The sequence below is a fragment of the Temnothorax longispinosus genome, chromosome 2, assembly GCF_030848805.1.
Source record: "Temnothorax longispinosus isolate EJ_2023e chromosome 2, Tlon_JGU_v1, whole genome shotgun sequence".
NCBI lineage: Eukaryota > Metazoa > Arthropoda > Insecta > Hymenoptera > Formicidae > Temnothorax > Temnothorax longispinosus.
In genome coordinates, this window is record NC_092359.1 from 2,225 (window position 1) to 248,465 (window position 246,241).

Sequence of the window (246,241 nt, forward strand, 5' to 3'; positions counted from 1 at the left end):
TCGTTGCGCAGGTATTATATGTGGTAAAAAAGCTGCGCAACGATACCGAAACTGTCGTTAAGGAGTTAGAGAATCCCCGTACAGCGGTCTTATGCTATGCATATGCAGCCTATGCAATTTTGTGTGCGATGGCCTTTATGCTATGCTTATGTAGCCTATGCATTTTTGTGTGCGATGGGCGATGGCCTTTATCTGACTGATTTAGGTTAGTTTAACTTGCGGCTACCAGGCGCGCTGGGGAGAATCTTTGCGTCGCCAATAGAAAACAGACTTTATGTACATACACATGAGGTTAACCGCGTTAACTTGCCCGTCACTACTCACCGTGCCGTTTTCGTGACGAGCATTTTCGCTGCGTTTGTCGATTACATACGTTTCTCCGGACGGATACAGAAGTATATCACACACGGAATGGAGTGCTTAATCGGTATTCAGTGTAAAGATTTCGTGCTAGTTGCAGCGGATATGACAACTACGCAATCTATTATAGTTATGAAAAGCGGTAAGGTGTTTATCACGTTTTATATTGTCACGAAACCCTTGTCATATTGGTGACGCACACACACATATATATATATATATATATATCGCAGTAAAAATCATTGTCTCATTATTATATCACGTTGTTATATACAGCGATATATAACAATATGCCATTTATAATGTTTTCCACACATTAAACTATACATATATCGCCGTGTTATGTTATCAGCACGTACCGTGTCATAACGATTTAAATAATACGCATAACACGTTCGACAACGTATACAGATTTAAACGTACTTGATATAAGATTATAAAATTTATAAAAATTATTAAAAATTATATTATTTATTAACAAACGTCTTTTATAGATGAACACAAAATCCACAAGATCTCTGACAAGCTTGTCATGGCGATATCTGGAGAATCAGGGGACACGACACAGTTTTCAGAATACATTGGGAAGAATATTCAGCTGTACAAGATGCGAAACGGCTATGAATTGTCCCCCAAAGCTGCGGCTTGTTTCACAAGGAGAAATCTAGCCGATTATCTTAGAAGCAGGACTCCGTACTTTGTCAATATGCTACTGGCTGGATATGACGACGATTCAGGACCAGAATTATACCTTATCGATTACTTGGCGTCCTGTGTAAAAGTTCCTTATGCGACTCACGGATATGGTGGAATGTTCTCCATGTCTGTTTTAGACAGATACCACAAATATGGTAAGACCAAGGTATTAATAACTAAGACAGCAAACAACGTAATATCAGCTGGAAGATATCATGTAGAAACGTTTCTTGCAGATTGTACCGAAGAAGAAGCATATGCATTATTGAAGAAATGCGTTCGAGAAATTCAGAAGCGATTAATCGTTAATTTGCCAAATTTTAAAGTTCAAAAGATATCCAAGGATGGGATCAAAGATATGCAGCCAATCACAGCTGAAAACTTGGCTGTGGAAAGTGTTGCTAAAGAGTGAAAGAAACGTTTACTTAATCTTTTTGTAGGAAAAATATTTCCATCGGAAATAAAAGATCTATTTGTAACTTGATAAAATTATCAACACGTACAACTGCTTACTTTTTCTTATCGAAAAATATGAAAACAAATGGCATTTCAACAAATAGCATTCTATTTCTTTATCACACACCACATATGTGCGTATATATATATATATATATATATGTGTGTGTGTGTGTGTGTGTGTGTCTCGCGCGCGCGCGCGACACTTAAAAAGTATGAGTAAGGGTGGAAGGATAGTTCATGTTTTTGTCCAAGATTTTAATAGCGGAACATTTGTGTTTACCAAAAAATTTCGTTACACAAGAAACTCACACAATACAAAAATTTCGCAGATTGTGACAATATTATTTGTAAGTATTTTTTAATAGTGGATAAATAATGACAAGTATATCTTCTTTATATTCATTAGAATTACAATTTCTTTTCTTTTTTTCAAGTTTTTTCGCAAATTGAAAAAATTGTGCAGTTCTAACAAATTTTCAAAAATTTGTATATACATATTTCTGGATATTTGTTTTATTCTGTTTTAATCGTACGTATCCATTTCTCACAAATAAATATATATTAGCATTGTATACTACAATGGTGTACGTTTAACATTTTATTCTGTAATAATTTTAGATAGGAAATAACCTCTTATACTTTATATTAATTCGTTTAACGCGTTGCACGGAAACAAACGTAGTCCTACATTCATTATTCACGATTATCACTCACACATGGTAAAAAAGTCATTAGAACGTGCGGAATGTTAGTAAAAACTTGTGTGCACGTGGAATTGGAATTGAAACTTATACCGAAATCAATTTTTACAATAATATAACGCACCGTAACATATTGCAAAACGCAGGGAGACTTAATAGCAGTCTATCTCGTACACATTGCGTACGAAATATAAATCAACAATTGGAAGTATTTTTATTCTATTTTTTTTCTCTCTCTCTCTCTCTCTCTGTCTCTCTCCTCCCCCCCTCTCTCTCTCTAGCTTTAACGTTTTCCAAACAACAGTGTGTGTCTTCCTCTCATCCATCTCGAAATGTCGGTCATTAATACCATACATGAGTGATAAAGATCTCTTTTGCATGCAAATAAAACTGCGTTCTTGGTTATCACAGTCCTAACGTCTAGGTTGGATTCTTCTTCTTCAGATGGGAAACGATAGCCATGAACGCTACGTGTGAATCGTATCATATGAATATATCTTGCAAGTCATATTCAAGATATAGTTAAGCTATTGTATTTTACAATGCGTGTGATTGTACGTCTTGAGCTTGTGAACCGTGAACTATTACTCATTTCCTTCTCCTTTTCCATGTACGCATGATGACGTCGAAAGATACGTACAGGATAATGTCACAACGCACACAGCGCATCTTATGCATCAGGCTATTATTTATCCTTTTTCGCTTCTACTTGGGTTTGCTCCGATTGTTGCGCCGTATTCATAGGTGGCGACGGATGATCTTCATACCTGAAGTATACGTAAAAAAAAGAACCTTCACACGCATGTTGCAGACATAAAGAAATGATTGAATGAATGTCAGACGTCGCAACGATCAAACGTGGAAAATACTTACGAAAACAATGCCTTCAGGTCTCCCTTGACTAACGCTAAGAGCAATGGCGTGCCTATGCACGCAGGTACCAAATATAGCAAAGCAGGTTGTGCGTGATTAAATAAGTGCATAATCATCATGGTGGCGAGTAATCCCATGAAATACGCAAAAAATGTTGAATAAAAGTAGACGTTGGTCTTCCTGCTCAAACTGTTGTCGAATCGCAAAAGCAACGCGATAAAGATACCAGGCAATACAATGTCACCTAATCCTAACATGGCAAAATTATCAGCGTTCAAGCCCTTTTCCAAAAGATCTTGTGGAAACACAAGTTTAATGGGCACTTCAAAGGACTTTGCGACTGTCACCATTACATCTGTACCAAACACCCAAAAAGCATCGTAAAACAAAAGACCACACAGTAAAATGCATCCAGTCACGACATTGTTAAGATGTAATAATTCGACTCCATTAATGGCAAAGGCTATGCCAAAGAGATTGTTAGCTATCCAGTGCTGGAAAAAAAACGAAACAAAATGGTAAGAAAGGTGTTGAAGTATATCGATCTATGTGACCAAGTCTATATTGAATTTTTCCGTGTTTACTTTTTTCAGAAGGTACCAGGCACCCACGAACGAGCAACAGATGAGGCACACAATGTCGTGAAGATTAAACTTGTAATTAATTATATGCTCCTCTTTATCATCCTTTCCTTTTGTAAATAAAATGTGATACTGCGTCTTTGGGATCGCAGCAGGCACCAACGATGAAATCAATGGGCTAAAATTTTATAACTTTAGACGTTCTTTGCATTTAAATACCAACAAAATGTGTCGGTAATCAAAATATTTCATTAAAATTATCGAAAAGTTTCAATGACATATATTCATACGTGTACAAAACGTATCTAACGTACCTCGTAAGATGACACAAGGCTAGAATACCCAGAAAGAAGAAATATCCGGCTAATATCAGATTAACGTACTCTTTTGCAAATACCTGTTAAAAATCATTTCAAGTAATATTTTGCAAAAAAGTAACATTTATATACGGACATCCACACGTACCTTATATAATATATACAAGCCAACTAATGTAACACTGGAGATAAGAGGAAACATAGCAGCTTCTCTGCGAGACATGGTGTCAGGCTGTTCACCACTCGTTTTATACAATTGCTACAAAATAGAGAGAGTGACATAAAACTGTACGAACAAGAGAAAACGTCGACAATATATACCTATATAAATAATACATATATAATGATACGTTTGCACGCGTCGTAACTATTTCAATAGCTCTGTCTCGTTGCGCTTTATCATGAGATCCTCGTGGATATTTCACCTTAACGGGTCTTACGTTCATGAAGAGTTACGTTACGTTAAAAAAAGAGACGAACATCGAAGATGACTACGGCAGAGACGTCTTTCGTAAATGCGTGCGATATACTGTCGCCAAAGCGAAATAAGGGAAACAAAGAGATTTCGGAAGGACGTCTGTCAGTGTCAAACATATGTCAAAACGCGTGGCTAACCTGCTGTTCCTTATGGTGCTTGACCGCACGGTAGCTACCGAAGAAAATCGGCAGGATGGCCATAATAATGATGCTGCCATAAGCGATCGCCATTCCCTCGGGTGTCGACGGTACTCTCGCTGTAGTTGCATTTTGGTATTCCGTTATATTTTCGTTCGCCTGTGCCGTAATTTCGTTTACCGTGCTCGCCATCTTGGATACGTCGACAGTGTCGACACTTGTCACTCTGTCGACACGTCGACACACAGACACAGGACCCGCTCAAGTAGTTGTTTTTATAATGCGCCGCCGCGAGTGCGCGCGCACGTTGAATATCTCTTAAATTATATTAAACAAAACAAATGGAATATTTTATAATACATTTGTTACATCCATACATAACACATAGATGTCATTATATAGATGTCATTATATAAGATAATAATAATAAATAATGTAGGCGGCAGTGTGGTCTAGTGGTGGAGCGCCAGACTCGTAATCTGAGATTCCCAGGGTTCGAGTCCACTCTAGAGCCATGGAATGTTTTTCCAAAAGCTGCGCCCCTCGATAGTTCAGAGTTTATCTTTTTCCTTCCAAAATGGAGTAAAAAAGATAAATTCTAAATTAGCTTCCCAAGGAGAACAGAAAAGTCAAAATAATGTCACGTTGACATTATATTGACCAAAAAATGACGTAAATTTCGTCATTTTTTGATGAATATTCCTCGAAGCTGAGAACACGTACGTCTTTCTTTCACGCATGGAATTTTATCGCAAACCAAAAAACGATTGTTGTTGCAGATAGGCAGATATGGGTGATACTCATCGCGTGCATAATGTATATGCATACATTTACGTGTGAGCGTGAATCCGCCCGCCACGTGCCGATCCCGCTACATAGCTGAGGTTTTCTGTGTCGAATAGCTGTAATGGCCGCTCTTGTCTGCTACTCCTTGCGGCTGAGACACATATGGGAACGCCTGTGGAAAATCATAAAACGTGTATATTTTATAATTAACTTGACGTAAACGCACTCTCTAATATATACTACACTACTTACAATTAAACTTGAAATGAAATAGAATATATATATATATATATATATATATATATGTTTAAAATTTGGAAAGTGAAAAGAAAAGTTCTAATGCGATCTGATACAGAAAAATCAAATCTTATTATTGTTATATACTTATTACAGGCGATGTCTCGGATTTTACCCGACAAACTGCGGGAGCATATATATATATGTATACCTTACCACGTCATTTAGTCAAAAAGATGAAATCGATTGCTATATACAAGAACGTGAAATATATTGGAGAATCGCGGCACATTGCACCGTACGTCGGTCACAATTTTCCGGATATATATGTCACGAATGATTACGCGCGTGACACATCGCGTGGCGCATTCAACCACGGAAACGGACACATTTTTGGAAAGTAACGCTTAGCCTGGAAACTCGCCAAAACGAGGATAGCCCATCGCGCGGAAACAGAGCGTGTTACGCGAGCGATTATACTTACGACTTACGTACGATAAAGACACGTAGTGTAAAGACGCATGAATTCCTTTACGATTCGTTTCCGTCCACAATATCCTCTCATCGCGTCGTGCGCGATATGACATGATATTGTGCTCGCGAATGCAAACTCGTTACGCGTTAATCCGAAATGTTCGTTAATCAGCCGACTATAGTCCGTCCGTTTACTTTCGATCGCATCAATCTCAGGCGCCGTCAATGATGCACGCGCAATTTATTTCGAACAGTCAAACGATCAAGTGCAGATCAAGTGTCAGATTTACGTGGATATTTCAATGGCGATTTTGACGCGATGCGCGATTAAATTTAACGGAGACAGAATATATTCTACAAGTCAAATATACGTACGTTTATGAGAGAACGAATCGCAAGGCCAAATGAACGGACAAATGAATAAATACTATAATTATAATATAATTTACTCGAGTGTACTCGAAAAAGACGACGGGTCATTTATCTGACCGTAGTCGAGACTTGGGGACATCGAAGATGAATATATATATCCCTTCCGGATATACTTGCAATGGTCGCGCGTCCAATAAGTCTCTCAATCTCGCAGCGGTCGAACTCAACAACTTGCGAAACTTGCCGCGCATCCGCGAAGGTTTTCCGTTACGCTCCATTCGGATCCATTCGCGACTCGTAATACGTTCACTGAACTTGCTGTGATGAACCATGCCAACGCGTGCAGAGCAGATGAGGTAGATATACCTATTCCGCCATTCCGCCGCGATCCGGGCGGTACGCGATTAGCGAGATCCTCCTAATAAAAAGAACCGACGCAGCATCCCGCTACCGAAACAGTTATGATGGAACGCTAGCGCTTTTTCCATTAGCCGTCAACATGCGCCCGTTTACGCGCGTCCATTACGCTCGTCAATGTTCTCCGATACGATCGTGAAGATCGATACGAACGCGAGAAGAAGACGCACGTTTACGCATACGATGAATGCGCGAAACCCAGGCAATGGAGCTGAAACGAAAGAATAAAGCGAGATACGTCTGCTTGATAACGCGATCGAAAAATTGGCGGGATGCTTCGCGTTTCACGCGTTCGCTGTTCGCTTCCGCGACGCCCGCGACCGCGTTTAATAAGGGACGCGAACGACAAAAACCACTCGCGGCACGTATATTAGTCTTTATCGCCATTCGCCATCAATGCGGGTTACTCCCGAAGGAACATCCGCGATTTGCGGTGATTCTCTCTGAGGATACGCGCGCACGCTTATTCCTAATAATATTGAAAGACAGACAAAGAGACTTGATTACGTAAAATTTCTCTCAATCAAGCAGATATATATAATTAATTTGTCGCGTTGTCAATTTTCTTTAAATATCGTTCGCGAGTTTTTTGTACATTTAAACGTGTACGAATCGAGAACAAATTAAATGTGCGTGTATAACGATGCCGATAATTAATATAATACAATAATTAGGACCTAAATTTTTAGGAGCATATGCGACGTGACACGAATATCGCTACAAACGCGTCGCAGCCATATATGGTCGTGTAGCGATATATACCGTTGCGTGAAGTAGGAATTCTAGCTAGATGAAAATTCGGTATCGGTATCGGAAGCTGCTGGGGCGCGAGATAAAACGATTTCAGAGTCGAACCGTAAAACGTACATCTCACAAGTCTCGCAAAGTCGTCGACTCGAAATGTTTCTTCTCTGCTGTAAAGTGTAAAGACTAGAGAAAAATACTCTTCGTCCAAGTAGACGACCTTTCGGAATTCTCACCACGCAGTCCGGTGCGCGATTGGATAGTTCCATTGAAAATGGTAGCAAAGATGAGTGGTCATTGGCCGAACGGTTTACCCCCACGTGTGTGCTCGCAGGCTATATAGAAGACCCCGCGAGGAATTTCATCTTCAGAACTGAGAGTCAGTGTCACGGAAATCCACCGGGAAGAGTAACTAACGATAAGTGAGTAACATAGGTTTTTCATTACTCTCGGACTCGCGTGGGTTCACCAGATCGCTCGTATATTCGAGTTTGCTTTCGTTGCGTTTTCGCTCGAATGAGAGATTACGTTAAAAATATCTTCAATTGTACGACTGTATGATTCTTTTTTAAATTTCTAGAGATAGTAAAAATTGTTATTTTATTTTTTATTTATCTATTTACTCTCGATCATAAGCTGTAGCAAACGCAAACGTGTGTATTTTGCCAAATGCTCCGTCAAACTCGAAAAAAATGCGACTTTAAAATTTAAAGATCAATTAATTATCTTTGTTATTCGACACATCTATTACTCGAAATGTTTCCTTACGAAAGAATTTATTACGTACATTGTATTTTACTTATTATAATCTAATTATTTTTACAAAAAAAGGGAAAAAGGTATTTGAATCAAATGCTAATTTGCAACATTTCGTCAGTCTGAATAGATTATTATTTAGCACAATCTGATTGTTGTTTCATTTATTATCTACTTAATTGTCCTTACTTGTCCTTACTTGTTTACTTTTACTCATTATATATAAATATATTTATCAAGCTTCGCGCTTTCGCGAGAGGTAGAAACTTTCTTTCAAAAGTTAACCCTCACTTTCGCAAATACTGATGATTAACATAGAGATAATCGCCTCAAACGTTTCTTACATAGAATATTTAAATAACACGTAAATGTTTTCATCACGCGTTAATCGATTTTTCCGACTTAATTTCCATCGTTCGAAATTGTCATTGCGGACGTGCTCGCAATCACCTCCGTGACCTCGTGACAAAATTCTTTTATACGCCAGATCTATCGCGCGCATAAAGCAAGTAGAAAATGTTTGTCGTCGGGTGTGCAAGGGTACAGTTAGAAACTCGTTTTGTAATTTTTTCGCCGTGACGTGTACCGTTTTCCAAAGGCGTGCCACGCATCGTTTCTCGTCGTCAGTGAGAGCAATCTCTCGCGTTGCTTTCACAAAGGGTCACTTCGTTATATACCTTCGTCATCATCGACATTAACCGATATTAATGTTATTTAATTCATGCGTGCACCATTCTGTTCACGAATCGAATTTGCGGATTACCTAGAAATTTACAACAATAAAGTTGTCGCTTACGAGAAATATTAAAAGCGTCAGTTTTAAGCATCACGTTTAAATATCGATGATAAATACCTGCGATATCTTTTTTGATAAAAAGAGACGGGCACGCAAAATGTCTAACTAGAAATTTTCTTCATATTTTAGATAAAATGTTTAGATAAAATGCGAGCAGCGCATTCAAGATCGATATAGACATTACGTCGTTTTTTTCTCGAGTGCCCTTTATTACTTACGCAGTTTTACAAGTTGATAATATGAGAGCCGAAGCTCTTTTGGGAAAAGTAGTCGTCGCAATATTAATAATAATAATAATAATACGATATTAAAAAGTTTTTGATACAGGACAAATTTTTAACACGTAACACGATAGAATTTTTTAGATCCATGGAATAATAGAACAAGGGTGTGGGCTAGAGTAGACAGCGCATTGGTCTATTGATGAGCCAAACTCCCCGCGATATATAGAGCTAAAAAAATTATATTCGCTCGTTCTTCTCTCGGAAGGCATCAATGGCAAACCACCGAGAGTATATTCTTGCCATGAACACTTCTCTAAAAAAAATATAGCTGTTCGAAATCGGCGAACTGCGTAGGTACCCCATATATACAATGTGTAATAATCTACGTGCGCAACACATGTATATGAAGAGAAACCACCACACGCTCGCGGACACGAGTAATGAGGACTGAGGAGGAATAATGGGAATTTTTCAAGTGTTGTGACTTGTATAAAGTGAAAATCGTGCGACATGTTTTCGCGAAGACGTTCGTAAATAAGTGGAGACGCTCTCGACTTTATGGACTTTTATCTCCTCAATCTCCTCGATTATCGCCGATTGCTTCTCTCTTCTTGTATCCTCTTTTCATTTCTCACTTCTTTATTTTTCTTTTTATTTTTTGTTTTTTTTTTTTTTGCGGATATAAGAACCGGTCATCGCTGCGCGATCGGCAGTAGGTCGTGACCGCCTTTTGCAGTAACGGTACCTGTCGGGTTCAACAAACCAGCGTACCGGCGCGGCGTGCCATCGGGAAGTGGGCTAACGAGCGATCGGCATGCTTGCCGTCGAGGCGACCTTAACCACCGTGGCACACTTTCAGTAACATCGTGCAAGCATTCTCGGCTTGCACTCTGCTACTACATCCGCAATATGTATTCAATTGCTTCCGTTTCTCGTTCTACGCGATCAACATGAAGATCACGGTCGTTTATCCTATAAATCCCATTTTTGACAATAGATATATATCCTATATTTAAATCGGATTAAATCTGAAATTTAAAAAGAGAGAAAGAGTGTGGGATGAAGGGGGAGAGAGGGGGGAAAGAGAAATTCACGTATTCGTATCTTACGTATCAACGTAGTATATAAATATTACCTACTTATTATATGGATAACGCAAAACAAACATAAAAAACAAGATAGCAATAGCAAGAGTGTTAATTAAAGTAATAACTTCATTAGCGATACGTGTCAGTACGCGTCCCAACACGAAACTTGTACATACAACTTATACTCTTCTGAGAAAGAGATTACGGTACGCAATAAAGTAATTTTGCATAAATAATGAGAATTTTATTATCAAAATTTTTGATAATATTCTTTGATAGTACTTGCGTAAAGTTCATTCTCGCAATACGAAACGTAACATAAAGAAATAACGTTGAATATATCGATCGACGTACTCATCATTAATCCAACTTTATTAGAATCATCGTTCCGCGTTTCAGCTACCGCGGCGTACTTTCGTTTCTGAATCATCGTGACCCCATATTGCGTACCTATATCTTCACTCCCGTGTTTCCAAAGTCAAGCCATCGTTTTGACATTCACATTTCTATCAGGATTTATATACATATACATATTATATAAATATACATTTTAAATTATGCTAATAATAGATAAGATATATAATAGTACAGTATAATCCACGCGTGCATGTGACTTTTGCGGTACGCACAGGTGGTAAATATATCGATGAACAACCGGCCATAAAAGAGAATTATTTGCCTTAATAGTATTAACTCTATGTAAATATTTACAGCGTACGCACGCTAAAAATGATGATGAAAGCTGCTTTCTGCAACAAGTTCATTCTAATTTACACAGATATTTTTACAACGTATTATTTACGTTGAAAATATAGGAGAACCGTGTCTTTCTTTATAGAATGCAATACAATCAATACGTGTCGGTGTGCTTGATCGCGCTTGTCTTGGGACAAGTTGCGGCATTACCGCAGCATCCTCAATATACGCAGCAATACCCGCAACAGTACCAACAACAACAGGTCAGAGAAGAGAGAAAATTTGCCGAGAAACCAAACGCGATGAAGAAGGTGGCGATCGACGATCTCGAAGATATTAGCACTAATCAGATTCAGGTAAAACACAGACACACACACACAAAATTTAATTTGATTATTATATTACTACATTATACATACAATCGCAATGTTACACCCATCAGGGACTGAAGAAACAAGTATTATCCGATTTCCGGTCCTTCAAATACACTTGTAATATATCTCAAACTATAGCAGCTCATCTTTTTCACTCAGTAATATCGCACTGATTTTCTTTAATTTTTCTGTACGCAGGAGGGTGGCAGCAGCGGGTTCTCGTGGTCCAATATGCTAGGAATGCTGATGCAGATGCTGCTAGGTCAAACTGGAGGTGCAACCGGACCTAGCAAAAACGAGATAGACGATGGCGCGACTGTGAGTCCATGGACCAATCTGCTTTCCGTGGGTCTGAGGGTCCTCACGGCGCTGCTGGGTGGGCCCCAACAACCAGTGGATGGTATCGACAAGGTGGACAATCAAAGTAGCCCCATGCAGGTAAGTGAGAATAATCGTGGCGCTCGCCAGCTTTAACGTAAAAACCTCGGTTCCACTTCGGACATAATTTTCGCGAGGCTGATGTCAATAATTAATCCAACTGGAAATAAAAACGTCGTTCTCACACCCCGTTCGAGACGAAACGTTGTACATTGCATCAACTGCTCCCTTTAGTCGCATCCACGCAAGGTAGATTGTAATCTGTTGTTAGCACGTAGCACATAGACACGAAATAGGATCTTGTAATCTATGAGATTTACGTTAAGTGTGTTAATTGTCTGAAACGTTGACTGCCTCTGTCGCGAAGGACTTCTCTCTCTCTCTCTCTCTCTCTCTCTCTCTCTCTCTCTCTCTCTCTCTCTCTCTCTCTCTCTCTCTCTTTCTCTCTCTCGCGCGCGCGAGATGCGAGAAAGAGCCAGCCAAAGCTAGATTCACATATGTAAACTATCTTGTAAATATGTGTAACAACTAATACTTATAGATTGTATTGCAAATCTCAAACATGTTTTTTTCTTTATAAAGAGACGTTTAATGTACGTGATATGACGTATTTATGTATTTTCCCTAAAATTAAAATATCTAAAATATTTGTGTGATCGCACCTTCATTTTTTATTTACTTATGTACAGTATTCTGCCTCTTAATAATGAAATTTTTACGACGTGTTGGAGGAAGGGGGTATGGTTCCGTTCGCGTTACAGTTTCAAGTCACGGCAAGTTTAAATCCAACGTTCGGTAGAAATTCGTAAAATGCTCGCCGTGAGCAGTCGTTGCTTATTGTTACGCGAACCACCCATGTACGACATACGACTACCATGACAACTAGGAAAGACTGCGTCGAATAATTGTTCTAATTACGGCGAACCATTATTTTCACGTACTTGCGTCTATCTTCACGTTTTCTACACAATTTAATTTGTCTCACGGCCGGAAATTCAACGGCGTTTCACTTCGCTTCGATCTTTGTGTTCGACGATCACATTTGCGTAAAAAAATAATCCAGACATAGGGGTAACATATCAGGTGGTTGAAAGAGTGAGCGAAAACTTTGCTCACGAATAAAGCAAAGTTTATGAACGTTTTACGGAAATTTGTATTTAAACATGGTAACTGCAACTTTTTTGCTTAAAAGCCCTATATGGATGATGATGGGTTAATGGACTTTTGTAATGATCTTTTTGCTGATTAAATGTAAATTATTAAGTATCGATGATGAAAGTGACGTAACTATTGGCACGTATAGCATTACGTGCAAAACTACCTTCGATATTATTCTATGCGAGAGTAAAGCGTGTATCTCGCATTTTTCATTGTCACTATCAAAGACAACGTTCTCTCATACCTATTTTAATCTTCTTCCAGTTGTCCCGTCAACTCGCTCCGTTTTCCGTTATCATATACAAAGAATCCAAACGCGCGACACTTGCACCAACGTGCCAGACAAAAGTAGATAGCCTATCACTTTGCATTCTCTCACATTCCTTGTAAATAATTGTCGAACTTTGGACTTACGCGCACATGGCTGGTGTCGGTTGTTTAGGAAATTTTGACTGCGGTGCTGGGCGCGTTTCTAGGACAGGGCAGAGATCCCGAACAGGTTGCTGTAATGGCGAAAAATGCTTCCGAGGTTAGTACGAGTAAACGTTCTATGAACGAATAGATTGAACGTCAAGTCTATAACCCAAACTTTTGAAACTCTTGAAACTTTTCATCTCGATCGCTTTTAGAGCGACGTGACTATAAAGGCATGCTTTATTAGAGCACAAGTCGGGGGGAAGATGCCATTGTAGTTAAGAATTCTAGTTAAAATATTATAGAAATATGAACAAATTAAATAGTCACAACCACTTCGGACGTATTGCAAGATGATACTTGAGCTTTCCCATAGCAGTGCTGAAAATAGCCACTCTAAACGTTCCCCATGCCTGACAGCTAGCTGTAATGGGAAAAGATGCGCAAGTACTGTGAGAAACATGCAACTCAATGGATAAATAATTTTTAACAACAAACTGTAAAACTATTAACACGTAGTAAGGACAGTATTGGAAAAGTAATATTTTCGTTTTTTTTATATATATACGTACATTTATCGAATATTATTGTATTATTCATAACATTTTAAAAAACTAAAATCTATAAATATAAAAATACAAAAATTGTACGTCAGTATTCGTGTAAATAAAACGGTCCGTCACGCGCATGGTGTTTTTTTCCTAAAGTGGCATCTTACACCAATAATGAAGAGAAGATATACCACTTTTGATTCTTTACATTGCACTAATGTCATATAAAAGAAATGGCTATTCAGGTCATGAGACAGCCATTTCACCGTGGTTTCAAAATATGTTAAATAATAAGCCCACTTTCAATAAAAAGAAATTATGAAAGATCTTAACCAAAAAAAGAGTACAATATTGTATAAGAATTAAGTCTATCCACCCCACTTGGTTTGAATATAGATCTTCCCAGATTCTTCGGATTTAATACGATAAAATTACATGTGTCACACTGATCGTTGTATGAACAATCTCGATGACTATAGTTAACGACTACAAAACATTTTACTATCTATTGAATAATAAATATTAACAAAATGGCACGCTTCGACCTATTGGCGCATCTTCCCCCGTGACTTTTTCTGTATATTATATATATATGGGTGTGTGTGTGTGAGTGTGTGTGTGTGTATGCTTATTATATATGTGCTTTTCTTTCAAGTGTGCCTGCTTTGTCAAAAACGTCGAGAACCAAGCACGTAGAACATCGAGTAGAACGTAGAAGTTAGAAGTTAAGAGACAAGTGGAATTAATTTTGTACTTATACGTAACCGTGTCTTCGTGCCGACGGTCTTGTTGTAGTACCTACTTGCTAATCAACTTGTATTTATAATCCAACTGTCGCCTTCTTTGAAATTGCTTTTATAACCCATGTCAATTAATTAATCCGTATTACAACCGAAAATGTATTCTCGCGGTACATACGAGATAAAAATACTGCACATATACAGTATAATTTAATTAACTGCGCAGATTAGACAAGTCAAGTGTCGACAACACATTTATCTCAGCGACTTTGCGACGAGAAATATAATACTTATAGGCCGGCTCTATGATTTAACGAAAGAAAGTCATAGTCGTATTGGTCCTAATTCTCTATCAAGAATTATCTGCGCTTTAATGATAAATGTTCGTAAGCCGACCATAGTCGTGTAATATGCTGGTGACAGATTAATTTCGTGTGTATCTATACCGTCGGACGTAAATTCTTTTTCCACGTATGTGCACGCCTCTATGATCAAGTTCGCTTATATCTTTGCTTATCCGTGTTATTAAGCAGTTCATCAGCATAGTCATCAACCTGCTAGACGCCCTAAAAACATCGTTTTCTCATCGTTCTCTGGAGGCTCGCTCGCTCGGAAGACGTGACACCGTTTCCGAAGCTGCGATAGCGTCAATCTCTATGCTCAAGGTAACGTCATAGTAAATACGTGTCAAACGAGATAATATAAATAATATTCATTAATATAAACGACACGTAAAATATATAATATACATCCGTTCGCGATTTGTTGCAACATATCTAGAAAATTGCCGGTCGCCTTCACAAATGTCGTATCATAATTATACGTACTTCTCGTTATACGTGTATTTATAAATATATATATATATATATATATATATATATATATATATATATATATATAGATAGATAGATGTCCCATTGTGTGATTCTCTAAACTCGATTCGCTAGGGCTACATGAGATCCGTCAAGTCCTTTAGCTACGTAGGTCACGCGGAAGAGGAGGGACAGCGTGGTTGCGCCGAGAGAGCACTTTGCGAGGCTAGTGCGGAATGTATCGCTGATACGCAAGGTCGTCCATCGTCGATTTTCTGCCAGCTTGGATCGTAAGTGTCCACTTTTGTGTTTAACGCATAATATGAATGTATATGAAACGACAGAGCGTAACTGTTTGAGCGTAAAAATTTATCGTTGCGCGCATATACTTGTACTTGTATATATACATATATATATATATCTATTATACAATAATATGACGAGCGAACGAATAATGTCTCATTATTTTTTTGCATCACGTCGAACGTATAACATCACCGAAATTATAACAGTTTCAATCTGTGGTAGTGGATCAAAGCTCACAATCAGTCAAAGATCAAATTCGACTTCCTCACACAGGTATGCGACGAGTTATCTCCTGCAGAGGCAGAGCGGCGTTGGCTTCGAAGCCTTGTACGAGGCAGGACGACGTGGTCGCACGGGCGAGGACTGCAGGACTCTCTTTATGGATTGCAACGCTGTATGAGCAAGTCCACCCTCGCGCAGCATTCTGTCGAACGTGGCTTAGATTTCGTGGGATTTTGAAATTTTCTTGCCAATCGAATAAAACTCGACCGGCAAAAATCCTCTCGAGCAATCCCTGATGTACATTCCGTAGTCTGTTGCCTTCGTAATAGAAAATGTGGAAATCGGAGCTACTCGCATGTCTATTACAAGCAATTAAAACAACATAATAATAAAAGTCTCATAATTATCTGAGGAATGTCTAAAATTTCAAAATTAGGTCCTTTAGTGAGTTTTCAAACATTCGAAAGCTGTCGAATAGTCAAGCCAAGTTCAGACGATCTACGTTTCACACGGGGCACGCCGCGGTGTTCCACAGTCTAGGCCATGTTAAAACAAAAGTATAGATTTAATCGACGTATCCACGGCACGGGCGTGCACCGAGCCGGGCGTCGCATCGAATCTCGCCAGCTCTTCAGCTCGGCTCGAACTCACGATTGATCATTTTCTTCAATTAGAGAATTCGTTGTATATGTGTGTATATGCGCTAAATAATGCAGATTTATTTCAACACTAATCCACGATCCTAATGTAATGCAAAATGTAACAAATAAACAATAAGGCGCTTTGACACTCTGATCGCGCTTGTCTCGAGAAAACGTACAATGGATTGAAGTTTGCAAGTTTTTGCTACATCTCTTTGTGACGTAGTGTCCGCAATGATATGCTTGATGAAAAATTATCTAATTAAGTTTCTCTCGTTTGCTCCTATTTGTCACGTTGAGAGTTATATGTATCCTTTTGTGTCAATCGCCGAGTTTCGCCACGTCGATTACGCACGTACACAATTATATTTATTTCTATTTATTGAACGTATTAAATATAGGTGTAGCATTTGTGGTTGGAACTCGGCGGAGTTCTAATATTCTCATATATATCGATGACGATGACTATTATGTGCGATAGGCAGCGGAAGTTTAATCGTTGACATGTTTTTACGAGGATTCAAAACATAAAATTGTATAATGAATCTAATGGCATTTGTATCGGTGAACATTATGATTATTGACGGAAAAGTTACCACAAAAACGAAACTCGATTCCTGCAACACACTAATATATATTTAATCGGACTGAAACTCTTGTAACTTTGTCAAGCTCAAATTTCAATACAATATATAAGCACGTGAAAAGTGATTTTACGCCATTTATGTTATGTTGATTAAATTTTGAAATTGTATCGGTTACAATTGCTATATATATTTATTTACGTATACGCATCGCGCATTTAACATTAAATGTACGTTATGTATACGGAACATTAACGATAAGACTAAGCTCGTAGGGAGGAAGATGCGCTTAGAACTGTCGGAGAAAGAGGATCGGCAAATTTTGATGTGCACGATGAACTCTGTTCAAGTATTACTATTGTCCTTAAAAATGAAGAATAGAAGAATGTGATTATACGAATTCATTTTTGACATAGCAAATTTAATTAGTATTTTATTGTTCCAACTAATGCCTCCGATTGGCGAAAAGAGATATACACGCATATTTTAATTTTTATATAAAAGAATTAAAAATCGATTTAAAGGTAAAAAACTGAAAATGAAAAATGCGACCAGTTATTAGTAATATTAAAGTTGTTTAAATAACATACCAAATGTGACTTTGAAAATGCACAAATCGGTACGTCAATTTTGGTAACTCAAATTTGATATTTCACAATGATAGTACGTGAATGAGTTTCGTTATTGAATGGCCTTCCCTATTTAATAATTCGTGTTAATGTCTCAGGATACTTTGTTTCTTTTAGCATCCGCCCTAAATCTATTAGTTGCTGTATATAAGTATTATAGGTATATGTACATATATAGACGTACTTGCACATGTACATGTATATGTATGTATGTATGCCTGTTTATGTATATTGGTATAGGCATATGGTTGGAGTTAACTTTCCGTTATTTCTTCTCTTTGTATTTGTAATATTTTCGTAGTTCATTAGTTTATACGGTATAGAAATAAGTTGTATGTATGTGCGAATATTATATCTTAATAAATATAATCAATGAAAACAAACGGTCTCCTTTTTGTACATATTTACAAGTATTTTTAATACAATATTTTTCGCTTTCCTACCAAAGAGCGTATGAAATCAAACTATAATTTATTTATGCAAGGTATCTACTCTCTCTCTCTCTCTCCCTCCCCCTCCCCTCTCTCTCCCTCTCTTTTTCCCCTCCCCCTCTCTCTCTCTCTCTCTCTCTGGAACATGTGCATGCGCATGCGTGCAAATAGCACATTTATAACATATTAAAAATACGACGTCTGAAAAAAAGAGATAAAGTCTACGTCGTCGTCAAGAAGCGTGAAAACTTCAGAAACCGTGACCGTACCTTCCTGTCGAGTGACAAGATTTGTTCCTTATAACGGAACAGTTTCATACCAAATCTCTTTGAAGGAGGAGTTCTCTGAATTGTCTCAGTGTTGCGCAATTTAGCGATTTTTTTCTATTCTCGCATAATTTCTTTGAGTCAAAGGTAAACGAAGCAAGCAGAGAGAGAGAGAGAGAGTGTAATTCATCAATATCATAATTTATATATTTATATATTAAACACGTTAGCAATTTCTATATAATAACACATAGACACGTTATTTTAAAATATTTTAGATAATTATGATAACAACTGTATTGAATATTTCTTTTATATTTATGTATCGTAAATTTTTCGTATATTTCAGTGTTATTATATAATATATATAAATTAAAGGAACACTAAATTTTTCTTTAAAAACAGGCAAAATTCAAGCAGCTGTAACTTCGTTAAAAATAAACGAAATTTAAATTTAAAAAAAGGATTTTAAAGCTGAAATCTCTACTTTCGAAAGGTTACTATTATTTTTTAGTTTCTGTGAGTTTGGTAATTTTGAGAAACATATAGAAAAGTATGAGCTGAACAAAATAGAAAATTTTCCTCTCACTTTGTAGGCCTGTCATGTGCGCAAAAAAAATCTGTGAAAATTTTTTACTTAATATAACGTGAAAACTTGAAGTTTTCCTTGCAAAATCTTTTTTTAAAAATGTTTCTATGATTTTTTGTTACTGAGTTATCGCGGATTGAATAAGAAATGAGCATTTTGACTTTTATTGCTTATAACTCCCTTAAAAATCATCGTATCAAAAAACAGATTCTTAAAGCTGAAACTTTGCTCTATTGAACATCTATTAGCACGTATACCGTTTAATAGAGCAAAGTTTCAGCTTTAAGAATCTGTTTTTTGACGTGCGATACGATGATTTTTAAAAGAGTTATAAGCAATAAAAGTCAAAATGCTCATTTCTTATTCAATCCGCGATAACTCAGTAACAAAAAATCATAGAAACATTTTTAAAAAAAGATTTTGCAAGGAAAACTTCAAGCTTTCACGTTATATTAAGACAAAAATTTTCACAGATTTTTTTTGTGCACATGACAGGCCTACAAAGTGAGAGGAAAATTTTCTATTTTGTCCAGCTCATAGTTTTCTATATGTTTCTAAAAATTACCAACTCACAGAAACTAAAAAATAATAGTAATAACTTTTCGAAAGTAGAGATTTCAAGCTTTAAAATCCTTTTTTAAATTTAAATTTCGTTCATTTTTAACGAAGTTACAGCTGCTTGAATTTTGCCTATTTTTAAAGAAAAATTTAGTGTTTCTTTAATTTTTGTAAAAAGTGTGTGTATATATAAATCTCTTTGTGGTAATTTGCAAAATATGAATATTACCTATTTATGAATATTTTGTCAAAGAAATGACATTCAAATCTTTAACGAATCTTGGAGGCTTTGGAAAAGCTCCTTGGGACGTACCTGTCGAGCGTTATCACAGTGAGGGAAGTGGCTACCATCACGGATATCGTGGGTACGATAGATCGAACCTTACTGTTATTCCGTAATATTGAAATTTGTACACATATTTCTCAAAGAGATTTTTTTTTAAATACTCTTCTAAATTTCAGAAGCTCCAAGGGAAAGGGTGGAAATAGCGCTGCATTGAGTGCGTTGACCTTGCTTGCTTTTCTATTTCTCTTAAATGTCATGCAGGTAATTATACGTACACATGTAAGTTTATATCACTATGCATTGTAAACTTTTAAAAAGGTATTCGCTAACGGAAGTACGTTTGCTAAATAAATATTCTCGGATTCGTGACATTATAACTAAACGCAACAGAGTCTAAACATATATTACAGCTTATTATTAGTTGCGTTTAGTTATAATGTCACGAATCCGAGAATATTTATTTAGCAAACGTACGTCCGTTAGCGAATTAAACTTTAGACAGATATTACGTGTGCTTAAAAATCAGCTCCATTTCTGTACAAAGATATATGGTATCATTGAAATTATTATTGTTGCCATTTGTATGAGAATAAGTTTTCTAATTTGCAAAGAAACATTTCATTTTTTTTTTTCATGGAAATTAAAATCGATTGAGTTTGCATGATTTTTCCAGGTTGGACCCGCATGACGTGTCTATTTGATTCCAACGTTTCGTAAACATTTTAATTCGTTTTATCAGAACCCTGCAACCTGATATATTGTATCATTCTCCTTGATAAAATATGAATTGAAATGTTTACAAAACGCGAATGGACACGTCATGCGGCTCCAACCCGAAACCAAACCACGATGTATCACACACCGCCTCAAATATCTAATTAAAATCCACTGTAAAAAACGTTGCAAAATCTATTGTTGAAAATCAATCGAGTTAACTGAACTGATGAACATTAAGAAAAAATGCACGCACGTGCATACACATCATATATACCTATGTATGTACAATGCATATGTATAATGTTTGCATTTCTTTACACACACGTAATAGTTCTCTATTCCTCAGATTCCTCTCTATAGTTAAAGACTTATTGTTACAATAATTATTCTCGTTGCCTTTTAGCAATCCTTACAAGATAACAACTCGACGCTCGTTCCAACGACCACTACGCTGTTGTTGCGAGACACCGATCAGTTACCAATCGTCTTGGACAATGGAGAGGAAAAAAAGGTCGAAACGAAAGACAACTTCGCACGTATAGCAAGTTCGTATACCTCGGAAGCGATAGCAAAAGATTATACGCGACACAAAGTCTAACCGCATCTGACAACTGGAGATCTGTCTGGCATTTTCTGGAATACTTTTGTTTCTTACATTTTTCTCACGAATATATTTGAAAATATTTATTCTCAGATTTTTCCTGTTTTTAATTTTAAAAATAATACTAAGTTAATAATTTGCACAAATAAACAATAAATATATCAAAATTTATTATCTCGATATTCATAATAGCAATATAAAACATAATCCATACTTTACCTACCTCATTGAGAATTCGTGGATAAGTGTCAGATAATCAATGAACCAACATAATGATGTAAAATAATATAACCATTCATTATAAAACACACACGTAAACAGTTTATTTTAATTTATTTTTTTCGTTTCTGAACATGAGATCGTCAAACGTGTATCATTATCAGAATCATCATCGTTCAAACATGTTTACTTCGTATAGCATTTGAAAATGTAATTTCACGCACGCGCGCGTGCGCGCGTGTCCCTATAGTCCTATTTACATAACATTAGAAACATTTAAATATCCAATTTTATTCCATTTTTGTCACACTCTTATACATTGCATAAAAAATAATAATTAACGAACAGTCATGTATTGCTAGAATAAACGGACAATGGATGCGCTCTCTCTCTCTCTCTCTCTCTCTCTCTCTCTCTCTCTCTCTCTCTTTCACACACACACACACACACGCAGATACACGCACGCACGCACGCACACACATACATACGGTTGTTGCACCGACATACAGGTCAGCATGACGGGTTGTCCATTCGTACAGGCGCGCATGGTCGTTCACAGCTGCAATGCGTAGGCTTCGGCACATTATAATCATTCACATATGTATAACGCGTCAAAGTAAATGCAGCTGTGAATGACTTTGTGAGCTTGCACGAATGAGCAACCCGTCATACTGACCTCTGTGTCGCTGCAACACCCGGTACATACTCTGAAAATTCGTTTAGCTAAACATCAAAATCTAAAAGAAAGAAAATTATCTTTTGCACAAAATATTTGGCTGCATCGAGACCAAATTGCGCCGTCTTCACAAGATTGCTTACTACATGCATATGGATTTACTCGTCCCTTTTCCTTCGCCGAAGAGAGAAGAATAAAAGGAAAAAGAGACGAGCACATCCGATCAATTCGCCAAGTATTACTTAATCACTTACATCTCTATTAATTAATTCATTTCTCGACTTAACTACTACATGTCCAGGTGGAGGTAAAGAGGAGTATACAGGACGGAGAGGGAAATAAAGAATGGAATGGAAGTAGAATGGAAACTCGATTCAATTCAAATACGCGTGATTAATCTCTGCCACGTCGAGCATGCGACTTGACACGCACAGATTACGGAGAAGAAATTACTTTGTAAGAAATTATTTATCAATCGATAGAAAAAGACCTGTTATCTGCTTTTTTTATAACTGTAAATCATATAATAGGATATTTCCTATGAAAATTTTGATAAACCGAGAAAAATACAAAATAGTTTCAAAAGAAGGTAAACTTTTCTTATCGCAGCTTTCGACGAATGCTATTATAATTACAAAGTTGTCAATCTTTCATCGACGCGTCGCTCGGCGTGACAGACAAGCGGCAAACTATTTCTGTTGCTTAAGAATTAATCTTTTCACTTTGAACACGATGCATATAGTTCCTTTTTCTTTTTCTCTTACAACTAGAAGGATAACATCACGAAAAAACCTAACCATTGAGCGAAACTCATTCAAGTCAATATGAAGTATTCAAGTACTTACACGCGTCGACGACATTTATACATATGTATATATGTATTATGTATATGTCATTCGTGAGAGACTAAAAAGGAAAAGAAACAATCGTGCAGAACAAAACGTGCCACTTTGCTCGTAAATGCGTACGTGAATTTTGGTTTGACCCCTTGTAAGCTCATTTTCTCGCTACGCATGCAAATGAATTTAATGGCACTGTTTATTAACTTTCGATGCCAAGTGGAATACGATTATCGTTCTTCGATTAGATGGACAATCAGTCAGTCGCCAACCATATATATATATATATATATATATCCAATATCGATTTCCATAACTTAATTCAATCATTAATTCAATTTAGATAGTTTCGATCATTAGATCATCAGGTCACGCTACACATACTTATGTCTGATTCCGAATAGAGGAAACAAATCATATCTTTTAATCACTATTTTTCAGCTTTTTTCCGAGGAAGCTATATAATCTTTAAATTATATATATTAATATGTATATAACATCTAAAAGTATTTTCCTATCATAAATTATAAATTGATTACTCGCAATTAACGATCGAATGTAAAATACAAAATGGAATTCAAAAAACAACGGTAACTTTTTACAATGCTCTTTGTAGAGCACAGATCTAGTTAATGGAAAATTATTATCCTATCTCTCCACTAATCTATTATTAAGAATAAAAAAAACTTGACAAATTAAATTGAAATTAAAGAATTCATACTAATGATTCATGATAATTTGAATGAATTCATAATAATTTTTACAAAAACTGGTCGAAAATCGATTAGAACGCGTTTACACCCTTCCTGTTCTTCGACCGTTGTCGACGACGCTCAAACTCGTCATATTCCAACATTTCCAAAAATATATTTTAAAATTACAATGCACGACTATGACCGGTATTCATAGTCATATTTAAGATCTGACTATGGCCTAGTTTACACCGATCTCTTGATACGCGTATTAAATAGTAAATAACTAGTAAATAAGTCTGATTATTGGCTGATTAGTTCAAATATACTGTTTGATACGCGTATCAAGAGATCGGTGTAAACTAGGCCTATGAATACTACTCTATGATATTAGATTAACTTTGCCTGAAGTGTTACTATATTAAAAGCAATATAGACAAATTGTTGAAGGCAAAAACAAATTGTATCCTTTACATTCGTGTCATCCGTATATGTATTAACGAGATAGTTCCGATCCGAGGACGAATATAAAGCAGATACTATTAAAAAGTTAACGCTTTTAATTTCCAGTTTATCACGAATCTTCGAATTGGCCCATTGAGAAATAAGGTTGCTTTTACCTTTTCGCAATTACTTTATAATCCTTTTATAATATTACGTATGCCATTTCCTTTCCGTTCTTCTCCTAAAAAATTGAACTTGTCGCGAGAAAAGGAGTCAAACCGAGCTGGTCGCGGCTGATTTTCAAAGCGCGGATGCAACCAACTCTCCACAGACACACTCGATTATCTTTGGTACATTTTTTGTCGTTCTTTTTCTTTTTTTTTTCTTTTTTTTTTTTTTTTTTTTTAAGGAGGTAGATAATATAGAATTGTCTTTCTCTCTATCGTATGAGAGCTCGACTTGTGGAACACGCACACGTAACATGTGCATCTCGTCTCGGCTTCGTGAAATTCCCGACCGAGGGGAGAATAATGACAAAGAATCGCTCCCTTTGAAATTAGCACGTTCGTGCGAATGATGGCTCGCCAAGCCAGATCTAAAAATAAAGATGCAAAAAGATTGTGGCGAGTAGAAAAATCGCTGGCACGTAGGAGCATTTTACAAGATAGTACGGTAGTTGGAAAACGTCGTGCGCGCGTGCGCTGTTTAATTCGTATGCAGTAATAACATATTATTTAAGTAATAGTTTCGATCGCGTGCATTTAGCATGAACGTCGACCAACTTTCGGATAATTATGCAGCGTTATCGCCGTAAATTATAACGCGTACGATATTGGCGATTGGGGACCGTTCGCGAAACCTATACTTATCGGTCATTGTAGACTCGTTTATGTAAATGCTATCGTACAAGTTTGAAAAACAATCGATCAGTAAATGATCGTACCGGTTCAACTCCGGCTCAACATTGAATAAACTTCGTAACTTCGGTACAAGATCAACGTGCCCACGGAAATATATATGTGTCTATAAATCTATGCTTATCTATATGATATGAAGCTTCGAAAGCTTGCTCGAACACCGCGAGATCTCGCCTCATCGATCGTCGCTGTATATACAATAATTGATAAAATAATATGTGTGTGTGTGTGTGTGTGTGTGTGTGTGTGTGTGTGTGTGTGTGTGTGTGTTCTACACCTTTTATACTTTCTTTCAGAAAGAGAGTGAGATACAAGCGACACCCGAACGTTTCATCGATATTTCGTGGCGGTGCGCGTGTCTCTCGTCAGAGAAAACTAGTGACAAATTTGTAGATATTAGTAGAAACATTAGCGAGCCACCATCCTCGGGATGCCTCTAGGTCTACCTCTAACAAAGTATCAATGCGCATGCGTGCATGGCATGCGTACGATAAACTCTTAAACTCGTAAAATAAGGATGTAGCTTTTTTCCGAAAGCTCTTAATTTTATACTTGGAAAAAACTTGATACAGTGAAGAGCGTTACACGCATTACTCTCCATTTCCTTCTCTTATATTACGATAACGAGTGCGACTACCGTCAAAAGAAAATTACGACAAAAAAAAAGAAACAAACTACGATATATAGCGGTATATAACACGGCCGTTTTCGTGCCAAGTATCATGCGAAAGTAATGTAAATCCGATGCACGTATGCGAAAATGGTCCGATTGGCGTGTGTCATACGGGTAAACAAATGTATAACGCACGAGGATCGAAAGTAATTTTTCGAAGACGCGAGCGATGTGCTTTCGGAAGTTTTATCGCGCGCCTACTACGATCTACCGAGAAACGCGCATAGAATCCCTTTAGAAATTGTCTCGTAGGAAAAAAAAATGCGACGAAAACAACGATGGCGCGCGTCTCATTCGGAATCAAATCGCTCTTTGATTCGTATCGGAGGAACTCGGATTCATCTTTCCGTACGAAAAAGAGGGAAATCCAAAGATCCTAAGGCGTGGATGCGCTATACGAGGTGCGCTATTATTAAAATTATTATTATTGGTGCTGAGTCTCGTCGTTTTCCTCCTGCGATACGGTGCTCGACCTGTTGGAACGCACGTCGAGATCCATTGCGAAGGGTTTCGTCGAGTTGCCGAGAAGCACCTGCGTGCTCTGGCCGTCGTCGATGCTCAACGAACACTCCAGCGAGCTGTCACTGAAAGTACAGAAACAGATTTCTACTCGTCACTAGCGCCTTCGCGGATCGTCTCGGGCTGGACACGTGGTTAGCTCGCTTTGACAATCGGTCAGCCGATTGGCATTACCTGACGATACTGGCACGGTCGACCGAGCTACCGCCAGTGGCCGGCGCCGTACAATTTTCGCCGTTGCACGGTCGCTCGCCATTGCTGCTGCAAGAGGAGGTTCTGGTACTGGTGCTGGTGGTGGCAGTAGCGGCGACAGCCGCTGCCACCGCCGCTACCTCTCGCATAGACGCCCGCCTAGACTCCTCATGGCACTCGCACTTGCACTCTTCCGGTTGCACGTAGCTATAACCACCGCTGATAGTCTTTGCAATCTCGTCCTCTGGGCCGCGCGGTATCGTCTGTATCCGTTTCGGTGCCTTTCGCTTCTCCGGTATTTCTTCAAAGTTGATCCAGTTGCTCAGCCGCGCTGCTGTTGCTGTTGTTGCTGCTGCTGCTGCTGCTGATGACGATGATGACGATGATGATGATGCTCTCGGTGGCAGTGGAGGTGGACTAGGTGATTTTCCTTGGTTGGTAGCGCCTTTGCGGCCGCCATCCGGCGGCACCTTGCCCGCAAATTCAGTGAACGTATTCGCTGTACTGGCGTATTGCCGACGTGGGCTCTTCAGCTTGAAACTATCCTCTCGCGGCAGAGATATCTTCATCCGTTCCACGCGCCGCTCGTCCAGCGATGTCTGCATCACAAACTCGTCGAGTAAAGTTGGATTTATCGGCGTCGTTGAGCGTGGTCTCTCGATTGGGATCGTCCTGATAAGAATCACGCATGATATGAATCACACATCATTAATATGACGTAAAAATTAAAACGTGTTAAGGACTTTCTAGAATAAGAACTGTCTTCTACGTACATATAATTTAATATTAATATAAATATTTAATTATAAAATAATTAAGACTCGATTAAATAATTTATTTTATATTGTACGCTTACACGTAATATCACATATGTACAATGTATCGTTCGTGATATGTCGAGATTTATAATTTTTCATTTGAAAGAATTTTACCTTACTTCCTGAAGTCGTTGTTTAACCGGTAAAATAGGTATAGCGACGCTCTTCTCCAATGGCAGAGTCGTCGGTACATATGGAAGATCCTCCTCGAAGCTCTCCTCGTAAAAGAGACCCTTTCGCTCGTCCGGTAGTTCCTCAGCCAGCTTCTCGACCTTATTACGAATAAACTCGATCTCCGAATCTTTCTCGGATTCAGAGCTATTGTGATCCAAATCGGATATCACACTGGGTGTTTTTACCAGACCTTCCTGTTCTAGCGACTTACTGATCTTGTCATCAAGGAGATCGAGTCTTTTAGTTTCTTGTACAGTTCGAGAAAGCTCTCCCGAGCTTATCTTTTTCTGTTGCATCCCTACATCATCGTTTATCTTCTCGGGTGATTCTGGCTGCTGCTGCTGCTGCTGCTGATTCTCTTTGCTTTTTCTCTTTGGCTTTATTATGTCCGGCTTTTTGCCAGTAGATTCTCTCGACAAACCACTGGACGACGTTCGCAAATCTATCGATTTAACTTCCGATTTAATCTCCAGTTTAATATCTGGTTTAACCGTAATCGATGACTTGGGTGGTGGCAGCGCCTCGACTATTTTGTTAGCCTGCGCGCTAATCTTCGAGTCTCTCAACTTGGAACTTTTCAGTATGTGCGAGTCTTTCAACTCGCTCTGCGGTGGCCGGTTATCTCTGCACGAGCTTTTGGATACGGTCTGCGTCGCCGTACGCGTTTCGATCTGCGCTTCAGTCCTAATTTTGGCGATCGACGACGACGGTGTCGGATGGTGCTCGATCGACACCTCTGTGATTATACTGCCCATATGCGGCCCTTCGGACTCGTACTCGTCCAGTAATTTGGTCGGCGTTTCCAACGGTATCGAGACGCTCTCCGACGGCAAGGCCTCCTCGTAGTTCCTGTCATCGGCATGCAGACTAATGAAGATTGAATCATCCTGACGCGTCCTTTCTTTCTCCGTGTTGAACGTAAACTCCACGTGACCGATACTCTCGAGAGACGGATGTTCGTCCCCACTGGCGACTTCGAGATCACACGAGGCCGCAATTGCTTCATCGTAGCTCTTCTTCCTCTCGCGTTTCTTAAACAAGCTCAGTGTAGACGAAAATACTCCCTTATTCTTCGAGTCCTTCTTCATGATTGAACCTTTGTCTATAGAGACTCTCTCGCGTGATTTTGAACGGCTCCTCAGACTCTCCGTAGTGTCTTTCAATTTCGATGTCAGACTTCGTCGTGGCTTTGTGCTAGGTGACGGTGATTCCGGGCTCAATACGCTGCCGCCGTCGGTTCTAGCCTATTTAAACACAAATATAATATAATTCAGTGACTTGATAATAAAAGATTAAATATTAGATTGGATAGATGGCAGGGTGTCATCGTCCCTCTATCAAAGTCTATGTTAAGTAAAGACTCTAAAAGTTTTTAGACAGGCGGTAAAATGTTCTCTGAATAAAAATACGCACTAAAGATGATTATGAATGGTACGTATTTCAATTAATAAGAATTATTTCAAAATTATCTAATATATCTTGCATTTTATTTTTAAAGCAAATACATACAATATAATACATAATCTTTTTCTTTTCCTTCTTTGATTACTAATATAATAAATCGCGAAATATTTTTCAAGATATTATTTATGTACCTTAAACAACGAGGCAAAGCTACTTTTTCTGGATACGGACGACGGACTGGGCGTTCGCGAGCCTTCAAGATCGCGAACTTTTTGATGTCTCGGTAATTTCGGACTTCCGGTGAGGCTACTCGTCGTAGGTGTCGTCTGCACAATCTCCTTAAAGTTTTGAGTCTTCTTTCTTTTGTCGTTGAAATCGAGTGTCACGGGTTTTTGAACTTCCTGGATTTGAACATTTGTTGATTGGTATTGCTGCTGATGTTGATGTTGATGTTGTTGTTGTTGTTGATGTTGCTGTTGCTGTTGCTGCTTGTGTTGTTGGTGCTGTTGTCGCGGTGCCGATCCTTGTTGTTCGCTCGATTTTTTGATGATCGGTACCTGCCCCCGCACACATATACACACACAATACGAGAGAAGAGCCAATATATTTATTCATTAGTCTCACATTCAAAAGTAAATATTTATTTAAATATTTTTATATATACAGGGTGTCTGGTATAATGACCGGACCACTTCTCGAGGGCAGGTTGAGCGGGTTAAACTGAATCTCAAAAAGTCTTTTACCGTTTTGTAAGTCTCTCACAATAATTAATGAGCGATTACGTAATAAAGATACGCGAATCCGAGTGCGTTCGCGCAATTCGACGAGGAGCAGCTTATTAGCGTTAACGTTGCTACTACGCGCGCGGCGAGGCATTGAGATTTAGAAAGAGCGCTGTGTAAATAACAACGGCTATATATACATAAGCGACATTCGTGCAGAACCATTGTTGTTTATAAAGCGTTCCTCCTAAAAAGAAAGAATTTGTCCTAAAAAAAAAGAAGAAAAAGAATTTTGTAACACTTTTGCGCTATTATCACGCTATCGTGTCTCATTGTAACGCTATTGATAAAATTTTCGATAAAATCCAGTTGAATAAAATCCCAATAGAATAATATAATCTTATATTTAAAAAATGGCGATTGTGGCGCAGAGAGTTGTGCGCTGCTCTAATGAGCCGAAGATCAAAGTTCAGGTCCGATCAAAATCGTCGGTTTTCGTTCGATTGCCACCTCTTAGAAAAGAGATAACACACCGAGAATATTTTGCCATAAACGTGTGTGTAGTACCCCTTTGTAACAGCCGTTCGGAATCGGCGTTAACGTGTGTAGGTCCCATACTATCCGATCCAGATATACGTGGGTCAGAGTATTATAGTAAGAGTCACGACGCGGACGCTCGTAATCGAGCAATATGTGACTATTGCATATAAAAAAAAATCTACGTCACGAGACTCGCAGACACCGCCTCGATATTTCTCGATAGAAAATATCAAGCGACTCTTGGAGAAGAAAAAAACAGGATCTTAAAAGACAGAGAGACCAACCTCTATATTAACTTTTTCCAGAAATCTTTTGGTGATTTCCACTTCCCGTTTGAAGATTTCCTTCCGCTCCTCACGACCGCGTCTTCTAGGCTTGTCCAACGGATCCGGCTTCAGATTGCCACCTACCATAGGCACTTTAATACTCTCGGGAATCAATGCCTTCGTGGTATCGGCCTCCCGCTTCAAGAGTATCTTCTCGAGATCATCGGTCTCCGGTTTCGATGGCTCTATTAGATTATCAGCCAGCGTCGGCTTGCTTCCGCAGAACGACGTCTCCAGTAGACACTTGTGAGGACTCGGGGATCTAAAGGAAACCGCAATGCACACATTTTTCGTCAACAAATAGTACATTTTACGCATTTTCCGTGTTGTATATGCTGTATGACTTTCGTTAGCAAAGCCTAATGGTTTCACTTTTCATCAGACAGACCGAGTGAGACGTCAAAGTAAATAATCAGGGACGTAAACTTTGTGTAAGTAATAAATGAGTAACTGGAGACTTGGCGTGCAAGGCAAATAAAGAAATCGATAAAATAGAGATCATAGAGCGGCAACCTCAAAGTAGATTTCTAAAAAAAGTATGGTGACTCTTCAAGAAGGAAATACATATTACCGCCAGCATCCAGCGCAAGCATGCAAGATAACGTGTGTATTCACATCTTTAATATTTTGCATTTCTTACCTGGAGGAAGTCACTGACATGACCGAGAGCTTCCCGGAGACGCCGGAGCCTTGACTGCCAACCGACGACAGTCTAGACGTTCTACCGCTAATGTTGAGCAAGCATATCTCCGAGCAGTTACTGTCCTTGCGTTCGCGATCTTGACCCAGCTGCTTGCCACTGTAATCCGATTGGGATCCGTCGGCCTCCTTCCGCTTTCGCCTTTTGGACTCCCGTTTGAGATCTTGCTCATGGACGGGATCCTGTAAATCCAGTTCCTCCGTAGAGGACCTGAGGTCTTGGGCGTCTTCCTTGTAGCCCAGGGTCAGCTTGCAACCGGACGGAGGATCCGCACCTAAAAATTCACAAGATCTCCATTTTTACACCGTTTCGTTCTTGAACAAGCGACGCGTTCCCCTCGAGATAACTTTCCGAGTCTATAATGTAGATTAAATCGGGCGTTTAAAATGTTACTCGGCCCTTCTTATATTTGGCTTCTCCGAATGTCCGCACAATCATCTCTAACATTTGAATAATTTGATTGAAATCTACGTCGCGTCCTCTCACGGTTTCTGCAAAATGTGTAAATGTAGCTGTATAATCGTTCAACTAATCGAATCTTCCATCCCCGACGTATGTATGTACATGGTGCGCTGCGAACGCTCGATACTCTTAAAACGTCGGGTCTTCAAGTTCAATTAAAAACTACATCTTTATTGAACTTAGCATTAGACGTGTGTGATATACCATATGATATTCTTCCATAGTTTTGATCTATCCCCACGTGTAGAGAAAATGAAGGATTTAATAGGATTAACAGCATCCCAATAAAATGCGTCAAAAGAAATCTATCCCGTACGTATAGTATAGTATATGAAGAGACCGACGTTCTCACTACTTGATACATTTTAATTGTATGTCATGTCACATAGAAAAGACTTTATTTCTTGTATTTTTAATTTGCAGCAATAGTTTGATAACAGCAACCTTTAGTGAGACATAAAGGAGAGAATTAACAGCGACATTTTGATCAGGATTCGAACGTAATAACGAAAGTATTATACAATATACGTAGAAGAGAATAGATAAGAAAATCGTGCCGGCAATGTGATCAAAGAAGGAATTTGGTGGGACTTTAATGCGTTTTAATTTGTGCAGCGTGTATATATCGTGCGAGAACCCATATAAATAATCAAGATCGGTACCATCGAACAGGCCATTTAGACTCCTGTAAGTTGAATCGATCAAGACCTTGACCTAATAAGGGATTCTTTTTCAGAAACTATTCGAAATATGTGCAACCTGTGCACGCAAAGCTCGCTTCTTACCCCGATAGGCTCTCGATTTAATGGCAATAGATGGATTTTCGTCTTAGATACCTACGGGTCATACGGGCCATACCGACCATACGGGTACTCGTTACCGCGTTGCTGCGTTACTATCGTTATTGCATTATGCCATGTTAAATATCGCAACCAAAGAAAAAAATGATTAAATAACAAAAATTTAAAAACAGATTCAAATAACAAACATTTATAATGCTCCTTTATTCAGACTGGCTCACTAATTATATACATATTTAGATGTAGACATCGGTCAAATTCATTTCACTCAAAGTTACGTCAATATCGCGTTAGCAAAGTTTTATGTGATGATATAATCGTGTCCGCTGAGCAAAGTGTGAAAAAATTGAAACGGAAACAAAACAGGATAATTTACAAGAAAGCAATCACCTGCGAGAAGCTCCCGGTCAGGCGACGAATCCCTGGAATTACTGTCCTCATGGTGCGAAGAACTGCTCGCTCTACTGATATCAATTCGCGGCGTGCTAGGCGTCTTGAGCGAACTACCAGGCGTTGCTGGCGTGGTGACCTCGACGATACCCGGCATTCGCCCTACCGCTACCGCCGTCGTCGCCGTCGCCGTCGCCGCTGCCGCTGCCGCTGCCGCTGCCGCCGATTCTCCCTGCATTCAAATTCGTTTCCTGGTTTGTCGTGGATCGTAGAGCACAGTCACACGGGGTTGATTGGTTGGTTGATGGGCTCAGGTCGAGGGCCGGCTTCTCGTGCAGTGATTCACAGAACTCACGGACGATCGAGAAGATTAATCTCCGAGATCGCACACGTACAAACATCGGGATTCAAGTCAAAAGAGGATCTCAGAAAGAGAGAGGGAGGGAGGAAGAGGGGGGGAGAGAGAGAGAGAGAGAGTCGATTTTGAGATAAACGATGAAGAGGAAATAGGACTCACGTTTTCCACTTCCTCGGATAAGTCTTCGAAAGATGCTATCGGCGCTGGTCCAAGCTTCTTTTGATGGACATTCGGCGGCAATCCTGACGCCATTTTTGAGCGCTCAGACCACGGTAATACTGAAAAAAAAAAAAAGAAATCAAACTCATACGATACTTGAAATTTTTCCCGACACGTTAATGGCTTTTACGCGAAACTTTTAACTTTGCGAAAGCGAAATCTTACTTCACGCAATCTTGAGAGCGCGTGAAAGAAGGTATACACACGTGGTCGTGTGTATAATCGCCAGCTCGGTTATTACGCTCTCATTCTTGCCGTTGTTATACGACAGTTCTCGAGTATTATGTAATAACACCAACAGGTGTATATCGTGTGACGCTCTTCGCCTGACGATTTTTCGCTTGATAAAGCTCGAGAAACTGTTTTGAAACGGTGCTTATATTAAATAATAAAGGCATTTAAACCGAATAAGTAACATTTACTTTGCCAGTCAATACGTATAACCTAATTAAGAAAGGCATTTGTGTTTGCCGTGATTTTTATTAAATAAAATTTGCGACACGTGTTATATACGATATTTATTTCTTCTTGCTTTGCCATTAATAAATATATCTAATATTAATAATCGTGCGTATTATTACTATTACATATTCACTCTATGTAATATTAAAAATTATTTATTAAAGAGAGTTACATCGTTCTGCACTTACTCTATATAAACTAATTGAAACAGGAGATTCATTTTCACGAGATCTCTTCCACGTCTTCAACGCGCTGGCGTTGCGTTTTAACGTTAAACATTGGCCAAAAATGAGCAAATCCATATTCAGCGTATAAATAATAAAAATTATGTCGCTGTTAGAAAAATCATTTATGCGCGTGCAAGCTGCGTTCGCGAATAATTATATAGTTGGTAGCGCTAATTAGAATGTTTAAGCGAGGAATGATTTTACGTATAAAACATGTAGGTACTGCACTATTCCCGATATCGCGCTCTCTAACATATAAAATGAACAAGAAAAATAATTCATTCGCGCTCGGTGATTGTTTAAAATTCGGCTCAAACCTCAAACGTTGTCTAACGAATCGTTGTGCGAAATCGCACAACTAGCGAGGCAAGACCGAAGCATGAAAAGTGATGCGATTGTAAAATAAACCGAAAGATTAGCCGCGAGTTTAACCGTACGTGTATACGTGCATGACCGCTGGGCGCTGACTGGTTGACTGACTATATAGTTATCCCTAACAATAAGTCAAACCGAGCGCGAAATTTTGCAGCGGCCGCGGTCAAGTGGGCAACAATTAAGATTCATGCGTCGACGCGCGCCGTACCTATTGATACGCGTACAAGTGATAGCAGTTATCACTCGTTTCATCATTTGCCCGCTGCACGTTCCAAGCCCATTCAGGACGTGTCCATTCCGGGGGTTACCGCGGTTAAGAGAAGGGAGGAACATGGATCGGTAGCGATTGAGCCACCATGAAGAATCGGACGATGATACAAATTGTTCGATTATATAATTAATAATAGATACGTGACAGATCGTTCGCGAAAAATCTAGTTGTTATAATATGAGTCATATATATCTCGCGGTATCTCTTGCGGCATCGTTATTTAAAATTAAAAGGTTGAGACTAACAATAAGCCTAAACGTAAGCAACACATTGCTTCCCTATAGCGTTAACGATGAGACTTTCCTTCGACGATCTTTTAAGATATTCTAAGCTCGATAACGAAGCGTTGCTCGTAAAAAGAAACATAAATGTATATCTTTCTACGTATAATAATAAATAAATAATTTGATTTACCGTAATGTTAGTCGGATTTCCACGCACAGTTGAAATCGATCGTCGGGATAAAATTTACGATAGAATGGGTTGTGGTTGAATGCGGGAATGCGACGCCGCGCCGCGATAAATTCACACAGAATTCGTACCTACTAATATATATTATAGATACGTTCACGGATCGGATCGAATGGCATCTTATAATATGTGATTGTAACGTAGCTCTTGTACCTGATGCATCTGGTAAGTACAGGCGTGTACGTTGTGCAGTCGCTAACAAGGCTCTTCTATTTATAGCACATCGCACCTTCGAAGCGCAAACGCGCGAGTCTACGCATCAAGATTTTCCTTACAATTAGTTCTAGGACATTCCCGAGAAAGATGTATCTTTGCACACAAGTCACGAGTCACAAAGTGACTTGCAGACTATTACGCACTATCATTTACTGCAATACGTACCACTTTTCAAGATATTTATGTAGTATGTAGATTGTTTACGAAGACTTACGGCCGAGCTTTTCATCGAGCTTCATCTCTCGTTTATGATTTTTATTTCGCAGAGATTGCAGAGATTGCAGAGAAAATATAATACCGATGAAATTTAGTTAGAAATTTAAAGAATAATAATCGTGAATGATAGCCCATAAAAAGCATTCTGTCGTTCTCGATCTATTATTTTTTTTTTTTTCCGATTTTCCCCGTGTCGCGGTATTGTTTAACCACGTTGGTACAAAAAAATTGCATGTCAATAAATGCAGAAATGAGACCTACATTCGACAACTTCTTTTTGTTGTATATATTAGTATATTGTATAAGCAGGCAAAGATAAAGAAAGAATCTCTCTTATGTAAAGTGTACAGTGTATGTGTATCTGGCGGTGTGGCGGTGATAAAAACGCGGCGCGTGCCATGAGGTTCATCTCTCGGACCGTCATGTCGGTGGCAAAGACTGACAATAGTGACACGTAGAGTAAGGTTCACGTCGTCGGTAAATGTGACGGTGCTCCTTACGTTACGTTTTTACACGCGATCACTCCTACCTACGTCGCCGTCGCGTCGCGTCGCGCTAATGATCGATTGCAACACGCGTACACAACGCTGCTCGATGTTAGAACACTTTGATGTTAGCGCGACGATATAAGTACATATATCTCTAACAATAAACGAAGAAAGAGAAATACGCGAGCAAGTGCATAAGTATGTGAGCAGCGTACCACGGTGCCACGCGTCGCGTCGCGTCGCGTCGCGTCGCACGATCTTGCGGGACGTGCTTTTTCATCTCTGTCATTCACATTATGTCCAACGCGTTAAATAATTTTATTCTCCATAAAAATTATGTGCTTTTTCATATACTGTTTTCACATATAGTTTTCATCATATTCAAGCATAACTATTTAATCTTTTAGAGAGAAAGGTGGATGAAACGATAGTGACATCACATCTTCTCGCTGCTCGCTGTCATTCCTAGCTTTGCTCTTTTGCATTTGTAGTAAAAGTAAATAGAAAGATGGGAAGAAAATGCAAAAGAGAGAGAGAGAGAGAGAGAGTTACACGTTGCAGGATTTTGAATAGTAAATCTCGCGGGGCACTTGTTCTACTGTTCCACAGAATAATAATTTCTTTGCGAAAAATTGTATGTATTTCACGAGATAAGGCACGGCTGCACCCGGGCCACCCTCGAGTGAGGGACGTGAGGGTGGCGAGTGGCGACTGGGGCGAGCCTTCTACTATTCTACTCGAAAGAGAAAACGATCGAAAGATTGCTTCTACGTCTATAAGCGCGCAAATGACGTTTGCGTTTATTTGCGACAGTGATACAGATACAGAAGCGAGAATATAGACGCGAGAAAGAGAGAATAGGTACGCGCGCGCGAGACGTGTAAAATCGTTTATCGCGTGACAGAGCGACAACAGCGGCCACTCGACTTGTCGAAATTTACTTTGGTTTCTCACACGATCGTTATGTCGTTATGTCACATATTGCACTCACTGAAGAAAGCTCATCGGAGTTGGCGTCTCGCATTGCCACCACTGCAAAGCACTGTTGCGATTATATGTATATCGCGTTACGCACCAGCACCAGCACCAGCACCAGCACCGTCCGTTTCCACGTCCTCTTGGCCGATTTCTCGCTACACTCGTCACTGACGCGCGTGCCATGCATGTCGTCGAGATCGAGCCCTCGTCGAGCCTTCATCGCCGAATCGTTCTCGCCTCCGCCTTCGAAAAGAAGCTCGCTCTCGGGTTGCGTTTCCGGAGGCGGCGAGAGCGTCAGGGCGAAAAAGCGGGACAGTCGCGCGCGACCGCCCTCCCCGACACGCCGCCAACACCAACCACCCCCGACGCCCTACTTTCCTCTCCGTCCTCTCCGTCCTCTCCGTCCTCTCCTCAGCGACCTCAGCTCAGCCTCGGCGCCCTCGGCGAGGCGAGAGCGCACTTGCGCTCGCGCTCGCGCTTCTTCTCGGACCTCGGGCCTCGGATGCACACGCAGCACACGCATGTACGTAGTGCATACGTACCCGGCCGCGCGCGACTCTCGACAAAACCGGTACTTACCCTAGTCTGATGTCCTCCATTGCCGCAGCTATCGGCCAACACCGATCGATCCCCTTTTCCAGCTACTCCATTTCTCTATTCTCCCCTCGTGTGTGTCAGGCTCTCGCTCTCCCTCTCCCTCTCTCTCTCGGCCTGGGCCCACGGCGACCACGACGTCCACGACTCGCTGTTTTACAGCGTGACACCCCCGCGCCTTGACGGCTCACATCTTGACCCGCGATCCGTGCCAACACTGCCAACTGTGCTCCTTTAAGGAGACGCGCTCTCTGGCTGCTCTCTGACCTCTCTGTCCATGGCACGCACCACGAGTCCACGACCCACGACGACGACGTCGACGACTCGCGTGCTCGCGTCCTACTCAGTACGCAATCCTACTCGTGCTCGAGCCGCTCGAGCGACAAGTCGCGCGTCGCGCTGGTCGCGCACGCTCATCGCTCGTGCTTCGTGTTCCTTGCCCTTGCAGGGGTGTGCTTAGACTGCTTAGCTCATACTCTCACACTGCAACCGCAAGGGATGCCGGATATGATTCGGAAGAAAATGAAAATACGAATACGCGCAATACTCTACGTCCACAGCTACACCCTAGACCTATCAAACTTTACACGTCGTCATTTAGATTTAAATTTATTCTTATATAATATTTCAAGACCGTCTGAAGAAGATGCTGACAATACCGACCTAGGACCTAGGACTCTAGTTCGGACATGAACCATAGCACGGACACGAACCATGTCATGTATCGTTACCGAGCGAAAGGGACGTAGACACGTAGTTGCAATGACGTCCACTTTCTCAGGGGGCAGGCTGAAAATGTGACACTTCCGCCTCCGCCAGCTTCAGAAAGATTAAAGAGATGGCGGTGGATGGCGGCTGGTTAAGGTTAAGATAAGAAAGACGTAAACAGTACGCGGGTCGCGGGTCGCGGGTCAATGAACTGTCAGAGTGTCAGGTCAGAGAGTCAGAGTCAGTGTCGGTGGCGTGGCGTAGTGCTCGACGCTCGCCGTGCTCTCGTACTGTCGTACTGCGCTGTAGCTGTAGTGCGCGTGGTGCATACACGTGTGTGTATATATAATATATATGTGTATAACTGCACGGACAACGTCCACTACGACTGCGATCTCAACGATCGAGAATCGCCGGTGATGGTGATAGCCGGGTGTATGCCGTATATGTATGGTTGAGGTTGAGCGCGCGTGTAAACGTTTCTCGTTCACCTGCGCTGTCACGCTGCTAAAGCTAAACTCGAACGATTCACGCGACGCTCCGGCTCCATCCGGCTCCTCGTCGGCGTCGCTCGGCCCGGTACTCCCGACTCCCGGGCCGTGACAACTGCTGGCAACCGCGGCACAAGAGTTTTGCCCACGCACGCAACATTGTAATATCGTATGCCTGCCTTTTGTAATACACGCTAATAGAGATACCTAATCGAGATACCCACGCCGCGCCGCGCCGGCAGCCGAGATGCAGTGGCCCTCGCTCAGCGTTATTCTTTCCGAGATATTTCTGGCGTATATCGTCTACTCGATATACACGCTGTCGCTGCTGTTCGTGTCGCCGGCCTGCGAGGATGGCAAGCCGTGTCTCGAGTCGTACCTGAGCGAACGGCCGCAGTTGGATCTATACATGTACAGCTCCATCAGGAGAAATCCCGCCAGCAGAGACGTCGACCTCGTATACTCGGGGCAAAACTTTGCGTACGATCAAACGCAAACCATGTAAGCATTTCCGCGTCATTTAGTCGGGCTGTCATAGTCTCCCTTTGAGCATCCATCCCTCGATCAACGGTTGACCTTCTTGGGCAGCTTGGGCTATCGCTCTCGCCAGTCTCTCGCCTGTCTCGCCTTCCTTTCCTCTTGTCCTCTCTGCTCTGACCAGCTCGGACAAGCTCTGAAGAAGTAGGATGCCAGAGGGAGAAAGAGAGAGAGAGAGAATCGAAATGGTCTGACAATGAGCGAGAGACCGCCCGCGCCGCCGCTCATATGAATTGACCAACTTTTTTTTCTTGCAGTCCAGTGACCCTGACCGTACCAGGCGACACACGGCGAAATGGAACATTGTTCTTACATATATTATTGACACCTCCCTCCGTAAAACGGAGCAGGACGTTTGTTGATTTGCAAAAAGTAATGTGATACGTAATATTATGAAATATATATATATATATATATATATATATATATATGCTCTACATTACGTACGTCCATCTTTACAGGATATATTTACCTCGTATACCGCTATTAAAATGACACAATACGTAGTACCTGAGGCAGAAGCGTTCAAGTTGTTAGGCGACAAGAGCCATGGCCATGGTACGAAAAAAGTTACGAGCCAGATTATCGTACGTCCAGTCTCACACGTGAAAAGTCGCGTGACTTTTACAATAATGACGGACAACGTTATGCTTCCTATATACGGCATGCCTGCCGAGCTCGTCAACCACATCAAGTACATAAATTTTAATATATCTTGACCGCGTACGCATAACGCGCGCAAGTGTTAAAGACCGACGTCATCACCTTGCTTGTTTGTTGCAGAATAATTGGCAAACGGACATTCTTGCCGATTGTAACGTGCGACTTTTTACAAACGCGACATCGGGACCTTAAGCGAATTACCCCGCAAAATTATACGACGAACGTCGCGGTAGAATATTCGCCTGTGTCGCTAGGAAAATTAAGATTGGTGCTGCACGTGCAGGCGACCATGGAGAATCTGAGGAATCTCGGCTTCTCCGACAAAGACATCGATGAAGTAAAGGGCATCTTTGCTGACACCAACGTCTACTTATTGGGTGGTACATTCTTCATCGCGGCTGTACACGTGAGTAGGACAAGTACGGCGTGTTACGTGCGTCGCGAAAACCGCAAAAGATATGAGAGAGGGGAAAGAAAAGAAAGAGAAAGGACAGCGCCAATCTTACGTGTTACAGTTGTTGTTTGATTTTCTTGCTATTAAAAATGATGTCAGTTTTTGGCGGAAGAAGAGTAATCTCATAGGCCTCAGCAAATGGACCGTGGTATGGCGTGCGTTCAGTCAGACGGTCATTTTCCTTTATCTTTGCGACGAAGGTTCTTCCTTGCTCGTTCTCATTCCGACCGGTATCAGCACTGTTATCGAGGTGCGTATACATGTTACGGTACATATGTGGCGTATATTAATTTATATCAGCATGGTTATCAGGTTATCACCGATCGTGTAATGCGTAACGTTTTTTTTTTTTTTTTTTTTAGCTGTGGAAATTAAAAAAGATGTCGAGAGTGGACGTGATTAGCAGCGGTAGCATTTTGCCGAGAATACGATTTAAAACTGACTGCATTGACGCAGCCGAGGTGAAAACTAGAGAGTTTGATGCTGAGAGTATGCGTTATCTAAGTTACTTGTTATATCCGTTAGTTATCATTGGTGCAATCTACTCGTTACTTTATCAGCCGCACAAAAGGTAAACAACCACTTTTCTCTAAAACGAAAAATATATACGTACGAAATAATCATTTATATCTTGGAGATAGAAATAAATCGTGAATTAAATTGTTTTGAGTTACAGCTGGTATTCATGGAGCATAAATTCCTTAGTGAATGGAGTTTACGCATTTGGATTCCTCTTTATGCTACCGCAGTTGTTCGTTAATTATAAATTGAAATCCGTGGCGCATCTGCCATGGAGGGCGTTCATGTACAAGGCATTTAACACTTTCATCGACGACGTGTTTGCTTTCATTATAACGATGCCGACAGCGCACAGAATAGCGTGTTTCAGAGATGACGCCGTTTTTCTGATTTATCTGTATCAAAGATGGTAAGAGAATTTATTCGTTCAACGTGAAATTCATGCCGAGTGCCGCTGAACGTTCGCGATTTACGTTAAACGATGGAGATTAGATCGTAATGAAATGGAGAAATGGTTCGGGCATCGACTTTTGATAATGCCCATATCGGCCCATATGTCTTCCGATCGAAATGATTTGCTTCGGGGACACGTAAATTCAATTTTCGTGACGTGGTGCTCAAATATCTACAAATATCTACATTCGAGATCAACTTGCGAATAGATTTACCAAACTGGATAACTCTCTCAAACGGTTCTTTCTCCTAACGGAGTTTTCTACCTGAAGGCAAGCACAATTCAAAAAAATGTGTTTTTTCTGTCCTCTCGGGTTTTCATTATTTTTACCTGACCATTGTGATCTGAAGCGAAAACAGCTACGTCATCAATTCTTTTCTTGGAAGGACCTAAACCTAAACCTATCTCCATCGTTCGAAAATTTGTCATTCCTCATTGCTACTTGCTACTTGTTCAGTGGTATTCGCCGTGAGCGGCACGTCGCGTTACGGCCTTTCCATCCGAAGCGTCTGACGTATGTATCGATCAATATTTTAGAACGTAAAAAAAAAGTTTGTCAACACTGTCCACAGGTTATACCCGGTGGATAAATCACGTGTGGATACTGATACGATTACAGAAGAAGCTGTCGATTTCGGCAACAATACGAACAAAAAAACAAATTAACCATTCCTATTGTTTACTGTTATTGTTTGTCTTCGTTACCTAGAACTTGAAACTTTCGTAATATCATGTTGAAGCGTTATTACGTGCTGGCAAACAGTATTTATATCGCTAATGTGAAAATTTAACTAATATACGCATACAATTGTTACGAAAAATATATCTTATTTTCTTTTTATCACCTAGAGAGTACCGTTGTAATTTTTTTTTATTTTTATTTTTCTTTTTAACGATCCGACAACGGATCTTGCAATTCACGTATAATCGCGATGCGATAATATTATCTATAATGTTCTCGGCGTGACGCGTTCAATGATCAGAGTGTGACAAAGGACTTATAGAAGGAAATTATATAACATGCAACGTCGAACACGGCAGGAAAAAATCAAATAACGGCACATTCCTTGTTCGGATGCTCATTTAGCAGGTGTTATATATGTCATCAGGCTACTTCTAGGTATGATTATATTTGATACGTGCGTAAGAAAATACTTTTACTGGGTTGCCCGATAACGAGGGACCGTGAATCATTTAAATCGAATCTAACGCGATAACACGTCAGTGTTTCGATATCCACTGATCTAATAGGAGAGAAACAGTCCGAGAAGTCTTCTCTCTAAATGTGTACGCGCACGTGTGTGTGTGTGTGTGTGTGTGTGCGTGTGCGCGCGCGCGCGCGTGAGCGTGTGTGTGTGTATGTATGTATGTATATATATATATATATATATATATATATATATATATATATATATATATAATTCTTTAAATTTACAGCTTAAACGGAAATTCATATTACAAACTGTAATACTTGTGTGCTACGACAAGACTAATGGCGTACATTATGTGCGTCATACAAATTATAATTCTGATCATTCTTTCTATATGGATTTATCTCTGGTTCATGGGTTTAGGTAAGACGGTCGAGGCAAATAAGTTATATAACTCCATCTTTTTTTCCTTTGTATCAGAATAATGTATGCGTGCTGATGAAAGCTATGGCTCGCTCTATTAGTTTTGAGATAATGTAGTAATAATCGATTTAATGAAAGCATGCGTTTGCATTATTGCGTTTTAAATTAACTTTAAATTAACATGTTTCTGTAGATATACAGTTTTTTCTAAAGCGATGGTGGGCTCTTTTGTGCATCTCGAAGGAAAAGAAAACAGAGAAATGTATACTCAAAGACAGCGACGTGATATCCAATATAAAAAAGTTCTTGAAACCATGCTCGGATAATCCGAAAATTATTATGGACGAGAGCGTAAGTAGTGAGTAATTCGTGAACAGATTAATCGCATACGAAATGAATTTCTAAACTCATTTATATGACACAGAGTTGCGATAGTGTATCCTTCTATGGTGCCGATCAAAAAGGTAATTCGTTACTTATTAAAATGGATCACAGAGGATATCATATAGCAGAACTGATCTTGCAAGTGACCCTGTCGGATGGCCGAGTCTACGTACTACCTAGTAAAATTCATTTGACACAATTACTACATAATACATAACCGAAAATATAGTGCCCTAATGATACTCGTTTTGAATGCGCAGATTATCCCGATACAATTACGATGGAGGGTACAAGCCAAAAATGGTCAGCATCGGGCCTAAAGATCGAGTTGTTAGAACCCCGACAACGTTGGAGAATTACGTACAATGGCTTCCTCCGAAACCAATGTCGAGGAGATATATCCGATGACGACAATGTGGAACATATTCGTCTAAATTTTATGTGAGTAAAGGGGCAAAATTATAAAGTTGCAAAATATAAAAAAAAAGTACATAATACAAGAGAGGTGCGCAATTGATCGAATATAAACATCCTGTTTTACAGATACATCCTGATATAGATATGTATATTCTGTTTTTCAGATTTATCGGCAAGCCCCGATCGTTAGAATGGCCAGGCGACTGGAGTACTTATTTGCACGCGGATGCTTTAGCACGTGAACCATGGAAGAGTCCTGATTGGATGCACAAAATGTAAAAGTTAACAACGTCAATGTAGTTGACGCGTTATGCGCTAACACTCCTTCGTTTCAGTTTAACATACCCTAAGCCTAAGCTTTCTTTCTTTCTGTCGATACTACAGTAAATTAATAGATTACAACGGTTTCGATCTATGGGGATCCATTATCGGGCGGATAACGTTCAAAGATTCAAATTCGAGTGAGTTTTATTTACGAGGACTCTGCCAGCGACGTTGGGGTAAACACGAATCTTATCAATTTCATCGAACTGTCACATTTTTTGGTGTGACACGACACGGAGCCATGTATTATCTTGGTGTGAGCAATACCAAACATAGCTTTTCACAGTAAGACAAACAAATATTCTAATAACATCGTGTTAAGATATCATCGTAAAGTTGTTACGTCGTTTTTGATAAAGCTTCCTATGTGAAGAAATTTCAACTATTTCCAATACATCCATTGCGTCACCAGCCTGTTTTAGCCTCCTTTACGAGATATTACGATTGCATCATATAGGGAGTTTTATACACAAGTATAATGAATACGCGCAGTAATCTTAAAACTATAGAAAATCATACGTCGTTAATCATTCGTGAAACGAAATTCATTGCAGCATGCAATTTGGACACCTCGAGGAAGCTGGAGGGACAATAGCCAAAATTGATTGGACTGATCTGAAACTGAGCGATTTTGAAAGAGAAGATACGGTTCCCATGAACTACAAAATTGCATTTACAGGTTTTTATTCCGCTGTATCCGCTTGTCGATGATGTACAAACAACCTCATCACACGTGTACGCCATTGTTTGTCTTTCACTTTCCAGCGGCTGGGAAACGGCACAGCTCCGTTATCAATTACTCGGTAGGCAACGCAATAACCTGTTACAATGGCCAGCCACGGTGTTGGACTTGTACAACTCGTAATTTGCGTGTACAACTGAACGGCAGCACAGGTAATTCAATTCGCCATTTTATCAAAATTGAAATTGACCTTATATCCACACAAAGACCACAAACAGTCGCGTGAATCCATGTCTGTCAAATGTGCAGGTGTTGGGCTGATGATTGCGTGCTACCCATATACTGGACCAAGGCAAACCAAGACTTTGATCGCGAAAATTCAACATATAACGCGGCCCGATACATTTGCGCAAAAAGACAAATATATTCTACATTTTACTGATAAACAATGTCAAAATGAAGACGTCGTCGGAGGAAAGGGATATTCTCTTGCGACTTTGACATCTATTATCACCGATGACGTATGTACTCGTGGGATACATTGTTGCTCGCTGAAGAAATTTGTCATATGCAAAATTCATTTCCGTTTGTAGTTTACGGTACCTCGAGGCTTCTGCATAACGAGCCTTGCTCTGGAACGACAATTGCAACATGACGAACAATTGCAAAACTTGATCACTGATATAATAGATATTAGTCGTTACAAAAAGAATGAGGACCTCGAAACCTACTGTCAAAAGTACGTGTCTAACATTTCGTGTAAAAATATATCGCGGCTGTAATTAATAAACTTGTCCTTTATTTCTCAGGGCGGTGTCTATTATTCAGGGCACTCCTGTCGAAGAGGAAATTGCAAAAGCGATATTACTAAGTTTGGAGGAATTAGAGTCGTCCGCAAGTGAAAGAAACGCACATGTCCAGCGTTACGCCGTAAGATCTAGCGCGGTTGGAGAAGACAGCGAGGAAACTTCAGCTGCTGGTCAAAACTCGACATATTTAGGTGTGAAGGATGCGAATGACGTTATCAGATGCGTTGCTAAATGCTGGGCAAGCTTATTCTCATATCAAAGCGTCGAATACAGGTAATTTACTTTTCTGCAATGTTACCTCGAATTCGTATATGTTTCTATGTTTCTTTGAATCGATTGCAGACGGCAGAACGGACTACCGATAAAAGCATCAATGGGTGTTTGCGTTCAGAGAATGGTCGACGCGGAAGCGGCTGGCGTCATGTTTACCAGACATCCTACAACCGGGGATCCGTCCAGCATTATTATTACATCCAATTACGGCTTAGGAGAGGTCATGATCAATCGCATTTTTAATTTGAATTTCAAATTGATATTTCGTATTTTTGGTAATAGTTGTAACAAATTCCTGAGTAACAAATTCCCTACACAATTTGTTTTATACGCACCCGCGCACACGCTCACGCACAAATATAAAAGTATAAATATTAAGTACTTCTCACACTATCAGTAAATAACATACATCGTCCTAATGTAGCATTTTTTTTACAGACGGTAGTATCAGGGAAATTCGAGCCTGATACTTTGACGATTCGTAGAAAGTGGGACAACACTCTAACTATAAGTGCCTTGGAGCTGGGAAATAAAGGGCAGAAGATCTTGCTTGGTGACGATGGCGTAACTGCGAGCGATCTAAGTGAACAGGAGAGTAAGACGATCTCGATATCTGATACAACCGCTCTGCGATTAGCTAAAATAGGATTGCGCTTGGAATCGCTTTTTGGGTCTGCTCGAGATGTGGAATGGGCGGTTATCGGCGAGCGAATCTATCTATTGCAAGCGCGGCCTATCACAACAATTAACGCATGGACAGATTTCGAGATAATACACGAGTTAGACTCGGGAGTACCTTGCGACGTCGATCTTATGTCTTTTGCCAATGTCGGGGAAGTGTTTCCATATCCCATTACTCCTCTGTCGATCTCTACGGTTATGAAAGTTTTGAATCTATCGCTTTGCGCGAAATTCAACAAGTTTGACAGTATTTATCTTCATATAGTCGGTATGAGGTGCGCGATAAATTACTCAGATGTAAGTAATTTGTTACTTGGATTTCTCTGCATCTGTCGTTTACGTAATCTCTCTAACAGTGGATGAGTGGATGAGTCTAAATTAATCTCTCTTTCTATTCTTTCTTTCAGTCGACTTTGCAAGATGTTAGTAAGGAGATAACGATGACGAATAAAATGATAGACTTAGCCGTGTGCGGACGTGTAGTAACGTCGCCCGAAATGCACGAGGCAGCGATAGAGAAATACGGTATCGTGAGCAAATGGCGGTCAATATATATGCTATACGAAATGTTGAAATCAGCGTGGGCGAATGAAGCGACGGTGCAAAGAACGATCGATATATTTAACAATTATGCTCTGGATGCTAATGAATTTGATACACCTCACGATTTGTACAGTACCTTAAATAAGAAATACGGAGAAATCTTCCTAGTAAGTTATCAGGCACCGAATCCGAAGACCCAAGTGAATATGATCCTTACTTAAATTCAACTTAAAATGCCTAACTTAAGGAATTATGCTCTATTAATTATGCCTAACGACGCGACGTTAAATTACGTATTTATGGATTTCAGTTAGGAAAAGGTCACAACATGGCGTCCCTGGTGAGCGTATCTTTCCAAATGATAGCGATGTCGTTTTTAACAAAGGGAAACAATGACTTTACGTCTGATCATCTTGCGGACATCGCCATTCTACTGAGTTCGTGTAACAATGTTATCAGTACCGAAGTGCCAATAGCTCTCGGCAAAATAGCGGCATGCATCAGAAAGAGCGGCAAAGCGAATGAGTTTAGCAAAATTGAGACCGCGAACGTTATGGACTGGTTGAAATTAAATTGCCCTCCGGCTATGGAAAAACTAGAAGCTTTCTTCAACACGCACGGTCACAGATGCGTTCACGAATTAGATTTATTCGCGGAACCTTGGGTACTTAAACCTGATAGTATCATCAATACGATTCAGGTATGGTACGTTGAATTATTTACAAAGAGAATTGAAGATTATTTAAATGGAACGGTAACAACGTATACATGTATATGTACCCTATTATTTTGCAGGTGCTAGCAACATCCATCGAAGAAAATTACGTGAGTAAAACGCTTAGCGTGCAGGAAACCGTAGCATCTTTAAAGACGCCCGTGTCACCGTTTGTCAAGCTGCTCCTGCGGCAAATAGTACCCTTTTGTCGAACAGCTGTTACGAAGAGAGAAATGACAAAAAACGTAACTGTATCTGCTGTGCATACATTGCGATTAGCCTACAGACGACTTGGTGCTTTGATGGTTGCGGAAAATTATATACCTGATGAACATCTCATATTTTTCCTGACGCATCAAGAGATCGGGCAACTCTTGAACAATCATAATTCATTACTCGTACGAAAGTAAGTCTGAATTTACACTGATTTTTTCTTTTATTATTATATTATTATCATAATCATTGTATCACTTTTCATCCTCTGTATCGTAACACATTTGCTATATATATATATATATATATAATATATCTATATATATCTGAAATCTTTCAGAGCACTACGTAGAAGAAAGATTTATCAGCAAGTAGCAAAACTTGAATATCCGGAATTCAACACTGGCATGCCCGTGCCAATACAGGTTTGTTATAAATGTAGAGAGCCGAGTCGAGTCGAGTCGAGTCGAGCCAATGTCACTTCTCTATCGTACTATCCAGAAAAATTCCATCACGTACTTTTTATCACAGAGCACTCTCGATGTCTCGGCCTATGAAGGATGTACAAAGATTGAAGGTACCTCAGTTTGCGGCGGTTCTGTGCTAGGTAGAGCGTGCGTGATAATCGACTTGTCCGAAGCGAAAAATATACAGCACGGAGATATTTTGATTACCCGCTGCACCGATATTGGTTGGAGTCCATATTTTCCATTATTGGCTGGAATTGTAACGGAGTTGGGTGGTCTTATAAGTCATGGCGCCGTTGTAGCAAGAGAATATGGTCTTCCTTGCATCGTTGGTGCTAAAAACGCTACTCAAGTTTTTCAAATGGGTAAAGTTTCTCATATTGCGTTGTGTATAAAATATAAAACAATCTACGCCACTTGAGATTTTCTTTTTATTAATGCTTATCTTCCTTTTGATTTTACAATATAGCGTTCTTTTATCTTTTCTGTTTCAGGTGACACTGTATTATTAGCTGGAGACATTGGCACACTACAACTGATTGAAAAAGCCTAATTACTCACAACTCGATGTACGAGATAAATGGTGGAAACAGATTTCCATCGTTATTATCTTGTAATAACTATTGCGAATATACCTTAGAAAAAAAGTTTTATATTAAATATTCTTTGAAATATATTCAACTTTAATAAAGATATAAGAAACAGAAAATATAATAAAATAGGTTATAGCACATAGCGAGTGAAAGCCTATTTTACAATGGCAATCAAACGGAAATCAATCGCGAGCTTGACAGCGGATTCGACGTTTCGTGCCCATTGTACAATGTACCGCATCCAATGTGCATACGTAAATACGATAATAGGATTTTAAATAATTTAACAATTACAACGTCCCCGTAGTTATTACGTACTACTTTGGTCGTTATGAATCATACAGTGGTAACGCGTTCGGGGTCTGCCGTTAAATAACGAACATTTTCCGTTACCTCGCTGACAAGACAGGAGAGCTGCAGTCGCATACACGTCGTGACTTTTAACAAAAGAGCGTCTATTCTCATGCGATCTTCCTTGTTCGCGGGTTGAGGTATCGCGTCCAGAGCTTCCTCGAAAAAGCTTCTGCTTACAAGAGAGAGAAAGAGAGAAAGCTCGACTTAAATTTCTTAAAACAGGTTCAACACACAATTTTTACGGAAGCGATAAGAACACTCTATTTTCGATACCCAATCTTTACCTCGCTCTGCTCGTGCTGTAGGCCTGCAGGGCGTTTCTCAAGAGTATTATATCCGTTCGAGCTTGAATTATTCCAGCCGGACGAAATTGCGTAACGCATGACATGAGTCGCGCGAGTTCCTCCGCTATGGTCTCTATTATGTGGGACAGAATCCGGTGTAACAGAGCTGGGGCGACTCGGCGTACCTGCGAATAGGATATACATATATCACAGCATAGCAACGCGATATAACAACATCTCGAGAGAATTTGCTGCCACGTCACACGCATCTATTACCTCCGCGTGTACCGCAATTAGATTAGCCAATATTTCTTGGGCATACGGCTTCAGATGGGTCGGTTCCGTATCAAAATCCCATTCCAAACCGCCTAAATACATGCTAGGCTCTATCGTACCGACGAGTGGATCGCAACGGCGTTCTAGATACGCTTCCAGAACGGCGCTATCCAGCGTCTCCAATTGTGTCCAATCGGAGTTCCATCCGACCGCGGTAGATAATTCCGGGTAGCCTTGCGCTTTCAGGGCATCTCCGATTCTTGGTAAAACGATATTTAGCGTGTATCGTATATTGCTCAACGAGATTAGAAGACACTGCTCCCACGTCTGATAAGAAATTTATATACATTTTATAGTATGTGAAAGCAAAAGGACTGTTACGGACTGTTATTGCTTACTGGTCCTTGATGCTTATTGACTTTGTTTTTATAGCCGGAAGGCGACCCGATCAATTGCGAAACCGACGTTTCATCGTTATCCATAGCTTCCTCGCAGCCACTAAACGCCAATTGTTGTAGGCACCGCGCGAACGATACGAATAATGTCTTGATAGTATTGTGATAGAGAATCTGATGGGCCGGATTACTGAAAAGCAGACCTTCTCTTGGACCGCAAGCAACTACCGTTTCTCGCGCATGTCTCGATATCGCCAAAACTATTTCCTCAAACAGATATGGCTGTCGGCATGAAATGACAACACGCACAATTAAGATGTAATATCCGTGTAATGTAAAAGCAGCAAATTCAGTCAAATTTCCAATTTTTGATATACCAGTCTCGTAACACCACCGTCCTCATTCAAGTATTCTATCTGCCATGTTTCCCTTTGACTCAGAGCTGCTGTATTGTCCGCCCCTTGTTTGAAGAGAGCAATCAAACACTGCATCCTATATTACGCGAAAAGTTAAATTGATATACTTATATGGAGAGAGATGTGGACATAGATATATAAATAACGAAGGATTTAAAATTGAATGGCCACGTGTGCGCAGTTCGAGTATATACCTTAAATCCAATATAAACGATCCGAAAATGTCGAGAGCTTCGCTAGGCAAATCCAGGTGTATCAAAGATGCGTACATTTGTCTGACGCAACGTAAAATATGTAAAAGCCACCGTGCCTCTACATTGTGACTGCACGTACTCTTCATGGCTCCCATGGCGTGTTGCATATTCGATAAAACTAAATTCTATCGCGTGGACAATAATATATATATATATATATATATATGTTGTATATATTATATGATAATACAGCTTACAAAGATAAAGCGATATTTACAAGTAATATTAATGCGCGCCATTATCGCGTTCTTTTGTTTTATATTATGGCAAAAAGATAAGTTTAAGACATGTAGAATACACACTTTAAAATGACTTTGCTTTTCCACATCTACCGCTACATGTAGCTGCCCTGTGAAGTAACTTTGTCCCAATCTCCACAGGTCTGGCAACTGTTCGACCACGATATCGCAAATTGCTTCGACGCACGAGATTTGTGGCGGTGAGTCATCCCCGTTATTCTTCTGCTGCGAGCGTAAATGCTTGATAGTTAACGGTGTGTGGACCTTGGACACCTTAGTCGCGTCTTCACAATTAATTCTCGTCCATCCGTCCAAATGCTCGTGTACGGCATTGGCAACGCTTTTCTCTAAATAATTTGCGTGTGAAACTGGAATATAAATTTAAGACGATTTATCTTCTCTCGATGCATAATGCATATAATAAATATTACACGTGATATCATGGTAAAGATAAAAATGTGACTTCCTCGAACGATATCCATATTAAACATGAGAGCAACAACAAATGAAGCTTTACATTGGTTTTAGATAAACACACACCTATCGCGTCCCACGCCGGATCACCTTCGGCGTCGAGGTTGACGAGATTTCTAATAATCTTCTTGCGCTCCTCTAAACTGAATGGCATCTCTTGTAATTTTTTCCGTAGCAACACTTTAAACGTACTGATTCTATTATCGATTTCCTCCAATACCCTTTTAAAGACATCTACCTCTGTATTTTTAAACAGATTCTTAACTCTGGCATAATCGTTAATTACGAGATCGTAGTTGCCACGCTTGATGTTCCTCTCGATGTTTATTGGCATACAAAAGAGAAATTTGTAACGTTGCATAACAGCCAACGCGTTACGGGTGGCATCGGCTCTGTCCCTCCTCGCTAATACATCATCGAATAATTTATTAGCCTCGGACATAGACTGCCTGATAGCAGTTTCCAACTTGTCCGTAGGATCGCTACCATAGCTCTTGACGTCTGCCTCAAATTGATCCTTTAGCGACATTATTGTGTCAAGTTGTTCCACTACCGCTCCTACATTGGCCTGCACACACGTGGTTTTGCATAATTGAGAATAACGTTCAATTTTACACACGACGCGACATACACTCTTTAGAGATTCGATGCTCATTCACCTTTAAAAATGACAATTGCCCTTCCTTCTGAGAGTTGACTTTTCTTCGAAGGTAAGCTAAACCAGCCTTTAAATCTTCCAAAGTCGTGGCATGATGATGTTGCAATAAAAACCATCCTGGATGAAATTTTTCGCTCGTAAGATCTCCACTTCCATCTCCAAATAGTTCAATCAGCTCATCCTCGGGAAACTTTTTGCTTTAAGAAGAGACGTACGATTAATTGTCGCATGACGCGACACACAGCTTATCGACACTCATTGTGACAGAAGATTTAGAGATTTACTCGTTGCCCTCCACGCTGAGCCCTAAAGGATCTTCCTGTTGATAGTTTGTAGGCGACAAAGCCCTCCTACCCCAACCTAAACTCTGCATAGGTGCTTCCTCCACCCACACCGCCGACTCCTTCATCGGGCCTATAGTCTCATGGTAACCGCGAAACTGTACCGTCGAAGTCCCCTGTCCTCCGCTTCGAGTCGTCACTATTATATCTCCGCGACCTTTGCAAGGTCCCGATCTCGCTATAATCTTGTTCGATGACTTCCATTCGGCCGAAAGCAGGCAGTCGCATCCGCATATCGTCAGTCCTGTAAAGCGACAAGCGACAGACATGAATACGTATATATATCGTGTTAGTATTGTGTATTGTAGCTCCGTTAGGCAGAGTGCGGACCAACCAAGCCGAATCGGAATAAGTCAAATATATCAATGTGAATAATGATATGGATATGATACTCATAGTTCCTTGACCTCCTTGCACATGTGTATCCATGTATTATACATACATACTATTGTACTTGTACGTGCAAGTAAAATCTATATCTATTTGCAGATAAGTACGAGCACCAATGTTTTATATCAATATGAGCACGAGTCCTTTCTATGTATTGTACGTGTGTAAATTTAACGAGCGAGTGGCACTAACCTATAAGGTCCTGAGCTTTATTTCCTAAAAATTCGCCACGCACTATCACCCGAGTACCAGGTGGGCCTTCCTTGGGTGATATTCCGGTGACTACGGGTGGGGGTCCCATTCCATCAGCGATAATATCGAAATTACGAAAACACCAACACTCAACTATCGACGCTGTCAGCTGTCACGGCTGTCAGGCTGTCACTGCGCCGATCGCCGATGCGCGTGGAGCGCGGAGCCGCGGGCGCGGAGTCAATGGTCAATAAAGGTGCATCCCCATGGGGAAAGAAATAGCGGAACGGAATTAAAACGGAATTCCTTTGATTGGCTAATATCCCATCTTGAAGGCCCCCTCTTGGAGATTAGCCAATCAGAGCGATTCCGTTTTAGTTCCGTTCCGCTGGTTCCGCTATTCTCTCTCCATGGGGATGCTGCCTCATTGGACGATCCGATTGGATCCGACTCCGTTCCGTACTCCGATCTCCGATATACGGCATACGGCTGATTGTAGACCGGCCCTAATCCTCGTTTGACGTTTGACATTTTTTTCTGGATATTGGATAATGTCTGTGTCTGTCAATGTTTGATGCTGATGTCGATGTGTGTCGATGTCGAGACGAACGCTAACCAGCCAAGTGCCAATCCGAAAAGTTTCATTCTCTCTGCTTTAAGTAACGTCGACGTAGGCTACGAGCTACGAGAGATACGGTTGAAGAGAAGATTCCACAAAATAGAATTTTAAGTAAAAAGAAGCAATTTAATTTCAGAGATAATTGCGAATTCTGAAGAACGGTTATCTCTCTCTCTCTCTCTCTCTCTCATCGAGATACATATTGTATACGTGAGCATACGTGAGATACGATAACGAAAAAAACGTTTCTTCGGCCGATAGAATCGGGCCCCGGTGATGAATATCTTTGCAAAAGATATTAGCAGTCGCTAAAGAGAGAGGATTGGTATGTATACGTGTATTTGTTTTGCGGGACTGATCTCTACAAAAATAAAAACACTGACATCATTTTCGTTTTTTACAGATGAACGCGCGTGAAGCTACGTCGGATTTAAAATGCCAAGTTCGTATCTATATGCCATTAACAATGAAGGGCGTGTTTTTGGATTGTCAACGTCCGGGAGTATGTGGCGTGAATTTATGTACCTAGGACTTGAATTTAAACAATTGTCAGCTGTACCACATTTTATGTGGGCTATTGGTGGTGATCGCCAAGTTTACGTTCACGTTCATGGCTTAGACATTCCAATCAGGATCAAGGAAGAAACTTATGAGAATGAAGTACGTATCTAAAATGTGTGATCAAGATATTCTGTTCTACTTGAGAACGATAGCGAATAAATAAATGAAAATTACTAATAATACTGAACTAAACCATTAGCGGTGGCTGCCTTTGGAAGGTTTCTCTGGAAGACTACTTCCAACTGACAGATACAATTTTTCCAATCAAGACGGTACAGTTGATCGTAGTAGAGACAAAGTGAAATTACCGTCGATGGCATGGCAATGGGAAGGCGACTGGCAAATAGAAACAACGTTAGATGGTCAACCGTTAGATCATGATGTAAATATAGTTTTCCTAATATTTATAAAACCTGTATTGCCGTATTACATTTTTCCTCCTCTATCTTATTATTTTACAATCTGACGCGTTTAATATGCATAAAATGAACGTGTATGTAATTGTCGCATTTTCAATGACAGAGAGAGAGAGAGAGAGAGAGAGCATAACTTTGGACTTGGCTACTTGTACAAGTAAACTTACTTGCAATTCCGAGATATCTTTGTAATTGAGAAATTTAGTTTTAATTTCTTGTTTTACATCTCTTTGTTGTTTTTACATAAATTCCATGTGATAGGTTATATATCAGTCTTTAGTATATAAAGTCACACATATTAAACATATTTTTTGTGCTTTTTTCACAACTGTTATGTTTTTCATAAGATTTTGTTTATGTATAGATTTGTTATCAGTTGTGCCCGTCACCCCAAAGAGAATCTTATGATCACAGAGAATATATGATATTTTAATAGGGATGGACATACGCAATTGATTTTCCAGCTACATATACTACAAAAAAACAGTGGAAGTCTTGTGTAAGAAGACGCAAATGGGTTCGTTATCGGAGATATAGCGCTATGAATTCATGGTGCGCTATTGCACCTCTACATAAAGATCCAACCAAGGTAATGAGATACTACGATGTCTTTTTATTCATTTTTTATCTATCTATATACACACGCGCACATATGTATACGTTTTCAGGAACCTTTTATCGATGTAGCAGTGGGCGGAAATCAGATGCCTGGAAGTAGTTCCGGTAGTTTAGTAGTTTGGGCAGTAACGGCTCACGGAAGGGTATAACTTTCATCAACTTTTAGCTTTCCTAAAAATTGAATAATTATTAAATATTTTAAAAGTTAGATTATTGCTGTCAACTTATTTAGGTCATGTTTCGTGTTGGAACAAGTACAACGTGTCCCGAAGGACAAAGATGGAGCTCCATCAAGTTGGCAAATGGCTACGAAGTATGTCAAATTAGTGTTGGAGTAACCGGTCTGGTTTGGGCTGTACTTATGGTAGGCAAAGCATTAGTTCGTACGGGCGTGACAAGAGACAATCCAATAGGTAAATAAACAAGGGATATTCTAATTACATTGAGGATTACATTTTCTAGTATAATCTTTGATAATCGTTATCAAACATATTAAAGGTGAAGATTGGTCAGAAGTGGAACCACCGCAGAAAGACTTGAGATTGGTACAAGTTAGTGTCGGTACCGATGCCGTATGGGCTATAACACATGATGGTGGAGTATGGTTTCGAAAGGGCATTCAAGGCGAAATAAGCGGTGTTTGCGAACAATTGGCCACTGGAACCGGTTGGGTTGAAATGTTAAGCAAAATGGCATTAGTATCCGTTGCTCCAAATGATCAAGTAACGATATTAATTAATTCTTAATTTACGTTGAGAATAATAAATAGAAGTGTGCGTGTGTGTGTGTGTGTGTATAGAGGACATGGCACACTTCTTTCGCTAATTTCACTTTATTTGTGTTGTAAAGGTGTGGGCTATTGGCTATGACGATCGATGTTTGTATTACCGTACTGGTATCACACGCTCTGAATTGACAGGAAAACGATGGAAATTAATAAACGCACCGCTGCAACTTAGCAGAGCAAGTAGCAACGCTAGTTTGTCATCTAGCAATAGACATAGTACTTGCGGCACACCGCAACAACAACGTCATCAGAGCTGGAGTTCCTTGGTAGGAATATTAGTGCTGTCCATATCATTTGACATTGAAATTACTCCAAGTAACAATAAAGTTTGATGAGTTTATTTAATTGAATTTCAAGCGTGTTTTTCGTCTTTGTGTGTAGAATCGTCCTCATAGTACTGGTGAAGGTACAATGTTAATTAGAGAATGGGAAGAGCAGTCACGTTCGGCGCCAACACCTACATCTTTAAAATTGTGGCAACGTACTGGTGACGGCACATCCGCAAAGAATACTCAACAAACATCTTTCCAAGATATATATCTCAATGAAGAGAGAAAGAGGTAAAAAGTTTACGTTTTCATTTATAAAAACGGTAATAAAATAGAATTGTTCCGTGTTACAGATCTGCAAATTCTGTAGACACAAGTGACTTGAACGAAGCGAGTGTTGCCAGTATAACTATATCTAACGAATCTTTAGCAAAAAGTGGAGAATCGATAATCGTTTCGGGAAAAGGAATGGGCAGTACTGTCAAGGTTAAAATTGCTTTTAGAATTGACATTAAAAGGTGTTGATTGATATGAAGAAAAAGGTTACTGAGTGAAGGCGTAAAAGAAAGAGAGAGAGAGAGAGAGAGAGAGAGAGAGAAGAGCGCGTTTGAATGATGAATTATCTGTCCTGATAGATTAATCCTGCCGCATGGAGTCCTGTTCATTCCGTCGGTTCCATGGTAGGTGTTGAAGCACATCCAGAAACAGACGGCAGTGTATTTGATCCAGATTTTACTGGAGACTCTGGAGTGTACGGCGAAGATGAAAGTGCTGGGATAATATATTGGGCCGAGTGTGATGTGTTGTGGTATAAAGTGGAAGCTGGGGCATGCTTTGTCGATCCAACAAACCCACCTAAATGGTAAAATGTCGAATTCTATATTAAATAATGTAGTCTTGTATAGTCAAAACAATTAACATTGGAATTTAGATTAATTTAGAAGTGTGCCATAACTGTAAATTTGTAATATTTTTGTTTGGATAGGATTGCCGATGGCAACGGCGCAGCGCAAGGGGAAATTGGAGAATTATGGAGAATAAACATTTTAGATGAATTAAAAGCGAGATTAAAGAAAATGTCATTTGATTCTTCGATAGTGTATGAAAAAGCAATTGAAAAGTAAGTGAAAGATATCTCGATAAGAGTTTTATGAAACAGTCTTACGAAACATTTCTTACTTACAATTAGCGATTTGTTGTAGATCATCTTGGGTGAAGAGTGGCGATGCTAAATGTAAAATTAAAAATGGCAGCTTGTACGAAGATTGCAAGATTGAACTGGAATGGATAAGCAGCGATACTGGATCATTGGATTCTGGGACCTTAATAATATTAAATTCAGATGGTGTAACAAGCATAGTACGTTGATTATCGAAATTGAAGATATTTCTAAATTTATAACGCACGATTCTAGATGTTATATAATGAGGTGAAATAATAATATTGTAGATACAATTTCCTGTCTCGGAAATTACGTGTGTCGTTTGCTGCAGTGAGCCAGGTAATCCAAGAATAGCAGTTCATACTCCCAAATTAAGTCGTTCAAAAGTAATTAGACTACAATTTGCAAGTGATACGGAAATGGAGGACTGGTTGGCGCATTTAACTTCAGGTAAGGACACGCGTAAAAACATAAACGGTACATATCAAAGTTATATAAGAAGGGTAATGTATAAAGGTGTTTTTATTTTATTATTATTATTTTTTTTTTAGTATCTTGCCAGATGAATAATGTATATGGCAGACCCGGTCCAAATTCCGTTTGGACCACAACTGCGCTAGGTGATGTGTATGTATTCGATTCTGCAATTGCAGAGGTAAAACACTCCAGATATACACCTATATTAATTAACATACGTTAATCGCAAAGAATCCCATGTTACTCCAGTTTTATTATGTGTAGGAATGCCAATTATCTGATGACGGATACGTACAAGAGATGGATGTTGCTGGTAAAGATTTGCCATTTGAAAGCATATTACAAAATGGTTTTGGATATGGTAGTGCTCTGAGAATTATAGTATGCGTTCATGATGACGCTGACAGGTGAATTAGACAAATTTAACAATTGTACATCTCTCGTTTAATTTCAGAGAGAGAGAGAGAGAGAGAGAGAGAGACTGTGTTAACTATAGCTGTTTATTTCAGGTTGTCTTTTAATCTCGTCTGTTATACTACAACATTCGTGAGACAAAAGACTGTGACAGACAGTCATGACATTGCTTTACATTTTAATCCAAGACTCAAAGAAAATATTATTGTACGGAATACATATCAAAATAGTCAATGGGGAGATGAGGAAAGAAATGGAGGTAGTCCATTGAAAGCAGGCTGTGACTTCACGTTGTACATCGTTTGCGAAGAACGCGGTTATAGAATTTATATTAACGATAGCGAATATACTTTTTATAGTCATCGAATACCTCCAACCAGTATTACACATCTACGTATCAAGGGATTGCTGACTTTATGTAGTATCACGTATAAATCTACATCTGTAAGTGAAACGTTTTATCATTTATACAACTACTTGTTTCTTATCTCATGTGACATTGGTCATCTTCGCAATTATGAAGAAAATATGTATTTTACTTTTATATTTTATACAGGTAATTGTTGAACCCAGCATAATGTTTTGGAGACAAATTGGTGGGCATTTAAAAAAAGTTGAAACGTGTTCCGTGGGCGTTACTTGGGGCTTCGGTTACAATAATACTGCTTGGGTATACACAGGTGGTTGGGGTGGCGCGTTTCTCAAAGGTATTTAATATTAATTTTTATAACGATGTATCTGTGTATGTTTTGTACAAAAGACAAGAAGGAAGAAAAGAGAATTATAACAATTATTTTGGACACGATAGTACTTGGATTGAATTAATCGATCTCTAATTTGACGCAAATTGTTAATGTCAAATAAATTTATATAGGTTTGGGAACTAGCAGTACCGGAATAAATACGATGGTAGATACCCACAATTATTACGTATACGAAAATCAACGTTGGAATCCAGTGACCGGATATACCGCACATGGACTTCCAACGGACCGATATATGTGGAGCGATGCAACTGGACGGCATAAATGTACACGAGAGCATACGAAATTATTGTCAATGCATTGGCATTGGGTAAGTGGACGCGAGAAAAAGAAAATGGATCGTTTTGAGAATATGAGTCGAAGCTAGCGATTCACTTGAGTTCTTTGATGGGAAATTATTAAGAAATAATGTTTATCGTTGCGACATAATTCTTTGGATTAAAATAAAAATATTTTGATATTTTGAAGGTATCAGATTGGATCGTCGACTTTCATACACCTGGTGGCGTTGATAGAGATGGGTGGCAGTACGCTACTGATTTTCCGTCGCAGTATCACGGCAAGAAACAATTTACCGATTATGTTCGAAGAAGACGATGGTTTAGAAGATGTCAATTAACGACCAGCGGGCCTTGGCAAGAATTGGGAAATACGAAACTCGTCGATGTTTCTTTATATGTATGTTTAGGTTTTTTTTTTACCATTACCATCTTTAAACATTTCGGAACAAATATTTATTTTATGTCTCTTTTGTTTCTGTTAATTATATAACAGGCGATTGGAAAACCTGGCACAGATGGTCCTATTCATGTCTGGGCGGTTGCTGCAAACGGAGAGGCTTTATTTAGACGAGGTGTTTCAGAGTCTTGTCCAATGGTAGGACTATTTAAATTGCACTTGTTCTTTTTTACGTATAACATTAATGTATAGACACGTGTATAGATGCGTGTGCGTCAGAGTTTCATTGATTAAAATATACGTGCCATATATTTCGTGTTAATTTTCAAACGAGTATAGTAACCATTACGATACAGCGATACTTTTTGCACAAAAAATCGGTTTTTAACATATTTTATATATTAAATAGGGAGTATCATGGGAACACATACCAAGTGATCAGCCCTTAATTAGCATATCGTGCGGTCCATGTGGACAAGTTTGGGCTATTGGAAAAAACGGTTCCTCCTGTTGGAGACTAGGCATCAGTGTTACAAAACCAACTGGTGTGAAATTTATAAAATATTATCATGAAAACATATGCATAATAACTACAGTTACCTCTTTTAGCCAAATTATTATAATAATTTAACATACATGATAAATATTTGGAATAATTGATATTTTGTCAAAAATTTAGGTATACAATGGCAAAATGTCGAGCCACCTTCAGGCGCTCAGTTGAAGCAAATTTCAGTGGGAGACGATGTGATATGGGTTTTGGATACAATGGGTCGGTTGTCAGTACGCCGAGAAGTACAACCTAATGTTTTCCCCGAGGGAACTCATTGGCAAACATTACCCGCTATGCCAAACGATCCTATTCATATAGGTATCAGATACACTTTTTTTGTTCTTTCCTTTACCCTCTCTCTCTCTCTCTCTCTCTCTCTCTCTCTCTCTCTCATTACATTGTTGGAAATTAAATCACATGTAAACATTCGTAGATATGTCAGTAGCAAACGCTAAGCAAGGATTTCGCCATGTATCCGTTTCAAGAGAACAGGGACAAGTTTGGGCAATTTCAGGAGCCGGCATTATTTGTCGAAGAATTGGCGTTACTCATGAAAATCCAGCTGGAACCGGATGGGTGACCGGTATAGGAGTAAGTAGCGAGACCAAGTTTTAACAGGTTGAAAATTGATTTGAGAAATGGAGAATACGGTCTACGATCATGTGAAATCGTAACGGGATCAAATAAAAACTAAATTATTTTTTTTTTTCTAATAACTCGTAAATAAATATAGATACATAACTATATTTTTTCAATATATTTAATAAAATCATTTAATAAAATCACTTCTCATGTTCGAGATAATCGCATCATTCGAGAGTGCACGTGCATTAATTTAGAAAAAGTGCGGAATTCTCTTATTCTTTCAATATTCTCTCGTAACCCACATGATATTATTAATTGAGAAAAAATAAAATTTTTATTTATTCCTAACAGGCAAACTGGCAAAACGTAAGTCTTGGTGGACTTGTAAATAAAGCGAAATAATCTTAATTGCGATTATATTAAAGTATAGGCTATTAGGTAACGTGAAATAATTAACAATGTTGTGATTGCCTTAATCGTAAAATGTAACATCACGCGTGTATACATGTATGAACATAGAGGCGTGTTCCATATAATAAATATTGCTAATTTGTAGTTAATAATCGTAATATACGTATAAGGCAAATTACTCGACTCTAATGCATTGAAAACTTCTTCCTCGGTATAACGAGTACTAAAGAAGTTGAGATGATACAATTAAGTAGTTGACAAAATAAAATATACAAGAAAATACATAACACATACATGCACGTTATTTAAATTACTTTTTGAGTTACAATTTGCATCAAAGTTACGAATATTTACATGATAAAACAACAATATCATTGCATAAACATTTTGTTATTTTTCTAGTATATCTAGGACCTAGAATATATGACGAATAACACGCACAGGCAGGCACAGACTTCTATGGAATACTAGACCAGTAACATCTGTGGACGCACAGGCGAAAAGCCGATGCGAGGTGCAAGTGGTAGTGGGGGATGCGACCATATTGAATTAGGTCACTACAGGTGTTCAGTTGCTCATGATATTAAAATCTTGGCTGCATTCCGTTTCACACATGATGCGCATAATGCAACATTTATCCTTGTTGTTCACCGAATATTAAACAGGATCAAATGATAAATGATGCATTATGTGCATCATGCGTGAAACGGAATGCACCCTTTCGCTACTCTTATAGCATTGAACTCTTTCTTTTGAACACTTTGTATAATGCATAGCTTGACCTAAGTTTATGGCGGTAGGCATCATGGCCGTCGCCTGTTAGCGGTCTAGTATTGCATACATAGAAATCTGTGGAAGCAGATAAATATAATAATAACATCAATGACTAGCAAAACAACACAAAATGCTTACAAATATACAAATATACGATGCAATTAAAAATGCTAGTCTGTGATTGTGTAAACATTCCAATAAGCGTAACAATATTTATCGGATAATATTTGAGAGCTACTTCGCTAATTTTTATGAACCGCAGAAAGCTCATGTAAATTCGTATTATAATTAATCCGCTTGACTGATAAAACCTTCTTGACAATAGTTAATAACTTAATTTTTTCTTACATATAGCTAATACTTGGTTAAATTGTAAAAGTAAAGAATATATAGTAAAACATTTTAGAGTAAGAAAAGGCTATATGTACGTAAAGTTATTAATATGTATGTACATTGCCAGTGTATTAAAAACATCATTGTATATCTTATTGTTAGCCTTAAAGTATTTTGTTCACTATTTTATCGATGTAAAGAACGCAAGCTATTTTCATTTTACAAATATCACAATAAACACACTGCTTTTGTTATTTATCATTCTTGTTGCTCTTACGTTACGAATACTAAAACGGACATTGTTGTGGAGGATGCTTTCGTGTTTTTCGTAAAAAAGAAATTTTTATCAAAATGATGTCACTATCCGAAACTTCTCTACGTATTTTTGTTGTAACTTTTCGTTTTCCGCCTTATCTCTTTTCCCTTGCTCACTATGAACAATTCCGTAAAACCCATAAATGCAGAAGCCTATATGCATAAGAATTGAAATGCAATATTATTTGATTTAGATTAAATTATATTATCGGTTTGCAGGCCTTAATTTTACTTTTACGACAGAACTTACCGATCAGCAACCAAGTGGCGAATCTAATCCACGTAAAGACGTCTAATTGGAGCATTAGATATATGTTTATAAAAATACTGAGACATGGAATAAGCGGGACGAGAGGCACCTACGCATTACAGAAATATATTAAATTGATATCAGATTTTCCGCCGCGCGACATCGCTATGCGTCACTATGCTACATCGTAATTTATAATTAATATACACAATATGAGACAATATCTTTTACCTTGAAAGACAATTCAGTTTTTTGCACCGGTTGCCTACCAACCGCTGCTAAATTCAAGAAAAGAACAATCACGAGTACAGCTAGTATCATAGATATCGCGACATTTCCCGCGAGCAGGTGTGCGCCCATGTTATTAATCAGAAATGTGATGATACATATAACGATACCTGAAACGATTGAAACGATTGAACTTTGCAGACCGAGTATTCCTATGACTCACTTTGGCGTACATACATCCATATATGTAATATAAATATATCGCGTTTGCCACGAATATTATAGGTATATATGTATAATATGGCACGTAATGTCAACAATTTAATTAATTTGCGTAAACTCACAGAGCAAGACAATGCCGGCATTTGCGATTCTGCTGGAAAGGTCCGTTGGTTCCTTCCGATTGTGCAAATTGAATAATTCCTTCAATATAGTATTTACAGATGTAAATTGGTACGTGCTCGTTGGCAGTCGCCCAGGAGTGTTGCTAGTGTTTTCTTCCTTTTGATATCTGTCATAAAAATACGTATACGTATACGTGTAGGTATCACAGGCAATACTTTCTATTACGTTTCGAAAGAAATCGAAATAACGTTACCTCAGTATCAAGACGCATATCGCTACTATCGTATACGCGAGTAGAGTCCCGATAGACATCATGTCGATCAGTTGGTGCAGATTGAAGATGAGTGTCATGAGACCTGGAACGGAGCAGCGTTAAGGTAATTAAGGTAATTAAGAGTTAAATATATGGATCGATATATGTGTGTGCGTGTGTGTGTAGATATGTATACATTACAGGGAGCTTGTGGCACGCCTCGAGAGTCGAGAGTCGAGACGCTGCACGTTTACGTACCGATAAGTAAAGCAGAGAGCACCGTGCCATAAACAGGCGTCATAGTCTTAGGATGCACTTTGGAGAGAGTCTTGAATATTATGCCATCGCTAGCCATGGCGTATAGGATGCGCGGTAAGGGAAACATCGCGCCCAAGAGACTGGTGCAGAGCGCGAATATCGCGCCTACGTTGACGATCCACTTGACGACAGGCCAGCCGATCTCGTCGAACGCGTGCGGGAAGGGCGCGTCCGCGCTCTAATAAAGAGAGACGAATCGCTTGATTACTCCTGAAAAAGCCTGAAAATCCTATAGGCCTGGAATCTGGATTTGAATCTCGGCCAAATCAAACGTATATTATTATACATTACGATCGACTGATACGACGAATACACGTACGTTGAGACAACGAGAGTTGAGCGAGAAGATTTCAAGGGCGATTTTACGTGTTACTTTACAGGGTGAATCTGGGTGAATCATCTCACCTGAGCGTAATAAGGTAGCATCATCGTTAAGACCGTGGAGACCCCGAAGTACGCTACGAATATAACGATTAGGGATAACACGATCGCCAGAGGAATGTGACGTTGAGGATTCTTGGCTTCCTCGCCAGTGGTAGCGACCGTGTCGAATCCCACGAATCCGTAAAAACACTTGGCCGCTCCGATCATCACTCCGTTGACGCCGAACGGCATGAATCCACCGGTCCCTCCGTGTTTCACGGAACTTGGAATGTCTTGGGCCGCGATCGACCAGTTTGACGGATCCGCTGTAAGCGTATTCGGTGAATTCGCTCCTCGACCGACCGACGGAATCGTCAAGGTTCACACCTTGGCTGCATCCTTTAGCTACATATATGTTATTTTCAAAACGCTCGAATCGTCATCGTTTCACGAGAGGTAGTTTCATGACGTGAGGTGGTAGTCTCGTAGTCACTCATAGATCATAGATCGCGCTAATCGTATGCTTATACGGCTTACGGCTTACCTCTTATCGAACCTGCGACGATGACGATGGCGATAGTTATCAAGTTTACGACGGTGAACACATTGTTTAAGATGGACGATTCTTTCACTCCCACGCATAGTAGGATCGCTAGCAACATGACCATCGCGAAGGCGAAAAAATCAGGATACTCTGACAGGAAAGAAACGCCGATAGGCATAACGGAGCGTAGAGCGTTACCCATGACGTTTCCTATCAACGCGTCGATATAATTGCTGAGACCTCGAGCGACGCTCGCTGTACCTGTAAAATCATATTATTATGAAATCATATATCGCGGTCCAACGATCGTCCGCGCGTAAATCTGGCTGGTCTAGGCTCCCTCGCCCTTTTCGTTCATTTCTCACACGCGCGTTCTTATATGCTCACCAATTACATATTCCAGAATTAAGTTCCACCCTATAACGAAAGCGATGAACTCGCCTACCGTTACGTAACTATAAACGTACGCTGATCCGGCTTTTGGCACTCTTGACGCAAATTCCGCGTAACACATACCTACAAGTAGGAACGACACGATAAATATGTAATAAATACGTTAAGTTAAAGAGTTAAACGAACATCGCACGTACACATGCTATCACGAAAGCAGATATGCGTCGAGCGGACGCTCGCGCGCGATTCATCACACGTTACGAGGAAATCTGGGGTCACACGAGCCGGATTTAATTCGTTGGAGAATTATAATCGTTAGACTTGCGATTATGTGGCTTAGTATAGCTATTTAATACATTTGATATACATATTTTGATAATAGCGAGGACGATCGAGGCGTTCATGGTTTTACCCGCGAAAGCAGACGCGACGGCGGCTATGAGGAAAGAGACGGAAACGGCAGGGCCAGCCGTCTCTTTGGCCACGCTTCCAGCAAGAACGTAGACGCCTAAGCCGAGAGTCGCCCCTACGCCGAGGGCGGTCAGGTCGAACAGCCCGAGGACTCGTGCCAATCGTTCGTCTTTCGTATCTTCATTCTCCTCTACGCGCCTCCTCCGCGACAACGCTCTCCACAAATGGCTCGTCATATCCGCGGCACGCTGCCCGCCGCCCGGCCTACGGCTCTCCGTTTCTCTATATTCACTATAGACGCGTTTCACCAGAGCTGTGTCAATAACAATAATGCGTACTAATCAATAAATATATTGTCATATTAATCATTAATCAGGCATTATTTACGAAAGAAAATTCAAGCGTCATCCGGGTATTCGGTGTATACCGCCGCGCGCCGCGCCGTGAGTAGATTATATTAAATCAGATACCGTTCTGAAAGAAGAGCTAGATATATAACTGCTGTTAAATATAATTCTAGCAACTGTTAAATAGCTCTAGCAACTGATATTGGTCGACCACAGTTTTCTGTTTAAACCCGATTTGATAATATTTGATAATTCTCGATCTCGATGTCACGCGTATTGTCGATCGTGTATTATATGTTATTATGTGTATTTCGCCTCTCGATATCTTGCGCGCATAATTCGCAGGAAAGCTGTCAGCTGACATATTCTCCTACCAGGAATGTGATTGCGAAACCTTGGAAAAAAACCTTGTAAAAAACTTTGCACGTTTACGGCAAAACGGCATGTATAAAACTCGGCAAGAATAAATGGACTTGCGGCGGCCGGACGTCGGCGTCGCAAAGTATCGAGATTAATAGTTTAAGATATAATCTAATCGAGCTTGAAGGAAAACATTCCTTTCTCGTTTTTAATATTTTACGGTTTTACGCAATAGCGAACAAGCTAACAACCTTAATTAATTCAAGACGAAACTATATTGAATCCATTTATCAGAATAAAGAGGAAAATGGTCGAGGAATTTAGAAATGGTAATTTCATTTAGACGTATTTTAGATATACGAGAGATCTCGACCTTGTACATACATATATACACAAGTAAATATGTGGAAATAGCAAAGCCGCGCAAATTCTGTCCGATTTTGTTACTGCCACGCGGTGTAACATTCAACCAGGCGCCACTCGACCTTGCTGCCACTTTCTCTCTCTCCTCTCCGTTCACTTATTTAATTCCCTCCGTACTGTGCTTTGCACTAGCGTATGTTTGCTAGCTCTGTTATGTAGCGACAATTAACTAAAGGTATTCCAAGGTTTCCAAGTATCCCACTTGTAGTAAGAGCCATTTTGAAGATAACAGTGATAATAGAGTATACGTACATTTTAAACGTACGACGATATATGCATGTGGCGGATATGACCTTGCTCAGAAATTTCAGGCAGGAAGGCAGGGAAGTCGACTTGGTTGACTAAGCGACGCGACGGAACGACGGAAGGCTTCACGATTAATTCTCACGGACGGACTATTCGTGTAATATATCCTGTCTGATATAATATGTATATATATCGTGCGCAATTGCGTACATATATCCGCGTACGTCCTTTCTGCGACTGCGATTGCGACGCGTGCAAAAAGCTATATAGGATCTTATCTTTTAACAACCACGAATGATGCAAAATGTAGCCTTACAATTAGTCGTTATATGACCTAGCTAGTCAGTTATCAGTTTTCATGCTTAGATATTCGGATTGTAAAAACGTTTGGCAGTTAAGAGATTGTAAACGTTTATTAATTAAGACAACACATTAAGACGCGCAACATACATTAGCAACCGCCGCCGCGGACGATAAGAATATAAAACCTATACAGAATAAATAGATAATTTAATACAATGGTAAATGCGATGGTAAAAAATGATAATAATAGGAATGTGTGTGTGTGTGTGTGTGTAATAACTAGAAACGCGCGGGCGGGCGCGCGCCGCGCGCATTCGTATCGCTTCGTATCGTTACGTATTTTCATCAGAGAAACCAAAACGAATAAAACATCTACTAGCTTGACCGAAAAAGCAAACCAAACCCAAACGCGCAAGGTAATAAGTTCTGATACTTTTTGAGACAGCAACCAGCACCAGCAACATGCAGTGCGGCGCGGCGCGGCGCGGCGCGGCGCGGCGCCGGCGGTGCGAGCTACCTACCGCGAATACCTTATAATACTACGCGTTATAATATACCTACATTTTTAATTAAAGTCCCGAGAACTCGCGATAATCATACAAAGTACAAGGATAATCAAACAAAATGTATATATGTACAAGGTTTTCGCTTTTACTCCCGTTACTCGCATATAAAACGCGCTCACTCGCCTTGAACTCAAAGTCGAGTTTAAGTCGAGAGAGCAAATATTTACAAACCGTCTCTTACACTTGGCTTCACATCAGGAATCACGTGTGCTCGTGTTACTCTACTCGTGCAACCGGACTAGATTACACCTAGAAGAGGTGTGAGTAGTGCCCTACCCTGTCCTGTCCTGTCCTGTCACCTCTCATGCGATATGCAGATGCAGCGTATAAAATATATCTTATTTATATTTTTCCGACCAATTCATTTCATTGGAAAATATCCTTGGAATCCTGATGACGGATCAATGATTATTATTATTATAAAATTAATTATACGAGAAGACACGCGAATCTCATTTTTATTCTACGCGATAACATAATTTACGCATCTTTTATACCTTTGCCAGCTCTTTGAAATATCTACCAAAACAAAAATCGGGATAATCTTTGTATTCTCCTGCTATTAAGAAATCTTTCTTAGCTTTTTTCCTCAACGATATATTTATTTCATCATTTGCTATTTAAATTGTGTCTTTAATAGGCGCGCGCGGCACGTATTGCGAAATAATCACCTATCATTTCGATTAAACAAATATAATTTGATAAGAATCTTGAATCAAGAGAGTCCGTCAAGAGAGATTTTCGACTATTATATATACATATTACGCATTTTTTAAACAAAAATAATCGTCGAGCACCGTCGTGATAATCGTACAGACGATTTACTCGATTATCGTAAAATTCAAACAAACATTCTCTCCGGAAGCCATTACGACGAGTTTATTTAGTTTTCTAATTTTCCGACGAATTAAATGGAGTTATTTAACGTCGCCAGTGATCACCGGCGATCAGTACCGAGAATAAAACGTTCCTGGTTAATTTGCATCGTCATCTATTCAACAAGGATATTCAATTCGCAATCTCATTCCCTCATTCCCTTTCAGGGGCAGTTGTATGTATGTACAATCCCAACGTACTTTGGATCTCCGTTTTGATTCAATGCATTCGTAATAGAAGACTTATATTACATTAAAAATCATATTATTCAGTTTTATCAATAATATAATTTCTTACCGAAGTTGCTGAATCGACTAAAAGTATTAAATATTATATTACTTCTTCAACTGCGCGCATTTATTTTTGAGATTTTATAGTTCATGTTACATATACTATAGAATTTCGGAAATAAATGCGCGCCGTTCTCAATAAAAGTGCGTTCTAAATACGAGCCAAAGTATTTAAAATAACAAGTGACAGAGTAATAATTAATATATACATTATTGATCAGTGCTAATCTATGACGCTTTTGATCACAAGATATCAAACATTGAAATTACAGAGAAAGAATATTGCGGACAACAGTTAGAGCAATTAATCCTAATAAGATATCTTTTAAACCGAGAAATTTTATTCTCAGGTTTAGAACATTTAGAGAGTAGAAAATAGTGTATGTTTTTGACTTTGTACGACTTTGATTTACATCTTATCAAAAATCAAGAAACCCGTGTTAACTACGTGTTGTGCAGATGTAAATAGGCATATTCGATCTTGTAGCTTCGACATGCTATTCTTCAACACACACACGTTCACGAAACATTCATATGCACAGGATATGTGACAATGTTTATATCAATACTCCCACGTACGAGGATCTCCACGACACTTTCACATCCAATAACAAGCAATTAATTAAGTAGATTTACTCTGACATTAAGATTATGATTAAATACTTGTCGCGATGTTATTAACTAAACAAGCTTACCTTAGTTTGAAGATGTGTATAAAATGGGAATATTATATATAATATGCACACATATGACACAAAATTTTACCGACATAGAGCGAATAATGTGAATCAACGTGCTGGAGCGTCAATCGTACTCGAGGAGAACTGATCGCTTCGACGGACGAGCGCAAATTAATAACGTACTGTAATTTCACGATGCCCACTTTCCACCTGTCTATGTAACAATAAGCTTCAATGTTCCCCCACTATATTATTGAAGTAGGACATTTACGTTGCATTACGAGCCGTCGTTGTGCCGCTATCGCTGTGTTGTCGCAAACTTCCAGTCACATGTCAGACACTCGGACATTTACGCATTCTCGAGATACATATATATATATATATATATATAAATTACGTATACGATCCCCTGAAATTTCTTTTTCTCACTTTTAAAAGATATTTTTCAACACTTTTGCACGAAATTATGTATCTTACTTCGTTTTAACTGGATTTATCAAAGCATTGGCACGCCTATTTATCTTATTCTTACTATTCTTACTGTAAAAAAACTTACGAGTTTTTAGATATTTGAGTAAATTAATTAAATGGCCCATCCTGGTCTTTTTATACATAAATATAAAGAATATTTTTCTCTTTTTCTACGTATGACAATGTATTTAATGAGTTTAAAATACAAAATACACACGTATGTCACATAAATACGTATTCATACAAATTTTCTTACGTATCAATAAGTGTACTTACTGGAATATATATCCATATTATAATGTTATGAATTCTGTTCGATCGATACACACACAAGTTGGAATAAATTATCGTAATGTTTTTTACCTTGAATTAATATCTACTTGAACCGAGAGATAATGTTTCTAGTTTGTCTATCGAGTTCCAATTCTAACATATGACAATCAATTTAATAGTTATCACTGTAATCTTATTGTTTGCATTATAACAACCTGTAGTTTACTGCGGCGAATCTTCCATGTAAACGTCCTTGGACGTGGTTATGTTCGAAAGCGATTAAAATTATAATTGTTTCACGCCAGTAAAGAAATATTGGTAATCACAAGGACTGACATTTACAATATGTGATTTAAACATTCTATTTTAATATAGAATTTGTTTCAAAATATGATATTAGACAATAGGTTTGAGATTGATTGATTGCTAACGTGTACATCTGTAAACGAATGACGAGGTGACGTATAGTTTGCAAATACTAAATTAATTATGTTAATATGCAAACGATAAAAAATTAATTATTATAATATATTATACACGTTTGGTTGCTCTTTGGCAGTGTTTATGGCAGAATTGACACTAAATAGACAATTTTAAGATCTATCTGTAGACTTTCTATATGTTTCAGGATTTATCGCACAACCAGGACACGTGTGTAATATCTCGTGAATAAATATCTCACAGTCTAAACAAAACGTTTGATTACACTTTCCGCAAGTATATACCTAGAAATAAATACATGTGATATAATCTTGGTATCTGAAATGCTCAAACATTAACTAAATGTTGATTTCCTCTACATTGTGATTCAGAACTGCTTGATATCACCTCTTTCACGTGCATAGTATACATGATGTCTTGACAGATTTAAAATATATTTGTCTTTGATAAACATTCGTTCACGTTGTCACAAGCTTTAATAATTTTCTATAATAATAGATATACATATATATATATATATATATATATATAGGAGGATTACCTTTTTGTCCTTTTGAGCAAAGGTTTTCTGGCAACCAAAGCAGAAAGAGTGATCGCCCTCAGGTGCACGTTCTTTAAAAAGATCCACAGGAAATAGATAATGATACGACCGCGCTAAATGTGGAGCAGAAACTAAAGTAAGACCACAAGCTCTACACTCCACAGGGAGTTCGCAATGTTTACTGAGGCATTGGGGACAAAGGTAGCCAGTAGTCATAAGTTTAACCGTTTCGTCGGAATTTTGTGCATGGCTGTAAAGAAAAAAGGAAGAAAACGTTTAAGTCTTATCAAAATACTAATAAAGTATCGTATGACACGAAGCATGTTATTCCGAATGTTTTACGCACTTACCACATACACACCGTCATAGATGTATCCGGCGCACTAGAATGTAAAGCATGATGAGGAAATCCCATTTTCACGAGCGCTGCATCTACGCGCGTTGCGGCAGGCGGAGGATCTACATGTGCGTTCAATTGCTCCTTATAATGTTTATCATCGAGCGCAACGCTGTGTTCGCCACCGGTGATGTTTGCCATTCGTTTACAAATGTATAATTCAGCGGCCAATCCTATTACGCTACATCTAATACTGTCCAATTTCATGTTCTAAAACAAACTCGATATTGAGAAAGATATATAGTATATTTTCGAAGGACATTACACAAAGAGCAACAAAGAGCATACTCGTATCGTTTCGTTGATGTCTCCAGGGTCGCACGTAGTTAAGGCCCCTATGATTACCAATATTTCTTTACTAGCGTGAGACGGCAATACGTTCAATAACTTTGTGGCCAATTCTAAAGAGTTTTGCAAAGAAGGTTCACCGCCTACTACAGTTTGTTGCAACGTTTGCACGTCCTACAAAATAGACGATAAGATTGAGCGATGCGAAATATTCAGAATGAGGATAAAGTAACAAAACGTTATAATATTACCTTAACGTGCTTCTTTGAGTTACCAGTCAACGCGCTAACTTTCTCAGCCCTTTTATTTCTAGTTATAATTACACCCAATTGACTTATAGGATTTTGATAGAAGAATTCTTCGATAAAATCTTCTAGAAGCTTGAGACACACGTATTTAATAAATATATACCCGTGAACATGTATATATTATACTTATCGCGTATTCCATCATTATACCTTTAGAGAACACAGAAAACGAGTTGGCTTTAAATCTTGACTCGACATTGATTCGGAAGCATCTAAGATAATATAGAGATGTCTCATCATTCCTAATCTGGCACCCTGTTTCCTTTCCAACTGACGTTTTCTCTTAGCATTGTGGATAATGTCTGCGACAGAAGCTTCCAACAAGCCGTGGTCATCCTCCTTGATCGCTTCCCTATAAATCCCAAGCAAGTAACCAAACGTTACAGATCTATGTTCGGCTATGTTAGCCGATCGATACGAGACATGAAACTTTTATCTATACTAGTTAAGGAATGCCACTGATAGATTAAAAACGTTTATAGATATAAGTATATATAACCAATGTAAACGTCATACCAAGTCTTTTCGTAACCAGTTTCCCAACGATACTCCTTTTCCTCGGATTCTTCCTCCGCCATTGTTCGTCGAGACAAGATATTCTACACATAGTAAAAGGTATCACCGTTAGAAATATGAGAGATAATGAAAAGTCAAGATATGAGCCACGTTGACGTGTACACGTACACTGGTGGTTGACTCACTCTAAAAGTGTCTACTTGTTTAAACCGCGCAAACTAGTGCAAACTCCTATCCTCAAAGAATATCGCCAGATAGTCTTAGGCTTAGGCACGAAGAATAAGAAAAAAGTAATGCGATAGATTTGTGCCATTCGTAGCCGTAGCGCTACGTTATAACAGCCGTTCCGTTGCTGCATGCATGCTACATTCGACGTAAAATGGATATGTGAGGTGTTGAAAGATAAAAGAGAGGAAAGACAATGCAAATAGAAGTTTAAAAGGGAGAAGAATGGAGAAGAAATCTCGCGTGAGAGATTAAAGCAGATAGACAAGACAGAAGGTTGCAAAAATTCGAGTCGGGCATCTCAGACATCAACCGATAAAACGGTAGCAACGTAATGACTAACCCGGCTTTTCGGAATGGCCAGGGCCAGGGCCAGGCTCGTCACTCTCACGTTGATAGTTGATATCTGACTGACCGACCGCGACCGACAGACACCCACGTGCTACGTGCCCGTACTCCATTCACGCATCGGTATAGTTTACGACGCTACTTCTATTTGCGCTACTTAGAAAATGGAGTGATTAGCGAAGGTGACGTATCTCGGTATCTCCAAAGAGTGAGAAGAGATGGTCGAAATTTGAAATTGACGAGAGGCGAATAAACCATTCTCGATCAGCTACCTGGGAAAATTCAAAGTTTCGGAGCTGCGAGTTGTGGTGGATAAGGTGGATCCGTGCTCCGGCTCCGGCTCCGGCTCCGGCTCCGTCGAGGTCGAGGCGGGTTGGCAGGTATATAGGCAATTAGGCAGCCGTGACAGGCAATGCAGGAGTGCAGGCAGCGTAGCAGGACAGAACACAGAACAGAAGTATGTACATCAGAACAGATAACAGAGAACATGCATGTCGCGGGCGCGGGCGCGGGTCGCCTCGGAGCATGCCGGATAAAGCGGTAAAGGTAAATATTGTATGTAATGTACGTATGTATGTATACACACTACGTCTCTGGTCTCTGGATAGGCGGGATCGGCGGGATAACTGCGAGTGCGACGACCGACGACTGACATGAGTGATCGAGTGATGAGTGACGAGAGGCGACACCAGGCGACACTAGACTCTAGACTAGAGGGCAGGCGGGTCGGGCGACGGGCACTGCCGTCTGGCGGGCGGCCGCCATGGCGGCCATGGCGCCACTGTCGGCCGACGCGGTAGCTGGTAGCTCACGGTCGCTGTTTTCGTTCTATCTCGCGCAACGACCAGCAATTTCCCGGGCTGAGGAAAATCTAGCCGTTCGTCGGGTTCGTCGTATGTAAGTGAGCATCGCAGGTTTCGCTTTTGCGTTTGTGACCGTAACGTTACGCGCGTTCGCGCGCGTCCACGGGGTGTTCAGAAAGCGTTCACGTAAAGACAGGAAGTGAGTAGCTTGTAGAGAAGTATCGGCGACGAGAGCCATCTTTGACGAGCATCGGCTTGCTCGTGAGAGACTGTGAGAGACAGAGGAGTGAGAGGAGACGGCGAGCAGGTCGAGCCTCGAGCCTGCATCGACAACACCACCGCGACGGCGACGACGACAGTACTATTACGCTACGACGACGACGACAGTGACGGTCGCGACCGCGACCGCGACGGCGACGGCGACGGCGACGGCGACGGCGGTGACGATAACGGCAACGACAATTACGAAGGTAGCGGTGACGACACAACGTTGAGGGAAACGGCGCCAATGTAGCCGGCGCCCGGCGACGATACCGGTCTCTTGTGAAAAATAATTTTCTCGTTTTTCGTAAGGTGAGACCGGTGAGACGTGAGGTACATACGGCTCGCGTCGAATCGTGGCGGGTGGCGGGAACAAGCGAGCGTGAGCGTGAGCGCGAGCGCGCGCGCGCGAATCGGGTCGAGTGTGTCTACTCCCTTCGTCGGCTTCGTCCATGTTCCCGCGTTCACGACTGGCTCCGTGCTCGACTCGACGCTTTGCCACTTGCACTTGTCACTTTGCGGGAATGCACTTAATTTAAATGTTAGCAACGAGACGGTCTTGAACTTGTGTGTGTGTGCGAACGTAACTCCGGCTAATATAAACTATACATCGCGCGTGGCACGATGCGCGAGGCCGCGAGATCGTCGCGTGTGTAACCGTATAACATACGAATCGGCGAATGCCTTCTCTTCGTTAAGGAGAAGAAAAAAGAAAGAAAGCAAAGGAATATATCGTGCCGTCCGATCGCGATCGCACGCGGCGCGGCGCGGGCGTGCGCTTCGATTCTCGTTGCGGAGCGCGGAGCGCATAGACTTGGTCCAGATGTGCGGTAGGGTCCAGACCCGGTAGGGTGATCGCTTTCGGCCCGCGCGGCCAAGTGTGGTCTGTGATCTTCAGTCGTTTTCCCTCCCTTCACTCTCTTTCTTTCTGTCACATCTGCTAATGGCAGTACTTAACTAACCAGGCTGTTGTTTAATTTTCAGAAGAGAGCGCGAGACACAGTATACAGAATGGAAGGAGACGATGGCCCTTCAGCCATCGGTAATAAACCCACCATCATCAAAGGTACGCGTCGTGTACATTTGGATTTATGTATTACCTCGTCTCGTTAACTGATCTTGGAAACCGATTCGACTTTTTTTTTTCCAAGCAAGGACGTGAGGCAAGATTTTTGTTTCATAAAGGTGTACAATGTAATTATACAGGGCGTTCCGTGTCAGGTCGATGAAACTTCAGGGTTCTATAAAAAATTCAATTTGGAACAAAAAAGTTCCTATAATATAATATAAACACAGGTCTGGAAACATTTGGTTAAAAAGCTATGTATAGCTAATAAAAATTGTAAAAATCACATTTATTTGATAATTTTTGAAAATAAATAATTAAATAAAACGAAAGCGCTTGCTTTAGTGTACACGTAATAGCTAATGTAATCTTTACATAAAGATCATTAAAAGCGTGCTCCAAGTTTCTGCTTTTTTTCGTTATTTTGAGCTCAATTCCTTTTGCGAACGCCTTGTCACAATAAAATAAAATTGGTGTAATTTAGTTCATTATTTAATTACCCATCAGATTTATTTCCGGTTACTTTCTTCATCCTTCAATAAATGAAGAGTTTTTAAGGGTTATTTTTAATAGTAATAAAAAACGATTTTTTTTTTTTTTTTTTTTTTAAGTTTATTAGCTGTAAATTTTCAACGAAACGTTTTCGAACCTATCTTTATAGGAACTTTTTTGTTCTAAATTCAATTTTCTACAAGACCCTGAAATTTTATTGACCTGACTTGAAACACCCTGCATATATACAGGGTGAATTTTATTTCGTGTGCCAATCATCTCCATTAATTAATTATCTTAGAAAGTATTGGTTTATTGGAAAATTGTTTCAGATAGAAATTGGAGAGTTTACCGGCTAAATTTTTTAAATATAAACCTTTATTTTTTATTATATCTTTTTTTACTAATTTGAACAACTTTTGTCTGAAACATTTTTTTATTTGCCTTATACTTTTTGAGATATTCAAGGAAAACTTGGTAATTTTTTCAATATTTAGTTTACGGTATCTCGATAATTGTTTGTCGGAAGGAAAAGTGGTAAAGGACTTTTTGACTTGACTTCGTCTGTGTACACACACACACACACACACAAAATTGTGTACATGTACAATATTATATATATATATATATATATATATATATATATTTCTCACTCGATCTAATTGCTTTCATTTCGCTTTCAATTTCTTTTCTACTTCATCAGCGGCACAAGAGGAAATGGGACAATTAGACGTATTGGTATGTGGACAGTGTCATTCTGTCTTTCATTTTATCGAAGAGTTTCAAGAACATCGTACAAAGGAGGGAGCCTGCTCCAAAGTGTCACATCTTCTAACCGACGAAATAAAAAACGTTTGTATCTTTAGATTCTTCATGCGATATGGTTGTGCCGCTTTGTAGGAACGTGTTATGAAACTTTCCTTTGTATGTTTGTAGAATAGCAAAGCACAAGTATGGGCATTTCTATTATGGAAAGATACGCAATTTCAACAAGATGGTTTGGACAAGAATAAAGCTGACACTTGGAAGTTATACCAAAAATGGTGTAAGATGGATATAAACGTGAGGGAGTCGTGGATCACTGCAGGGAAAACTATACAAACCTTTACGAAAATCAGTAATGCAAAGATGCAGGATACCCCGATACAAATTCAATCGAATATTAATGTCGAAGGTGATAGTTTTTTAAGAGATAAAAACTCTGCGTGTAAAACAAAGAAAAGAAAAATGCTACTTTCATAAATAAGACTAAACTTAACACCGTCTGTGCTCTCTCGCTGCTTTACAGATGCCAAACCGATAATAGTTCGTAAAGTTGTCAGAAATGGACAGCCGGAGGAAACGGGGGAAGCTAAGAAGGATATTGCAAAATCACTGGAAACAAAAACGCAGAAGAGTGAATCTATGGAGATTGAAGTGGATAAGAAAGAAAAGCCAAGACTGAAACCATCGATCAAGCCCAAGGTATTACGTTATTTGACATTTTTTCACGTTTGCACGTTTGGCAAAGTATACTTTTGAGAATTTGCTTCAGTTATTTTAATATTTCTGCAGAACAAGTCTGGCAAGACAGCTACCGAAGAAGATGCAGACTTAAGTAACGAAGAATATAACGTTGAGAAAATTTTAGCCAAACGCTTTAATCCGAAAAAGAAGTGCTCGGAATATTTAATTAAATGGGAAGGCTATTCACAGTAGGTATTCTCTCTTAATCGCATATATCTCTTCTCAAGAGTTCTAGCAATATGTTTTAAAACATTCAAAATTTATTTAGCGAGAACAATACATGGGAGTCTGTAGAGTCTGTAGCAACCTGCAAAAATATGTTTGAAGAATTTGAGCGGAGTCTCGCTAAGCAAAAGGAGACTAAAGCGGCGCAACAGCAAGCCAATACGAGAGTTGTCGGACGTACGAGTTTGCCAGCGCAAAAATCAGTGATAAAAGCTGAGGCTAGCAAACCTGGACCGAGTACGGCGACTCAAGTAGGGTGAGTGACTTTGCTTAAAAAAAAAAAAAAAAAAAAAAAATGTCATTATGTAACATTTTACTCTATAAATCACTGCGATAATACTCAATGCGATAATTGTTGCGTACATGTAGACGTCCGATGCGGTCTAGTAAATCAAAAGCGATGGATCAAGTCAAGCAATGGTGTGGCTCGATGAAAGATGAGGATAACGAACGTATGTGTATTCTGTTTGAATAACTCACGTATAATATGACGTATCGCAATTGATATATGTATGCGTGTGTACGTTAGAGATAAAGAATCGTATCTCCAGTTTTTGTCAAAATGGAGTTGATACATTTTTCAATATAACCGGAGCTTAAATTGTATAATGGTAAAACGTCTTATGTCTATTATGACTAGTTCTTAAGATAAAATGTTTAGAAAATTGTATTGAAAATTTTTATAGTGCCTAATTTTTAAACCAGGTACAATGTGTTATTGGCAGTAGTACTATTAAACATATCAGTTAAATTGTTTTATTAAAAACTTGATAAATCAAGTTACTTTTACTTTATATCTAAAAGAAACATCATTTTCCCTATTTAAAAACTTTTAAACCTTGTTTTCTCTGAATGTACAAAAATGGACGTACGATCCTTTACCTCTAAGGTACAGATATATATAGACAGGGTGTCACACCTAATGCGCGCCCACTATTTACACAGCGATATTTCTTATAAAAAACTGAGTCAAAAAGTCCTGAGCCATTTTTTTTCTACAATGTAAGTCATTCTAATCAGCGCTGTCTTTTAGCCGGGCGTACATCAGTGTGCACTCATGCATACTACCAGACGCGCGGCTCACTGACGTACGGCCGGCTAAAGCACGGCACTGAGTGGATTGACTTTACTCAATAATTACTGCTTTATTAAGCATTGTAGAAAAAGATGGCTCAGAACTTTTTGACTCAATTTTTTATAAGGAATATCGCTGTGTAAATAGTGGGCGCGAATTAAGTGACACCCTGTATATATAATGTAATATATTACATTGATATATAATATTGATATATTTATATAATTGTGCAAATATATGCTGTTTCAATTAATACTCGTATGTGATTCTTGTAGTATTAGGTAAAAGGAGGATCGATGACTCGGAGAGTGATTCGGAAGAAGGTGGAAGCAGTGCCACAAAGAGGATAAAAGGTGACACGGGCAGTGATGACGAGTGGACCGGGGAGTCCGAAGACGAAAGACTAATGGGCCGTAGCGACGTAATTCAACGTGCATTCAATCGCGCTAATGCGCAGGCCAATGGTTCTAACAGAGCCTCGGTTTCGTCCACTGACCTGGCAACGTCGTTAGGATTACAATCTCCAGACGGGAAATCTAGCCAGCCGCCTGTTCTGGTGGCTAACGCCAAGGGGGTTGTTAAAGTCGATCCCAAACAAATGCCAAATTTGGCTTCTGGTCTTTACGTTATGTCGCGAAAAGACGGTATTATCAAATTGAATTCGTCTCCCAGTGGAAAACTAGCGGTCAAAGGATCTCCAACGACGCAAGGTGTTGTAATGGTTCAAAATCGAGATAACGCGAGCGTAATGAGAAAACAGGTGATCTCGACGTCGCAGTCCAATTCGATGACTCCTGTTAAAGTTGTTTCAAAGATGGACGGAAGCCAAGTGGTAACGCAGATGAAGGTAGTCACCTCTAAGGCCGTTACACCGAAAATTTGCAGCGCGCAAAAGAGCGAGCCTATAAAGATACAGCCGAAACCGGATCCGTCGCAACTGCAACAGATACATGTTGTGACTGCGGTGCCGGCACCGATAACCTTGCAACCGAGAATAACAACAGGAATAAGACCTGCCCCAGTCACACCTCAGCGAACGGCAGACGGTCGTCCTTTGTTACCCAGACCAGCATTGCGTCCAACGGCGGCAACGAGCGTTCTCGGTACAATTCGTACACCCGTCAGAGCACCGGCACCGAGACAGATACAGACGCAAGTGACGCGTCCGGTGTTGCAGAAGCGTATGACGACGGTCGTAAGTGCGCAGCAGGCCGTTTCGCCGGTTGCTGCCGGTACGGTCACGCAAATCAAGCCAAAATTCACAGTGCTCGCAACACCTCCGCAACCCAAACAACCGATCAAAACTGCTACTAGTCCAGTACAACAACAACAACAACAACAGCAACAGCAGCAGCAGCAGCAACAGCAACAACAACAACAAACAAAACAGACTCCGAAAACACCAGTGGGTAAGGCACAGTCATTGTTATCTCCGCAGCAAAAGTTATTAATGGCAAAGAGAAAGGCCCAAGAGGCAGCAGGTATAATTAAACCGGGTGGTCGTGGACTTTTGGCGGGTGCTCGTGCCGTTGCAGGACGAGGCAGAGCAAAAGTAGGTACCGAAACACCTTCGGCAATCGCTCAGGCGGGAACCAAACCTCCAAAGGAAAGCAAATTAGCGGAAGGTGATGGACTTCACATGGAATTCCACGAAGTTGGCTCGGAAGAAAGCAGTAGCGAGGGCGAGTCGGATCTTCCCCCTCCTCCCGAACCAGATGTCATTACGGCTCCAGAACCCGACAGTCCACCGCGTCCGTTCACGTTATGTCCTCTCACGGGACGTATAATTGGTCCGGACGGTGAACCGATTGAACAACCGGGCGAGTCCGAACCCGCTGAAGCAACAACAAATTCGACCACAGCGAGAACAGCTAGCAACACGTCCGAAACTATGGCAACAGACGCCACGGCTGCAACTGTCGACGCCAACGTCAATACTAATACTATCACTACTACCACCACCAGTATCGCCACCACCATTGCCGCCGCCGTCACCACCGCCACCGCCACCGCCACCGCCACCGCCACCGCCACCGCCAGCACTACAACGACGACCGCTGCCGCCGCCGCCGCCGCCGCCGAATTGGTCCTACCCTCTCTCGACTCGCTCACCGAAAGCGGTGGTATTATGAGGGTTGAGATGAGTCCCGGTGGAACGACCGGTACCATTGTCCAAGCCAGTGATACAGCACAGATCAATCTGTCGAATGTGACGATACCTGCGCCGGATTTACCTTGTTTGGACGATACCGCTTCTACAGTAACGGCGACCGCTACTCCCATATCCACAGCAACACCTTTGACAGAAACAGTCGCTTCTAGCTCCGCTGAAACGTCCATTATTACTACGGCATTGTCGACAGTTCCGGCAACATCTACATCCGTTACTATGTCAGTGACATCGACAGACGTCAAGAACGAAGAAAAGATATCGGAAGAGAGAAAAGTAACGACGGACGATGCGTCCAATCTGGTTACTATAGCCGAGCATGGCGTCGTCTATCAAGTCGCGGGCCAAGCCGAGGATGGACAGACTCTCCTCGTGACACATGGTGCCGATGGCGAGCAACAATGTGTATACGTTACCACCGAGCAACAAGGAGACGACGGCTCAGTCCTGACATTGGATCACGCAGTTGCCGAGGCTGTAGCGCAGCTGATCCCCGATCAAGTAAATCTCACGCCCCAGTTTTACGTGAAGGAGGATGGAGCGGAATCGACTGAAAATTCAATGGTCATGTCTATAATGGATAACGCGAATACGACCGATGTAACTGGGACCCAAGAGGATAACGACGGACAGGCACAAGTTATAGCTCAAGTGGTACAAGCTGAAGAACCAACTCCAGGTAATAGTCTTTTGGTTGCGTCTCTTTAGTTTCAAGTGAAGGTTAGGTTCCAAAATTTTTGCTCAAATTGCTCCTAGTGAAATATGAACAATGTATACGGTAATAGCTTTCAGCAAAATTATCGGAAACCCCTGTATATAGATGGAATGAAATATTTAATACATCTCCCCTTCCCCTTCTCCTGGCCCGCCCTGTCCAATCGCCGTCTGATTTCTCTTCCTTTCAGGAGGAACCAGGAGGGTAGTGCTTCTGTTACCGGATGGTAATTTAATGATGACCGAGGTGGACGAGGAGCAATACGCCGCTCTGGAACTTGATAAGTGAAAATGAATATCATTTTGCGCATATGCTAATGAAATATCATGGCACGGCGTCGAATTTGCACGTTATGTGCATATTGTACGTTTAATACGTGATCGTGAATTGTATATATGTAAGAACGTTCACCCCTCGTACAATTGCACGTTGATAACGTCTTAATATTCAGTGACTAGACTAGATATTGTAAGACGGAGAGATAGCTGGTATACTGTAAAAAAAAAGTCAGCACACACCAAGAAAAATCTAAATTTTAGACTAAACAAAAAGGAAATGTGTTTATACATACATATGTATGTCTCGATGTAAAACAATTTGCAAGCATCTCCATTTTTGTGTTAAAAGAACTTTTATGATATCAGCACAGAGAAACAGAAATACAAAGATAAAACAGTACTTTCAATGCAGTGATATCATTATAGTACGTGCGGCAAAATAAGCATTGTATTTGTAGGATAGTAAAGTATAATATGGGGTTTTATATTTTCCAATCAATAAGCTTTGGTAAAAAAAAAAAAAATTTATCCACGCATACAAAGTCCAAGGTGATGATACAGTACGGTCGTCCTGTCAGATGCATTTGTAAGGTAAATTGGATCCATCTGTGATTAAAGCATATAAAAAATATCGCGGTACCGTTTATCAAAACATAAAATTCTATTGCTTTGTTTTATCTTAAGTTGCACGTATAAAAATGAAGGGTGAAATGAAGTATACTCCTGTGAATTATGCTGTCTTAATAGTTATGTATACCATATTCGTTATACGATCGTAACGTGTGTTTTATAACGAATTTGATTGGATGCGCTGCAGAGTAATCCGCCTAAAAACGTAATATAAGCATTTTATTGACAAAAAATTGGTGTAATCATAGAATATACCAAACGCAATATTCCGACCATGAGTATCTCGCGCAAAGAGAGAAAGAGAGAAAGAGAGAGAGAGAGAGGCAGAGAGAAAATTGCCAATTGTTGAATCCACTTGGCACTCTATGCGTATTCCTTTACATCGATTTGCGTATGACAGCCTTAAGTGCGCTAGTACGCACTAATGCATCCAGCCAACTTCGCTATTGCATTACATGGACTATGTGTGCTTATCTATAGAATAAGTGCACTCTAATGAAACACTTATAATTTTTCTGAACCTATAAAGCTTAAAATACAATGTTGTTGAACGGAGTATCAATTTGCGTTCTATTATTAAACCCGTTCCTACTCGAGTAGTTGCAGGTAATCCTAAGATGTGCAAAATAGTTGTGACGTCGTAGTGCATGGAATAATCGGTAAAAATTTTAACCCCGACATACTATTTACACACACACACACACACACAATATATATATATATATATATATATATATACACACATATATATACATATATATATTTATACAATATATATATATATATATTTTTTTGTGAAATAAATAATTATGATTCTCACGCGAAATCTATTTACGATTCCTGCAATGAAAACGAACGTGGTTATAATTTTTTTCCTTCTATTCCTTTCTTTTTTCTTTTTCTCGTCTTTTGTAAAAATTGACAAAAAAGGCGAAAAATGACGTCCCACATACCGACGATGTTTTATTTTAGCTACGTATATGAATTTAGAATACGCTAGAATATGTCATAAATGTTATTCGTAAGTTTATATTTAGTTCTCAAGTTTATCGTATAATCTCATTAATATCGCTTTTAATATGCAATAAACATAAAATTATAACTTTTTACAGGTCAGTCTATTTTCGAAACGTTATCCTACGACACAAATCCCATTATTAGAGATACGTCAATCAATATCTATAATCGTCATGATAAATTTTTGTACCAGGTACTAAAAAATTTCCATTGTTTCTTATCATTTCTCTCAAAAGAACTTTTAAATATATGTGGCACAACTAGCATCCCGTCATGCGTATTCAACGCATTTCGACGCGTATTCTGTAATTAACCGAAAATAAGCAGCGAGGCTACGGTATGTACTATTTATGTGTGTACTATTTATCTTCTTTATCATTCTCAGAAGAGTTGAATCAATTCCCTCGTCAGTTCGATCAGGGCGATCAGAGAGAAGTAGCTCAAAAACGAAGTTACAAAAAACAATCTTAATAGCAATCCCTAACTCTGTAGAATTTCACAACTATGAGTCAAATAAATTGTACCGGGTATGTATTATTGTAAAATATAATTTTTAAATTAAATAATATTCTATTTCTACCTCTCATCCTCATCCCCCCTTCCCGTTATAGAAAGTTGTCATGCTACAAAACGTAAGCGATTCTTCAGCCAAATTTCAATTGATGGCAAGACCTAATTACTCTCATTTCACTGTCATGATCGAACGTAAAACACAAACGGCGAGTATTTCTCCAGGGATGTATATAAAATTGATTATTTTCTTTCGTTGCGATATCTTGGACGAACCCGAAGAAATGTTAGTAATAAATGTGCAACAAGGACGTTCGGTAATTATTAAATTACGCGGATATCGAGATCCACCATTACTGAGAGGTAAATGAATTTATCTGTGCATTGGCATAGATAAACTTGTCGGTACACGTACATACATATACAATGTAAAAATTTTCGTATATATAAATACTAAAAAATATGGAAAACATATAAGTATAGAGGATAAAATTAATACAATATCGTAAAAAAAGAAGATTGAAATCTTCTATAATATATGTATCATTATTTTTACAGTGATTAATATCCCTTATTTCCAATACTCACCAAAAGAACTGCAAACGATGATAAGAAACACGGAATGGATTGTGGAAATTCCATATCGACAAACGGATTCTTGCGAGGAATACGTATAGCCCTATTTTCAAATTTTTAATCAAATAATCACACGGTTGCTTTTCTTAAGAGACAATGATTAATTAAAACTTACAGTCCACCGATACAAGTAGGAGTGCAGCAAACATATCTATAGAAAGTGTGACGCGATATAGAAAATTAATGAGTTTCGACTGTGGGGAGTGTCTCGTAGGTGAGCGAGTCACCTTACCCCTAATGGTTAAAAATGTCGGTGGCGAGGGAAGATTCTTCATTATGAGCGAAATCGACTGGTGTTCGATGCATATCGAGGTGAAAGTAACAGCACTCAAGTGTAAGCTGTCATCGACAATAATTATACAATAACAGACATAATTATGTCCTTCTATCTCATTTTAGGATGTTTCTAACAATAATATGCTAATTCTACCATCTTTCGCCATGTGGCCTGCGTATTTTACGCTCAAACCGCAAGAGCATATATATCTGTACCTCTACTTCTTCCCCGACGCTCATGGAATGCATGTAAGTTATAATGCAAAAGGAACAAACTTTTCACATATCTTTTTCTTCATTAAATAACTCTCCCTTCTTTTCTTTATAAAGTCTATTTCTTCCTTCTCTAAAATTAGGTAGAAACATTATACGCGATATGCAACAATTGTTCCGTGATAACGACAGAGATCATTGGAGATGGAGTTATGTACGAACAATAGTAGAATAAAAATACACAATGGTAAGGAACACAAAGTGCGAATAATATTATAAAAATTTATTAAGTCAATAAAGAAAAGTTAAGTATAATGTGGTACAGTCTCATACTTTAGTTAATGTAAAGACTTTTAGTAAAAGTTAAGTATGTGATACAGCTGTCTCTAGATGAATTTCATTGCCTCAGGAACATTTTGTCAAGCATGCAATAAAAAATCCAACGGAATCACTTTCAGGACCAAATCTACATACTTTTTTTGCATTCTCATTCGTTAAACCATCTATGATGTATCCTTGAGTGCCATATTTGTCTGTTTTTATTTGATCTTTAACAGATTCTAATTTCAACTTTGGAAATTGCTTCAATGCCCAAGCGATAATTCCTTCGTTTTCTGCTATTGTGACGGTACATGTACTATAAACCAATATCCCTTTTGGTTTCAAAAGACGAACAGCCTATATAATAGTATTTAATATATAATAATACTTATTTCTTGAAGCTTCAAGTCGCAGGCAGGTGTATATTTGTATGACAAGTACGTTTGTCCACTTACGGCAGAAAAGAGACTTCGCTGCAAGGGAACGTAAGAATGAAGTTGTGCCGACGTGATTGTATTGTACAATTGCGGTCTTTGACCTAACGCGCTGCATGGAGTATCTAAGAGGATACGATCGAAATTATTTTCTTCGAACGGAGGTCCGTCGGTATGGGCTAAACTGCGCTCTCGTTCGATGACAGGCATGACAGCCTTCGTAGCATCGTAACAAAATATTTTGATGTTTTTGTCATTACACTTTTCCTTAAATCGCATCACTTTACCTGGATTTTTCTCTAGAGCTATTATTGTACCCTGGAAATTATAACAGAAACAATAATTAAAATTAACGACGTATCTATACTCTTTCTACATACACATTCTCTCTCTCGTCATCGTTCTGCGGGAAATGAGTTCACATGCGCTTGTTTCTTTTAAGCAGAAAAGCAGAAATTTCAGCAAAAAAAGTTGAGTGTACGACAGTTTGGAAAAATAGTTATAAAAGACACGTTATATTATGCATTGTTACGTGCTGTATAATAAACTTTTCCTTTGTTTCCTCTTTAAACATTTACCTGTCCCTTCATAAGCAGGGAAATATGTGTGGTTTTGTTACCAGGTGCAGCACACATGTCCAAGATTGTTTCACCTGGTTGGGGATTTAAAACTAGGCTACACACGATAGACGGCAAATTTTGTAACAGGGCATGCGGTCTCAAAGATTCGTTATTTAAATTCAATTGCGGAACTTGTGAGATCACATCAGTCATAATTATTGCAACACCACTGAAAGACAATTGAAAATGTAAGAGATTTGTTAACAAATAAAATAATCACGTATCAAAGTTTCAACACAATGAGATATATCTATCTATAATTTCCCTGGTGAAAAAATGTCTCAGAATTTTTCACATTATTGATCAGAATTTTTTAGATTTTTTAATAATTGGAACGATTTCGAACATTTTTTTTTAGAAAAACTCAGACAAAATAATAGTAAAATATCAGATTTTTCCCGCCAATCTTTGTAAAAATCGGAATAAATATGAGAAAGTCTTATCAGAACGTTTCACACATACGGATACAAAAAAATATTTCGAAAATCCTCATCTGATTATTATTTCTGAAAGTATCTGAAAGAGAAATTTTAAATCTATATTTTTTCAAAAATTTTCACAAGTCTCACGTTTTATAAAATTTCTGAGAAAATGTGAGAAATTTTTTCACCAGGGTTAGGTGTGAGAATCCTCCAACAATTATAATTATATAGTTAAGTAAGCCAGTCACGCCCAATCTCGTGCGCATTGGAAATTATTTCGTACCATGGATTTCTCGTTGGTTTGCAAAATAATTCTTTCCTTGTTTGTCGAAGAATGCCATTGCCTAAATATACTTTATTGCTATTTGCATATGGTTTAATCAAACCTTTCTTACATTGACCAGTAACATCAGCGAATACACTGACTTTGGTATTAATAGTTAAACCTATAATTTAGTTTAACAAATTTAATTACAAGATATAAGATATAAGATCTCTTGCGAATACGTATTGTAAAAAAGAATTCTATGTGCAAAGATGTTACCATTTGGCATTCCGATAACACCAGGAGCATAAACGTGAGATCCTCTTAGCACAGCTGCACCGCATATAGCGTCAACGATAATTTCACCTGGACATCTCTTTAAATCAAGAGACACCGATGAATCCCAACTGTCGACTGCAACTATTCCATTCGGAAGATCCGGCAAAAAGTGGATAGATGGATCCGGTTTGTCATCCTAACGTAATAAATCGCACATGTAAAATTCTGTGCTTGTATATATGTACAAAGGTACGCAAGCTACATATCTAAAAAACGTTAGCAGGAACGTTAAAAGTATATCCAGAACAGAAAGAACATTTTTCTCTTGGAATTACAAAAGTTAAAGAATAATAATATATATCGGACATGTTAATTGAGATATACGCGTCTTGGAATGTATATAGATATATACAATAGCGATTTAACATTTAAGTACAAAAATATAATTTGACTGGAAAACAAGTGATGTGTCACTGCTTCTTATTATAGCGAGAGGATATTTGGACGAGAGTATTGGACGTATTAAAATATCCTATAATTATCAGTAAAGAAAATTTTGTCTCGTTGTGTCGACGTACCTGCTTCAATGCCTTGTATAAACTGTTCAGATCGTTTGTATAATAATCTGTAAAACGATCTAATCTGTAAACGCTCTTCTTAGGTGTTGTACACATCCATTTGCAAAGAGCATCGATCTTTTCCTACAATTTTTTTTCCCTTTCTCAATAGAAAACATTTGCGTGTGCATGTGTACTATGTGTATGGGTCATAAGATAGCAGCAAGTGAAACGTCTATTATGAAACGTCTATTAATCTATTGAGAATACCTCAATTTCAGATTGTTGTAAGTATTCACCGTTAATTATCGCTTTTCTCAAGTCTGCTATCAATTCATCACGTATTCCAGATTTATATTTAAAGGGCGTTTCTGGCAAACCGTGTAATAACGCCTGTGATGACATTATCTCCTCATCTATACTTTGTTCTATTTATTTAATTTATTTATTATCCACAAAATCTTGGTGCAAATCGCTTTTCAATCGTTGCATCCAGCAGTGGTTGAGCGCCCGATCGTCTGGACCTGGACAACATCGTCGATACAATTTATTAGCTTTAGCCTAGTACAGTACTCATTGTCAACACGCGAAATTCTGAATATCATCAGCATATGTTTTTTTCAAAATTTCTCTACCACATATAGGAATATCTTTAAATGAACTAGGAATTTTCTATTTAACTGTTTGGCAGATGTGAAGGACTTGAAGGATAATAATTGATTGTATGTATGTATGTACACACATATTTATATATATATATATATATATATATATATATATATATATATATAACATATCTCGCATAAGAATTTCTCTGTTGTCATAAAAGCTCTACTCACTTGCCAAATATCTACACATTGCAGCTATTAAATACAGATATTTTGGCATAAATCGATTAGGACACAAAGAACTATCAGTCCTTAATTAATGTTATAAGATTCATGGAACATGACATCATCCTTCATGAGTAACGAATTAAATAAAGGTCTGTATAATCCAAACTCTCTTCATTTTCACAAATCTATCACATGGTCCAAATGACGACACATATGGGATGGTCATTTAAATAAAAGAAAATATCTTTGATACGATTATTATCAAAGGCATATAATTAAATTTATCCAGACAAGTACCTACACGTTGTAATCTACTTTCTGATACAGGTTTGACTAATGTGCCACAAATAAAATGTCTACCTTTGCAAGAATATCGACAACTTCGTTTAGATTTAGATCAAAGTCGCCGAGAAACTGCGAGTCTTCGTCAAAAGTTGTGTCATGCCAGAAGAAATTTAGAGGAGGAAAAACGTAAACGTCGAGTGATCGAGCATCATAAAAACATATTGGTACATTACGTTCCTTTTTCATGTATATAGAGAAATGCGAAAGAAAAATGTTTTAAGAAAATATAAATGAATTAAAACGTTTGTCTTTTCAACTTGGTTTTGTATCAATAAGTGTGTTTACGTTTGAAAGGAAACCCAACGTAATATGGCTAGAGAGGTGTTGTTCCACGATGAAGAAGCAAACTTGAACGAAGATATCAAGGAAAAGCTACAATTTCTTAACAAACCCGAAATCGACGTTAAATATAATAATCCAAACGTCCAAGATAAACGGGGTGATAGACAGTAGGTATCAAATTCAGCGTAAAGTTGTAAGTAGGAAGTAATAATACGTCTCGATACGTGATCGACTTTTGTATTGTAGTTTGACTAGAATAGTGGAAACAGATTCTACAGGCTCGATATTAAGTGACTTGAATTGTTTGTCCAAATCGGAAGATGATTTGGATACCGATATCATTGTAAAGGCTCAAAGGGAGAAAAAATGGAAAGAATATAAACCTAATGGTGAATGTTGCACGATGAATAAACAGGGAAGCACGTTAGATAAACGTGCAAACGTTAAACTCCACCAAGTTGCCAAGACTACGAAAGAATATATTGATTCCAAACTGTCGAATGCTGAAGCGTCTTCTGCGAATCATAGCTTTATGTCAAAGATAGTTATTAAACCGGAAACGTGTACTCCATGTGGTAAAAGGTAATACACGCATGTACAACAAAGATATAATTCAGAGAAAGATCATATCGTAACCAAGTTATATATCATATTCTCCTTACGTTTGCGACGTCAGAATCAGGTTTGGAAAGATAGCACTCAAGTGTAGAGCGTGCCCGGCTACGTGTCACCCTGAATGCAGGATTCAAATTATTTCGGTTCCATGCGGGTGCGGTAAATCTCAGGCAAAGGTATTCGACGGGATCTGTAAGTACCGCCATGTGTACGTATATATGCAACTTTTTACATACGTGTCACAACAGTCTTTCAGGTAAAGGCACAAAGTAAAGACGGCGCTTGGAAGTTTGCTGCTTAACGGTGGACTAGTGTGGAAATATAAAAAGCAGGATACCGCGGTGAAATTTAATTAAATCTTTATTAAAAATTAAATTAAATGAAATTTGTCATTTTGTAAACACATGGTTATTGTAGGATATCTAACCTAACCTAACTTGAAATATGCTATTACGTTGGAGATATTAAATAAATTTGTGGCATTCGTACATGGTCGTTGCTTTCTCTACTCGCGTTACACACGGCATTACTAGTTTAACTGAGAAATAACTTTGTACATACAAAACTTTACTCCACGTAGCTCGCGCTATTACACCTTAGAACATATATAACTGAAAGAAAAGCCACTTGTGGCCGTGGTGGGCACTTGAAGCCTTGAAGCATCGAGCATCGAGCTCTGGGACTCGATTCTCTAAACGCGTCGCGCGTCGCGTCGTCTGTCGTTAACCAATCAAAACATTCCATTTTATTACATTACTTGGGGCCGGTATCACAGTCTCCTGCAGTCTCCGATTAACGTCATCTTCCGCGTAAACCCACTCTTCTGCTAAGACTCCATAGACGCGGAAACGCCGTGCGGTAGAGTGCGTTGACCAATCAGAAGGCTGCCGCAAGTCGCCTGCGGCAAAATCAAAATTTGTGATTGGTCAACGCACTCTGCCGCATGGCGTTTCCGCGTCTATGGAGTCTTAGCATTCGTCTCTTTCTAGGGGGACAGTTGGAAAGAAATGCAGAGTGAGTTCGCGGAGGAGGATCACGTTAATCGGAGACTGTGATAGCGGCCCTTGAGACGGGACACGTACAGTGGGAACGCAGCCTTATGGCTTCTGCACACAGGACGCGGAAACGCTTGCCGCGCGGTAGCCAATCAACTTTTGGTTCTTACGGAAAAACAACACGTTGATTGGCTACGGCGTCGCTTCTTGCCGCGCGGCAAGCGTTTCCGCGTCCTGTGTGCAGAAGCCATAAGGGTCCAGACACACACTTCTGCACAACGCATAATCCGTAAGCATAAAAAAATTGCGTGGTCCATACACATGTGCATAAGGAAATAGACCACGCAGTTTTCTTATGCTTACGTATTATGCGTTGTGCAGAATGTGCAGAAGTGTGTGCTCCCCGCTTAAATCGAGCCGTGTAAACGTAGTCATTTTATCCTTAGGTCTGTTCGTTTTCGCTGCACTTCTGAACTAGTGCAACATAATGCAATAAGTTAGAATGAAACAAATATATTTTCTTTCATTCCAACTTATTGCTTATTAGTTGAGAAGTGCAACGGAAACGAACAAGCCTATTATGGCCTAGTTTACACCGATCACTTGATACGCGTATTAAATAGTAAATAACTAGTAAATAAGTCTGATTATTGGCTGATCAGTTCAAATATACTATTTGATACGCGTATCAAGAGATCGGTGTAAACTAGGCCAATGGTTATTTACTATTTAATACGCGTATCAAGTCACACATCTCAAGTGATCTCGATGTAAACTCTGCTCTAAGAGAAAAGCTGCAAGCTTATTGGCTAAAACTGTGCGATAGCCACGCACGTTGCAGCCTTTCTGTTAGATCAGAGTTTGCGCATACGGGCTATGAATACCGGCCTTAAAGCGCGGCGCCTAAAGCGCCATCTCGCACTTGGCAGGATAGTCGCGCTGTTAATTTCCATCGTCACGTGACTCGTGTCGGGCCAATCGTGGCGGCTCGGTGACCCTATACGTGGCATAAGGTACGAATCTTTTCCACGTCCGCCATTTTGACATACGGTACTTTTCGAGAGTGTTGGTTTTATGTTTTATCGTTTCTCGTGAAAATAATCTTTTTTACTGAAACGTAAGTAACGCAAGTATCGTACGTGTGCAACGTGGCGTCAAGAGAGAACTCGATAGTAAGAGCAAGTCTCTGGGTGATGGATCTTTGAGCGGAGAACCTTTGAAAACGATTCGCTGGGCTGGGGAGTAGGTCGAAGGTGACAGGCAGTCAGGCAGTCAGGCAACCCGGGTGTACTTACGCAGTGGCTTGTGGCTTGTGGCTTCGCAAACCGCACGATACCCTCCACTTCGCTCGACGCTCGCGCGGTATCTCGCGCTCTACTGGCCTTTTAAATAGAATACCAACGTCCTTTAAAGCCGCATATAGCTCATCGGCACACGCGGCATTCGGCATTCGGCAAAGCAGTCTAGCGATCCCCGACGGTACGCTAGTCCGATAATCCATAGCAATTTTGTTGAGATGATGATAATCGAAATCGATAGAGAGCGGTGAGCGTCTCGTGCGTGCGTGCGTGCGTGCGTGCGTGCATGCATGAGGAAGATATCGAACGTACGATTCCCGCCATGTCGAGATTCATTGTCGATCCTCCGGTGTCTCGCGGCTGCCTTTTTACACGATCAGGTTAGATCCTTCCTCCTAGCGAGCCTCTTGTACCTCGGCGGACGCTGCACGATCAGGATTGTGCGTATCGTATGTGTTGTGCTCGCGAGGAAACGCCACCGTGGACACGCGCGGCCACGCGACGGCAGACCGATCATCGGAGACCGTGATCCGCGATCCGTAATGCCGCTTTTTCCTCTATCATTCACGATGTTGCCCCGTTAACGTCGCTCCCGCCTCGCGATTTTACGCTCAAGAGACAGAAGGAACGAGAGAATCGACATCTTTACACACACACACACACACACACGAGTGATATGTGATATATCTTGTCATGCTCTTTGTGCATTTAATATTGCATTTGTCCAAACATGTAAACCCAATTTTTCATTTCGTGCCAAGCTCGATTCTACAATTTAACATGTGCACATACAGCTTTGTAGATCTATATTAATCTTAAAAATGTATAAACATATCCAGGTTTCAAATTATGAAATAAATATGGTATATACACTTATAGGAACCTTATAGTAATCTCTCGGTTGTCGCGTAGGACACGGTGTTTCTAAATGACAAAATCTGATATACATTTTATAAGAATATATTATATATTAACATTTTTTTTATTGTATCACAATATAATGGATATGTATGTGTATATGTGTTTCGGCGTATGTTCAGGTCCTGACACACAAACACCAACCATGGGGAATATGTTTGCAACGTTATTCAAAGGTCTCTTTGGCAAGAAGGAAATGAGGATTTTGATGGTGGGTCTTGATGCAGCGGGTAAAACCACAATTCTGTACAAATTAAAATTAGGGGAAATTGTTACTACAATTCCCACTATAGGTAAATACGCGTCTGTTTTTTTCTTTTTTACAAACACATGCAAACTTAAAGTAGTGCTGTCCAACATTGTTAACAATAATATCTTCTAAGAAAAAGGAGGAGGCAATAACCGTAAATGTGGACACGCGCGTCAAGCCAATATCAACACGTACAAATCTTGGACAGCACTGATTTAATAAATATAATATTAAATATTAAATAATATTTCTTGTACATTTCTTTCGTATAAACAATTATATATATATATATATATGTATATATAATTGTATCAATTTATTCAAAGGTAATAAATAATTTAGTTTATTTTTGTATATTGTGCAACTTTTATACCAAACATTATAATAATTTATAAACATGTCAGAGATGGTAATATTACACATGTAAATGTAATTTTTAGGTTTCAATGTAGAAACGGTTGAGTATAAAAATATAAGTTTCACTGTATGGGATGTGGGCGGCCAAGATAAAATAAGACCTCTATGGCGGCATTATTTTCAGAATACACAAGTATGTACTACGTACTACGTATAACGTGTGTGTGTGTGTGTGCACCTTATTTTCTTTTTCAATATCTTTTATTAGATCAAATCAAATGACGTGATTATTTCCGTTATTATATCGATTCTCCATCGATATTCCATTGTCTCATCTCTCCATGTTTAATTTTGCAGGGATTGATATTCGTCGTTGATAGTAATGATAGGGAACGTATCGGTGAAGCACGCGAAGAGTTGATGAGAATGCTGGCGGAAGATGAACTCAGAGATGCGGTACTCCTCATATTTGCTAACAAGCAAGTAAGTAGAGTCCTCTGTGAACGTTGCATACGCGTGATTTAAACAAAGGACGATATTGAACGAGAGTAACATTTCAGGATCTGCCGAACGCAATGAACGCAGCAGAGATCACCGACAAATTGGGATTACATTCTCTGCGTAATCGCAATTGGTACATCCAGGCAACGTGTGCCACGAGTGGAGACGGACTTTACGAGGGCCTCGATTGGCTTTCCAATCAGCTGAAAAATGCCAACCGCTAATTGGAAAACGTACTCTGTCAACATTCAGTTGCTATTACCATCATACAAAAACAGCTGCACACCTCCTCCCCCTCTCTGCTACGAATGGGTAACATAAGAAACAAACGATACAAAACGTCGCAAGTTCTCCGATCTTGAGTGGAAAATGAAGGAGGAGCAGTATGAGTTATTCCTGGGAGTTGTCTCTGTATCAGTAGGTTTTTTTTCGAGGGGGGAGAGGAGCGAGGAAGCGGCCGCCAGGCACACACGATCGAACGGCCACATCGGACTATTGCCTTGCGCAACTTATTATTATAATTATTATTATTATATTAGCATTATATAGTTACACTTTTTACACAGAGATGCCACAAGAATGTGGAAAACTTGGAAGTAATTATATTAAAGTACCTAACTCTGAAACATACGATACACATTGATTAATGAGTAATTTAAATGATACCTCTTCAATGAGAAAATTTAACAAAACACACGCCCACACACACACACACATATACGAGAAAAGAAAAAAGATCAAGTACCCACCAGGTGTTGCCAGTTTTGAATGCGTTGGACATACCGCGTATCATAATGTAGCTGCATATTGTACATTACATTATATAAATATGATAAAAATGTGATCAATAGACGAGAGAATGTTGCTCTGTCCACTACATTTTCAAAACGTGCTCTCGCTTCGGCCCAGCGCGATTTACACGAAACTGCAAACGGTGATTGCAGCAGACGGTGCAATGACTTATCGTTTCCTAGTTACAAAAGTTGCTTTCTATTTCTTTAAGTTCTCGGCGATAGAAAACTTGGGAAAACGGAAGCTATGGATACGTATCTCGCTAGCTGATCGCGGCTGAGGGGTGGCATCTTCTTCTCACCTTCCGCCCGCGTTCAGTTTAAAACTTACAGTTATCCAAACATGTATGTCTTGCTAAAAAGGAGAAGCGATTTATTTATTACACCTCAATAAGGTACATTAGAATATATCCTTGACATTCCGAAATTGTGCAGTGAACGTGATGATAACGTCAGAGACCCGAGAGAAAAATTTCAAAAGGCTCCAACCTGTCAGCGAAAAGTCAGGCCTTAGTAGCTGATAACGTCGTAAACTTTTGCCATTGTGGCGTTATCCGCCAGTATTTTCGACCTTACATCGCGGTCGTTCTTCGATGTCCCAACGTTTTTCCTGTCTTTGAAATACATTGTTTTTACGATATACTCCTTCCCCTAATTTTTCATTAAATCGCCTTTTCGTCATATGCGAAACGTCGTATAATTATGTATGAATGTTTAAACACGTTGTGAAATATATTGTAATTGTGCTTTATATACGTAGTCTATACATTATTCGCCATCGGGCACACGGTGTCTCTTTCAATCGTTAGTTGGATCGCGATTACGTCGTTACGTTCCTAATAAGCTTTAACACACATACACACGACTAGAAGTAACGGCAATAGATATTTTTACGATAAGCGATTCTTCATATCATCGATTACTCTCACACCCTAAAGACGTGTAGATGATGCGCGCGCGTGCGTGTGCATGGGCGTGTAACGTACATATACAATGCATACGCGCTCTACGCTCCTTACTATAATATACTTCGGCTGGATTGTCTATTTCAAATCAAGTTTTTTTTCTTTTTCAACACTCGTATAGTTTAATCATCAAAATATATCGCTCATCCTTCTACGTACATTACGTGTTGATTTTAACGTAATTTAAGTTGAGTCGCCTTAGCGTACGTGCGTAACGTTGTCCGCATGTAAAAAATTGGACGTTTTGAAGCGAGAATCACACGTTCTCCGACGTTAAAACAAAAATAGAAATCTTAGTGGATAAAGCGAAGAACGTGCTTATTCATACATGCGTATCATATATTATAGCTAAAACGCGCGCTATTGCTAAAAATTAATTTAAAAATATATCGAAAGGATATATATTCTAACAAGGTCATTTTACGCTACGAGAAATGCTTACGTTCAATAATCTCTTTGTGTACCGTTCGATATACACTTATATAACGATTATTTCGTTGCATCGGCTTTTTTTATATTTATACGTACCCTCGATCCTTCGCACAAACATATATATATATATATATATATATATATATATATATATATGTATGTACATACCAGGCGCCCGCGCCGTTAATGCCTTCCACTCTTTCGACATTATGAATCGATCATGGTTCGGAACTGAATGGCTTGATTAATGCTCGACAAGTGCAGGATGAAAAATAAAACGCAATAGATTGAACAATATTGAGTTAATTAATACAAGTATATAATATATATATATTTTTTTTTATTTAAATATTTCCACCAATGGTCATAGCGAATATACAGTTTCGATTCACAAATTATAAAAGAAGCGCGAGCCTTCCATGCCTTTTATGCCGCGCGCATCTACACAGAAATATATGTATAAATAATAAACACAATTTATTATGGCTACGGTCCGATTCACAGCGTTGAAAACATCGCTCTATCTTCGTTTGATATATTCGATGTGCAACGAAAGATAGACAGTAGACAGAACGATCCTTTTATAACAGCTTGTCAGCGTTGTGAGTTGTGTGAGCGTGATAGCGTGAATCGGACCGCAGCCTATATGATACATCTCGACAGAAATATTAGTTCTTTACCAATTTTTCTGCGCCTCGATTCAGATAAAAATATACTGTTCGTTTGAAGCACACAAACATAAATATCAATATCCGCGCGCGCACGCGCGTACATCGTATTTATAATACAATCGCAAAACTAACAATAAACAAGATCGTTGTTACCATAACGACTACGATAAAAGGGCGTTTCTGAAAATGCATTATTATCCAGCTGTGCATGCGAGAAGATTTAAAGCTATAAGTGAGATTTGAGATAAATAAGTGTATAAATCCGCGCAGTTCCCTGCGCGGCCTCGAGGCCTCGAGTCTCGAGTGCCAGCGCTAACACGTGCTCAACCAGCTCACGTGTTCGGCGCTCACAGCTCACACCGGCACGCATCTGATGACAGTGGTCACTGGTCAAGTGGTGACAGGTCTGGCTCTGGCTCTGGCCTCGCCGTGGCCGCTGGCCGCTGCGCGCTGACCGGAAGAAAGAATCAAGGAACAAGAGGGAAATTCGTTTAATTTGCATACATGTCCATTTGTATTCGGCTTATCCGTCGCGAGGTCGAGAGAACAACGTGACGCGCGTCTTCTCATCTCGGCTGCTTACACGTAGATGTAAGACGAACGAATAAACAACTCGCCGATACACAGGCACAGGTTATCTGTCACTGTTGTCGCGGAAGAGGTAACTTTTCTCGTTGCGACCGAGCGACGACGACGGACGACGACATCCACTCGTTGTAAGCTTGCAAGAGATATGATTGCAAGAAAAAGGAAGAATATACGCGCGGAGTCAGCGGAGAAGGCCGGCCGGGCGGGAGGGGCCGATAAGAGAAATCGACGTGGGCGTGCTACGTGGAATCGTGAAAGTGAAGGTAGCAAAGGTATGCTGCCGCTGCCGCTGCCGCTGCCACTACTACCTGCGGCAGAGGCCGACCGAACCGGATGAATACCTGTTGCCTGTTGCCTGTTGCTCCTTCCTTTCTTCCTTTCCTCCCTCGCCCGCTCGCTCGCGTTGGCGTTCGCGTTCGCGTCTCTTGACGTGACGTGACGTGGGCAGCCGTATCGAGAGATTTACCGAGAGCAACGCGCGACGATAAACACGACGCGCGATAAGGGGATATATATATATATATATATATCGTGTTGGCAAGTGTCAAACGCTGCGTGTTGACATGGAGCGCCTGAGAGAGAAGCTGAGCGAATACGACCAGGAACATCTGCTCCGATTTTGGGAGGAGCTGGTGGACGAGGATAGGTACCATCTAGCGAATGATATAGATGAGCTTGACCTGCAGGAAATTACCGGATATTTCAAGAGGGCTGTGGAATCCTCCCAGCGCATCGGCCAGAGTACGCTGGATGCCAAGTTACAGCCGATCGATGGGACCAAGCGTGCCTCTGCCAAGACGTCCACCGAGAAAGAGTTGGACATGTACGAGGAACGTGGCTTGAAAGAAGTAGCCGAAGGTCGCGTCGCTGTCGTACTGTTGGCAGGTGGTCAAGGCACGCGTCTAGGAGTCACCTATCCTAAGGGAATGTACGACGTTGCGTTGCCGTCCCATAAAACTCTTTTCCAACTGCAGGCAGAAAGAATACTCTCTCTGCAAAATATGGCGCAGCAACGGTATGGAAAACATGGAGAAATAACTTGGTAGGTTTGCAAGAATCATTATACGTATTCATTGTTTTACAAGGGTAGCTACAAGTATCCTACTATGCACTATGCTAAGGAAAAGGAAAGCAATAAGCATCACGTGACGTCATTTTCGTTTTCAGGTATATCCTTACTAGCGAAGCCACTCATGACGCCACTGTTGAATATCTAAGCAAACGCAACTATTTTGGTTTAAAAGAGAAAAATGTCAAAGCCTTCAAACAGGGTATGCTACCGTGTTTCACCTTTGACGGAAAGATTATTTTGGACGCGAAGCATCGTCTTTCCAAGGCTCCCGATGGTAACGGAGGATTGTATCGCGCTTTGAAAAATCAAGGAATATTGGACGATATGTTACAACGCGGTATTCGGAGTATTCACGCACATTCCGTGGACAACATCTTGGTGAAAGTAGCGGATCCTATATTCATAGGATACTGCTTGCTGTCTGAGACCGACTGCGGAGTTAAAGTTATCGACAAGTCTTCTCCCTCTGAAGCTGTTGGCGTAGTTTGCAAGGCATGTTTTCTTTTACAATATTAATACAGGATGTTGAAAAAAAGTGTTAAATATTTTGAGAACAGTGGTATTTATCAAAACAATAAGAAAATGTCCGGTAAACATGAGTCTTAAATTAAATATCTGTTAAGAATGTTAAGATATGGGCCAGTCTTCATCGTATACTGTAGGAGGTGCCCTATGTAGTTCCCATTCATTGCTATGCATCCTTTAATTCCTCTTGCGAATACACCTCCCTATTTTTGGCTATGAGGATACATACATTTAAAGACCTTGGTATATTCAACACCATCGATGACGTACAAACATTCAACATACTATCTGTTCCTGTTCTCTCAAAATATGTAGCATTTTTTTGTAACACCCTGTATATACATATGCACGCGCGCGCGCGCGCGCGCGCACACACACCTATACCTATCTTTTACTACTTTTATTTTGGTTGATATAGGTGGAAAATCACTATCAAGTGGTTGAATATAGCGAAATGACGAAAGAGACTGCGGAGCTTCGACATGCCGATGGACAACTGGTATACAATGCTGCTAATATATGCAATCACTACTTCACGATCGATTTTTTAAAAGATGTCGGATATCTTTACGAGAAAGATTTGCCTCTGCACGTGGCAAAAAAGAAAATTCCATACGTTAATGACGATGGAATAAGAATCATTCCAAACGTTCCTAACGGCATCAAGATAGAGAAATTTGTGTTTGACGTGTTTCCCTTCGCAAAGAATTTCGCAGTATGGCAGGGAACGCGTGAGGAGGAATTTAGCCCGCTGAAAAATTCAAGTTCCGCTGGTCAAGATTGCCCGAGCACCGCCCGCACCGATTTGCTCACGTTACATAAAAAGTGGTTGCTGGAAGCAGGTGCGAGAGACGTCGGGGACAATGTCGAGATCTCTCCTTTGCTTTCGTACGCGGGAGAAAATTTGTGTCAAATCGTTAACGATCGATCTTTCATGGGACCACAAGTTCTCGAGTAAGAAAAATATAAACTCTCCATCAATCTATACTATGTAGATAACGAGATGTCCCAGCAAGTGACCGTTACGTTTCTGAACCGCCCATATTATTTGTATACTATCCGGTTTTCGGTATATATTATAATACTCGTGGTTACTTTTTTAACTCCATGGACTGGCTGAAACAAATAAAAAGAATGAAGAAAAGGGAAACAACATGTAAACAAAGACTGTATACAGTGTCGATACGTCGATACGTATGCATAGAATTTGGCTGTATAAATTCAAATGTACGTCGGCTATAATCTGGCAATATTATTATTTAGTCCATAAGCATTGCGACTGTCACATTTTTATATATTATTACTGTTATAGTATTTGGTATATCGTATGAAATAAAAGTAATGAATATACAAGCGTTTCTAATATTTCTGTAGTAAATCTAATCGTGTGCTTTTATTATAAGCATACAAGTCTAAGCTTATATGAAACGGGAACTACTTGTGCACGATTTTCAAGACAATTATAATTGTGATAAGTTGGACTCTTTTTAAAGAGTCCCTATAATAAAAGTCTGGACACCGGCCGTCCATGTATGGGATAAAACCAGAAGTTTCCCTGGTTGGGATGACGTAGAGTGTGTAAAAGTGATAAGTTAGCTGAGAGTGACAAAGAGATTAATTATATGTCTTCTTGAAAGAAAATATCTATTACATTAACGCTAACATCCATCAAAAATAAGTATTTTGGTTTGCATTTATTTTTTAATAGGATTTGAATTGAACATCTTGCGCCTTCATCCCCCATACATGCGGCCGCCACTACAACGCGGTGTCCAGGTTGGTCCAGGTCTCTAGACTCTTTAATTATAGATTATAGGGACTCGAGATGACTTTTTTATGCTTTTAGCGCGCTCTTTTCAACCATAAACATCAAATGGTATTATTGTTTGGGAGAGATAATTAATAAACTTGTTGCATGGTTTATCTTTCCTCTTTTTCTTTTCACGTTGGAGAGAAAAAGAGAAAAGATTAAAGCCCCTTGCACAATGCCAGGCAACAGGCAATAGGAACAGGAAATAACCAAAAAATCGTTAATTACAACCTAAAAAATTCAAATGCTATGATTGGTTGGCAATAGGCAATAGGCACAGAATTTCCAACGTGACGGAAACTCTGTGTCTATTGCCTGTGTCACTGTTTATTCTGCATTTATACATGATTTCTGATTTCTATTCCCTGTTCCTATTGCCTGTTGCCTGGCATTGTGCAAGGGGCTTAACTGCGGGGCCCGATTCTCTAACGAGAAACGTATGCGCAACCTCTATTGGCTCTAACAGAAAGGCTGCAACGTGATTGGCTATCGCACAGTTTTTAGCCAATAAGCTGCAGCTTTTCTGTTAGAGCAGCGTTTACGCATACATACGTTTGTCGTTAGAGAATCGGGAAGGCCTAAAGCGGGGAGAGGCTATTGGTTAGCCTCATGGGACTAACCAATCAGAATGATTCCGAGATTCCGTCCTGCATGGGGAGCCACCCTGAGCCTTATGCTGAATGCTCCGTGCTCCATCTATATATTCTTATGTCTATGGTTCTGACGTATGTAACTGCTGATTTAACTCAAATATGGAATTTGCAATTTGCAAAGTTAAGTTATCGTAATAATTGCTTAATATAATATAATATAATATAAATGTTTAACATCATTACAAATTACAAAATTGTGTGTATATAACAGAACTCAATATAGTAAGAAGTATGAAACTGTTTAGTGTCGTTGAAGGTTGAAGAAGAAGAATGGCAAAAGTGATCGTAAAACGAGTACTTTGCACGTGTATTGTTTCAAGAAAATTGATAGAAAAAAATAATCAAGTGATTTGCATGATATAGATCTTCGTTTATTGTGAAGATACTGCAGCTTTGCACGCCCGAATGACAGTAATGAATAATTTATTATTAAGCGTTATTGTTAATAAAGCTGTATATATATACATACGGAAGTAAATTAAGTAAATTAACCATGTCTCATGTTGCTGACAAAATTATACGAATCCTACACGAGTGTCATCCTAACAAAGACGATTTTGAGAATAAGACAAAAGACTCGAGTGAGTCGAAAGAATCAAGAAAGAAAATCGAGAAAGAAAAGTTGGAGAAAATCAAGAGTGATGCAGACAAATTTTTCGCAGATACACGATGCAACTATATAGCAAGTGTTGAATATGCTAGTTTAAATAAGATGCTGGCTCTGTGTAATTTAGAGGTATAGTTGAATCTTTAAATTGTCTAGATATAAAGGAACGTATTCTACAAGACACGCACGTATACTTGGTATATTGTGATAACTGTTGAGAGATATATGCAATACGTTATTATATATTATTTTTCAGATTGGCAACGAGATCACAGCTATTCATCATTTGGTTGAAGCTCACGCAGTGATACTTCGACAACACATTTTGCACAGATATCAAAAGACTCACGTGCGCGAGTCTGTCTGGAATGAACCTCAAATATATGGGCTGAGACCAACACATGTAAAGTTCGAGACAAAATTTACGGACAATAATGAAGCGTTAAAAACGAAACTGTTAAACTTACCGAAAGGTACGCAATACCACCTTTGTCTTTTATTGTATTTACCTTTTTTTACCTTACAACGTTATCAACTTTTTCCACGTTTGTTCGCAGAATGGTACATGATTCAGGTTACTGCCCAGTATGAATCTCCGACTATATTAAGATACAAAAAGCGTACATCCAACGTAATGCATGCTGTACATATTACGATACTTCCTACGGGTATGTCTGACATAGAACCATTGTGTATAACTGTACCAAGACCCGCGACGCAAGTGTCCTACGATATCTGCGAAGAGATTCAGAAACTATTGGATGATTACACATCCGTGCTAAAGACCACTTATACAAATCATAAGCAATATTGGATGATGCGTGCAGATCAAAACAATAAAATGAAGGTAAAGGACTTGAACGTAGGCTAACATACACATTTTGCATAAGGAACATTTTTAACTGATTAATTACAGATAGCTATAAATGGATTGGAGAATGTATGGTTGAGAGAATGGAGAGTATTATTTATGGCCGACCCTATTGAGGATTTGGAAATGGTAAATGAGATTCATCAAATGATTGACAAATTAATATCAGATTTCAAATCTCCGTAAGTAATGCTTATCGAACGTTCGTTGTGCTCGTTGTGTTGTTTAAATATTAAATTTTATTGTTTTACTCTTTTAGCAATGAGATATCAAAAAGATGCAAGTGGCTTTTGAAGAAGGTATCGATAGGTGCGGGTTTTCTCACGCGTGAGGAAATAGCGCGTGCGATCAAGTTTCTACTTCCCGAACATGAAAAACTTGCAAACAACATCATTTTATCTATTTATGGGAAGTTACCATACATAAAAAACCTAGAGAATACAAAGCGGCAAACGTTGGTTCTAATTATTGACGAGGTAAACATACAATATGAGACATGAATTATACGAAAGTACGAATTTATCCAAGTTTGTTTTGTATATAAAGTATATAATTGCTTTTTTTTTTTTTTTTCTTCTTAATTTTTTCTCAAGCACATGGATTACATAGCGTTTGAAGCTATGGAAATTATTAAGAACCATCCTACTACCCGTTTCCCATCTCTACATGTAGCATATGCATTATTTAAAGAACACGAAGATACTATAGTGGATGGTTGTAAAATAATTAAAGCTAGAGAAGACATGGGAATTTGCGTAGTTAATCCTTCCGGTGATCTTGATAAAATGGAAAAACGTATGAAGCTTTTTATGGACTTTTGGTTACCGCAGTGGAAAAGCTGTTATAATGCACAACCTGGTGAAGAAATGTCTGAAGCGTTAATAAATCGTGACATTTTAATGTAGGATATTATTTCTCTATTAAAAGTCCTTAATCTGTTTATTATTTGTCAGAGATTGTACTTTGCTTCTCTTTTTCTCTTTTACAGGTATACTGGTCATGGAAACGGCATAGAATATTTATCTGGAGAAGATATTGAAAGGATGAGAGTGAAGTCTACCGTTTTATTATTTGGATGTAGCAGCGTGAAACTACTTGTAATAGGTGGAAGATATCCACCTTATGGCGTTTCAAATCAATATTTAATAGCGTGCAGGTAAAAAGAATGTATTGAACTGTTATGTTCGTGTCATGTATAAGAATTTCGAATTTCTTTCCATTTAAATCTACATGAGAAATCGCATGCCAAACACGCTCCTTTTTCTCTCCCCAATCTACACATAAATGCATACGATCATACGTAACACGTTAATTTACAATTCAGTCCTTGCCTCTTGGGTATGCTGTGGGAAGTAACGGATGCAGATATCGATAAAATGACAACAAATTTCATGAGTACGTGGATTCCTTCGTCTTCGAAGAAATCATGGGCTGAGGTAGACATGGATAGTTGGAGTTCTGGTACTCTGAGTTAGTATTAGTATTTGATTGAAAATATAAATCATGCGTTTGTGCTTCCTCAATATCATATGTTCTCGATAACTTTGTAACTAACGTTTTCAGAATTTACGAAGAACGGAGCAAAGGATAAAACAAAAATGTATGAGCCAGAAATGTTAAGGGCAGTGGCAAAGTCTAAGAATAGTTGCTCGCATTATATGACGGCAGCTGCGATAGTAGTACGAGGTTTACCAATAAAAATAGTTTAAATCCTCGCTGATATCATTGATTATATATTTTTGCAACACTGATGTGAGATAGGTAATTTAAGTTTCTAAGTGTCGTGTGTAGTATGTGTAGTTTGCCGAAAGACAAGACTACAGTACGTTCACTTGTGGAACAAAGTTACATTTTAATTTTAATAATTTAATTTTTATAATGCGAAGATATCTCAGAGACGCATTTTGTATATAAAAATAATAAAAGTGAATTAAAAAGTCGTCGTTTCGATTGATCGCTGCCTTCAAGCCGACTCAAGCTCAGATTACGGTCTTTGGTCACATAATAATCTGCGGTTCTGGTACAGAAGTGGAAATGCTCTTGTGCGGCAAAACCTGTCCGCCATTAATATATAATTCATCCTTCACGATAACGTCTTCTCCTAATACAGTTGTACCTTCCATTCGCACCCATCGTCCTACAACGCTTCTCCAGCCAACGATACAACTGTTAACATATTTTTAATTATCTTGACATGAATATTGTCACATGAATATTCTATGAGGCTTCACATATATTTACGATAAAACTAATACTTGCCCATCTAGCCAAGCATGCTCTTTTATCACAGCTGCTTTAAGAATAGTGCTTCGTTTAATACAACATCCGTCAGCCAAAACGGCGCCAGGACCAATCGTGACGTTGGGTCCGATTCTACAATCCTTGCCAATCGTAGCCGTTGGATCTATCAAGACATTGCCCACTATACCAGGCCCGGAATAAAGCTGTTCGGGATGCTTTTGCCTCAGTGAGGCAAGATACATAGACATTCCTGAATAAAGTTATGGACACTAAGTAATAAGTATATGACGGAACATTGCCGTTTGAGAAAATTCTAATACGCAAGTATTTGCCTGTGAGAAAATCTTTAGGTTGTCCCACGTCCATCCAGAAGCCTGGCAATTCCATGGCGTATAACTCTCCATCCTGAGCCATGCTTGGAAAGACTTCCTTTTCGATACTCGTAGGTTTCAATTCTATTCTGTTTAATACGCTCGGATTAAAGATGTACATACCTATATTTTACAAAAAAGACAGGGAGAAGATATATATATATATACATATATTATGTGTATGTGTGTAGGGGCGCACACGTCGTAAACTTTTTCTAACCGAGTTTCAATCTTTTCCCTATACCATACCTGCGTTAATTTTATTAGATATAAACTCTTGTGGCTTTTCAATAAAGCTCTCAATCTTTCCATCTTCTCCATATACAACTACACCATACTTTGACGGCTCCTCTACTTTAGTGACAACTATAGTTCCCTCTTTACCATGATTCTCATGGACGTCGAGGAGCTGTTTAAAAGGAAAGTCGCAAATGATGTCAGAGTTCAAAACAAAAAATGGATCATCACTGGCAGATAAATATTCACGCGCGAGCGCAAGTGGCCCAGCGGTACCCAATGGTTCCGGTTCATGAGAAAAGATAAGTTTTACTCCCAGTTTCTTTGCCTCGTGAACCAACTCTTCTTCCATCTCCCGCGCCCGGTAGGAAACGGCCAATATAACTTCACTTACATTTGTCTGTACCTAAAAGTTCAACAAGTTCAAGAAGAGAAGTATACCTTGGAAAGATAAGGAAAATCATACTTTGACGACATTATACCATACTTGGTACTATGCTAAGTCATACCAGTGCTTCAATCTGATGTAGAAGCATCGGTTTATTTGCAAACTCGACAAGTGGCTTAGGTCGACTTAGAGTAAGAGGTCGCAATCTGGTGCCATAACCACCCACAAGTATCAAAGCACGCATGGTTTGTAATTTCTTTCTTTTTTCATGCATTCCTACGAATATTCTGCAAAAACGTCATATATATTATAATAAAAACAAAGGTATTCTCTATTTGCAAAACATGTATAATTACGTTGCACGGTCTACACATTATAATAACGTTGTTGTGACACAACCTATTATCAAATCATCTATTATTACGTATTAAATCACAATTTATAACGGAAGAAATCAACGACCTCCATTCTAAATTTGCAAAATGTAAAATTATATTTTACTCGATATTACTCTTGCCCAGTAAATTTATTTACTCTTATTTTGTTATTTCCATCCTAATACCTACGTTACATCATTTATTTAGTAATATAATACGTACCTGCATTACACCGCGGTATTATTTATATTGCTTATTGCCCTCTTTGTTGTTGAAACACACAATGTTACTACTTATGTTAACTACCGTCTACCGTCTTGTTAATGAAGACACTTTGATATATTGTCACTATTGTCAGTAGTATGGCCACGCCACGGCCACGTATCACACGTATGACGTATGGCGTCCAGCCCGTCCAGGTCCAGTGCGTGCAGTGATACCTGATACCGCTGGGCTGCTGACAAATTAGTTTACGTAGTTATCCGCGACACAGAAATTCGTGAGACAACAAGTGAATGAGGGTCACGTAAAGAAAAGATACGCTATAGATTTATGTTTATGATACTTACAGCTTTTTACATTCACTCGCATCGATAATGTAATCTCGCGAGAAAGAAATGTTCTTATCGTAAACACGGATATGTTCGGGTGAACACGTAGCACTTGCTTCTATCAGTCTAGCGGATCTTACGTGGCAATAATTGTCTTGTCACCGAGGTCCGAGATACCATACCTTGGCCTATATCTGCCCAGCCCATGTGCTTAGTGTCATCGGTTGGCTATTCGAATGACAAAGAGACAAATATTTTTTATAATATTTTAATTGTACACAACGTATTTATAACGACATATATCCAGAGACACTTGTCTTTTCACATAAACATATGACGTTAGACACTTGAACTGTCTATCAGTATCAGTACTTATCTAAAAGCGGAAAGCCTAAGGCCTAAGCCTAACCCTAACCTATAAGTATAATCGAGCATGCGACACGAGTCTCGAATATATCGCTCGATATATGCGACACGCGTGCAACTCGCTGAGATAGCTAGGCGCTAGGCCGGCTAGGCGTGGTATGTAATCCGATAGGAAATTTGATATTAAACAAATTTACATGATTTAGTATGTTTGTGTGTGGGTGTGATGTAAAAGGCTTCATTGTATACATCGCACAAGAGTGAAACTGTATTTATTTAGACAAATAAAATACAAAGAGTTGCATAAAGATAAAGCACGTTACACAATCATTTCCAGCTCTCGGGCATAGTCTATCGCGAGTGTTGCCAATTCAGAACTCGGGATAGGCTCCTCGGATTTTTTCTCGCTAGTCGTGGTAAAATAAAAATAGCCGTCCTTTGACAGATTCCAGTTCTTTTTGGTGGCAAACGCTTTTATGTCTTTCTCCGTGGTTAAATTGAGCATCCTTGCGGCATCCTGAATGGAAATTTTGTCGTATGCGCTTTCCATGCACGCGCCAATCTCGTCGCGAACGGTATTTAATAAAATGTCTATGAAGAAATTGTAGGATGCGGCGGGCACGTTACCCTTGGCCAGGAAAATCTTGTTGTACGAACCCTCCATCAAATACTGCTCCAAGCTTAGAGGATGCCTTATATAAACGTTTGACTGTATCTGATCGGACGGCAGGAGTTCCAGTTCCGTGTGAAATTCCGCGACGCGATTTTGCGACAGCAGAAACAAGAGATTGAGACCGAGAAGCTGATATTTGTAAGCCGACTCCATTAAACCGGATTTATAATCGAAATAGTAACACTTTAATTGCGCCATGTATCTCTCGAAGGAAGGTATATCCTCAGTGGCGATGCTCCATTGCGCTCCGATTTCCAATATGTCTCCTGCGGTTCAAACAAGATATATAAAAAGTCACTTATGTATGTGAAACACTTAGCTTACTAACGATTAACGTACTTGCGATTAATAATTCATTTTGACTGGCCGTGCTATTTGACGTCGGGAGGAACATCAGGTGAGTGAGACCGATCTGTGCATGAAAATTATTACCAACGTGTCAATATTATATTATATTACACTATCTATACTGTGCTATCAAACAAAATGCTACATATCTAAAAGCTGAAAAATTCGAAAACAAAGTCGCGACGGCAAATGATGACAATCCATTTCGACAATCCACAAGAGCGGTGAGAGGTTATGAGGTATAAGATTGCTTATCAACAATTATCTCGCTCGATACTACGAATCAAGTATGTAATGTAAATTACCTTCAATTGGTTGAGCACGTCGCCACATTTCTTCAAATTGCACGGTGTTCTTGTCCATTCGCGTTTTAAATTCTGATATGAGGCAACAACATCCTCGAGGGCTGCCATCTTTAATCTCACATCTCACCACGAAACACGATACATCGAGATCGAGATAATATGCCAGTTTCTTTTAGCTGCACTGGCTGAACTGGTGCACACTAGTGCAGTAAGTTAGAGTAGTAAGGTCTCACTCTTGAGGCCAATTCCACTGAGCGCGTCACGCGATCTTATTGGTATTCGTCACTTAAGTTAACTAACTGGTGTGACCGACGCGTCACGCGTCGCGCCCAACCATCAAACATCCCATTTCATTACATTCTTGTGACGGAATCGAAATGGGATGTTTGATTGGATGACGCGACGCGTGACGCGCTCAGTGGAAACTCAGCCTAAGTATCTAAGCCCCTTGCACAATGCCAGACAACAGGCAATAGGAACAGGAAATAACCAAAAAATCGTTAATTACAACCTAAAAGTTTAAATGCTATGATTGGTTGGCAACAGGCAATAGGCACAAAATTTCCAACGTGACGGAAACTCTGTGTCTATTGCCTGTGTCACTGTTTATTCTGCATTTATACATGATTTCTGATTTCTATTCCCTGTTCCTATTGCCTGTTGCCTGGCATTGTGCAAGAGGCTTAACTTATTGGCTGCGTTCAGCAGACACAACTGTTGAGTTCGTCTTATCAACACTCCGCGTTGATTGGTTGGCTCTAAAAGTAAAAGCCAATCACGTTCGACTGCTACTGAGCGGCTTGGTCTGCTGAACGCGCCCATTGTACCAGTTCAGCCCAGCTCAGTCAGTGCAGCTAAAAGAAACAGACCAAATATGATCTCATTGTCAGATATGACGGGAAAAGCTCCAGGGTTTTAGTGAAAATTATAAAAATGGACACATTTACTAGATTTCGACAAATGAAATTTTAGATACTCTAGTGTGTTTCCTCACTTTTGTAATGCGGGGTCTACACGGCGAGTCGTGGGTCGTGGGTCGTGGGTCGTGGGTCGTGAGTCGTAGGACGTGACCACGCACAATCGATTATTCTCCTCAACGTCGATTGTGCATGGTCACGTCTTACGACTCACGACTTTGCGACTCGCCGTGTAGACCCAGCATTACTGTTACAAAAAAGTGTGTGTCCGGGGCTTTAAGCCAGTGAAACTCAAGCAGTAAGCAAATCAGCCAATCACAGTCAAGGTCAAGAACTAAGCGGTAGCGAATCCATACCGTTGATTTCTTATGCTAGGTCTACAATGCAAGTCGTAAAGTCGTGAGTCATAAGAATTGTCCAATCACAATTGAATTTGAGGAGAATAATCGACTGTGATTGGTCAATTCTTACGACTCAAGACTTTACGACTCGCATTGTAGACCTAGCATAAGAGTTCTTGACTGTGATTGGCTGATTTGCTTAAGGCCATTGCACGTAACCAAGTTTTAGTCATAATCGTAAGGCCGTAAGAAAATAGACCACGCACATTCGATTATTCTTCTTGAGCTCGAAGAATAATCGAGTTAAGTTTTTCTATGTGCCACGGGAACGCGCTCATCATTGAAGAATCATGAGATATGAATATCTAGATGCACATATGAGGGGTTCGGTCTGAAAGTGCCTAACTTCAGGCGCGAGGGCGCAACCAGCGGCAAGTGTGTTACTCGCATTTGTGACGTACTTCGCGATGCGCGTTTGTTCAAGTAGGGCGATCTTTACCGGCCTTCTACTTCCTTGTGTACTTCCTCTTCTCGTGACTTGATACGATGGCGTCCGGAGTAAGTAGCTTTCACGCGGTTTTTCACCGGTCAGCATCCGCGTCGTGGCGCGCCAACGCCGGCGCTAAATTGTCGGGAAACGAAGCCTACATAATGCCTTATCCGTTACACTATGAATTTTTTCCAGATTCTCTACACGTACCCGGAAAATTTCCGAGCCTATAAGGCTCTGATAGCGGCTCAGTTCTCCGGCACTCAGATCAAAGTTGCCCAAGACTTCGTTTTCGGCGAGACTAACAAGAGCGAAGCGTTTCTCAAGAAGTTTCCGTTGGGAAAGGTAAATAGAATCATTCGCGAACGATTACTTTCGCTCGACTTTCTCATGAATCTGTTAATTTCATTTTATTTTGTGTGCAGTACGTGTAGTTGACATGCTGTTTCTCTTGTCACATATGACGAGAACCTATAAAATACTTTATTAATGGTACTTTTGATTTATAACAAATTATTGTAAAATACTATCCAGATAATGTTCTTTTTTTACGTTTCAACTGTTCTCATGATTTTCATATTTAGAGTATTCTATATAAAAATATAACGTTTCATATGGTATGGTTAGAATAATATTTGATGCTAATATTCTTACACATTATAGGAATGTCTTTTATTCAACTTTGCATAATAGACTAAGTAGAATAATGCAATGATTAATTTTTTATATTGGAAGTGAATAAGAAAAAGTAAAGGAAGAAGAATAGAAGAGCAGCAGAGAAGGGTGCAGAGAAAAGAGAGAAAGTTTTTATATACAAGTGTTTATAAATTGTCAATTTATTAGTAACGTGGAATACAAGCACCTTTCTCAGTTGCGCTACCTGTACAAATTATAATATTTTAATGATAGAAAACATTTCTCAACATATGTACAATTTTTAAGGTCCCAGCGTTTGAAACATGTGATGGAACATATATCGCGGAAAGCAATGCAATTGCTTATTATGGTGAGATTTCTAAAAAAAAATATGTATATTTTTTTATTTTCTTCTGTTATTTATTTATAAAACATATGCCATATTTATAGTGGCTAATGAACAATTGAGAGGAAAAACTGATATTGAACGCTCGTTGGTTATCCAATGGCTGGGCTTTGCTGATTCTGAAATTCTTCCTGCCAGCTGCGCTTGGGTATTTCCTTTACTTGGAATAATGCCATATCATAAACAGGTATTATTGAAACATTTTTTCTGTATTAGTCACATCATTGATTTGATCTTGCATACATGTATCCTCCTTCAAAGGCAAAATTGGCATAATTACATAGCCATTTTTTGTAACTCAGAGAGGTAGATTAAACTTATATGCGTATTATATTTACATGCTTATATAAATGGCATGTGTTTTTACAATATCGCATATACATTTGTCTTAGTACAATTATACTATTTATGCTCACGCGCGTACACACACACACACACACACACACACACACACACACACAATAAAATTATAATGTAAAACGCTAATATAACATTGGTTGATTAAATTTATATAATTCCTTTTAGACTGTAGAGCATGCTAAGGAGGACATAAATAAAGCACTCACTGCTTTAAACTCTCATTTGCTTACACGGACTTATTTAGTGGGAGAACGATTGACTCTGGCGGATATCTGTGTAGCTATGACATTGCTGCATTTGTATCAATATATTCTTGAACCGGAGCTACGTAAGCCTTATCAGAATGTAAATCGATGGTTTCAAACGGTCATCTATCAACCTGAATCCATTGCTGTAATTGGTGCCTTTAAACTGGCGGATAAGACTATTGAATATGATCCTAAGAAATTTGCAGAAACTCAGGGAAAGGTTATTAATAAACTATATTAATGCGCGCGCGCGTGTGTGTGTTAATACAGTAAAGATTATATATAATACATCGTAAATTACCTTATACAGAGTTCGAAAAAAGAAAAAAAGGAGAAAGAGTCCAAGAAGGAAGCAAAGGAGCCAAAAGAACCCAAGGAGTCGAAGAAAGAATCTAAAGTTGTAGCAGATAAAACCCCAGCAGTAGAAGACGAAGCCGACGCAACGGAAGAGGCTTTAGCTGCCGAGCCGAAAAAGACGAATCCGTTTGCTTCGATGCCTAAAAGCTCGTTTGACCTTGATGATTTTAAACGATTTTACTCCAATGAAGATGAATCTAAATCGATTCCTTATTTCTGGCAGAAGTTCGACTCGGAAAATTATAGTATTTGGCTCAGCGAATACAAGTACAATAATGAACTAACTAAGGTATGCTTAGGTACTTGTTTGAGAAATATTTGAAGAATTGAAAAGTATTGTATACTTAATTAACATATGTTCCTCTTGTGGTTGTGTAGGTTTTCATGTCCTGCAATTTAATCAGTGGTATGTATCAGCGGTTAGATTCGTTGAGAAAAGGTGCATTTGCCAGTGCCTGTATATTCGGGAAAGATAACGACAATACGATCAGTGGCATTTGGGTCTGGCGGGGACAAGATCTTGTTTTTACGGTACGTTTTGTGCAAGCATAGTTTGAATGAATATACATATATGAAGGGTATAGGAGAAAAACAATCAATATCCATTCGGAGTAATTCCAAGAAAAATGCAATTTTAAGTTTTAAGACATCAGATAACTTTAGCAAGTTATTGAAAAAAGTACTGAATGTAAGAACGGATAGTGTGTTTACATTGTATGTTGGAATCTGATGGTTCTTCCTCACAAGTGCGTAGATTATGATCGTTTTTTCCCCAGCACGGTCCATCTCGGCTTTATTTCCAATGAATTGTAACTGTTTTTTTTTTTATCAAAACAGATAAGGATTATGAAAGTTCTTTAAAAATGCTACACGATAGCATGATTAGATCAATTTTGACAAAAAGTAGTTTTCCCTTGTACTCTTCGTGTGTGTGTGTAAAGAATATTTGTGAGTAAAAAGTAAATATACATTTCTTTTTTTTTAGCTGAGTCCAGATTGGCAAGTGGATTACGAATCTTACAATTGGACAAAACTTGATCCATCTAAAGAAGAAACAAAGGAGTTGGTCAAGCAATATTTTAGTTGGACCGGCACAGACAAAGGAGGACGCAAATTCAATCAAGGAAAAGTTTTCAAGTAAACCTTGAATCAAATAAGATAAAATAAAAATAACCCTATTCGAATGAAATAAATCTAAAGAAATGATAAAAAGTTTACATATGCCCTTAAAAATCCTGCATTTAAGAGGATAAAAATCAGCACCCAAGATCTCTTTCGCCTAAATACATATTCCTTTCCCTCAATCTTTACTTAATATGAAATCGTTTGTATACATAGTCCATCTACATTGCTTTATCGCTTTATAATATATATTTTTAGTTTTCAAAAAGAGATTTTATCGCGTATGTGAATACACATACGTATGATATACACTCACTCACTCACTCACACACCTCTCTTTCTCTCTCTCTCTCTCTTTCTTTCTTTCTTTCTCTCTCTCACGCACGCACACAACATACATATACAAACGCGCGTATCATACGTGTGTATTTATATATAATATAAATGTAATAAAGATAAATATTTAGAATTTATATTATGCAGAAAATTTTCATTACTATTTTCATATTCACGATTTTGTTTATTATTTTTCATATACATCTCCAATTATCATTCTCGATCAGTCAATACCAGCTGTGAATTCTTAAATTGAGTGAATCTCCGATTGGAAAAGATATGACATATGCATGTACAAGTAGAAGAAACTGATATTTTGCGCTGTTAAATTTACGAAAAAATTTATGTAATAATTTTATTGTGCGTGTATCATTTTGTCGCAGTCAATGACCATTTGATTTGGTATTTTCACGAGAGATGATACAATACTTGGATTATATCCATGTATATTTTCCATTCTGAGTTTAAGAATTGTTATATATGTAACATATGTATGTACTTAATACATGCTTAACGTTTTAAAAAGCTATATGGATAATTTCTTTGATATCGATATAAACATGTATTTTCACAGAAATAAATTGGATATTGTTAAAGTCCTAAAACGACACGTTCTATCTTCTCAACTCTCAACTGATAAAAATACTTATATATTAATTAAACAAACGAAGAATATTGAATAATTTTTTATTTAAACAAAAGTTGCGAGTTATTTTACAAGGTACTAGGATAATTTTGCTCGACGACATAAAATATACAGCAACAAAGTTTGTTTCGTAACAAAGATTCATGGTTTATTGCATATTTACAATATACAATTTAATATGAAAATATTTCTACTGATTCTTAGAAGCCTTTCATGTCCATCCATTCTTTAACACGACTAACGCAGTCACCTTTAAATTTAATTATACCTGCAAATTCGTGTATCTGACTAGCAACTTTTTTTCTCATACGTTCCTCTAGGAATCGCTTCATATCGCGTTCCAATGCCCATATATCTCCTTGAATTTTAGTAATCTCTGTAACTTTTTTAGCTCCTCTGAGATTTCTAGTCAAATACACAGGCTGCATGTAGTTTTTTGTACGTTCCACAAAATAGGAATAATCCGTGGGCAAGGCTGTTAAACAGAGAGAGAAAAAAAAAGAAAATGCGTTACTCCAAGGTGCTACCCAAGTACATGCATTTTTTTTATGCAAAAGATGCGATGTACGAATAAAATGTATTTAATATTTGTCGATTACCAGACGCTGGTTTATAGCCGGATGAGAATTTGATATCTCCAGTAGCTGGTTTAGGTATAATTTTGTATCTGAGGACACGCTCTACATATTTCCACTCGGTTGGGTCTTTTGTTATCTCGTAATCTGTATAATCTTCAGGTGTTGTATATTTGGAAGACGATTTATAACTACCCCATCTCTGTTGAATCTGAAAGACAAAAGTGATTTGTAAGAAGCTTCATATATACATATATATATATATATATATATATTACATTGATAATGTCAATATTTATATTAACTTGGGCAAGTTGATACAATTAATCGCTATTCAGGTAACAAACGCGAAAATCTTTGTATGTTTATGATAGACTTGTAAAAATAATATTTCTCATACATATGATAAAACGATGATATATTTATACATGATTTTTCATTACACGAACCGTTGAAGAACTCTACATTCGTAGACAGTGATACTTGTTAATAAAAGTTGGCTCGCGCGAGACGGATATTTTCACAGATATTAATCGAATTGATGACAATGATGACGATATGTCATCAAACCTTTCACCGCGGCCGGGTTGAGCCGTCGGTCGTCTCGTCCCGACTGTCCGCTCAAGTGCGCTTAACGGCGATCGATCGACATTGCGCGGGCAATAACAATAACAACAAATACGCCCATGACTATTTGGCGAGAATGGGGAGAGAAAGAGAAAGAGAGAGACCCTTTGATGACGATGTCGTCCCAAAGGTATGCCGAGGTTAACGCGTGGTAGAAAGTCACGCTGCGAACTCGTCTCGAGAAATCTGTCACGTACCTGAGGCCCCAGGAACGCGACTCGCGACGTCGCGGCGCGATACAGGGGCTGCACAGGCACAGGCCTCGGAAATTGCGGGATCGCCGCGAGGTTACCGCGTGCGAGAATCCGAAGGGCGGCCATTTTGGGGACTTTGGTAAATAAGGGTCGATCGGTCGGTCGACCGTCGAGCCGTCGAGTCTCGAGTCTCGAGTGTCGCGGCGGTGTCGGTGAGACGGTGGCCGCCATTGATGCGCACCGTACGGGTACGGGCGTACGCGTACGACGTACGACACGACGGGCGCGTCCTCCCTTTCGTGCTCTCTTTCGTCAGCGCGGCCGAGTCGCCGTCCGCCGAGTGCCGAGTCTGGAGCGCGAGTCTCGTATCGCGGGCAACCGCGTGCAAACTCGCGCCGCTATTCGTTTTTCTCGCTCGGGCATCAGGCCCGTGAGGCCCGTGGCCCGTGGCCCGTGGCCACCGCTGCTGCCGCCGCCGCCGCCGCCGCCGTCGTCGACAACGACAAGGCCGACGAAGGCGACGAAGCCAATTTCGATAGGTAGTAGATAAACGTGGCTGTGCGCTCGCGCTCGCTAATTTAAACGCGATACGTGCTACGTGCTAGTTGCTACGTGCTACGCTAAAATCCGCGTTGTAACGCGGGGTCAGTTAGCGCGCACGCACCGTAGCGTGCCGTGCCGTGCCGTGCCGTGCCGTAACGTTCCGAGTAGCGGTGGCCGGAGCCGGAGCGGACGGTGCTCAAGGCTCAAGCCGCTCAAGGCGCAGCGACGCAGCCAGCGGGAATCGGGATAAAGTGAGGTGAGGTGAGGTGAGAGTGGAGTGGTGTGGTGTGGTGAGGCGAGGCGAAGTGAGAACGCAGCTAGTGGCCGTCGTTATCTCTCTCTCAACACCCGGCGTAGCGACGCTCGCGGCAGTGCGCGTGCTCTTTTTAAGCTTTTTAAACTGGCATCGATTCAGGAGCCGGCTCGGCGTGGCGCGACCGCTCCGCTCAGGATCTCGACCGGGCGGTGAAACGGCACGGGGCACGGGCACGGGGGTGCAAGTGGCCTTAGCAAGCGAGCATCGTGAGCAACGCTTCACGCACTTGACGGCGCGGCGCGGTGCCTTGTTATCGCGAACAGACTATGCTCCTGGGAGAAGCCGTGCGCCACGGCCGTCAGGTGGCGGTAGCCGGGACACAGTGCGACTGGGACTGGGACGGCGCATAGACACCCTGCAACGGGACTGTCTTTTCCACGGGGATTGCTGCCCGCGTTCTCTCGCGATCACCACGGACCTACGGCAGGATTTTCGATCCCCAAGGTAAGTTCTAAGCGTCACGAGGGTCGCGAGGGAGCCGACGATCGGCCGTCGCCGCGGGCCTGCCGCGTCGCATCGCGTCGCGTCGCGTCGCGATCTCGAAAGCCCGACTGCCCGAGCCCGAGTCGAGCGCCGACCTTTTGTTTATTCGTGGCGATTTTTTCCCGACGGTTTGTCGCGACGATTTCGTCGCCTTCCCGGAGAGGCCCGACCCGATTTCTCGGCTCGATAGTTAGCGTGTGACGTGCGCATTCTCGCAAACGCGGAATCGCCGCGATCGGCTGGCCGCGAGCCGAGATATCGCGCGAAATATTTCAGTCGCGGTACCGCGAGCGGCGCGGCGGAGTGGCGAGTGGCGAGCGCAGCGAGCGAGCGAGCGAGGCTGAGGCGCTCCGTGCATCCGTGTGCTAACGCAAAGTTTGTCACGTAATTTTTCTGGTCGCCAGGGCCGCATCTATCCACCCCGCTCGCTATCTCTCTCTCTCTCTCTCTGCCTCTTCGCCTCGCGATTCGTGACTTGAGACTCCGTGCTCCGTGCGGCACGTTGTCTTTGCTCCCCGTCGCCCTTTCGCGACGAGAGATGCGCTCTCCCAATGCCCGATGCCTGCCTCTCGCGGCCCCTCGATCCTCGACCGTGCTTCGCCAAATCGTGCGTTTCGCACCGCGCGAAATGGTATCGCGCGCTCGCGTTGCGCTCACGACTCCTTGCCGTTGCAAAACGTGGATATTGACTCGCCATTTTACTTTTACATCCTAGTCCATCTTTTCATCGATATTTACAAATGTCAGATATTTCGGTAGTTTCTTCGCGTACGTACTTATATCTTGTACTGTTCACTGTCGAGTCTTTTGCTCCAAGCTTCCTTCTCGAGCTCAGAAAGCTTTCTCGCGATCGTTTCTTAATAACGTTCCAACGATCGTGTAACGGTTGCCGTAATACGTTGCGTTGTAATATTTAGACGATGAGTTGAGAGAGGGAGAGACAGCTGTTTAGAAAATATAAATGACGTTACAGGAGCCTAATGTGGGTGGAAGTGAGATGGCATCCAGGGAAAAGAAACCCTTAGCGCCTTCCAAATCGAAACAGAAGGCGAATAACGATCCCGTCTTGCTATCCAATGAGGTCAAGAGTAAGAAAGGCAAGGCATTGCCGAATATAAAGCAGCAGCAGCAGCAGCAGCAGCAGCAACTTGCGCAAGAGATATTTGATACGGTAGCGACAGGTAGTCAACTTCCTGTTAAACTAGAAGCGAGCTTGCCGCGTAGGAATGCCCTTAAAAATCTGAAACGCAAACAGAATCTAAGAGCAGCCAAGGCAACGCTCATCAAGTCCAAGGTTTCCAGGAAAGTGACCAACAAGGATATACACAGGGTAGCTCCTTACGTCAAGAAGGGTGCCAAGGGTGCGAAGAAAGTTAGGCAGCCGGAGGACGCGACCGTCAGGGCAGCCGATATCGCTCCGAAATTTTCAGAAAATCAGGCAAACAACGGGGACAACGAAGGCAAGGGAACTACTGAGACACCGAGTAAAAGTGCCAAGAGTAATCTCAGGACCAAAAAGACCAAATCCGACGGTCAAAGTAAGGAAGAGGCTGCCGCCGTTCTAGCTACGTCATCTAGCGCTAAAGTCAGTCCGAAACTTGGCAGAAAAGGAAAAACGACGGAGAGTCCTGATTCTTTGTCCAAGAGTGCCAAAACAGTCAAATTGACAAACTTGAAGAAGAATAGTACCGGTCTCGTTAAAGTTACGGAGGCTGACAGCAAGGGGACGACGAGTGCAGGGAAAAGCCGGAAGAGCACCGGCAAGGACGTAGATTGCGGTAGTGGTGCGAGAAACAATCTTAGCGTTGAAAAATTTCCAAAGGCGGCTTTAGACAACAAGACGTCTATTGATCTTACTATAGATCAAGTCATTGCCTCAATGTTGAGCGACTCCGAAAGCGTTACGGACAAGACTGAAGGAAAGGTGACGAGGAGTAAGAAAATGTTGGTGGAGGAAAATATTGCTTGCGATATCGAGATAAAGAAAGAGCCTGACGATGACGTTAAAGTTACATCGGATGGAGAGTCTATAGAGACGGATCAAGGATTTCATTTTCAAAACGCCATTCAGTTGAGAAAAAGGTCGAAAGTCGGCTATATCGATCAAATGTCTCAAAGGAGCTTGCGAAATGGAAAGCAGCGTCAATTGTCAGATTTGGGAACGTCCGCGGATAACGATTCGAAAAAGCGGCACAGGCTCAATTCGGATGGGACTGTTGTCACGGATCATTTGTTAGAACATATCTCGGATTGTAATATAAATATCGACTCTTGCTTCTCGGATCCTGGTTGTAATGAATCTCCAAGTATTGTAGCATCGAACAAAGAAGAGGTTTGTTCCAAGGATGGAGCGTCTAATTTTAACGAGGACATTGAGACTGGATCGGGAATAGAGAACAACAATAACGGCGATCGCGCAGACAGGACAGGCGAGACCGGGCCGATTCTGCGTTCCAAAACGAAAGCTAAAACTGTCGAGTGCGAAGCAACGAGAGACGACGATGTTAAAACTGAAGACGCGCGAGTAGCGCCCAGGTTAGGTCCCGAAGCACAAGAAGATTCGAAGAAACTCAATAATTTGGAGCAAGTGAAGAAAGATAATATTTTAGCCAAATTTACCGACAAATCTAAAGGTCGTAGAAGTAGTTTAAATGTAGACGTGAAGAAAACGGTCAATTCCTTTTACAGCGCAGATAAATCAGACGGTACGTCAAAATCGGATATAGATCAAATGATTGAAGACATTAAATTAAATATTGCAAAATCTATTGAAAACAGGATCTTTGGCCCGGAGAAAGGTCTTGGATTAAGTAAAAATTTTGACGTGCCCAAGATCGAAGAAATTGTCGCCCCACTCAGTACGGAGTCTCAAAAGATGGGATTAGAAGACAGTACCGATGAGGATAAGCCCACCGTTACGAGAAATGAAATCACGTCAGATAATTCAGAAAATTCAATACCAAGAGTGGCCGATACTGCCAAAGAGATCGAAGAGAAACTAGTCAAGTTTGATATTGGGGAAGCGGAGACACATTCGCAGAACGTCCAAGAGAACAAGGCCTCTGATAACGACATAATTAATGATGTACATAGCACTTGCGAATCTACATGTAATATAAATAATAATAGCGCTACGCAACAATCTTACAAGAATATGGTTGAACCAGAAGAGAAGAACGTTGGTTGTAGTACAGCCAGCGGCGCCTTAGTCAACGTCAGCGGTAACGAGTCAAAGACATTGGACGAAAATAAAAAGATTACGAGAAAGTCTTTGAGAATCAACGATAAATGTTCGGACAGTGTCAGCAATAACGAGACGAGGAAATCGAATAAAACACCAAATAAAACGGTCCCAAATAAATCGGATAACGTGGAGGATGTTTTAGCGGATATACAAAAGTCTACGAGCGAAGAAACAATTTCAGAGGATCAGCTTTCGGATGACAATGCTGTGGCTTTATCAGTATCCGCATCGATGTCTCCTGAGCAAGCGGAGGAGAGATTTACGGAAGGACGTATACAAACGAGAGGAACAACGGGATCGGAAACTGAAATCTCTCTCAACGTAATGGATAATTCAGAAGAGTCAGAAACATTGGAAAGTATATCTCGTGAGGTAGAAAGATTAGTAGCGGAAGACCACTCTGCCAAACCATTACCAAATACTACAAGTGACCCGATACAAAGTAAAGATATGATTTCTGATACCAAGATACCGGATAAGGAGCGGGAAATTCTAAGTACAAGTAATCAGGAAGCATCTACTTGCTGCGATGACAATTCTACGCCATTAGGACCACCTGTCAATGACACAACTGAGACACCGTGCAAAAGTTACGTAGGTGGCAAGTCTACTGAAGACACAACTGAAATGTTACGAGAGAGCGATGTGTCTTGTAAGACGGCGCAAAGCGTAAGGCGTTCAAAAGTTAACAATAACTTGCTACATGTACCACGTGCTCTAAACTGTGATTTGAATAGCGTAAATTCTCCGTCTGTACATTGCACCTCTGACCGACTGAACGATGAAACTACGGAGCTCGAGCACGGTAATAATTGTAAAGAATTAAACAAATCTAGCGTTACGTCAAACATGACTGATTGTGAGAATATCTCGGAGCAAACGTCAGGACACGATGAAGCTGCTCTAATGGCCGATCAAATCAATAAATCCTCGGACGGTAAAGATCCTGATGAGCGGAAACTTGTTAACGAGGAAAACAGGAGGGTGTTGAGAACTCGCGATAAGCAGAGGAAAATTGAAAACAGGCAAGCCGCATCTCGCAACCGAGAATACGCCGACAACGCAAAAGTCAAGATGGAGGAAGTTAATGCGATTCAAAAAACGCAGATTTCCGGTCTACAGAACGACACCGATGAGGTAATACAGAGCTCGGTCGATGGTATCGCTAGTGTCGAAAGTTTTCCGAAGACGGAAGATGGAAATGACTCATTAAACAGCAACGAATTGGATGTCAACGAACTCGAGCCTCAAGCTCGTAGCCGTCGCTGTAGAGAGGTGAAAAAACGCAAAGAGGAATTGTCGCACGTGTCCGGCAGCTCCAAAACCAAGCGTGTCAAGCGAGATTTGCGAAGATCCGACCAGCAAAACAAAGAAGAGACCCTGCTGGACAACGAGGTTGCTAAAATCAACGAGAACAACAGATCATTCTTGAGCAAGTACGGCAGCGTTAGTGCCAACGCCAGTGCGAGCGCCAGTGCCAGCGCCAGTATCAACGTCAGCGTCAGCGTCAGCGTCGACCGCACAGACAGCTTTCGTGGATTCTTCGAGCAAGGTGGATTGGATAAGGTCGACAAAGATCCTAATTTGCGCAGCAAATCGGAAAACGACATAACGATCGTTGGCGCAAAGACCGGCGGCAAGAGCGAGAAACGACAACTCTCGCGAAACCTATCCGAGAATCATGTGTCGCAACAGACGATTGACAATGTAGACAGTATGCTGGAAAACGAACGCAAGACTCTCAAGACACCGGAGCTCGTGCACAAGGATTCCGACGAGACGTCCACATCCAGTGAATCGTTCAACAGCGGCACGCCAAAGATTCTGGAAACGCCTGAAGACAAAGAGAGGAAAGAGTCAATTTTGCGATTATTGGGACTCGAGTCTCTGGAGGAGGCGGCAAAGAGACAAAATCAGCAAAAGACGAAAAAGGAACAGTCGTCATCCACAGGTACTTTGAAGACGATCATCAGAGTATCGCAAAAGGAGAAGGACAAGGACAAGGACAAGAGAGGATCGCGATCTCCGTTGAAAATGGTTCTCAAGCAGCAGGGACGTGGAGACGGAGAGGGTGATTCACCCGAATTTTACACCATTCAAAAGGAGGTGAGACTCAAAATCGAAATTCTCGCTTGCTCGATAGAAAATGTAACTCATTTGCTTAGCATACGAATTTTTCTCGTCATACTTGTCTTTCTTTTATTTTCTTTTGATTTTTTTTAAGCCATTTTTGTTTCTTCGACTGATCGCTTTAGAATTCATGACATCGATTGTACTTAATTATTGATTCAGGAGCAAGTCATTCCTAGTGTGCAATCTATATGTCACTTTTTTAGAAATTTATCTTTATAATTTCCGTGTACGTGCCAGGACGTGCGCTTCATAATGCGGTCAATGAATTTAGAGACTTTCGCTTCAACGCTGCATGCGTAAAAGACGAAAATTTAAAGGAAAAGTTGAGGATAATACGCGGGTATTGAATATTAAGCTAATGAGTTATAATTTGATATATTTTTTATCAATCCAATTATATTTTGTTTCTTTTTTTTTTTTCAGTTTGGAACCAGTGGTTTGGGAGATAGCAGCTCTGGTGCGAACCGAAAGTTCACTACTAACCACAGACATTCTTGCGGTAATCCTGGTTGCGGGAATAACTAAATTGATAATCTCACTTATTTTTTCCCTAGTTACCTCTTTCCGAAAATTTCACATTTTCTTTTATTCTAAGCTGATGATCACGTAGGCTAGTGCAGTATAACGAGTGATGATTCACATTTCCATTTCGGATATTTTAGAGATTAATCGATAATCAAAATCGTTAACTTCTAGTCACGTTCTCCTCACTTTTTTTTCTTTCATTATCTTTAAAGTTACTTGCTATATGCTTAAGGCAATTAAAAGAATGCAATATGCGTTACACAAGATATCTTATATATTTACATGGTATATGGTTTAACTGAAAAGCGACCATATTTCGTTTATCTCTCTCTACGATCTGATATGGAATATTGTGCAACACTTGGTTTACAGACCACTAGTTCCAAAAACTTTATACTCACTCCACTGATATTTTTTATAACAATGCATGTGCCAATTTTTCACGCTGTTTGCTTTTCGAATTAAAAGTTACCAGCTAACTTTTAACTTTTGCGTTTTTACTAATATCTCCGTGTTCACATTAAATTGTTCGTTAAATTAGAAGAAAAGTTTTACGTCGAGATGCAACATTCGACAAAACATTATATTATCTAACTCGTCAATTTTACCATCGTAGATGACGATAATGAGGAAACTACGCCCAAGGATCGTCAGTCGCTTGTTATTCCAGAGAAATCATCATCTTTTTCTATACATCCTGGGCGCGTGTGCGCCGACGTATGTTGCTACTGCTTTGGAAAGTTTGGTTCTTTGGACACGCCAATGCATCTAGCCCAAATAAAATCTGATGAGAGGCGCAAAAAGATTTTGAACATAGAGAGACATCTTACAAAAGATTCATGTCTGTGTGACGCGTGCTATCGTCATGTTGATAGAAAGGTTTGTTCATTTTCGATGATAATGATTATGGTATCTGTAATTTACGGATCGTTATTTATTTATATGTATATATACACTTTGTACCACAAAATAATTAGATGTATAATTAATTCTGATATTTCTGACTGAAAACTTACCTAAAATCTTGCTTCTTTAGGCGAACACTAGCCCGACAAACATGCAGCAAAAGCCGCAGAAACAACATAGACAATTGATGATGGCAAAGTGCTCAGCTCGCGAATGTCGTGATCCTGCGCGGCATCATGCTAAACGCCGTTGGTTGCTCAAGATAAGACCTGGCCTTCAGAATCAGGTTAATATTTGTAACTCGATTGCTTACGTATCCTGGGATGTTGGTGTGGCGGTAAATGACGTGTCGTTTGTGCATGCACACGAGAAATATTGTTGCAGGTCGACATAGACTGGGACTCAAGTCAACACACCACGATGTCATTCTGCGTTAATCATTACGAGAAGGTTGGACGCTTCTTGACGTGCGCGCTCTGCAAGCGCCGACTCACTCGACAACACACTTACCCGCTGACTAACGCAGAAATCGACGACTTGAATCACCTGCTCGATCCGCAAGGAATTCCCGTTTCACTAGCAGTCGGCACATTCGTGTGCAAACTATGTCGTTACTTCGCACAGCTGCAACTCAAGTACAGGGAGGTCGACAATATGAGTGTGAATCACAGGAGCTTCTGCAAGAGTTATCGAAAGCGGTGAGTATACAGGCTAAAGCGTTTATGATCTCTAAGTAATTTCCACTTATGTGGCGAATATAAAGATTAACCCTACATCACTCGCGTGTAGTGTAAGATACATCTCGGCCCTAAAAAATCTATCAAATTTACAAAGTAAAATCTTTTTATCGTTTGAACGCAGCAATTTGTTTCAAGTAAGGAAAAACTTTTGAATAATTTTAATAAAAAATAAAAAAAAATTACGCGATTAATGTGGGGTTAAAGAAACGAGAAAGGAACTTGACCGAGAAGAAACGGAAAGAACTAATGATGATACCTTTCGTCATACAGGATCCTGCATAATCTCGGAATCGACGTGATTGATGACGAAGACGACGATTCATCCCAACAGGTGAATCAAGCGAGTCAGATCAAGGACAGGAAGAGCAAGAAGAGCATCAAGAATTTACAGTCCAAAAGTGTAAACTCCAAGTCTCCGGAACGCACGAGCGGTACGTCGGAGAAGTCGACACCAGAACCAAACAAGAATGAGAGTACGACGGAATGCAGCTCCGAAATGGGTAACGAGAGTCGCGCCCCCAGGTCGGTCAACGATGAAAATGTCAGTATGGGTGCTCAATATCTCGAGGGCACCATGGAAAACCTGAAAAAGCGCAAGATGCTCGATATGCATGCATATCCGCCGGTCACGTCGATCTCCTCTTTGTGCGACGGTGTAGTGGCGAATGGGATGACACTCGGGATGGACGAGGTTACCTTGACACGATTGCCAAAGAGATCGAGGCTCAGTAGTAACAATAACAATAATAACAGCAATGACATAACGCCTGTGGTGCAGAGACTCGGTGCAAATCCCTCCATAAGCGTACGTACGCTTTTCCCGGGCGAGGAGGAGATGAATCTTCACGTAAACATTGAGTTTCAGAATGTGCGCGAAGTCACGCCGCAAGGATGGGAGAAGTGTGCGACGATGATCCAGTATGATCGCGAGACCAAGCATCTTTGGCAACAGTTACAGCGACCGTACGGCAATCAAAGCTCCTTCCTGCGGCACTTGATCCTTCTGGAAAAGTATTACAGAGCCGGCGATCTGATATTGGCGCCAAACGCCTCGCGGAATGCAATCAACTACTCTACATCGGTGCAAAATAGACTGATATCATACGAAGGTCCGGAGAAAATGGATGAACCTATAATGGAACCGATTGCGACGGAGTACAGTAATCCGCGCCGTTTGAGCGGCGGCTACGTGCTGGAGAAAGATAGACTGTCCGTGCCCGGCACGAGTTTGATATCCAGATTGTCGACTAACGGCAGCGGCAATGCGTCGTCATCGCATTCGGCGAAAGTGAACTCGCCGCGGATGCTCAAACTCAACTCGGGGGTGTCAATTATAAAAAAATCGCCTCCAAGTTTGCAACGATTGAGTCTGCCGTCTACTAGCGGCAGCGGTAATAATGTCAGTGGCAATGGCAATGGCAATGGCAACGGCAGTAGCAGTGGTAATAGCAGTGGTAGTGGCAGTGGCAGTGGCAGTGGCGGTACTGCCGTGACGACAAACGGTGGTGGCGGTGTGAAGCGGAGAGATGGCCAGGTTTTATCCTCCGTTTACGGCAGCGGCGGCAAGGTGTTTCAATTGAGCGAGTCGGACATGAAGCGAATGCAAACGTACAAACGGCAGAAATTAAATGACAGACCTATTGCCGGCACGAACAACGGGTCGCCAACTAGCGGAAGCATCAGATCGCAATATCAGAAGACGCAGATTGCTGTTTCCGGCCACAACCAGCAGTTTCAGAGGCACTTGCGAATGCAGCAAGAGATGTTGAGTCGTCAAAGCCGTGGTGACTTTGAACCACTGATATGCGACATTACGCGTACTGCTACTTGTGCGAATGAAAACAGTCCGACAACCGGTCAAAATATCCTTCACAACCTCAATTTGCCCAAGTCGATCCAGGTGACAACCAAGCCGACGTCGTCGACGAACACGCCGATTCCGATTTTGCCGAAAATCCCGAAATCTTTGACGGTAATACCGCAAACCGTCACGAGATCTGTTGAAAAGTGAGAATGAGAGATGTAAGTAGACGTTGTGTACGCAGCAGTTTCTTTTTTTTTTTTCTTCGTTTCTTTTTCTCTTAAAGGAGAAAACGCAGTGCGGTGAGGATGGAAGATCGATGGAAGATTGGTACAAGATTTTACTTGTACGCTTTTTTACGCGTTGATATCGATCAAATCTCGAAATTGCCGCCAAAACGAAGCAAGATGATAATGATGATTATGGTCAGTGCTCTGAGAGCAATTTCTGCCTTATGTGAGCGCATCGCGATATGCACTTACCGAGCCTGAACGCTCAAAAACACACATTGATTTTACCTTATGATTAAGACGAGACAAACTATAGCGATTTATATATACTTGTTGCATCGATCGTGATCATAAACTTGTAAATAGATTAGTAGGATAATTCGAGCAAATTGAGACACTCTTTGATTCTAACGATATTATACATATATTAACAACCAAAGTTTCGCTATAAAATGCATTAACGAAAAACGTGTTTAACAATGCTGTTTCCACGGAAAGTGCCTAAAATGATAGGAGGTAGGCGGGAAACCGTTACATTTATTACGTAATTATGCATATGAGATTCGGATTCTCTCAATGCGGTACATACCGTAGGTACCTCGTACGTACCTCGCGAGTCTCTAGTGAATATTGGTACAATCTGTAGAGTGAGCTTTCATGAAGAAAGATCGATGATGGCCGAAGCTTACAGTGACAATACGAGCGGAATAAATTTACAAAGTTTACGGATTTCAGAATGTCCTGTATTATAGAAGGTGTGGGGCACCGTAATCAACAAGGGGAGCTTTCCGACTAGACGAAACAAGTCGACGCAAACGATAAAACATCTTTCTTTTCTTTGGCAATGAGTAACAAAGACAAAACGACACTTGCGTCGACTTGTGTCGCTTGCCGAAAAGCTCCCAAGATAATTCCCCAAGCAGAAGCCTCTCGTTGGACCGCCAACTGTCGCTTGTAACTATTTTCAGATACGATCAAATAGACGCGCATGTGTTTCCGTATTGAAAATGTCTTCTCAAAGATCAAATTGATTAAAAAGGAAAAAAATAGATGTTTACGCAATCAGAAAATTTTATATCTTTACTCGATCTTTTCTCACGAGAGATCACTTCCTTACCACCGGCTATACCATCGATTTATCATATGTTCTACACACACTTAGAAAGAATTCATTATTTTAACAGCATTGCGTCGATTTTAATTTAAACATATACAGCTTTTCTTTTTTTCTTTATATTTAGTTAATTAGAAGCGTAATAAGAAATGTATGTATTAGGTAGATGAATAGACTCCTTTACGATTTATCACGCGAAAGGATTTAAATTGTAAAGATCACTTTACTCAACTTGCTTACTTCTTGATTTTTTCTTGCTCGACATATCGAACATATACCTATTTTTTTGAAAAGGGAGATGGGTGGTAGGGGGAAAAAGAGTGCAAGGAAAATATATATCGAATCTTGTCCGGTTGAATGATTGTTATCGGTAGTTCGTTCCTCTTATCGCGTCTAAAGAGAGAATTGGACATGGTTGCGCGGCAATCGTATACCAGCGATATGTGCTTGCACACTGCAAGTCACTATATTTTATCTACGTAAAAATCTTTTTGGGCGTTTGCGAGAACGACCCGAACAAATGTACATTATATAATATTGGCCTGCTCGACCTTTAGGAGCGTAATGACAAGATCGTAAGTAATTAAATAACAGTTAATTTAGGGAGGGGGAGGGAGAGAGAGAGAGAGAGACGTTTAATTCAAAGTGTTAAGCTGTTAAGGGAGTCGAATACATGCAAAGTGAGTATAGATTTAACATTCTTATTGAGCTTATTTATTACGTTACTATCATTAATACGCATTGTACATATAGACCGATAGTACATTATTATAATTTTTAATCGATCCATAATGAAAAAACGATTATGATAGAATTGAAGCATCCAACTCATTTGTAGAATTGCGGACGATCGGACGGTAAGAATCGACGATCGAGATGTTGCGCGTGAGACTGCGAGGATTTTCTTATTTCGTGCGTTTCTTTTTGCGTACATCTATTATTCGATATTTGACATTCAACGCGCATTATCATCACGCCACTTGACTCCACTCCACTCCATCCCATCTTCCTGCTACACACATGCGAGATTCTCTTCGCACTGTTCATATCAAACTCGGTAGAAACCCTTTCATTCGCATTATGCAAAAAATAGCGAAACAAACCATCGGTAATAACGTGTTAAATAGTTATGTCTTTTGTATTATAAGAAATATTTATTATAATTACTAGTACAAATTATTAGTAATCATTATTGTCTGTCATTGTTGCAATTGTTCTATTGTTTTATTCATATATTTGTTTATCTACATAGAAATATCAAAAAGTTCAATACGCTTGCCAAATTTGATGTGTTTTTCTATTTGCGCTTGGATCACAGATGAGAATTTATTTATATGTTTGTTTACATTCAAAATCTCCAAGGGATTTTTCAGATCATGCACACGCATTGTGTCATCAAACGTACGTAATTATATACAGGGTGTCCTATTTTAAAGTTTACAGTGCTGTATTTCGAGAATCGAAGATTTTATTGAAATATGTTTCAGACAAAAGTTGTATGGTTTGGAGGGGGACACATGATTCCGATGTGAGTCGTATCGTAGATGTCGTTTTCTAGAAATTTTAAAGGCGACTAATTTCTTTAATCCTTAAATGCCCCCTGGGGTCCAGCAGACCCCAGACTCTTTACAATGATAAATTTTCAAATGTTCTTGCCAAAAATGGAGCTCATGCTCCCATTGATGATAGTTGAGTGATTGACCTACCCGTTTGTACACTTAGCAGTACTCAGTTTACTTAATTTTTTATATTATGTTGAAATTGAAATTTTAACAATATAAGCATTTTATTCTCTTTTTTAAACCTTGAACAACATTAAAAAAAATTTTCATAACTAAAGATAAAAAAATCAATGAGTAAGGAGACATTTTTCATGCTGGGGTCTTTTAGACCCCTCATGTCATTTACGAGATTCTTGAGAGGTGTGGCATTTAAGGGTTAATGGAACTCGATTTTTTCTCTGAGATAAAAGTTGTAGATCTTGTCGAAACGTTTTCAAAACACTATAATAAAGCTGTTTTTAATAAAGAATTTCCTGAGATATTTTAATAAATAAAATATCGTAAAGTATTCACTTTTCAATGACTTTACCTTAATACTTTTATTCATAGAATAATAAGAAGAATAATGATATTAATTTTTCGGATAATAATATCTAATCATTTTTATATTTGCAATTTTGCAAAATTAAATGTGTATAAAATCCAATCGAAATTTTTGAAATAATTTTTTTTTTCAACAATCGATTTTTTTCATGATTCTACGTATAAAAGTAATGAAAGTAAAGTCATCAAAACATGACTTAACATGAATGACATGAAAATACTTTTTGCGACATATTTCATATTCTATATTAATAAATATTATGACAAAATTTAAAATATCTCAGGAAATTCTTAACGAAAGTGAACTTTATAATAGTGTTTTGAAAACGTCTCGACAAAATCTACAACTTTTATCTCAAGAAAAAAACCAAGTATTATTTAAGAAATTAGTCGCCTTTAAAATTTCTTGAAAATTCGCATCGGATTCATGTGTCCCTCTCCAAACCATACAACTTTTGTCTAAAACATTTTTCAATAAAATCATTGGTTCCCGAGATATAACCTAACATTGTAAACTTTAAAATAGGGGACACCCTGTACAATAATTATAATAATCATTGCTATTATGGATTATCTTACTGTTCAACTACTTGCAAGTTTAGTTATAATACGAGACAACCAATTTATCATTATTCTAACTAATCTAACTATTGGCAATCAAGATTTATTATCTTATATGATTTGTACGAGTGTTTCTGATAATGTTAAATGTTATTTTTTAATATACTTGTACTATTTTACAACTCTTCTATGATGTCACTTGTTTGTTAATCGAATCGGTAATGATACGTCCAACGTTATATATGTTACATTTTCATAAAAATCGTAAAAACAATTCTGTGCGAGAGAATCTTGTATCTGCTGTGAAAACAATTCCTTCTGCTCCAATGTACAGATATTCTTTTATAAATTGAAGAACTGTGTGTGTTTGTGCGTGCGTGCGTGCGTGCGTGTGTGTGTGTGTGTGTGTGTGTGTGTGTAGATATACTCTAGGCAAGTATAAATACGCGAAACAAAGTATCCATTTTACCGCAAAAATATTCAATATGCGTAATCAACGCGTATACACACATACTTGACGTGCACTCGTGGATTCACACTCATGTGTAAAACACAAACACATTTAATAAATGCACGCGTAAATGCGTGCGAATGTACTAATAAAAACATAGGTATATTATATGTATATTAATTATATATATATATGACACTACGTTATAAATAAAGAATTCTTTATAAATATGGTACATATATATATATAATAGCAGACATAATACACTATAATATAAAGAAAAATACGTGTGACGATACCTACGTTATATATATATAAATACTTTATTTTACTAAGGATATTTTTGATATACCTATACATATATGAATATATGTATATCGAACTAAAGAAAAAAAAAGGCAAATCACTAGCAATATAGTGATGATGAATATAAATATTGTTATATTGTGCGGAGATGTTTCCGAAATCGCAAATAGTCGTGATGGAGTGTGTCGCAAAAAAAAAAAAAAGAAAAAGAAAATACATATACACACATCAATATACGTATATATAATGTACAAACGACACACATATATGGATATGGAAATGGAATAATTGATATCGAATCACCTATACGTGTCTATTTCAATTTTTTTTTCATCATTCTTGTAATTGATGAACTTTCAATGGTTAAGCTTGCAATTTGTTATTAGTGAGAAAATCATCAATGGATCGCAGTGATTTTTTCTTGCGTTCAACAATTCTTATTTTCTCTTTTTATTTTATATAGATCCGCTCTTTGATTATTGAAATTGTTTTTCAGTCTGTTTGATATCTGGATAAACTCAAACCGATAAAATATCACATGTTAATATTTAAGATTTATTATTGCCATAAATAATCCCGATTTAGATTACGATTAAGAGATTTAGATTACCATAGGCAGTACGTGTAAGTTTGTATTTATTTTTAATGCAGAAAAAACGGATCTCGTGTGTAGCGTTAATTTCTAATTTTTTGATATACATAATTTTTCTTTCAAAATACGCAGCGCATTACCTTATAATGTCTTGCAAAATATTGGCGAAATATTAATGCGAGTACGTACGCGATCCTTAACAATTTTTATCAAGTTTCACGAAAGTGAGCGAAACATAAAGAGAAATAATTATTGTTGAGAAAAGTTTACAATTGTGTGTTATATTAAATCAGGTTTTGAGAAGTATGACAAAACTTTCCTATACTTAATTGCACGTATACTTTTTTGTAATATTTTTCATCGTTCATCGATTCATCTAGCAGCAAGAATAAATTTTTGTTGAAAGCATGCCATTGAGGGAGAATTACATTATCGGTCATCGTTGTGACGATGATTTTAAATTGCAATAATTCTAAACAGTTATTTACTTGGAATGCTCAATAATTCATCGATATGAATTTACTCTCGCCATTTGCACGCATTTCATTATTTCATTACTCACGGCACACTCCACACGGCGCGTCGCGGCGCGGCGCGTCCGCCGCGGGTGCACACTACTGCACACGCGTGTCACGCGACGAAGGAGAAAGAATTTGCAGATCGCGAACGAACAAGAACTGAGTTTAAGTTTTAAGAGTTCTATTTTTCTGGCGGCAGAAAGCGTAATTATTGTAAAAGCATGTCGAATGGACGATTTTGACTCTTGGCTGCCTTGACTGATTGCCCTGGCATCGGTCTAGTGATAATCATTGATTGATGAAATGATGAACAATTTATTATCAAACTTGTAACATCCACATTAAGAGATGAGATGTGAAAATTACTCGCGGGACTTGTCGATAACAAATTTTCCTATCGTAATTTTGTTAAATCCGATAGGCAACGACCATTGTTAAATCTTTGGTTGATTTAGGTATGGAAAAAGTAGTTTTCAGACCCTGAATTTTCTGATCTGAAGAGAGAAGTCTTTCGGTTGCGCGTGAATGACAATTAAATCAATTTCTTTTCTCTCTATTTATAGGCAAAGTGATAGTACTAATTGCTAGTCTGTCTGTTCGATCTCGATTGCTCAAGTATCCAATTTATCCAGATTTCACGTGATCCACACCCCCGATCGGCATCGTGTCGCCCAAGAGTCAACGAACGTCCCGAGAATGTCTAAGGATCTTACCCTTGCGAGGAAAAGTTGTAAAAATAATGCGAATGGATGAAGGTGATGCTATATTTCGCGGTGTCTTAATTGTGCATTGCGAGATACGTGATTGCATAGGGCATAGACCACGAGTCATATCAGGATTAAACGGAGGATATGTTTTAAAGGTGAAAAGAGAAGAGCTGCTCGTTAACGAACGATGAGTGAGATGAGCAATTGGGTGTGTGTGTGTGTGTGTGTGTGTGTGTGTGAGCGTGCGTGTGTGTACATACAATGCAAATTTTTGTAGGAATAGAGGCACGTGTAAAATTATTTTATAATGACATTATTTGTAACATTGTTAATTATATTCTGGTTAGTTTTTTCTGCGAAGGAAATTATTTGCAATATTGCAAAAATACAACGAGTTTGCTCAAATGTGACTGACGCGTTAAAAAATTGATCCCGATCGCGAATGTCGCGATCGCGCTCACGATAGCAACAGCTTCATCCACTCGTCGATCGATTATTTCACTTTTTTGGTGACGAGGTACGTTGGTCGTGAACGATTGGATGTGAAAGCTAGCCGATTCACGCCTAGATGGACACAACTTTTTGGCGACACGTTTTTGGCTTACGCATCAGAGAGAGAAAGAGAGATGGGGAGGGGGGGGGAAATATTCTTGTCCTTTACGCACGTTTCTTATAGTCCGAATGGAATTTAGAATTGCTCCGCTTTCGCGCTTTCGTGCTTTCGTCACGAAAAAAGTGAAAGGAGTAAAAATATCGCGGCCTTGATAACGAGAGCGGATCTCGAGGAAAACTGCGAGTGCAAAAGCGAATGTGATGGAAGACGGAGAGGACGTCGCGTCACGCAAAATGTTTCGGTGTTGTTTGCGTGTGCGTGACCGAGAATATTTTTCAGAAAGGTGATATTTTATTAGTGCGTAAAGAGATAAAACACAAGAGATAAATCGCCGCGCGCGCAGTCGAGAAAAAGAAAGAAAGAAAGGAAAAAGCAATACGAACGCGCACTTACAATTAAATTTTTTAGGCAGGTGTCGGACCTCTCGAGGCCGATGACATTTTATTACACGTTTTTAGATGTCGGAGACATGCCGAGGGAGGGACGACGCACGCGCGCGGCTCGTCCCTCTTGTCTCTCTTGACGACCGAAGCGAATTGACGAATCGCGAAAACGCACTCCCTCGTGTCTCTTCGCGTGCCTCTCTTTCCGATACTTGGTTCTCTACTCTCGGTCGACTGAGCTCGATTGAGTTAGGCGGAAAATTAGAAAATTAATTTGAGCCAAGTCGTTCGAGATCGGGTCGAAAGCAACGATTCGATTCATTCATCGATCCTTTTTAGAAACTTAGAAGCGAGGATTAATTTTAGTTAGCTGAGACTCTCGATTTAATGTTTATTTTTTTTCAACCTTTTGAAGTTGAAGAAACAAAGTTCAACCAACGTTTAACCCTTTATTCTTAATCTTTCATCGGGTACCTGGCACACGTAGGCTTACCCTTGCATGTTTTTCTCTCACGCTCTTTCATAAATATTAGGAAATATTCAAAGGGTATCGAACATAGACCACCGGTCTCTCACAATCAGTCTAGACTTCAGATGACTCGTTTCGACATCCAACAAGTGGGACAACAATTATGGAGCGCAGCGATCCATAATTGGGAACTTGTAGATTTATGTTTGCGTTAGGTATCTCGATGAATGAATTATAAGATGTATGGCGTGCGAAATATATATATTGTAGAATGTAGACTAATAGCGATTTTGGATTCAACTGAACGTAATCGCGTGACGCGTCAACTCGATCGTTTATCCGGTTTATCGAGTCGAAGATTAAAGCAAACGCGCGGTGTTTGTCACGATGTCGCGCGGGGGAATCGCCCGCGATAGATGTGAATGAAACGCACAACACTTGTAACGCAGAACGGGGTTTGAGAGTGTTTTTGCGCGACCACGATGTGCCTCGTTTCGATCGTTCGCTCTTTGCGCGCGACCGAAGCCTTCTTTTTAAATAACAGGATTCTTCAAAAGATTAGGAACTATCACTCTTCGACGTAAGGATGTACGAGCACATTTGTATGCAATGGCAATTTTCATCGGGCTCGGGCTCGGATCGATTCGATTCGATTGCTAAAGTATAATTTAATGGTAATTAAGATCTATCTATCATTGTTACGATAGAGCGACTTTTGACTAGTAGCACGATTAAGATCTATCGTCGTATTTTTATATAAGAAGATTATTTTAGATAATGAGAATTATCGCGATATTCTCGTATGTACTTGCGTCTCATCCCGGCGATTGACTTTATATATACGTTCTTTTAATCGTTTCTACCTAGTTCTCTGAAGGTTGCAATTGGAATTCTTGTAGTTATTGTTACGAGTGTGATAAGTGCGAATTATAGATTCGTAAATGTATCATTGTCGCGCGAGCGATCTAAATCACATTGCCGGCCGTCGCAGTCGACGACATCCGATATTTCGGTATCGGGCCTTAACGAGAGTCGTCGTCAAGTGTTCCCCGTTCGATTAAATAAAGACGATCTCGAACGACACAAGAATGCCCAAGTGATAAAGTACTGGCAAGCGAACGAGAGCGATTTCCGCTTCTTAAGAGAAATCTTTTCTATTCTAATTTTATTCGCGGTAACGTCGATCGAGAGAAGAAAAGCGGAAAGAGTTCGGTGGGACCTATAAGTAGGATCGTGAGAGGCGCACCGAATGTTGAGATAATAAAACAGAACGAAGGGGAGGAACCAGGGGACTTTGTCTGTGTGTCCGAGCTCTTATCTTGACGCGCGTCCATGCTCACACACGCACACGCTCACACACACACAACACATACACATCACACACACAACACAGGCGCGGTGTTACTATTACGTTATTTAAATTAACACACGTTAACGCTAGTATGATAATCTTTTGTTTATTTAGTTTTTAAGCGTAATAGTTATTATACCATTAATTCTTCATCCTTTATGTATGTGTGTATGTATGTATGCATGTATATATATGTGTGTATATATGTATATATATATATATATATATATATGCACACACATATATACTGTGTGTGTGTGAGCGCGCGCGCTCGCGCGTGTGTATTCGCAAATCTCAATAAAAAAATAATAAAAAGAACAAGAAAGCCATCAAAAAGTGTGCAGCCTCCCATTTCATTACCACTGCCATTGCGATTTACATATATAATGTACATGATGATAATTATATAACGATAAATAAACAATGTATAATATAATATAATATAATCTTGTCATTGTTTCTCATCTTGATCATTGTTGCTTGCGAACGAGGAGGCCGAGGAGAACGAGGAGGAAATCGAACAGACAGCGGTTGTTGCTTTTACAATTGTTGTTTATTTGCAATTTGTTCATATAGTTGGTAACTGATTTCGGTTATAACTGACACTAGAAACCTAAACAACGTATGAAACTTTATACATGTCTAATTATCTTACAATTAGTAGTGCTAAGGCGACTATTTACAAGTAAACGCCGTGAGCCGTGTTTTTCGCGACGAGGTGTCGGGAGAGCTATACACATGGATTCTTACCCGTTACCTATATGCACATTGTACACATTTTTTTCAGAAACATGGCCCAGGCGTTTGAAGGAAGTTTGGATCTGTCTGTGCGTTTGCGTTCAGACTTTGCCACGGAATTGTCTCTACCCACATAGTGCTTCCTCTGCTTTTTCCAAGATATTTCCTTCTTTTCAGTTATTTGAAAAATATTGAATTGTCGAAAATAATATCGTTAATAACAAGGATGGCTGGACTGTACGGCAAAATTCGTTTCGGTTTCGTAATGCGGGCAGTATCCTATATATAATCGATATGTATACATCTCTAAAAAAAATATATATGTATATATATATATATATATATATATATATATATATAAACATATACGTAGGAATCTTTTACTCTCGAAAAAAATCTAGATTTTATTTCTAGAAGATAGCGACTGCGACTTTCGCGCTAGAAACACTTGATACACGTCAGATGCTTCTCGTGATAAAAGTAAAGATTCTTCGAACTTGACAAGATGCTTGCGAGTCGATGGCAGAAGCGACATGTATATGGGAGACAAATCATTCCGAAACATTATCCAATTCCTTTTAGCACTTTTGTGAAGGATAAATAAGTTAGAGAAAAAGAGGATTGTATGCTTGCCGACGCGATGGACCAACGAACGATGGTTGCGCGCGTACGCAGCCAATCGGTAACCGTGATAAATCGGTAGGTCTTTCTTCGTGCGCTACTTGAAAAAGTTAAGAAGATAATACAATCGTTGCGGTTTGTGTCGCGGGCGTGGAAGAATGTCGCACAGAGTGCGCCGCGACATCGCGTTCATCGGTTTGAGTATATCGTTTCGTGATATTGAACAATTTCGTAACGTAAACGTATAACGAAAGTTAGTATTCGTATGTATGCGGCACGAGCAGAGCAATTGAACATTGAAACACGGTATTATAGTTTCTGAGTTTCGTAGAAATCGCCGATAAAAATTATCGTGAAAGAAAAAACGAATTGGCAAATACACCAGAAATGAAGACATTGCACTATGCAAAATCCGTCAAGAGCTCCTCATGAAGGATTCGTAAAGATACTTTGTTGCTCGACAAGGTGATTCAGCTATCTTCAACGTATGGTACGTATAATCGGAAACGTTAATGTCGTCCAGTGCGTCTGCATTCTCAAAGAGACTTTATGATGTATGATTCAACTATTCCTTCCGTTATTTCGCGTAATGAAGCAGTTAAGTATATTATCACAGCTCCCAGTATATAAATAAAAAAAAGACGTTTCTTGAATGTCAAGGCGCATTAGACGGCATTAATGCTTCGTACAGTTCGTACATACACCGTCTGTGTGTACAATGTACACAAATAATATAAACGCTTCCTTAATATAAAGCTAAATTAAAGTTCAATTTTGACAAAAAAAAATTTTTTTTAAGCGTTAAGAGTAAAAAAAATTAACAATAATTAAATTTAAGATGCTTCATTTAGCACTGGTCGATAATAAAATAACAAAATATATATTCTTGTGCGATAAATACAAAATTTTTCTCTAGTAAAATCGCGATAGTCACTTCTCGATGAGCTTCCGCGTTGATCGTCACTATTCTCTTTCTCCTTCACCATCAGACCCCATCACACTAAACGCAACGTTTTAACTAAAGAGAAGAAAGAACCTCCATGATAAAAATGACGATCAAATGTACGGCCAATGAAAATCAAATTTATAACGTGCCTGTTACAATACGCTAAACTAAAACACTCGAAGGACATAAAATTCGACGTTATCGTTTGCGGAAAGTAGGAAATTGGAATTTTCCTCCCATGTCTGAATTTTGTCACTGATTTTATAATAGATTAGCGGTTATCAAATTCTGTGATTTCTCCATTTCGTTCAACTTTAACTCCAGTAATAATATATGTATGTATGTATACAAGATGATTCTCCGTAGGAGAGAGAGAGAGAGAGAGAGAGAGAGAGAGGGGAGAGGAAGGGAGGAAAAGAGGGAGTGGAAAGGAGGGAGAGAGAAAGAGGGGAGGAGGAAAAGCATCAGTAGGGAAGTACAGCTATTGCTTATTAAGGTGTCTACTCCTCGAATATAAAGAAATATCATTAACAAAAATGATACAATAACGTATATACAACAACAGCTGAGGCTCGTTATTGTGGTGTTACGCGATAGCGTGTTGTCTTTCGTCGCTTACAAGACGATCTTCGGAGGATTGCTCCGGAATAAATTGCACCGCACGTAGAACCACCGTTTAAAAACAGTCATTCACATTTGAGAGAGTGCCGAAATTTATATTGATAACAATACTAAATTTCAAATTTTTCCACAGAGAAAACTGCATTGCACAGATGCAAGTTTTCTACATATAATAGCTAATCGGAGAGAAGTCGCTGTAGAGCAATATTCTCGAACGCAACGCGGAGAAAAAAATCGCATGGAAAGCTTAATGCCATTTTTTTATGTACGTCAGAAATTATGCACGTTCATGTCTCGTCTTTGATTAACAATAATTCAAAATAGCGGCAAAAGACAGTCGTAGCAACATATGTTTGCGTAAAAAAAATAAATAAATAAAAAAAAAAAAAACCACCGAAAAGTGATGTTTTAATCTTCAATGTTACATCCGATGTCCGAAACATTTGCCAAGTTTCAAATTATATTGGCGCTAAGCTGCTTTCCACGCGCGTTCATAGTTCTACCTCGGTGTGCTATCTCTCTCGATGTAATTCATCCTATATCCTTAACATGTTATTAAAAATCTATCTGTGTATGTACAAACAATGTGTGTATATACGCGCGCGCTTTGCGTGTGTCATGCCGAAGATTGCATCGGTACCGAAAAAGTTTGTGTCGGTGGAGAATAGTATGCAGACGCGTATGTCTCCAAGATGCTTCGGCACTGCGAAGTGCTTCGTGATTCAGGCCGCGGGCAAGATCGGGCGGATGATGCGGAGGACAAGGAGCCAGCAAGGACATCGGCACGTGACTCATGATTGCGTGTACAAGTTCGCTTGCCATTCGCGGCGTCGACAGTGGTAAATTCAGAAAAATCATATATATTATAACTATATATTTTCAACTAAATTTATAACGATTTACAAAAAAAGTAAATTTGAGATAGATATTTATAAAATAAAATGGAAAGTATATATATATATATATATAGAGAGAGAGAAATTATTCCATGAAAAAGAAAACAATTGCTAGTAAAGGAAGATATACTCTTATGTTATAAAAGAAAAGAATTGAAATGATTGTATAATATACCGAGTTGGCTGAAATCCGTCGTTTATCAACCATCAACTTTAAATAGATTTGATATTGTCGCATAAATAGATCAAGCGCGGCATCTAAAGAGCAAAGCCAGCAATTATGCCTGCCAACGTAAAGTCGCGTTACAAAATCCGTTACAAATTCTCGATTTTGCGATATTAGCATATTAGTATAAAAAGACAAATGTTTACAAGAATACAAATACAAAAATTTACAAAAATAATTTGTAAACTACTGATACTTTCTTTATAATTTATTTTTATTGACAAGCTTTTAATCGCTGGTCTCACCTTTATATAATATTGAAAATTGAAAAGGTACACATGATTCTATGTATGTAAATCGTTGAACTAATAAAAAATGTTCTTACTAAGATTATTGCTAAACAAAAATTGAAGAATGACGTTGACTGTATTATTGGATATCTCGCGTGGATAAGCGTTGAATATTGAGTCAGTGCCGTAAGTAGATTATTACCAGCATGAGTCAGACTTGCAGACGATATATGATATGACCGAAATATCGTATATATACATATAATGGTGTTCTACCATATATTTACTACAAAAAAAATCCACGTAGTAACTAAATATACAAATTTGAATCTTTAAAGTAAAAAATGAAGCTGAAACTTTCAATTACAATTCCGACGTTGAATTCAAGATGTTAATAACGAATCGACTGCATTTTTAAATCTCATGAGCATTAGGACGGCAGATATGTTATTTTCGTCCCATTTTGAAATGTAACTTTTTGTCGTCAAAATGTAACGTTTTGTAGTTCAACCGTTTAAAGTAAAATGTGGATATCTCTAAATTCTTTTTGCAAGTTGTTTTAAAACTTACGTCGCGAGTCTAATGTTAATAGATAAATAGCACGCTATCCAAGATAGAAAATTTTGCCCATCTGTTTTGTTTGCCCACGGTAAGAAATGTTTCATAGTACTTTACGCATCGGCATCGTTCGACGCACGCGGTTTTCATCTACGGACGCATGTGGATAAGCTACGAGGATAAGGCGAACGATGGGTTCACACGCTCGACTCCTCGTCAAGGCGATTCTGTGTGCCGCAAAGTCGGCATCACCGTCGCCATTGGCGTCCCGTAACACCGTTGGCTCGAGACACGATATCGCCGTCTAGGTTTCCAGGCCCGGCACCAGACTGTGGAAGGTCTGTATGTCATGGAAGGCGCGGCCGCAACTCTGGTTGTTGTTGCGCTCGAACTTGGTGAGATCAAAATGCTCGTCCAAGGATTGCAGCTCGGCCAGTCGTTCCTCCAGCGTCTTTGCCGAGTCGGCGAATCTGGAAAAGTCGCAAAGCCGATCGGGATCGACGTCGGTCACTTCCATCATATCGGTTCCCGATCTCGAGAGTTGCACGCTCGCGTCGTCGAGGTCTCCGACGACGGGGAAGAGCATGGAATGGCAGCTCGTGCTATCGACTCCGTTGCCGTTAGTCATTGCGGAGGTGCTCGTGCTGATGATCGTGCCGTTCGACCGCACGTCAGCCACGCCACTGCTCAGGCGGTCCTCCGGGAAGTCCAGATGGTGATTGCCGTTGTGATGCGATGCTGATTCTGGCTGAATCTCATCGATGTGCGAGAGCAAACGTGGCGTCGGCGGCAAAATGTAGAAGTCACTGAATACGTCGTCCTGCAAGTCCAAGTCATCGTGTCTATGCCGCTTGGAATTGAGTCCGTCGTTTCTCGAATCGTCGGCCAACCTACGTTTCATCACAAATAATGTCGACATGAGAATTACTTTGCAATGGAATCTAAAATATGGCACAAACATGCCAAGAGTTTTCTTAAGCAAAGATAAGAAGGAGAGAGAGAGAAAGAGGAAGAGGGAGAGGGGAGGGAGGGAGAGAGAGTCTGAGGCTAAAATTCTATCAGAGTAAAATTTATTCGAGATTATTCTATGCGTATATAGTTATTCGGTGCGTAGTACCTTTTCTTAGAGGAGGTTTCCTCATCCGTTACGTCGGCAATGAGGCTCCCGGCGATGTTATTCTCCTTGCTGGCGTCGTCCATGTACGATGCCACCACTGGGAGGGTACCGTAACTCCGTGTTTTCTCGTCTCGATTTTCACGCTGCAACCGTCGTACCGCGTTATTTATGAGAACCGATCGGCACAGGCTCGCTTCGGGGTCCTCGATTCTCCTCAGCTTGCCGGCAGAAATCTTGAGCAGACGGCGGCGTTCCTCGCGGGCGCGATATTTGGCGGAGATCATTGTGGGTCGGCTCCTGCGGATCACCAGATCCTCTTCCAATCTCATTTTAGAATCTGCGCCAATCAAGAGAAACACAAATGTTATTACAGTTATAATTTTTATCGTTACTATCGTTAGTAATCGTCAAAGGCCACGTCCATTAAGGAGCAACATGGGCTTCTCGAGTGCTTTGTACATTTTCAAATATCTTTATAAAGGCGATATTTTTTTCGCAACGTCGCGTCGGCGCCGATACAAATGAAATACAAAGCGCTGCGCGACACAACGAAACGCTACTTTACAACAAGACAACAAGAGTCCCGTTCTTTCTCGTGCATACACTCATGAGACGCTTAGTAGATTATTAGACTTCCGTCTAATATATTTGTAAATTAACGTATTTATTTATACAAATTATCATTAATCGACTAAAAAACTGCTGACTATTTGTTCAGTGATTCAACTTGTCACCAATTGTAAAGAAGGGAGTCACTTGTACGGTCTGCACTCGTCAATATCTCAAAATATAATACACAGCAAAAATATTTCGTGAGTCACAGTGATCTACAGTAGTAGAAAGGGTATTTGACGATTGCCAGTTTATTTTTTATTAGTAAACAATTTTAGCCTATGATAAAATTCATATCTTTTTTTTTTAGTGTATCGCGCGAACTCACCAAGTATCTCCACAGAAGAGTATTCTATCGAGTAAGTAAATTATCCTTTACCTTTACCGGGTAAACAATTTTTAATGGTCGACAATTACTACGTTTACGCGAGCGTTACTTACTTCTGTAGTAACTTACGATAATTCACTCGTTCACGCGGAGTAAATTATCGTAAGTTACTACAGAAGTAAGTAACGCTCGCGTAAACGTAGTAAGAGTATTTGATTTATTACTATTTATATATAAACGCGACAAAAACTTTTCACACGTGGCGTTGTTATGTTTATTATAAAAGAGAAAGGGGGAGGGGAGGGGAAGGGGGGGGGGGAGAGAGAGAGAGAGAGAGAGAGAGAGAGAGAGAGAGAGAGAGAGAGAGAGAGAGAGAGAGAAAGAGAGAGAGAGAGAGAGAGAGAGACTACAGCGACTCCCTATTCTCCCTAACGGTACATGTAAAACACGCAAGCGGGAGAGGCGGGAGGCTCTAGAAGGCAGGTCTGGCAGGTTGCAGGTTAGCGGTACGTAAAAAATTAATTTAAAAAAAAAGGAAATTTTTTGTTCAACGAAAAAGGGGGGCCAACTTCACAGACATGACTTGGTGTGCGGTGTTCCGAGCATATTTTTCTTGACTTTACTTACTAGAAAATTCAATTCGAATAATTTAAAGACATGCGCCTCGTAAGATACAATTTTCATACAGCGCGATTTAAGTGCGCAAGATTACTACCTTCTCGTTTTTCTTGACACTAACTTTCTTCGGACTGACGAAATGAGCTTGATAATTACGTCTCACAGTATATCCGCATGTTTTGTCAAATATCACATATCGCGCAATGCAAAGGCTATACATAGTATATGGCGACTCCAAGGTAGCATCCGAGATAGATATAGATATAAAAACATATTTACCATCGTAGATAGATTTATGTCGCTATCGTCGCTATTATGTCAATATGTGTAATAATATTTATTACACAATATCAATGTTAAATTTAGATACACACACGTCGTTATATCGTAAATGTCAATAAAATAAAAATTTTTACTTTTAGTAATTACTCCAAATATCTTTTATATTTGAGTTAAAAACATTATTTTTTAATTTAAAAATTTAGACGTTGAAAGAAAAAGATATCGCGATCTAAACTCACTTTCTCGATTACTAACTCGCTAACTAACTCGAAGAGATGATTCAAAGTGTGCAAATGCTTCGCGTATACCGCCAATCGGCAGGGCAGGTTAATCGTCTTCAGGAAGACGACGGTGATTAACGGCTATCGCGCGTTAAATATGCGCACGTGCGCGCCACAACGAGCCTAATTGTAAGATGTGGGTATGTATGCGTGTGCGTAAACGCGAGTATTGTGCGCACCTTCGTAGTCGAGATTAGTGTAAAAGTTTTTTCCGACTTTCCATTGAATATGAAGATGTCTTTTCTGCTGTTAGATGCTGACTATTCCAGCGCCGTTTTACGATGGATATATATGGCTCTGCGAATGTCGCGCATAGTCAACGGAGTAATGTCGGATTCTATCTAACAGCTGCGCGTTATCGTAGAAAGTATTATAAAATCATGTTAGCGTATATTAACAAAACATTATACACATAGGACAACAAAACATAGGAGCAGCGTAATTCTTATCGCGACATTTAAGAAACATTTAAGAAAATGTTAATTTTATAAGGCTATTAAAAAAATAGGCTAAGATCCAAAAGCCTTTTCGCGTTAGTTGATTGAAATAATATAGCAATATATTGTGTTTAATTTTTAAGACTTATAAAAAACGCGCACGAGCGACTTTAACAAATCGAGTTATCACTTTAAAACGTTCACAGCCAAGACTGCCATTATCGTAATCTTATCAGCAACACAACAGCATTCGCCACCGTGCGCAGGATATATGTGCATATTTCTCGGTCGTACGTCCGAGATATCGCATACGTCATATGCGAGCACGAATCCTTCGTACGTGCAGCAGTTTCGTGTCACGCGACTGACGCATGAAGAGCCTATATCCGTGAGATAAAGGCCACGATTTTGCATAAGGACACACAAGTACACGACGTAAATGGAAATAAATGCCTTGACAAGGGAGACACCCGGTATACGAGGGACCATGGTATACCATATTGTGCCGCGTAACTTACGCCGGACATTTCGTTCATTGTTCGAAACAGTTTGCGGATTTCGATTGCGAATAGTTGAGCTAAATTACAGATAGTTTATCGACGAAAGATGAATGGATTATATAATAGTTGGCCAATAATGTTTGCGCTGCGCGCGAGATTTCACGCACATTGCAGACCTCTAATATCTCTAAGTCTAGATAAATCTATACGATACGATGGCAGATTCTCTGTGAATGTTTCGGAATTTCCAATAACGTAAGTGTGTGTGTCGTATCGAACTCTACGGTCTTAGTCGCACCTCGCACCTCGTACCTCGCACCAGTCAAGACAGTCAAGTCGAGCACCGACTGTTTTAGAGTGTCGGAAGAAGTCACGTCTGTGTCAGTAAATTCGCGCTGCTCGGCAAATATTGTTACATGAGCCCCACTTGTTATAATATCCGCTACGTGTGCGAGTCGAAGCCTTCATACCACTATCATATTTCGCTCAAACTTACAAATGATCGGAATCTTTACGGAAAATGCTAGGCATAATTTTGTTAATTTTAATCTTTTCGCGTCTTACTTATGTAATTCAATTTTACCGATGCGTTATGCGCAAAAAACGCATTTCTCATTGTCAGATGTACATTTGCAACAAATGAGAGTTCTAATACGGAGATGCTGTACATACGATAAAACAAATTACGGAACACCCTTTTATCGATCGCGATGGAGTCTCCGGCGCGGGGCGCGGGGCGCGGGGCGCGGGGCGCGGTGCGCGGGTACTCTTGTGCCGAGCGGCGAGCGGCGAGCTACCGATTAGCGGAGAGTGCGGAGACTAGACGCCACTGATCTTCCTTCGTATTGTCTCGTTCGTTGTACTGTTCTCAACGGACGAATGTGGTTTTTAATCAGTTGCTACGCAACTGATACCGGCCGGACGGCCGACCGGCTTTAGAGATATAACTTTGCGTGCAAGTGCACGTAACTTTGTTCTCTCGTCTTTCGCGGCGCGGCGCGGCGCGGCGCGGCGTGTAAGTTTCCCCGCAGTATGATAATTTAAAAAGTTATGTGAAATACAAAAGCTCATAAACGCGCTCGCGTGCTTCAATTTTTAGCGAAATCGATCTGATCGCGAAAAATCGAAAATATTTCGCGTTCAAATAGTTTTGACGTCACCGTACTATGATTTATACAGTGGTGTGATACACCCTGTATATTTCGATGAACGATAATTTGATAATGCTGTATATCTCAATATTCTTTAATAACAGAGGATTACAACGTACATATAACTATAACTTCAATTATAGCTCTCAAACAAAAATTTGTTTTTTATTATCGAATAGACAATTCCATATATTGCATATATAACGTTGTGATTGTGAAGATATGTTGTTATTACGAGATTATTTAAATTAATTATTAAAGCGTTATGAAAATTCGACTTTAATAGTATTGACGACGTACACGAAAACGACATACATGCAAAAGATGTTGATGGAGAACGAGCAAACAGCTTTCAAGTTCAGTGTTAATCGCGAACGTGATGATGTCATCGCAAGAACGATCACTGTTATTAATACTTTATGTATACGTAGTTCCATTCTATGCATTTAATTCGTGCTTTTTTGATTTTTAATACGAATGAAAGGCTGAAGTTTGATAAGTCAAACCGTTCGTTCGATGGATTCGTGCCAGATAATCCAATGCTGACGATTCAGCTTGAGAGTGTGAGAGTGAGAGTGAGAGAGAGAGAGAGAGAGAGAGAGAGAGAGAGAGAGAGAGAATGGGAGAGAGATTACTCGCTCCGTCCGCTCCGTTGTTCGCTCATTAAAATTCGCTATCCGCGATCGAGTGTACGTATATCGATCACAAGTCAACGGGCTCATAAAAATTCATTCGATTCCGGAATAAAAATACGTCTCGCGAGTTTCGTTATAAAGTTTAAATAGGACGCGCTTCTCCATTTCGATGCTAGTACAAAGTATTAAGCTATGAATCTACTATCACGCATATGGTGATGTTTTGCAACAGTCTTCACATTCCTGGAAATATATTTGTAAAATTAAAACATAGATATGTTTACTTGGATCAGCATTGGACAAAGAAGATATACAAGTGCAAATTGCGATGAGTGGCAGTCGTTCAGTAGTGGCAATAGTCGTTTTCTATTTGTGAAAACAATTTCTCGATTCCTTTAGTTTTTATTCCTATATTTTTATAATTCCAATAAAAACAATTTTTGGAAACTTGGTTATCGGCATACGAAATTGTGTTTCCATTATATCAAATGCGCGTGATTCTCGAGTTCGACTAGTTTACGTTGCGAAGCGCACGCAACATTGATATTGGCCGTGTTCCAAACTCGTAAGAATCGCCTTGACGACAAGACTTTCTAGAACTTGTGATGGCCGGCGATTAATTTGCATTCCGGCATTACGCGAATATCGGTATGCTACCAGTCGCTCTCGGTAAAAGTGACACGCGCGATCAGAGGAGTGGTGATGCGAAATTCCGTCGCATCACCACGGTGTGCGGCGCGGCGCGGCGCGGCGGCGATGCAGGCCACCGCTCCGTGCCGCTTCGCGCCAACCTATAAATAATTCCTAATCCAGTGATCGATCGTCTTTTCCTCTCGCGAAGCGCTCCGCCAAGCAAACGATCGACGGGGTAGCCCTTCGTTTTTATCGTACGAACGGAATTGAAGGATTAAGTCGCCATATGCGTGTCTTTCATGCTTTGACCCCTCGACGCCGCGTATAATGTATAATGCGTTGCGCATGAGGGTACGATTTAAACTTGAACAGTTTTAATTATACGCGAACGGTTTGTCACAGGACTTGGATTAGGACGGACTAGTTAGAATATCGAATTAATTACAAATGTGCAATAATCTACGAATTTGCAAACACAAAATAAGATATTAAAAAAGATAACTACGTGGTGTAAGACATTTATCTATCTTTTATTCTCTCTCGTTTCAAGACTTGTTGCTTATATTTACAATAGAGTTGTAAATAGATTATAAAATCTCAATTCGTGCCTTCGATCACGATTCGTACACGATCCATTTAAATTCTGATTCATAAAATTTGCCTTAATGACGTAACAACAATACTGATGCAATATAAAAATGCAACAAGATTATAGAGAATGATGTCACGTGATAAATTATGTTATGCAAGATGAGAACAAACAAAGGTTATAAGATTATAAGATATATTACGGTAGCGGTGATACGAACAACATAAAATCATGATCGTGTAGCGAAGGTTTCCGAATTATTTCAGCGAGCGACATTAAGCCGATTGAGCGGAAGGAAGAGAACTGCGACGCTTCTAGGTTGAAGACTACTTCGAGCGGCCCACTTTCTTCTCTTTACTTTCACACTGCCGCGCTGCCGCTGCAGCCGCCGTTCTTCTTTCATAGCGTTTGCCACCCGGCCGGAGGCTTCGGGTAACTCGACGTGAAAACTGCGAGAGGTTCCTTGTATGTAAACGCTTGTATCGTGTGTACATACAACACTACTACAGCTGTCACCCTGCTTGGCGCTCAATGACATATTTGCCGACTAATTTGGGATTGATACGTATTCTTAACGAAAATATCTGGACGATAAAATTTCTCGGGGTAAAGGTAAACTTAGTTTACTCCTTCGCTTAGGAGTAAACGCTTTGCGTAAATTTCAGCTTCAAATTAAGGTGCAAATAAACGGATTAACTTATATTCTCCAATTGACTTTACGTAGACCTTTTTAATTCGAGGCTTAAAATGATAAAGATACGTTATAGATAACGATTGACGCGATAAGTAGTCCTAGATGAGACCAATCGACAACGTAAAATCAAATCTCAATCGATTGAAGAATATATTTGGAAAGAAAAGCTGACAAAGAGGAGCGGAAAGCGGAATACTTAGTATACACGGCGCGCGGCGGCAGCCACGCTCGATATCGTCGTCGTTCTTACAAGACATGCAAGCGTGGCGTCGAACAATTTCTAACGGGTCTTGATTTCCTCGGCCGCGCCGAGGGAATTAAGAAGAGAGTAGAGCCTGAAGGTTAACCCACGTTCGCGAAGCAGCAATGCGCGAGCAGTGCCCCTCGCCGCGGTATGTTCCTCATCCGAGAATCGTGTCCATGTCCGGTACTCCGCAAACGAGAACGGATGCATATGTTTCGCATTAATCAGGGAACACGCACACGCTTTTTTTATGTAAACTTATGGCGCTTCGTGCGTTGTGCTATTTTTCCATTCACGAAAAAGTACAACTAATATTAAATATTGAGTCATGCGCAAAACTCTAAAAATCGATTTTTAAATTGCACGTAATATTTTCATGTCAATAATCGCCTAGTTATAATAATTATATACACAATAACTAAAAGCGCAATCGTCGAAGGTTACTATATCTATTAAAAAATTTCAAGTTAAATCAATAAAAGGTCATTCGCGACATTTGGATATATTCAAAGCGCTAGGTACGTATAAGTCGCTAGGTACGGTTGTGTCTGATTATTTTATTCCACTGTTAAAAAAAAATTGTGTTTAACTTCGTAAGGCGAGGGCGTTTCCGACTCTTTCGATGTTTTTTTATATTACGAAAAGTTCAAGTGTGCCCGCAAAGAGCGTAGTAGCGTAGTAGCAAAGTACTTAGCATAATCTCGCTTCAAGATGGCTACGTCCTGACGAAGTTGCCTCAACTTTCGGGCGATACTGGCGATAGTGTACATCGGCCGACGATCGATGCCGGATGCCATTTTCGAATTCGAATTCCGGCCGCGGACGAATATCGGAGAAACACGCTCGAACCTCGAATTATCTCAAGTTGCCGGTGCATAGCCAACGTCCCAGTTCCGTAAGTTATATTATGCGAGTACGCAAATAACTGCGAAATGGAATTTTAAAAGGGAGGCCAACGTGCGTTCGCCGATGCGTATAGCGTATAAAGCCGATATCTCACGCGCGAGCTCGAGACTCGAGCACCGGATATCGTCTCTTATACACGCGGGTGTCCGTTCCATCGAGTAATACGCGTGCAGCGAAATAGGCTATGGCAACAAAGTCACGCGATTTTGCTTGAAAAACATTTATTCGATCATTTAACATCGAAAGAGAGTAATCGAGCAATCACGTGTGCATTGTAACGTAAAGTTTGATTACGGAAAGTTGTATTACTTTGTAAATTAAACGATCCTAAAAAAGTTTCTTTAATGTAGCGCATAGTTACTTCCCCCGGCGCAATCTGACCCCGTTTTACGATATCGAAAAAAAGTTTTTCATCTCGGAGATTCCTGCATTATTAGCGCGCGCGCGTGCGCGCAAGAGAGAGAGAGAGAGAGAGAGAGAGAGAACGGCGAGCATTTCATCGGATCATGTAATTAAATAAATGATTAACAACAACAACTACTCATCCCACGGTCGCTCCGCCGCGCCGTCGGCGTCGCCCGATGCCGCCCTTCTCCTCTCCTCGATCCTCCGACCACCAGGTCCTGCTCCGTTGCAGCGTTGGTCACTCACTCTACGCGTCGCCGCTTTCGACACTTTGCACGGTACTCCGGGCATTAATCTCGCGACGCAGCGCGTACTTAATTACACGGCGTTGAAAGAATTACGTCGGAGAAGCTATGACTACGAAACAATACGATCCGCTCGACGCCCATCGGCCCGTGTCGTGCGCGGTGCGCGGTGCGCGCCGCGGCCGGCCGCGGTAAACACGAGTACTGGAGTAGTGGGGGTAGAGGAGTGGTATCGAGGCGTGCTGACGTCACGCATACCGAGCGCGCACCGTGCCTAGTCACTTGTAGCCCCCACTTCGTCCCTACCGCGCGTGTTGACGAGAAGCCGTTAGCCGCGGTGCGGCGCCCGCGACCCGCTACGCTCTCGGATCGTAGATTCGCCAGCAGCTACTTTCTGCGTGGTCCAGAGACGTAAACGGCACGCGGCACGCGCTAGTGTGAATACGGGCATTAACATTAACGTACGATTCGCGTCTCGCGGCTTCGGAATGCAGAACGAAGTTGATTGGACATCGTTTTCGGAACACGGATAAAGGATGTACGAACGGACTTTACTTAAGTCGAGTGACGCCGCGCGGCGCGACGTGCTTTGTGCTTGTCGCTTGCGGCTTGATTGACGACGCCGCCGACAGGCGTCGAAGCGTCGAGCGGATCATACAGCTTCTTCGTCGTACGTTTTCCGTTGCCGTGTAACTAACAATAAGTACGCGCCGCGTCGCGAGATTAATGCCGGGAGTGTCGTGCGAAGTGTTGAAAATATCGCGGAGATCGCGCGATCATAAGCGACGATATCGCGATATCGGTTAAATTTCCTTAACGTCGCGAGTTAGTGACGCGACGCCACGGTTGCTTTTGGCGAGTCCGCGAGTGAAGTTGGCCGTCCGATTTACGATATTCCGCCATGTTCGTCTACTTGTGGCCTGCGGCCCCTGCGGGACATCGCGGATCGCGGATCGCGGATCGCGGATCGCGGCACGGGCCGAAGGACGTGGCGTCGAGCGGATCGTACAGCTTCTTCGTCGTACGTTTTCCGTCGCCGTGTAACAGAATACGCGCCGCGTCGCGAGATTAATGCCGGGAGTTTCGTGCGAAGTGTTGAAAATATCGCGGAGATCGCGCCGTCGCGAGTTAGTGACGCGACGCCACGGTTGCTTTTGGCGAGTCCGCGAGTGAAGTTGGCCGTCTGATTTACGATATTCCGTCATGTTCGTCTACCTGTGGCCTGCGGCCCCTGCGGGACATCGCGGATCGCGGATCGCGGATCGCGGCACGGGCCGACGGACGTGGCGTCGAGCGGATCGTACAGTTTCTCCGCCGTAATTTTTCCGTTGCCGTGTAACTACGTGTAAGTACGCGCCGCGTCGCGAGATTAATGCCGGGAGTGTCGTGCAAAGTGTCGAAAATATCGCGCGATCATGAACGTGGTGAGTTAGTGCGGAGTGCGCCAACCGGCCAACGGACTAACGCTGCTACGGAGAAGGACCTTACCTGGCGAATCGTGGAGAGGAGGAGGAGGCCTGGGGAGGCATCGGGCGACGGCGGAGCGACCGTGGGGTGAGTAGTTGTTACGTTTCTTATATAATATATTATATTTTCTGTCCTGTCAATTCTGTGGTGGATTTCGCCACTTTCGAGGTTTAACTTCGGTGTAATTTCGGGCCGAGTATTTGTTAAAATGACGTTTTAAAAACGGGTGCGATACGTATATAAGTATCGATTATCTTGGACGGTGCTGTAATATAAAAATATTTCTTTTGTTACAGATGTACGCAGACGTACAACTCCGCTGTTGCGCATCGGCCGGTGAGTTATTTTTTAGTTTAATGTTTTATTGCTCGCAAATCAGTTTTTTTCCAGTTCCGGTTTATTAAAATTTTTTTATGCTCCGCTCGCGGCCGCGTAAACAAAAGATAACAACGCTTATCGATATTCTTATTTCGGATATTAAGTACATCTCGGCCATTCTCTGCATGGCATTCGCCCTCGAATGCTTACTCTCTATTCGCTCTTACCTCTTACTGACTACTTTGACAATCAGTCTCGTAGTCTTCTTCGTCACCTTCTGATTCTACATCGTGTAGCCACAGCTTCATAGAATCAGCTGCTGAGGACCCTCGTGATCGCCTAACTTATTGTTAGTAACGACTAACGACATATACCGATCGTTCCGCATTGTCTTAATTATACGGTATGGACCTAAAAACTTATGTCACTTTTTCTACCGGACCGATATCTAACAAAAAATTTTTCCTAGTTGCGTGTTGTTATTCTATGTGTATATACTTACACGTGACTAATTACAGAATCTGATTTAATCGGTGCTTTCACAAGTCATTATTTTGCATGGCGTCTCTTCCGCAGATCAAGACGCGAAAATTTGTGACAAGTTTAAAGCCTTCACTCGTTTCGTTACATTCTTCCTAAATATCTTTGTAATAAATTAATTTGTAAGTTTACACACACAACACATACATGTGCGTGTGCGCGCGCGATATTATCTAAAAACTAGAAAATTTGTCTCTGTACTCTACTTTCTCTCACTGTCGTCCCATGCTTTACAGTTACAGAGTTGAATCGAATATAACCTTTCTTTCCAAATAACGAAGATTGCGCAATAAATAATACTGTTTTTTGCACTTGGACATTTTTGCGAAGTGTATATAACGTATGACTTTCGATCGCGCGGCGCGGCGGCCTTCTCTTTTCGTTTGTCAAGTCGACTGTGATATACTGATATCAAAACGCGAGACTTATTGTTAGTTATATAGTCTTGGTGAGGCATCTAGCGATTGTCTCTCGGACGATCAAAACGCGCGAAATTTATTCAATTGCATGACTCAGAGTCTTGCATTTGCAAAACTGAATAATCGAGTCTCGCATAAATACAAATTTTTATATGTAAAAATTATATTTTGCTTTGATACGGAGTCTCGGAGTTGAAGCATTTTTCACATTTTAATATACTTATTTAGATCTTACCGTTTAGATCCCGCTTGCCGACGGACAGAATGCAAATCTTGCGGGTTTTGAAGGCGTTTACGTACTTAGTTAAATCGCTCGTTAGAAGCTAGGCGAGCGACTTTACTTTCGTTTACTTTTGAGAAACGATCGTAGCCGCCCGTCCGTCGTTATTTCGAAGAGTCTCAGTCTGCATGAAGCTGAAACTAGCGGCCAGCATTAGCGGCCGACCAGGGCCGAATAAGTGGTGTAAGGGCCCCGGGTTTCAAAATGAGATAGCTCACAAAAGTCAGTTAAAATTTTGTGTGTGTGTGTGTGTGCGTGTGCGTGCGCGCGCGCGCGCTTTCGAGTAGACGAACTTTAATTGTTTATTTACGCAACTAATCGTTTCTCTAACACAACCATTGTTATCGGATATTATTTCTCGCAACATTTATTGTCAGAATACAAAATTTCAAACGATTCGTATTTTGCGTTTGGGAGATATAGCTAATTTTCGAGTAGACGAACCTATTTTGCAGGTTTAATTATTTATTTACGTAACTAATCGTTGCTCTAACACAACCTTTGTTATCGGATATTATTTCTCGCAACATTTATTGTCAAAATACAAAATTTCAAACGATTCGTATTTTGCGTTTGGGAGATATAGCTAATTTTCGAGTAGACGAACCTATTTTGCAGGTTTAATTATTATTTACGTAACTAATCGTTGCTCTAACACAACCTTTGTTATCGGATATTATTTCTCGCAACATTTATTGTCAAAATACAAAATTTCAAACGATTCGTATTTTGCGTTTGGGAGATATAGCTAATTTTCGAGTAGACGAACCTATTTTGCAGGTTTAATTATTTATTTACGTAACTAATCGTTGCTCTAACACGACCTTTGTTATCGGATATTATTTCTCGCAACATTTATTGTCAGAATACAAAATTTCAAACGATTCGTATTTTGCGTTTGGGAGATATAGCTAATTTTCGAGTAGACAAACCTATTTTGCAGGTTTAATTATTTATTTACGTAACTAATCGTTGCTCTAACACAACCTTTGTTATCGGATATTATTTCTCGCAACATTTATTGTCAAAATACAAAATTTCAAACGATTCGTATTTTGCGTTTGGGAGATATAGCTAATTTTCGAGTAGACAAACCTATTTTGCAGGTTTAATTATTTATTTACGTATTCAAATACGATTTCAAATTTCATTACGTAACTTCCAACAAGTTCGCTAATTTCACGCAACAACTTTCACTCGTCGTCGAGCGATAAAAGAAACAAATCTCTTCAGCGCTGACTGTGTTGCGACGTATCGACGCAATACTTTCATAATTGTAATATCTCGTAAAGTTTGTAAGATGGTCGTAAGAGGGTAAGAGCTAATTCTTCTGGAGTAAATAAAGCGTATCGTCACGATCAGCATCCGAGGTGGAGTTTACTTAAGATATTCCCCCCAGTGTCGTGCCAAGCCTTCCTGTCGCGGGAATGCGAGCAATCGATTTATCGGCTCCATCACGATAAGAATTTCGTCGTCGTCGTCCGTCGTCGTCGCCGCACGCGTGGTAACGAAGCTCCCACGGAATAGAATATGGCGTGTCTCTTGGTTTGGTTCGCGAATCGTGGGGAGGGCGAAGAAGAGTAGAGAGTAACGTGTGTGAAGCTAGCATCTCAAGTGTTAGCATCTCACAAATAAACTGCAAATTCACTTGTGTATATAGCGATGAGATTGACTATGAGCCAACCTCGCTCGCGTTCGTTGAGCGAATCGCCTAATTATGAATCGCCTTTGCTCACCGCGACCCTAAATCGTAAATATTTTTATAAGTCTTGCGTACGAGACGAATGTGTCGACTATGGTGTATAACTATACATAATATAGGTATTCGCGCGTAACAGCCTCAAGAATAGCTTTCTATGTTTCTTGTATGTACGTCATAGGTATCCCGCGATTCCCGTGCTTCTCTCGAGTAAATTAACGTGTAGAATATACACATACAGTTACGAAATTATTTATACAATAACAATTAACGTTTTTATTTGTCACAAGTTGCTTTCACGTTAATGTCGCGTTCGAAGCGTTAAAAGCGCAGTTTTGGCGATTATTTAATGGACTTTGAAGTGTTCTTTCCTTTGTCAAGCTGCATAAACTCGGCGATTCTTCCACAACCTCGTTCTAAATACGATTTTTTTTCTGACGCATCGATATCTTCGCTCATTGCAACTGCGAGAGAAAGTCGTACGAATAGTCACCGAGTCACGGCCTATTTAGTCGCTCACAGCTCTACACAATCTCGTCGAGAACGTATGTATGTACGCTCTCTAAATCGGTGGAGCAGCAGAATGCAGGGCTATTTTTTCGTAATAAAGGCGAAGCCAACCAGACCGACGACAAACGGTCGCTAAATAATTAAGTCGTAAGAAATAAGAAAGAAATTGACATTACATTGCACACACTCATACGTTACGTAATAATCGAGAGAGATTTTCATAGATTTAAAATGAATCTTGGATTGTATCTGCGAATAAGAAACTACTATTATAGTGCGTAAATTCGATCGATCCTCGGATCGATCCTAAGGCACATTGATAATCCAGTCGACTCTATTTAAATGATTTTAGCAATGAGATTTTATTCAAACAGATTCGACAATTCCGGAAAACGACTTAAAACTTGTTTCATCGTAAGCAGACTCGTTTCCATGTAGGACGCGATACCGTTCGTTTCGCGAGAGCTGCTACACAATTTTCCGTTCCTTTCCCGGCTACTCTCTAACGTGTGTGAAGCTAGCATCTCAAGTGTTAGCATCTCACAAATAAACTGCAAATTCACTTGCATCCAGCATAGTTCTACAGTTCCTGATAATTTTTAACAATAGTTCTGATGAATTTACTATTAAAATCGCATTTTTAAGAAATGAGATGCTAACTTCCAAAAACACCTGACAGCATCTCATCGTATTTCGAATACATGATCACGGAGGAGTAAGATTTCATAGAGTTCTCCAGTCTAGACACATTCTGTCAATAGTTCTGACGATTAAACTCCGTAGAAAATAATTTATAATTACAAAACCCATCTGATCCCATGTCTATGAAGCTGGCGTGGAAACTCACTAATTGTTTACAGTTCTAGAGTTTCTCTATGAGTTAAACAAATAATTCCGACCATTAAAGCAAAAGAATTGATTCAAAGTTGACTAAGACGACAACTTCACGCTGCGTCTTAATTTGTCTTACAGCAGTTCCCTTACTATATCTCATCAGATTTTGATTTGCAGTTAAAAACGAGTTCTATAAAGAGTTCTGCAGTTTAAAATCAAAAACATCGATTAAAATAACGTAAAAAACTAACGAATATAGTGTAACAAATATATCAAGCTGAACGATTTTTCAGAGTTCTGGCTTTTCCAACATAGTTCTGTATAATTATGAATACATTTATGCATTTTTTAAAGAGTTCTAGACACTATCAACGTTGTGTTTTCAAAAAAATTAATACTGCCCGGAAAACGCATTTTAATACAAATAAAGGTGAGATGCTGGACGATATTCGAGAGTTCTACTGATCGTAAAATATTTTTCGCGCAGTTCTAAATATATTTAACAATTTCCTAAAGAGTTCTGGGCACTACCAGCGTTGTGTTATTTTTTAAATAATTAATACTGCCTGGAAAACGCATTTTAAGACAGATAAGGGTGAGATGCTAGTCGATATTCGATAGTTCTGGTCATCGTAAAATATTTTTCATGCAGTTCTAAACGTATTTAACAAATTCCTGAAGAGTTCTGAGCATTACCAGCGTTGTGTTATTTTTTAAATAATTAATACTGCCCGGAAAATGCATTTTAAGACAGATAAATGTGAGATGCTAGTCGCTATTCGATAGTTCTGGTCATCGTAAAATATTTTTCATGCAGTTCTAAACGTATTTAACAAACTCCTGAAGAGTTCTGAGCATTACCAGCGTTGTGTTATTTTTTATATAATTAATACTGCCTGGAAAACGCATTTTAAGACAAATAAATGTAAGATGCTAGTCGATATTCGATAGTTCTGGCTCGATAGTAATGTACATACTATGTACATACCTATATGACGTACATACAAGAAACATAGAAGGCTATTCTTGAGGCTGTTACGCGCGAATACCTATATTATGTATAGTTATACACCATAGACGACACATTCGTCTCGTACGCAAGACTTATAAAAATATTTACGATTTAGGGTCGCGGTGAGCAAAGGCGATTCATAATTAGGCGATTCGCTCAACGAACGCGAGCGAGGTTGGCTCATAGTCAATCTCATCGCTATATACACATTCGCAACACATTCGAGCGCACAAACGCGTTTTGGGCGGCTCGGCTGGGCGGCTGGGCCGCTGGGCCGCTGGCGCGCGAACGCAAAGAGAGAGCATCCAGTCGTTCACTACTCCACTGCTCCACTCGTCCAGCGTCCAGTTGAGTTGAGTGTTGAATGGTGGGAGCTTTTATACATATATGTGTTTTAAGGGTGGAAGTGGCTGGCGGGATGATAGCGGGGATAGTCGAGTATCGACGACACGAGCCGATTCATCTCCACCATTTCGTCAGATCTCCGTTTCTCCGTTGCTTTAATAGTAGTAGTAGTAGTAGTAGTTGATAGTTGATAGTTGGTAGTAGTCGAGTAGTCGTAGTCGGGGCAGAGAAGACGTATATACATCGGGTGGGGATAACATCTGCTCTTAGTGTGATTGCCATGTATCGATGTGACATTATGGCGCGCGGCGAGCTGCGGGCAACAAAGTAAACGTATATATGATTCTTAATGTGCCATGCCGCTGCGAAATTCGAGGCCGTTGCGACACTGCGTAGCACGCGCGCGCTCGCGGAAGGTCACGAGAGAGTTGTTCCGGATAACCGGAGTTTCCGATTGGTCAAGATTCGACGTACGTGCGTCTGTTATTTTTATCGCAACGCGGCGTGGACATGCACGATGTGTGCGTCCAAGTTGAAGTTCGCAAATTCTGTCTCGCGATTTCGATCTGCATTATCTGCAATGCCGAAAGGACGCGATTATTATATATCATATCGAGCCTTTCTAACGTACCGTTATGAAAGAGAGATTTTATTGATGAATAGTACATCTAAATTATAAGAGTATTATACATATAAATATGTATGCAGAGAACGAGTTATCTGACGAGTGTAACTTTACAGAAAACTGAAATATATGTTGTGAGTGGAAAACATTTTATTAGCATCTTGGAGTAAGCTCTCCATTATAACAATTTCCCTTTTAAAAGGAATGCATTTTATTAATATGCGCAAGATAAATTGCGCGATGTATCACTCGCAATTAATCAATTAAGAGCTTAAAAGCACCAGAGCGATTTTCCATCCATCGCGCGCTCTCATCTCGCTCCGAAATAAATATGGATGATTCTGCATTTTTACTGCATATTCATGCATTGCGGGTCCATGGTACACCATTCAAACACTGAAATGTAATATCTCATCGATTTGATTCATGAGGGTGTTGGCGATTATAATTGAAGACCTTGTATAAAAAATTGCATCTTGTTTTCTTTTTCTTGTCAAGCTTTAAAATTGTTGCCACGTTCATTGCTCATTAAATACACTTTGCACTAAAGTAAAGTTTTCAGAAAGTAGAAATAAGGCGTGTTTTATTTCTTATTTTTACATATTTTATATTTTCTATTTATACAACTTATTTCTTTTTAAATGAGAGAGAGAGAGAGAGAGAGAGAGAGAGAGAGAGAGGGGGGGGGAGAGGGAGAGGGAGAGAGAGAGAAGGCGAAAGTTTAAAAGCGCATGGTAAAGGAGGCAAATTGTATAACGTTTATCAATCTAAATCTAGAACATGAAGAGTTGGTTGCTCGTTGAGATTATCTTTTGTGAATCGACGATTTGGCTAGTGATAACACATTTTGGCAGATTATTTGCACTATGCCCGCTTCTGTCGTGAATTACCAGATAACGCGGCGCGAAGTGCGACGGCGCGAGAAATCAGTGATTCGGAGAGTAAGTATAATGTCGATGTGTCGATGTCGATGTCGATGTCGACGTCAACGACGACGCTCCACGTTCTATGCTCCAGACTCCTTTCACGCATTCTCAATGTTACCGAACCTGCTCGCGACGGTGCAATACCACACGCACATTCCGCGCCGCAGTGAATTCAAACGGATTTCCGTTTTCATTAAATTCTCTAAACCTGTTGCACGATCTTTATTATTCTTAGGGAGAACATCTATATTTTCATTTCCGGATGTCTTCAAGCGAATGATAATAAGTGATACACTATTAAGATACACGCGCGTCTAAACTGCGACTCGAGCCTAGGTCGGAATATCGCAATAACAGTATAACGTTCATAAATATCCCTCTATTGCATATTGTTGTGTGTTAATTTACAATTTTCTTACATTGAGAAAGATATTGTCTTGTATTGGCAAACAGTTATACTAATTTTTTTTTCTACTAAATTTATATAATCATAAATGTTTTTATATACTTGATATACAAAATCCCGTTATCGTGCCGCGATACGCTCATAATTAGTTTGCACATCACAAAATATCGTAACAAAAGACCATGATAGCGCGGTCTATGTAAATTGAAATACTTGATCACCGTGCTACACCGTGAAACTTTCGTAATCGTCCTTATCGTCAACTCAATTTCGATGTTTCGCAAAACTAAAGTATAACTGACAATATCATGACGAGCTTTATGATACTTTTCGTCAATGACTCGCGTTTTCCTCTTTAGCGCTTTATAATTATTGGCTGACAAAGTAGCAAATTGTCCGAAAATGATGGATGTTGAAGGAATCTTGAGGGAACAGGGAAAAGTTGCATTCTCTTCTCGAGATATCGCGTGAACGGCAGAGAAAACAAGTAGGTAAGAAAGAGAAGCTCACGTTAGAGTCAAAATATAACATCGTAAATCGGATGGATTGCCGTAAAACTCGCTCTATATCAAAATTCTTACCTTTGTACATCTTTACTTATTTGTTTTTCACTTATTTACTTATTTATATATTTACCACATATGAAGACGCTATTGACATATGTGTATCACACGAAAAATGATTAAATCAGTTTTTAAATCAGAGCTGAGCTTTGAATTCTTAATATTCACATCGATATTAGATGTGTCTGATGATTTTATTGTTTTTCCTACAGCTAAGTGCATAAAAGAAAAAACGTAAAATATATGTGTATATATACGTGTAAATTGCCGCACGTTAATATCTAATTAATACGTAATATGATGTTATCAGTGCATTTTAGTATTCATTATTCGACTCATTGTCAGTCTTCCATAATTCGCCTTGCGCTACTACTCAAATACTCAAATATTTTTACTTCACTGTGGCATTTGTCACAATGTTACGAGTATGTACAAGCATGCGAATTGTCGTAGTGACACTCGCTACGGCAGCTCGCTAGTGGTACCGAAATTGCATCGCACAACATTACACGTCTGAAACATCTGTACCGGCGACCACGTTAATGATTATATCTGAAATTCCAGCGGCACCAAAGCGTGGCGTTTCGGCTATCGTTCACACAAAGGTAATCGCGTCTCCATCGCTCGTTCGGGTCTCGTGCCACACGCTCTCGTGTAGGCGTGCCACACGTCGTATGTGTGCCGAGAGTCGTTGAGTCGCGCGAGCGTCGAGACCATGGTGGCGAAGGAGAAGGAAGAGGAGGGAGAGGGGGGGGGGAGAGTGAGAAAGCGAGAAGTGCATCGACGATAAAGGGTGAGACGTGTTTGTGGCACATTAGTGTAGGTAGGTAGATAGTAGGCTCATGATGTCACGCATTCCACCAGCTGGTCGGGAGACGCCGGCGTCGCTCGCCTTGTTGCCATGCCCGTCTTTCTTTGACGACGTAAAGCACCGAGACATGCAAGAGGGGAGCACGAATTTTCAGGGGACACTTTAGGACGAGCTCTCGAGATTTTTGTACTATCAACCGGGTACAAAACGGGATGCTATACAGGTTCCTCGTCGGCGATATCTTATAGACTGTAATAAAGAAAGGGTTGTAAGATAGGTACAAGAGAGTTGTGAAATAGAGTGCTTAGATGTCTGTGATATCGAAAATCTCAAGTTCTTTATTTAATAAAAAAATTTTTGCATATAATTTTTTTTTTACCGAAAAACGTTTAATATTTGTCATATTTTGATTAGTTGAAATTAACTCATACTAGATTTTCTATAATAGTCGGGAAACGATTAGCTCTTGTGGAATTTACGAACATTAAGAACATTTTTAACAGTATATCAATTTAACTTGTGTAGCTAATTAGACTCGGTGTTTCCTAAAAGGTAAAATTCTGACGCATGAAAGACATGAGTTAATAATATACAAAGTCGGATATAGAAAACGAATTTGGCTGCGTATGAAAAGTAATTCGAGGCTAAAACTATCCATCTCGAAGCTGTAATTTTGCCCGGCACTCATTGTCAGTAGATAAAAGAGGTTGCGGAAGATTAAGAGCTTTTTTTTTTATTGAACTGTCTTAACCTTTACGGAGTTGACTAACTCTGGTTAGCGAGAGACTACCTGTCTGTTTCTAGGTCATAGTCGGACAGTTATACATAGATAGATAATGCAAGTCGAGAAACAAAGATTAGTTAATCATTGGCGGTTGTGTCAAGTCTTATTGACATTTTTAGAATTTTAGATCAATTATCCAAGCTCATTGAAGGTCTGTTTTCACCTTGAACAAGCATAGCTCACATATGGGACGACATATTGAAGACTTGAAGACTTGTGTCTTTAAGGTTTGGTTTCCCAACGTCATAGCTTTTGTGTGTAGATACACAATAGAACACCATCGTACCGCATCACCAGCTCGTTTTAAGGGTGGAGCTGTAAGAATTCGAAACAAGGGATCCCTGAACCGGGAATCAAACCCGTAAGCTAGGCAGACTCTACTGACTCTACTCGGTTTAATATCCTCTCGCTCGTCTACTTATTTAATTTGTCGTTACTTACGAGTCCTTTATTTATTTCAAAATTGTCATATTGGATATTCGTCCACTTGGTGTTTTTTTTTTATGTAGAGATTATATTTTTTTAATTACATTTAATGAAACACAATATGTATACAGATACTGTAATAATATAAAATAGTAACAAAATATTTTTATACAATTTCAACTAATGCTACGGAATATTTTTCGTTTTTCGCTAAATCGTGTTTTAAACGTGGAAGTAACATCTTTCCTAAAACGGCATTGATTCAATGACTTCGAAGCGATTGAAAACATGATAACTGAATAAACCGAATACATCCTGTATTTTCAGCCAAGTGTTAAACGGGTTCTTTGTCCCGCCTATAATAGCAATATAGCATAACCATGAGCCTTTTATTCGATTCTATCGACTGGCGGCGCGTGTCATTGCATTTCTACGAATGCGCGATAGTCATTCCGCGCGCCCATACATCTACCGTGTTCGTATAGTCGAATATCGGGGCCATGCTCTCTCGCGCAATCAGACCCATATCGATAGTCACAGAGCGGCATATGCTCGATTCGCGTAGGTATATTATCCGCGCGACGTGCGTGCGTGCGTGCGTGCTTTTTCGTCTGCCCACCGGCATTCAAATCGATCGTACGACAAAATTACACGGAACTCGTATCTCTTGAGCTATTGTTGTCAGCATTGTCAGTGAATCTCGACAGATCTTCGAATTAATGATCGCCAATTACGGCATTTGCGGCCAATTACGTCGGTAATTGGCAGTAATGTTGATAACGCGTGCGCGCAATTCTTTTACGCGTTTACGCTCGTAAGATAACCAGCGACGAGAGAAGAATAACGAGTAGAGAATCGGATAAATTGAACACTGTATATCGAATAGCGTTATTAATTCTTTTCGTATTAAATAAATTTTTGTATTAAATAAATTTTTGTATGGGACATTTTGTACTACAGTGATTTTTAACTACAGTATTGTGCAGTGTTTAACTCATTCGAAAATTATTATATACATTCGAAAACAATTTAATTTTGTGTTGAAATTATAAATGTTTTTATCGTAACGCCGTGCCAGTGTGTTGCAAGGATTAAAGACCATCGATGTCAAGCGTTAAAACGGATTAACGTTACGTGCGAGTGCTGTGGAGGAAAAGTCTCACACGTAAACCTTTTTACGATTCCATGAACGTGGAATCTGCTTGGGTTTTAAACGCGATATCGCGTGATTAAGTACAGTTTTGTAATACCGAAACACACAAATTATGTCGAAACAACCTGATAAATTAGAGAATGGTATAATATATTTGTAAATACCGTGCCTTCCTCATAAGATAATGTACTCACAACTCGGCATAAATATTGAATCGCTATACTCCTTCGCTTACCGATACTATCGAAAATGTCATCTTTTATACATATTAACAATTCATATAACATAATTTTTCGAGAAATATCTTTTTAATTGCGAAGCATATATACAATTTGGATATGGCAAAATTGAAAATAATAATAATATTAAGATAAAATACTGTAATCATAAACAGCAAAAAAATTAATTTAAACTTTATGACTTTAAAAAAAAAAAAAAAAAAAATTTTTTAATAATACGTCTACACTCTATTAATTTAAATATTTTACGTACATAAATGTGTATAGGTATGTATGTATATACGACGGATTTTAGATGCAAGCCTGCCTCCAGATTTCTCTTTTAAGAGATGATTCTGTATATCGCAGTTATCACACGTCCTTTTCTTCTCGAATAATCTGAATATGTGTTGTAATCTGGATTGGTAATTTCAACTCCTTCTAGTAAGTTACTCAGGAGAAATTGGAGTTTTATGTAGGCAAGCTTTAATAAGTGGGATATAAACTCTTAGTTAGCCGGGTAGTAATTCGTTCATGTTCGTGCTTGAATTCGTTGCTTCGAACTCTCATACCATTATATTTTCCTCTTTAACTTTAGGTTTGTTGTTACTTTATTATCGCATAAATTTACTATTTATATTAAAAAATATTAGCTGTTATCTTCATTATCGTCTCTATTGATAAATTATATATCTTCATCAAAATTGTTAAGCATATCGTGACAAAAGCGTGAGCGTTACCGCCGCACGTTATGACTAATTAAACCATGCATTTATTAAATTATAGTCATATACCAACATGCGCGCGCGTCCTTTATTGACCTCCTTTACGGAGTGCAGTGCACAGTGCTTACAATTTCGCGATACAAATAATTCTTTGCTCTAATGTTGCGCTCTCGCACAATAAACTCCTATGTGTGAGACTCTCATACATTTGTTATAATATGTTATAGACATGTATCAACGAATATATTTTTGCCTTCGATCTTCTATCATCGACGAAGTTGATAAAAAATTAATTATTTACTTTTAAAATTTAATTTTTTACGATTCGAAGTTAAATTAATTTCGATTATCTTCGCAACTACCGCAATTTGGATACTTGGCTATTCAGAGCTGTCATTTTTCTTTATTTTATCATCAATTTCCGCGAAGACAAAATGGAAAACTCGATCGGTTCAAGACGTGTATCATAATCAACGTTAGGCACATACACGCCAATCACGAGAAACGAAGAAACGAAGAAACACGGACGAGGTGATGACGCTAACGAACAGCGAATTTCCGCAAAGATGCGTATCATCGCGTACGATGTACGCAACAGACGTTGACGTAATCGTCGTAGGGTGTTAATAATTATTCTGGTGCGCTTATGCCTATTCGCGTCAATCTAGGCGCGAGTCTCGAGTCGCGAGTCGCGAGTCGCGAGTCGCGTTTTCCGTCTCTGACACGTATTCTGCGTGCGATATGTAAGCTACATTTACAGCTCGTAAAACCGAAAAGCATCTTTTGAATACACTTCGGGCTTCACTTCACGGGAATGTTTTTGGATCTGTGCCATGCAGCATGAGAGTGCCTTATGGTTCGCTTGACTTGTCACGCGACTCGATGACGACTGCCTTCAATTATTGCCTTTAAGCGTTTCATTCTCATCCGTTACATATCTGAACTTTTTTAACGAGTCGCTTGTTCTCGCGCACATGCAGTTTAATTCGAGGATTCTAAATCTCAAATCTATAATTTGTAAAAAAAACCTCGAATTCTGAAGAAAAATATTAATATCTTTTGATTTGATATTGTTTCTGATAAGGAAACTAGAGAGGTGTTACATTTAATAAAAATAAATTTTTCTTACAAACAAATGTACTTAATGTTCAACGTTATATCATATTTATATCGTATTTATATTTATATCGTGTCACAGACATCACCAAAGTCTTTACCTCGAACTTACAATGTTAGCGCGAATTTCAGAATGATGCCTCATAGAAACGTAGAATTTGGCACCAAGCGGAAACATGTTACGTCAACGTATGGAGAATTCGCGCGAGTTAACTTACATTAGTACGGGACATACACACGCGTATTTCTATCTTCCATCAAAGATGCTGTTCTCAGAAAAATATCGAATAACATCTTTCGACGATTCTACAGTGAGATATATTAGATATTAATAGAGGAGGGAAAATGAGAGCGAAACGTGAACAAAATATAGTGTAGAATTGTCGATAATACGCGCTTGCAATATGTTTGTAGAATATTTTAATTAATACAATAGAAACATCACGTATACATTGCAAGCGCATATAATAAAGCGTAAAAGAATGTAATTCGCATAATGAAGAAGTTTCTCAGACCCTCATTTTACTTATTTTACTTTGTTTTAATTAATTTGACAACAAAAGATGAAGTTGTACGCATTAACATAAATTGACATGAATAATTTGATGAAAAGTATCATTACATCACATTCATATATTTACTAATTGTAAATCAAAATAAGAGTCGCAAAGAGAATTGTCATCATCTTGATGTGAAATGTGACGGGGGCGGTGGTATAAAGCATCATTTATGTTAAAATGCACAATTGTTTTATATTTTTGATTGGATATATTAAAACAGTTTTGTACACAACACATTTTTTTTAATATACAACAGTTTCTCGTGCGCTGGCGCGTGCATTTGGTGACTATTTTTATCCTTTTTTTTTAAGGTAATTTTTTATACTAATAATATAGTCCTGGGCCACTACTTGGCAGAAGCGCGCAGGGGAACTATTTAACAACGCGGACGTACTAAAGCGCGGCGCGAGCTCATCAGTGAGCGCTAACGTATAGTAGCAGCGTTTTAGGACATGCATGGAGTGAAGGATGCTCGTTTGCTCGCGCGTGCTACTTGCGCTTCGTCATAAATTTAGCGCACTGATCTCATTCCGCGGTGAATCCGTCGACAAAAATAGCAGCAACCGCCACGACGCGCTCCGCGACTTGGAGCTTGGAGCAGTTGGAGCGGCCACGTCGCGCCGCAGCGCGCCTCGCGTCGTTCGTGAGGCGCACGCGCTTCGGTGCATTTACCCCTGGAATGCGCGACTGTGTCGGAAGGGGCGAACCACCCCCGCGGAACCGACTCGTACGAATAACCCGTGGGCGGAGGTGCGGCGCGGAGATTCCGCATAAAGGCCGATGACTCTTTGTTTTGGGAGAATCCCGCGACGCGACGCGACGCGACACCCGCTTTTCTGTCACTGACCTTCCGCGAGTAGAGCCGCGCGCGGCATGTGATAGGACGATTCTTGCCTGTTTGTCCGTCTGTCCGCCTGTCCGCGCCATGCCATGCCACTCCGTGCACGTTACTCGTTCTGTCTATAGCGCGATGTTCCGTTAGCCGCGACATCGGGGATTAGCGCGTCTTAACGTCTTAACCCCCTTCCTTTTCGAGTAGCGGCACGCGGCGATTCTTCGATTCTTGTACCATGTCCGATATAAAGAAGATATATCTATAGTAATGATACATAAATATGGCGTCTTTTATGCACTCTACTAATTTGCAGCGTATTTTCCGTTTTTTTGAATTTATCAGTAATTGTCGTCAGATGTGTCGTAAATAACGATGACGACAAACCTCGTTTCTTCAAAGTTAAACAAAAAATTTTCACTTTTTTAAAAATCAATTTTTTATGGTAGATTCAGAAAGATTTCGACGAGTTCTAGAGTTCCCTATAGGTTTTATATAACGCTACGACCAATATTTCAAAAGTTACAGCCCCTCAAAGTGCCGCACCTCGAAAATATTCTAAGTCCCGAGGGGTAATGTTTTTTTCGGAAATCGGCAGTTCTCGCGGGAGTTCTGGTCGCCCCCCGAAAAGTTCTATGATAGACCCTGGCTCCGGAGCTGCCAATTTTGTTAAAAGTTGTATGAGTGTGCGGTTAATTCTTTCGACCTGCCCATTACCTCTAGGTATCCCCGTTGTTATGAGGAAGTGCTGAATTCTTTCCTCATCGCAATACTCTTAAACGCACTAGACGCGGTGCCGCGGTCTGATATAATCTTCCACGGGTTTCCAAATACATCGGACTGTTTTTGTAAACGGTTAAGCACCTCGGCGGTATCAGTAGCCCTAGTGGCGTATAACCATACAAACTTGCTAAACGCGTCTACTATTATAAAAATATGTCGATAACTTTTTCTCGTGCTGGGCATCGGGCTCAGATGATCAACGTGGTATGTATTTATATTGGAACGTCTCCTTTGCTAATTAAATTTAAAAATCTTTCTTGTTTACCCTGCTTTCGTTCGGCTAAAATACAATTAATACAATTTGTTATTACCCTTTCGATCTTTGGTCTCATTTCTTTAAACCAATAGTCTCTACGCAACAGTGCTTCTGTTTTGCTGACACTAAAGTGTCCTTGCTCATGCGCTCGTCTAATCATCGCAATTTGCATCGTTTTAGGTACTACTAATAACAAGTCATCGTTTTCGTCTCGATACAATAGATTATTTCGCATCGTGTAACCGTTCGCTTTATCGCATGTCGCTAACTTAACAATTTCCTGCAAATCTGGGTCGATATTCTGGGGTTCCCTGAATCTGGCAATTAGGCTACCGTCGCCTTCGTTGATAAGTAATGCTTCTGGGAGGGGGTTTTTACTTAATGCATCTACGTGCTTCATATTCTTTCCAGACCTATGCTGAATTTGGTAATTATACTCTTCTAATGCAAGTGCCCATCTAGCTACCCGTACACATAGATCTTTTTTACCCATCGTGAGAATAAATGCTCTACAGTCGGTGACAATCTTAAAGGGAATGCCTATCAGATACACTCTGAATTTCTTTAACGACTTAATAATCGCAAGTACTTTCAGCTCATAACTTGTATATTTCTTCTCGGCGGGAGTAGTCTTCCCACTCGCGTAATAGATCGGATGAAAGGGATCATCGGAATGATTTCTTTGTAGTAAAATCGCGCCATAACCAAACTTTGAAGCGTCTGTATGTAACTCCGTTTCGGCTCCTTGTTTGTATAGTCTTAAAACGGGTTTATCAGCTAACACGCATTTTAAACTTTGAAACGCTTGCATGTCATTTTTTTCAAATTGAAATTTGGTATTAGCTCGCAACAGATTTGATAACGGTCTCGCTCTCACTGAATACTGACAAATAAACTTACGGAAATTGCCCGTGAGGCCAAGAAAACTTTGCACGTCGCGAGCACACGTCGGCATTTCATGACTGCACTAGTCTTATGTTCTGAAGGGCGCACGGTTCCGTCTTTTATAATGTGACCTAAATATTCAACCTCCGTCTGAAGGAAACGACATTTATGCCAATTAATGATTAGGCCTGCTTGACTTGCTATTTTTAACACATTTTAAACGTTCAATCGCCTGCTCGATATTATCTGCGGGAATAATTACATCATCCATATAACGCAACAGGATTTTTCTAGCTATCGGATCTTTGAACACAGCTTCTAAAAATCTTAGAAATACGTTTGGGGAGTTGCAAAGCCCAAAAGGGACTACTAGGAATTCATACTGACCATTCGGTACAACAAAAGAAGTGTACTTTCTGCTTTCCTCAACTACTTCAACATGGAAGAATCCATTTTTTAAATCAAGAACACAGAAAATCTTAACACCCTGTAAAAAATCTATTTGATCCTCAATTAAAGGGAACGGATGTCTGTTCCTCATGATTTTTTTATTTATCTTCTTCTTATCTTCTTCAGTATTTGGCGAACACGAAGCAGTTCAGATTTTCTGGGCTTTTATCTAAATCTGACTGATCGCTTGCGATCATTACATTTTATTTTTTCGAAAGAATATAATCCGACCCAAGTTTATGACCAATGGCAAAAGTGGTTTTCAAAAACTCAAATGATAATTTATAATACAAATGTACAATAATATCATTTATCTAAATTATTCTAATAATTCTGTGAGGTCTCGGAGATCCCATTCACATTTGTCATCGTAACTTTAGCAAAAATTCAATTTATTTATTTATTTATTTTTTTAATCGATTGAGAATCGATCAATGAATAGGCCCATAATGTATAAAAGTCGATAGAATTAAATCGATGCGTTCCGTTTCACGCATGATGCGCATAATGCATCATTTATCCTTGTTGTTCACCGAATGTTAAACAAGGATAAGTGATGCATTATGCGCATCATGCGTGAAACGGGACGCACTCCTAAGAGTTTCGAGATATGCGAGTAAAAGGAAAAGAATATAGGGGACAAAAGTCCAGAAACGCGAAAAAATGAAGTTGGGCTGGGATCTTGGAGACTTCACTGTGTATACCTAGGGTTAACAAACAGCACTGCGCTGCTGCATTCTCGATGCTGCATACCAAGGAAGATATCGATATAATTCATATTTTTATTTAAAAAACCGTATATATATGCACACGGAAAGAATGGTTTTGCTGAAGTGTCTAAAAATTTAGCTGAATACAGATCTGAAAGTAATTTTGTTGGATCATCAAAATAATTATGTAGAACATCTAAACTGATTGCTAAAATGTCAAAATTTTTTACAGCATTATCATATTTCAGCGACTTACTATAATTATTTTGATGGTGCAACAAAATTATTTTTAGATCTGTATCTAGCTAAATTTTTAGATACTACAGTCGTTTTGGTTTGACCCAACTGGCCAAATTAATACTTTTACATATAATAATAATTTGGCCAGTTGGGTCGAACCAAAACGACTGTTGTTTTGAATTATTTACTGGCGACGGAAGTTACTTGTTTTGTTTTTAGATATCTACTTCAGCAAAATCGTTCTTTCCTTGTACATATTTTTATCAGGATCTGAATATCGCTAATATATATCACTAATGTAAAATGTATATGTATAAAATAAGTCAGTTGTTGCGATTTGTACACTATACTTTCTAAGATCATGGATACGATAAAGTCTCCATCGTTTCCAGAAACAGATCAACATATATGATTCAAATGAATGTTACGCGTCAAACTGGTTCGCAAATAAGTGTAATGAATTTTATATATGTACTAGTAAAACATTTAGCGTTCATGTATCACTACTATGATGTATCCCCCTGAATCAGCTTTATCATTAAATTCCACTTTGAATGATATATCCGTTAATTAGAATCTCGACATCTATATTTCAGTAGTATCATTTTACAGATACGCTTATAATAGATTGCAAGTTCGAAATTTTTCACGATCTAATAAATAAAACTGTACGTATGAATTTACAATCATCCACAGTAGTATTTAAAGGGGTGAAACGTTTTGAAGATTTGACCGTTGAATTTGAGTCTAAGGATGAGAAATCAGTGAAATTTATGGAGAAGAATAGTATGTTATATCAAAAGAATTGTACGTCACCAACAGTAACTATTTTAAGAATATATATTTTACACATGAGGGAAAAGAGAAAGTTATGACAAATAGATTAATAACGCGTAATGAATTAATATTTATTTTAAAGTAGATTAGTGTAAAGTAGATTATGGCATTTAAAATTATCATGTGAACATTATTTGTTACGCTTTGTGAATTGCGTATTACGTTTTGTGAATTATGGCAGAAAGGATAAAAGGTTTATGGACATATTGTAGTTATCTCACGAATCTCACGTGTTGGCGCTGAACGACTCTCCTTAAGAGTTCCAAGCTTATTGAAGCATACGATTATCTATCACTTTAGCCGGGGTGTCGAAGTTGGCCGGCCTTGCAACGTGGGAGAAGCGGACGTGATTCCCGCTACCGCTGCGAATCGAGCCCCGGCGCCGGGTATGCTTGAAACGCAATGCCAGTGCACTACGTTTAACACACATGAATATCCATTCACGAAATAACTTATTACTATTTATTTCTATTTTAATTTGACACGGCTACTGGAGGCAAATCTCGTAGAGACCGTGGACATATTCGGACGTGTTTTGTTCTGAATAATTTTTGAAGATTGCTAATGCAATCAGCGCCGAGATTAGATTGAATCTTTCGAGTCTGTATTTATTATCTTCGACTTGTTCTTGGCCGTTATGTGATCCTGAGGGGAATTAGGTGCCATAAAATTAAAGAAGAAGAAGAAGAAGGCTACTGGGGGCTACGGCACGAGTCTCGTGCGTCAAGAGGCGTAATCGTTTCTATACCCGACTGGCTCCTACTCTCGAGGGACCAGCTATGCACTCACTGGGTGTCTCCGTACTAATCGAGTCACCACTCTCGCATCGTGCGTGCACCGGACCATCCGAGAACCCGGGCATGAAGATTCATTCTTGACTTTTTCATATTTACTACGTGTTGGAGAGCAAACGGATTGACAACCAAGAGCTCCCCAGATAACCGTGCCCTTTCTTGAGTTGCCCCACAACTCATCATGGACAGCGGTACTTGGGCCCGTATCACTACAGGACCTCAGTCGCGCATTCAGATCGCTATTGACGTCGCTTGGTTACTGCAGAGCGCGCCGACCAGCCGACATCAGATCTTGCGACCGAGCCGTACTGAATCAGAACAGCCTCATTGCAACGTTTCAGCGAGACCACTGGGAGGTGGGCGCATGACTTGACTGGGAGAGGCTATATATTCGCATCACCAGATCAATTGACTCTAACCCTAGGCCTAAAGGAACTCGTGCAGAGAATCAAAGGCCTAAGACAGCCTAACTCGGTCTATACAATACGACAGTGCCCGCACCAGCGCAGTTTTCGAGCCACTCGGATCGCCGGATCCTAACACGGATTCGCCACTTTTTTCGCGCTCCTTTCTGCCACGATTCACAAAAGGTAGTAGCCTTGCCACTGTTAACAATGTGGACGGGAGCGAGGCCGCCGTGGCCAGCGTGATTACCGGTAGTAGGTCCGACGCACGTTGCACGTAACTTTCTTCAACTTTTTAATTCGTCATGATTATTTGTACTTAATGCATTAAATATTATGCGTTTTACTCATTGATATTGTTTAACAATAATCTTATCGTTGCTTATTAAAAATGCAACGATAATTTTATCATTGCATCTTTAATACGCGTATATATCGATGCTGTGAGATTTATATCAATATTACTCGTATAAAGCCGGGTACTCACTAGGACCGTGCAACGTGCAACGCAACGGTTGCTACAATTTTTTCACAATGTGTTTGTTTCGGAATAAGACGTATTCATTAGTTGCAGCAACCGTTGCGTTGCATGTTGTACGGTTCTAGTGAGTATCCGGCATAACAAACTCCCTCCGTGATTATATCTCCGATTTAAGATGAGCTTAGTGTACTCTAAACGCAAATACGTGTGTTAGAAATTCGCGGTTGACTTATGGCCGCTGGACATTAGTATACTCTGCCTGTTGCGTTTCGCCGCGAAACTTAAGGCCGGGTACTCACTAGGACCGTACAACGTGCAACGCAACGGTTGCTACAATTTTTTCACAATGTGTTCCGAAATAAGACGCACTCACTAGTTGCAGCAATCGTTGCGTTGCACGTTGCACGGTCTTAGTGAGTACCCGGCATAAGATGGCTAATAGAATGGCTGGCATACCTACATATACAAGTATTGTTAGCGCCTAATCGCTGCACTTTGTTTGCTCTCGAAGGAATGTACGCGCTCGAGCTCGTGCACCTTCTGACATTGCAACACAATGTGCAGTGTGATGTATAGGTATCTCTCAGGGATCCTCGTGACTGATTTGCCGGAAAGAATCGCAAGTCTGTACACGGAAAAAAAAGAAGTTGTTTCAATTAAATGTCGATGTCACGGGCTGCCACGAGCATATGTAGTTAATTCAATTAGATATTATTGGATCAAATAATTAAAAAATTTATCTGATGTTTTTTGTTCATTAATATTGATGTGTTGCATCAATAAATTTTATCTCAATAACACGGATGCTGTTGATACATTATTTTTTTTCCGTGTATATTTTCCTTATTACCTGTAGCATAGCGTGACCTTGCGATCTCGTAATATCAGGAATTGAGCGCTAGTCAAGCGAAAAGCATTAGAACTCCTCAACGTAAATCGTGTAGATACTCTTCGAAAAGAAGCTGAAACTCTAATCAGAACTATCGAATTTTAAAGTAGGAGTGCCAACTTCACACACTCGTCGGATTATATCCTTTCGCGAATTTTTAGAGCTATGTCAACGACAAGAAAAATAAAATGTAATGATTGCAAGCGATCGGTTCTAATCGGTCAGATTCAGATGAAAGCACAGTAAATCTGAACTGCTTCGTGTTCGCCCTGAATACTGGGAAGACCCCTGTTGAGCTGGCCCCCCCACCTTGCAGAAATTAAAAAACAAATAGCGCAAAATTACAAGCTATTTATGAGCTTTTATATCCCGCAGATTAAAATTTTTGAGCTCGTCACACTGAACAGGAATTTAATATTTTTTATAAGGGGTCTGAGTCAACCTTTAAAATAGATATTGAATTGATCTTTACGGCAGAATTAGGAGCTATTTATGAGCTTTCAAAATGATATAGTTTCGATTTTTGATCTCATCCCCTTAACCCCGAAACAACCCTTTAATTGATTCAACTCAAGAGAAAAATGTTGAGAAAAATTTAAATATATCGTATCGCGGATATAATTCGTATAGCGTATAAACTCTAAGAATAAACTCTTAAAATATGCGCATTTTGATTATTGAGCTACAACCCCTTTGCAAGAAAACCATCCCATCTTCCCGGCTTAAGACTGTACTTAAAATGAATAAAATTAATTATTTTGCGACTAAATATCGTTTACTAATTTATGAGCTCGCAAAATACATGCATTTCGATTATTGAGCTACAACTTCTTCGCAAGAAAACCACCCCATCTTTTTGGCTTAAGAGAGAACTGTACTTAAAATGAATAAAATTAATTATTTTGCGACTAAATATTGTTTACTAATTTCTAAATACTAGACTAAAAAGAAAGAGTATTTCACTTTTGAGACTGTTAGGGATCGGGGGTAGTTTTCCATCAAACGGCTGGGGTACAAAATCTGTAACTTTATATTTTTGTAATACAAATTATTCTGAATCGAGTCTACAAGTAGCAATTGATTCTGCTGATGAGAAAGAGTACTTTACTCTTGAGATTAATATTAGGACTGAGTTCTATTAGGAGCTGTTTGAAGCAGAAGGGATGAATATATTAAGTTTATTTGATATGTCGATCGCGCTATCGAAATCTCATATAGATTTATCCAAGTTTTTCGATTTTGATCCCTGTGAGAAAGGAGACTTGACGCGCGAGGCCGATCTCTTCTCGTAAGGCGTAAGGTGTAAGGCACAAGACGAAAGGAGAAAAGAGGATTTCAAGAGGGTCTCCGTTTCTCTCATCGGCGAAATAACTGCGTGGGTGCTGGGGGGTGGGGGGGTTCTCCAGCGTGGAACTGCGGAAGGAGGCCGCCCGATCGCTGTCAATGCTGTCGCGAGCGATCAGGTGGCAGCTTGCCTCCTGATCGCTCGCGACTCGGCTTTCGGCCGCTCGACTCCCGAGAGTCCCGAGCGAGGTGATTCTTCGATGCTACAGAAATCACTCTCGACCGTCGCGACGTCCGTTGACACGAATATCAAGGCGTCCTCGATGACCGCGCGCTATCTCCTTACCGTATCGTTATCGTTATCGAATGTTAGACAATTGCCTTGCACTGCGATACTCGCTATGATTATATGATGTTGATAGGATAAGAACGTTTGAAAATTATTGTTTGCGTTTTGTTCGCGGCGAAACACCGCGCCGTTTATAATACAATAAAACCCGTAATATCTCGCGGTTGATCGTTAGCGAGGATGTCCCCCCTGGCGCGCGAGTGAACGGGAGTAATGGAGAGCAAGGGTAGGGGGAGGGGGAGCAACGTTTGGTGGCGGACGTGTGGAGGTTGCTCAACTTGACATCGCTCTCATCGTGACGTCATTGAAAATCACTTTACCTCAAGCACCGAAACGAGTTGCTCCCGTTGCCGTTGCCGTTGTCGTTGCCGCTGTCGTTGCCGTCGTCGTCGTCGTTCGGACGTAAGTCGCAGCGCGGTGAGAGCGAGCGAACGTCAGCGAGAGATAAAGTTATTGAGTCGAGAGAGAGAGAGAGAGAGAGAGAGAGAGAGAGAGAGAGAGAGAGAGAGAGAGAGAGAGAGAGAGAGAGAGAGAGAGAGGGACGCGGTCCTCGCGCACGTAGGCCCCTACGCTTCCACGGTGCGGCGCACGGTCTGCCAGTGGCACGTTGTCGTTCTTTGTTCTTCCTTCCTGCTCGCGCGCGACTCCTCTCGCGCTTATCTCCAGTATGCCTCTTCTTTTTTTCCGTCGCTCCTTTTCGCGGGTTAGCACGTTACAGCTGATGGATTTAATTCGGAGCACTTTGATTTACACAATTCGCTCGTTATACACGCACACATACACACACACGCACATGAATACATATATATATATATATATATATATATATATGTAGATATATAATCTTTGTTATATGTCACTAGGTATACGACGTACACCGTATATCGGCACGGCGCGGCGGCAAGGGCGACGGCGACGTCAGATGCGCTACCGTTAACTAGCGCTACCGCTACACGTGAACCACGCGGACACACGTATACACGTACACACGTATACACCTTTTCGCACGAGCGCGCGCCAAACGTGGATTATGCGCGTTTATACGTTTACCTGTTCTCATGTACATATGTATTTGAATGTATACGTGTTGATTGAAAACACTCGCTGTATTCGCGCGAGAGAGACTGGTCTGAGCTCCGTTATAGGTAGGCGTACCGGCGTACACGCCAAACGTGGATTTCGCTCAGGTCGATTGACGAAACACCCGCACGCAAACGAGACTCGAGCACGACTAAACGGCACGGAGTCGGGAGTACCGGAGTATAGCCGTACACCCGACAGCGGTGAGCGGACGAGCGGAGTACGGACGGACCGAGCGACCGAGCGACCGAGCGTATGCGAGCCGACAGCCGAGCCGACACCGGCCGAGCGTGTTGTGGCCCACGATGCGGAGATACCCGACCGAGCGCCGAGCGTCGTACCGCTACGACACGAGTTCCGAGTCGTTTTTCCCTCCTCCTTCGCGTCGACGTCGACGCGTCCTCCTTCCACCTTCTACCTTCCTCCTTCCCGTCATCCTACGTTCTACGTCCTACGTCCTACCCGCGTGCGTACGGCGTACGGCGTGTACGGGGCCATCTATACGGGGTCTCTTCTGCTAGTACCTTCCTGCATATGTATAGGTATGTATACATATACGTCTACAGGCACACGTCTCTACTTCTTCTTCTCGTCCTCTTTCTCCTCTTCCTCCCATCGCCATCGGCTTTTAAAGCCGTACGCGTCCTTCGGTACGCGAGAAATATAACGTGATTTCTCCTCGAAGCACATTGCGACGAGTGAACGATTTGAAAGAAAATAATTCTTATTTCGATAAATTAACTTTTATTAAAAGTTTTACTTATTATTAAAATCTTCATTAATGGCTGTTGCAAGATTAAATTGTTTCTCTGCGAGCTGATATTCTTTCGACATTGTACGACGAATGCGCATTGCGCGGTACGAACTTGGTCGCAGTCGACGCGAAATCGCTCTTGTAATACATACTAACCAGACCTTTGAGTCCATCGGCTTGATCGGCTCGACAGATCGACAGATCGACAGATTGATAGAAATCTTTCCGCGATAATGTTCGTGTTCAACAAACTGACTGGCTCACTTCCAAATGTCTGTGAAGTTGGCCCCCCTTTTTCAAAATTCGGAAAAATTTATTAGAGTTCTGGATTCCCCAGCAAGAGTTCTAGAGTTCTCTATAGTTTTTAGAAAGAGTTCCGTCATTTAAAGTGGTGAAAACACCATTTTAAAAATGGGGGGGGGGGCTAACTTCACGGCGCCCCCCATTTTTGAAAAAAATGAATTTTTTATGGTAGTTTCGGATAGATTTTTGAGAGAGAAAGAGAGAGAGAGAGAGAAGAGGCAGAGAAGCGTATCTAGTACGCTTTCAACCACCGCACGGTCGACAATCCAGCGCTTCGGAGTTGCAGTATCCGACGATTGTTGCTCCAGAGTGGCGAGCATTCAAAGTGTATTTCACATGTTTTGGGAGCTCAAAGAGATCGCACATTTTCATGAAAATTATCTGTCGAGATTAAGTACAAAACTAATATAAATACACGTCAATACTAATTTATTCAAAATCATATGTATATATTATATCATATAATTATTATATTAAGTAATGTACATGTAATAAGTTTTTTATGTCACATAATCAGTAATATTTTTCTTGTGAAATTACAACAAAATTGAAATGGTCATCTGAAAGTGACGTTCGCTTATCGTTATATTATTTAGAGAAAAAGGTTTCAGGCGATGGAATGGATAGATAGGGCAGAGGTGTATTTCGCGACCAAGGGTGGCGGTGGTTGAGAAAAATCGAGTTAAAATAAAGCGTCGAGTAGCGCGGGGGTGGTTTGGCGTTTCGCTTAATGGGCAAGACGGTGAACTATGTTACGCGATACGTATTGCGTTTGAGTAAAGGTTACACCCACGGATCGACAAAGACACCCACATGACGCGACACGCGTATATATGTAGGCGTGAAAAATTGCGGGGGTGTACTTTGTTAACCAACACCTGTGCCGCTTTTACTGTTGAACTTTTTGGTACGCGGGAAATGTCGTCACCGTTGCCGTATTATCGCTGCGCGCGCTGCTCTTTTGATTAAAACTGAAAATGCACTCGCAACGGGATACGTTGTAAATTACATGTCGTGCTATCGCATACGTATTCAGGAGCGTGCTTAATATCGTTATGAACATTAGGTAAAAAAGCCAACGTACGTTCTTGAAGATTTGAGATAGAGAGAGAGAGAGAGAGAGAGGGAGAGGGAGAGGGAGAGGGAGAGGGGGAGAGAGAGAGAGAGAGAGAGAGAGAGAGAGAGAGAGAGAGAGAGAGAGAGAGAGAGAGAGAGAGAGAGAGAGAGAGAGAGAGAGAGAGAGAGAGAAAGCGCTGCAATTTCCACTCTCTCTCTCTCTCTCTCTCTCCCCCTGTCTCTCCCTATTAATCTTCAGAATTCTTTTCGAAAGTCAATAAAAGTATCTTCGAGTGTGCTTTGAATTTTATGCACTCTGTCTTTCTCTATCTCACGGCCAATATCTTAAGTATTATTTTATATAAGCAATTTGTCGCATATATTTATAAAATATATATTCGATATTTGATACTTTCAATTACCATGGAATGCAATAAAATATTCTCAGAGTAAATATTCTTAATTATAATTTACAATCTTCTCAAGTTCAGAAAACAAAGCTTCAAATCTGTGATTTCAATAATAAATTTAGTTTATCAAACATTGGATTAGTTAAGATTTAGCAAAGAAGGGATTTATTTCTAAAATTTCAATAATTAATTTTTACTACGGTATTTCTCATGCAGACATTTTTTCCTAGAAAAAAAACTGTAGTCTAACTGTTGATCACGAGCCATACGATATGGACGGAATGGAAGTAATAAAATTTACTTTTATCATTATGTTTTAATCGTAGTAGCGAATGTTTTCGCATTTCTTGAAAATTAAAGATATAGCGATGGTCTTTGGAAGTGATGTCTGTAAAGTTGGCCCCCTTTTTCAAAAGTCGGAAAAATTTATTAGAGTTCTGGATTCCCCAGCAAGAGTTCTAGAGTTCTCTATAGTTTTTAGAAAGAGTTCCGTTATTTAAAGTGGTGAAGACACCATTTTAAAAATGGGGGGGGGGGTTAACTTTACGGCGCCCCTCATTTTTGAAAAAATGAATTTTTTTATGGTAGTTCCGGATAGATTTTGATAAGTTCTAGAGTTCCCTATAGGTTTTAAAAAAAGATTTCCGTTCAAATAAGCTTAAAAATCGATGTCAAAGTTAAACAAAAAATTTTCACTTTTTTTAAAATCAATTTTTTATGGTAGATTCAGAAAGATTTCGACGAGTTCTAGAGTTCCTTATAGGTTTTATAACGCTACGACCAATATTTTAAAAGTTACAGCTCTTCGAAGTGCCACATTAAATTATTGGTTTAATAATCCAGATATTGGGTCTAATAATCAAATTTTTGTCTGACTATAATTCTGCAATAAGGACAGTTCAAATGACTTAAAAATGTAATGACGCGAAATTTTGAAAGACATTTTATATGTACGTGCAAATGTAGTGTAATATTCTATCATACCGTGTCAAGCATTCTCGATATCAAAATATAGTTAAAATATAATCAAAGTATCGGAGTATTTTTCAATCTAATACGACTATATTACAGAGTTAATCGCATGTATTGAAATGCGAATTCGAATAACGTTATCTGAATCTGTCTGCTATACTCCTCGGTCTAGTATAATTTAATGAGAGAGCCAACGAGAGCCGAGGGAACAGGTAGAACGAGAGGACTGAGAGTACTTTAGCGGAGAGATGTCCCGCGCCTGTATTTCTCCGCTTCGTCTAGCTAAGAAACTTGGTACGGGTCTTTAGAATACAAAAGTCTTTTACCTCTTTGATTTACCCCGCGCCCGCGGGAAAAGAGGCGAAGAGATGTAAGCTGAAATAGGATATAGTTAAACAAAGTCAGAAATTAAGTAAAACATATTTACTTATATCCTCGATAAGTACTCACGAAATAAAGTAGATTCATTTACAGATTTTAATACGGAATACTTATTATTAGTAAATCTTATACGTCAAGTATTTATCTTATATTCAATAAGTTGGAAGTAATTTATAGATAGAGAATAATCATTCTAGAAATAATTGTGAGAAGGATGCGTATAAACGCTTGTATTCCTCTATCTTAAATTCTTCCGAGTGTTCTAATTATTAAGATTATCAGGATTAACTTAATTTTTTAGATACTTCGGATTAATGTCGAGACGTGATGATCTCACGTCGATACTTTGGCATCGCGCGCATTTCGATATTTTGCACAAATGTACTTAAAAAACGGACATCATAAGTATATAGTCAGTCCTACGGGTGAATACCGCTATACCGCTATGTGCAAACGAGTACCGAGTGAGTTTCCACTTTGCAACACTCGCAACGCGCATTATTCCCCCTTTCTTCTCTGCCTTCCTCTCTCCCTAAGGCAAGTTTGTCCCACCTTTCAGTCTCCGCTAGTAGTCTCGTACACGTTTGGTACTTCCTTGCTCGTCCTTCTGAAATATACTCTTCTCTATAATTGCTTCTCTCCTTTCAACGGCTCTAAAACGCTTAATTCTACGACGTGCAGAACGGGGATAATGTTATACCTCGCTATCTCGCGTTACCGAAGAGGTCCGGCGAGATCCTTTTCAGAAGCGAGATGGGTTCGATCTTTGCGAGTGCTGTGATACCACTGAGAGAGTAGGTATATATACATATACAACGATATATGGGCTTGTTGCTTTTCAAGCGGCTCTCTCTCTCTCTCTCTCTCTCTCTCTCTCTCTCTCTCTGCCGCCCGGCGCAGGGGTAGGAACATCTCGCTTTGGGTCAATAACTCGCGTGACTCTATGTTACAACACAGACGAGTCGAGGACTCGAGATAAAGTTTCGATACCTCCTCGTCGATTTTCGTAAATCCAGATTTACGAGTCCTCTTTCCGCGGGAAAACATCGAATAATATCTCGTCAATTAGATACTGCTAGATGATTTCATATCTATGAGCGAGAGCTGAGAGTTCGTAATAATTGATGCGATTAGGAGAAAGTAGGGTAAAAGTCTATGACCCTCGTGTGGCAAGTGGAATATACGCAAACGGAGACAACAGTCACATTATTAAATATTTGAATAGAAAATAGTTTTACGTAAGATATAGTTCTAATTATAATTATAATATACGTAATTATAATAACGCATTTAACAAGTTTTTGATTTTTTTCACTTCCTATTCTTCTATATCTCTGTGCTGCCAAATGGCTCAAGTAGAGCCTTTTTTATATACACGTATGTGTTTACATAAGAAACACTATTAACGGCCAATTTTAGAAAAAATTAGAAAATTTATCAGGAGCAAAGTTTGTTTTGTGTAAAATATATATATATGATTCACTTGTGTGCTTTAATGAAAAGACAATACGACAATTATTAAGAGATCGTAATATTTGTTAATACGCCGCGTATTATATATGTATCAGAAAACACATGTTTGTTTGCGATATTTATCAATGTTATCCATTTACGGCTGGTTTTCCAGCGCGACAGTTAGCGAACTGTACAGCATTCTCGCGCACGCTATCATTGCCGTAACATTGTTCTCGAATCTCAAGAGCGTCTTCTCGTTCTCGTTCTCAGCTCAATTATGTCTTTTCGGAAGCTCGTGATTTAGGCTAACGGACAGTATCGCGAGTACCTTTGGAATTGCAAAATTAGAAACCCGATTTTGCATACTATACATCTTTTTTTCCCTCTATCGCGAGGCGATACCGCGGTTATTCAATTTCGCGGCAACAAGATACGCGAACGCGACCAAGAAGAAAACGAGTACCGCTACGACACGAGAGTTCCGAGCTTCCGAGTCGTTTCCCCCTTCGCGCGCGCGGTTCACTCTTTTTCCTCGATGTTCGCTCCGCGCCGGAGTTGGGGTCGGGGCCAGGAGCCCTAGTCACTATCCCCACGGTGCGCGGCGCCATGCCGTTTGTGCTACCGCACCGCTCTTTCTGCCTTCTGCCATACCTATAGCTTCCACTTCCTCGACCGTCCTTCGTGAGTATATTGCAATTTTTCTCGGTTAGCAGGAGGCGGCTAACTCCTCCGGCGCGCGGCGCGCGGCGCGGCTCCGAGGCCGACATCCGAATCACGCTGAGAAAATCTCAACCACGTTTCGCTCTCTTTTCTTCTCTTTCTACTTTCCTGCCTCGACTCGGTTCTCTCTCGTGCATCGACTCTCATTGGTTTATACTTATATAAACCGTTGTATAATCGATAGAGCTATATCGAGTCCGATGCTAAATTCACAGTAAATAATGCAAATTGCACAAATGTAAAAATTCGACGTTATCTCAAACGGATCTTGTCTAATCTCGTCCTAGGAAACCTTGCTCTGAATTGTGCAAGATTGCGTTTCATGGAAATGTTTCATTTGTAGAGACAAAACGTGTCTGCCTAATTCGGTACACGAGTTTCTAACAGCAGTTTGCGTAGCAATTCGCAAATGCGTTTACACATAGAAGCTATTTTAAATATATACTAATTGTAAACAAAATTTTAAAAATAGGAATGCCATTATCGAACGTAAATGCGAAAGTCGAAATTTAATGCCTATATATAACAAATGATTCGACTGTACGATATAGGAGTAATATAGTATAGGAATAATCTCGATATAGGTAGAGGTAGAAATAATAAATGCCTTTACATTTTACATTCTTTTTACCGTTTGTGTGCGATCTTGTTTCGCAGTTTTGGAATATTATAAGATTTCAAAGTTAAATTTTTTGAAAGACTATTGTGAGCATAACTTTCTGCAAAATTTGTTATTTCAATATGATTCATCCGAATTCTTTTTTTTTTATTTTTTTTAATTTTTACATCCTGCAATAAAGAACATTCGAACATTGAACATCCTAAAATGGTTGTTTCGAAAAAGATCTCTGTGAGATTAGAAACGGTTTCTATATTTGCAGCTAAAAAAAAGTTTCGTATTATTATTTATCCGGGGTATAACACTTTGTTATGAAGTGAAGGTTGCACCGCGGCCGCGGCGGCAACTTTCAAGCTGTTTTCTATGGTAAACCTTCCTTTCTCTTGTACTACTGTGCAATAGCTACGGTATATGCGTTGCCGTTCTTCGTGAGATGTTAAAATAATTGACAAGCGACTCGATTGATGCTTCAAATTTATTAGGGAGTTTTTGCAATACCGTCTTTCAAATACGGTAACCGTATCTGAATTGTTCAGATACATTCACTATGTATTCGAACAATTGAGATACGGTAACCGTATCTGAAAGATGGTATTGCAAAAAAACCTCTCTATTCTCCCAATTTAAAACTTCGTTCTCTAATTTACAAATGTGACATAAGTTTCGAATTTATTACATTTTTACTGACAAATTCAAACATATAGCCGATCTTGAATGAAAATTGTAAGTATATGAATAACAATTATTGTTATTATACATCACTATTTTACTATTTTTATCAGATTTTTTATCAAAATATTTCATCAAATACCGTCCTTTCTTTTTTATAAAATTCCAACAACAATATAAACACAAGTATATTCTTATTAATTCTTACTCGAAATTGTTTCCGAAATCAGATTCTGCAGTACCGCTCCACTGTGCATGATGATTCATGTATGGCGACGCGCGTATTATATGTATAAGCAGGTACAGGAAAACGTAAATTATTTACGCCAATCACATATTTGAACATCGACATCGAGTATATAAACATATGTGTAATACAAGGCTTCTAAGCGTACATTTTATATCGTTATCATTATCATATGTACACATAAATATGTACAATGTTAAATAATATTCATTGGCATTTAGTACATTAAGATATGGTTTACAGAAGACCACTCCATCCAGTACATTTATATTTCAGTAAGCTCGACCCCTCCCCCCGCCCTTCCCCTTGGCATTATTCTTAGCACCCTCGAGACATCCATGGTGTTGCCTATGGAGAAAACGATTCTCACAACTAAAGTCTAGAACACGTAGGCAAAGTCCTATCGTGAGACGGTGTACTCCTCTTTGCCCCTGAGAAGAATATTCCACCTCGATCTTTCGACGGCCATCGATAGTCGATCATTCTCTCTGTGTATATGTATAATATGTATCTATGGGCACGGTATGTGTTTGTGTTTGTGTTTGTATCGAAGATGGAAGGACGACGAGAAGAGAGGCGGCGCGGAGTGTAGAGAAGAGCGGGGGAGAAGAGACGGACAGAAAATATACGGGGGCAGAGAAAAACGCATGAGTTTAGCTGCGGTGTGGAGAGTGGCCTTCCCTTCGAGGCGCTTTACACACCGGGTATCTCGTAATTGAGCAGAGCAGACACGAGCCACCGGACGAACGAAACTGCTGTAAAAGAGAGAGAGAGAGAGAGAGAGAGAGAGAGAGGGAGGGAGGGAGGGAGGGAGGAAGGAGAGACCGTCCATTCCACTCGGAGAATTATCCCTATTTCTGGCGTATTTCGGAGTCGATCTCTTACACAGTATCCGGGGACAGAGGGACAGACTCCGTGCGGCTTGTTTATTCGGCCATGGAATACGAGTACTTCGTATTGTTCTATAATATATACGCGATAATTAATCTTGCTCTGAATTTGTTTTTGTGAATCAGTCCTTTAAGCTTGCATGTTGCAAATATCATAGCAATGCCATACGATTTTCACAAATTTAAATTCGACGAATTGAATTGGTACTCGAAATTTTTAATTAAATCTGTTATTTCGATGAAGCGTGACATTGAAAATATTTTTATCTATATAGAATATAAAGTAAAATTTCGAAAATTATCCTGTTAGCGGATTTAATTTATATATTCAATAAACATGCAAACTTTTTTACCTCCTGCGCTGAATGTACATTTTAATGTATAACAACATATTTTTAAAATATTTAATTCAAAATTGTATATAATAGATTTATTTAATTTTAAAAGTATGACAAGCTTTCTTTATTTATGCATTATATAGTGCAATAATATATAGTGATATTAAAATAAAGATATATCTTGAACATTTGTTATAATGAAACTAAATTTTATAACGAACATATTCCTTTTATATCTCCACAGTAGGATTAATAACGACTATTCAGTCTAAGCATCTAAATTTTTTTACTTTTACATCGAAAAGCGATTGCTCCGCTCGTCGCAAATAGAGAGATCGAAAATATGAATTTTAGATTGTGCCTTTTCTATGAGATTTATAATTGTAGATGACGTCATCGATAATAATTTATCAAGTCGTGTGCAACTTGTATTGATCAAACACTTATTTCCATGATGATTCCTTTCAATCTTTCGAGGAACGGTTAATGGCAGAAACTCGATTTGTATTGTGTTAAATCTTTCCTGATTTTTTTAGTTATACTATAACTATCGCGGATAAATTATTGCTATTATAAAGTATTTGCTTATAATGATTATTTTCTCGCGTGGCACGCAAGTTAAGAATTCGAAAAAATTTTAATAGCTCTTCTATTTCCTTGAATGAAGTACAAGTTCGGAAAGAAGGCATCGGCCTCCGGCGGTGGTTCTCGATCTCGCAGTACACATACTCCAATTTGACAAGAAATTCTACTTAAAAAAACCTTTCCTGCCATGTAGATAATGTTGCTAGTTGCTATGCTTTATAATCGCGGCAACTACGAGATCTTCTTCTAACAATAAGAATAAACGGCGCGCGCGCGCACGGCTCTAAAGTCCGTGCTTTGACTACATTTCCGTGGGATCCGGCGGGATTGCCGAAGGGTTAAAAGGGTTAAGCAGTCGAGACTGTGCGAGTTAGGGAGGGTCGAGCGCGGTCGGCCTTGTCCGGGGCAAATTCGCGGAGCGGGACGACCAAGTTCGCCGAACTTCCATCAGGTATATATTAATCCAGATTAAAGGCCTGAGCAGAATAGTTGACTATATAATTTTAAGACAATATTTTATACTTTAAATCTTTGTTTTTAGTAACGCACAATATTGTCTTGTGTCTCACGTCTTAAACGTCTGTCAATATTTGTGAGACTTGAGACACAAGACAGTATTGTGCGTTATTAATAACAAAAATTTAAAGCATAAAACATTGTCTTAAAATTATAAGTCAGCTATTCAGCCTATTCTGCTCAGGCCCTAAAAATCTCTTAATGCCAAACATGCCAAACAAAAGTTGTAACAAAACAAAACATGCAATTTTTTATTACATTTGTCACATTTTTAAGTACACTAGCACTAGCACGTTTTGAGAGTCTCGTTTGTCGCTGGTTTATCGCTGGTTTAATGATTCGAGGGAAAAATCTAAAGAGAAAAGCAGTTTTCTAGCACAGTGTTATAAAATAAATATGACTATTACGAAAATAACTTTCTTCTCTGCTCTGACAACATATAATATTTGTGATTACGAAATAAATAAGGAATTACAATTAATTGTATTATGCATAGAGCAAATGTAGAGAAAGTGAGTTTAAAGATTGAATTAGTTTCGTTAATTAAAATTTATTAATTCTGATCCGAGAGAATATAATTGCGATAGTATTTATTGTGCTGAAACCCGAGGCGGGACATATTTTAAGTCGGTGGCCTGCTGCCTGCAGTATGTACCGTACCTATTCCAAAAGCTGGCAAACAATTGATGGTTTTATTACAACTCCCGGTGACCGATCAAATGCGGTTGTCCTCGTCGACCAAATAAATAAATAAATCTGAATTTACTAGAGACATTACGATGAGATGGCAAGGTAGAAGGGAATATGTATGATAAAGTATTAGCTCCTCGCTGGATATATGCATACAGAATTTTGAGACCCGATGAAAATCGATCGGGCCGCCTTTCTCTTCGTTCTGTTCGTCCCGGCGAAACCGGGTGTCCACAGATTGCCGGTGCGCACCATACACACAACACACATATGCGCACGCGCGCATACTCACTACATATACTCGTTCGCACGTGTGAGTGCGTGTAAAAGAAACGAGAGGTGACTACGTGACGATCGTTGCGTGTGGGGAAGAACGGTAGACGAGCCAGAACAAAAGGCAGTTCTCTCTTTCCATCTCTTTCTCTCTTCATTTCTCTTTTCGTACTGATTCTATAGGATGAGAGCAACGAGAGCGAAAGAGAACGAGAGCTTGATAGATAGATAAATAGATAGATAGATAGATAGATAGATAGATAGATAGATAGATAGATAGAAAGAGAGAGAAGGGAATGGCGAGAAGTGAAAAGGAGAGGGAAGGAGGGGGAGAGAGAGAGAGAGAGAGAGAGAGAGAGAGTGCATAGCGTATAGCGCATGATGACATCCTCGTTCGCGTAGTGTCGATTTCTCTCTTCGGATTTTGTTCTCTTTCTCTCATAAAACTATCAAAATCGCCCAGCTGCAATTCTGTGCTCGAGATGTTCGATATTTTAATTTCTGTCAATCGATCTCTCTCTCTCTCTCTCTCCCCCCCTTCCCCCTTCTCTCTCTCTCTTCTCTCTCTCCCTTCTCTCTCTCCCTTCTCTCTCCCCCCTCTCTCTCTCTCTCTCTTTTTCTCTCTTCCGGTCGCTATACATCGAATATCGCCACTGACGCTTGTTGAAAATTGGTTTTCCTTTTGATGAAGGAGAGTCTCAGCTGTTTTCGCTGGTGGTGGTGCGCGATTCCGTTTCTAGCGAAAAAATCAAACGACGTTGAACGAACGAACCATCATACATTCCATAAATATATTCACACGATTCGCGACAGACTTCCTATCTACTAATCGCGACGAGTCGCAATCATTCTCGCATCGTGTGTTAAGCTTCTATTTATTTAATTTGTCTGTTCGTCCGTGAAGCATTTTAACGCGACTTGACGCACTCCTTTCAATATTCTACTCTTAGGATTTTATCCGCGCGCCAATTAAACTACACCGCCTCCGCGCGAAAGTGCAAAGTTCCTTGGAACACAATGTAGACGGAAGCGGCGGGCGTAGGAAACACGAGACGCAGAAATTTTTTACTTTCTACTGGGCTACTGCTGTACAGATGTATCTACGTATCTACGGTTCGTAATTTCCAACCTTCCCCCTCTTGTAGCGCAGCAAAATATGTCGTCATATTTTTTGTTAGAAAATAGCTTATAGTTAAAGAAGCGTGTCATACCTTCCACTGGCACGGCTCTTTCTGGAACACCGCGTAAGACGTGTCTGATACTCTTTTTGTGTGCGCTTAACTTTTTTTTATTCACTCCACTTTCAATTAATTAGAACCATTTATTTAACCAAGTAACCAAAAATATGGTTAAATTGAAGCTCGAAAAGCGAGCTTTTCCATACGTTACGATACGATAAAATTTTTATGCGCCTACGCGCGTTTATAATTACGAGAAATAAAAAAATATATATACATGCATACACTGTCGAATGCTGGAATAATTATTGCCTTGTAATTAATAAAATAAAATAAAGAAGAATTTGTAAAACAGATTCTTCTTGGATTTATTTACTTCCTCCACTCTATTATTTACATTTATATAATACAAAGCAATCTCTCCGTGTTTAAAATCTAATCTTTAATTTTAGAAATAATTTCTTATAAACGAGGTCGAAGGCAAATTTCTGTCTCAAGAGATTGTCGTAAAAAGGTTTTTCTGAGACACTGTATAATAGATGAAGACCACTCTCGTAAACAAATGCCGAAGTACATATGGACTATCGAGTACATATGTGTATTTAACGGTTGCAAACGACGCGGAACATTTACGAGCAATGCCGCAATGGCGATTATCCCGGAACCGAAGTTACTCCGGGGAGCATAATGTTGTGTCCGGCGCGTATGAAAAATTATTCATCGTGTGCGAGTGGTGAGCGACCGCCAGCCGATACGGTATATATATATATATACACACACATTTGTGTAATTGGTTTGTTAAATAAAATTAATTGTTAAAAACCATCAAAATTCTTGCCTAATAATCGACCGTAATTACACAGTATAATAATTACCATGTTTGTTACCATGTATCACCCAAGCAACTTGCCTCACTATTTTGTCATATCTGGGGAAATACGCGAGATATTACAGCTGGCGATAATCATGGCATTATCTTGTACAAGCGTTCGGATAAGCAGATAATACGAAAACGTTTTGCACGATTTACGATATGTTTTGTAACGGTATTTTGTTAACGTCCGCGCGACACATTACTTACAATCAGTAAAATATTCTGATATTAGGGAAGTTGTTGCGCTTGTTAATAAAATAATAAACGACAATCTCTGATGATATCGATAACGTAAATAAGTCATTATGTGAAATATAATTATAAATGCGGATTATAATTATAAATCATTGAAACACAAAACTTTGAATTTTGTCATGTTAAGTATTAATTAACTAGAAATAAATTTTACAGTCTTATCTCTAGAAAGAAATGATCAAGAAGCATGGAAGCTTTACCGTCGTAAAATAACATTCGATATACATCCAATCCTTTGATAGATTTTTGTTTTTAAAAATATTTTTGTACATGAATGTTTTAATATATCGTAAGGTCTTACATTTCCTTATTTAAATATAAAATATTAAATAAAAATTTACAGTAAAATATATATATATATATATATTTTATCTTTACATTTCATATTTTTTTATACCTAATACTTTCTATTTTTTAAATATGCTGGAAATATGATTTGATGCCATTATTACGCGCACCCATATACGTAGAGAGACACTGAGAAAGGGGAGGGAGAGAAAGAAAGAGAGAGAGAGAGAGAGAGAGAGAGAGAGAACACATATATACAAAGCAAAATGTACTTTATGGCATTTTAAATTAGTATTTTTATATCATTACGCGTCATATTCAAATGACACAGCGTAAAATATTTACGGTTTTAGAATACATGTATATATAATATTGCGTATGAAATATTTTATGAAAGTACACTCGATTCTACTACCGTCTATATAACATAAATATATTACGATTCGTTGTGTAAATAAATATTGAGCGCGGTAGAACACAAAGGTATACTCGATAGCAGCTGTAGATGCAGATAATGTAAGCCCGATAGTGCATCAACCCGTCAAGCCATCTATGCTAATCGATCTCGTTGGTATTATATACATGCACGCGTTTACATAACCGACTAGTTTCCATACATATATGTATGTCAATAGCGCAATAAATACAACTTTCATAACTTTGGAAAAAGTACTACTTTATTAATACGAAACTGCATAACTACATTATATGTAAATTGTCAGAAGAGTTACTTATTTATTTATTTATTTAGTAAAAATTATTTATACTTGTATCTAGAATATCTAAAAATAATCGAACAAAGGAGTAGTAGTCGAATAACATGTGAGATAAAACATTTATCGACATATTTATATGAGATATATTATTTCATTAAAGTAAAAGGGTTATTTCTAATTCTAGTCAAACGAAGAATCTTGATTCTTCTATATATTAACAGAAATCTCATTAAAACGTGACGTCAGATGAAGACTAATATAATAAGTGCAGTTCTCAACTCGCGTATAGAGGATTAAAAATCTCTTCTTTTTTTTTGAGGATAGAATGGGATATAGAACGCCTTTCGGCTACCGCCGAAACAGTTGGATAATCGGATTATTTTAGTATTATTGTGCGTAAAACATGCTCATCGTTATCGTATGACGATGACATCATTGACATCGTGACGGTAGCGGCGCCCGCGCCGCGCCGCGCCGGTAGCTTTTCGCACAGTTAGAGTCGCACCACGCCGGAAAATCGATTAGTATGGATAACCTCGGGTTATTGAGTCTCGATACGCTACTGAATCTGTATCGTCTAAATTGCGTTATCGGAACTATCTTGTGCATATCAATATGTTTTTTATACAATTTCGCATTTCCTTTATTCCTAATTTTAGTTATTTTAATAGCTATTATATTTGTGTGTGTGTGTGTGTGTGTGTGTGTGTGTGTGTGTGTGTGTGTGTGTGTGTGTGTGTGTTTAGGTAGGTTTATAATTATGAATATCTAATAATTCCCTTGCCAATTTGATATTAAATAGACATTAAAAAAATTGTTCAGATATTTAAAGCAACAAATTACATTCTTATATTACGCATTACATAAATAATAATAATACATCTCTTTTAATACTTCTTGGATATTTTAGATTAACATATACACATATTTCTATTTTTAATAGTATATAGTAAAATATATAATAATTCTGAACATATTCTGTATTCTGTATTCTGTGATGATATAAGACTAGATGATACTTTGCAAATATTACCTAATGGGTATCGCTATATAGATAAATGATTATCTCAAATTAAGTGGTAATATTTCCCCTAGTTCAAACTGTATCATTTCACATAAACGTTCTGTCTTAACGTGCCGATTGCTCGTCCTTTTCACGGATTTTCCACGAGTGTCATATGTCATATATTATACCAGTAACAAAAAAGTTGTTATAGAATGAGAAAAGTAAAAGTCTATCCTAATTTTTCTCTTTCCCTTCTTGTGTTTTTTTCTCATTCAAGATCGATTTTCTTTCTCGGAATTGTGAACTGGAATAATAAAACTTATCTTTTTCAACTGTCTCTCATATGACGCGCGGCCGTCATCCCCGAGACAGTGTTTTCCAATAATAATAAGATGGGCAGTAATGGTAAGTCTCTTGAAAATCTTATACACGGTGCTACCTCGCATGTGTATAACGCGATATGTAAGATAATAGAGGGAGGAAATATACGTGGAATATGACCAATTGCGGCAGGTGCGCCAGTATATGTATACACTATATGTGTAAGAGAAAAATAAGCGGATAGAGAGCGTAATGGTGATATCTACGAAACGAGACGCCACTTTATTGATTTGGTTGGAGATGCTGTCCCCGTACAATACTCGCCTTCCCGAGTTTGGTTCGTGCGTTTCCACTGACAGAGATCGAATTTCTAGGGATCGAAGCTCACGCTGAATGATTGGCCGGGAATGGCCACCGTGGGTCGAAATGTTAGTTTACCAAGTTTTATTATATAACGATTAACATTTTAGATTCAGGATTTTTGTCTGGTGACATTGTGTGAAATCGTCTGAATTCATCACGCTCGTTGTACAATCATATAACTTGTTTTAGTCAAATCACGAATAAAATCGGTTTAGCTGTTTGTACAAATATATCTGTATCTTATCGACAGTGATGACACGTAGATGTCAGACGAGATAGAATTATCCACTTCTATTACATTCTTATATACAGATTTTATTAAAAGAAACGAAAAGAATCTGTATGAAAAAGAAATTAAAAATAGCCTTAAATAGAGTATTGAGGTGATTGTACATGTATTGAAACTTAATATATGCATTAATGAAAACTCATTGATTAATACTGACTAAATAAAACTTCTCTCTCTCTCTCTCTCTCTCTCTCTCTCTCCCCCCTCCCTCCCTCCCTCCTCTTCCCCTTTCTTTCTTGAAAAATGATTCGATAATCCTATTAAATCTAATTATTTTCAGATAATTTGTAGCGTTGTTTTATTTCTTGTTTTACTTTTCTCTAATTATTGCAATATTTCTATAATTATTGTATGATTAATTCGAGAAAACTGAATTTTCTTTCCGTTGATTATTGAAATTCAGTTAATGGTGCAAATTTTACTATGTAAATAAGAAATATGTTTTTGGTGAAGAGAATATGTTGCTCGTCTCTGTGAAGTTGGCACCTCACTTTCAAAAATCGAAAGATTTATCAATAGTTCTATTTGCACCCGCAATAGTTCTACAGTTCCTGCTAATTTTTAGAAATAGTTCCGTTGATTTAGTTAAAAAAAATGAATTTTGAAAATATGAGGTGCTAACTTCCCGTAGCACCTCATGTTTCGAAAAAAATAATTTTAACCATGACATTTTATAGTTCTCGAAAAGTTCTACAGTTCTTGATAGGTTTTAGCAATAGTTCCGGTCAATAAGTATTTTTAAACAAATTTTTAATCTGACCACGAGCACCTCAAGTTCCAAAAAAATTGATTTTTACCATGAAATTTTATAGTTCTCAAAGAGTTCTACAGTTCCTGATAGATTTTAGCAACAGTTCCGGCCTCCAAATATTTTTTTAACAATTTTTTACTGTTACCGCTGGCACCGCACACAAGAGTAAAGTCATGAATCGCAGGCAGTTCCGATCGACTTCTTGACAGTTCTCGATAGTTCTCGCATAGTTCCAACAGTTTTTATAGGTTTTAGCAACAGTTCCAGCCTCCAAATATTTTTTTAACAATTTTTTACTGTTACCGCTGGCACCGCACATAAGAGTAAAGTCATGAATCGCAGGCAGTTTCGATCGACTTCTTGACAGTTCTCGATAGTTCTCGCATAGTTCCAACAGTTGCCAAAACCTATAAAAACTGTTGGAACTATGCGAGAACTATCGAGAACTGTCAAGAAGTCGATCGGAACTGCCTGCGATTCATGACTTTACTCTTGTGTGCGGTGCCAGCGGTAAAAGTAAAAAATTGTTAAAAAAATATTTAGAGGCCGGAACTGTTGCTAAAATCTATCAGGAACTGTAGAACTCTTTGAGAACTATAGAATTTCATGGTAAAAATCAATTTTTTTGGAACTTGAGGTGCTCGTGGTCAGATTAAAAATTTGTTTAAAAATACTTATTGACCGGAACTATTGCTAAAACCTATCAGGAACTGTAGAACTTTTCGAGAACTATAAAATGTCATGGTTAAAATTATTTTTTTCGAAACATGAGGTGCTACGGGAAGTTAGCACCTCATATTTTCAAAATTTATTTTTTTTAACTAAATCAACGGAACTATTTCTAAAAATTAGCAGGAACTGTAGAACTATTGCGGGTGCAAATAGAACTGTTGATAAATGTTTTGATTTTTGAAAGTGAGGTGCCAACTTCACAGAGACATGTTGCTCTCTATTCAAAGATATTTTTGAAATATTTCTAAAGCGAAAAATGTTTGAGAAAATTATTAAGTAATATACATGGGAGGGACACGATTATTTTGGTACGAAGTACAAATCAGAACTATCGGTAGGATAAGCGTAGCGTCGTCGAAAGTTTTTCTGAGGTTAGAAGACGTTTACTCCCGCGGCAAGGCGACAATATCGAAATCCGGGTTCCATTGAGAACCTTTGGGGCCGCCCTTCGTGAATGTGCGCGAAGGGCCGGAAGGGCGGAGGGGGCCTATGATGGGAAGGGTCGTCGCCCGAAGGGCCGACGGGAACAGGCGCCAATCGGAACACAACGGCTGCTGCTCGTCAAGTCCTCTATATAAACGGGCTTTACAATATTTACGAATAACCGCGGCCGATTAAGCGCAAAAGCATCGGCAAGAGGAGCGGAGAATGAGGGCGAAGAGTCGTATTAATTCTTTCGCTATCTACATTCTACACTTTATTAAGAAAGAAAATTGGGATTTTTCATGAATTATCACTTTATATGACCGTATAATTTATCATTCTTTCATGCTTGTAATATATATATAATATATAATAAGCCAATTCTTTAGAATAAGTATCTTGATTGAAATTAAGAAACAAATTAAATTTTTTTTATAAATTTTTGTAACCAGTTTTTTTTTTAATTTTTTGATATTTTTCATAGTTCATCTTACATGTTAGTCTGTTTAGTCCTTTCTAACATAAAATGTGTATAATGTGTGCGCGTGCGTGTGATTTATCATTTCTATAATAATTATTTGTATATGTATAAAAATAATTAGAAACCATTTTTTTTCTCCGGTAAACTGTATTGATACGTAAAATATCAGTTAGCACTATTTTCCTTTCCCTCAATCGTAAAGCGGTCACGCGCGGTGCAGTAAAGTGCAACGGAGCTGCAACGCGCTATATACTTTGTTCAAGTATAAATATTACATTATAAGTAACTCTTTATATTTAAAACCAACATGTCGATTTTATTGCGCTCGATTGTCGCATAAAGCATTTTTGCCAAAGTATCCATGATTTGTGATACTCGAGCCATTTATTTTGAAAATGCATCCCCGGTATTCAAGCGTCAACCGTGCGCGAATCTCAAAGTCTAAATACATTGCGCTTTTGCAAAATATGCGGCTTAAATAAACGGATTATATACATCCAAAGCGACCTTTTAGAGATTCCAACGCGTTTCAAAAGCAAAATCCGCAACACAGTTAAATGCGGCGAAAGAGTCTTTGTCTCTGTCTTTGTCTCTGTCTCTGTCTCTGTCTCTGTCTCTGTCTCTGTCTCTCTCTCTCTCTCTCTCTCTTTCTCTCTCTCTCTCTCTCTCCCCCCTCTCCCCCTCTCTCTCTCTCTCCATATACAGAGATGGAATTCGATTTACTACAGTCATCATAGAACGGCTCAATGCGCAGCGCTTTTATAGTTGTTATTATAAAATCAAAACGTGAGTAAACGGTCGCAAAACAGCCGGGCACACGCTCTGATAACTTTGCGATTCGCGTTTTCCAATAGGTTAGGTCAGGGATTAGGTAGTATAAAGCGGCAACACAACACACAACCTTCCAAATTGCCATAGGTGCGTTAGCTAGATTTTGCCCCATTCGTTCGACGTGAAACATCGTCGAAATTCCAGGCTGTTAATTATTGCTTTGCGAGAATCAATCAATTCGGAACAGATTGCTTTGATGTTTACTCTCGACAGAAATTGCGCGCAATTCTTTGCACCCATTTCCAGCTTGTACGAATATCATTCTTGCGAGAATGGATTTAACTCACCAAATATGTGCCAAGTATCCTTTCAATCCTATAAACAACATGTGAGTTTTACGTATACAGTACAACTTTTATAACACACAGTAACGTGTATGTATAACAAATTTCGTTTTTTAAGAATATCTCATTAGCGCAAAGTGAAAGCAAAAGAAAAATTGATAAAGCTCGAATGTTTAAGTTTTATTATCTCTGCTTTGGTTTATAAATAGCTTGCAACTTCTTGTGATACTAGAGAGTCGCACACATTCGTTTACGCTTATGGACAAATTTGTGTGTATACGGTATGTGTTGTGTGTAACACGAACGAACCTTTCTGCAGCCCTTGACGTCTTCTCTCTCTGAATTGTGACCATAAGAGTTGTTCGATCTTCTGCATTTTCAAATGTGATGGATGAGTCGAGTTCTGATACTTTTGAAATGAATAACTCGATGATCTATAGTCTATATGTATAATATTCGACTATTATATACAAGATTATCAGACACAATTTCTTGTACAATTTTCTATATTTGCAAATTGAGAAATTTAACATCGATTTTTCTTTATTTGATATGCGCAAATTTCATTGATTTAATCTTTTCCATAGTTTATATGCATTCCATTATGAATATTTTGCATTTTAAATATGCACATAGTCTCTATTTGAACGTATTAAAAATATAATTAAACATTATTATATTAGAAGAAAAAAAATTAATACACGATCTGTATTATATCCAATCAATTAGAATAGAATATTCGATTAACCATGAGCGCAATTTTGCGAATAAATGGATAAGCTAATATTAATCATACATTTGATCTTCTCGAATTATATTGAGAATATATAAAGAGAATAAATAAAGTTTATGATGATTATAATTTTTGATACTATTCAGTTTTAAAAATTTATTGTTAAAAACCTAAATTTTTTTTAATTGTATGTGTTCTTACTACGAAGTAACTGTGGCACATTTATAATTCCATTCATCGTGCAAACCTGCAAACGATCGAACATAAAGTATCCATCACTAACGCCTAAAGATCAAGAATCAAAGGCTCATGTTGGAATATTTGTCGCAACTGCTCACTCACTCTTTGATTTTCCGGGCGACGCGGCGATAGAATGAACCCTATTAGTTGTCTCGTGTATCAATCAAATTTGCATCTCATCGTGGGCCCGCAGGGAAGAATCGCGAGTAGGTAATAATCCGGATTTCTGGCTTACCCAATCGTTACTAAATCCTTGAATATTCATCCACTCGCGGTACGGTGTGCGTTTCCATTGTTTTCTAAACAGATTGTCCGATATCGTGGCTGGCTCGATGTACCACGGACACGCTTTGCTTCTCGGTCGATTCTCCCTCGGCACACACAACGCGCGCGTGCGCTTGTGTGTGTGTGTATCGACGTATATGGACTTACGTATGTGTACGTCCATATCCATGATACGCATGCGTGTAGCCATCGGAAGGGCCGACGTCGACTCATTGTGTCTTTCCACGCGTTTCCCTGAGGAATAAGAATTATATACATGCATAACGTGCACATAATAAGCGTTACATCCGCGCGCGTACATGCACCACCATCTTTCCTCGCCTAATCGGACCAATAACCCTGCGAACGTTGTCGCGTGTTGCATTATATGTGCACTCTACTCTCTTCCGACGACTTTAGCACATCTTTCTCAAGAGTGACCTGTTTATTCTCGCGATTCGGCGTCACTGGATCACAAGCAGATTGAACTATCTATAATTAAACAGACATTACTCGAAAATATTTTCTCTTCTCAATATCGATGAGACATCAATTTTTGCTTGATGTGACAGTAACGCAATTAACTTTTTCATCGACAGAATATATTTTTTGATTAGTAATTATAATATACTCACGCACACAACGCGCGCGCGCGCACGCGCACACGACACACACACACACACACACACATTTTTTATTATTTGTACTTTTTTTATGATCAATATAAAATTTTATTTTTGCAATTTTGTTTGGAAGTAATAATGAAAAGAATTAATAAATTATCGTTATACATGCGTTGTTACATCGCCGATAACAGTTCTCCAAGGAAACGTATGTGACACGCCGTGCCGTGCATCAAAGCTGCGCCTTCGAGAAGGTCACAGATTGGTCGATGATGATTAATCACGAACATTATCTTATCATGAGTTGAATGCTCCTATCGTTCGTACGGCATCGCTAGTTAATTTGTACGACAAGCTGGCGCGACAAATAAATTACATTATTTGTTAAATTTTATTTTAATCAATGTAATACTCTTTAGCGACTTATATTCCATAAAATCACTCACAATTCGTGCATAAGTACGAATATTATTTATTTTCTCACTAATTTTCCTAAAATTATTCACCTATTTTTATTTTTTCTTTGAACAAAATATTGTGTCTAATGAAACGCTAGAATTTGATGGATAAAGATAAATGATGAGATAAACGAGTTTTATTTCAACGAGAAACACAGTCCCTATAATAATAGTTTTAGTATACTTAAAGGAAAGAAACGATTAGGTTATGATTGAGGCAATGTGTAGAAATTCGGATTTTAAATAGGTATAAATCGGGCATTAACTTTAGAGTTAAACTTTGGAAGACTGAAAAATAAAGAAAAATTAAAAGATCTGTTATCAGTATAATATTTGAATAGCTTTCGCGTATGTTTCACGCTTTGGTTCCAATCATCAAGTCTTATCGAGAAACGAGACATAATCTGCGCATACATTACCGAGTCCTTATTCCCGATCTAAACTGTAAGCGCAAACGACAGGCAGGCGTGACGGAATAGATTTTGTTAAAGACCAGAACGTCGACTTTCTCAATAATCTTTTCCTTTCTTATTTCTTTACTTATCTATTTTTTTATACCTTCAAGTTCGTTGATGGCATCATAAGTCTCCAGACAGTGAAAACAATGTGCTCGGATGAGTAATTCTCCTTCGAATATCTCTAAGCTAATTGCGAGATACCGCGGAGGGGGGGAGAGGGAGAGGGGGGGAGGGAGAGAGAGAGAGAGAGAGAGAGAGAGAGAGAGAGAGAGAGAGAGAGAGAGAGAGAGAGAGAGAGGAAGAGAGAGGGAGAGAGAGGGAGGAGGACATGGAAGGAAAGTAAGAAAAGGAGTAAGCGAGAAGCAAATATATCGAAGAGAGTAGGAAGAACGAAGACAGGATGGACACTGGATGACCTGTCTGTTTGTCTTGTAATACACTGTTAGTCATACGCATACTTGCCTACTTAGGAAATTCGAAGCTGAGTATGGTGACGAGACCTTGTGTTCGGTAGAATTGACGCCGTCGCCATCGTGAGCGTATCGGAGCAGCTAGACTGCTAGAGGATTGGCGCTGTACATATATCGGAAGCCCGATGCGATTTTCTACCCGAGAATAACGGCATTTCACGGCGAAACAACCGACTCTACCTACCTACCGCTTTCGCATCGCTGCTTCAGGAATCGCTCGTAATCCTTTACGTGGACGTAACGCTCTTTGCAAAATCTATGTGAGAACATTGTGTATACTTATAAATAAGTAATGCTCTCTTTCTCAATAATTGCAAACCAGAAATACTGAAGAATCTTTTAGATAATTGAAAAAAATTTTTAAATCTTCATAATTTCACAAAATTTAAAAATCCTATAAATTCAAAACTAATCTTTTATTTAATAAATAGTTGTTATTTAAATAATCTTTATTTTTATATCTGGACGATTTTATTAAATAAAAATCAGATATAAAAAATATATAGTAAATTAGAAGTATAATAAACAATACCCATAGGTATACGTGAATAATGCGAGTGCTGCTGAGTGCTATTTAAACAGCTGCATCGAGGAATCCTGCGTATGACCTATAATTAAATGCGCTATTTTTCGCCATGCTAGAATTGCTGCACTCTCTCGATACATTGAGAAAACTCGAAGACGCGAAGACGAAATAGTGTTATCAATGATATCTGCTAAAGAATTAGCATATACTCTTTTTATCTCTGTATGTCTGTGTTTAAGCGTGCGCGCGCGCGTGCAGATATCAAATGTAAATTACAATAGTTTTCATAAATCAGTATCAACATAAATCGGTGTTCCCTGATTCCGTACATAACAAATCTACACACACTATATAATCTATTTCAATCTGAATAAATTGCTCTATATGGTAATTATATGTACTGAAAGACACATTATTAAAAGAAGATAATTTAAAATACCATGATAGTGACAATGTTTTGCAATTGGATAATGTTGTGGCAAAAGGGTTAACTCAAGACTTTGTTCGCTTTTAACGTGAGCGGAAAGGAGTGAAAGTTAATCTTTAACGCGTTGTTACAAAAGCATAATTGCATAGTTAGCCAATCGAACGATCATTGTTTTGAAGCAAAATGATAGATCGCATCAAACTATCATTAAAGCCCTTATGCAATCGACTCGCACTGCTCCTTGCTTTTTTGCATACTTTGCAATTGGACACAGGTATCAATATGTAAAACGGAGTAGTTGGTAATCATACTGACGATTCATGTATATTAGGCTGCGGTGTCTAATTGTCCTGTCTGATTTGCTTGCTACATGAAATATTATCGTATATGAAGAAAGATATAAAGAAACACAATATTCAATAATAAAAATAAAGACAAATTTTCACAATATTTTGTCTCTTTAATAACATTTCGTAATTAGATTCTTGACTTTTTTATTTTTAATATCCGTTATGTGTTGGAGAATATATATGGATTTCTTGTTTATAAAAAAGAAATAGTTTCAACTTTGAATTTACATACAACAGTGGTATGGGGTCAATGGGGTGTTGGATTAATATTTGTGATCATTACGATTTTAGAATTTTTTCTTTTATTAATACTTATTATGTTGAGAAATTTCTCTTTTTTTCTTCGTATATAAGACAATTAAAATTATTGAATTTACGTAACACTTTTAATTAATATTCTCATATCTCCACTTGACAATGAGGATGGCCTATTATTATTAAAACCTTCCAAAAATATGCCTCATGATTCAGCACAAAGCTCTTCTAGTAGAGTATTTTCGAAGAGTCGAAGGTAAGACGGTCGGGCGTCGCTAAGAGATTGTAACGCATTGCGTCGAGATTGGGAGAGAGTAGAAGGAAGAGGGAGGGGAGGGAGAGGGAGGGAGGAAGAGAGAGAGAGAGAGAGAGAGAGAGAGAGAGAGAGAGAGAGAGAACATAAGCGAGAGATGCGTAAAACCCATCGCGTGCGTTTCATGTGCGATCGTTTGTCGAACGAGAGCGCGGTACTCGTCTTTATTTTCAGCAGCTACGCAGGCTATTTTTAAGTGACTTTGATCATTTCGAACGCCTCTCTCTTTCTCTTGAGCGCCATTCGATATATCAACGCAAAGAAGCTCTCTTTCAATGCAAACTACAAAATCCGACCGAGTAAAATCTGACGTTCTACAGTTCTACGCGTTTAGACAATGAGAATCAATTATGGTGCCGATACGTTGCTTTCATTGATTTTTCACGATTTGATTTAAAAAATATGCAATTTCCGTTATGAAAGTTATGGATATAATCTATTGTATTATGCAAATATATTTATTATAAAATTATAATTTAAAGAAAAGTAGCTGTAGAATTGCAAGTAGTGATTGCGTGTATAATATTCAAGCTTATATAATTGTTTATATTTAATTGTAAAGGAAATAAAATATATTCTCTGACGTATAATATCATTTTAGTATGCATACACATACGCACAAGCAAGTTCCTATTGAAACAACTTCATTAACTATACTGATAGCTATAGTTAACGATATATAGAAGGCATGATAATGTTAAAGCTTCGCATTATCGATTTGTTTCTACTCCAATTCTCATCCATTGCGCAAGATAGAATATATATTGTAATTTTTCAACGAAAAACATCAGAAGCAAAAAAGAAAAAGGTTTACCGGCATAGAAGGAGGTGGGTGTATTGCATCTCACTATTGTTTACTCTTTCAGAGTAAAGCAAAAATTGTAATTACGATCTGGCGATCGCGAGCGTAACCGCAAGGTGTAAAGATGAATCTCGCAACTTATCGCGCGCGATTATAATGCAGGCTCGGTGATACTCAGCTCATATGCTGATAACAGTGTTTACAGAATCTGACCCGGTGTTATCTTCGCTAGCTTCCGCAATGTCCACGATTCTTCGCAGGATGCCTTGTGAGGCTAAAATTTATTGAACGGTTTCTCAACGCCGCGCCGCGCCGGTGACCCCGCTTTGTTACGTCGTATGTGCATGTGTAGTGTATATCATGCAATAGAAACAATGTGTTTGAACGTCACGATTATCTGTAGTTGAATTTGATCGACGTCAAGCAAGATGCATTGTCTCTAGCGTAGTTAATTTATTTATAATAAATGCCGAAGAATACTGAGAATGACGCGATTATATGCATCGCGTTCGAATCTTCAAATGTCTCTTTTAACTCTCCGAATGAACGTTCTTTCACCAATTGTAGATAAACATTGAGATTACACATAATATAAATATATTCCAAGGATGTTGATAGATAAATTTTTTACATATTTCGATGATTATATTATTTCTGATCTATAATTACTTATTCGTGTACATTCAGTTGTCGCGTGATCGGAGCGTGTGTGTGTGCCCGGCGACAGACAGCGACTGCCTGCCAGCGCGCGCATGCGCTCGCCGAGCTCGCGCTTTGGTCGGTATGCGACAATATACATATATATATAGAAATAGGAAACGAAAAAAGAAATATTACTATATTTCGTGGAAAGTCAACACAAGGATAGTCAGTGGGTTAACTAGGAAGTTAACTAGGAAGAATTAAACAAATACATAATAACGAAGTGGATACATAATTAAAGTGATTAATGGCTCTCTCTTGTGTAAGAAATAAAATTAGCAATCAGTTGTTGTATGTACTTTGTAATATATTATGAAATTTGTTACAATCCGTGTAAAGCTTCATATTATGTAGATAAGTATATCATTTGAATACGTCCATTTTATAATATTATTCACACATCACGTTTTCTTTATATTTCATAATATTTCAAATACATTATATGGCGTCTGCAGGGGGAACCGAGGCGGCTGGTGGACAATGCTCCTATAGCGCTAGCGATTCTGTTCTTTCGGTGTTTCATTCCTCGACTATATTTTTCTTTCTTTCTTTTTCTGCCTCCCTCCCCCGCCTCTCTCTCTCTCTCTCTCTCTCTCGTCGCACTAGGAGTATCGTTATAGAGAAATGTCCTCGTTGCATTTAAGCCTCATTATTTTAAACTGTCTAAAATTAATATGCTTGACTGTAAAAGGGTTACCTTCCGCTTCATGACAAGTCGAGATCGATTTTCCCATTGTGGACCTTTTTTTCAGAGATTTCATTCGAGCATTTTGCTGCGCGAAACCGCTAACGTATAAGTAGATACGAAAAAGATCTCTAATGAAAACAGTGACTTGCAAGTAGGGGGGAGCCAAAACTCTTCTTAGCCTTTTCTCCGCACTTGTGTCTAATTTGTGACTCGTTTTTTCGTCTTTTCCCTGGACTCTTTCTCTCGTCCCTTTCCATCAATTTTCATTCGAATTCTTCGCAAAAAGTACACGGCACGCGGGCTCTTTCTGAATCATCGCTTTCCGCGTATGACCAAGAATTTATGACAACGCGTAATATACGTATTAATTTCAACGCTCGTATATAATTATGTATTCCACACTCGCGGTTATGTCGCGGTATATACCATCACCATCGGCAGTAACTTACATAAGAATTATGCAAGAATTAGGTACCTGGTATCTTCCGTGTCACACAACAGTCGTCGATGCGTGTGTTATCTGCGCTGTAATTAAATTTCCTAGCGTAGGTATATCTCGAAGGAAACCGAACAAATATAGTGAAATTGAATTTGGTAGTGGGCAATGGCAATTCTGGCCATTTCACTTTTACGCAGATATTTTCGATGCAACTGCGCAATAAATGATCACAATTACTGCATTATTTATTTTCACGCGAAGAGTGCAACCAACTAAATCGCTGTCGCTTTATGCGTCGATCGAGCTAAACTCAGATTGTATTCCGTTGCCCGTTCGTTAAACCCGACTGCAAATCTACTATTGCAGAATTACAGCTCAGTTAGTTTTGGCTACGTAATAGTTGATTGTGTAGTGACAAATCATTTGAGGGACGGGAACCCATTCATTGTGCTCTTTGTTAATTCACTGCTATAATAGTTGGCAATCTTTGTATAAATATTGTTGCATTAAAATTCTAGACGCATATACAGTTCTATGTTAAGATTTGTAAAGGCTACACATTATATATATATTTATATGAAATAAATAAATAATTTTCAAGCTAAAATTAGCTACATTATTTTTTTGCGTCTTTCAAAGTTTTAGTGTTTTTTTCTTCTATTTAGTATAGGTATAAGCTTCATGCTATTCAGCAAGATCTGTTGTAAAAATTGTATCGATGGCACGACGAAATCAAAGATTGCGGCACGGGCGTACGTTTGTGTTGTATGCGTTATACGGTGACGACACAGAGTGATTCTACATGAACTGCGCGATAAGATTAAACTGGATCGAGCCGGTCGATTATTATACCATGACGACGCGATGGAGCGCGATATTCATGCGTATACCGTCCGACTTATTGTTGCCGACTTATGCAATTGATATAGGTACCTCGACGGCCTTAACGTGCGAAAAAAATAACTAAGAAAAGCCAGTCTAAAAAAAGACATTATGAAATAATATGAATAAGCTGTTAGCGATTAGAAAATATGTGTTACCTACGAGATAATGTGTGTTAAGTTATCAAATACAAACCACAATACTCGGTCAAAAATTGCTTAATAGTCTTTTAATACAAACAAAAAGAAGAGTGTTTAATAACACAGCTTTATGATAGCGTTTGCAGAAATAAGAAATGATATATAATATTGTCAATACATTTATAGATACTATATAAATTATTTATTTATTACGATAATTACAAGAAACAATTAACTAAATTAAAAGATGAGTGCCTAACACTAAAAATAGATAAGTCGCTCTATCTTTGTGAGTATTGATTGGTTAGAGCGAGAGCGAGAGAGAGAGAGAGAGAGAGAACATATAGTGATATAAAAAATTAAATATATCACTTGAAATATATTTGTTCAAATATATTTTTATATATAGTCTACTTATTTGTTACGTTTTGTTGCAAACTTCGTTATTAATAATGGAATTAAATATGATTATAATGTGACCATATCTTTTTCTGGTATCCTTTACATAAGCATTGACGCAATTGATGTAAAAACATCGATGCGATGTTCGATATACTTGGTTTTGCGCTTTATGTAATTTGTACGAGTTCAGAGAAAGGTAATCGAACGATTAAACATCATGCGGACATCGAAGTGACGGGAGGTGAAGTTTTAAAAAATCAAACATTATTTTTACAATTACAGTTTATATAGACGTATACAGGTTATTATATAGACGTCATGTAAGGAAACAGCTGGTCGCTTTTTTCTTACTTGGTTTGCAGTCTGGCTACTTTTGCATTTCGTAAAGTGGAAACCTCTCTCACTTGCTTCGCGATTTCCTCCTCCTCTTTTAATTTTTTTTCCCTCCTTTACTTCTATTTCTCGTTACACTTATCGTGCATCCTAAACTATTTTTCAATATTTTTTAATGTCTATATAATCACTACTTCTCGCCAAATACTTCATTTAACGAACGTTCGTTTGCGGATTTGTGAGTTTACAGTCTCTTCAGTCATAAATATAACAGATACGTTCATTCAAAGCATGCTTGAACAGTGAGGAAGATAGGAAAGTTTGTTGTGAAAACCTTCTTCAGGAAAGGAATTCTTTGAAAAAGACCTTTGTACGCGGTAAAAGTAGCTTGTCCTACATAAACGATTTTGTCTGTGGTATTGTTTTTAATATTTTTGAAACATAAAAATTGTATTGATTTTAATGAGATGTATATCTCGCATTCGCTCTTGAATATAAAAATTTCACAATTTAAATATTTCAGTTACATTTATCAAGAGACACGGTAGTGTCTCACGCCAAGTAGGTATACGCGCAACGAGACAGACCGTGCAGTATCTTTATTATATATGGTTACGCGAATTATATGAACGTATAAGTAAAAAATTTTAAATCGAAAGTTATATTTTTTGTCAGATCTATTTAAAACTTTTTTTTCCTTTTCTTATATAGCGTGCTTTTACCCGATCAGCTCCTTCACTTATTCCATTCAATTGTTCATTTTTCTATTTTCCGTATTTTTATAGCGCATTTCAATATTTATCATTAGCGTTTAACTCAATCGTCATATTTGTTATCGATCGAAAAAATTTTTAAATGGTGTGGCACGAATATGAAGCACATCTGTTTCCTTTTTTCCCCTCCTCTCTCTTTCTTCGCTTTATTCTTCCCTGAGAGACTTCTTTCGCCGCTATTCCGACGTAGCTTTTCGCCAAAGTCGTAGCCTCTTTAACCTGTGTCCGCGTCTCAGCTGAGAAACGGCTCGCAAACGGTCTTTAAACCGGTCGCATGCCATGCCACAAGGAGCAGAAGAAGCGATGGTTTTACGTCGTTACGCTATCCTCGCGCGTTTGCTCGCACGCTTGCGCAGGGATCCTTGTACTTGGCGGAAGAAACGATCCTTTTGCGATCCCGCATGAGCATAAGCAAAAATTTCGTCTTTCGTTTCTTGATTTATAGTGATAATTGTAATTATCATTATCGTCATCGGGAAATCGACGACGATAATGATAATTACAATTATCACTACAAACCGACGACCGACTTTGCATAACTTGACTTCTCTTTAGAGTGGCCAAAACTGTGGACGAATCTGTTCGCTGAATCATATAAGATTTATACGAATCTTCTTAATACTCATTGTCAATTGAAACGCAACTTATTAATCCTGAAGCAAATCTTTGTAATTTTTGTTTCAAAGATTATAATCATTCTTTCGATGTAGATATAGGATTACTAGATTTAAATTATTTCTTTTAATATACAATAAAGGAAATCTCTTTTTATAAGGATTACTTATTAATTAAGATAAAAAATCATAGGATACAATTACATAATAGGGTACAATTGCAAGAAATTCGAGTTTTGATAATAGAGAAAAGAACATAGCACGCACATCTTTTCTCATTTTGTCTTTTCTATCTTGTCACTTGTTTGATCATTTGTGTAACCTTACACGACGACGCATATACAAAACGTTCATTATCATTTTATTGTCACTATTATATATTACTTACTGGACTGCTCAGCATTCAATAATTGACTGGTATAATCTTTCGACTGAAAATTTCGCATACCTAGGCACTTTTGTACAAGTCTTAAACTCGACAGCTATTGTGTTCTGGTTTGTTTCGACACGTTTCGACAAGAATGCCCACATTTCGTACAGGCAAGCACGCGTCTTTGTCGTAAATAAAAGTGAGCAAGTGAGAGGAAAGAGGAGGGGGAGAAAAAGAGAAAGAGGAGGAGAAGAAGGAGAAGGAAGAAAGGGCTGAGAAAGATGCGTTCTACAGGATCTGCATCGAGCAGGTTTTCAAGCCGCCTTCGAAATGTATGCGACGCTACGATTCCTTCGAATTTTAAACACATATGATGCATGATTTCCTTTGTCCTGAGACTTTATATAAAATATATATATATATATATATATATATATATATATATATATATATATATATATATATATATATATATAGAGAGAGAGAGAGAGAGAGAGAGAGAGAGAGAGAGAGAGAGAGAGAGAGAGAGGGAGAGGGAGAGAGAGAGGCAATTACAAAGCGAGAAAATAAAAGTAACGAGCGATAGAGATGTAATGCGCGAGAAGGAGAGGGAAAATAGGAAAACATTGTGGAAAGACGAAAGAAAGGTGGGAAAGGGGCGAGGGAGATAGCTGCCGATGAACAAAGATGAACGGAGTGAATAACATGTAGCATATTTTTAAGATAAACGCACTCTGCTCATACTTTGTATAGGTGCCTTTTGTCAAATACGTATAGAGGAGTTGCCGCTTTGCCCACCTCTTGGAAGTCGGAACTAGCGGAATAGCGGAAACTAACTTTTCCCAATTGTACCGACAAAAAGGGCGCGTTTTCGTTGGAAAATGGACAATTTTCTCGAGTAAGCAAGAACTTCCAATAGACGAATCCTCTTTTAAATCGTTTATCATATTAAAAAACGGATTTTGCAAAAGATCAAGAAAAAGGTAATCGTTAAGTAATGAATTTCTCGTATAGACACTTTTAGAAAATGACTTTATGCTTACGATAATAACAGCGAACTTGCCGAGCAATTATCGTAAAAGCGTTGTACTTTTTGCGCAGCGGATCGAACGAGTATCTCGATGAGAAGAAAAAGCGCGGTGTACGATGGTCTCTACAATAGGAGTCCACGACGAGAGCTACGTGCTACGTGCTCGACCAGGCGAGGTAATCATGCAGTGGGAAATTCTTTGCACCGAAATCCTTTTTATTGAGCCACTTCCATTGTGTCCCTCCCTTTGCGCCGTTCCTTGACTACTCCGCTTGTCGCTGGTTTCGGTACAGCGAGCGAGGGGAATTTTCGTGTAACGTAGCACTCGTGAGACGTTGTAGATTTATCCTTTAATACATATATACATATACATATACAATAGACACACACACACACACATATAAATCTATCATATATTTTTATCTTTATCAAAAAATTAAAATACAATTTAGAATATAATAAATTAATGTTTTACGTTTTTTTAATTAATTGTAAGAGTATCGCGTTTTAATTTTTGGCTTTCGAAAATTATTATATTTTCTCATTTTCATAAAATAAAAAGTTTAAAGTATCTAAAGTAAATATTTTAGGTTGCTAATTAAATCTTTCTATCAAAAATTGTAAGAGTTTCTAATATGGATAATATCTTTAGCCTTAGATAAATTTCTTTAGAAATCTGTAGTCGTAGATTTATTTAATTAGCATTTCTCGCGCGTAATAGTGAAATACTTGAATAGAAACCTTAACTTTAATATCTTTGCAAAATTTAATACTTATAGGAAAAGCAAAATGTCAAAGTTTCCAACCTGTTTATGACGGCGATTTCTCACTAAATTGCTTTTCTCGCATCGCGTGCGTTAAGACGCAAGAACTATTTCATATATTATTTGCTGTTTACTTTGCGAATCGTTCTTTATGAAACCATTTTAATCTCGTTTTATTAGCTCGTTTTATATATTATATATAAAATCTTAATCAATTTACCTTGGCTTATAAAAAAAACAATTATAATAAGAATAATAAAAAATATCTTTTAACATTTTGTTACAAGAAATATTCTTTATACATTTAATCTTAATTAATTCTTTTATAGATATAAGATTCATGGATTAAGGAATTAAATATTATATTCTTTTCACGTTTCATCCTTAAAGCTGATGACATTTTCCCGGTTGCAGCAAAACGGCGATGTCGAATGCACTCGGATAATCGCAAATCACAATAGCGTTACCGCAAGATTATCCTAGAGGTCGCAAACTCCCTCGGTTACCTGCAATTTGCAAGACCACTTCGCCAAGAGTTCTCTTCTCGTTGGTTGACGTCGTTTATCGTTTACGGTTGCCTTCGAGCAACAGCAATCGAACGAACGATGAATTCAGCATGTAACCATGGTTATTCTCGAACACATAAATCTTGCGCGTAAAAATTTTCTTACGTTTTTGCCTAAGAATCGTCGTCACGTTAAAATAATGCTCATTGGCGTAGCAAACAGCGCACATTTTCGTGTCCATTGTTTTTTTTCGAGGGGTAAGAACCATTACGGGACTGTTGACTGGTTGTAGCGACCACAAGATCGAGAATATCTAATGAATGAATGAGAATATCTATATTTACGAAAGAACGTCAATTTTTCTTTATAGTTGTTCTTGTAATTCTCATACATATAAGCATATTTATTAAAGCACGTAAAAATCTTTTGTTTTTATAATTTAAATTTATAACAAATGTATACATATATGTATATGCATGAGAGAATGTAATTTATATATTCAAGTTATTTAAGGTGCTTTGTCTTAATTTTTATCGTTACAGTCATCTAACAGTGAAATAAATAATAATTAATAATATTGTCCATGACATTCAAATTAATACTATCCTCGATCTTAATAGCTGATTAACAATCTTCGAAATACCATTGAAAAGAAACATTGAGCACTAATCAATTAATCAACAAAATATTTCCTGCTATTTTATATATAAATTGTCGGTCGTAGGACCATCGCGATTAATTAAATTCATAACAAATCTTGCAAACAAGTACGAGGGAATCGTCGTTGCCCCTTCTTTCCCGATAATTCTCCTTGAAAAATCTACGTAGAACAGAATCATTGTGAGAGATGTGATGCAAACGCATTGTCGCGGGTTTTCACCTATCACGGCTAATCGTTGCTGCCATCATCGTCATCGTCGTCGTCGTCGCCGCTGCTATTGCCTGGCCCGTCTCTCTGTGTGAAATCAGGCCGTGTGAGAAATTGGAGAACGCTGTGCGTCTCTCTCTCTCTCTCTCTCTCTCCTTTTCTCTCCTCTTCTCTCCTCTCCTCTCCTCAATGCCAAGCTGCGTCACAATTCATTTCCCAACCGGCGCGGTACAGCGCTCGCGCCGCTCGACATTCTTATCCTACCGCCAGTTTTTCTCTCCTTGCCGCTTCTCTCCGCTTGTAAACGTCCGCTTATACATACAATTAGATCCTCCCCCTCTCCTCTCGCTCTCTTCTACACCACTTTTTTCTTTTTCGATTGTCCGCAACTTTTTAACGTATGGTAATACATAACATATAGATAAAGCATTTTTCCTTAATATTAGATTTTTAAAAACAAAGTTAAAAACAAAAATCTTTATAAAAACATAGATTGTATAGAATCATTTTTGAATAATAAATGACAAAGAGCAAAAGTTTTTGCGACTTGTGTTTCAGAGATACATGTAGACAGCTGCTAGGTTTTATATTTCATTACATTTCAAATCGATTTTTCCTAATCTTGAAATACAAAATTAGAATTTATAAAAGTTTTAAAACGAGCTTGCAAATTCAACAGTGCGAAATTAACGCTGGTCGACAAATGTGTCAAAAGCTGCATACAATTGATAAAAAATATTGTGATTTTACTGATCTGAACGCTATTTTTTTTACATACCCGAATACAAGTCTAATGTAAACCGTCGATTCACAATATTATCGAAAAATTCCATTTTACGTGATTGTTAGCCCATAAAGAACATATCAGCCGAAATTGAATAGCCGCGTAAATTAAGTATTTATCCTAATTCCGCCGCACAATCTCGGTCATGTTTTCACAACATAAAAGGAAGGGTTTGAGAAATGATAGAGTCGAGACTGCGTGCGAGCGTTGTTTCACAAAACTAGTTTACCATACGTCACCATTTCGTAGCGAGATAATCGCGTTACGGGAAAGAATATATGCTGCGAAAATTGCCTAACGCTGTCGGGTCGAAACTCGGTGTCGTATACCTACTTGGTGACCGACACAAGAACGATCCCGAAGACTCGAGGTTCACCACGTGAAGAAAGATCGCTCGTTCTGTCTGTTGATCAATTGAATCTTTTCTTCCGAATCAGTCTTCTTTTGCAGTAGTTTTAATAGGATTTACAACAGTATGTACACGGTAGTTTATTATGGTCGCGTTATGCGCGTACACGCGCCGGTATGCAGAGGCGGAGTTGCGAATCAATAACTCGTGTTATAAGGCATTTCGGTATGGCGATATCGATTATGTATGTACACCGGTTATGCGGGCCGAAGGTGTCCGAAGACGATGACGACGTGAATGCAACGGTGGCTGTTGATGTAATGTTGCAACGTGACACGATGAAATTATGATTACACGCGCGAGAACGAGCGCACGCGGAGGACGCGTGCGACAAACCGACAACTCGCTTTTTGGACGCTCGGTGATTTAGATGGGGATAAACAAAAAAAGTATTGCCTTTATTCCGCCGAGGATAAAAACAGTAAAATAACGCACGTACGCGTTTGCACGAGTAACGCGAGCATACAACAAAATAAAATCTATAGATTGAGAGAGAAAGAGAAGGGGAGAGAGAGAGAGAGAGAGAGAGAGAGAGAGAGAGGGGGAGGTGGTGATAAGGGACAGAGAGGGAGGGGAGAGAAAGAAAAAGAACATTTCGTACAAGTTTACCACATAAATATGTATATATATATATATATATATATATATATGTATATATATGTATGTATTTCTTTATAAAATCTGAATTTGAAGAAAAGAATTAATTGCTAAATTATGTATCGTATATGAAAATTTATATTCTTAATCAATTCACAGTCATTAATTATTGATTTAATCATAGATTTAATCACAGAGTTACATCACTGTTACATAACTGTGAAATCGATTATAATGAATAAATGGACATACGTTAAAAAAGGATCATGAGATACTCGTGGCTCGTGCTATATTCCACGCTGAAAAATAAATACAAGCTGGCATGTTTCGCTTCCGCACGTCGCGTCGGCAAGACGTTGACTTAACGTGAATGTGAATCGGCTTTTATTCGGATCCTCGACGAGTTCTTCCGCGCCGCCACCACACAGAACGGAGATATCCGTGGCCGACGAAATTACCTAACACGACGTGACTCGATGAAGTCACGATTACATGCGTACGCACTATACGCACGCACGCGTTGCATGCAAATGCCTTGCACACATATGAGTAGGAGATAGCACGAGAGAAACCCCTCGTGAATAACTCGGCTGTACTCGTATTATATTTGAATCGATAAATGTGTAATATATAATATATAACTGAGGAGCAACGAAATTGTTATTCATCTAGGATGATATGAGAGAAAGAGAGAGAGAGAGAGAGAGAGAGAGAGAGAGAGAGAGAGAAAGAGAGAGAGAGTGTGTTTTAAGTATTTATAAAAGATTAAAAAATTTTTGATTTAAAATAAAACTGCGCCCCCTTTTTCCACACGCACGCGTATACACGCGTATACGTGTCACAAAATCTCTCTACGGCTTGCGTCTAAGATAAAACAGATAAAACTATTTAACTTTGGGACGCGACGTTCAATTGCGAACAACAGTATTTTCGCATATGTGCAGTATAGTCCAGTTAAAGCTAATGATTGTATAGGAGACTTTAATAAGAGAAGGAAAACAGCACTCTCTCTCTTTCTCTTTCTTCTCTCTCTCTTCTCTTTTTCATCAATGCGAGGCTTTCTCGAAGAATCCTTTTTCATGACGCGCTTTCGTCGCCTCGATCCACCGTTGGCTAGCGAACAAAAGAAAATGCCGTGAAATATTTCGTCGTATCGCCAGCCAAGAGTACTTCACGGTATTTCGCTGATTTCGCGCTCGTGGAGTAGAAAATGTCGTTGGATCTCAAATTCTCGATCGTTTGCGGAAGAATTACGTACTCTCCAAAAACCATTGCCTTTTACATCACAGCGAGCAACAATACTACTAAATACTACAAATAGAGATTTATTCAACATTTAATCATATCGTAATTGGTTCACATCATTGTATAAAACCTATGATGACTTGTGTCTGTGAAGTTGGCACCTCATTTTCAAAAATCGGAAATTTTATTAAGAGTTCCATTTGCACCCACAATAGTTCTACAGTTCCTGATGTATTTCATAAATAGTTCCGTCGATTTAGATAAAAATATAACGATTTAAAAAAATGAGGTGCTAACTTCCCGTGGCACCTCAAGTTTCGAAAATATTTATTTTTATCACGGAATTCTATAGTTCTTGAAGAATTCTATAGTTCCTGATAGGTTTTAGCGATAGTTCTGGTCTTTAAGTATTTTTAAATAATTTTTTAATCTGATCGCTGGCACCTCAAGTTTCAAAAAAATTGATTTTTATCATGAAATTCTATAGTTCTCGAAGAGTTCTAGAGTTCCTGATAGGTTTTAGCAACAGTTCCGGCCTCTAAATATTTTTTTAACAATTTTTTACTGTGACCGCTGGCACCGCACACAAGAGTAAACACGGAGGTGCAGGCAGGCAGTTCTGGCCGACTTTTCGGCATTTTCGTATACAGTTCTGCGATAGTTCTGAAGACCCCGGTAGGTTTCGATCACAGTTCCGGCTTTTAAATATTTTTTAACAGTTTTTTATTCTCAGAGTTGGCACCTCACCTTTAAGAGAACTAAGGAGTGCTGGCTTGTTTCGCGGTTTTTTTCGACACTCCCCGACAGCTCTTGCTATACTGTATTAATAAACAATTAAGTAAAATATATATATAACGAAACAATTGAAGAAACTAATATTAACTTAATTTTAATTAAGCTTTATTTCTCTCTCTCTCTCTCTCTCTCTCTCATCTAACAAATTTAGGTAAAAAGAGAATTTTGAATTTAGTTGATCTTTCGAGGCATATAGTACAAGCGATACAAACGATTATTTCGCAATACTTGCGTAAACGTTCATAATCATGATCTCGAATGTAACTGACACTTGCCTAAAAGAGCGACGTATCTTCGGACGAGATCTCGGCCATTTTGTACGACGAAACATGCAATTACGTCCGTGATATACACCCGACCGATCGTGATACGGTAGCGCATTCGCAGTTTTCTTAATCACTGCGCCGCTAGCATGATAAGAATATGTTTACCCTTCGTAGCTCGCGTACGCGGCAATAAAATCCGATGAAACTCGCGCGGCCCGGTGCGCCGCGGCCGCCGAGAGGGATCGCTTTACCGCCGGTATGACGCGCCGATCAATATTATACCTGCGCGTTCTATTCTTCGGATGGAATAATAATAGTAATTAGAAATTCTAGTGATACCGCGATGCTATTACACGATACGTGAAACCTCTGTTTCCATATCGATCCCGGATACTCTGCATCAATGATACTTTGATATTTAGAATACATTTACAATTCTTCACCTATCGTGATACACTGATTATATTGATATTGATTTATTGATACTGATATTTATTTTGGTCATATAAACTATACCGCGAATATTGCACAATCTATGCTTTTATTAAGCATATTAATTTTTATTACTATTCCTTGTGCTTATATATAGCAATATTTACTCTTTTAAGTTTATATAATTATAAATTATCGTTTCGTTATTTTTCATATGTGTAATCTATCGAATATCAATGTTTAATACAGAACCGCAATTACTTTTTCATATTCATTTATAATATTATTTTCTCTTAATATATTAATATAAATGTCTCTAAGTGTAAACATAGTAGATAATAATTTCGCCATTCACGATAATCGCACGATCGATCGACATATGTGTATAATAATTGCGCGGGCTTGTTACGCGTTTTCGACGTCGATCATGCACGCAGTTATTTACAACCGCGTAGAAATTTATTGCGTTAATTCGAACGGATTACAGGGATTATTGGTAGACACGTAACGTTGATGTTTCTGATCCCGTTTGTATCCCCGTTTATTCAATATATCCACGAGAGGTAATATGTTCTCCAGAGTAGGTGAATTAACCGCGCGCCCGCGCACACCAGTCCCATTTTTCCATAAAAATCGCTGTTTTCTACCGCGCATATGCGAGGACGATACTCTTTTTCAATGTTCTACAAATATCGCGTCGTTATCGGGATTATGACCAATGCAGTGTTGCAGTAACGGGATTATAAGTAACGCGGTATAGATATTTGCAGTACCGTTTCCGCGAATATACGAATAAATATCCAATACGCAAAGTAGATTAGATTTGGGAGTTACTCTAGTATTTCTTGTTAGACGTTACGTTTTAATACAATACTTAAAAAAAAAAGAAATTAGAAATCGTCGCTTCTAAACAATACTGCGTTGTATCAATATTTTGTAGATTGACGCGGTTATTTTAAACGCGATACGAGATTTTTTCATCTCGTATAAATATTGAAAGATTTACTTTTCTGAAACAATCACGAAAATATTTTTCAAGACCTGTTTATTCTAGACAACTTTATGATCCGTATAGTCCGCCGGCGCGGCGGTTGCAAGCACGATACAAACGCCCGCTTGCATTTAACGCTGCGCAAAGTTGCCTGACGAGAGATTCTGCGCTTTGCAGATTCAAAGATATTTAATACCAAGACCCAGCTACTCGATTCAACGTGATGTCAAATTGTAAACGCGGCGATAGTTAAACACGATGACACTTGAGACTTTTTCTCGATGCATCCGAATCGAAGATTCGTTTAGACACGTTAGCTGTACGTAAAATTCGAATAAAAATCACACATCTAGGGATGAGAGATAAAAAATTAACATCGTTGAATTGAGTTGTAAATTACGATGCACAATCGCTTTATCCTTTCGTGATCGCTGTAACTTTCGTGTCTGTAATTCGCGCAAATAAAGCGTTTCGTGCGCGCAGTTCATTGCAGTTTTGCAATATTATATCTAAATTACATGCATCGTTTGTCGGGATTATATCGAAATTCGTGTAATTTTAATTGTCGGCCGTTGTCGAGAACGCGCTATTTTTGCCATTGTGGATGAAAGGTTCGATAATTGTCTGACTCTTTCATTTTCTTTAACACTCGGAGAGCGGGAATCGTCGATGTGTATCTACGTCGTTGAATCTCGACAGAGTTACACGCCTCAGGGGGTTGACGCCATTGACCCAACTTTGGGAACCCTCCTTTTCATTAGTCCTTTCTCGACGACGCGGACGTTCCCATCTCACATCCACTTCTCTTCAGGACCACTATACAGATAGCCTATTTACCGATTGATTTGATATCGAGTAATACACAAATATAAATGTTTTTGTGCTACACAAAAAGCGTTGCTTTTTACGTTACAAAGATATTAATAACCAAATTCGTGTTCGGTAAAACACGCTTGTGTTTTATTAAACGTATTACAAAATATTATTTTGTGTGCGTAACAAGGAAAAGTCATCAGTGTCTGTGAAGTTGGCATCTCATTTTCAAAAATCGGAAATTTTATTAGGAGTTCCATTTGCACCCACAATAGTTCTACAGTTCCTGATGTATTTCATAAATAGTTCCGTCGATTTAGATAAAAATATAACGATTTTAAAAAATGAGGTGCTAACTTCCCGTGGCACCTCAAGTTTCGAAAATATTTATTTTTATCACGGAATTCTATAGTTCTTGAAGAATTCTATAGTTCCTGATAGGTTTTAGCGATAGTTCTGGTCTTTAAGTATTTTTAAATAATTTTTTAATCTGACCGCTGGCACCTCAAGTTTAAAAAAAATTGATTTTTATCATGAAATTCTATAGTTCTCGAAGAGTTCTACAGTTCCTGATAGGTTTTAGCAACAGTTCCGGCCTCTAAATATTTTTTTAACAATTTTTTACTGTGACCGCTGGCACCGCGCACACAAGAGTAAAGTCATGAATCGCAGGCAGTTTCGATCGACTTTTTGACAGTTCTCGATAGTTCTCGCATAGTTCCAACAGTTTTTATAGGTTTTAGCAACAGTTCCGGCCTCTAAATATTTTTTTATTACATAAAGTATATCTGTTTAGTTTAAGACAAATCACACGCTATATAGTAATCGTATATAAAAAATATCAATATAGCTATTTCTGGTTTGCCTGATTAAACTTCAACACTGATTCATTGCAGTTTAGTTTCATATATTCGTCTAAATATTTGCGACAGCGTTTGTACAACTAAAATATCAATACACAACGCTTATCGATATATAAACTTTTATACAAACGTTCGTACTCAATGTGCGTGAAAATTGCAAGTAGATATTGATTTAAGAGCCATCACTCGAACCTATACTCACGCAATGCAGATACACACCGCTCTCTCTCTCGCCTCTCTCGACGAAGACCCCCCAGACTCCCCTCGATTATTTACGTCGATTACGTCGCGCGAACGCGAACGTGAACGCGTACGCCTCGTATGCGCGTAACGTTGTTTCGACAAACAAAACGCTCACTTCTCTCGATCGCACGTGACGATTCCAAAGAATCTTTCTTTTCGTGTTTATCCTCGCAGATCGCAGATGGAATTCATCCGCATCGGGCGTTAACTATTTGGCTTGGAATTTAATCGACACGTCTATATATTCGTCTGTCAGAGAGCTGACAGAACAGAAGTTAATGTTACTTCTTTTCTGAAACATTCCGTATGTATGTGTGTAACGTATATAATGAAATAATACTCCACGATATATATCGTATATTTTGTTGACGGTGATAAAAAATGGTTTTAAATAAATTAATTAAAAAAAAAAAAAAAAAAAAAAAAAATACAGAGTGCAATCATATCGCGTCGATTCTCTCAGCTAACAATAATTAAGTAGATAATTTGTTAGTGTACGTCTATTTAATTAATTGTCCTCTCTCTATTTAATTAATTAATCTCTGTTCGTGAGATAAATCAGAATCGAAACATGCCTGAAACAATCGCGAATTCGGATTGAACGAAATCGAAGATATCGGTAATTTTTCATTGATGCAAAGTGTTTTTCGTTAATTTCCTAATAACAGACATTATTTTTCAAAGATTTATGTCATACTATATACGTACATACACACGAATTAAGTCAGCTTTCACTTCGTAATAATCACAGCTTAAACAAAAATGGATCGCGCGACGGAATAATTCAGGAACATCTGTGGCGCATGAAAGATACTTATTATACTTACGACGCGCAATAAGCTTGACCAGTCGGAGATGTTATTCCAGACGAAGTGGTTAAGCCGCCGGTCTGCCGTTTAACAGGCTCGACTGATCGATCGGAGAGAAGCGGCCCAAAGCCCGGAATCCGGAGCCCGGAGCGCATCTCTCTTCGTCTCTGCTCTCGGGGCCCTTAACCCCTCGATGAAGGACAAAAGTTTTACTCGTAAACACGTGCACACGCGCGTTATCGCATGGCCCGACAAGACGCGTGCGAAAAAAATCGACAAAGTGTATATAGATCGAATGAAATACCCTCGATAATCGGAAACATGAGGGTGATTTGGCTCCTGGCTCCTGCAGGCTTCTGGCTCTCATACTTTTTATTCTCGTGCATTCTTCTTTGTTTTCTACCCTTGTTTCATACTCCAGCCCCAGCTTTATTTTGACGAGATGGTCATCAAGTGATCTTTCTCTGAACGTTCATCGAACGCCGTTTTAATTCATCCATGTGCGATTTTAATTATATGGAGTTACTATAACGCATAAAAGAGCGATGTAGATAACCCTTTAAATTTCATACATTATGTTGTTTTGTTTTAAAATAACTGCCGGTAGATTTTATACAGGCTGAAATAAAATAATAGCAAAGGAAGTACATCATATATACGTTGACACATATTTTAAATATTTAATTTATTTTAACATATATACACATTTCGATATATAAATAATAACCACATTTTAATCGTTGATAATAAAAATACATTACGCATTTAAATATTACAAGTTGTACGCAAATATAAGTTGACATTATAAATTAAGCTATAATATTAAGTTTGGGTAAATTGTTATGGATTAGTAGTATTAGGTATATCGAATAAAAACAATATAAGAACTATGAGCTTGTCTATTTTCGGAGCACGGTAGGCATCAAAACTTCGAGGCTGCCGTTATTCGCCCGAGCTTTTAGTATCCCATCGATTATGCTCTTTCGTGAAACGTCGTAAAACTTCGGGGGAACAACGTAGTCAGTTTTGTTCCTTGTGGCAGGTATACGTGAAATAGGGTCAAGGGGGAGCTCACTGGTTTCAGTATAATTCACGGATAAGATTCTTTTGAATCTAATCCGTCAATTGATCGGGAGTACTTGAATCCGTTACAATTAATCAGTCTGATACTCGGATATTCATGGTGCAACCGATCGAGTAACGAATAACGTGAATAACGTTCTCTCTCTTATCATTTTTAGAAGCAAGTATACTTGTAAAAATATTTAATGTAATATGTTTTAGATATTCAAAAGGCTTTTAAAGGATATCTTAAATAAGATTTACAATGTCTTTTAAATATTGGTGTTGTCTGAACGGCTATTTTACGATGGTAATAAAATTTGATATTGTATCAAAATAATTATGCGCCGAGAATTGTTGTGTGTGTGTGTGTAAATATTTTATTTTATTTTTATTGACATAAACATCTATCTTTCTTTCTGCAAAAACACAGCTGCACTATCACGCATACTTACTCGACATTTGATAATCGAGTATACCAGTGCTGTTCGAAAAATCGAATATCTGTGAGCGTTTAACCCTAACTAAAATTTCTCTCTTACATTCACGATGATAAGTTAAGCAATAACTGAGTCCTCGTGGCCTGACTTATTTAGCGTGACAGCGCTGCGCATTGCGGATTTTTAGTCACAGTTATACACCTTTCACCGAGCGCGAGCTCCGAAGGCTTCCGTTATAATTACATCGAGTTCGCCATCATCGTTATCGTTTCATCGTTTCGTCGTTGTGTCGCAGTCTCTCACGCGCGCACAGGGAGTACCGGGTTACCGACAATTAGCTTATGCTAGCGATTCGGTATTTCATCGTTCCGAATGCAATAAGGCAAGGCAATCGTTCTATCGCGAGCCGGAAATCGCGCGCTGGTAAGTGTCACGCTTTCTGCCAACTGCCGGGAGCAGTTTAACAGCTCTGCAACGACTCCGACTCCGACTCCGACTCCGACTTCGACTATGACGATGATATTACAAGTGCGGTATCGATAAAATTCTCTCAGTAAATATTGCGCGGAATTTCGCAAATGCGAAAGTCTAGACCACGTCACAATCGCTAATCTCTTCTTTTAACCTACTTCTCACGAGAGAACGGTTACGTCACTTAAGTCTACATTTCTATATAACACGATAATGTAGGAACGCGACCAACGCGATCAACGCAACGCTTTAAAAGTGTGCACGTAATTAGAATTGGACGGGCTCCACTTCGGGTTATCCGTCACCGATGGGTTTCCGTGGTCGATAAAGGTATCGCATCTTCATCCTTGTCCTCGCCCACTTTCTCGTTGCTTAGACACGCTGGTCACCCACGAAGGTCCTGCAAATGTCGCACGAGGGTACACTGGCTCAGTGGCTCGTCCTCGTTATCGAATTAATTTGATCACAGTAACTGTAGCCGAAGAGCGATAGCTTCGCTCGACTCATTCGATCGTAGCGTAATCATCTCAAGTTTACAATCAAATCAGGTATCTATATGCTGATAACTATTACTAATTGTAAGTTCCATTTAGGTCTCCCATAAGGAAGGAACTTTCATGTGCAACGTTATAATTAATCATAGTTTATTGGGTGCTTCTAACAATAAGTTCTAAATAAAAACGTAGGACAGTAGACAACGCCAGTTATAATAGCCAGCTCTTTGATACACTGACTCATACATTAGACAAGATATGTTTTCTCTGTATGCGTAAAAAAGGAAAAATATATGTGCATGTATAACTTTTCCTCTCGAACAAAACATTTCACTTTCGTCCGACGCGCATCTCCATCAGTCGAGCGTCTCGCCCCTTCTCCGCTTAGGCTTAGATAATTCGCCGAGTTCGTATAGCTAAAAACGCGCCAATTATTCGGTCGAGTGCGAATTACCTTAGTAATATCCGCTTTGCCGATACGCCATATCTCGTAACGCTATCCTCGTTCATTTCTCGGGCTCTCACCCTCTTGAGTGGGCCTGGGCAGTGGGCCGTCGCTCCGTGCGGAGAGCTTAAGAACAATAGACGAAAGGAGTCAAGGTTGTCGTCTCGGCCGTTTTCTCCGCGCGACCACGCCCGCGCCACCCTCCGTGCCTCCGTGCGTCTGACGTCTGACCTCCGCGTGGCGCGCGGCGCGCGGCGCGCGTCGTACGTCGTACGCCGTCGCCGTCGCTTCGACGCTTTTCGATATTTCGATCCCCCACTTTCTTCCCCCCGCCACACTTCCTCTTTTCGTTTCTCTCTGCTACTCGGCTACTCTGCTTCGCGCCAAATCATGCCGCCAGCCGCACGGCGCGCGGCGCACAATACCGAGCGGAACCGAGCCGAACGGAACCAAGAACGGCAAGAACCGAAACCGAATCGATCCCAAAAGGGGAGCTCTAGGACATATAGAAAACCCCATTCTGCCGTGTCTACATATGGTCATGTTATTGCGTTTTGTTGTTGACGCAACGAGCGCGTGATAGCCTGATAGCTAACAGACCGCTCGTTTTAATAACTTAATAATTTTATATAAAATAATAATTAATTACTGTTATAATAGATGTAATGATAAGAATACTACAAATGATATCCGATATCTCTTAGAGTCGTCTGATATATTTAATATAAAGTTAATAAAAGAACTCACATATGTTTAGTAGTAAAGTAACATGAATGTTTTTTCGTTACACAGAGATGTGTGTGCAAATAGTTTATAATATACTTTCACTATTATTCGTCCTCTAACACACAACTCGCCGTAATATCAGACTTTCTGGTAAAATTACCTATCTATAGGTCTTCCGACCTCTCGCCCTCCATCCCCTCTCTCTTTCTAATCTCTCTCTTCCTCTTTCCCCCTTCTCATTCCTTCTCTTTCATTAGATTTTCCTGTAATTATTAAAATGAATCCCGCGAATATCGCGCTTTCGTCCGTCATAAACAATTAGTCAATTTCCACGAATCTTCCTACACAGTTTTCTGCTCGATAGAAAACTTCCACGAAGGAATGAATATACATATATAGTTACTGCCGTTATCCGCTTATATGAGCGGCAGTAACATCATAGTCATGAAAATGAAGTTTGAATTAATTGGAACAGGTTGCTTAGCAGAACTGCAAGTTTGGGATAATTACTGCGCAACTATAGATATAGCTCCGAGAGAGAGAGAGAGAGAGAGAGAGAGAGAGAGAGAGAGAGAGAGCCGTATTATAATATTATTCCTTTAATAAGTAATAATATCTTTTCGTAATAATATACGTCTTTTGATATTATATTTTGATGTATATATCCATAGAAATATGCATAAAAATATAATCTTATCTCAAAAATTGTCCGATTTTTGGCATTTAAAAAAAGTAATCTTTGCTCTTTCACAATTAGTGTAATTTCAAGAATTTTATACAATCAAAATAAATCAAAATCACTTTTTTTACGTTCCCATTTTGAAGAAAAAACATGGCATATGATGCCCAGGCGGTGTATATAACATAAATACTATCTGCGCTTATCTGCTCTGAACTCTCTGTTTCTACTTGCTTCGTAATTTTACTTTTAATTCGACACGAAAGTAGGTTTTTAGGTCAGAGCATAGTGATACGTTGAGACAATCAGTATGCGCTGCCCTCTAATTCGATATAGAGAGCTGTAACAACGTAATTCTCTCGAAAAGATTTCCCTTCATAATCAAGCATTTAACCTTACAATTATATCCACAAGAATTTGTTACCTAATATTCCTTATACACTTGTGTAACACTGAATTAAACTAAGCGCATCACATATTGTATTAAACTAATAAAGATGAAAATAAATCCAGGATATTAAACTATTTACTTACAAAGTTGAAGTTTTTTAAAACACTAGTATAAGATGTCTCGAAAACTTTAAACATAATTACTTTTTAATTTGAAAGTGTGCATATTTGTGTGAACAGTTATAAAATGTATTTAAATATTTTAACATTATATCTTTAACAATACTAAAGCTAATTGTTATTCTATAAATGTAATTTGATATATTATAGTTTTTATCGTGACTATAACAATGCCTTAAACGCCTTAAATAAAGTATATCAACATGAACCTTATTGTTAGACTTCCGATTTTCATATCTTACATTCGAGGACATAAGACGTGTGACATAAGAAGCGATATGTTGTATATTTAACAGTTTTTCGTACAGCATTTACTATTTTTATTATCCTCGCTATACATATTTGTATGTGTGTGTTTTATTTTTTTTAACGATTTTATATAGTCTTTTTTATTTATGAACGATTAAATACAATGCACTAAAGAGTAAAGTGTGAATCAAGAGAAAGAAATAATATTACGCTTCCGTAATTCGTAAAACATGTAAAATATGATATAATTTACAATTTTCTCTAAACTGATATAACAATGTTCTAATCGTTGACTGAAGCTCATAATTTATAATTTATTATTTGATGCTATCGTGTTAAACGTCAATCTCTCATAAACACCTAGCATCTCTGCATCTTTACATATATTTCAAGACCGGCCGTAAGTCGGCCGACGTGCGCATTCCTAGATGGAGAATGTAAAAGTTAACATGGCCCCATCGAAACCTACGACTTTCACTTTCAGCAAAAGTGTCTGCGCTCCGCCTTCACCGAGAACGTCAAATCATTACGACGCTTCCAATCATAGAAACGCCAAGAACCGTCACTAGTGATTACAAACCAGTGATTGCTTAAAATATTAACACTTGAATTCGCGCTTTTTCTAATAGTCTAACTATATAATCAAAATAAAAAATATTTTTTACATATATGAACAACTATAAATCAACAGTAGTTTAATAAACACAAGCAATCAGTTTTATTTATAATATAAATATGTGTATAGAATAAAAAAATATGCATATTTTTTATATTATTATTTAATTGTCCGTTACTTATTGCATTTAACGGAATTTATTAAGAGTCTTCCATTCCGTAGATGAATTCCGTATTTATACATATACAAATAAAGATAAATGATAATAATAATAAAATTACAATAAATAATAAAACAACGATACAAAATGAAGGTAAAACATACATGTGTTTCGACAGTTTCGATAAATGTCATAGGTATCTTATGACGATATTAGGGTTTCATCGCACGCGCGCGCGCGTGCATCCGCCAATAGGAAAAGATGCGACAGTATCGTTGAAGATAATTCCGAATTATATATATGCACGAAAGACGGTTATAATATTAGTTTTATGTAGAGCAATTAAATTATACGCGTCATAAAACTCTGGCATCGATTTTCTAACTATAAAGGCGAGTGACTGCGAAAATGTGAAAGTTAATTCACTGGGTGTCGCAAAAATACGCGCCGTTAATTTCTATAACAAATCATTTCGCTAATTTGAAAGTCTACTCGCGAAAATACCTTGTCGAAATGTTAGTATTTTTTTCAGGTATAAGCGATTAAAAATGTAATAATTTCCTGCCAAACTAAATTACGGAAAATAAAATCAAAATACGCTGGGGCTTTTCTATTGGAAAAATAAAATATACATATTATTATTTCTTTTTAAATGTGTTCGTAAATGTTGTGACTTATGTTTTTATAAGGTGTTTCTAGATCGCATTAAAAACGACGATATTGAGATGCAGTAGTCTAATTGTAAGAGAGTCTAATAAAGCCGGATAGAGCGCCGCCGCGCAGTTAGCGTTTACAATGAATATTGCGTATTCCTTATGCGGAACGAGCGGCAGTGGAAACAGCCTTGCGGCTCTACTTTCTATTGCGTCACAGAGAAGGATGAGGCCTTCGCATGCCGACACATTTTGACGTTTTGTTTCTGCGCATTATTTTTCAAGCAGTGATGCGAGGCAAGGCAAAGCATCCATTTTGAAGAATTCTGTAAAAAGACTCCGACGTAATCGTCGAGATTAACTCTTTTAGAGGCACCCGGTGTCAATATGTATATGATAACATATTTATATGATATAGCGACTAATTTCTTGCCGTGCTTCGAAGTATCGCGTTGTTGCAAATCATCAAACAAGTATGTGATTTTTGCGTGAGAATTTTGTATGTGGGTATCGCGCGCGTTTCTATAAATACTATTAAAATTTACCAAGCAATAAACATCAAATCAGATATATCTCGATTTAACTTTTTATAATGTAATATTTACGAAGAATTATTTATTTAGGTACTATAATATAATACGAATTTTTGCAAATTCTTTTATATATCTGTCGCCTTTTCTCCCTATATACTGCTCTCTCTAAATTTATTCAAATTTCCTAAATTTATAAAATTTCCATGTTTTGTTAACCCGATATTATACTTTGACTAAGGAAAAAGAATACTAGAAAATTCAATAAATAATTTGCACATATAAAATAATAAACACATTATACAATTTTTTCTTAACCAAGAGGGTATAAAATTTTATGATGCAACCTAGCGATTTTTTTTGTAGTGTTGTAAACCTCATCTCAAGAATGTAGTTGCAGTATATCCTAATACCTGATCCTAATAGCAAATTATTAGTACTATTAGTATTTTACGACGTGCTTCGTTTCTTGTACAACACATTATGCGAACCTACTTCAATCGATTGTATGTATGTTGATAATTAATTAAATCTATCAGGAAATACAGAATGGGGATGAGATCCGAGATAGCTCTCGGATAGAACATCGACACGAAGAATCTCTATCGTCGAATATTCGAATGAGAATCACGCATTTTTTAGAAGTATCGGTATCGCCCTTTCGGGCCTACACCTATTTTGTCTGTTGTCAATGTCCTTCTCTTGCCTCATTCCCACTCTCCACCTCCAACTCATCGTTCGCTTTTGCATTTTTTTCATCAAAAACGTTTTCGCCGGCTAGAGAGCGCGCTTTTACGCAGAGCACCTAGCACATTTTACATCCCGCGGCAACGATGAAAATTCATCGTGTAGACTTACATAAATATTTCCATTATGATTCTTTTCACTCTTTTATCTTTTATCTTTGTCTCTCTCTCTCTCTCTCTTTCTCTCTCTCTCTCTCTCTCTCTCTCTCTCTTTCATTCATTCATTCATTTCCTCCTCCTCTTTTGAACACGATGCGGTAGATACTCTTTGACTATCGGTTATGTCGCTTTTAATTAACGTTGTCGCGCGTCATTTGGAACGATTTATTCCAAGTTGAAATTAACGATTGGACAATCGTGTCTTCGTGCTGCGAGAAAATGAGTATAAAGGAGAGAGAGAGAGAGAGAGAGAGAGAGAAGCAGAAGGGCAAAAAGAGGCAGAAAAATTATATTAGTTGATTACAAAACTATATTATTGTGCGATAATTTATTTATAGCGGAATATGCAATAATGCAATTCATGGTGTTGTAATACGCGTGTCATAAAATCGCATATCTCTTGGCGAATACGAGTTAAGTTCGGATCTTCCGTTAGTATTCTGTGTTACCAAAATATACGGAAATTTAATAACAATAGTAATAATAATAGCTAAAAGCGTGAATTGATTGCGGCGATAGCATATTCGCGCATTTTAGCGAATTATTTGATTGTTTAATAATTAATTAATCGGTGTACTTTTTTGCGAACGAACATAATATTTTATTTCAAAGAATAAGATTTGTATGTAATTCTTTCAAAATTGATGTATATATTTTTATATAGATATCGCATATTCGTATATGTATATTAAGGTTTGCGATTCTATTTAGTTTATTGATATTTGCGAAGAATCGACATACGTCGTTAGTGCAGCTAAACTGATTATCAATCATGTGATTGAACACAGTCATATAACACTGCAATTCAATTTTAATTAAGAGTTATTTAAATTTCCGTTATTAGAGAATGCCATTAATCTGGACCGCGAAATGTACAAGAAGAAAATTTTTGTTTGTCACGGCCACCAATTATTTAATACTAGAATGTGGTATTAAATGACCGAAAATGACAGCTAGCTCACTTAAGCAATAATATCAGTATTGTCACTGTGCGATGATATGTATGATTTCTATGCAAAACCATGGTGAATGAACTCCCGAGGGTCCTTGGGACGAGAGCGAGTCGGAGTTGAAACGAAACAATATCGCATTATAAAGCTAGTGTGGCATGTCCTTGATTCGCCTCAATTAGACCATTTTTTCATTGCGTATATCAACGCGCTTGCGATCGAGGTATCGCCGGTCGTTCCGATTCTTCGGCGAAGTCCGCGATCGTTTAACCCTTAATCAATCGACTAGGCAACTATGCACAGCTGGAACGATTTTATCATTTAAAATGAATCGTGAGAGCGCAAAATACTCTTATCTGTTTATCCATTTTTCGCCTGATTCGTAACATACTGTATCGCGCACGATTTTTACAAAAGTTACTTAGTGATAGTAATTGAAATATCTTACGATATATATCTTACTCTTAAAATATTTAATATTTCTGTTACATTTTGATTTATATATTTAAAAAATTGTAAGAACTTATTTATCCAAATCCCAAATCGCAGGATTTTGTTGAATCCATTCATTATAAAAGTTAAGAAGCGATTTAAAAATAAGCTTAATTATAAGAGCTTTTTTATTCTTACTACTGTGATTTAATATTTTTCAAAAAAAGGACAAGCTAATACTAATGCTAATATTAATGCTTGTGATAACGAAAATTGCTCCAGAGCAGATCGAAACATAATAAATTAAGTAAGATGTTAAAACAGCTGTTGTGAAAAAAAATAAAGCATTAAAATTACAGATTAAAATAAATAGAATTATAATAATTATATAAATTTAAGTGTTTGATGGTTAAATTACAATTTTTTAGAAAATATTTGGCGATTTAAAAGCACTCGACGAAACTGGACAATCTCCGTTAACAAGGAACACTTAGCATTTCCTAATATTTACTACAAATATTCATAACATTGTGCGATAGCGCTTTTATTATCACATTCTCGTCGCGATAAGTAAATTTTCTCCTGGGCTTTCCCGAATATGAGACTCGAGACAACAACTGACTTGTTATTAGGTGCCCTTATATATCTTTGTTGCCGTATGATCAATCAACTGGCCAATTCGTTCGTCGCTATTTCAAACACGATTACTCCATAAATAATCACGAATCACGAACGTGTTCAACGGATTCTGCTTTTGCAATGTGGATAGGATATGTGGTGGGTTTATTTGTGCTCGGATGGGCTACATATAGAACAATCCTAGAAACTCCGGATGTCCTTTTAATGCCTTTTAATGCCTTTAAAAAGTTCTTTGGTCAAGTTTCGAAACAAATTTTTGTCAGCATGAATATAAAAAAATCAGCATTTATCACATCTATCCAAGCTTTAACATTGTATATTTTTGCAATTAAACTTTAAATGAAATGCCTATACTGAAATATAAAATTTACTTAAGATTTAAAGAACCAAACAAAGTAATTTTATGTTTAAATTTATTCCGCCAGAGAAGTCTTATTTTTAATCGTTAATTACTCAACAAAAATTGTAAATTGAGAAAAAATCGATTTCTAAGGAATTTTTATTAGGATGGCTTGTGTAGACGGATATTCTTTTCACTCGTGTAGTACTATCATCTGGCATTTTGTCGCTCCCGGCGCGTCATTAAAATCATGAAGAAAATATTATTTTCCGTCAAAAGAAGGCAACCTGGTGCGGTCGCGTGCGCGCGCACTTTCCGTGGTTTAATTTCCATTCCTTTTTTCATTTTAAACTATCCTTTTGATACGAACTTCGGCAATCCGGCTGTTGAAAGTTCCAGAACCATTTATCAGGGTGCTTTTCTTGTTTTTATTTCTCTTTTTTTTTACAGTTACTCGCACGACCGTCCGCATAGCATCTCTTTTTACGTAACGCTCGGTCAAAAGCGAAGTAACGTGAAAGTAGCTCGGAAAATAAATATTCTGTCCGCATGGGGGGATTATATGACAAAATAGTGAATTAAAGAGTTAATTTATTATGTTATTATATTATTGTATCGCTCTTACTATATTTCACCTTACTATATTTTACTGGTATTATCAATATATGCGTATGTATTGTATACATATACATATAACGTAATGTCACCCGCGAACGAATGTGCTTTTTAAATAGAAATATACATCTATCTTTTTTCGAACTTGTTGCTAATTTCAACTTAATCAACTTAATGTCGCAGTATTTAAAAAGGAAGCAATTCATGACTAAAACTCGCGATATTATATATTAATTGATGGGCGCATGGCACATATGCGAACACACAGCACGGTCGATGACACAGGAGAGTAAATCGAAATTCACATTTGTGAGAAACTAAATATTATTCGGAGGCGATGTCATCGATGTGCAACGAAAAACCGATTTATTGCGGTCGAGATAGTTGGGCATTAATAATGTCAAAAACAAGATATATGACGCGGATAAATAGACTCGCTTGCTCAACGAAACGAGTGACATAACAACAAAATCATTTCTTATGTAATGTCGTCGATTAATTTTATATTTTGTGCATTAGCTTTATATCGTGCGAAAATTAAAATAGAAATATCGCGATTTACGTTATACATATCTATATTTTCTCAAAAGAACTTTTATTATCTATACTGTGTATATATATATATATATATATATATGACACATAGTGTAATTTTCTGCAAATTATTACCGAAATCGATTCTGCGAGGACTGCGAGTAAAATATTTTGGCCAACAATAAGTTTTTCTACATATCAACATTTTAAAACACGAATACTCAATATCATATCACAATTCTTTGATGAGGCATTTCTTTATCTTTACCTACTTATATAGATAGTGTATATATGTATTTCTTGTTTGCGTTTCATTACAAAACGATATACTACTCATTCTTCGTGCTATTGATATAACTTACAATTAGTTAAACCATAGAGATACCTAGCGCCCCTAAGAGAAGAGCAGACCTCTCGTTGAGTTAGATTTAAACTTATTCTCGACCGAGTTACACATGATAGTGGCGCACAGTTGCACAACTATGAGATTGCCTCGTGCTTGTACTCCGAAGTTGGTCTTTTCTTTTCGGAGTATGTCCACCATTCGCATCTGGATTGTGCATTTATAGTCGCGCTGAGATTCTTTCTCTTTCTTCATTCGTGAATACTGTGGAGAGTTCTATCATGATGGTTAAATAAATACTGCTTAGATCATATAATCAGCGTAACGTTTGCTGTTTCTGTTGAGAAATGCCACGTTTCAGATAAATTAGGTCTATAAAGTTTTATCAAATACGTACGCTCGGCAAAACAATTGCATCGTGAATTCGTTAACTGATGTATATAATCTGCCGCGCTTTTAACTTTCTGCGGCACAAGTACCTACATCCCTTCTCTTCTTTCCTCCCCTCCCACATACCAATGCCACCTTTAATCTCCTTTCGTGCGCGTACGTATTGTAATTAAAATTTTCTGGAAATAAAATGAGATGAGTGTTTCAAATATTTTTGAATATATCTTTTCCATTTTCTTTTGTTTCTTTGAATACAGTTGTTATTATTATTATAGTATTATTATGTCTGTAATAACATATAAATTTAAATTCTTTTTTCGTTTAAATCTCTCACTCTTAAACACATTTTCGCTTATTTAATTTCTAATACATTTTTACCCGATGAAAATTAATCGCGCAACAGATTAAGAAAAACAAAAAGTTAACCATTTCGTTATTTTATGTACAAACATCAATTTACACGTTCCTAAACGCTGGTAAATGCTTATTCGGTAATATTCCCTGGTTCTATGTACGTATTTTAGCGTCATCGATTTAGTGGTGATCAAAATGGGTCATTTTACCCCAACCGAGGCGCATTATTGCACCGCGATCAGTATAACTTTAAGCATTTTTATTTGTATTTTCATCGTCATCTTTATTTCGTAAGAACTTGAATGGCAATGCTAGCTCACTTCCTATTTTGTTTCATCGTCATGTATTCATCTAAAAGTCGATATTACAAAGAAAAGTTTTTTTATCAACTTTTATTAAAAATTGTTTTCTTATCAGATTATATTATAGACCTTATTAATATATCGCTAAATAATTTTTTAAATAGTATACGGCCGCGAGTATAGTGAAACGAAATTTGCCTTTGAACATTGAACCGAAATTGTAGGTACTTCAGTAACCATGAGGCTCTGCCTGGAGATCTAAAAATAAATACCTAAGCTTAGCGAAGCCATTATTTATTTTTAGCACATTGAATGAAGATACCGTAGAGAAGTGGTATTGATATACACTAACATGATATTAACTCTACGCACTCTACTACCGATAATTATTTAATTTAGCTAAAACATGAATTATATAGTTGAAAAAAGAGATTCTTAGCAATTATCTGGAATTTAATGGTTTATCTAACATTAGTACTACGCAATCTACATTGCGAGATGAAATTCCGGTAGATATTTACCGCATCATACGTTACGTCACGAACGTAGAACATGCGATTGTATTAAAATGAAAGGAAGATTATGCACTTAAAAAATTGCAATCATATCGCCTACCCTATAGAGGACCGACTGAGTGATAATAATAATCGTCAAGAGTCTCGCGCGCGTATGAATGCGATTCTTTTGTTTCAGCAATGTATGCGAATATTGCGAATCTCTCTCTCTCTCTCTCTCTCTCTCTCTCTCTCTCTCTCTCTCTCACACTCTCGCTCTTGCTCTCGCTCTCGCTCTCTCGTTCTCTCTTTCATCGTCGTTGAGTTGTGCACACGAGGCACACCGGGCACACGTCCGTTATTCTCGTTGTAAGCGCGCGCGACACGTCGGTCGGTGTGCCCTGCGCACATTGCGCCACGGACACCACGATTCACACCTGTCTGTCCTTCCGTTCATTCGTTCGTTCATCCGGCAGTACAACGAAACATAAATGTCCGCAAGAAGAACGATATCGTGGTGTTTGACTTGGACTTGGACCACCTGGCCGACAGAACGGCCCGTCCGGCAGGGCCGTATAGTCAATCCTTTATGGCTCTCTTATTGTTAGATCGGATTTACAGAAAGCGAGCAGGGTGCGTGGTCAAATTGCAAGTTACCTGGTTACCTTTTTTAAAGGAGGTAAGGGCCAGTGTAACTATTGCCAAATGCCAATAAATACCCATCTTACTTTTGTTGAAATAAGCAAGCTCGTGCTACTTCAGTCGATTATCTGCTGATTACCTCTTCGTAGTTACTTGAACTTTAGTTTAATCGAACAAGTTATTGCCATTTCTATTTTTTATTTCGATTTCACATATACATGCCTTTAATTATTTTCAAATAAATAATGTGATACCGTTCTTCATCGGGTGTAATAAAATCGTTGTTGATCCGCCCAGGATAATTCGTGGTTTATAGAATTACGTTTGAGATAATAGGTCATACGCAAAACCAATGAAAATATGAATAATTACAAGTTACGTTTGTCAATACACATGGTTGCGATTGTAATTATGGGAAATGGCGGATTATTATTTACTCGCCGAAATAACGCGGATATCATTTGCCACACGAGCAATTTTAAAACAGTGCTTTCGTCGCATATTTCCCGTTACTTGACGAAAGCAAAATTGCTTCTTGTATAGCGTTTCGACGACGAAAAGGTAAGAGGATTCTACAAAAATATTGCTGCGTATTTTTCATTCGCAGCTTTATTCGGTGAAAAACATTAGAAATTTATCTTTTGTAATGGAATTAAAACGCATCTTTTTCTCTAAATCTTACAACGCGAACGTGTTAATCAAGTATAGCTTAACATGTGATTCACACAAAGCCGCCAATTTCTCTGACAATTTTATTTCTTCGAATGTAATGTAACGTTGAATACTAACAATAAGTTATTAATTTCGAGTTATTCGAAAGTGGATGAGAACAGATATTTCTACGATATGAATCTCAAAGAGTTGCTTGTATGTAATAAATAAAAAGAACGGACGTTAAAAAAGGTTCCTGCTTACGAACAAGTCAGTAACTATAATATAATAAAGTTTATTCTGTGCATATAAATGTCCGTGTAATATGGGAGAGAAACCAGCCACATCACATACACATCAGAGCCTCGCGAGAATGCACTGTGTTACGTATATAGATATATGGCTGATGCGCGTATCGATTTTGGCCAGACTGCATTACTATTGCATCGCGTCAAATTATACGGGCAAGAAATACCCTATTAAATTTAACTAATGATAAATTTTATCGAACGCTAAAATCGCTCATTTTGTTAATATCAACGTACAAATTCGATCAATAAAATCCATTTACACTCTTCATTATAGAATCTTGATTATCAATCTGTATCATATGACTATCAATGTTTGTCTGACAAATACGTAAAAGATTAAAGAATATGAGATAAAGTGTATATAATAAATGTTGAGCGGCAATATATTTCTATAAGAAAATATATGTGTGCAATGTAATTATATCTCGGTAATTATATTATATATGTTCTTCTTTTGAAGAAACCTGTATACAGTTTATATATCTTAATCATTAACAGATTCTTTTTGCAATTCATTTTCTACGCATATTATAAAATAAAATACGTACAACATCTACATCAATGAAAAAAAAAATCTACATCACTTAGCGAGACAAATTTATGCAGTCAAACATCGTCTGACATTGTGCGATTTCGTCCAAAAATGCTTGCATATTACGTTTTGCGCAAAGATCATGTCCTGCTAGTCAGCTCTTTTTTTCTTTTTCTTTAGAACCGGGTCTCTTGCGTCACACATACGTACCTGCACCTGCACTTTCACAGAGCCAAGCCTGCGAATGCATATTGCATATATCTGCTCGCTTCAAAGGTGAACTTACCTGTGCACTGGTACATGAACCGCGCGCCAACCCTCACGTTCACGCTATGTGTGTGTATAGTACGCTGTGGCCAGACGGTATCTGCGTGCGAGTGCACTAGCACGACGCATCGCAGCGTGCGATCGCACCGATATGACTACCGAGAGTGAACGAATGAGAGCTATCGTTTATATAGATTTCGGGTAACGATTAAAGAACATTCATTTTTCAAATGCGCACGACGAATTACTTCTCATGCTTTTGTTCTCCGTTTTACGATGTAACGAAGCAACGACCGCGACGTGACATTATACTACTTCTATTGTGCTTCTGATAAAACACTACACGTTCATGGTGGTTCTATATACTGCTTAAAATAGCATATGTAACAAATGATTATTGATTGATAAATGGTAAATCGGTTTTGCTAATTCGCTTCATATTATTCAGAAACTCCTTCTACAAGTAATTTCTAATTCTATGCATGGACATTTATTCCTGAAATATGTCCCGAAAAAATACTTAAAAAATGTTAGTAGCTTTGTGACGAATATTATTTTATCATGATTTTAAGCCTTATTTCAATAAATTTAAAGAACACTTATAATTCCAATAACTTAATTAGACTATAGATGAGGAATACATGAGTTCTTTCATTTATCGCTCTTATGACGACTGATCTCTAATCACCGTTATTTAGATAAGATAAGGCTATATCATTCTCAGTTCTTCAGAAAACGATCTCTACAGTCTATTTCTTTTTCCAAGAATCATCTATAAGTTTAAAATAAATATGATTTAAGTGTGTATCTGTTAATAAATATTTATACACCTACGCATAGTTGAGACACGTAAGAAGTACTCGTATACGCTCGAGGATGAACGTGTTAAATCGTCTTTTATAAATTCTCGCATAATCGCAAGCAGTCTCGCGATATGAAAACAGTTTTGCCATTTCTTCCGAGATTTCATCGGGGCCGTCGACTTTTATACGTGACCCGCGGTCTCGCATAATATTAATTTTGTTATTGTAACTTGCGTATTTCGACTCCTATTTAGATCCTAATACATGTGTGTGTGCACACACGCACGCATGTATGTGTGTATCGTTATTAATGATACCTATATTTAAAAATTTCATCATATACAGTTGATTTTCAGTGTTGCGTGAATTAGTGCAGATTAATGCGCAATTTCTTCAAACTTGTCACTCAAAGATAAGGAATCGTCGAATCGTGTATTATATATATTTGTATAATGTTGTCAAAAACTACTCCCTGCTTCGACTCTGACGGATTTAAATTTTGAACACCGTGACACCGACTTGCCGATCTCTGTACACCTTTCGAGGAAGGCATAGAAAAGGGAGAAAGAAAATTGCGAAGGTCGTGCGCTCACCCTCGAGCAGGTGCCAGTCGTCATCGAGCGAGGCCAGTGCCTGTGTCTGATTGGCCTGTTGTTCGAAGTCGAGCATTCTGTTGAGCGTTCTTCTTCGTTCTTCTCTTCTCACCGTCTAGTACCGATATTGTTGCTCCACGGCGTCCCCTGTCCACTGTCTTTTTCACCTTTTAGTCACTCCGATTCGGTTGTCATCCAATTTCGTCGAGTTCAAACTTGTCGATCGTCGCGAATCGCGCACGACATCGATCGGACGAAGATCGGCGCGGCGCGGCGCGGCGAGAGGAAAATCTCAGCGGGCCAGGAATGCTACTCGCGACGACTTTCCCCAGCGAGAGAAGTTAATACCACGCGAGTGAATCTCTTTTGGCGCGAGGGAGTATTGCTCGATCGCGTGTTTCCCTTTCTCGCTTCCCACTCTTTCTGTCTCCCTTTCTCTCGAAAAATGGCCTCACTCTCCTCTGTTTACACCGGGTTTTCTTATCGGTTCTCAGCTGCTTCCCCACCCTGCGCTATATATCGACATACGCTGGACTTTTTATCCCAAATCGACTCATGCCCGAAAGATCAACTCACGTCCAGGTCCTTCTAGGACTCGTTCGCTTCCGTTTACGCGCTTACGGCGCATTCGCTCGTCAGTGCTGTCCAAGGCAGCACATGAGAGACGCGATTACGTTTACATATATCCAAAGAACAGAGAGAACAGAAGGTGAGGGCTAGAGAGGGGGAGGAGAGGGGGGAGAGAGAGAATAAGAGTTCGAGAGAAAGAGGGACGCAGCGTCCGCGAGAGTTGAATGACGGAGAATAAGTAACGGGAGAACCAGAGAGAGAGAGAGAGAGACAGAGAGAGAGAGAGTGATGGAGGAAAAAAGAGAAAGAGAAAGAAATAGAGAAAGGTGGACAGCGCGACGACAAACGTCGCTTACATGCATCCGCGGCGGTACTCGAACCGCGACTGATTTCCCCTATCACTCCGTACTCAGCTGCCACCCACGATCCTCCCACCTCACGCCACCTGCTCCACCGATGCCGATCACCCCTCGCCACCGGCCCTACTTCCTGCTCGCGCTACCACCCACCCGCCACCCGTCTTGCTCAGAGCAACGATGGAACGTCTGACCCGTTCTAACCCCCGTCATTCCTGTCTTTTCTCCCCTGCGCGCGCGCGCTTCTACCCTTTCTCGGCGCGTTCTCTCGCCTCTCTCCATCGCCTATATACCACTTCGGTGGACGAAGTGTGTCTCACTCGTGGCAGTGTATACCGCATCTACTACCGTTTCTCTCCTGCCCCCCTCCCTCCTTCTCTCTCTCTCTCTCTCTCTCTCTCTCTCTCTCTCTCTCTCTCGCCGTCCTCCGTTCACCCTCTCGACAGTCTCGGTCGTCTCTCCTCGTCCTACTAGTTTCTCGAACCTCGAGCATGGTCCACAGCCGTTAATGTAGAGAGAACTCCGCGGAGCACTCGTGAATCCTCTCTTGCACAGTATTTCACGCTGCCTTTCTTCCTCAGACATGAGAAAGAGAAAAAGCGATGGAAAATTCGCTCGCACCCCAACCTCATTCGTTTTGCTTTTCCTCGGTTCTTCGCGCTTTTTTGATCTTTCTCTGCATTGGATTCTCTCTTCGTCCTAGCTTGAACGTAAAACCGACAAGCATCAGTAAACGCGAGAGCTTATTACACGGTCACCTTGCGCTGGGAATCACGTTTGTCGAGTCTACAAGATGTTGCACGCAGTGAGAGAACGTTTCTTTTTACGAATATGAACGAGCTGAACGATCAATGACCCAGATCAAATCTCATAAATGAACGTAACAGCATAAAGTATAGATCTTGTAAAAATTCACAAAGTGTTTTTATGTATAAGTATGTATTTTTTAAATAAAAACTTGCTAATAGAGTATATATTGGAATTTGTTGAGATATTTATCACTTCGTGAATATGTAATATGCACACCTTTTAAGGAAACTGTTACAAGATTATGAAATTATTATAATAATTTTGGTGAAATTGTTATTTAAATTAAAATTGTTATATTATTAAAAAAGAGCTGTACAATTAAAAATATTAAGAGTAATACATTTCTGCACGTGCGAAAAATTGGATTATGGATGCAAACACCTATTAATCAATATTTGGATTTTATCATTTCTCGCTTTATCATTCGAAATGACGGTGTACACAAATCTAGTAAGATTTTAATTTTCAATACTGCTAAAATCTGTTAGTAAAGTTTCATGTTTTTGACGCATTCTATATCGTCAACCTACGTATATTATGCACAAAAAGTATAAAACAAAGAAATATAGTATATTTCTAAATAATTCAGTGTTGTCATTTGCACGAACGCGATATCCATTTTGACAATCATAATCTGAGATTTTTACCCCAAAATTATTTTTCTTTATATTAATTAATGTGTACCTACATATCATACTCTTGCTAGAGTATCGCTGCACGTTTGTTTTTATATACATCGTTACGCTACATATAATCTCGTATCCGTGTTTTGTTCAAAATTTGTAGAGCAAAGTTTCGTTTAAGCTCCTCGCGGCCAAAACGCGTAACTCCATTTATCGGTAACCCTCGGCTCATCCATGTTGCGAAGTGAGCAAGGGCTGTGCTGTCCCTAAAACGCGCAAGGGTGGCGAGGGTGGTGCAAAGGGAGCAAAGCGAGTAAGAGATTGGTCATAGAACGGGAAAGGTAGCGAACAAACTACAGCTGCGAGAGGATCCCCTGTACAGCTGCCTCTGTAGACTCCTCTCTCTTGGTATTAGCGAGTATATACTTAGACATCAGAGAAACCAGGAACACATAAACGAAAATGCTTATTTATAAATAGTTTTTTATCAAATATATTATGATACTTGATCAGTGATAAATTTGAAAAACTGACACTGTTTTTTTTTAAAGCATTATAATACATAGCCTAATAATACATAAATATCAAAAAAGATAAGACACGGTGCGTAAACGACCAAGTATAAACATTATATTTACAGTTTAAATTAAATTAAATTAAATTTATTTACATTATTTAAATAAATTAAACTTATTCAAGTTAAATTAGAATTTGTTAATAATTTAATATAGGGTTTGTATAAAAAATTTCCAAAAACGTTTTCACGGCACGAATCTTCTCTTTTTTATGATCAGTGTCTTAAAATATGGATTTAACGACATATACCGATCGTTCCGCATTGTCTTAATTATACGGTATGGACCTAAAAACTTATTACAAAATTTACGGCCTGGGCCTAACTGCATTCGCCTAATCGCGCATTCACAAAGAACAAGTAACTTTCGCGATTTAGACACGATAAACTCTATGGGTAAAACATTTTCGGAATTTTATCCAGATTATCGTAAAATGAGATAAAGTTGGTAAATCCTTCAAGAGGAAACATAAATATTTTACACGATAGTAAAATTAGCTGTCAATAGTGTCAATATAAAACGTTTATAGTGTCGTTAAAAAAAATTATGGACACATGACGTTATAGAAAAAAGTAATATTGGTCATTGCGCATCGTGTAAATTTAGTATAAAATTTATTATAATTTTCTCTACGTTTCTCTTCAAAAAATCATCGGTACGCGCATTTATTTGAAAGGAATAACCGCGCGGAGCATCGATCTTTATGATAACAGATAAAATTTTATCAAGATTCACGCGCGACGTGTGACGCTCAACATTGCGCTGACAACGTTTCCTCATCGGTCGCTTTACGACGCATTTCAAATAGGTGGTTAATAATAAACCCATAAGCTAGCTAATGCTCGAGCGTATATATGTTTATTATACGAAATGTCTAGGAATTATCGCCGTAAAGTAAGATTCCAAAACATAGAACGTAGAGATTAAGAAGATAATGTCATTTTTCGACATTTTTAGAAGCACGTTTCAATCTATTCGCTTGTATAGCTAGATCTTTCGAAAAAAAATTGAAACCTTATTTACGACGAACTTATTTACGGCTTCCAGTGACGTAAATAAATACTTAACAGATAAAAAACTGCCTTTTCATTATTCGTCTTATTATATTATAGGTACCCAATATTGATCTCAAACGTTTAAGAGCGGTTGCTTATTGCTGTCAATTTTTCAATGCGCGTCGAGCACTTATTCTTCAAATAAATTCCTTATGTGCGCCCCACATTATTTCCTAATTATGTACATATATAAACTTTGCAGATATTGGTTAAAATTTTACTGTATTTAGTGTTACGAAAATATGGTAATAACGCAAGATTAGGCAGGGAGAAAAGAGAAGGGAGAAGAGTGAGGAGTGGGGGGAGAGAGAGGGAGGTAAAAAAAAGTCCCTCTTGAAATGGGCGACGCGACGCGACGCCAGCAGCACTCTCGCGGATCACCATCCGCGAGATTTATTTATAAGCCCGCGGTCGAGCACGATTTCTTTTTATCGATTGCATTCCTTCCAAGGCCCCGATGGAGAACGGATCGAGCATCGAGCCGTCGTCATGGCCGTTTATTCGTTCCCGCGCGGCGCGCGAGATCACTTTCCATCTCTCTCATTTTCTGTCTGCTTCTCTGTTCCCCGGCTCCCCGCTCGCTCTCGAGTCTCGTTCAATATGGCACCGTCCGCCGCCGCTGCTACCACTACCACTACCACCACTACCCCACCGCCGACGCCGCCGACGCTACCGACGCCGAACGTCTCTCGTTTCGGCGGAATATCGATAGCGTACCGAGCGTACGCCGACCGAACGACGGGGTACGGGGACTGCCCGTACGCTCGAATAACGCTCACGAATTATGAGCTGCCGCCCTACACTACTACGTCCGTTACGTGATTATCCGAGTTATCCGGAGCATACGTAATACGGCTATTGACTGGCGCGTTCCACGAACGCAAAAGTGCAGCAAACGCGGGACATTCCGTTCTCGCTGCATCGCGCTTTTACTAAATTAGCTCGATTAGTTATCCAGTAGGCAAGGCTTTCTCGCAACAAGCGGAGAAAGAATTGTTAAATGTTATATGTAACAAACGTACCCATGCGTGTGCACCATGATACTTCCGTTATTCCGTGATACTCGAGAAGCTAGATCTATCTATTCTATAATTCCATATATTGTATACTAGACTCACATTATTCGTATATGAAATATCGTAGATTAGATATCTCTAAAACACGTAATCACTTAAAAATCTCTTGATAAATGCCAGATTCAGTTGGGGGTTAAAGTGATTTTAACTGACCTTATACAACTGAAATTCAATTGACTAATTAAAAAACTCAAGTTGCTTAAAATTTATTATGATAAGCAGAATTTCCCAATTACACATTTGTAAAGAATTTCCTTTGCAAAAGCCTCGATCTAATGTTTTTCTTCGAAACTAATGTTTTTGCAATTTAATTTTTTGAAACGTAGGCAAGTTTCTATCGGATTAAGATACGATGAATATACCTGGTACAGTGCAGGCGCAAACAGGCGCGCTGGTCACAGTGAGAAACATTGTTTACGGTTGTGCAGCGATCAAAGCTCGTATTGTGGTTTTCGGAGGGTAGTTGTCGTAGTTGACCCCATTGCTGTCGCTTTCAAACAATCGTGACTAAATCGACATTGTTACTAAATCGCCATTAACTTTTGGCGAAAGTGCTACGACCGGAGTGTTATTTATATCACGAGTATGTAGAAATATTGCTTAAGACACGTCGCGACTCCACGATACACAAACTGCAGTAAGAAAGTATATCAATGTTATATTTCGCTCATTCTGTTATTCTTAATTTGCTCCATTAAACTTTAATAGAGATGAAAATGATTTAACCTATGCGCATAATATGTACCTTTTCCACCGTAATAAATACATGAGTAATAATACGAAGGCGCGCGCGCGCGCGAGATATTTTTCTGTAACGTATCATTGTTCGGAAGATCGACGCCGTTAGTTAACCGTTTGTTATTGTCCTCTTTCGATGGCCCAATATTAAGATGGCGCGTGTACAAGAGAATCTAAATTTAGTCGAGTTTCGAGCTTGGTTTAATTGCCAAAGACTGTGCGACGGTGGCAAATAGCAGGCATAATATCCAGTGCATGACATGACACACGACGAGCTTCTTTTTTGAAGAAACGTGATCGGAAAACTATTTTTTCATTGTATCATTCTTTGGGCAGGCATATTACAGCGTCGCGTATTATAGCTGTGCGGATTATGCTTCGTAGATCCATGATATAAAAAAGTATTATAAAAAAAAAAAAACGTAGCAATGCGATCCAAATATTCTACAATCGGAATCTGACGAAACTTGATTAAAATTCCAAAACAAAGTTCCGGTTACCCGTCTGTCAACTGGAGCACCTTTGGTTAGATTTTATCGCGATTACGCAATATATGATGACACATCTATATGAATCTCTGAACGTTTTTAAACAGAGACTGTTTCCAACTCTTCTCTTCGATATTCCGTAAGCAAATGAACATATTTCGCGTCGCTTTTGATTCGAAATTTCTATTTCTTTTTTTTTCTTTCTTTCTTTCTTTTCGTACGTTATTAATCATTATCTTTTATCAATAAATTTTCAAATTTTAGAGACATTTTGGTTGTCTTTCCCCCCCCCATAGGTACTACGAATCTACCACTGATCTCGCGACGATAACGATTAGATTCTCGAACTGGTGCAAAAATGATACTAAACGAAACAAAGTAAACTGACAATAGCAGCGTTGGTAATAGCTCCGATTTGATATCTAGACAATTCGATATCAATGAAAAGACCCATCCTCTGTAAACACAGAAATGATCCTTGGTCGATACGGCATTTTCTCTTTCCTCATGCATTCCGTCACATTGTCAGTATCCATAACAGTGGTGAGTCTGTTTTCCTCACTTCGTTGCTTCCACTTCGGTTAGCCTCGAGGAGGACCAGCGGTAAGGCTTCCTTCTACGTTTATCTTCGTCGATCTGTCTCCCGCTCTATATTCCCTCTCTCCCTCTCTCTCTCTCTCTCTCTTTCTCTTTCTGTCTTTCTGTATGCGCAAACTCTTTCCCATCCCACTTTACGCTTGTATGGAGCGCACTCCACACTCCATTCCAGATGCTCAGCAGTGCCGACAATCTTCCCCACCCGCGATGTCTCGCATACATAATCGAGACAGGCCGACTAAACACCGTACTCTTCATCTACCCCATCGCCGTCAAAATCATTTTACTATTGTTAGCAAATAAGGGTTACCTTACTACCAATGCATTATTTCAGCATCCGGATTGATACGTAGTACGGTTGTCGCACAACCATTTTATGTAATGAATCGACCTATGCATAAATCTGCATGTTTATTTCTAAATTTTAGTTTATTCGTATTTTTGATTGATAGCTAGCTTGTGTGTGTGTGTGTGTGTGTGTGTGTGTTTTATATAAACTGAAAAACTATGGCGCTGACGATTAGCGCTGAAAATAATCAACGAAAATATCGTGAACGTACATAAACTTGTGTTAAGAACTTCAGAGAAAGAAACGACTTTACTCAAGATTTAACTCGTGGATGTACATCTACCTCTACCACTCACAATCAGATAAGTGGATAAACAAGATTCGAGCCTTTATTTGTTTGTAAACAGGCTTAGAATTTACTAAACCTTTGATTAATATATAAGATCAGTAAAATCTTAACCTGGCTCAGGTTATTAACATTTTATAAACTGGACAAGATCCAAGTTACGTTGAAATCCCGATACCATTGATATCATTTGATTAGCTACAAGATGCAATGACAGAAGGTATAATCGAGCAGTATCGAATAGTATCGATTGAGGTAAATGGTACTGATATTGTGAGTTTACTGCACAGAATTACTCGAGCATTGCTGTGTCGTGTAAAATCACTAGCCCCGCTCGTAAATGTGGGGTAGAGTTGGTTGGTGACAGTGTCGACGACGTAGGGGAACAAAGTGCCGAGCTGCCGAGACGGGGTGGGGTGACGACCATGACGCCGTTGCTGCACGAGCGTGCGGCGTGCACGCTTCTCCTTTCATTTGCTGGCACGCGTGACGTCACCGTATGTACGTGTAATGTGTCGTACACGACGCAGTCTCACCCGATAGCATGTGCAACGTGTAGCGTCCAAGTGTGATTGTACGTTTTTTCCTAGATGTCTGCTTTATTATTCAAGTATCTCGAGATCTAAGCGTTACAAACTTTTTTTTTTTTTTTTACTGAAAAGTGATATCTTGTTTTTTTTTTAATACGCGAAGCTTAGATGTTAATATAAGTTATCAGATGTCGACGTTTTCAATGATCATTACATGATTGCATGCAACTAATTAGGAGTTCTTAAGCTCTTCTAAGAGTTATGTTCTTCGTAGATATATGTATATAAGATATATACATATCTTCGAATATACAGGGAAAGCCTTGACATAATTTCGAAGTAACATACATATACCAACATCTTGCATAAGTTTTTCTCGCATCGTATCTTTCTGGACTATTTTTTGCAACTCGACTTGTTATTT

General features: G+C 39.1%; 24 protein-coding genes and 2 long non-coding RNA genes across 81 annotated transcripts; 15 read left to right on the forward strand and 11 right to left on the reverse strand.

Annotated features, from left to right (window-relative positions):
• Positions 1-228: 228 nt before the first annotated feature.
• LOC139808048 (proteasome subunit beta type-2) lies at positions 229-1,613 on the forward strand. Its single transcript, XM_071769662.1, has 3 exons — positions 229-502; positions 855-1,211; positions 1,293-1,613. The coding sequence occupies exons 1-3, from the start codon at positions 412-414 to the stop codon at positions 1,466-1,468; spliced, it is 624 nt and encodes a 207-aa protein (XP_071625763.1). The 5' UTR covers positions 229-411; the 3' UTR covers positions 1,469-1,613.
• An 862-nt stretch (positions 1,614-2,475) lies between these two features.
• On the reverse strand, positions 2,476-4,826 carry LOC139808047 (minor histocompatibility antigen H13). 2 transcript variants are annotated; one of them, XM_071769660.1, is made up of 6 exons: positions 4,603-4,826; positions 4,136-4,246; positions 3,985-4,067; positions 3,674-3,848; positions 3,090-3,583; positions 2,476-3,008 (listed from the first exon to the last, which is right to left on the reverse strand). In XM_071769660.1, exons 1-6 carry the CDS (start codon positions 4,792-4,794, stop codon positions 2,978-2,980), a joined length of 1,086 nt encoding a protein of 361 aa, XP_071625761.1. In that variant the 5' UTR covers positions 4,795-4,826; the 3' UTR covers positions 2,476-2,977. The 2 variants fall into 2 exon arrangements, with proteins under 2 accessions (XP_071625761.1, XP_071625762.1); XM_071769661.1 differs by having other exon boundaries at positions 2,476-2,983; positions 4,603-4,822.
• Positions 4,827-7,760: 2,934 nt separating this feature from the next.
• On the forward strand, positions 7,761-18,495 carry LOC139808448 (uncharacterized). Of its 6 annotated transcripts, none has more exons than XM_071770449.1 (7): positions 7,761-8,054; positions 11,335-11,548; positions 11,765-12,004; positions 13,545-13,631; positions 15,338-15,472; positions 15,755-15,909; positions 16,199-18,495. In XM_071770449.1, exons 2-7 carry the CDS (start codon positions 11,336-11,338, stop codon positions 16,323-16,325), a joined length of 957 nt encoding a protein of 318 aa, XP_071626550.1. In that variant the 5' UTR covers positions 7,761-8,054; position 11,335; the 3' UTR covers positions 16,326-18,495. The 6 variants fall into 6 exon arrangements, with proteins under 6 accessions (XP_071626550.1, XP_071626548.1, XP_071626551.1 ...); XM_071770447.1 differs by lacking the exon at positions 7,761-8,054 and adding an exon at positions 9,850-10,702; XM_071770450.1 differs by lacking the exon at positions 7,761-8,054 and adding an exon at positions 9,850-10,702 and having other exon boundaries at positions 15,341-15,472.
• A 62-nt stretch (positions 18,496-18,557) lies between these two features.
• On the forward strand, positions 18,558-21,613 carry LOC139808176 (uncharacterized). 2 transcript variants are annotated; one of them, XM_071769872.1, is made up of 4 exons: positions 18,558-18,879; positions 20,099-20,210; positions 20,308-20,392; positions 21,252-21,613. In XM_071769872.1, the coding sequence occupies exons 2-4, from the start codon at positions 20,101-20,103 to the stop codon at positions 21,444-21,446; spliced, it is 390 nt and encodes a 129-aa protein (XP_071625973.1). In that variant the 5' UTR covers positions 18,558-18,879; positions 20,099-20,100; the 3' UTR covers positions 21,447-21,613. The 2 variants fall into 2 exon arrangements, with proteins under 2 accessions (XP_071625973.1, XP_071625972.1); XM_071769871.1 differs by having other exon boundaries at positions 18,558-18,845.
• Positions 21,614-21,765: 152 nt separating this feature from the next.
• Positions 21,766-38,387, reverse strand: LOC139808166 (uncharacterized). Of its 6 annotated transcripts, none has more exons than XM_071769833.1 (9): positions 37,817-38,373; positions 33,474-33,592; positions 32,957-33,188; positions 31,245-31,578; positions 30,563-30,866; positions 29,208-29,573; positions 27,553-28,856; positions 26,603-27,292; positions 21,766-26,493 (listed from the first exon to the last, which is right to left on the reverse strand). In XM_071769833.1, exons 2-9 carry the CDS (start codon positions 33,564-33,566, stop codon positions 26,334-26,336), a joined length of 3,483 nt encoding a protein of 1,160 aa, XP_071625934.1. In that variant the 5' UTR covers positions 33,567-33,592; positions 37,817-38,373; the 3' UTR covers positions 21,766-26,333. The 6 variants fall into 6 exon arrangements, with proteins under 6 accessions (XP_071625934.1, XP_071625936.1, XP_071625935.1 ...); XM_071769835.1 differs by lacking the exon at positions 37,817-38,373 and adding an exon at positions 37,335-37,699; XM_071769834.1 differs by lacking the exon at positions 37,817-38,373 and adding an exon at positions 37,251-37,699.
• A 312-nt stretch (positions 38,388-38,699) lies between these two features.
• LOC139808170 (lipid scramblase CLPTM1L) lies at positions 38,700-42,546 on the forward strand. The gene is made up of 8 exons (XM_071769845.1): positions 38,700-39,531; positions 39,825-39,939; positions 40,029-40,261; positions 40,351-40,636; positions 40,746-40,934; positions 41,047-41,255; positions 41,361-41,612; positions 42,230-42,546. The coding sequence occupies exons 1-8, from the start codon at positions 39,278-39,280 to the stop codon at positions 42,321-42,323; spliced, it is 1,632 nt and encodes a 543-aa protein (XP_071625946.1). The 5' UTR covers positions 38,700-39,277; the 3' UTR covers positions 42,324-42,546.
• A 77-nt stretch (positions 42,547-42,623) lies between these two features.
• LOC139808164 (rifampicin phosphotransferase-like) lies at positions 42,624-49,415 on the forward strand. Of its 3 annotated transcripts, none has more exons than XM_071769824.1 (20): positions 42,636-42,777; positions 43,095-43,231; positions 43,425-43,582; positions 43,656-43,794; positions 43,876-44,056; positions 44,197-44,307; positions 44,417-44,641; positions 44,911-45,035; positions 45,122-45,250; positions 45,348-45,559; positions 45,632-45,777; positions 45,848-46,120; positions 46,190-46,340; positions 46,559-47,098; positions 47,209-47,511; positions 47,655-48,044; positions 48,140-48,465; positions 48,613-48,697; positions 48,804-49,104; positions 49,234-49,415. In XM_071769824.1, the coding sequence occupies exons 2-20, from the start codon at positions 43,150-43,152 to the stop codon at positions 49,290-49,292; spliced, it is 3,936 nt and encodes a 1,311-aa protein (XP_071625925.1). In that variant the 5' UTR covers positions 42,636-42,777; positions 43,095-43,149; the 3' UTR covers positions 49,293-49,415. The 3 variants fall into 3 exon arrangements, with proteins under 3 accessions (XP_071625927.1, XP_071625925.1, XP_071625926.1); XM_071769825.1 differs by lacking the exon at positions 42,636-42,777 and adding an exon at positions 42,818-42,944; XM_071769826.1 differs by lacking the exons at positions 48,613-48,697; positions 48,804-49,104; positions 49,234-49,415 and having other exon boundaries at positions 42,624-42,777; positions 47,655-48,049; positions 48,140-48,280.
• Positions 49,153-53,816, reverse strand: Sec5 (secretory 5). 2 transcript variants are annotated; one of them, XM_071769839.1, is made up of 11 exons: positions 53,606-53,816; positions 52,967-53,267; positions 52,684-52,879; positions 52,091-52,592; positions 51,614-51,918; positions 51,252-51,436; positions 51,019-51,133; positions 50,645-50,923; positions 50,247-50,573; positions 49,971-50,155; positions 49,153-49,858 (listed from the first exon to the last, which is right to left on the reverse strand). In XM_071769839.1, exons 1-11 carry the CDS (start codon positions 53,712-53,714, stop codon positions 49,669-49,671), a joined length of 2,694 nt encoding a protein of 897 aa, XP_071625940.1. In that variant the 5' UTR covers positions 53,715-53,816; the 3' UTR covers positions 49,153-49,668. The 2 variants fall into 2 exon arrangements, with proteins under 2 accessions (XP_071625940.1, XP_071625941.1); XM_071769840.1 differs by having other exon boundaries at positions 49,153-49,855; positions 53,606-53,814.
• A 339-nt stretch (positions 53,817-54,155) lies between these two features.
• On the forward strand, positions 54,156-63,280 carry Pex23 (peroxin 23). Of its 2 annotated transcripts, XM_071769822.1 has the most exons (25): positions 54,156-54,549; positions 54,628-54,884; positions 54,985-55,167; positions 55,638-55,790; positions 55,870-55,962; positions 56,052-56,232; positions 56,318-56,541; positions 56,669-56,872; positions 56,988-57,166; positions 57,229-57,361; positions 57,511-57,737; positions 57,861-57,995; positions 58,078-58,234; positions 58,325-58,487; positions 58,589-58,692; positions 58,779-58,921; positions 59,024-59,372; positions 59,485-59,635; positions 59,803-60,002; positions 60,161-60,370; positions 60,467-60,568; positions 60,780-60,915; positions 61,050-61,241; positions 61,357-61,514; positions 61,860-63,280. In XM_071769822.1, the coding sequence occupies exons 2-25, from the start codon at positions 54,660-54,662 to the stop codon at positions 61,908-61,910; spliced, it is 4,053 nt and encodes a 1,350-aa protein (XP_071625923.1). In that variant the 5' UTR covers positions 54,156-54,549; positions 54,628-54,659; the 3' UTR covers positions 61,911-63,280. The 2 variants fall into 2 exon arrangements, with proteins under 2 accessions (XP_071625923.1, XP_071625924.1); XM_071769823.1 differs by lacking the exons at positions 54,156-54,549; positions 54,628-54,884 and having other exon boundaries at positions 55,028-55,167; positions 55,566-55,790.
• LOC139808177 (uncharacterized) lies at positions 55,795-58,194 on the reverse strand. Its single transcript, XR_011730795.1, has 2 exons — positions 58,059-58,194; positions 55,795-55,990 (listed from the first exon to the last, which is right to left on the reverse strand). It is a non-coding gene; the product is annotated as an uncharacterized lncRNA (long non-coding RNA).
• Slif (cationic amino acid transporter slimfast) lies at positions 62,572-70,688 on the reverse strand. 3 transcript variants are annotated; one of them, XM_071769841.1, is made up of 11 exons: positions 66,448-66,682; positions 66,233-66,304; positions 66,030-66,158; positions 65,643-65,903; positions 65,141-65,424; positions 64,676-64,913; positions 64,418-64,520; positions 64,164-64,330; positions 63,823-63,989; positions 63,592-63,700; positions 62,572-63,494 (listed from the first exon to the last, which is right to left on the reverse strand). In XM_071769841.1, exons 1-11 carry the CDS (start codon positions 66,680-66,682, stop codon positions 63,373-63,375), a joined length of 1,887 nt encoding a protein of 628 aa, XP_071625942.1. In that variant the 3' UTR covers positions 62,572-63,372. The 3 variants fall into 3 exon arrangements, with proteins under 3 accessions (XP_071625942.1, XP_071625944.1, XP_071625943.1); XM_071769843.1 differs by lacking the exons at positions 66,233-66,304; positions 66,448-66,682 and adding an exon at positions 70,553-70,688; XM_071769842.1 differs by lacking the exon at positions 66,233-66,304.
• Positions 66,625-75,063, reverse strand: Ssl1 (general transcription factor IIH subunit 2 Ssl1). 6 transcript variants are annotated; one of them, XM_071769865.1, is made up of 9 exons: positions 74,932-75,036; positions 74,618-74,641; positions 73,773-73,855; positions 73,407-73,608; positions 73,200-73,328; positions 72,949-73,122; positions 72,614-72,870; positions 72,264-72,513; positions 66,625-66,759 (listed from the first exon to the last, which is right to left on the reverse strand). In XM_071769865.1, exons 1-9 carry the CDS (start codon positions 74,998-75,000, stop codon positions 66,751-66,753), a joined length of 1,197 nt encoding a protein of 398 aa, XP_071625966.1. In that variant the 5' UTR covers positions 75,001-75,036; the 3' UTR covers positions 66,625-66,750. The 6 variants fall into 6 exon arrangements, with proteins under 6 accessions (XP_071625966.1, XP_071625961.1, XP_071625963.1 ...); XM_071769860.1 differs by lacking the exon at positions 66,625-66,759 and adding an exon at positions 68,217-72,006; XM_071769862.1 differs by lacking the exon at positions 66,625-66,759 and adding an exon at positions 68,217-72,006 and having other exon boundaries at positions 74,618-74,697; positions 74,932-74,966.
• Positions 75,064-75,095: 32 nt separating this feature from the next.
• Chro (chromodomain-containing protein chromator) lies at positions 75,096-84,122 on the forward strand. Of its 5 annotated transcripts, none has more exons than XM_071769827.1 (10): positions 75,096-75,242; positions 76,394-76,475; positions 77,671-77,819; positions 77,904-78,141; positions 78,256-78,431; positions 78,522-78,661; positions 78,742-78,954; positions 79,068-79,150; positions 80,049-82,622; positions 82,849-84,122. In XM_071769827.1, the coding sequence occupies exons 2-10, from the start codon at positions 76,421-76,423 to the stop codon at positions 82,944-82,946; spliced, it is 3,726 nt and encodes a 1,241-aa protein (XP_071625928.1). In that variant the 5' UTR covers positions 75,096-75,242; positions 76,394-76,420; the 3' UTR covers positions 82,947-84,122. The 5 variants fall into 5 exon arrangements, with proteins under 5 accessions (XP_071625928.1, XP_071625929.1, XP_071625930.1 ...); XM_071769828.1 differs by having other exon boundaries at positions 75,123-75,246; XM_071769829.1 differs by lacking the exon at positions 75,096-75,242 and adding an exon at positions 75,417-75,721.
• Positions 84,123-84,266: 144 nt separating this feature from the next.
• LOC139808174 (deleted in lung and esophageal cancer protein 1 homolog) lies at positions 84,267-86,507 on the forward strand. 3 transcript variants are annotated; one of them, XM_071769867.1, is made up of 7 exons: positions 84,267-84,776; positions 84,969-85,110; positions 85,195-85,456; positions 85,652-85,764; positions 85,847-86,041; positions 86,129-86,254; positions 86,362-86,507. In XM_071769867.1, the coding sequence occupies exons 1-7, from the start codon at positions 84,757-84,759 to the stop codon at positions 86,443-86,445; spliced, it is 942 nt and encodes a 313-aa protein (XP_071625968.1). In that variant the 5' UTR covers positions 84,267-84,756; the 3' UTR covers positions 86,446-86,507. The 3 variants fall into 3 exon arrangements, with proteins under 3 accessions (XP_071625968.1, XP_071625969.1, XP_071625967.1); XM_071769868.1 differs by having other exon boundaries at positions 84,267-85,110; positions 86,336-86,507; XM_071769866.1 differs by having other exon boundaries at positions 84,267-85,110.
• Positions 86,487-91,858, reverse strand: LOC139808171 (tRNA (cytosine(72)-C(5))-methyltransferase NSUN6-like). Of its 13 annotated transcripts, none has more exons than XM_071769850.1 (10): positions 91,431-91,813; positions 91,242-91,311; positions 90,963-91,094; positions 89,387-89,640; positions 89,138-89,260; positions 88,560-88,755; positions 88,299-88,461; positions 87,552-87,762; positions 86,995-87,291; positions 86,487-86,896 (listed from the first exon to the last, which is right to left on the reverse strand). In XM_071769850.1, the coding sequence occupies exons 4-10, from the start codon at positions 89,519-89,521 to the stop codon at positions 86,624-86,626; spliced, it is 1,398 nt and encodes a 465-aa protein (XP_071625951.1). In that variant the 5' UTR covers positions 89,522-89,640; positions 90,963-91,094; positions 91,242-91,311; positions 91,431-91,813; the 3' UTR covers positions 86,487-86,623. The 13 variants fall into 13 exon arrangements, with proteins under 13 accessions (XP_071625951.1, XP_071625955.1, XP_071625954.1 ...); XM_071769854.1 differs by lacking the exon at positions 90,963-91,094 and having other exon boundaries at positions 91,431-91,502; positions 91,684-91,809; XM_071769853.1 differs by lacking the exon at positions 90,963-91,094 and having other exon boundaries at positions 91,242-91,384; positions 91,756-91,858.
• Positions 89,734-91,235, forward strand: LOC139808175 (uncharacterized). Its single transcript, XM_071769870.1, has 4 exons — positions 89,734-90,101; positions 90,280-90,461; positions 90,592-90,746; positions 90,826-91,235. The coding sequence occupies exons 1-4, from the start codon at positions 90,065-90,067 to the stop codon at positions 91,163-91,165; spliced, it is 714 nt and encodes a 237-aa protein (XP_071625971.1). The 5' UTR covers positions 89,734-90,064; the 3' UTR covers positions 91,166-91,235.
• Positions 91,859-93,162: 1,304 nt separating the features above from the next.
• Arf79f (ADP-ribosylation factor 1) lies at positions 93,163-97,055 on the forward strand. 2 transcript variants are annotated; one of them, XM_071771650.1, is made up of 5 exons: positions 93,163-93,306; positions 94,528-94,698; positions 95,096-95,205; positions 95,370-95,495; positions 95,573-97,055. In XM_071771650.1, exons 2-5 carry the CDS (start codon positions 94,551-94,553, stop codon positions 95,735-95,737), a joined length of 549 nt encoding a protein of 182 aa, XP_071627751.1. In that variant the 5' UTR covers positions 93,163-93,306; positions 94,528-94,550; the 3' UTR covers positions 95,738-97,055. The 2 variants fall into 2 exon arrangements, with proteins under 2 accessions (XP_071627751.1, XP_071627752.1); XM_071771651.1 differs by having other exon boundaries at positions 93,227-93,668.
• A 154-nt stretch (positions 97,056-97,209) lies between these two features.
• Positions 97,210-101,910, forward strand: Mmy (UDP-N-acetylglucosamine pyrophosphorylase mmy). Its single transcript, XM_071771642.1, has 3 exons — positions 97,210-100,002; positions 100,128-100,524; positions 100,976-101,910. The coding sequence occupies exons 1-3, from the start codon at positions 99,524-99,526 to the stop codon at positions 101,513-101,515; spliced, it is 1,416 nt and encodes a 471-aa protein (XP_071627743.1). The 5' UTR covers positions 97,210-99,523; the 3' UTR covers positions 101,516-101,910.
• Positions 101,911-103,088: 1,178 nt separating this feature from the next.
• Sse (extra spindle pole bodies like 1, separase) lies at positions 103,089-106,438 on the forward strand. 2 transcript variants are annotated; one of them, XM_071771640.1, is made up of 9 exons: positions 103,089-103,756; positions 103,884-104,100; positions 104,185-104,474; positions 104,544-104,680; positions 104,758-104,974; positions 105,092-105,399; positions 105,487-105,654; positions 105,823-105,968; positions 106,062-106,438. In XM_071771640.1, exons 1-9 carry the CDS (start codon positions 103,514-103,516, stop codon positions 106,205-106,207), a joined length of 1,872 nt encoding a protein of 623 aa, XP_071627741.1. In that variant the 5' UTR covers positions 103,089-103,513; the 3' UTR covers positions 106,208-106,438. The 2 variants fall into 2 exon arrangements, with proteins under 2 accessions (XP_071627741.1, XP_071627742.1); XM_071771641.1 differs by having other exon boundaries at positions 105,329-105,399.
• Positions 106,209-109,153, reverse strand: Gmppb (GDP-mannose pyrophosphorylase B). 4 transcript variants are annotated; one of them, XM_071771644.1, is made up of 7 exons: positions 108,682-109,153; positions 108,335-108,566; positions 107,857-108,022; positions 107,360-107,753; positions 107,072-107,233; positions 106,758-106,989; positions 106,209-106,664 (listed from the first exon to the last, which is right to left on the reverse strand). In XM_071771644.1, exons 3-7 carry the CDS (start codon positions 108,007-108,009, stop codon positions 106,496-106,498), a joined length of 1,110 nt encoding a protein of 369 aa, XP_071627745.1. In that variant the 5' UTR covers positions 108,010-108,022; positions 108,335-108,566; positions 108,682-109,153; the 3' UTR covers positions 106,209-106,495. The 4 variants fall into 4 exon arrangements, with proteins under 4 accessions (XP_071627745.1, XP_071627744.1, XP_071627747.1 ...); XM_071771643.1 differs by having other exon boundaries at positions 108,335-108,569; XM_071771646.1 differs by lacking the exons at positions 108,335-108,566; positions 108,682-109,153 and having other exon boundaries at positions 107,835-107,969.
• Positions 109,154-109,270: 117 nt separating this feature from the next.
• Rpn12 (regulatory particle non-ATPase 12) lies at positions 109,271-110,511 on the reverse strand. 2 transcript variants are annotated; one of them, XM_071771648.1, is made up of 3 exons: positions 110,356-110,511; positions 110,042-110,114; positions 109,271-109,968 (listed from the first exon to the last, which is right to left on the reverse strand). In XM_071771648.1, the coding sequence occupies exons 1-3, from the start codon at positions 110,461-110,463 to the stop codon at positions 109,349-109,351; spliced, it is 801 nt and encodes a 266-aa protein (XP_071627749.1). In that variant the 5' UTR covers positions 110,464-110,511; the 3' UTR covers positions 109,271-109,348. The 2 variants fall into 2 exon arrangements, with proteins under 2 accessions (XP_071627749.1, XP_071627750.1); XM_071771649.1 differs by lacking the exon at positions 110,042-110,114 and having other exon boundaries at positions 110,356-110,481.
• A 1,504-nt stretch (positions 110,512-112,015) lies between these two features.
• Positions 112,016-115,322, forward strand: Eef1gamma (elongation factor 1-gamma). Its single transcript, XM_071770830.1, has 8 exons — positions 112,016-112,171; positions 112,299-112,448; positions 113,046-113,109; positions 113,190-113,332; positions 113,671-113,973; positions 114,064-114,399; positions 114,489-114,641; positions 115,096-115,322. Exons 1-8 carry the CDS (start codon positions 112,160-112,162, stop codon positions 115,249-115,251), a joined length of 1,317 nt encoding a protein of 438 aa, XP_071626931.1. The 5' UTR covers positions 112,016-112,159; the 3' UTR covers positions 115,252-115,322.
• A 917-nt stretch (positions 115,323-116,239) lies between these two features.
• On the reverse strand, positions 116,240-118,395 carry Mrpl49 (mitochondrial ribosomal protein L49). Of its 2 annotated transcripts, none has more exons than XM_071770838.1 (3): positions 117,521-118,395; positions 116,814-117,000; positions 116,240-116,689 (listed from the first exon to the last, which is right to left on the reverse strand). In XM_071770838.1, exons 1-3 carry the CDS (start codon positions 117,839-117,841, stop codon positions 116,415-116,417), a joined length of 783 nt encoding a protein of 260 aa, XP_071626939.1. In that variant the 5' UTR covers positions 117,842-118,395; the 3' UTR covers positions 116,240-116,414. The 2 variants fall into 2 exon arrangements, with proteins under 2 accessions (XP_071626939.1, XP_071626940.1); XM_071770839.1 differs by having other exon boundaries at positions 117,614-118,320.
• Positions 118,396-118,700: 305 nt separating this feature from the next.
• East (enhanced adult sensory threshold) lies at positions 118,701-133,282 on the forward strand. 3 transcript variants are annotated; one of them, XM_071770828.1, is made up of 7 exons: positions 118,701-118,913; positions 119,926-124,302; positions 124,753-124,828; positions 125,471-125,733; positions 125,891-126,046; positions 126,145-126,458; positions 126,771-133,282. In XM_071770828.1, exons 2-7 carry the CDS (start codon positions 119,950-119,952, stop codon positions 128,509-128,511), a joined length of 6,903 nt encoding a protein of 2,300 aa, XP_071626929.1. In that variant the 5' UTR covers positions 118,701-118,913; positions 119,926-119,949; the 3' UTR covers positions 128,512-133,282. The 3 variants fall into 3 exon arrangements, with proteins under 3 accessions (XP_071626929.1, XP_071626928.1, XP_071626930.1); XM_071770827.1 differs by lacking the exon at positions 118,701-118,913 and having other exon boundaries at positions 119,914-124,302; XM_071770829.1 differs by lacking the exon at positions 118,701-118,913 and having other exon boundaries at positions 119,914-124,302; positions 124,753-124,786.
• A 4,604-nt stretch (positions 133,283-137,886) lies between these two features.
• On the reverse strand, positions 137,887-238,723 carry LOC139808635 (uncharacterized). Of its 6 annotated transcripts, none has more exons than XM_071770833.1 (4): positions 238,341-238,723; positions 237,765-238,276; positions 143,655-143,991; positions 137,887-143,427 (listed from the first exon to the last, which is right to left on the reverse strand). In XM_071770833.1, the coding sequence occupies exons 2-4, from the start codon at positions 237,838-237,840 to the stop codon at positions 142,842-142,844; spliced, it is 999 nt and encodes a 332-aa protein (XP_071626934.1). In that variant the 5' UTR covers positions 237,841-238,276; positions 238,341-238,723; the 3' UTR covers positions 137,887-142,841. The 6 variants fall into 6 exon arrangements, with proteins under 6 accessions (XP_071626934.1, XP_071626938.1, XP_071626937.1 ...); XM_071770837.1 differs by lacking the exons at positions 237,765-238,276; positions 238,341-238,723 and adding exons at positions 177,466-177,863; positions 178,196-178,532; XM_071770836.1 differs by lacking the exons at positions 237,765-238,276; positions 238,341-238,723 and adding exons at positions 177,466-177,885; positions 178,196-178,532.
• On the forward strand, positions 209,626-212,414 carry LOC139808815 (uncharacterized). The gene is made up of 3 exons (XR_011730956.1): positions 209,626-210,055; positions 210,259-210,363; positions 211,342-212,414. It is a non-coding gene; the product is annotated as an uncharacterized lncRNA (long non-coding RNA).
• Positions 238,724-246,241: the final 7,518 nt, after the last annotated feature.

Coding starts and splice junctions, on each gene's coding strand:
- LOC139808175 (XM_071769870.1), top strand. CDS start 90,065: ATGACATCATCCTTCATGAGTAACGAATTAAATAAAG. Junction 90,102..90,279: donor GAGTAACGAATTAAATAAAG/GTCTGTATAATC, acceptor TTTCTGATACAG/GTTTGACTAATGTGCCACAA. Junction 90,462..90,591: donor AGCATCATAAAAACATATTG/GTACATTACGTT, acceptor TACGTTTGAAAG/GAAACCCAACGTAATATGGC.
- Sse (XM_071771640.1), top strand. CDS start 103,514: ATGTCTCATGTTGCTGACAAAATTATACGAATCCTACACGAGTGTCAT. Junction 104,681..104,757: donor ATATCAGATTTCAAATCTCC/GTAAGTAATGCT, acceptor TTACTCTTTTAG/CAATGAGATATCAAAAAGAT. Junction 105,655..105,822: donor CAATATTTAATAGCGTGCAG/GTAAAAAGAATG, acceptor TTTACAATTCAG/TCCTTGCCTCTTGGGTATGC.
- Chro (XM_071769827.1), top strand. CDS start 76,421: ATGGAAGGAGACGATGGCCCTTCAGCCATCGGTAATAAACCCACCATC. Junction 77,820..77,903: donor TAACCGACGAAATAAAAAAC/GTTTGTATCTTT, acceptor GTATGTTTGTAG/AATAGCAAAGCACAAGTATG. Junction 78,662..78,741: donor AAATGGGAAGGCTATTCACA/GTAGGTATTCTC, acceptor AAATTTATTTAG/CGAGAACAATACATGGGAGT.
- Mmy (XM_071771642.1), top strand. CDS start 99,524: ATGGAGCGCCTGAGAGAGAAGCTGAGCGAATACGACCAGGAACATCTG. Junction 100,003..100,127: donor AAACATGGAGAAATAACTTG/GTAGGTTTGCAA, acceptor TTTCGTTTTCAG/GTATATCCTTACTAGCGAAG. Junction 100,525..100,975: donor CTGTTGGCGTAGTTTGCAAG/GCATGTTTTCTT, acceptor TGGTTGATATAG/GTGGAAAATCACTATCAAGT.
- LOC139808164 (XM_071769824.1), top strand. CDS start 43,150: ATGGCGTACATTATGTGCGTCATACAAATTATAATTCTGATCATTCTT. Junction 46,121..46,189: donor TATCAAAGCGTCGAATACAG/GTAATTTACTTT, acceptor AATCGATTGCAG/ACGGCAGAACGGACTACCGA. Junction 47,099..47,208: donor GCGCGATAAATTACTCAGAT/GTAAGTAATTTG, acceptor TCTTTCTTTCAG/TCGACTTTGCAAGATGTTAG.
- Arf79f (XM_071771650.1), top strand. CDS start 94,551: ATGGGGAATATGTTTGCAACGTTATTCAAAGGTCTCTTTGGCAAGAAG. Junction 94,699..95,095: donor TACTACAATTCCCACTATAG/GTAAATACGCGT, acceptor TGTAATTTTTAG/GTTTCAATGTAGAAACGGTT. Junction 95,496..95,572: donor TCATATTTGCTAACAAGCAA/GTAAGTAGAGTC, acceptor GTAACATTTCAG/GATCTGCCGAACGCAATGAA.
- LOC139808635 (XM_071770833.1), bottom strand. CDS start 237,840: ATGCTCGACTTCGAACAACAGGCCAATCAGACACAGGCACTGGCCTCG. Junction 143,992..237,764: donor CGACTGGCACCTGCTCGAGG/GTGAGCGCACGA, acceptor TGATTGGCGCAG/ATTCTAAAATGAGATTGGAA. Junction 143,428..143,654: donor GAAACCTCCTCTAAGAAAAG/GTACTACGCACC, acceptor GATGAAACGTAG/GTTGGCCGACGATTCGAGAA.
- LOC139808166 (XM_071769833.1), bottom strand. CDS start 33,566: ATGGCGTCAGGATTGCCGCCGAATGTCCATCAAAAGAAGCTTGGACCA. Junction 30,867..31,244: donor ATGTCAGTGACTTCCTCCAG/GTAAGAAATGCA, acceptor GGTTTCCTTTAG/ATCCCCGAGTCCTCACAAGT. Junction 28,857..29,207: donor GCTTTGCCTCGTTGTTTAAG/GTACATAAATAA, acceptor GTGTTTAAATAG/GCTAGAACCGACGGCGGCAG.
- LOC139808174 (XM_071769866.1), top strand. CDS start 84,934: ATGTGTGTACTATTTATCTTCTTTATCATTCTCAGAAGAGTTGAATCA. Junction 85,765..85,846: donor CGGATTCTTGCGAGGAATAC/GTATAGCCCTAT, acceptor TAAAACTTACAG/TCCACCGATACAAGTAGGAG. Junction 86,255..86,361: donor CCGACGCTCATGGAATGCAT/GTAAGTTATAAT, acceptor CTCTAAAATTAG/GTAGAAACATTATACGCGAT.
- LOC139808171 (XM_071769853.1), bottom strand. CDS start 89,521: ATGTCATCACAGGCGTTATTACACGGTTTGCCAGAAACGCCCTTTAAA. Junction 89,261..89,386: donor TACAACAATCTGAAATTGAG/GTATTCTCAATA, acceptor AAAAAATTGTAG/GAAAAGATCGATGCTCTTTG. Junction 87,292..87,551: donor CCCTGCTTATGAAGGGACAG/GTAAATGTTTAA, acceptor TATAATTTCCAG/GGTACAATAATAGCTCTAGA.
- LOC139808047 (XM_071769661.1), bottom strand. CDS start 4,794: ATGGCGAGCACGGTAAACGAAATTACGGCACAGGCGAACGAAAATATA. Junction 3,584..3,673: donor CCTGGTACCTTCTGAAAAAA/GTAAACACGGAA, acceptor TTTTTTTTCCAG/CACTGGATAGCTAACAATCT. Junction 2,984..3,089: donor GACCTGAAGGCATTGTTTTC/GTAAGTATTTTC, acceptor CGTATACTTCAG/GTATGAAGATCATCCGTCGC.
- LOC139808176 (XM_071769872.1), top strand. CDS start 20,101: ATGACATTCAAATCTTTAACGAATCTTGGAGGCTTTGGAAAAGCTCCT. Junction 20,211..20,307: donor TACCATCACGGATATCGTGG/GTACGATAGATC, acceptor TCTAAATTTCAG/AAGCTCCAAGGGAAAGGGTG. Junction 20,393..21,251: donor TTCTCTTAAATGTCATGCAG/GTAATTATACGT, acceptor GTTGCCTTTTAG/CAATCCTTACAAGATAACAA.
- Mrpl49 (XM_071770838.1), bottom strand. CDS start 117,841: ATGGCGGCCACCGTCTCACCGACACCGCCGCGACACTCGAGACTCGAG. Junction 117,001..117,520: donor GACGACATCGTCATCAAAGG/GTCTCTCTCTTT, acceptor TTTGTCTTTCAG/ATTCAACAGAGATGGGGTAG. Junction 116,690..116,813: donor CGGCTATAAACCAGCGTCTG/GTAATCGACAAA, acceptor TCTGTTTAACAG/CCTTGCCCACGGATTATTCC.
- Gmppb (XM_071771644.1), bottom strand. CDS start 108,009: ATGCATGAAAAAAGAAAGAAATTACAAACCATGCGTGCTTTGATACTT. Junction 107,234..107,359: donor ATCTAATAAAATTAACGCAG/GTATGGTATAGG, acceptor TGTAAAATATAG/GTATGTACATCTTTAATCCG. Junction 106,990..107,071: donor ACCTAAAGATTTTCTCACAG/GCAAATACTTGC, acceptor AACTTTATTCAG/GAATGTCTATGTATCTTGCC.
- Eef1gamma (XM_071770830.1), top strand. Junction 113,974..114,063: donor TTGCAGAAACTCAGGGAAAG/GTTATTAATAAA, acceptor TACCTTATACAG/AGTTCGAAAAAAGAAAAAAA. Junction 114,642..115,095: donor GACAAGATCTTGTTTTTACG/GTACGTTTTGTG, acceptor CTTTTTTTTTAG/CTGAGTCCAGATTGGCAAGT.
- Ssl1 (XM_071769860.1), bottom strand. CDS start 75,000: ATGTCAGTCGTCGGTCGTCGCACTCGCAGTTATCCCGCCGATCCCGCC. Junction 73,123..73,199: donor ACTCAAAGAAGCACGTTAAG/GTAATATTATAA, acceptor TCTATTTTGTAG/GACGTGCAAACGTTGCAACA. Junction 72,871..72,948: donor ACATCAACGAAACGATACGA/GTATGCTCTTTG, acceptor AGTTTGTTTTAG/AACATGAAATTGGACAGTAT.
- LOC139808170 (XM_071769845.1), top strand. CDS start 39,278: ATGCAGTGGCCCTCGCTCAGCGTTATTCTTTCCGAGATATTTCTGGCG. Junction 39,940..40,028: donor CGTTTGTTGATTTGCAAAAA/GTAATGTGATAC, acceptor CCATCTTTACAG/GATATATTTACCTCGTATAC. Junction 41,256..41,360: donor CTTTATCAGCCGCACAAAAG/GTAAACAACCAC, acceptor TTTGAGTTACAG/CTGGTATTCATGGAGCATAA.
- Sec5 (XM_071769839.1), bottom strand. CDS start 53,714: ATGGGACCCCCACCCGTAGTCACCGGAATATCACCCAAGGAAGGCCCA. Junction 50,574..50,644: donor TCAATAAGCATCAAGGACCA/GTAAGCAATAAC, acceptor ATTTCTTATCAG/ACGTGGGAGCAGTGTCTTCT. Junction 49,859..49,970: donor TACAGCACGAGCAGAGCGAG/GTAAAGATTGGG, acceptor CTCTCTTGTAAG/CAGAAGCTTTTTCGAGGAAG.
- Pex23 (XM_071769822.1), top strand. CDS start 54,660: ATGCCAAGTTCGTATCTATATGCCATTAACAATGAAGGGCGTGTTTTT. Junction 60,569..60,779: donor TTTCAGAGTCTTGTCCAATG/GTAGGACTATTT, acceptor TATATTAAATAG/GGAGTATCATGGGAACACAT. Junction 61,242..61,356: donor AAACGATCCTATTCATATAG/GTATCAGATACA, acceptor AAACATTCGTAG/ATATGTCAGTAGCAAACGCT.
- East (XM_071770827.1), top strand. CDS start 119,914: ATGACGTTACAGGAGCCTAATGTGGGTGGAAGTGAGATGGCATCCAGG. Junction 124,303..124,752: donor TTTACACCATTCAAAAGGAG/GTGAGACTCAAA, acceptor TTTTTTTTTCAG/TTTGGAACCAGTGGTTTGGG. Junction 126,047..126,144: donor GACCTGGCCTTCAGAATCAG/GTTAATATTTGT, acceptor ATATTGTTGCAG/GTCGACATAGACTGGGACTC.
- Slif (XM_071769841.1), bottom strand. CDS start 66,682: ATGACGAGCCATTTGTGGAGAGCGTTGTCGCGGAGGAGGCGCGTAGAG. Junction 65,425..65,642: donor CGTCGCAGGTTCGATAAGAG/GTAAGCCGTAAG, acceptor ATACGCTTACAG/CGGATCCGTCAAACTGGTCG. Junction 64,914..65,140: donor TGCTACCTTATTACGCTCAG/GTGAGATGATTC, acceptor TCTCTTTATTAG/AGCGCGGACGCGCCCTTCCC.
- LOC139808448 (XM_071770449.1), top strand. CDS start 11,336: ATGCAATACAATCAATACGTGTCGGTGTGCTTGATCGCGCTTGTCTTG. Junction 13,632..15,337: donor TGGCGAAAAATGCTTCCGAG/GTTAGTACGAGT, acceptor CGTGTTATTAAG/CAGTTCATCAGCATAGTCAT. Junction 15,910..16,198: donor ATTTTCTGCCAGCTTGGATC/GTAAGTGTCCAC, acceptor TTCCTCACACAG/GTATGCGACGAGTTATCTCC.
- Rpn12 (XM_071771648.1), bottom strand. CDS start 110,463: ATGGCAGCCCTCGAGGATGTTGTTGCCTCATATCAGAATTTAAAACGC. Junction 110,115..110,355: donor ACGTGCTCAACCAATTGAAG/GTAATTTACATT, acceptor TTTCATGCACAG/ATCGGTCTCACTCACCTGAT. Junction 109,969..110,041: donor AAATGAATTATTAATCGCAA/GTACGTTAATCG, acceptor TTTGAACCGCAG/GAGACATATTGGAAATCGGA.
- LOC139808048 (XM_071769662.1), top strand. CDS start 412: ATGGAGTGCTTAATCGGTATTCAGTGTAAAGATTTCGTGCTAGTTGCA. Junction 503..854: donor TATTATAGTTATGAAAAGCG/GTAAGGTGTTTA, acceptor CGTCTTTTATAG/ATGAACACAAAATCCACAAG. Junction 1,212..1,292: donor AGACAGATACCACAAATATG/GTAAGACCAAGG, acceptor CGTTTCTTGCAG/ATTGTACCGAAGAAGAAGCA.